General features: G+C 44.2%; 1 protein-coding gene across 1 annotated transcript; it reads left to right on the forward strand.

The window, feature by feature from the left end:
• Positions 1 to 80,706: 80,706 nt before the first annotated feature.
• Positions 80,707 to 218,652, forward strand: LOC125319354 (guanine nucleotide-binding protein G(q) subunit alpha). Its single transcript, XM_048290458.1, has 6 exons — positions 80,707 to 80,886; positions 137,099 to 137,253; positions 173,950 to 174,078; positions 175,054 to 175,183; positions 213,074 to 213,227; positions 218,291 to 218,652. The coding sequence occupies exons 1-6, from the start codon at positions 80,740 to 80,742 to the stop codon at positions 218,479 to 218,481; spliced, it is 906 nt and encodes a 301-aa protein (XP_048146415.1). The 5' UTR covers positions 80,707 to 80,739; the 3' UTR covers positions 218,482 to 218,652.
• Positions 218,653 to 288,358: the final 69,706 nt, after the last annotated feature.

Raw genomic sequence — 288,358 nt, forward strand, 5'->3', positions numbered from 1 at the left:
CAGAAGTGGGCACAACCCAGGGCGGCAAACAAAATGTAACAGAAAACTCCGCAGACTTAGCAAGAGCTGCAGGGGTCGGGCGTACACAGGGTGTTGGGTTAGAGTGTAGTGAAAAAAAGCCCGAGGCAGCGACAGAAAACAGCAGGGCTGGGCAGCAGCGGCCGGGCTTCTCCGTAGCAGCCGTACCCCTCCAGGAAGGGGGAGGGGGTCGAGGTCCCGGGTCTTTTCCCTGAGGCACCCGAGCAGATGGTGAGGGTCCTTTCCAGTCAGATCGGTTGTTAATAAGGTCCCAGTTCACCAGCTACTCTTGCGAGCAGAGGCTCACCTACGGTTAAGAAGAAGCAGTGTCGGGCTGGACTCCACGGTGGCAGCGAATTCTTCCCGCAGTAGCAGCAACTCGACCGTTACCCTCCAATCCCGAGAGAGAAGAGCTGAGCCCAGCCTCTCACCCCCCAGCCAAAATCTCGTGGTATCTCTTCCCTTCCCAAGAGAATGCCCCTGAGCTACGAGAGTGCAGCCAATTGCACCCCTTCCCCCAACTTGGCCACTTCTTTTGTCTCCTAAGTACTGGTCGTTATCGTCTCTTAGCAACAAATGGGACAAAATTCCCTGAGAGAAATAAAAAAAAAAAAAAAAAGAAAAATCCTAACCTCCAGTCGTTCCCATCTCTTGGGCAACAAATGGGAGAAAAATTCCCTGAGAAAAAGAAAATATAAGGAAAAAAATCCTAACCTCCAACAGCCCTAAATTTTGGGAGGGATTTTGATCAGATGATGGATATGTCGCAAATTCATTGACCCATTCATATACTTTCTTTACACTTGATGTCAGATGCTGTTTGCAGCAATGTTTCAGGCATAGAGCAGTTGAACATCCATTGCACCACAACCTGAACCACACACCAATTTTCATCTTTTTGGGGAGGAAATTCTGTTATGTTGAAAAATTATTTAATGCAGAAAAATCTTTTCCACTTTGGTTATTTTCATTTTTATATTTATAATATTTATAATTCAATGTATAGAAATTCTTATCACCAAATTTAATATTAACATATTAATCTGGGGCCACAAGGTAGATAAATACATAAATATACCTACATACATATGAATTTTAAAATCCACATCAGGTAAATAAAGAAGATGCTTTTACTGAAATATCATTATTGATTAATGAATAGGATTACAGAGTTTAGAATAAAATTCACTTATTCATTTACTGGAATAAACATACTTATAAAAATATTCAAAATTTTCTTAAATGCTTTTATACATTATACATAGAAAACTGATATAGATCTAAACAAAAATCACACATTTTGTAAGTAATGAAAAACATTTTCATGCTCTAAAAACTATATTATTCTATGGACGATTACATTTTCATTTTTTAATTTCCTCTTAGTCTTATGCCTTATGGTGGACTCTACTTAATTCATATTTACAACATATTTGCACAGTTGTAAGAAAGAGCATGTGATGTTCAAAACAGATGACAACAGGTGCTAGAGAGGACATTGCATATGAAACTAAAAGATGGAGAGTGATGCACCCCTCTAACTACCTAATAGACTACTATGACTTTCCTGGGAGATTTTTCAACATTCCCAGATATTTAATTTAATATGGAGGTGGGAAAATGTAGGGCAGCTGTAGGAATTTTGAAATATTTTACAAATCCACAAAAACTAGAACTTAATATGTCCATCGTGTGCTATCACTCTGGGAGCTACTAAAGGCTATGTGTTAAAGACAGGCTTTCTAGTACTGGAATTGAAGGCAAGCTGGTCTGGGGTTGTGAAAAAGGATGGTAGCTAAAAGCATTGGTTGAATAAAGGTTACAACAACAGAATATAAAATGCGGTATATCGATGCCTTGAAATTATAGAATATTAGGTTTTTACAAGCAAGGGAAGTATACTACTGTTTTTATCTGTTGTAAACATCTTTTATTTCTTCTATATATGACAACTATTCATTTTCAGGATTACCGGAATAAAAAAGTTACTAGTGTCTAGTATATTTTTATCCCCCACATTTTAATTGCCATCTGAAGGTGAAGATACTTCCCCCTTCGTGTAAATTATTACATTTTCCCCCTTTTTCTATGAACCAAAGGCATCTCTTCTAGGAAGAGAGTGGAAGGGTAAAATAAAAATGTGCATTTATCGACTAAAACCAAAGCTATCAAAAGCAAATAAAACGCGCATGGTCGGGAGCTGCATCCCGGGAGTTCCTGGCTCCTACAGCTACTTATTCCCATCGCGCAGTGGCGCAGGGGAAGAGTGGCAGAGGCAGCAAGAGAGACAGTCCGCCATATTTCTACCTCACCACGCCCGCAGAGATAAGCCATTGAAAAGCCCGTCGAGCTGGGCTCACAGTGTGCATGCCCCAGTCTCCACCTGCCTTCTCTTCCTCTCTGGTGGAGCCCTTTGTACTCGTCCCCCCTCTCTTTCTTACTGTCAGGGCAGGAACGAGCCGTGACGGCTCTTCAGCAGCAGTTCTACTCGCGACAGGGGCGAGCGACCGTGCCTGGAAAAAAGGTTCATCGTAAGGAAGTTCTCCATCCAGGCGCACGCTGAGATTGCCGGGTGGCGGCGGCCTTGCCCACTTTCGGAGGAGCCGAACTCTCGCTTTAGGACAGAAGGAGCGACAGGGAAGCGTTATTGAGGAGGAGGGGAGGGATTAACAGACATTAGCATTTCCGTGGGGGCTGGTTATTTCGGAGGGCGGTGGGGGTGTAGTTTGCGAGGGACACTCGGGTGGTGGCAGCGGTAGCAGAGGCAGAAGCAGAAGTAGTAGTGAGGGAAGGAGGGAGAGGGGTATTTGTGCTGAGCAGCTTGGCTCGCGAAGAAAGCACTGCTGCCGCCACGGCTGCAGTGGTGGATGTTTTCATGTTCCTTGGTGCATAATTTAGAGGAGGAGTTGGAAGCGGCGACTATTTGAGGCAGGGAACGGGGGGATTTGTGCTACTGGGGGCCCGCTCTCTTTTTCCTTATCTGTGTGTGGCATCGAGGCAGCTCGCTGCACTTGCCCTACAGTGTCCGGGTGGGGACTTCCGGGCAGAGAGCCTCTGTGTCCCCCGGGGCTGGTGCTCTGGTGGGGTGTGTGTGCGCGCGCGTTTTTAGGGTGGGGGTTGTGTCTGAACCAGTTAGGAAGAATGACTTTGGAGTCCATGATGGCGTGCTGCCTGAGCGAAGAAGCCAAGGAAGCCCGGCGGATCAACGACGAGATCGAGCGGCAGCTGCGCCGGGACAAGCGGGACGCCCGTCGGGAACTGAAGCTGCTGCTGCTGGGTGAGTGTGGGCCGCCGTCAGCACACACGCCTTAAGTGCCGCTGGGGGTGCAGCCCAGACATCGCCGCCCCGGGCTCTGTCCGGGTGGCCCCCTGGTGCATTACATGGCGTGGTCGGTTCGGTTTCTCCCAGGCGCCTGCCACCTTCACCGCGGAGCGGCCGTGGCGATGGTGGCAGTGACCCGCTCGTAGTTCCTCCGCCACCGCGTTGTGTGTGCGCGCTCGTGTGCAGGCTTTGCCGAGGTGCTTGTAGCTGGGTAAATAACCGTGGTTCCTGTGGGTGGGTTTGATATGGTAGGGAACCCGTCCTTCCAAAATGGAGAGGGAAAGGATGGCTGGTCAGTGGAGGGAGTGTTGGGGGAATATCGGCGATGATGGGTGTAGGAGACTGATGGTTAGGAAGCAGATTAATGAAAGTACTTGCAGGGGGGTTGCTTTGCAGATTTCTGGGGCATTGTTCTGTGAATCTTAGGTTGCTGGGTCACCGGTTGCATTTTTTTCATTGTGATTTTTATTTAATGAGGCAAAATGGGATAAGGGGCTTATGCCCAGATTGTAGACTGACTTTTAAAGCAAAAGGAGAAAGAAATCATAAAGACCAAGATGCACCCATGAAGGTGAAGAGTAACCTTAAAGTATACTGGTGAATAGCAGGATCTTTAAGACCTTTGCAATCCACCCACTGTTCCGGAAATAAAATCTATAGTATAATTTATCTTTAATTAAAACAGGTTGTTATTTTGGAGCCACAAGTGTGCAAAGGCAATGTTTGTTTAATAGGAATTTGGCTTGTTTTAAAATCATCTTTTTGAATTAAAACACATTTGTCTGTATCTGAGGCGCTCTACTACACTGTGTAGTTCTTGTGGTAATACAGCTTCTGTTGTAGACTAGCAGGCCTTGAAATATGTCTGCACCAGTATTTGGGTGAATGGGAATGCTCCAAGTGGATGTGGGGTGTTTATGCCAAAGACTTTTGTCTTGGATCAGGTACATGAAAGTAATTATTTATATTGGGGGAATAAACTGCCTGTACAGTAAAGTGATTTGAAAGGAACTTGGAATTTATTTTAATGCTTGCTTATGATTGTGTTATTTTCTACTTTAAATAATACAGTTTGTCTTCTGTATATGGAGAAAGGTATTGGCATCCTTAACTGATGTGGAAAAAGAAGGGGTGGAGACATACAATGCTACCAGTAATAATATTCTGTCTCATTTTGGCCTAATTTTGGGTTGATGGAAGTGTGTGCTGTGGCTATTTCAAGATCCAAAACCAAGATAAAATAGAGGACAGATAGCTTGCATTTTTAAAATTTTATGGCTGTTTAAGTATTATTACTTAACTATATGCATTTGCTACAGGAGAGGCAGTTGATGTTTGACTTATTACTCGGGTCCAAATTGTTGCTGCATTTCCTGGTTTTCTTGCAGTAATGCTAGCGGTTTCTCCCAAGTTTTTAAAAATGCATGAAACTTACTGAATGGTGCTAACATATACCACACAGAGAAGGAATTCAGAGATTTGATTCCACAATCAGTAGTGCAGATCTTGTATTGTTTTATAAGATCCACCTACTGGTAATGGTAAATGTATGGTAATGGTAGATTAGGGCCTAATTGTGGCATTACTTTTAGATCAAATGAAATAAAGTGTTTTCAGAGCAAATAGTTAAGAAGCTGTCACTTAGAAAGCTTTGAAGAAAACACACTGATTGCCTGTATGAAGGTTTTCTTCATATATCAGTATCTGTATAAGCCGTGCTTCTGAATGTGTAAGCATGATGTACATGAAACCGAGGTAAATGTTCTGCTTCATACTTAATAGCATATCCGTATTTGAGTGGAAATCAGTATAGAAATTGTTACTGTGTACACATTTTTCGTGTTGTACTTTGTCAGCTGCAGTCACATATTTGATTGAAAGTGTTTGTGCATGTGCAGCTGTTTAACAGTTAATATCGTAAAATGCAGTATAGCAGTAAGCCACTGTTGAAGTCACAGGGTTGGGTAGAGATTCAAGTTTCAATTTATTAAAAAACCCTAAACAAACCAAAACTCAGTCTTTCTAAAAATTTGTTTAAATTAGTGGGTTTCTTTTAGGTATCTGACAGTACTTTCAGTCACTCTCACTGCTTCCCTAGCATAGTCATTTGTTTAGTTCTTAAGCTTGTGTTATTTGTTTGGGTAATTCATATGGTTGGGATGGACAAAACCATTTTAAAAATAGGAAAATAATAATTAAAATGGGGAGACTGGGAAATAAATGTCTGAAGTTGTTTGCCATCCATTTTTTTAATTGACTTGACCTTTACTGTCCCATTATGTATCTTTAGCCATCAAAACTTAAAGTAGCAGTAGTGCTTTATTTTATGTAAATGTAAGGCAGACTTTTTTTAAAAGTGCCAACTTCTCAGTCCCACATTGAAAAGTGTTCTTGGACTTAGAAGCCTAAGTGGGTTAAAGGCTTTTGAACATGGGACAAAAGGTATATCCTTTTGATCATAAGGAGAGAACACAAGCTGAGCTGTGTTAACCGACCACGTGCTTTTTGAACTTGTTGCAAGTGCAAAGTAAAAGGTATTAAATAAAAAGGTTTTAAGGAACAAATGAGCATGTCTATGCCATTGTCCCGGTTTGACAGCCATATTTTTTGTTCTTGTTTAAAAATTAGATGTACATACAAATGCACGCATAGCACATATAAAGAAAAAATTCTGGGTCAGAATGGAGGATTTTTTCCCCCTCCTTAACTTGTAGAAATTATAGTGCTTCCTTGCAAAGTGAAATATTTCCCTCCAAAACGTGTTGGTTACTGTTACTGTGTGACACACATTATGCTGTGTGCACCTTTCTTGTGTATTAATGACGTTTTTACTTTTCATGGGATCAGAGTTTAAAATGTTGAAAGTAATTTCTGGAAAACTTTTTGCATGGTAAGATTTTTAAAAATTATTAGTTTAAAAATAAACTCTCTCCATGATTAAACATTAAAATACCACTTTTAGGTACTGCATGGAACATCATTGTCCTGTTCTAATCTACTGTAAAAAATTAAGCAAAGTATCTGTTACTATTGTAATTCTAAAAAGTGAGAACTCTAGCATATGCACTGAAAATAGTTCAGCTAGCACAAGTTGGTTGCAATGTTTAATGTACTTTGGAGCAAATTCAGTCTTCCACTGAATTTGGTTTTTATCTCCTCTATTTTTGAAATTCTTCTGTATTCCATTACTACTGAACATTTTGTAAAACCTTATGATTGCTCTCCAGAGCATAAAGTTGTTAACATTTATTTGTTGTTTGCTGTTGTAAATACATATATTGCTATAGTACCAAAAAAACCCCCCATGTGTTTTACTGTTTTATATTGGTCAGCACCAAACAATGTACAGTATTCTGCATGCTTGTATTTTAAGCATGTATGTACATATTTATTGTTAAGTAGCAAGAGGCATGAGATCTAACCTTCTATGTATATAATTTTGACTGCCATCAGTGGAAGTTTTACCTGGTCTCAGAAAGCAATGTTTGGGCTTAAATGTTATTTTGTAGCCGTAAATCTTCACTACTGGACATAATATGCCTGTACACTGTATATACTTATGTTATGCATTATTATCTCATCAGGAGTATCTAAGAAAATAATCAGCAATATCTATAAGCTTTGGCAAAATTAGGTATTGGAGGGCTTGACAGTATGTTTACTATTTTGTATAATGCTTGCAGGTATTGTGACGTGCAAAACATGACTCTTAAGGCAAAGGTGTTCTTTTCATTTGAAATAGCAGATGAATCAGTGAAGCAAGGTGTCAAATATGAGTATCTTTTCATTATCTATATGTTACCAAAGGAAACAGGTGGGAGGTAAGTCATTTGAATTTAGCATGAATTGCAACTAGTCTTAAGTGGAAGACTTTGTTTTTTCTCCAAACCTATAGGATATATATACGTTGTAGGGTTTTATTTGTATACCTGTGGTAGCTGAATGAAAGATTTGTGTACAGAACTCTGTAAATTAGCAGACTTAGACTTGAAAAACCTTGAAGAGGAAGTGGGCCCATCAAGCCAACAATCAATCTTCCCTGCTGTAATCTGAAATATGTATGCAAATAGTCCCATCTACTTATATAAGTAGATAAACTGATACTACACATTTCAGAATTTTTTGTGCACAATTTAAAAATGTTGGTATTGATTAGCATATCCTAATTGACTATTTTCTTTGCTCTTCATTAAAGCAGAAAATGTAATTATTTTGAAAGAGAATTGCAACCTTTTCTTATTATCTTGTATTTGATCCATACTTATACTTGCACTGAACACTTGCAAATAAGTTTAGGTAATTACAACAGTATGTATTTATGATTAGAAAACAAGCAAATACTTAATATATCTCTTGTTGATGTCTGTTGAAACTAGATTGGTAAGTATATCTTAGTTTGGAGAAGCTGTTTCTAAGGTTATGTAATTTGATTCTGGATGACAAACACTGATCTATTATATATATAGACATATGTTACAGCGGGGATTACTGTAACACGCATATATCAAACCAGGAGTCCTGTGGAAAGGAAGTATATATGGACAGATTCGTGGTAGATGTTTCAGAGATGTTTATTTCTCCAGCCGCATGGCCGGGGCTCTGCTCAGGAACTCTGCGGTCACGGGACCCGAGGGTCCTTGGCCACACCGGGGAACACAAACCAACCAATCGTGAATGAGGCTGACCAGGGGCAGGGAAACCCCATGTCTCCCTCCCAGGGCCCATCTCCCAGGGCTCCATGGCAGGGGGGGAGACCCCAACATCTCACCCATTTTATTTTAATAAAAGGAGAATGAAAACAACTGGATAAACATAACAAGAACAGTTTCAAAACAAAACAAGCCACCCTCCTGAGTCTTTAAATGTCCAAACAGATTCTGTGGAACATCTTAGGGCTGACAGAAGGGAGACAGAACTCTCCGGGCATGCTTTGTGGGGAAACTGAGGCAGGAGAGGGTTTAATTTCTTCCCTCCCCCTTTTCATCCCCCCCTCGCCATCGGAGAGGAATTGTAGGGAAATGGAATTGTATAGGGAAGCCATGGGGTGAAAAACAGATTAGGAATAAACTGGGGATAGGGTAAACTTAGGAAGGGGTTCATATTGGGTATAGGGTAAAAGGGGGAAGTAGGCTGTGGGTAGGGAAATTTCTGGGATGGATACTGTTTATAATTTTGTGCATAACGTCTGCCTTTGACTGGAATACCTCCAGGCCCAGTAACATTTGCTGCTTGTAAACCCTTCTTTCCTTGCACTATATCAAATTGTACAACTTCCCCATCTTCTACACTTTGCAGGTAATTTTTAGGGTTATTCCTTTTAATGGCAGTTCTATGGATGAATAAATCTTCCCCTGTATCATCTCGTGTTATAAATCCATAGTTGTTTTTTACATTGTACCATTTCACAGTTCCTGTGAGTTTCATGGCTACAACTCCTCCTATCACGTGCTTGCGTGTTCGTCGTGGCTGCTGGTCCCGCGTGGCCGCCGCCTCGCTGACTCCGACGTCTCGGCCGGGCCCCTGCGTTGCGGCTGCTCCACGCCCTCCGAGCGGCGCTGCTCCAGCGCGTGTCTGGGCTCTGCGCGGCCCCGCGTTGCCATCGCCGCTGGCTCCGTGCCCTGTGAGTGGTTCTGCTCCACAAACTCCACGCTGCTTTGAGTGCGGCCCCGTTTCGGCTCGGCGCTGCGCTGCGCGGCTTCCCGTGTCACTGTGGAAACCGCCGCTTCTCCCTCCGCAGGGCTCTCCGAGCCAGTCGCTCAGAGCGGCCTGCCACGCCGATGCCCAGTTCCTGGCTGCTCGTGGCCCACGGCACCTGCGGCGCCTGCAGCATCGCTCCCTCACTTGCAGTCGCATGGCCGGGGACCCCGAGACAGGGATGGAGTCCGCAATAAGGCGCACGCTCCCGAGGGGGCTGGGCGCATCCAGCGCAGGCATCTCCACCGGCATGGCTGCAGTCATGTGTTCCCAGGATGGCAGCCGCGTGGCCTCGGCCACAGGATTAGTATGATCTTCTGCTTTAGGGGTAATGAGACCATACAAATGCTCCTCAAGAGCTTCCCTGATTATAAGGTATGCACGGAAAGCTTCTCTTTGATCCCATACTTTATCCCAGATCTCGTCCCAGAAACACCCCTCACAAGATACAGGAGGTTTGATATCAAAAAGTAAGTCTCGAGAAATATCGGAGAACCTTTTGAAAAGCCAGATGAAAAAGTGTTCTAGATCTCCCGGTTGCATTACTTTTTTGTTTTGTTGTTCAAGGATTCCTTTAACTTCTAGATACATTTTTTTCTGTGGCTCAGAGAGCCCCATTTCCCACGATTCTTCCATAGTCCAGAGAGAATATCCAAACCAAGATGAGAAGAGAGAGGTCTAGAGTGGTTATTTTACTCACGAATCTTCCTCAGGGATCGGTGTCTTGCCCGCATTCCCCACCAGTTTGTTACAGCGGGGATTACTGTTACACGCATATATCAAACCAGGATTCCCGTGGAAAGGAAGTATATATGGACAGATTCGTGGTAGATGTTTCAGAGATGTTTATTTCTCCAGCCACATGGCCGGGGCTCTGCTCAGGAAGTCTGCGGTCACGGGACCCAAGGGTCCTTGGCCACACCGGGGAACACAAACCAACCAATCGTGAATGAGGCTGACCAGGGGCAGGGAAACCCCGTGTCTCCCCCCCAGGGCCCATCTCCCAGGGCTCCATGGCAGGGGGGGAGACCCCAACAGACATATATATCAATTTATAAAAATAACTGGTTTTGAGGAATACATGAATCATCATCTTGATATATATGTGATATCATGATTTCACATTTGCTGGAAAAGAGCATATTAATTTTTTAATGCATGATAAAGGAATGTTTTATTTTTAGCCCTTATAAAGGATTTTCTTCTGGGTTATTTTCTTTTGATTTTCCTCCTTCTTTAAAAGTCATCTACTGTAGTTAATGGAAAGTAGTTTAGAACCTAAATAGTCAAAGAATTCTGACCAACTTAGTTTTGCTCATATGTCAAAAAATCAAGGGACCCCAAATTTGTACTTCCTTTTAAAAACATTGTTGAATTTGTACAGGAGGGAAACATGATAAACAGAGGAGTCTCTTGAGAAGGGACTTTGGGGTATATATTGTAATGTTAAGAAATATTTCTGTGTTTTTAGCTACTTCAAATTATGTTTCGTGTGTAAAGGCAATGGTAATTTAATAAGCAACAGCATTTCTTTTGAAGTAATATGACAATCTGCAAAATTAATCCCAGGAAGGGAGAGCATGATAAGGTAGATGTGTTTCTTGCTCTGCTGAATGGATTAACACTCAAGGAAACGTGTTCTCATACTTGAACAAGATTGTATGCAGCTGTTGCTAATTAAATTATGGGAAGTTTTTCAACATTCAACTGTTATTTGCTCTACTTATTTAAAAAGTCTAACTTGCAAGAATCAAGAGCAACAAAGTAATATAAAAACTGAGGAAGCACTTGAATATTGGAAATACTATGAAGCCATATAAATAGTACTGTTAAAATCAGAGAAGTAAGTGGGCAACAGGCTTTAAGTATTGTGTTAACACTGTGCAAAGAAATAAGATAATTAATACTGAGGGGCATAAGTCTAAGTGAAACTATAGTTTGAAAAGTTTTCAAAGTTCCTCGGGAAGTTCTAGGAGCAATATATATCTGTGGGTTTTGGTTTTTTTTTTTTCCTTCATGCTAAATTTGAGCATAGAATAGGTCAATTGGAAGGAACTTTAAATGATCATCTAGTCTAAAAAATTGCCTGATCACTTCAGGGTGGATCAAAAGTTAAAGCATGTTATTAACTGCATTGTCCAAATGCCTCTTTAACATTGACAGGCTTGGAGCATTGATCACCTCTCTGGGAAGCCTGTTCTGCTGTTTGACCACCCTCTGGGTAAAGAAACACTTCCTAATGTCCAGTCTAAACTTCCCCTGGTGCAGCTTTGAACCATTCCCACACATCCTCTCATAGTATCGTTCTGGACAAAATGTCCAGCACACAGATGGATAAGCACGTCATGCACTGGGTGAGCAACTGACTCATGGGTGAATGGGATAACATCAAGCTGCTGACCCATCACTAGTGGGGTTCCACAGGTCTCCATCTTAGAGGCAGTTCTCTTCAACATCTTCATAAATGACTTGGACGCATGACTGGAAGGGTTACTAAGCAAGTTTGCAGATGATACAAAACTGGGAGGAGCTGTTGACTCCCTTGAAGGCAGGGAGGCCCTGCAGAGAGACCTCAACAAATTAGAAGACTGGGCAATCACCAACTATATGAAGTTCAACAAAGGCAAGTGCCAGATTCTGCACCTGGGATGGGGCAACCCTGGATGTACGGACAGACTGGGGAACAAGAGGCTGGAGAGCAGCTCTGCAGAAAGGGAACTGGGGGTTCTGGTCGATGCCAAGTTAAATATAAGTCAGCAGTGCCCTGGCAGCCAGGAGGGCCAACCATGTCCTGGGGTTCATCAGGCACAGCATCACCAGCCAGTTAAGGGAGGTGATTGTCCTGCTCTACTCCGCACTGGGGCAGCCTCACCTTGAATATTGTATGCAGTTTTGGTCACCGCAATATAAGAAAAACATTAAGCTATTAGAGAGTGTCCAAAGGAGGGCAATGAAGATGGTGAAGGGCTGTGAGGGGAAGCCGTATGAGGAGCGGCTGAGGTCACTTGGTCTGTTCAGCCTGGAGGAGACTGAGGGGAGATCTCATCGCAGTCTACAGCTTCCTTGTGAGGGGAAGAGGAAGGGCTTATCTCTTGTCTGTGATGACCAGTGACAGGACCCAAGGGAAGGGCCTGAAGTTGTCAGGGCATGTTTAGGTTGGATATTAGGAAAAGGTTCTTCACCCAGAGGGTGATTGGGCACTGGAACAGGCTCTGCAGGGAAGTGGTCACAGCACCAAGCCTGCCAGAGTTCAAGAAGTGTTTGGGCAACACTTTTGGCACATGGTATGACTCTTGGGGATGGTCTTGTGCAGGGCTGGGAGTTGGACTTGGTTATCCTTGTGGGTCTCTTCCAACTCAGCATATTCTGTGATCCTGTCTGGATACCAGGGAGATCAGCACCTCCCTCTCCACTTCCCCTCCTTAGGAAGCTTCAGAGAGCCATGAGGTTGCCTCTCAGCCTCCATTTCTCCAAACTAGACAAACCTGGAGTCCTCAGCCGCTCCTTACAGGATGTGCCTTCTAGCCCTTTTACCAGCTTTGTTGCCCTCCTCTGAGGGCACTTCAAGGACCTTCAAATCCTTTTTTAATTGTGGGGCCAAGAAATGCACACAATACTCAAGGTAAGGCCACCCCAATGCTAAATACAGAGAGATAGTCACCTCTTTGGACTAGCTGGTTATGCTGTGTTTGATGTACTCCAGGATGTGTTTTGCCCTCTTGGCTGTTGGGGTACACTGCTGACTCCAATTGAGCCTGTTGCTGACCTGCACGCCCAGCAGGGCTATTCTCTAACCACTCCTCTCCCAATTTATACTCTTAAATTGTTAATCTGAATGTTAATTTTCTTGGTCATGTTAGAGAACATTGGATAAGAATTCCTGAAACTACTATCCATGTTTCTTGGTAAATGGGTTTCAGCCAGAAAGACAGAAGGTTTCTGTAGCAGCAAATACTAACTTATAAGGCCAGAAAAACTCAAATGCATGAAAGTTGGGAAAGGTGTCAGGTGGTTTTAGGAACCTATCAGGCTTGGGAAACTGAGGATCTAATATGGGACTTTTTTTTTTAAACTCTGATTTTGGCTTTACTAAGCATTATGGGTGCCACTTCATCTCATAGACCAGGGCAATACTAGCAATAAAAATTCAATGCTGTATCTGGGTCGGATGGAGTTACTTTTCCTCATAGAAGCCTGTATCATACTGTGTTTTGGATTTATGACTAAACCAGTGTCGATATCATCAATGTTTTGGCTATTGCTGAGCAGTGCTTTCACAGTGTCAAGATTTTATCTTTTTTTCCCCCACTCTGCCCACCCCCCCTTCCTCCATCCCCAACCTCAAGTCAATAAGGGGGGGGGGGGGCTGGTAGGATGTTGTGCTCAGCAATAAAAGCTCTGTGAAAGAAGGAGGAATGGGGAAATAGCATTTGTCTTCCCAAATAGCATTGTACATGCTGAGGCCCAGAAAGTGTCAAAACAGTGAATTAATGCCTCTTTTTGCTTTACTTACACATGTAGCTTTTTCTTCACCTAGTAAAGTATCCTTATCTTGATCCACAAAGGCAAAAATGCACTCTTGAGCTAAAAACTCTTACAGATTTTTGAGCTTTGATGGGATACCCTTCCTTCTCAGACCAGGGTAAGAGAGCAGATGAGACTGCTGTTCTGCTAAGTTCTTTATTTCATAGTCTCATAGCTTTCTTGAAGGCAGAATTCAAGGGGGTTACATGATAAGGCCAAGCAGCAACAGCAAACAGCAGGCAGAAAACAGCTTCTTCTTCTAATTCTAGTTTCTTTTATATTATTTTTTTTTTACAGAAGTGTGGATTATATTTGTTAATTGACCAATAAGATTAACACACGATTCCAGTTTTCTTAACCTATCCTGGTCTAATTCTAACAGTCGTAAGTCTTACATAAGTATTGCATAGGTATTACACAGATTTGCATATATAGTTTCTATCAACTCTTATTGTTTATGTGAACACTATCTAAAAAATGTGAACAGTGTAGTTCTATCTATATTTTGTCTAAAGTAAAGAATTCTGTGAATAGGTAACACTGCTGCAGCAAGAACTGTGTTTAAGGTCTCTGCTACAGCTTTTCAATGTTTAAGGCACTTAGCATATATTTCTCCTAAAATTTAAAAATCTATATTTCTATTTCACCTTGGTGTGACTTCATGTATCTCAGCTTATCCAAAGGTTTTAATTCAACCCCTGTGCTTTGGCTTCCATCTGGGCCTGAGTCCAGAGAAGCTTTCACTCCAACAACAGATCAACATGCTTGCACAATTCTTGGTATGTTATAAAAAATAATTTTCCCCTGTGAAACATTGTCCTGTTCTTACCTTGAATTTGTCCAGGATTTGCTTCTAGTCACTTGTTATATTTTGTCTTTTTTGACCTCTGATATTAGATATATGACCCATGGACACTTAGAAACTGAGACCAAGATAGTCGTTAATCTTTGTATCTATCATGAAGCTAAATTAATTGATTTCCTAATGCTAATTGTAGGGTGAATTTTTGAATCCTTTAATCATTCTTATAGTTATCTTTCTCATCCTTTCCAACATCACTTCTGAATTACAGACTATGAGAAATGAGCACTGAGGTTTATACATTCTTTACTACAAGTGCAAAAGTAAAACTTCTCTTGTGATAGTTGAGATGCCACTGTTGAGATTTGTACAAGGAAAACAATGACCTTTTTAGTTATGGCATCAAACTATTCATGTTTAGATGGCTATCTACCATAACTAAAATATTCTTCAAAATAATTGCTTTTCAGGGTGGGTTCATTCACCATTTGCAACCTGCTTTCTCTATTCCTATATAGTTAACCTTACATTTACCTGTATTCAGAAGCACAGTCTCTGCCTGTTCCTGGTTTACAGGTTATTCCAATTACTTCACATCATCATATCCTCTTCATAATTTACCAGTTCACAGCTTTTGTGTCACCTACAGGTATTGTCAGTAGTAAGTTAAGAGGTTTTCTTTTAATCTCATGGGTAAAGATATTTAAGTTTCTTATCAGAATGGGAGTATCACTGGGATCCTATTAGAAACAAAGCTGCCTGAGAGCTTTCTCTTATGTAATTTAATACTTACTACTTAAAGAATGAATGCGTGCTGTTTGTTTGTGGTATGATACCAAATCGGTTGCTTAGCAGAAGTCTAGTTCCTCAAAACTGCTGTATTTATAAACCAAACCACTAGAACTGTTGTAACTGCTTAACTCTTGGTATGCAATCTCTCCCATGTCCCATTCCCATCCTTGGGTTTTTGGGTTTTTTTTGTGGTATTTCAAGATTTATAAGGCAGAAGGGTTTCTTGGTCAGTTATCCCTTTGATATGAGGTGTCTTGACCTACTGAGTAACAACAATGTTCTAACTTTAGTAACTGCTCTGTAACATCTTCAGTAACTGCTGTAGTGGAAACTTTCATTGTCACTTTAAATATGATCTTTGTTTCCCTAAAACCAAAAGAGAAATATTTCCAAACTGTGGATTTTTTGCTGTTAATATGAAGAGCCATATCCATTTAGTAGAGGACCAATACAGTTTTAAGTATTATTTTTTTTGCATGAAAATATGAAGTTTAAAAAACAACAAAAAAGTGCTCCCCCCCCCCAGTCTTTGGAACCCTTTAGTTCTTCATTTGACTCCCCTCCCCCCCTCCCTCCCCCTTAACGATTTTTAATACTTCTGAAGGTTTTGACTTACCTATTTCAACTTTCTCTTTTTACATCCCCTCTTATCCAAACTCCTTTTACTGTTTTTCAGGCTTTCTTATTTTGTGGGATTGAGGCCATCTAGCTATTTAATGAAATGTTATGAAATGCCTCTTAGTTGTTCCCATTTTAAATTTAATTGCAGCTGTTCTCACTCCTAATTCTGTCTGCTTTTGTTCAAGTATCTCTCATGAAACATGAAGTATTTGTACTACTAGTTTTGGACTTTTTTTGCTTGCACATAACAAATGTAATCAAGTAATGATAACTCCCTCTAAAAGTTACTTTTTACTTCAGTTCTGCCACAAGTTCTTTTTCTTAATATGATAAGATGTATTTCTGTATGGTGCTTTTCTGTTAGAAAATTATAATTTCTGAAATACAGACATTCCAAGGTCATTTGCTTGAGACTTTTAGCATCCGTTATGTTGCCCTGGGAGACTATTACCTCCTCCTGTTTTCATTAAACTGTTTAAAGAGCCCCACTCAGTTGTCTGTCAAATCACTTGTGACTTGGTCATCTGACATGGTTCTAGGTTTTGTGTCAATTCTTTCTGTCTATTAGATTTTAAAGTGAAAACCTTAAAGATCACTGTCTAGAAGCCAATTTTGAAGCACAGAAATGTTAATCACTGCATTTTGACTCATGTAAGTCTTTGCTTCAATTATACCTCCCTGTTTAATTTGTATATTAGCAAGTTTTTGGTTTACCACCTACACATCTAGCATTTTTGTAGACAGTTGAATTTCTTCTTTTAATTTGATGCTTTGTTCAATTTTAATCCTGTTTTTATTTTTTTCTGCTAAATAAGTACACTATTGTTTTCCCTCTCATCCTTCTCTTTCAGTAATGAAATGATACTCTGGCCTCTTTGTCCAGTCTGTCTTTCTGAATGTTTTTCATTTTAACAGAGAACTATCCAAACTCTGCAACTCCATCTTCCACGTACATCCAGTGATGCTCTATCATATATTCTTTACCTGTCCAGGAATTTACCTTTAGGTGGTCTGGTGTTTTTTTTCTCCTGGTATGTAACAAAATTATCATTTAAATTTGATGCCAAGCTAATAAATGTGGAATGTTTAGATATTTATTATTTGGGAGAATTGTAATTATTTGTTTAATAGCAAAACTGAAGTATCATCAGTGGATATTCACAGATGACATGTTCACATATGTTCAATTTTGCTGTCATTTTCTGTGTTAAATATAGTTAAGCAAGTCCCTTCATCTGTTGTCAGGGACTTACTTGCATCCAAATAGAGTGCACATTACTGAAATAGCTATCCCAGCCATATGCACCTACCCCTTGGGATACCTGCAGACTTATCTTATGTACTATATGTGCTGTATTCATGGCTCCTCTACCTCATGAGTATGATATGACTATACACTAATGTCTTTGTACAAGGAGCAATGCTTGGTGAATGTTGGCAGCAGCTATTTAGCATTTCTGTGAAATATGAAAAAAGTGTTGTTACAACTTGAGAAACAATGACTTTCAAGGACTGTTAGAAGGCCTTCTGCAATTTCTGCAAAGGGTCCATTTGTCCTTAACAACTGCGTGGCTCTTGTTCTCCCGAAGGAATTGAATGCTCCAGAACTAAACTGCAAGTGGAAGAGTCTGGGATGCTTACTGTTTTAAGAAAAATTCAGACCCTAGGTTCTGATGCAGAGTCAGTTTATCACAGCTCGAGCTGGGTGCCTCCAGAGAGGGACCCCGAACAAAGAAATCCCTGTGCCTTTATACCCTCACAATCTGTGCACCTGATCTTCATGCACTCTTCATGCACCCTGCACATGCCTCTTGGTCCAATGGTGATTTGTGGTCTGGGGTCTTTGTCCTGGGTTGCAGTGTATTCTATTACCATCCTCATGAGCTGTTGAAATCAGGTGGGGCAGTGTTTCCTTGCCTCCTCCCCCCAGACTATCTTTCTGTTAATTGCCCATCATTGTCCTGCCGCATGACTCAGAGATAACTCCCTCCGGACTATCTTCTGTTAATGAGCCTAATCAACACCTGGCCTCATGACTCATCATCCCATTGTGAGATGCTCCACCCAGAGGGAGGAACCAAGCATCCCATCGTGGATATAATCTGAGATTCTGAACTCCAGAGACAACCTTTCCACTGGATTTCCAGAGGACAGGAGCTACACAGCCACCACTGGACCTTCTGAGGAAGAGCAGACCCTTTTTCTACAGGATCACCACTTCAGAGGACTGCAGCCACCATTCTACCAGACTGCTACCACCACCCTGCCTAACAGGGTGTCAGGTTGTATCTTGACTCTGTCAGTTTGAACCAGTGTTTTCTTTTAGTTTTTCCTTTTCTTTAATTTCCCCATTAAATTGTTATTCTGACTTGGTGCCTCCCACTGGTTTTGTTTTCAAACTAGTACAGTCTTCTAACACCTCATTGTTTTTATCCACACGGGCTGTGCCAACTTCAGTAGTCCCACATCTGTGGTCTTCCAGCTCCACAATACCTTTGGGGCTTTTCTCAATTCTGAGAGTATTCCAAAATCATTTCTGGTTATACCTTCTTTCATTTTTCTTTTATCTCATTCATTCCCATAACAATTAAATCTATTCCTTCTGATGCCAACCTTATTTCTACATCCAAAGCCTGCAACAGATCCCTTTCCAAGAGACACACTGGTGTGTCCTCAGCTATTACATTTTCCCCATATGCTCTTATTTCCAATCCTCTGTTTCTATCCTGAATTTTTTTTGCCAACACTGTCACCAATAAATTCGCCTCCTGTTCCTTCATCTTTCTTTTCACCTTTCATTCTTCCACCTTTTCCCTTTCTTCCCTTCCATCATATACAAACGTAGCTACACTCAGTATTTTTTTACATGTTTACACTTTCACCATACTAGATTTCAGCTAGGTTCTTCTTACTTATGGATCACAAAAGCTGAAAATAAAGCACATGAGCTTCTATATATACATTTAAACTTGAAATAACTCTAAACAGCATCCTCCCTTAGCCTTGGCATTTTACTTCCCCAAGCTGTTAATTCTCCTGAGGATCACAGATAATGGTTGTAAAATACTAACACTAGGGCATTACTTGGCAGAGCCCTAGGTTGCATTAGCAGCGGGATTTGGCACCATGTGCAGGGACATAGGATATAGCCCTGCATTTTGCAGCAGCGGGGAGGTAGGAGCAGGAGCAAGTGAAGGGACAGCAAGCGAAGCGACAGAAGCAGGAGATGAAGCAGTTGCAGTTTGCAAAGGTGGGGGGTAGAAGCAAAAGCAAGTGGAGCAGGTGATACAGCCGCAGCAGCTGCAGTGTAGAGAGGAACATCCTCCCCCATTTCAGATACCGGTTCTGTGATTGCAATCATCATTTGCTTTCCAAGTTTTGTTTTAGGTTTTCTCCTTGCATAAGCTAAATTATCCCATATGAACCAATAACACATATGATTAGAGTGATGATTTTCTAAAGATATTCTTAAAGATGTTAGATGGTTTTGATCAAATGTGTACTACAACCTGGCCAGGTTTTCTATGGATTTACCCTTGTTTTTGTAGTGATGAATGGGCACTCCTCTTGACACAATTCTATAGCGCACTTTTTCAGTGGCTCTTTTGTTCCAGACTTTTGTTTTGGTTTTGTTTTGTTTTTTTCTTCAATTCTGGAGGATTTCAGCCAAGGGCATCCCCTTCTCTACTCTGGCCATATTCCCCAGTTTTACCTTGTTTCAGGAACTCTAACCCCAAATTTCCTTTTTACCTCATTTCAGGGACTCGAACGCTGAATTTCTTTTTTACCAAAATACAGATACCGTTTTTCAGAAGACTTAAACCTCTCTTAGATGAACTCCTTGTCATCTGTTATAGAGTAAGGCTGGACTCGAACCTGCCTCCTTGGAGTGCCAGATTTGAACCTGCATCCCACCGGCCTCTGTGTCAGAATTTAAACTCATTCTAGAGAGAAAGCTTCCACTGCAAAGGGCCCTCATGAACTCACCTGTCTGCCAGCAGTATGGACATTTGGAGTCAGGATGATCCAGAGATGAGACCTAGGATCCCATCTGGGTTGCTATCTGTTTAAGAAAAGTTCAGACCCTGGCTTCTGAGGCAGAATTGGTTTATTTCAGCTCGGGCTGGTGCCTCCAGAGAGGGACCCAAACAAAGAAATTCCTGTGCCTTTATACCCTCACAGTCTGTGCACCTGATCTTCACACACTCTTCACACATCCTGCACATGCCTCTTGATCCAATGGTGATTTGTGGTCTGGGGTCTTCTAACACTTCATTGGATTCTTTCTTCATGTCCACCTGGGCAGGCCATTAACTGCTCATCTTCCAGCTTGGGCCAGCCTTGGGGCCCTCTAGGGTCTCAACCCTTATCTGAAGGTATCCAGTCTTCCTCTGTTTCCTCCCCTGCTTAGCACTTCATGCTGACAGAGTTCTTTTAGAGTTCACCTCTGCTAAGTTTTGAGCAGAGCCCACTCATGCTAAACTGTAAGTTACAATCAAACTTAAACTTACCCAATTAATTTCTAGTATTCTATAAGTAAATTTATAAAGTAAATTTATAATCCCCAGCACTTACAGTATATCTTCTCTCTTTGATCATAGTCTAGCTTTTGGCCATGGCCAGACTTAATCTTACCAAGATGAGGATTTGGAGCCTGTGGGACTATGTTGTCCTACGTGCTTGTGGTGACCAGCAGGTTATGTATAATTTTCAGATCTGAATAAACACAGCTGAAGCATGGCTGGGATTTGACTCCTGCTCTCCAGCGCTGATACATGCAGTCTGAGCTCTTGTACTCCCTGAAAATGAGTTTCCTTGTTTAGCAGAACATTTAAACCCCTGACTCATTCTGCTTGGTGGGCAGAGATTTTGAGGCTAGTGAGTTCACAGTGAGCATGCTGCAGCATCATCTTGAAGATGTGTATGTGCTATGTTGCCAGTTCACCCAGACATTTAATTAGCATGGCTGGAATCTTACTATGCTGCCCCTCACCTATCAGTTTCTTGTGTTCTTAGGGATTTATAAGAGATTATTTTGCAGACACTCCTGGGCCACTATGACTGGCTACTTGAGGAAAATCAGTGAAATCCTTAGTTCTGCAGTTTTCAGGACTTCCAGCAGTAGTAGGCCAGCACACTTCTCAGGGAATAGCAGCCTCTGCTAGTAGTCTATTGTGGGGTAGACAGTAAGATATCTTGTTACTTTGGATTATGGGCTCTATTAGGTATCCTAGGGCTATGTTTCAACTGAGCCCTAAACATCTACAGGATTGAAGCAGAATGCAGCTTCAAGTAGTTGACTGTAAGCCAAGGGGCATTAAGAACTGACCTGGTGTCAGTAACCCCAGTGTGGTCAGCATCATACCACACCAGTACTGACACCTCCTGATAAATAATGTTTGATCATGATAAAAAACTCAGCTCTTCTGCCCAGTGCTCAGAGGCTCACTGTCTACTGCCAGCAAATTCCCTTTGCATGCAAAACAAAACCTTTAAGTAACTGTATTGGGTTTGCATGGACAGGTTTTGGTAATGGGAGGGCTACAGGGGTGGTGTCGGCGATTGAGGCATGGACCCAGACCGGCAGGGAATCTGAATCATTTATTCAAAGGAATGAGCTGGTTTTATACACTTAAGGCACAGTATTTCCTTATATGGTAATCCTCACTACGTGACCTATCCCGTGTTGCCACATCAGCAACACACTTCCTTCAATGGGATGATCACTTGCTGTTCACATGTCTGTCAGCTCCTGGCAGGCTCCTATCCATAGGGGTCTGCCGTGTGACACCTCCTCCCCCCAGGGTCTGGTGGAGACAAGCTTCTCTGTGCCACCATGTGCTCCTTTGTGCTGCCATGTGCCTCTGCAGGCAGGTTTTACAGCTCACAACCCAATTCTATCTTTTTTCTCCCCATAGGGTGGCTTCTGTGAGAAGCTGCTGGAAGCTTCCTCCATGTCCGGCAGAGCCAGTGACAGGCAGCTCCAAGACAGACGTGCCACTGGCCAAGGCTGGGCCAATCAGAAGTGGTGGTAACACCTCTGTGATAACATATTTGAGAAGAAGAATAAAACAAACAAGTTATTGCACAGATGTAATTGCAGCCAGTGAAGAGCAGGGTGAGAATATGTGAGAGGAACAGCTATGCAGACACCAAGGTCAGTGGAGAAGGAGGGGCAGGAGTTGCTCCAGGTGCCGGAGCTGGGATTGCTCTGCAGCCCATGGTGAAGACCACGGTGAAGCAGGCTGTCCCCCTGCAGCCCATGGAGGACCACGGGGGATGCAGAGATCCACTCACAGCCTGTGGGGGAGGTGCCCATGCCAGAGCGGGTGGATGCCTGGAGAAGGCTGTGACCCCGTGGGAGGCCTGTGCTGGAGCAGGCTCCTGGCAGGGAGCTGCAGACCCATGGAGAGAGGAGCCCATGCTGGAGCAGGTTTCCTGGTAGGGCTTGCGACCCTGTGGAGGACCTGCACTGGAGCAGGCTGTGCCTGAAGGACTGACCCTGTGGAAGAGTGACCCACATTGCAGCAGTTTGTGGAGAGCTGTTGCCTGTGGGACGGACTCACCTTGGAGAAGTTCAGGGAGACCTGTCTCCCATGGGAGAGACCCCATGCTGGAGCAGGGGGAGGACTCCTCTCCCTGAGCAGTAGCAGAAACATGTGATGAACTGACCGTAACCCCCATTCCCCATCTCCCTGTGCTGCTGGGGGGGAAGAGGTAGAGTTGGGAATGAGGGGGGGGGGGGGGGGGAAAGGTGTTTTTAAGGTCTTATTTTACTTCTCATTATCTTGCTCTGATTTTGTTAGTAATAAATTCAGTTAATATCTCTTATTCGAGGCTGTTTTGCCTATGATGGTAAACGATGAGTTATCTTTGTCCTTATCTCAACTCATGAACCCTTCATTATATTTTCTCTCCTCTGTCCAGCTGTGGAGGGGAATCATAGAGGGGCTTTGGTGAGTTTCTGGCATCCAGCCAGGGTCAACCCACTACAATCTTTTTGGTGCTGGGACTCAGATCATGAGGATTTTGAGATAAGGATAGTAATTGGGAGAGGTAATGAGCAAAACAAGTACTGAACAATGTTAGAGAGTAGAATGATCATGGGAAATTAACATTCTCATCTCTTTGCTTCCCAACACTTACTAATCTAAGTGTGCTATGAAGTCAGGAGATCTTGCAAGATCTTGTAGGTTTCTTTTTAAATGTAAAACTGCTTTTCAGTGCCTTTGTGATAACTAGGCAGTGAAATCCTTGAAGACAGTTAGGCCACAACAAATAGGAGATTTTTAGCCTTCAATTAATCATTCTTGGCTCTTTGTCATTATTTTCTAAAAAGGGCAAGCAGACTTCTGATTTTTCCTATTATATCTCTGTATTTTGTTTTTATTTGTAGTGATCTTCTAAGCCCTCAATCTGTGGAACTACTTTGCATCTTGAGCTGAAAAAGCAAATAATGACAAGTAATTTCAAAGGCTCTCCTTAGTTGATTCCAATAATAGCTATTAGTGGAGTTGTCTTTGTGATGCTATACTATTTTCTTTATGAAAATTCATAAATTATAAGGAAAAAATCATTTGAATTCTGGTTTATCTTTTTTCTGTCCTTTTCCAGTAGCCCACTTCAAATGTACTAATGCCATTGTTTGCTATAAAGATTTGTCTTTCAGTCTCTCTCTATGGAATAAATTGTATTAAAAAAAAGGCCCACACAACTTCCATGTTATTGAATAGAAGAAATAGAGAAAACCTTGAAGCTTTAGGTGTGCACTTTTCCTACAGCCAAGTATAGTGATCCTGTTAATTTTTGAATGTATCTTCTCCTATGATGAAGTATTCTAGAATACACCATGTTTCCTTAATTGAGAGGACTGTAATGAGGAAGTATAGTGGGATGGGTTGACCCTTGCTGGATACCAGGTGCCCACCAAAGTCACTATCACTCCCCTACTCAGCTGGACAAGGGAGCAAAAATATAACAAAAAGTTCATGGGTCAAGATAAGGACATGGAGATCACTCACCAATTACAACCACGGGCAAAACAGACTCAAGGGAAATTAATTGAGTTTATTACCAATCAAATCAAGAGTAGTTTAATGAGAAATGAACCCAAATCTTAAAAATGCCTTCCCCCCATGCCTCCCTTCTTCCCAGGCTTAACTTTACTTCTGATTTTCTCTATCTCCTCCCCCCAGCAGCACAGGGGGATGGGGAATATGGATTTCAGTCAGTTAATCACACGTTGTTTCTGCCACTCCTTCGAAGGGGAAGGACTCCTCACACTCTTCCCCTGCTCCAATGTGGGGTCCCTGCCATGGGAAACAGTCCTCCACAAGCTTCTCCAACATGAGTCTTTCTCATGGGCTACACTTCATCACAAACTGCCCCAGTGTGGGTCCCTTTCACATCACGAATTAGTGTTTTAGGTTGCTTAAAGAATCACCAGCAAAGGTATTGGCAAAAGCAGGTTTAATATAAAAGTGTAGTGGTTTGGTCCAAAATACTCATTACTGTTTATCTTCTGTGAGATAAGAGTTAGGAGAAATGCAAAGCAGGCACCAAACTTGAAAGAATATAAAGAAGTTTATTAACAGACCTAAAAGAAGAAAAAAAAAAAATCATACCACACCTTCAGAACTCTCCTCCTCCCCCCACCTTCCTCCCTTCTCCCACTGACAATGTAAAAAGACAACCCTTAAGATGTTCAGTCTGTTTACCACTTCCATAATAACCTTGTTCAGTCCATTTAGAAAGAGAAGTCTCTTCTTGTGCTATGAAAACATTATCACAACTGAGACAGCCACCCACTTCCATATATTGTTCAGTCCATTTAGGGAAGAGGTCTCTCTGCTCGCATGTGAGTCCCTTCCCCTGACTTGCAGCTTTTCCCACAACTGCTTTCGAGGGTCCACTCTTGAAGTTTTTGGGGTACAATTTTAAGGTTGAGCCGTTCAGAAACAAAAGTTCTCTTCACCCATCTCTGGGAGCATTTCATCTCTAAGAACAGAGGCCCTTCTCCTTCCCTGGGAGCAAAGGGTCTTCCTCATCTTCATTATTAGGACTATCTCTGGGAGCATCTCTAGGAACTGAGGTTTTCTCCTTTCCCATTTGGAGCAAAAGTCCTCATCGCTTCCATCTCTCCCTGTCCAAACTCCTCATGAAATTACAGCTGTGTCAGCATCTGCCTATCTCAGCGCAGGTGCTTTTGCTTATGAGTTGAACACTCCACCCCCCATATCTTCATGAAATTACAACAGGATACTCTGATATATCATAGCTTCACAACAGAATTTCAGCTTTAAGCATCTCCTCTTTCTCTTCCCTCAGGTTTTCAGCTCTTCACAGCAATAAAAGGGTTAATCTCACCTCGGCCTTGTGGCTGGAATGTAGCTTATCACAGTGGAGAGGGGGGAGAGCCAAGCCGATCTGGCTGCCCACAGCAAGGCAGTGGTGGGGGGGTTCCACGGATGGAACAGGTCCATCGACTCCGGGATGGCCATGGCCCGGCCCGGCCTGGCCCAAGCAGGGCCTGGGCTGGGCCCGCTGGCTGCCGCACGGGGTCCGCAGCCACCTGTCCCAGCACCAGAAATGAGAGAGAGCTTGGGGGGGGAGTTTGTCTATTCTTAAGTGTGTATCACAGAGGTGGTCACAACTTTAAGTGGCTTAAAGAATTGTCCATATTCAAACTGGCCAGCTGATAGGTTCTATCAGGTCTCAGAGGAAGCTGTAAGCACCCCTTAGCAAGGACATCCCTTCCGGGACTATGCTTGCTAACCTATGACAAAGTGCGATAATGGTTGTTGGCAAGGTTCACTGTACTACTTACTAGATGTTAAAAGCAAGCAGGGAAAAAGCAAACTAAAATATAAATCAGTCTAAAACCAAAGCCAACCCAGAAATTATCCATGTGGAGGCTGGGGGAAGGGGGTGGGGATGGGTAAGGGTAAGGATAAAAAGGGATAAGGGAGACCCTCCCATTGAGTCACAAGGTTCAGAGTGGAGCCCCTTTCCGAACTTAGCCCTGGACTTGACTGACAGTTTATGCCTTGTCCTGGGTACAGAGAAAAAAGGGGGGGTGGAGTTTCTAGCACTAATTCCATACTACCCACATAATTGCTGGGGGCATGGTTTTGGCAGGAAAAAAAGCTGGGGCCGGAAACAGAAAGTTCACCATCTTGCCTGGCTCGGTCGGGAAAGTGTGTGGCACCGGGGTCAGGACCGCACTGCCGCTTTGCACCAGGAGAGAGCCCCACTACAGTGGGAGAATGTCTTGCGCCGGCAACGGAGAGCTCCAAACACCCCTGCTCCACACTAGGGAGCTCCGCTAGGAGAACCTGGACTGCCACTCAGCACTGGGAGAGCCCCAGCGGAGCCCAAAACCCCCAGCCAGAGTGGAAGCGGCTGCACGGACACTTCCGAACACAGCCAAGCACAGTGGTTCGGAGAAAACAATGGGCAGCTTGGAACAAATGATCTAAGCTCCTGAGGGGTTTGTTTTGTCCTAGTTCTTTGTTGTTTTTTGTTCAGATTGGGGGTCGGGGGGAACATTCAGTGGTGAATACCCTTTTGTGGGTAAAACTCTCTTTAGTATACTTTTTGGTTTTGCTATTAATACTGTTGTGAGTATTGTGATTTTCAGTGACTTGTCATTCCAATTTATAATCTCTCCTAGTGTTCCTCCATTATTGGAAGAGACAGGGGAAAGGGAACATCTTGAGAACAGAAGCCACCCCTGTGTGTGAAAAACGAGGTTCATTCTTTGTAAAATTTTAAGAAAAATTTAATAAAAGGGACAATTAGGAGACAACAGCAAAAAGGGTATTACGGCTGGCCGGGTGCTTTGGCAGAGCCAAAGGCACACCTCTACATCCAAAAGATCATCTTTAAAAGTACATAGCTTATTGCATATTCATCACCATCATGCATAATTCATGAATTCTTTGGAGTTACTAAGTATCATCCCATCAGCCTAATCTTTCTCCTTGGCTCCATTCCATCTGGTTTCGGGTCTTCTTCTCCAGGAATGTGAAGACTCTCTGCCCACCTTCTCCAAACCGACTACATAAACAATAGACATTCTATACCATACATTACATAATAGAACCTAGGCAAAGTTTCTCCAACATTAAGTAACATGCAAAAAGCCATCATCACAATACATTCATAACAATTATATAGCATGCAAAAAGCCAACATCACAATACATTTATAACATGTGGAACCCTGCTACTAAAATCTTGCCACGCAAACCCAATACATCTAGAAATTAAGTTTAGGCTTGCATTTGTAAATTAAGGTTTTCCTTCCTGCCATTCTCCTTTTTAATTTAATTGCCTTACTAATGAATCCTCTTTCTGGAGATTGTAGGTCAGGATCTTTCTCACTCTTTTCCAATTTGGATAATTTAATTGAAGAGAATAAATCTATAGGAAGAGGACTTGAAACCAGACAGGAAATAATTGTTTCCCTTATCATTTTCTCTCAGAGCAGAGAAGAGAAAATGATTCTGAGTGTTTTTGAAATTGTGAAAAACGAGGTTCACTCTCCTGTTAGAATTTAAAGAGTTTAATACAAAGACAATAAGAGACACATAAAATAAAGCAAAGGGATAACGACCGGGTGCCTTGGCGCTCTGCCAAGAGCACGCCTGATGCCCGAGGTGAGTCCTTTTTATACCATTTTTACTGTCTGTTCTCTATTCATATTAAAACTTTTCTAGGAATTGATCTGCATGGCCACTCCTTGGGTCCGCCTTTTTAGAGCATGCATAGTCTTCGGCCTTGTGGTTTTATTTCTTTTGATTCTTGGGATTGGGCCCGCTAGGTAAGAGTCGATGGTAGGGTGGATCTCTTAATTCTCCAGACAGTCAGGGCTGATTGCAGCTTTGGGCCTCTTTGCCCCCCAGGCAGAGCGGTGATAGCGGCTCTCGGACCCTCCTGGCCGCCGTTCTCCGGGCGGAGTAGCCTTTGGGCCCTTTTGTTCTCTGGACAAAGTGTTGATTAGCAGCTTCTTGGGCCTCATCCTCTGTTAGCTTGGAGGTTATCTTACTTGCTCACACTTGCTAACATTCTTGCTAAAACGAGAGAAAACTACATCCACACAGCAAAAAGCATTTCTAACATTATATAATATCTACTTTAATACTTTGCGAGAAGCCAATACTATAATACATGTTTATAACAAAATGAAAGACCTCACTGACCAATTGATATTGCGAATTCAAGCTTTTAATGCTTTCACAATAATCTTGTTCTGGATTTGGGTAGACTTTTAAGTCTGTCAGTAAGCAAGGTAGATTGGTTTTCTAATAATGCAGACTATTGAAATTGTATATTGTGACAGAAATGTCACATAGGAGTGTTTCTTCTTTTCTTAAGCTAACAGTATCTCTGCAATGATAAATATCATGGGCCTTATTCACCTCCCAGTAATCTCATTGAAATTATAGTTCTTCAGAAAAATGCTGGAAATAACACTAGGTTTTGTTCCTGGATAAATTAATGAATCCACACTCACCATTATTTCTCAAATAAAACACTGATTCAGGCTGATCTATGTTTTGGGTGTTGGGGATTTTGTTGGTAGGGGTTTTTTGGTTGTTCCCTCCCCCATTTGCTTTATAGTGTGTTTATGTTGTAAATCATCAGATAGTCAGGCAAACATTTCTATTTGTCTTTGAACCACTTAATTACTACGGCCTGGATCCTGCTGAATGATTCTGTTTCTAAATGATCAGGAGTTTGCCTTTAACTGAGCGCTATGGATCAGTATTTTCATATAATAATTTTTCTGTTTGGAAAAGTATCATACTGATGCTAAATATTCAAGTTGGGGGAGTAGGGAGAAAATATTACTCTTGTAGATGATACTGTTATCATCCAGTTTATAGGCTGATATGGAAAAGAGACAAAGGTACTAAAGCAGTAGCTTTTACTAACTTATGTTGCACTAGAAATGCTTGCCAAGAAGTAGTAAGAATTTTGTGTTACCCAGACATAAATGCTTGAACTAAGCTTCATGTTTTAATATATTGGGGAACTTGTTATACTTCCATTAAAAAAATAGGACTTGCTTGGAAGATGCAACAAAGGATATAAATAGATTTTTGAAAACTAGTTTGCATGAATAAAACAGCAGAGTAATCCAGAAAATATTACTTTTAAATATTTCTGAAAATTAGGAATGTTCATGTGGAATTAGACAAAAGGTTTTGTTTGCAATAAGTTGCAATAGTTCAGGAAATGAAAGTAACAAAAATCAAGAAAACAAAATATAAAAAATATAGCTATTAAAAAGTGAGGGCAAAAAAAAATTACAGTAGTTTGCAAAAATGCAGGTGACGAAAATGCTTTTATTCCATTTGTAGCCTTGTGTAGCTGTGTTGAAAATAACCTAGTTAATCAGCAAATCTACTCTTTCAGTACACTGTTAGCCTATGTTAAGGAAACTTCCCAGTCTGACCATTCAGGAACCATTCTGGCAGTCACACTCCCAACGCCAGAGACATTGACTGCTGGGACCGAGCGGGTGTAGATGCTGAGAAGGCTAGCAGAGAAAAATTCTCCACTTTTTACTGTCTCATGTGAAAGTCTCCATTCTCACGCAAGCTATCTGTCTGACGGTTTGCTAGTTGGTAAACATTTGCAGGTGCAAGGCTGTTGTGAGAACGTAGTGGAATTGTTTTAGTTTACTGGGAATAATATTTTGAAATGGGTAGTTATACCTCTTAGCCTATCACCTTGGTAGGTGACTGACCAATGGGCCAATCATGTAATTTCTCTTTTGCGATCCATGCTATAAAAAGATGGGGTTTTGTCATTAAAAGGTCGGCTTCGACAATCTTCTCTGACCTGAGTGCATGTCGTTCTTCGCCGTCCCTGCGCGTAACAGCGACAAGCGGGTGGCTCCAGTAAGCCAACAGGTGCCCGCTCGTCTCCCTACACACGCCACTCACATACAGTCAGACCAGGTTTCCCTTAGCAGAGTCTCGGATGTCTCGTTCCATAAAGCCATTTATTCACAGCGCAGTAACACAGAAACAGCCCGAGCTGGTGCCTCCGAGGAGGGACCTCCAACAAAGGAACCCCATGGCTTTTATCCCCTCACAGTCTACCCATTCGGAAGTCTCTTCCTCCCGATTCCTTGGCTCCTGCTATGTTTCTCAGCCGTCCATTCACCTAGCGCCCGGCGCCACCGGTTTTACAATCTTTTGTTATGCAAAGGGTTTGCAGTTCACGGCCTCTTGTCTCGAGCTCCCACCCAGAGCTCAATCTGCATCTCGAACTGCAGCTTGCAAACCGAGCTACCTGCACCACATGTATTCCTCAGCAGTCCTTTTGTTTTAACTGAGCATTCCCGCTAATGTACTAACTGAAAAAAAAGAAACAGACTTTCAAGTCATTTATCCACCGCCTTTATATACAACATTGTTACAAGTAACAAACATAACGATTTAGGCTAACAAGACTCTCATAAAGAAAAGGGAAAATACGCCTTTCAAGACATTTAACCATTTGCCTTATTGCAAGTGATGAACATAGCAGGATTAAGGCTAAGAAGGTTATCATGGGTAGAAATTATTATTAAGATACAATCATGAAAGAGTCTCAAAAGTCCATTATTGACCAACTGGTTGCTCATTCACTACTTGTTTGATATGAAAACAGTGTAACCGGTTATCCTTACCCAAAACTTTAACAGCAAAATAGAGAACACAATAAGACAGTATATGGTCACTTCCATTTAGGTTCTAATTTGGATTTTCATGAAAATATCTTGACTAACACTTCATCCCCAAATGTGTACCACATACTCGTATTTCAGATGGGCTGGGCTGATACCATTTTGCATACTTTCTTCACCCTTTGAACCCTTTCTGCATATTCATAACGTACTGAGTCAGGCATTCATCTCCTTCCAACATGCTGGTCTTAGCTGGGATGTAAGTCCCTGGTGTAGCTAAGTGCCTCTCAAAGAGAATTTCTGCTGGTGTTAGTCCTACAGATTGTCTCAGAGTATTCCAGACATCCCAAAGAGCCAAATTTAAGGCTTCTGGCCATTTCAGATTAGTGCATGTGTATATTTTTGCTATCTTTTCTTTTAATGTCCTACTCATCTTTTCTACTTGTCCTGAAGATTGTGGGTGATACAGTGTATGTAATTTTCTCTCTGTCCTCAAAGTCTTATACAGCTGTTCAATTATATTTGCTGTAAAATGAGCACCTCTATCTGATTTGTATAGAGGTTAGCTCATTTCCCTTTTCTCAGATGTGATGCATGCATCAAACCTACTAGTTCTGCTCCTTGTGCGCTCATCCTTGCTGGTAGTTGTGCTTCTATCACCTGCCCCCAGCTCACCACAACATACCCAGACCATCACTATCCTTGTAGGTAGTAGGATGGGCCATCTGCAAATAGAACCAGATCTGGGTTATGTGAGGGAACATCAGTTGAATCAGTCCATTGTTTACTTGGAATACATATAATTTGCTCACTGGTGATGTTCTCCATCATCAGGTAGAGGCACTAGGCTTTATGGATTCAAGGTGTTACATCTTTTTAAGATTACATTATCTGCTATTAGGAAGATCAGTTCATATCTATGTGCCTGTTGTGGCATCAAAGCTTGGGTTACACACTGTCTCACCAGTATTTCCATCTCATGTGGTGTCATGTTCCACCTATTCTTTCCAGATCTAGTCTCTTGATTCAAAGAAAATCACTTGACAACCTAAACTGTTAGGAAAGCATTCCTTTATTCGATATCGAGAACATGTTGGGGATGTCCCTTCCATAAGCACGTTGGCTCAAGCACTGTTCCCTCAGGTTTATTTACATTGTAATATTCAAAAATTCCCCAAACCGTGCCCAGTCTGTCTTCCTTGTTATGTAATAAGTATGTATTTTAATATTTCTTGGATTTTCAGTCCTTTGTGTTTTCATGGAACAAGATTATCACCTATTGTCCATTGTTTGGAACTGCATTCCCCCTTTTTTGGCTTTCAGGGTGTTTTATTTGATTCCAGAGTCTTCCTCATCATGTCCTCTGTTTGAACTTCTAGGCTCACGCACGTGTCAATTCCTCTTGTGCTGAGTTGTGCAGTTCTTATCTGGTAACATAAGACTCATACAATTAGCCTCAGCAAGGCAAAACTTAAGACTCTCATCTGGAAAGGTTTCTACTTATTTAGTGCTCTGAAGGTCTTAGGTCACTGTGATAAAGCCACAACTGCCAAGGTTTGCTCATCTTCTCAGTCCCTTGTTATTCCAATATGAGCTAATAGCAATTAAAATAAAGCTACAAATGTTGGTTATATGGTAAAACTAAACTATAGATTAAAAGTTACAATGTTTAAGCAAAATTAAGTAAGTGAAGCTAAATTATAAAATGAAAGTTACAATGATTTAGGCAAACTACAAAAACAGGTAAAACAAACTACTGAACTAGGAAAAAATACAAGATTCTTTGTTTAACTCCTTTCACTCTGTTGTCGTTTTCCCAAAATAAAGCCTAAATATTAAATTTTCTTTTGACCCAGTTGAAGTTTGGATGAAGATGCACGGTGTCCCCTTTTTACTAGGGAAACAAATAAATGTATAGTGTCTAATATAAAGGCATTCTCATCATTACTTGCTAATAACAAGTCATCTACACACTATGCAAAACCTGATTTGCACAATTTCATGCCCTTTAAATCAACCCCCAATATTCGTGGAAAAAAATGGTAGTGGATCCAGAAAATCCTTGGGGAAAGCATGTCCAAGTCATGGTATGTGGGAAAGACTCCACTACTAGAATAAGTAGTAAAGTAGGTATGTTTATTCCAGTACTGGGACACATGGGGGATAATTCCTCCAAAGTCATGCATGCCGACAGCTGCATTCAGCTTGATATATATCAGGTTACAAACTCCATATTCATTACGTTTCCCAATACGCCTATACATATTCATTACCTAGCCCCGCCTAGCCTCACCTTGTACTACAATGAGCTCAAAAGTTATTTACATCCGGGTTGCGCTTGCGCAGTGTCGTCTGGTGGTCGAGGGCAGGGGTCTCTGGGATGAAGTAAGGGTCTTCCTCAGATGAAGTAAAGGGTCTTCCTCCTTCTGAACTTTTCACCTTGCTTCCCTGGGCATGCTCTTTATGTCCCTGGCCCAAGTCCAAACTTCAAGGCTGGTTTAAGTTAGTTTTAGGTTCGAAAACAGGATCTTTGGTCAAGATTCCTTCCCTTTATCAATAGTCTTATATCTTCTCATTCTGCTTTGGTAGGCACAATAAGTGTTGAGCAAGCTGTATGCATTGTTTTTAAGAAACAGCTTTTAGCAAATCATTTAACCTCTGCTTCCCCCTCCTCCCCCTGATTCAGTGCCCCCTTTTCTATAGAGATAGTAAATTCTTTTACTAATACACAAATTCTTTTTGTAATAATCTTTTATGATAAGCATCTCTTAATGCTTTCCCATGCGCATTTGACAAAGTAGTTAAAACTGATAACTTTTTTAGCACTCTATAGCTCCAAACAAGCAACATAATAGACAACACAAGGCAAGTACTCACCAAAATTAATGAAACAATTGTGGGGTGACATAACTTATTTTGAATGCCAGTTGCAGTAGATGACCATCTGAAAAGCGAATCCCACCAGTTATTACTTGCATCTTGTTTTACTCTTTGCAAGATTCTGCTTATTTCTTGTGCGTCATGATGGATGGTGACTAAGGTCTTTTTCCCGTTCTTTCAGATTTCTTCTAAAATCTCAATTAGGTCCTGATGTTTCGCCAATTGCTTTACTAATGTGAGGTCCATCCCAATAGGTGTGGGTAGCAATTTATGGTATATGGTTGTAGCGGGTTGGGTTTCTAATCGGGCAGAAACACCAATTTAGTGTAGTGGTTTGGTCCAAGATACTCATTACTGTTTACCTTCTGTGAGATAAGAATTAGGAGAAATGCAAAGCAGGCACCAAACTTGAAAGAATATAAAGAAGTTTATTAACAGACCTAAAAGAAGAAAAAAAATTATACCACACCTTCAGAACACTTCTCCTCCCCCCACCTTCCTCCCTTCTCCCACTGACAATGTAAAAAGACAACCCTTAAGATGTTCAGTCTGTTTACCACTTCCATAATAACCTTGTTCAGTCCATTTAGGAAGAGAAGTCTCTCTGCCTGCATGTGTGTCCCTTCCCCCGACTTGCAGCTTTTCCCACAACTGCTTTCGAGGGTCCACTCTTGAAGTTTTTTGGGGTACAATTTTAAGGTTGAGCCGTTCAAAAACAAAAGTTCTCTTCACCCATCTCTGGGAGCATTTCATCTCTAAGAACAGAGGCCCTTCTCCTTCCCTGGGAGCAAAGGGTCTTCCTCATCTTCATTATTAGGACTATCTCTGGGAGCATCTCTAGGAACTGAGGTTTTCTCCTTTCCCATTTGGAGCAAAAGTCCTCATCGCTTCCATCTCTCCCTGTCCAAACTTCTCATGAAATTACAGCTGTGTCAGCATCTGCCTATCTCAGCGCAGGTGCTTTTGCTTATGAGTTGAACACTCCACCCCCCATATCTTCATGAAATTACAACAGGATACTCTGATATATCATAGCTTCACAACAGAATTTCAGCTTTAAGCATCTCCTCTTTCTCTTCCCTCAGGTTTTCAGCTCTTCACATCAATAAAATGGTTAATCTCACCTAGGCCTTGCCGCTGGAATGTGGCTTATCGCAGTGGAGTGGGGGGGAGCCGGGCCCCTCTGGCTGCCCACAGGAAGGCAGTGGTGGGGGGGGCTGGTTCCACGGGTGAAATAGGGCCCATCGGCTCCAGGATGGCCATGGCCCGGCCCGGCCTGGCCCGAGTAGGGCCTGGGCCGGGCCCATAGGACCCCGCACGGGGCCCGCAGCCACCTGTCCCAGCACCAGAAATGAGAGAGAGCTTGGGGAGGAGTTTGTCTATTCTTAAGTGTGTATCACAGAGGTGGTCACAATTTTAAGTGGCTTAAAGAATTGTCCATATTCAAACTGGCCAGCTGATAGGTTCTGTCAGGTCATGGGGAAAGCTGTAAGCACTCCTTTGCGAGAACATCCCTTCCGAGACTAGGCTAGCTAACCCATGACTACACCATGTAGTTAAACCTTATCAATCGATGAGACACAACCGGTGCTAAATACGAAAAGTCACGCCCAACAATCTTGGTAAAATTACAAATACAAAAATTAGAGTGATTCCTGGCAGCTACATTTATATTACTGTCATCTATCATCATAAAAGTGCAGGTAGTTTTTAAGCACACACAGCCTTGACCAATATATACAAGTACAGTTTTTGGTGTAGTGTCTGGGTGGACCTCGAAGTGACAAATGCCTTGTTCTACGTCAAGACATATGTCTTTGGCATCAAGTGCATTACTTTCACAGATAAATCCTTGATGTTCCCATGTGATGCAAGATACTAAATTTACCATTTGCCATTTTTCTTCTACCATCAGAACCCATACTTTGTGTTCAGAGAGGTAAAAAACTGTTCCTTCATAGTTTAGTCCCAATGCAACAATAGGATGAATTACATAAACTGTGGCATTACGTATAGTCAGCACAAAGGCAGTAGCTATGTTAGTCATTGGGTGTTAAGTGAGATTTACCAAGGTCCACCAGGATTGGAGCTTTCTTTCTAACTTGGCGCCATTATTCCAAACAGCTTCTCGGATTTCAATAGGGAAAATGCCTTCATTTCCTTCTCTTATAATTAAGGAAGCTGTTGACTGCATCCATAATTGGGCTTGTAGGCAGCTAAGGGCAAATGATACATTGTCTTGAGCTACACCAAGTGTGTTTAATATCAGTCTGTGGTCCAGGTCGCTGGTCTTGGTGAAGTCTGGGAGTATTTTTGAAACTTGCCATTGACTGTTTCCTAATGCTAATAGAGAGGATTGTAGGGGCTGTTTTAATTTGGTCAGGTCACTGGTTGCTGTGGCCAATTTATTCATCAGTATCTCTGAATCAATTCCATTTATAACTCCCAGTCCTGTTCCCAGCATGCCAGTCAGGTCTCTCCGCATTCTGCCTTTGAGGGGTGTTTGCTTTTGCAGCCAGGCTGTCCACCCTTCAAAGGATGTTTGTATTAAAGGGGAGCAGGCTGGTTGGATCTCAGAAATATTAATTTGCATTAGTAGTTCTACACGCTTAAGAGACCACTCTGGATTAAACAGCAATAACTGCTGGCCTGTGTTCCTCACTACATAGGGGCCAATCTCATAAATCTTTGGTTCAGGCTTAAGTGGTGTGACCTGGGTTTGGATTCGTTTGCTGGTGTAGGTTATAGTAGGCCTAGCCATGGTATTTATCTGGAATTTGAATGAGAGCCCATTACTGTCCTGGGCCCAAACTACTTCAACGGTCTGTACTAATGTAAAATTATACTAACAGTCTACTTCACTTGAATGACTACAGATTTCATTAAATTTGTCTGTAGGAGTATTTGAAACACTAATTTGGGTTACTTTCTTATGAGTAGTTCCATTAATCATTTGGCATCCTATTTTGATTTCTTCTCCTACAGTTCTCTGAAGTTGCCAAGTTTTTTGTTTTTCCCATTCTTGCTTTGTATATACTTGGTTTCCGTGCATGACCACAGTCATCAGGTTTAAATCCTTTAAATCAGAATATTTCCCCACGAGTCCAGTAAACCGCATAAAGGCTTGGGACCATATGTCTTCTCTCCTATGAATAACTTCCCAACTTAAGGCTACAGTTATGACTGAAAACAATTTTCTGGGTTATACTTGCGTGCCACCATAACGTTTTCATTTTGTTTGGGTAAACTTCAATTTCAGTTCATCATCACCAGGGGTCACTTTCCATGGGGTCTCTGGAGCCTTCTTTACCCGAGTATGGTGAATCCAGGCACTCGATTCTCTGATCTTAATTGCGGTGTAAGTGGTGAGAAGCACCTGGAATGGTCCTTCCCACTGTGGTTCCAGAGTTTTTTCTGTATGAGACTTAACATATACATAATCTCCAGGCTGAATGCCATGTACAGGACCATCCAAGCCTCGACTTTGGGTTCCAGCCACATGTTTTTCAATTTCTCTAAGCTGTTTGTCTAAAGCAATCATATAGGTGGTTAACATCTCCTCCCCTATTTGGGTAGATATGGTTTTCTGTACCCCATATGGTCTCCCATAAAGTGTTTCAAAGGGGCTTAGCTTTTCTTTAATTCTGGGCTTGGTCCGAATTCATAACAATGCAAGTGGAAGAGATTGCAGCCAGGGTAGGTTAGCTTCTTGGCTAATCTCACAATTTGCTGTTTAATCAAATGATTCATTTTCTCTACTTGACCACTCGACTGGGGGTGTGTTGGGGTTTTAGGAGTTCTCAATTTTTTTTTTGTTAAAGGAATTTTCTCCATATGTATTGCTAGGGGGACAGATTGCTGGGTACTTTAGAAAAACAAAAGACCTAGCCATTGAAGGAAGGGTGCACCTGGCTACTCTTTTGTTTCACCTGGGTGTATGAACAGGCTGTTTTGTCATCTGCTTTACCTTCTGCCAGAGAAACCCCGGGATCCCAAGCCCGCCTTCCCTGCCCCGCTGGGAGCCGGGCCGTGGCTGCCCTGCCCCCACGGTTGCTTTGAGCCTTCGCTACGTTGTAACCGTGCTCACCCTGCCTGCCCAGACCTCCGGGGGGTTCCCACCGCAGCTCTGTAGTTTGGATACATCTCGTCTGCCACCCGGGATTTGTGTTCATCCCTGCCGTTCCAGCCTGCCGTTCCAGCCTTCTGTTCCTGAGGGTCCGGCTGGACACCAGGATTGGCTGCCCAGGGGGTTTGTGAAGCCTTTGTCCCATCCCTTCCCGGGATCCCAGGCCACCAGTGCCGCGTGCTCCCCGAGCTCGCTCCGGAGCACCCCCTGCAGCCGCAGGGGAACCATCGCACCCGCCCTTCTCACCGGGAGCTGCCAGCGCCCCTGCCAGCTGCAAGCGGAACTGCACCCAAGGGGAAAGGGCCTGACAGCCGAGAAGGCTGGGACTGGGTTTGTGATTGTTTGCTGTTACTGCCATAGTTATTGTTGTTTGTTTGATTTGTTATACACATATAGATATATAATAGTAAAGACCTGTTATTCCTATTTCCCGTATCTTTGCCTAAAAGCCCCTTGATTTCAAAATTACAATAACTCGGAGGGAAGGGAGATCGCATCTGCCATTCCAAGGGAGACTTCTGCCTTCCTTAGCAGACACCTGTCTTTCAAACCAGGACTGGGTTGTATGGAGTGTGGCATTCCCAATCTATGCCTAAATTATGGCTAGTTTGTTGTACCACCCTTGAAATAAAATGCGATCCTCTGAGGACATTGTTGCTGGAACTCCGAAGCGTGGTATTATTTTTGTAGTAATGCTTTGGTTCCTTCTCGAGCTTTAGTGGTTCTAGTAGGAAAAGCTTCCGGGCATCCTGAAAAAGTATCTGTCAACACTAACAAATATCGATAGCCCCCTTTTCTTGGAAGTTTCGTAAAATCAGTTTGCCACTGCTGTCCAGGCCCATGGCCCCTCCTATAAGAGAAAGTTTCACGAAGGATGTCTGGACTTCAGGCGGCTCTCTTGAAAGCTGTTTATTGCATAGGCGAAGTTACAGCAGCTCAGGGAGTGGGTATCCAGAGCCAGCCTTACAGCTGTCAGCTCCAGCTTGTAGGCATACCTGAAGCCACTTGCTGTTCAAGTTACAAAGCATTATATACTTTTCTTTGCTGAGTATCTTAATACATGACAACCAATAAGCACCATACACAATACCTTTACATTTGCCTATAGCCTATCATAGCTACTACCATTACCATATTATAGTCATTATTATCCAATAACTAAGTAAGTTACAATTTAAGCTTACAGTGGAAAATTCTCAGACCTCTTTTCTTCTTCCTACATCAACATTTCTTGTTTGCCTGCGATATCTCTCTTTTTGGTTGTCTTGGTTTGAAAGACAGGTGTCTGCTAAGGAAGGCAGAAGCCTCCCTTGGAATGGCAGATCTAACCCCTTTCCCTCTGAGTTATTATAATTTTGAAATCAAAGGCTTTTAGGCAAAGATGTGGGAAAATAGGAATAACAGTTCTTTACTATTATATATATAACCAGTCAAACAAAACAACAATAACTATGGCAGTAACAGCAAACAATCACAAACCCAGTCCCAGCCTTCTCGGCTGTCAGGCCTTTTCCCCTCGGGTGCAGTTCCGCTCGCAGCCGGCAGGGGCGCTGGCGGCTCCCGGTGAGCAGGGCAGGTGCGATGGTTCCCCCGCGGCTGCAGGGGGCGCTCCGGAGCGAGCTCGGGGAGCACTCGGCACCGGGTGCCTGGGATCCCGGGAAAGGGATGGAACAAAGAAGCTTCACAAACCCCTGGGCAGCCGATCCCAGTGTCTGACCAGACCCTCGGGAACAGCAGGCTGGAACGACAGGCTGGAACGGCGGGCTGGAGCGGCAGGGACGAGCACAGATCCCAGAGGACAGACGAGATGTATCCAAACAGGGAACCCTCCGGAGGTCGGGCAGGCAGGGCAAGCACGGCTACAGCGTAGCGAAGGCTCGAAGCAACAGCGGGGCAGGGCGGCCACAGCCCAGCCTCCAGCAGGGCAGGGAAAACAGCTTTGGGAACCCGGCGTTGTTTCCAGCAGAAAAGAAAAACGGCCAAAGAAAAAGAACCAGCAGCTCCTTTCTCTGCAGCTTATCTCTCCGAACGCCGAGAGCGAACTGACCCCACACCCAGGTGAAAAAAAAGAGTAGCCAGGCTCACCCCACCCCCAATGGGCAGCTCTTTTTGGCTTTCTTAAGAACAGCCATTTGTCCCCTAGCAACATGCATATGGGAAAAAATTCCTTTAACAGGAAAAAAATAGGACTAAACTAAAACTCCAACATTGGTAAAGGCATGTTTTCTATTTACTTATGCTCTTCTTGAGACATATTTACTTGGTGAAAAACATGTCTTTGTTTGTAGTCACATACCTTTGTCCTATTCATAAAAATCTCCTTCCAACTCATCTCCAACCTTTGCCTTTTCAGTTATTCAGTGGTCATTGTTTCAGCAAAACATCTTTTACTCTATATCAAAAGTTGCTTTCATTTCTATCTCATCCTCAGTTTCTACATTCAGAGATCTTTCTGCCAAGCCTACATATCTGTGAAACTTTCTTACCAAACTTTCATCCTCCCCAACACCCTCCCAATTTGACCCATTTTTGGTTTGGGGGTATTTTTGGGATTAGTCTGGAGGCAAAGGTTACACTGTTGGGTTACCTGCACAATGGTTTCGTATAAATTTCTAGTGATAATTTTCCCAATTAAGTAGTTATATAAGGCATTTTTTTCCCCAATGCGTTTTCTGGTGCTCTTCCCTTACTAGTGACCATAGCAAATGGGAGGGAATAACCAATTTTCTTTCTGCAGTGATGGCCCATCCCTCTTGGTTGAATGTTTCCCCTTCATCTTTAATCAATTTCTTGTCCTTTTTGTTATATGTTGGCTTACCCTCTAGGGAAAGTTGTCCATCTCGTATCAAGGCTCCAGTTGTTGTTACTTCACCTTTTGCTGCTTCTTTTGCCTCTCTGTCTGCCAGATCATTTCCTTCTTCCAATTCTGAGCTCACCTTTTGATGTGCCTTAATGTGCATGATTGCTACCTTCTCAGGTAGCTGGACTGCTTCCAACAGTTGCATTATTTCTTGTGCATGTTTGATGTCCTTTCCCTGTGAATTTAGCAGTCCTCTTTCTTTCCAAATGGCCCCATGTGCGTGTACAACCCCAAATGCATACCTTGAGTCTGTATAAATGCTTATTTTCTTTCCTTTTGCCGTCTCTAAGGCATGGGTTAGGGCAATTATTTCAGCCTTTTGTGCAGAGGTGTTTGTTGGCAGGGGTCTGGATCTATCACCTCTCGGCAGGTGGTAACTGCATACCCAGCATGCCGCTTTCCACTGATGATGTAGCTGCTTCCATCAGTAAACCAGGTCTCTGTGTTGTCTAAAGGGGTATCCTTTAGATCCGGGCGGCTGGAGTAGGTGGCTTCGATAGTCTCCAGGCAATCATGGCATACCGGTTCCCCTTGATTTCCACTGAGAAAGGAAGCTGGGTTGACAATGTTAGTTACCACTATTTCCACATCATCTTGTTCTACCATGATGGCTTGATATTTCAGGAACCTTTGTGGGGAGAGCCAGTGCCCACCTTTCACTTCTAGCACCGCGGACACTGTGTAGGACACCAGCACAGTAATTTTCTGACCCAAGGTGATTTTGCATGCTTCTTGGATGTTTAGCACCACTGCTGCAATGACTCTGAGGCACCCAGGCCATCCTTTGCCTGCTGTATCTAGCTGCTTAGAGAAATAGGAACTGCCCATCAGTATGGGCCCAGGTCCTGTGCTAGTATTCCCAAGGCAATCTCTTGTTTCTCATGGGAAAATAGAAAGAATGGTTTACTCATGTCTGGAAGTCCTAGAGCTGGAGCTGACATGAGGGCATTCTTTAGCTGATTGAAGGCTCGCGTGGCCTCCTTTGTCCACTGGAGATCTCTGTTTTCCTTTGTAATGAGCTCGTATAGCAGTTTCACGAGCAGCCCGTAATTGTAAATCCATAATCTGCACCATCCTATCATCCTCAAAAAAGTCTGTAACTTTTTCACTGTCTGGGGTTTCGGGGTTTGGCATATCGCTTCTTTGCGATCTTGCCCCAAAGTTTGTTTCCCGGCACTGACTTCATAGCCCAGGTAGATCACTTTCTGTTTCACCACCGGAGCCTTTTTCTTAGACACCTTGTACCCTTGGAGTCCCAGAAAGTTTAAGAGGCTTATTGTCCAAGCTACGCAAGCTTCCTCTGTTCGGGTAGCTATTAATAGATCATCCACGTACTGCAATAGCTTCCCTTCTCCTGGTGGGGCTTCCCAGGACTCTACATCTTTTGCAAGTTGTTCTCCAAACAGAGTGGGACTGTTCTTAAATTTCTGAGGCAACACCGTCCATGTGAGCTGGGTTTTGCGCCCACTCTTAGGGCTTTCCCATTCGAATGCAAAAATTTTCTGGCTGGCTTCATGGAGAGGGAGGCAAAAGAAGGCATCCTTTACATCTAAAATGGTAAACCAAGTTAGTTCTGGTGTTAAGCATGTTAATAGAGTGTAAGGATTCACTACCACAGGATAGAGATCTTCAGTTATCTTGTTAACAGCCCATAAATCCTGTGCCACCCAGTATGATCCATCAGGTTTACGGACAGGCAAGATAGGAGTGTTAAAATCAGACTGGCACTCTTTTAACAGTCCTAATTGTAAGAATTTTTTGATTATTGGGCTAATTCCTTCTCTGTCTTCCCTTTTGAGGGGGTATTGTTTAATTCTAACTGGTTGTTTTCCCTCTTTGAGTTTGATCTGTATTGGGGTTGTATTTTTGGCTCTTCCAGGTACATCTGTGGCCCATACTCCTGGGAACACTTGACTCGTTATCTCTTCTCTAATTTCCTCTGCAGAGCCTTTAGTTGTTAATATTAGGCTCAGTATTTCCACATACTGTTGGTCATTTACCTCCAGAATAATTTCCCCATTCTTAAATGTAATGGTTGCTTGTAATTGTTCCAATAGATCTCTTTTGAATTTCAACATCTCATACTAATGGGATCACTTGATCTGTTATTTCACTGTCTATGGGTATTTCTCTTCTTTCAGTTTTGTTTGTCTGTTTTATGTAATAAATTGCCTTCATCACATTCTGCACCTACAACTAAGATTGCAGAATGTGCTATAAACAGGAGGCATGAGGCAAAGTTAAAATACTCTCTTAAGACATATGGCATGATATTCAACAGCACATAAGTTTGAGACTTGGTAGAAGGCTTTTCTGTATTTTATTCCTGTCTTATCTGCAGTCCATGGGTACCTTTTTTGGTTTAGGAAGGGGGATCCAATCATTTCTCATGTAGCATTTGCTTGTATTTTGTCAGGATTCTTTAATTGACTAATTAGAAAATCTAAAAAATTTAGCTATATTATAATAATTTTGAAGCCTTCTGAGGCAGAACTGGGAAGGTTAGTCCATATTTGTAGGATTTCAAATATGTATAAATTCTTATACCAACTCTCAGGATAGTATTGGTTGAGACAAATTATACATCTATAAGACCTTAGCTACAACATTTTTCAGAAAAAAAGACAGAACAAGTTCGACAAAAATTAAACTCAAGAATATATAGACTGCTTTAACTTCTATTTGATCTTTCACCAAGTCACTTGCAATGGAAACACAAATTACAAACATTAACCAACTGACAATGCAAGCATTTATGGTGACACTTTAAATTTCATTGGTTTTCACACAGCTCTATCTCATGTGTTGGTAGATTCCTATAAAAGAAAAGTGAAAATTTGGCCCACTAGACTGATTAATAAAAAAAGTAAAACTTGTTGGGGCTAACACAAAGGGACAGTGGTTATCACATTGGGAATAGGTTGAAATTAGACTTGGGGTCTCTTCTGAGAATATAGAAGTTGTATTGTTCCTGTCCAGCTAGAGGGCTGGCTGGCCCTGACTAATCTATATGGGAACATGGCCACCTTCCATGGGGAATGCTGGTGAAGGGGAGCTGGCTGGGCTTCCTCCTCTCCTTGCTGGTGGACAAAGTCCATAGAGGGGCTAGTTTTCTTAGAGAGGGGCTGTGGTGTATAAATGTGAGAGACAAGCTGAGAGCAAGTGAATCTGCTTTACTGCAGAGTTAAGACAGTATTTATACATTTTAGTGTGAGAAACTGTGTTCAGCAGTTTACTCAAAGCTTGCCAAAAACCAGTTGCAGGTTCATAATAAATCATTGGTTTGACAACTTGTTATTTTTCTCTCAAGGTTTACAGCCTTGACAAACAGGACTCCTTTCCTGTTTTCGGATCCTGTGTAATCAACATTTTTCCCCATTTCTCAGCGTTCTTGCTGCTGCAGCCTTCCGTAGTGGTGGCTTCCTGTGTAACTTCATATCTCCTCCCTTTTGTTTTTATGGGGGTCATAGATAAAGCTAAGGTAACCACGACTTGTTTTTGCATGCTTTTAACAGCTGTGACTATGTTGAAAAGGACAAGACAGAAGATTAAAAAGGATGTCATTGCCAAACAACCCAGTCCGATGAAAACCCAAACTCATAAATTTATCCCAGAAAACCAATTTTTCAGATTTAGCCAAGAAAGATCATTTTCAGACGTCAGTACCTTTTGTTCCTCCAGAGTTTGTAAAGTTCTGAGTTGATCCTTTCATTGAGTGTGAAGTGATTGAATATCTTGTCACAAGGTTTTGTCAAAGGCCCCTTGGAGGTGGTTTTTAACTGTCTCCCATTTCTGTTCTGTGTCATTCCATGGAAGAGGAGTGACACATAAAGAATTATGGATATATTCCCAATCACAGTGCAGCGATAGACGAGTTTTTTGGGCATCAACTCTCTCGCCTACCCATAAAAGAGCACTTTCCAAGGTGTCTAATTTGGCCATTATTTCTTTATCAATGTTTTCTTGTGTTTGTAATTCTTTTGTGATATTAGTTAAAGCCTGTCCCACATTATGGGCAGTTTGAACGGAATGAGTTAAGGCAGCAACAGCCACAGAAGCTGTGGTTAATACTATCATGGAGGAAACAATAGCAAAAATTAGCCAACCCAGAAATTTGCAAACTCGTTTCTTACTCATTTGGATTTCCTCTTGGACTAGTCGAACCAATTGTGAAAGATCATCTTGTCCTTCCCAAGTCTGAGTCAAATTTTCAGATCTTCTTTTAAATGGAAGAAGGACAGAAGAGTTACGCATATCTTCATAGGTTACACATGATTTGAAAACAAAAGACTCAGTGGATAAAAAAATACAAACCATTTCTATAATCTATTGAAAAATCATTAGCTAAAGCAAAAACATACAGGTGAGAAGTACAAGTCATTAGTAATTGTTCCTCCAGCAGAGTTAAATTAGCAATTGTAGCATTCTTATCTAATTTTACTTGGTATGTCCTATTGCCAAAAGCAGGTAACAATATTTTCCACGAATGTTTATACACATGGGACTGATTATTACCAAAATATTACTGAATTAATGATCCAGCCATCCTACCATCATGCCAAACAATACTGCGGTTTGCCTTTTGGGATGGGAGAATGGTTGTATTGGTCCCACTTTCTCTAAGGATACCATGTGGTCCCCAATCAATTACCCTCCCATACTGTAAGAATTGTTGTTGCGGCCGTTGTCCTATACATGATGTCCATTCCAAATGCCGTATATTGGAGATGGGTGTAAAACGACATTTGGGGAAATGAGGTGGGGTGGCATCCACAGATTTCTTGGAGGTAGACAGAATGGCCGGCAATGTAATAGCAGTCAATTTTCTTGCAATCTCCAAGTGTACATATAGTAAATGTAATTGCATAGAAAAGTCAGCACAAGATAAAGGTAAAGAGGTACTTGTTTGATTCCATGTTAAGCATATAGGTGGTAAATCAGTAGCAAAAGTAGTATTAATATTATATGTATCTACAATATCCTGATCTAGGGGAGGAAGCCAAGTTCCTCCTACCCATTGTTCCATTGCTGCTGAGGGGAGGCTCTGGATCCCACCAGGTCAGAGGATGAAAAATTGGTGGCTGAATGATGTGGGCCCAGTAGATTCTTCCTTCTGCCACTCGATGGCAGTATAGCAGTAGAAAGACGACAAGATTCATTGTTGTCGTCCTTGGCTGGGTTTGATGTATCTTGCCAGGAGCCAATATGGTTTTGTGGGCAAAGAAATACATCCGTAACCTCTTCCCCAAGCTAACAGTGGAACTGGACCTTTCCACTGACCGCCATGTACATCTTTGTATGTAACTTCTGGGTAAACTCTTTCTGCATCAGCGGTCTGATCTAGGCGTCTTTGATGTGCTGTTAAGTCATCTCTAGTGGAGAGATTCAAAAACTTTAAAACATAGGTTGCTTTGTCAAGCTGCTCTTGAGGGAGCATACCTATTGGATTCCCCCTTTTTTGTTTTTGTAGCATGTTTTTCAATGTATAATGGGCCCTTTCCACTACAGCTTGCCCTGTTGAAGAATGGTTGATACCTGTAATGTGTTTGATACCCCAAGTGTGGAAAAATTCTTGTGTTTTATGAGATGTTGTATTGATTTTGCATGGCCTGGTTTTTGGTAGTGGGGGGGCCACAGAGCTGGCTTCTGTGAGAAGCTGCTGGAAGCTTCCACCATGTCCAGCAGAGCCAATCCCTGATGGCTCTGAAGATGGACATGCTGCTGGCAAAGCCTGGGCCAACGAGAGAGGTTGGTAACTCCTCTGTGATATCATATTTAAGAAGAAAATCAAAACAAAGTGCGCAAAGTTTTTCTTCTAGTCAGAGAAGAGGAGGAGGTGAGAACATGTGAGGGAAAATAACATGATGACACCAAGGTCATTGAAGGAGGAGGGGGACGAGGTGCTCCAGGCACCAGAGCCAAGATTCCTCTGCAGGCCGTGGTGATGACCATGGTGAAGCAGATTGTCCCCCTGCAGCCCATGGGGATCCACGGGGGATGCAGAGATCCACCTGCAGCCCGTGGGGGAGGCGCCCACACCAGAGCGGCTGAATGCCTGGAGGAGGCTGTGATCCAGTGGGAGACCCAGTGGAGAGAGAGGGTCCCTGCTTCCAGGCTGGAGCAGCCTGTCCTTGGAGGACTGCACCCCGTGGAGGACCGACCCACACTGCAGCAGTTTTGGGAAGACTGTTTGCCCGTGGGGGAAATTCACGTTGCAGCAGGTTTGGGAGGACTGCTGCTCGTGAGAGTGGACCCATGCTGGAGAAGTTCATGGAGAACTGTCTCCCGTGGGAGGGACCCCACAGCCTCACAGGAGAAGGACTCCTCTCCCAGAGCCACGGAAGGAAATCTTGGTGATGAACTGACCAAAACCCCCATGCCCTGTCTCCCTGCGCTGTCGGTGGGAAGGAGGGAGGGGCTTGGGGGGAAAGGGTGTTTTAAAGGCCTATTTTACTTCTTATTATCCTCCTCTGATTCTGTTAGTAATAAATTCCCTTTGCAACTTTAAGTTGAGCCTGTCTTGCCCTTGGAGTGTTTCTCCTGGTCCTTATCTCAACTCATGAACCCTTTGTTAATTTTTTTTCCCTCCCCTCTGCCCAGCTATGGCAGGGAAGGGTGAGCTAGCAACTCTCATGGGTGCCTGGTGTTGGGCCAGTGTCAAAGCACAACAGATGTATATGTGGGTCCGTTATCTGTTTTTATCTGTTGGGGCACTCCCATCATGCTAAAAGCACGTAGCCAATGTCAGGTGGCATCTCTCGATTTCTCACCTTTGTGTGCTGTTGCTACTATGAATCCTGAAAAGGTATCAATGGAAACATGGACATATTTAAAAGTCCCAAAGCTCGATATGTGTGTTACATCTGTTTGCCAAATGTCATTAGGTTTCAACTCTTGTGGGTTTGTACCTAACATTTGCAGCAGAGAAAGTGTCTGTTGACATTGTGAGCAAGTATTCACTACATCCCGTGCTTGTGGCAAAGTTAGACCGAACTGTTTAGCTAGTGCTTGGGCATTTTGATGATAGAAATCATAAGAAAGTTTTGCTTGCCCTAATTTCTGTGGTATCCTGACTGTCATGGCGAGGGCATCCGCCCTTGCATTAACTTCCACTATAGGTCTAGGCAGAGTGGTATGTGACCTAAGATGCCGAATGTAATATTCATGAGACCTGTGAAGTAAAAAGTTGTACAGAGTGGTTAATAACACAGAAAGATCTTTGTTAGAGACTTCCTTCAGGAATGAGTGCTCAATTCTCTCAACAACTCCTGTAACATAAAGAGAATCACAAACAATGTTAACAGGTTCCTGTGAAAAAAGGCGAAATGCTTCTATCACGGCCGCTAGTTCAACTATAGCTGGGTAGATCCAGGTTTAAAGGTTATCGAATGTTCCCACTGTCCCTTATCATTTTTCCACAGGGTTACAGCTTTGTGTGTCTTTCCTGATCCATCAGTGAAAACAGTCTTTGCATCAGGGATAGGTGTCTTTGACTGTAATCATCACGGTTGGAAGGGAAGTTCTTTGAAGGACTGTACCCCAGGGCATGTCAAGGCATTGTGTGAAAAAATTGGCCACTGTAGTCCGCAAGGGCAATTTGAAATGACAGTGAGTCCCTGAACAGATTCTCTAATACTGCTGCAGTAATAGGGAGATGTATCATTGCCAGATCATATCCTTTCAGGCTCTGACATTGGAATTGTCCCATTGACAGCACTCGAATAAGCATGTTGAGTGGTTATAGTTTTTGAAAAGGTGTGTGTCAGAAAAATCCATTCTAATAGCTAGAGACGATGTTCCTTGTCATGGGTTAGCAAGCATAGTCCCGGAAGTGATGTTCTTGCAAAGGGGTGCTTACAGCTTCCTCTATGACCTGACAGAACCTATCAGATGGCCAGTTTGAATATGGACAATTCTTTAAGCCACTTAAAGTTGTGACTGCCTCTGTGATCCACACTTAAGAATAGGAAACTCCGAGGCAGACTCTCTCTGTCTCGTTTCCAGTGCTGGGACAGGTGGCTGCAGGCCCCGTGCAGGGGCCAGCGGGCCCGGCCCAGGTCCTGCTCGGGCCAGGCTGGGCCGGGCCATGGCCATCCTGGATCCGATGGGCCCTGTTCCACCCGCGGACCCCCCCCACCCGCACAGCAGGGCTGTGGGCAGCCGGAGCGGCTTGGCTCTCCCCCCTCTCCACTGTGGCAGAGGTCATGTGACCGATAGTGATAAGCCACATTCCATCTGCAAGGCCTAGGTGAGATTAACCCTTTTAGTGCTGTGAAGAGCTGAAAACCTGAGGGAAGAGAAAGAGGAGATGCTTAAAGCTGAAATTCCATTGTGAAGCTATGATATATCAGAGTATCCCGTTGTAATTTCATGAAGATATGGGGGGTGGAGTGTTCAACTCGTACTTGTAAGCAAAAGCACCTGTGCTGAGATAGGCAGATGCTGAAGCAGCTGTAATTTCATGAGAAGTTTGAACAGGGAGAGATGGAAGCGATGAGGACTTTTGCTCCAAATGGGAAAGGAGAAAACCTCAGTTCCTAGAGATGCTCCCAGAGATAGTCCTAAAGACGAAGATGAGGAAGACCCTTTGCTCCCAGGGAAGGAGAAGGGCCTCTGTTCTTAGAGATGAAATGCTCCCAGAGATGGGTGAAGAGAACTTCTGTTTCTGAACGGCTCAACCTTAAAATTGTACCCCAAGAAACTTCAAGAGTGGACCCTCGAAAGCAGTTGTGGGAAAAGCTGCAAGTTGGGGGAAGGGACTCACACGCAGGCAGAGAGACTCCTCTTCCTAAATGGACTGAACAAAGTTATTTGGAAGTGGGCAGCTGTCTCGTTGTGATAATGTGTTCATAGCATGGACAAGAGAGACTCCTCTTCCTAAATGGACTGAACAAAGTTATTTGGAAGTGGATGGCTGTCTCGTTATGATAATGTTTTCATAGCATGGACAAGAGAGACTCCTCTTCCTAAATGGACTGAACAAGGTTATTATGGAAGTGGTAACAGACTGAACATCTCAAGGGTTGTCTTTTTACATTGTCACTTGGAGAAGGGAGAAAAGTGGGGAGAGGAGAAGAGTTCTGAAGGTGTGGTATGATTTTTTTTTTTTCTTCTTTTAGGTCTGTTAATAAATTTCTTTATATTCTTTCAAGTTTGGTGCCTGCTTTGCATTTCTCCTAATTCTTATCTCACAGAAGGTAAACAGTAATGAGTATTTTAGACCAAACCACTACACATTGACCAATAAGAGCATAGGGTTGGAAAGATTGCAGAACCACACTCACAAAGGCAAACTGGGTTTCGACGTGTGGTAAAGGACTTGTTGATTTTATCACTTACAGTCTCTAAAGCCTTTTGGGCAGTTTTTGTCAACTGCCATGGGGAAGGGAGGTCTGGGTCCCCTTTTAACAGTTGAAATAAGGGGGATAATTCTTCTGTGGTGATTCCCAATAAAGGGTGAAACCAATTAATAGTGCCTTATAGCTTTTGCAAATTGTTCAATGTGTGTATGTCAGTTTTTAGGGTTACTGGCTGTGGGGTGACTGTTGTCTCCAATAATTTGAAACCCAGGTATTTCCAAGAAGGTTCTGTTTGGATTTTTTCTGTGGCTACGCACAAGCCTCTGCTGGGAAGTGTTACTTTTAAAGCAGCAAGACAATCACGCATTAATGGAGAATTGTCACAAGCAATTAAAATATCGTTCATGTAGTGATACATCAAAACAGATGAATATTTGTGCTGTACTGGTTGTATTGCTGAGTTAAGGATGAATTGACAGATAGTAGGGCTGTTTTTCATACCCTGAGGTAGCACAACCCAGTGGTATCGTTCCATGGGGGTGTCATGATTGACAGAAGGTAAAGAAAAGGCAAATTTAGGTGCATCATCAGGATGCAAGGGAATTGTAAAATAGTAGTCTTTTAAGTCAATTATCACTATTTCCCTATGTTCTGGAATCATTGTGAGGTTAGGTATTCCTGGTTGTAATGCTCCCATAGGTGACATGACTGCATTGACCATCCTGAGATCCTGTAAAAGCCTCCACTTTTCCGATTTCTTAGTGATAACAAAAATAGGTGTATTCCATGGGCTGATGGAAGGGACTATGTGACCCAAACATAATTGCTTTTGTACAAGCATTCAGGCTTGATCAAGCTGCTCATTTTTCACGGGCCACTGATTTATCCAGATTGGCCTATTTTAAAGCGAAGTCAACTTAAGCGGCGTTTCATCAGTGGCCCTTATCAGAAATGTGTTGAAATGATCAGACCCCATTGCGTCATCAGGTGTCACCCCCACAGAGTGACTGGAATCGGGAGTACATACGGCCGCAAGGTGGCAGTCTTGCCCTCTGGTCCGATTATCTTCAGTTCTTTAGTAGACTGCCAGGGAATTTGCTGACCTCCGACACCTGCTAGGATTGGATCGCAGTTGAAGATGCTAGAGGCCACTTGGGGGGCCAGTTCTTTTGGGATATGATGGAAACATCTGTGCCAGTGTCGACTAAACCTGTAAAAGACTTAGATTCTATTTGACAAGTGAGTAATGGTTGTTGTATCCCTATGACTTTTGACCAAAATATTTGCAGGGTGCCTGTGCTCCCAAATCCTCCTGCATTTTGTTGTTGCTGTAAGATAGGTGCTGAACTGACGAGAATTCACTGCTAGCTCAGTCGGCAGACTCACCATTCTATGCCCTGGAATGCCTCGAGCTGCCTGGAGAGACGACACGGGCGATCCAGCAGCTCTGCGGCTCTGAAACGCGGCAAGTGATAGCTGTTAGGCTATCATCATAAGCAGAAGCAAAGAGGTAGAAATATAGCCCTGACTCCATGCCTGTATTCCTGTTTTCTTTATTCCTCCCATCCTGGGAGGGACGAGAGAATCTGTTCACAGAAGGGAGAAGCAGGAGAAAAAAGCAGCGGGCGAGCTGCGATCGGCCGCCTTTATTTGGGGGAGGGGAAAGGGCAGAGTAGGGGGTGGACCCGTGGTAACCAGCCAATCAGACTCTGTTTCGGGGGGGGGTCCATGCTACTTTCAAATTCTACCCGCGCTTGGAACAAAGGGGATTCAGAGCGCATGGCAGAGACAAGTCCGGACATGCCTGGTCAGGTTCCGGGGCTGGGCGGCCCTTCGGGCAGGCAGCAACACTGAACAGGGAATTGCTGGCAGCAGTATTAATTGTGCCAAACAACTTCAGTGTGCCACTGTACAGGGTGGATTAGGCATCCAAGCCATGATTTTAATTTCCCCTTTATAGTTGGCATCAATGATTCCTGGTAATAGAAATAGTCCTGTGCAGGTGGTAGAGGAGAGTCCCAGGAGTAAAGCATGTGTTTGAAATGGCAGTGGCCCATATACAGTGGTGGGCAGCAGGTGAACAGAGGTATCATTCAGGGTTGTGGTAGAGCTGACAGCCAGGTCCAGGCCAGCACTGCCAGGGGTGCCCCTTGCAAGGCTTGTGCTTGTATTGGTGTCCGTTTGTGTTCCCATTGGATTAGGGGGCACCAGACCACGCACCTCTTTTTGAGTTTCCCTGCTGTGGAAGAAGGTTGCCCTCTTTGTCATATTTAGACCGGCACTGATTGCTCCAAAGAAACCCTTTCTGGCAGTGAGGACAAGGTTTACTGGGCTTTTTATTGCCTTTTTGTCCCTTTGGACATTGCTTCCTTATATGTCCTAGCTCCCTGCATTCAAAGCACTTAATAGCTGCTCTGGCCACTTGCAGTTGTTGGGCTATTGCAGTAGCAATTAGTTCTGCTTTAAATTGTCCCGAGCTGATATTAGCACATGCCTTAATATAATCAGAAAGTTCAACATCAGCATGGTTATGAATCGGGTCCAGGGCTTTTTTACAGTCATTGTTAGCATTTTCATAAGCAAGAGATTTTAAGACAGCATCACCTGCTTCCTGCATATCAATTTGCTGCCTAGCAGCTGATTGTAATCGACCAATAAAGGTAATATATGGTTCCTGAGGCCCCTGCCTCACAGCAGCAAAACCAGACTCTAATTTTTTTGTATCAGGTACTTTTTGTAGTGCACGCATGGCAATAACAGTAGACTGATCCCACGCTTGTGGCAGGAGTCTCAGTTGTGCCCGAACAGTAGTGTACATGTCTGTGCCAGAGAGCTGTGATGCAGTGATAATAATGGGGGGTTGTTGATTACCATTATTCAACACCTGGGTTTGAGCCAAATCTAAAAATTCCACCCACCAGACAGAGTATTGCCCTCCTGCCAAAATTGTCTTAAAAAGAGATTTCTAATCCACTGGTAACATATTATATCCTTCTGCAATTGCATCCAATAAATTCATAGTAAAGGAGGAATGTAAACCATTTTCTTTCACCGATTTCCTCAGTTCCTTTACCATCTCATATGACAATTGTTCATGGTGTGGGTTTTGATTACGATTAACCACAGGCATTGCTCGAAAATATTCAATATCACCCTCCTCCAATGCTCACCTCAGGCATTTCTGTATAAACCTTTTCTGCTCAGGTCCTATAGGTGGTATTGTTTCCTCATCATAGTCACTAGAGGAATAGGACGTGGTATAATATGGTGGTCTAATATGTGAAATATTGGCCACAGCTTTTTTGTGTGCTGTTTTCAGTATTTCTTCCACGCTAGGAGCAGCTGCTGCCATAGCATGTATTGGGGCTAGAGGAGGATATAAATCTGGTTCTTTTCCAAGGTCAATTGGACCGGGATCAAATGGATCCTCTTTCTCCAGATCATTCTCCTCAGGTGGTTTCATTAATAAAAACAACAGAATCTGACCGCAATGCAGGCGGAGCATCTGCAAGGAAATGATCTGCATCCTTAAATTGTTGCAATGCCTAATATATCACATGCCAAGTAATAATATCATCAGAGTGGACATCATGATGAGTAATTTGGTGCATTTGCAAACATTCACTGACCTTTTTCCAGTGAGTAAGGTCATAGGAACCATCTGATGGGTACCAGGGACAAAATTGTCTGACATATAAGTAGCTGCATGAGTCTTTGGGGTTGGAGTTTATATCCTTGTTCCCTGGTAATATATTGCAACAGACAGTCTTTATGCAGTCTTTGGGATTTCGTTGCGCTTTTCCCCATTATAAGAAATGTTTCCCAACTGCTCGCAAAGGCTAACCTGATCTATAGCCAGCGATGAAAGGAGCTCCTTGGTGATCAGCTGAACACACCCACCGTTGGTTCAGTCAGAGTACACCACCGGACTGGATCACATCAGTAGTAATGAAGTCCTTGTTAATTGGGAGCCATTTGTGGCGTATGAATGCGAGAGACACAAGCTGAGAGCAAGTGAATCTGTTTATTGCAGAGTTAAGACAGTATTTATACATTTAAGTATGAGAAGCTGTGTTTAGCAGTTTACTCAAAGCTTGCTCAAAACCGGTCACAGGCTCATAATAAATTGTCTGCTTGACAGCTTGTTATTTTTCTCTTAAGGTTTACAGGCTTGACAAACAGGATGCCTTTCCTGTTTTCGGATCATGTGTAATCAATTTTTTCCCCCATTTCTCAGCATTCTTGCTGCTGCAGCCTTCCGTAGTGATGGCTTCCTGTGTAACTCCAGAATGGGCTTCTTGCAATGGCTGTGAAGGTGTAGAAGAGGACAGCAAAAAATAAATTGCTGGTGACTCTCCAAGGGAAATAGACATTAAAAAGCAGTCTCAAGGGCAACCCACTGTAAGCCACAAGAAATGAGCTACAATATTTGGAACTGTGCTTCCGTCTGTGTAGACTTATAATGTTACCCTTGAAACCAGTAGGGATTTCTCTGTATGCACACACATGTGGGTGCGTGTTGTGAGAAACAGATAAAACTTTAGGTGACCCTAAAAATTCAGGACCAAAGGAGAATACTGATGCCTTTTCCTGGTCTTAAAATCAAGAGTCATACACAGTTAGAAGGGGAAAAGGGATTTTACCTTGGTATTTATTTTAAGGATCCTTAGGTGTACACGTCCAGGTCATATGCATCGAGATGCACCCCGCCGAGTCTATCCCTGTGTCTCTCTCTCTGTGTCTCCCCCCCCAACATTGGGTATAACATTATAGGTTTTACTAATTAGCATATCTATCAAAGATTCCCCAATGAGAGGCTCAAGTGAGCCCCCCTCCCCAAGGAACCTTCCCCTGGATGGTTCTATCTTGGTTTACAGAATGTGTTCTGGAGAGGACCTTGGGGTCTGGGGCACACTGATCCCTAGCTACAAAGCTTCTAAAATGTTTAGTCTCTCAGCTTGACAAACAAGTCCAAGAATGTAGGCAAAAAGCACTAGGAATACAGAAGTTGTAAAAAGGTATAACAGGGGTACAAAAGAAAAGGCAAAAATCTTCATGGCATCATTTCCCCCCTTTTAGAGACTAACAAAACTCTACCTTGTCTAGTCTCTACTCTACTCTATTCTTTACCCACAGAACCGGTTTACACAACCGGCTGCTCTACAGGCAATTACACAGATAATAACTACAATTACAACTATTATGAATATTTCTTTTACCCAGGCCCAGTTTGGTAGCCACGAGGTGAGGGTATCAAAAATATGATCAAATTTTAAGGTGTTATTTCTAGAAGGTACTTCATGTAGAATTTGAGTTCCCTTCCAAATTTCATCAAAATCTTTCTTAATTCTTCCATTAAAATGCCAATCAATGGCCAGTGACCCTTCCCATCTAGGGGTGGTAACTGAGTACAGATTCAGCAATTGCTCTTATTAAGAATTTTGGACACATTTTGGACCACAGTCTTATGCAAATCATGGAGTGAACCCGGAACCATGGTTACCAGTTGGGCAAACAGCAAACGTGTAAAAAACAATTTAGACTGCATCTTTCTGATTTGTATCAGTCTCTGTCTTCTTGGTGATTTTGAGAGCAGAAGCTTTCTTCACCCTGGAGTAGCGAATCCACGGTCCCTTGCCAGCAACCTTGACTGCAGTAAAAGTGGTCAGCAAAACTTGGAATGGTCCCTTCCACTTGGCTTGCAAGGGGTCGCTGTCCCACCACTTGATGTAGACCCAGTCTCCAGGCTGGAATGGATGAGCAGGTGTGTCCAATCCTATTGGTTTGGATAACACGACGAATCTCTGGAGCTTCTGCAAAGTGGAACTCAGAGCCATTAAATATTTCTGCAAATCATTTTTACCTCTCATATGAATTTCCCCTGGGATATATGGAACCTGGTATGGCCTGCCATATAATATTTCATAGGGACTGATGTTGTCCCTTCGCCTTGGCTGTATGCGGACTCTCAGCAAGGCTATAGGCAGGGCTTGAACCCATGTCATGGATGTCTCTTGACAAATCTTGCAAATCTGGGTTTTGAGGGTCCCATTCATGCATTCAACTTTGCCACTTGCCTGGGGCCTGTATGGTGTGTGCAGGTCCCAGGTAAGTCCCAAAATCCTGCTAACTTCCCCAACCACTGTTGCAACAAAACGTGGTCCCCTATCTGATGACATTCCCAAAGGAACCCCAAATCTTGGTATTATATGATTGAGCAAAGCTTTCACAACTTCTTTTGCTGTGTTGGTGCGACAGGGGAAAGCCTCAGGCCATCCACTGAAGATGTCAACCCGTAGCAGTATATACCTGCATCCCTCTTTGCGTGGCATCTCAGCAAAATCTATTTGCCAATAATCTCCTGGGAGATCTCCTGTCTTTGTGACTCCTAACACAACTCTCTTGCTTGTGTCAGGGTTGTTTTTACAGCAGGTTTCACACTTGCTTGTTACAGATTGTACAATATCAGTCATTCCTCTCCCTATCACTACTTTCTTCAAATGTTTTAAAAGATTTTCTGTTCCCCAGTGGGTACTTTCATGCTCTCGTTGGGCTATTTCCCAAAGGATCGGGGTGAAACTACAACTTGTCCTACCGGGGTAACAGCCCACCCACCTTCTTTGATTTCAGCCTTAAGGAACTTAATGAATTTGTGATCTCTCTGATCGTATTTTGGGGTAAATGATGACAAATCTATCTCTTTCTGTGGTACCACTGCAAAAATGCCTTTTTCTGCAATCCCCCTGGCTGTTTCATCAGCAAAACGATTTCCCAGTTCGGGGGCTGTTTTCCCTTTTTGATGACCCTTGCAATGCATGATAGCTACTTCCGTAGGCTTCCAAATGCTCTGTAAAAGTGCAAGAATTTGTTTAGCATGCTTAACTTCATTACCTTGAGCAGTCAGCAGGCCACGTTCCTTCCAAATAGCTCCGTGGGCATGCACAACACTGAAGGCATATTTGGAATCAGTCCATATGTTCACCTTCTTCCCCTCACTCAGTTCTAGAGCTCTCGTTAGTGCAATGAGTTCAGCCTTCTGTGATGATACATCTGGAGGCAAGGCTTTTGCCTCAATGATTTTATCTGAGGTGGTTATGGCGTAACCGGTCATCCTCCTACCGTTTCTCATGAAGCTGCTCCCATCAGTGTACAGTTCCCAGTCTGGATCTTTCAAAGGAACATCTTTCAGGTCTGGTCTGCTGGAATAAGTTTCCTCTATTGTCTGCAAACAATCATGCTCAGGCACACTGTCAAGTAACGTGGATGATAAAAACATCACAGGGTTTACCACAGAAGTTGTCTTTAGAGTAACATCATCCTGTTCCAACAACACAGATTGGTATTTGAGCATCCTGCTAGGGGAGAGCCAGTGTCCTCCCTTTTGCTCCAGCACATTTATCACTGCATGGGGTACATACACGACAATGTGCTGCCCAAGGGTGAATTTACGGGCCTCCTGTATCAGAAGGACTGTTGCTGCCACAGCTTCCAAGCATCCTGGCCAACCCTGGGCTACATTGTCTAGTTGTTTTGAGAAATAGGCCACAGCTCTTTGCTGGTCTCCAAGGTGCTGTGCCAGTACCCCCAGAGCAACATTCAGTCGCTCATGTGTAAAGAGTCCAAAAGGTTTAGTCAAGTCCGGCAGCCCCAGAGCTGGGGCTGACATCAAGGAATGTTTCAGCTGTTTAAATGCAGCCCTGGCATTCTCTGTCCACATGATTGTTCCCTTTTCAGCTGCTTTAAGGACCTCATATAAAGGTCTCACCAGCAGACCGTAGTTTGATATCCACAGGCGACACCAACCTACCATTCCCAGGAAGGCCTGCATCTCCCTTACGGTATGGGGCTCTGGAAGTCGACAGATGGCTTCCTTCCGCTCTCTGATGAGTTGTCGATGTCCACGGAAAATTTCCAGGCCCAGGTATAGTACTGTTTCCCAGGCAACCTGTGCCTTCTCTTTCGAGACCCGATACCCACTTTGGCCTAAAAAGTTCAACAGACTTACAGTGAGCTCGATGCAGTCATCTCGTGTCTTGGCTGCTATCAAGATGTCATCAACATACTGGAGAACTGCTCCTCCTGGTTCTTGTTTCCTCCAGTCCTCAAGCTCCTTTGACAGCTGGTTTCTGAATATGGTCGGGCTGTTTTTGAATCCTTGTGGTAAAACTGTCCAGGTGAGCTGGGTCTTCCTCCCTGTTTCTGGATTCTCCCACTCAAAAGCAAACAGTTCTTGGCTATTCTTATGCACAGGAATGCAGAAAAAGGCATCCTTGAGATCTAAAACAGTGAACCACCCTAATTCATTTGTTAGTGTTGTCAAAAGTGTGTAAGGATTCGCGACCACTGGGTGTATGTCCTCTGTTATCTTGTTGATTTCCCTCAAATCCTGTACCAACCTGTAGCTTTTACCATCAGCATTCTTTACTGGCAAGATTGGTGTGTTGTACCTGGATTCCCATTCTACTAACAACCCAAATTTGAGAAAGTTCTCAATCACAGGTACCAATCCCTTGCGAGCTTCTAATTTCAGAGGATATTGTCTTTGCCTTACTGGTGTAGCCCCTGCTTTGAGTGTGATACTCACAGGTTCAGCTTTTTTGGATCTCCCAGGAGAATCATTGGCCCACACTATTTGAATGACAGCCTCTTCAACTTCTTTGGGAATTTTTCCATGGCATTCCTGTACAAGTATAGCAGCTGCTTCGATAATTTTAGCTTCTGGGATTATAACTTTCACTCCCCCTTCCTTTGAAAACTTAATTTCTGCTTCCAATTTTTCCAATAAATCTTTGCCTAACAATGGCATTGGGGAATTTGGCATATACAGGAACTGGTGAATGACCCAGTGTTTTCTCAATTTAAATTTTAAAGGTTGGAAAAAAGGCCTTGTTTCACTTACCCCTGTAGCTCCAATCACATTCACAGCGTCTTGACTCAGTTTACCTTTTAAAGTATTTAACACAGAATACGTTGTTAACTCAATAACCACACATTTCTGGTATCGCTTCAGCTTTTCCATCTGTTCTGGGACATTGGGATCCCAGCCAGGGTTTGCTAGGGGATAGATATCATTAACTGACTCTTGGAGACTCCCAGTTGCAATTTGAGTTTCTATAGCAGATATAGCAGCTTTGTTGACCATTCTCTCTCTGTTTTATCCAATAATTCATCTAGCATAACATTTAGATCATCCCAATCTGGGTTTTGGGATTTTATGGCCATTTCTACACGCATAGCTACTCTCTCTGGGTTGTCCCTGTACTTCCCAATTGAGTTTTTCCACTGCTGTAATTCTTCGAGAGAAAATGGTACTTTTATATAAATGGCTCCTTGATTTCCCACAGCCTGTCTCAGAGGTGCTTCTAATACAAGTTCTTCCTCCCCCCCTTTATCTGTTTTGGACCTTGTGTGTTTAGCGACGGGACTGACTGCTCTCATAGCTTCTCGGGCTATTCTGCCCCTCCTTCTACCACCCTCCCCATGAGAACCATCTGTATCAAAATCATCCCATTCGCTTTTAATTGAAATTGGTTCATTGGTTTTAAAACTTGTTCCAGGCAAATGTTGATCAGGAACTGTCTCGCTCTTTGCGGCAGTGGAGGGGTAGGGAGGCAGGGGCTGCAAGCAGGTTCTCCCGTCCCTAGCTCTGTAAGAGCCGCCTGGGTCGGGGCCATCCCATCTGCCCTCAGCTTTAACACTGGCCGCGCCGCAGGGTGGGGAGAGCGAGCGGCTCCTCCTGTCTCTGGCTCGGAAACTTGCGGTTCTCTGTATTGGGGAATGCCTCCGCAATTGCCCGTGTCCATTTCTACCTTCACTTGTGTTCAGGGTACTCGGGGAAAGGCGGCCAGCCTTCCCCTTCACTTCCCCCTTCCCCGTCTCTGCCTCTGGAAAAGTCAGGGGGCAGCAGCCAGTCTGCACCTTCTCTGCCTCTGGACCGGTCAGGGGGCGGTGGCCAATCCACCCCTTCTCCGCCTCTGGGGCGGTCAGGGGGCGGTGGCCAATCCACCCCTTCCCTGCCTCTGGAAAAGTCAGGGGGCGGTGGCATACCTGCTTCTTCTCTGCCTCTGGGGCGGTCAGGGGGCAGTGGCCAATCCTCATCTCCCCTACCTCCGCGCCCGCCCTCCGCCCCTGACAAGGCTGGGGGTGGGGGGGCTCCGCGCCGCTCCTCCGTCTTGGAGCCGGCCTCTCGCCCCCTCCCCTGCCCCCGCTCGGACAGCGGCGACGGCGGCGGCAGCAGCGGCAGTGGCAGTGGGGGAGCCACTGCTCCCCCATCCCCCGCCCCCACCTGTGCGGGCTGCCCCGGCGGTTGAACAGGGTGGGGAGACCCTCTCCCATTGCGCAAAGCTGGTGCTGCCATATCTGTATCTGTCGTATCAATTTCTCTGTCCGTATTAGTATACGAGTCAGCTTGCTGCGGCTTTTTCTTTCCCTTTCTCTTCCTCAAAGTCATTTCCATATTACTTTTGTCTACCACATATGCTTCTTCCCTGTCCAAATACATAGTAAAAAGTTCTGCATATCTTAGTTCATCAAACCTACGTAATGATCTCAGTTCTACCATCAGGTCATTAATGATGTTATTTTCCAAACTCCCATAGCCAGGCCAATTTCCTTGACTTAATTTTAAAGTCGGCCAAACCCGTGTGGACAGTCTGATCAAATCTCGGGTGTCCAAAGTAGTTTTTCGCCCTGTCAGCCATTTCCAGTGTTTCATTATCAGCTCTAATGGGCTGTTAGGAGGGATTTTTTCATTCACACCACCCATGTTTGCTCACAGACAGGAAAACTCTGTCAGAGGAAAGCTCTTAACTCCAGAATTCAGCCTACAATCTGGCCTTGGAATTCCGATTTCCCAGACAGTTTATCGAGGTTACTACACAAACACTTCAAAACAGCACTTTAAAATACTAAAAAGCAACTAGTTTTAGCAAGCAGTAAATGCGCGCTCGCGAAAATCTGGTCTCAACAGGATTCGAACCCACAACTCCCGTCGTCTGAACTAACCAACCAACCAACCAACCAGCCAACCAACCAACCTCTGAGCCACTCCTGCGGCTGCGTAGGGTGCAGCCTCTGGGCTCTTGTGGACTCCACGGAGGGCATCCCCTCCTTTCCACAGTTTGCAGGGGAAAAGTTTAAGCTCTCCCCTTTTGTGGGCTTTTATGCCCCCAACCTTTCCAACCCCCTCGGAGATCTCCTTCCCTAGTGCTAGCACAGTCTCAGTAGTACTGATCCCCTTTTCACTCACCTCTTTCCGTGCTTCTGCCTTTCCGTGCTGGGTCCTAAAGTCCTGGTCACAGTCTTAGATTGTTGCTCCGGCCCCTCTGTAATTTACCGGCAAAGAGAGGGGCAAAGCAAGATGTGTTCCAACCCAAGACTGCAATTTTCAAGGTCTTTAGGGTCCCATCTGGGTCACCAGCAACTGATGCCTTTTCCTGGTCTTAAAATCAAGAGTCATACACGGTTAGAAGGGGAAAAGGGATTTTACCTTGGTATTTATTTTAAGGATCCGTAGGTGTACACGTCTAGGTCATATGCATCGAGATGCACCCCGCTGTGTCTATCCCTGTGTCTCTCTCTCTGTGTCTCTGTGTCCCCCTCCCCCCAACATTGGGTATAACATCATAGGTTTTACTAATTAGCATATCTATCAAAGATTCCCCAATGAGAGGCTCAAGTGAGCCCCCCTCCCCAAGGAACCTTCCCCTGGATGGTTCTATCTTGGTTTACAGAATATGTTCTGGAGAGGACCTTGGGGTCTGGGGCACACTGATCCCTAGGTATGAAGCTTCTAAAATGTTTAGTCTCTTAGCTTGACAAACAAGTCCAAGAATGTAGGCAAAAAGCACCAGGAATACAGAAGTTGTAAAAAGGTATAACAGGGGTATAAAAGAAAAGGCAAAAATCTTCATGGCATCAATACAAATTCAACATTTGAGTCTCTCAGATTATGTGAGACAGAAAAATAAAATGTGAGTAGTGTTTTCATTGTCTTGCTACATGTCATGTCATGTCATGTCATGTCATGTCATGTCTCATTGTGAACTTTTGTCCAATTTGATCTATGCATAGTCACTGGGGGAGAAAGGATGACGGAATACTATTAGTTTTAAGGAACAGATTTTCGGGGACATAGCTTATCTTAGCATTTATTAATATCCTGTTAGAAACTTTCACTTTGTACAGTGGCTTTAGTGAGGAAGAACTATGTTTTGTGCATTGCCAAGAAAGCAACAGTTGCAGTCTTGGAGCATTCATGACAAGGGAAAGAGGGAAAGGATTTCACAATGCATTCTCAAGGCTGGTAATTGGAAAGTTTTATACTCTTTAGCCTTGCCCTCCCACCTCCCTCCAATCACCTCCTTTTCTATTCCTCTTTTGGAGGTTATGGCTAAAACTATCCATATGATTCCTAGGTAAAGTTTCCTCTGTGTGTTTTCTTGTTTTTTCTTTATTTTATTTTATTTCATTTCATTTCATTTCATTTCATTTCATTTCATTTCATTTTATGGAAGAGTGGTTTTGTTTATTCCTTATCAAATGACTAATATACCTCTTCTTTCCTCCCCTCAAACTTTAATTATGTAATCACATGTAAAGACACTGAGGCAAATCTGAGACAACAGAGTAGCCAGGATGAGAGTATATGGGAGTGAGATGAATGCTCTTTTAAGAAAGGTCTATGAATGGCCTCGAAACTAGGTAGGTGTAGGTCTAGATAGTTATAGCTTGTTCAGTCTTCTTAATAAGAAAGAGGAGTGTGAAAAAGTTCTATACACCGGTACAAGGAAAAAGGGTTAAATATGAGAAGAAAATATTTATTGTGAGACAATATTTTACTTACACTGTTAAGATAGTATTATCCTTATGGTACTCTCAAGATGTATTCTCTTTAAAAACCAGTAAGGATATACAGTGCGTAAAAATACTGTAAGGTATATTATTTTAAAATTCACGTTATCCATGGGGATTCAATTTGTTGGAAGGCTTTGATTGCAAGACCATGGACTTGTATTTTTTTGTTTGTTTGAAGTAAGAATTACTTTATCGTTTAAGTAGAAGTAGCATGTTTGAGCCTTGAAAGAATCCTTTTGGGTGTAGTTCTGACTGAACAAATAGGTGTTATGGACAATCTAAACTATAAGACAAGCATCTGAATACTAATTGATATATAATAGCTTTATGTTTCTAACATAAGTTGATATATTTTATTGACTATATTATATAGCACAATGAGATCCCAAATAGCTACATGGGAGAAATGTGTTAAATCTATCATGTTAGAATGACCGTCTAAACCCATATGATAATGTTCTTTCTTTCACATGACTAAACAGCAGGTCAAGGGAGGTGATTCTCCCCTTCTGCTCCACTCTCATGTGACCCCACCTGGAATACTGCACCAAGTTCTGGGGGTCCCCAGCACAAGAAAGACATGGGCTTGTTGGAGTGGGTCAAGAAGAGAGCCCCAAAAATGGTCAGAGGGCTGGAACACATCTATGAAGACAGGCTGAGAGAGTTTGGGCTGTTCAGCCTGGAGAAGGCTTTGGGGAGACCGTAATGCAGCTTTTCAATATATAAAGGGAGCTTATAAGAAAAACAGAGACACTTTTTGCCAGTGCCTGTAGCAAGAAGATTTCACAGAATATTCTGAGTTGGAAGGGACCCACAAGGATCATCGAGTCCAACTCTTACGTGAACAGCTCATACGGGGATCAAAACCACGACTTTGGTGTTATTAACACAAATGGTTTTAAAGAGCTTAAATAAAGTTTAGATATTAGGAAGAAATTCTTCCCTGTGAGGATGGTGAGGCCCTGGCACAGGTTGCCCAGAGAAGCTGTGGATGCCCCATCCCTGTCAGTGTTCAAGACCTAGTTGTATAGGGCTTTGAGCAACCTGGTCTAGTTTCTCTGCCCATGGCAGGGGGGTTGGAACTAGATGATCTTTAAGGTCCCTTCCAACTCAAACCATTCTATGATTCTATGCTATCTAGGCAAAAGCCTAGAATTTGAGTGAATGTCTCTTCTGGAAACAGTTGTTTTGCTGGTGGGCAGGGTCACCACCAAAGACACTAACACCAACTGAAGGAATAAGTATAACTTACTGTAATGCAAAATTGCAAAGAATTACAAAAGGATAATCTAAGCAATGCACCAAATCATTAGCAAATAATTACAAAAGGATAACCAAAGCAATGCATCTAATCATTACTACAAAAGAATGCCTGTAGTCATTAAGAAAGATACATCACCAGTTACCTCAATACTTTACCCCTTCATTCAGATCCACAAACCAGCTGGGGGAAGCTGACTGGAGAAACACACCTGGTGTCTTGGGGTGACTCTATGATGTGTATCCCATATCGCTGTTCTATGCCCAGAAATTAATTTTGTGCCTTTCTATGCCTTTAAACTGAGCTTGAGAGGGGAGAGAGAAAAAAACGAGCAAAACTTTCAAAGCAGTTTTGCAGTTTGTTTTCATGTTTCAAGGACACACAGAGATACAGACCCCTCTCTGCGTTCTGCAGCAGCGGGAGTGGGAGGAAGCACCCTGCTTGCTTTTTTTCCAGCCAGCTTTCAGCCAGTTTTTCAGCTCCTTTTCCTCTGGAGAGTTGAACTTTGTTTTCCTGGGACTCCAATTTTTCCCTTCTTCTCTGCTGGACGGTTTCAACATCAGAATACATTGAGAGGACTTTCCACTGAGGCCTTGGCCCTGGAGGTGGGCCCACCACCACGACCCAGCTCCAAGGAGGGGGAGAGAGAGATCTACGGATGGACTCTGAAATTGTCCCAGGTTTCTCTCAGCAGAGCGAGAGGTTTTATTATTTAGCATTATTATCCTTTTCCTGTGTGTTTGTTAAATAAATAGTTTTTATCTCTTTCACTTTCCTTCGAGGAAAATTTATTTTTTCCCAAACCTGGTGGGGGAGGGCTGGTTGTAACCTGCCTTCTCTCAGAGGATATATTTCCAAATTTGTCCAAACCAGCACACCTGGTAACTGGGAAATTCTGCAGTGCGTCCGCCTTGCAGGCCATGAGGCTTCTGACTTTGCTGTGAGAGGGGTCCTGTTTTTATACTGCTCAATAAACAAGCTACCATAACATCTAGTGAGGGAACATCTGGTTTCATTCTCCTTTTCGGTTTCTCCCAAAGCCTGGCCAGGGCTCAAGGAGGAACCATGGGAGTTATCTTTGATCCTACACCCCCAAACAAGGCCAGATGTGGCCTTTTCCAGTTTCTAAATATGGAAAGATAAACACATGTTTTGCCAATGAATGAATACATATATCATATTGCTAGAAATACTTCATTAATGAGTGGATACATATAACATTTGATTGGAAGGTTCATCTAGAGGTCAACTTTGGCTCAGGGCCTGTTGTTCAGGCCTTAGTACTTCAACAGTGGCCAAAAATTTGTGAGGGGAAAAAACCATGAAAGTACTAAGAAGCACTTTCTGTTCTTAGTCTCTCATTTAAGATAATATTTAATAATATAAAAAAATGCTACTTGACATAAAGATTGCACTGTAACAGAAGCATACCTATTCCTATGACTTCTGTTTTCAATAAAGAGATGCTTATGCTGGCTTTGGTATGATAAAGCAATTAATTTTTAAAGTATTTATACATTTTAAGAAACAAAATTCTTTGCAGTATCCTTTGATTTCCTGGATGGAGGCCCTTAATACAAGTGGGAGGTCAAAAGTTAATGTTACTCTGTCAAAACAGACCTTACAAATGTAAAATATGTGAAATATTAACTCCCCCTTTGGAAAGTGTACTTTTATCTTTTTGCACTTTGGTTTTTAACATATTATTAAAAATTAACAAATTGCATAACATACTGGGTTTTAATTTTCATTTCTGATGTATACAAGCATATATCAAGTATACTTTCCAGATAGTACTTATTTAAAATATTAAATAGAAAATAGAGTATCAAATATTTTATCTACCGTTTATGAAAGAATGATGTACAAAGTTGTATTTCTATGGTAAATGTGTGGGTTTGGTTTTTTCCTAGATATGTTTTGGTACATGATAATTACGTATAATACTAGAAAACATCAAGAAATCCAGACTCGTCCTTTCCAGTTATAATGATTGAAATTCCATTCAATGGAGAAAAATATTAGTGAGGCTGGAGGGGGAAGACAGGACAAATTAGCAGGAGCTGTTGATTCCCATGAGAGTAGAGAAGCCTTAGAGAGAGAGCTTGATAGATTAGAGTACTGGGCAATCGCCAGCCTATTGAAATTCAAGAAGAACAAATGCTGGATTCTGCACCTGGGACAGTGTAATCTTGGGTGTAAATATAGATTGGGGAACAAGAGGCTGGTGTGCAGCCCTGCAGAAAGGGATCTAGGAGTTCTGGTTGATGGTAAACTCAATATAACTCAACATAACTCAACAAAATGCCCTGGTGACCAAAAGGGCCAACTATGTCCTGGTGTGCATTAAGCACAGTATAGCTAACTGATCGAAAGAAGTACTTGTACCACCATACTCAGGATTGGTCCAGCCTCACCTTGAGTACTGTGTGCACTTTGGGACTCCACAATATAAGGAGGGCAACAAAGATGGTGAAAGGCCTTGAGGGCATGAATTATGAGGAACAGCTGAGGATACCTAGGTTTGCTCATCTTAGAGAAGAGGAAACTGTAGGGTGACCTCATTGCTGTCTACAACTTCCTCAAGGAGGGCAGCAGAGGGGAGGTGCTGAACTATTCTCTGTTGTGTCTGGTGACAGGACATGTGGGAATGGCTTAAAGCTGCATCAGGGGAAGATATTAGGAAATAGTTTTCACTGACAAGGTGGTCAAGCACTGGAACATGCTTCCCAGGAAAGTGGCCATGGCCCCAAGCCTGTTGGTGTCCGAGAAGCATTTGGACAGTGCTCTTAGGTTAACATTTATGTTGCCCTGTGTGGAGTCAGGAGTTGGACTTGATGATCCTCATGGGTCCCTTCCAATGTAGGTTATTCTATGATTCAAAGCATATTCTGCTTTACCATTTTGTAGTTTCATCTCTGCAGGATGTGTGCCAGGAAAAAATAGTATTAATGCAATAAATTGTGCATAATGTTTGTATATAAGGGGCTACTGCTGCATTTAAGCAACTTGACTACCTTCCTGGCTGCTATGAGTGTGCTATCAGTCAATGCTTTGATCTTGTCATAGTGCTAATCATGGAACTTTAAAAGGTAAAAAAAATATAAAAATAGTTTGACTTCAGTGCTATAATAATAGTCTTAAACCCCACTATCCACCAGTAATAATGATGTAATCATTGCAGCTTTGCTTAGCTAACCTTGGAGATCCATTAATCCCAACTTTTCCTTGTTTTGTTGTAGCTAATAACACTGCTTTTCTTCCAAGTTATTCTAGTTGTGGGGGAAGTATCTGAGCAAATCCCTAGACATGCATGTATTTCATGTTCTGCCACTACTAAGAAGCTTTATTTTCACCTAAAGAGGATTTATTTTTTACAGAAATATTTGATTTCATAGTTAAAAAAACTTTTTCTGTGTGCTTTTTTTGTGACTAACAGTAGAAAAATATTGGCTTTCTTCCCCTTGATCATAATAATCTAAGAGAAGCTATTAATGTTAAGATTTTGCAAGTTCCTGTATATTGTGCTGAAAATTACATATTCACTTCCTAATAATTTCTGTGCAATCCCATAATTTCTATTAGATATCTAATTCATATTCTTTTGTCCTATTTTAGTGCATTCTGTGATGGAAATTTTCCATTATTTCTTTTTTACTAGGATTACTTTTCACACTTTGCCCCTGTACATAGAATCATGGAATCATTTAGGTTGAAAAAGTCCCTTTATATCATCAAATCCAACCGTTAACCTTAATGCTGCCAAATCCACCACTAATTCATGTCCCTAAGTGCCATGTCTACATATCTTTTAAATCCCTTCAGGGTTGGTAACTCAACTACATGCCTGGACAGCCTGGTCCAATGCTTGATAACCCTTTTGGTGAAGAATTTTTTCCTAATATCCAACCTGAACCTCCCCTGTCACAACTTCAGGTCATTTCCCCTCATCTTATTTGCTTGCTACTTGGGAAAAGACTGACACCAACCTCACTACAACCTCCTTTCAATTAGTTGTAGAAAGCGATAAGGTCAGTCCTCAGCCTCCTTTCCTCAAGACTAAGCAACCCCAGCTCCCTCAGCCACTCCTCATAAGACTTGTACTTCAGACCTTTTCCCAGTTTTGTTGTGCCTCTTTGGACACACTCCAGCACCTTGATGTCTTTCTTGTATATAGGGGTCCAAATCTGAACACAGTAGTTGAGATGTGGCCTCACCAGTGCCAAGTACAGGGGGACAATAACTTCCTTAGTCCTGCTGCCCACACTATTGCTGACACAAGCCAGGATGCCATTGGACTTCTTGCCTACGTGGGCACATTCTGGCTCATATTCAAAGGCTGTCAACCAGTACCCCCAGGTCCTTTTCCACTGGGCAGCTTTCCAGGCATTCTTTCCAAGCCTATAACGTTGCATGGAGTTGTTATGACTGAAGTGTGGGATGTGACGCTCCATGCAGTTAAGGAGGGCTGGAAATATTTGCTTCGCTGTTGCTGCTGGCTTAACCACAAGATCAGTCTGTGGGAAGAAAAAGGATGGTTTAGTGAGCACTGACCTAAGAAGACACGGACTTGAGAAAGCACAGAGAAATTACATTTTTATATATGTATGTCTAGTATTACATTTTCTTTTGCATGTGTGTATGTGTGGCTATATAAAAGACATTGGATCCAGGTCTGTTCCCTTACAGACTTCTAGAAAAGCTGAAGAGAGGAGTAAAAATAGTTTTAATTCAGCACCATTGCATCACAATCTTTGCAAAATTTAGTATACCTTTAGATCTCCAAATAGAGTTTATTATCAGCCTTAGGCTGACAAAGCCTTAGTACAGTGCCACCCAATTAAAGAATCAGAAAGCTGAATAAGATATAGACTCCTTCAGTTTTATTTTTGCGAATTTTTAAAATTTTGTTCATCTATATATTGTAATTTTTATAGACTCACAAAGAGTAAATAATATGAAGTACTGTTTTCTCTAATATAGTGCAGATGGCTTTATCAGCATGTTTTCTTTCCAATTGTGTATGATTTTAATTGCTACCTAAACTCCCAGTAAAGAATTTAAAGCTTCAAGTTTTATTTTATTTTAAAACAGAGTAGATAATACAAACATGTTCTTACCATCTCAGTAGCTAAATTTGTATTTTATGATTTTTTTGGAGGAATATGGATTTCCTCTTAAAGAAGCAATATTTTGACCAAAAATGGAAGTTACTTTGTATTCCAATGATTTAGAGATATGTGGAAAATCACGCTGTGAAAGACCAGCATCCACAAAGGAGACAGAGGAGTCCTGCAAGAATCAACTTTATTCGAATAAAGGGAAAGAGTCCACAAGGCCATACCCTCATGGGGTCTCTCTCAAGTTTTTGGAGGATGCAGCCTCCTTTTATCCTAAACTCCCGACTGCATGTTGCCCTCCTCCTTTCCCCATTGGCTGCAGTACTAGGAAGGTACAGACTTCTGGGACTGTCTACTACATATTCTCCCTTTAACATGTATCCCCCCTTCATCATGCATTGTATGACCCTTAAAATTAGCTTTAAGCACACCCTGGGCAAAGAAGTTAATATTCATAAGTCCATTAAGCCTGAGCATTTTCTCCTAAAGTGCAGAAGTTCTGACTGTGCTGGGTTCTGCAACAAACTTGTGCGGCTTGATGTTCGTGAAGACTCCCACACCCATTCTTCCAGAACCTGATTGGTTCTTTCAGATCTAGTAGTTTGTGCAGACATTAACACCCATTTCTCCTATCAGAGAGATTTGGTGCAAATGACTTTTTAATGTGTTAGTTAAAGCAAAGTTTTTAATAAGAGTTAATCCTGTCAAAAATCCATACCATATACTATTCTGTGCTTTATGGGTTCATATTGAACAGACTCTTGTACTAAATGTGTGACATATCTTGTAGGAAAAAAAAGGAAAATATTACAGAATTATTAAAGCAATGTGTGATATGGTGCATTATTTCACTTCATATATATAAGAACATGACTCTATTGGGTAGGTTTCAGAAGAAGGGGAAAAACTGAGATCTGCGGGTAGCCTGAAAGATTTGGTTTTTAGTATGCAGTAGTTTTACATTGCCTAGGTCTGTAATTTTATAAGCTCTTAAAAAAAAGCCATGTTCTCTCCACTCTGGTAGATAACATCCTGGTGGTCAGTTAATGCCCTGCAGAGATGATCTGTGTATTTGGTGCTTTGCTCTTGATCACATCACAGTCTGGGGATCATAGTGAAGGCTGATTGTGGAAGCAGGTTTGGTCTAACCTTTCAACTCTGGAGAAGTTTCATTGCAGCAATAACCATTTGTTTTTCCACAAAAAAAATTAAAATAGGCCTGTATATAACATTATGCTTGATTTTGTGGGAATGTGTGTGTAAGGAAGACTTGTGTTTGGTTTATACACGTGGGAGGTAGGGCTGAAGGTTTCAAAACAAAGTCCACAGTGTCACAGTCTCTTTGGATCTCAAATTTTCAGGATGACATACTCTGTGATTTAAACTTTTTATCATGGTCTCAATAAGAAATACAACAAACAGGCTCAATCTCCTTTTGCCCAGACTACTCTATCACGTGAATTCACTTATTCACCATTGAAGTCATAAGGTTTCATAACTTATAGCCCATAACTCTTAATATCGTGCATCTGTTACCAAAAATTGTGTATGGTTAGTCTGTTTCTGAAGGTAGATATTTGTGAAGATGGATTCTAAAATCCATCCCACTATGGTTCCTGTACTGGGGTGTTTCCAAGTTGTTGGGGTCCCTTCCCCCCTGCCATGGAGCCCTGGGAGAGGGGCCCTGGAGGGGAGACACAGGGTTTCCCTGCCCCTGCTCAGCTTCATTCCCCATTGGTTGGTTTGGGTTCCCTGATAACGCCAAGGACCCTCGGGTCCTGTGACTGCAGAGTTCCTGAGCTGAGCCCTGGCCATGCGGCTGGAGAAATAAACATCTCTGAAACATCTACCACGAATCTGTCCATATATACTTCGTTTCCATGGGACTCCTGGTTTGAAATATGCTTGTTGCAGTAATCCCCGCTGTGACACAAGTCTCATCACGTTTAACTTTTCCCCATAGTTGGGTTCCCAATGGTGAGTCCTTCCACAAGGGACATAATGTTAATATTCCCAGTGTCCATTGCACTCTTGATTCTCCCAAGGCCAAATGTGTGGTCCAGATTCCATTACTTCCCACCCATACTGTGGGTCCTAATGATTTTACTGTGTCCTGCTGACAGTCTATCTCTCTCCAAGTCTTGTTATTTGTTAGGTGAGACCAGGTGTCATTAAGAAAGGTAGAATAACTTCTACAAACACATCCTAACCTTAGAGCTTGAGCCACAGTCATGAGTCGCTGTATCTCAGGATTCCTACTGGTACAAGTGTATACCTGAGTGCAATTCCGCTTTTCTTCACAGAATCACAGAATCACCAGGTTGGAAGAGACCTTCAAGATCACCGAGTCCAATCCATGCCCTAACACCACCTCAACTAAACCATGGCACTGAGTGCCACATCCAATCTTTTTTTAAACACATCCAGGGATGGTGACTTGACCACCTCCCTGGGCAGACAATTCCAGAACTTTATCACTCCTTCAGTAAAAAACTTTTTCCTAACATCCAACCTAAATTTCCCTTGGCGCAGCTTAAGTCTTATATCTTTGGATTCTTTTGCCTTGACCTTATTAAATCAGAATATTTTATACTGACCTGTAAGGGGTCTTCTGGGAGGCCTGGATTCCCTTCTCAGTCCAGAACCCACTGAACTGGCTGAATATATTCCCATTGTCCCGTTTGAGGGCTGTTCCATATTTCCAGTATTTGACATCCCCAAGGGGTATTAGTGCAGTCTGTCTGCCAATAAATATTTCCTGAGGTTATTTCCAGATCTGGTTTTGAGATATCACAATTCTCAACAGTATCATTCTTACGTGTCCATTGTAAGGAATATTCTCCTTCCATCCCTGTCCAATTTGCATGGGTGCTATTTCCTTCCCATGTGTTCCCAAATTTTTGTCAAATTGCTGACTAAAGCTCCCCATGGAACTGGATTTTCTGTGGAGGTTGGTGTTGGCAAACAAGCTGTTACATTCTGTAATCTGCCAAAATCTTGCACTAGCTTTAAGATCACATTTCTCTTCCCAGAGATTAACAACATAGTTTCTATTATTATTATAAATATGCAATTATTTATCATCTTCATTTAGATCCAATAAATAATATCCCCCTAGAAAATCATATCATATACATAAAACAATAGGATTTATATACAAAAAAAACCCTCCATGGTGTTAATTAATCTTGTTTCTGCTGTGTTTAATGTGTGGTTGATTGTTTTACTCACATGTGATGGACCCAGGGTTTGATTCCTTCCACCTTAAGTTCCGTGTAGGTTACCAGGAGGACTTCAAAGAGTCCTTTCCACTTTTCTTTCAAGGGTTCAGAGTTCCAGGTCTTTACATGTATGAAGTCCCCAGGTTGGTATGGGTGAACAGGTGCATCCACAGCAACTGGTCCCAATAGGGTTATAAACCGATGGAGTTCAGCATGAGTTTTTCCTAAAGAAATTAAGTATAGATTTAAATCTGTTTCTCCCTTTGAATGTATTTCTCCAGGAATGGATGGTGTTTGATATGGCTGTCCATACAGCAATTCATAGAGACTTACTTTGGTTTTTGACCTTGGCTGAATTCTGACTCACAAAAGAGTCAGAGGGAGGGCCTGTGGCCATTTTAAGGAAGTTTCTTGACACATTTTGCTAATTTGTCGTTTCAAAGTCTGATTCATCCTTTCCGCTTTCCCACTTCATTGTGGTCGCCAAGGTGTGTGTAAGTCCCATTTTATGCCTAGAATTCTGCTCAGCTGTTGCACCACATCTGCTATAAAATGTGGACCTCTGAGGACATCCCAAGTGGTACCCCAAATCTCAGTATGATTTCTTTAAGCATGATTTTTACCACTTCCCTAGCTTTATTGGTGTGCCAGGGAAAGGCTTCTGGCCATCTGGAAAAAGCATCTACCAATTCCAAAAGATACCTGTACCCATTTTGTCTGGGTAATTCAGAGAAATCTATTTACCAGTAATCTCCAGGTGAATTTCCCTGTTTAGTTGTTCCAGGAGGTGGCCTCTTCCTATATATGGGATTGTTTTTTAAACAAATTGGACATTTCACTAGGATTGATTTTGCTATTTCAGTTATTCCTACGCTGAGTACAGAGCTTTGGAGACTAGATATCATGGACTCAATTCCCCGATGGGTTTTGTTGTGTTCTTTTTCCATTATTTTCCTCATTACAGAAGTTGGAACTATAACCTGTTGGCTGTCTGTTACCCACCATCGCTTCTGATTCTCAGTGGCTTTTAATGTGTTTGCTAAGCACTGATCCGCACTGTCATAATTAGGCTTAAATTCAGATATTTCAGTTTGTCTTTGTGGTATTAACGCTAGGATGCCATTTTCAGCTACTCCTCAAGCTGCTTTATCTGCCAATTGGTTTCCCACAATAATATTAGCTTGCCCAGGTTGATGTGCTTTGCAATGCATCACTGCCACCTCTTTTGGTTTTTAAATTTCTTCCAAAAGTTGTAAAATTTCTTCTTTGTGTTTAATGGCTGATCCTTGAGCTGATAGCAGTTCCCTTTCCTTCCATATAGCTCCTTGGGCATGAATTACACCAAATGCATACCTAGAATCAGTCCAAATATTCACCCTTTTGCCCGTTGCCAAATTCAAAGCTTGTTTTAGTGCTGTTATTTCTGCCTTTTGTGCTGATGTGTTAATTGGTAAAGATAGAGCTTCTAATACTTCAGCAGTGGTTACCACTGTATCCTGGCATCCGTTTTCCATCCTTCACGAAACTGCTCCCATCTGTGAATAATTCTAAATCAGGATTCTCTATTGGATCGTCTTGCAAATCAGTTCTGCTGAAATATACCTGTTCGATAGTTTGGAGACAATGATGTGCCAGGGCTCCCTCATCCACTGCCTTTGGATCAAGGAACATGATTGGATTCGTGGCTGTTGTCGTCTTCAATTCCACATCATCCTGTTCCAAAAGCGCAACTTGGTATTTGAGCATCCTGCTGGGGGATAGCCAATATCCCCCCCCGCCTTTTACTCTAATACGGATATCACCATGTAAGGGACAAAAACAGTTATGTGTTGTCCAGTCGTGAGCTTCCTGACCTCTTGGATCAGTAGAACAGTTGCAGTGACCGCTCGCAAGCATCCTGGCCATCCTTTGCTCACGTTGTCCAGTTGTTTGAAGAAATAGCCCACAGGTCTCTTCCAGGTTCCCAGCTTCTGTATCAGGACCCCAGGGCTAAATGTTGCCTCTCATGTACAAACAGTTCAAAGGGCTTGGTTAAGTCAGGAAGCCGTAATGCAGGTGCTGTCATTAATGCCTTTTTCAGTTTTTGGAAGGCAGTTTGGCACTCAGGAGTCCACACCAATTGTCCTTTCTTTGTTTCTTTTAGGGATTCATAGAGGGGCTTCACTAGAAGTCCATAGTTTAATATCCACAACTGGCACCACCCAACCACTCCCAGAAAGCCTAGTAATTCTCGTATATTCCCAGGTTCTGGAGTTTGGCAGATTGCTTCCTTTTTGTCAAGGCCAAGAATTTTCTACCCTTGAGTGATCTCGAAGCCCAAATAGTTCACAGTTGTCTTTCCTATTTGAGCTTTTCTTTTAGTTACTCTGTAACCATTCTGTCCCAGAAAGTTCAACAGACTTATGGTCATTTGTAGGCATTGGTTTTGGGTCTCCGCTGCCAGCAGAATGTCGTCCACATACTGTAAAACTGTTATTTTTCTTCCATTGTTCTAATTCTTTTGCTAGTTGATTTCCAAATATTGTTGGACTATTTTTAAATCCCTGCAGTAGGACGGTCCAGGTTAACTGAACTTTGCATCCAGAGGTGGGACTTTCATATTCAAAAGCAAATTATTGCTTGACTATTTTCCTCCAAGGCTATGCAGAAAAAGTCATCCTTAAGATCAATCACTGTAAACCATTTATATTCCCCTTTTAGTTCTGTCAAAAGTGTGTATGGATTAGCTACTACTGGATGAATATCTGGTATTATTTTATTAATGGCCCTTAAATCTTGCACTAACCTATATTCTCCATTTTGCTTTTTAATTGGTAATATTGGTGTGTTATATTCTGATTCACATTCCTTCAATAACCCATATTCTAAAAAATTTTTCTGTAAGTTTTTCCAGCCCCTTCCTTGTCTCTCAATTAATAGGATATTATTTTTGCCTTACCAGTTTAGCTTCAGGTTTGAGAGTAATCCTCACTGGTTTGGCCACTTTTGATTGTCCAGGCATTTCAGTGGCCCATACCAATGGGGTCACAGCATTCTCTACCTCCTCTGGTATTTTTCCCAATTCATTTGACTCCTGTAACATAAAAATCCTTGCCTCAATGGCTTTTGATTCTGGTATTTAAATTTGTATTTCCCCATCCTGAAAAATTATTTGAGCATCCAGTTTTCCCAATAAATCTCTCCCAGCAAGGGGACTGGGAATTTAGGCTTATATAGAAACTGGTGAGTAATCCAATTCTTTCCTAATTTAAATTTCATGGGTTGTAAAAAGGACCGAGTTTTGCTTTTCCCTGTAGCACCAATTTACATGTACCACATTCCTACTAAGTTTCCCTTTGTGTGTATTCTATACAGAATAAGTTGCTCCGGTGTCCATCAAAAATTCCACTTCTTCTTTCCCCAGCCTCAATGTAACCAGGGGTTCAGCTGGGGTAGAATCCCCCGGTCCCCTTCAATCTTCATCTTCTAATGTAACAGCCTGTAAGACCAGGTCCAGCTTTCCAGCCTGTGGGCATTCTTGCTTCTGTTACAATCCAGTTTAACCCCAGAAGAGCAAAGAAAGCTAAGTCTCTGTGTATAAAATGGAAAGAACTTTGAAGGTTCAAAGTATTCTCAAAAACGAGATTAAAACCAAATGAGATTAGATGTTAGTGCCAAAAAATCGATATATTTTTATTTAATAGTAAGAGAGGCAAAGAGAAAAAAAGAGAAAAGTTAGAAAAAGCCAAGGTTACTTTAAAAAGCATAGGATAGGTCACCACCACACTGTGCTACTTTTGTTGCTGCTGAGATGGGGTGGGGGGAGCAGAGCAGTTTTGCCCTTTTTTTTCTGCTGTTTGAAGCATCTTATATGCCTTCTCCTATCTCTGGAGCAGTTTGGCTGGAATGCGGTGGCCCGTCCTCCCAGATGCAGGCGCGGTGCCCAGTTGCTGCAGCTGAACTTTGGTCCACTTGCGGTGCTCTTGCCACGGGACGCAGGATCAGGGGTAGGGGTTTCACAACTCACTCGGGATTTCGGTCCAGGGGTGCAGGATTGGGGGGTTCTCCCTAGGTGGGTAGCGTCAGCTCCCGGAGGCATCAGGGTGTCTCGTGGCAGGCAGTGGTAGTGGGGGGCAGAGGAAAGGCAAAGGTCAGGGATTCTGCCCCTTGCTTTCCCCTCCACATTTTGCACCAGTTTTGCCTTCCTTTTTATGGGCCTGAAGGTGGGCTACTCACGGCCCATACCGCACGTAGTTTTCAGGTGTTCAAAAGTGATTATGATAAGTAGTCATGACGGAGCACTTTTTGAAGCCTTTCTCTTATTACCAGGCTCTTAAAGCTTCCAATGCCCCTTTTCCTTGCAGATTGCACACTGGTTTTCCCCTAACCGTTGTCAGGGAAACGGTGGGAGCCTCCCACCTCCCCTTCCCCTTGTTCCTCCCACCTGACCTCCCCTCTTGGCTGGTCCCTTAGTACCCTCTACAGGTCCCTTAGCCACCCCCAGAGTCACAAGCAGTTTGTCATGTCTCTTGTTTTCTCTTCTAGCCTGCCATAGTTCTTTTTCCCTATCCCTGTTGTGATATGCTTTCCACACTTCATCTAACAATTTTCCTAAGTCACAGGACTCCTCTCCTTCCAGTTTCTGGAGTTTCTTTCTAATATCAAGGGCAGACTGCCCAATAAAGGTAGTTGCTAACTGTACAGTCTCCTGGATTCTCAGGATCCAGATTAGTATATTTTCTGGCAGTCACCTTCAGTCGTTTCATGAAAGCTGTGGGGTATTCAGTACTGTCCTGCTTTACCTCATACAGTTTTGACCAGTACATGGCTTTCGGTATAGCATGCTTTACACCAAACAATATCCATCTCTGATATCTTGTTAAACGATCTTGGAGCCCCGGTAAATTAGGGTTCCACCTTGGATCTGTTAAAGGAAAATTCTGATCTACAGCTCCTTCTAAGTCTCCATTAGCATGTGCCCCCTCCACCTGGTTTCTGGCCATGGTCAACACCATCCTTTTTTCTGTGCTATCCAACAACGTATCCAACATCACTTGTATATCATTCCAGTCAGGATCCTGAGTCCTAATTATGGTTTTGAATACTTTAGCAACTCTATCTGGATCCTCTCTATAAACTCCTGCTGCCTTTTTCCATGACATTAAAACCACAATTTAAAATGGGGTCTTTACTGTTACTGGACCATGATTCCCAACCACCTGCCCGAGGGGAGCCACCAGAATTCCCCAGCATTCCCCCCAACATCTCCTTTCCACCTTCTAGGGTGTCTCACAATCGGGCTAAAATCCTCCCATCCCCTAAAGCGATCCCCTAAAGCGTTCTCTCCATTCCAGTCCACTCTCTCATGACCTACCTATTCGTCTAGCTGCATTCCCCACCAATTCATCATTCACCCCACCCCCTCTTTGCTTCGGAGCAACCATCAGCTCTAAATCATCCTCATCCTCTCTTCCACACTTTAAGCACCTCTGCCCTAGGCTGCACACAGAACACCACCTTTTCAACCCTTTGCCATTCTTTTCCTTTTCAAGTGCTAAAATTAATGGATCTTGCAGGGTCCTCCCACATTTCTTTTGCCACTCCGGATGATTTCTTAGGGTGAAAAACAAGTCAACATAAGGAACTTCATCCCACTTATTTTCCCTTCTACAAAACAACATTAATTGCAATATGGTGTTATACTGTAAGGTTCCATCCTCAGGCCACTTTTCTTGATCTTCCAGTGTGTCAAGTGGCCACCATTGATTACAAAATTTTATAAGTTTTTCACGCGTGAGGGGATCACCCCCAATTTGTTTCCAATGTTTCAAGATACATCCCAGCAGTGACACCTGTGATACCCCTTTTGAGGTTTTGTTTTCCATTATAACAAATTACTGTTTAGGAGCTCCTTAGAAGGGACTCTAACCCTTCCCTTTTCTCATCTTAGGTACCTTTAAACCAAACCCTGCATAGCTTGCTGCGCCTTACAGGTAGGCTAACAGTTAACACCTTTAGAGTAAAGAATGCCTTTATCTTACCAGGGGTCTTGCTCCAATTTCCTTCAGACCAGGGATTGAAGGTTCTCCCCAAGAATCCCTTAGTGCCAGCTGGATGTCCTGTGATCCCTCGGATCTGTTGAAATTCAAGAGTCCATCCCATCTGGGTCACCAAAACTGTTACCAAAAATTTGATAAAATAAAAACTCCTTAACACCAGCATAGCATTAAGAAGTAGGCATTCTTTATTTGGCCAGATGCATGGGGGGATAGCTCCTCCCAAAGCCATGCATGCTGAGTACAGGAAAGTTTCTGTTTATATACTGTATTTTGCATACATATTCATTGATTGTCCCGGACTAAACATACATATGATAATCATTTCCCCGAATTCATGAACATATTTCCCCTCTTCTGTCCTGGGGTCTTTCTGGTGGTCCCTGGTGGTCATAGACCCCAATGTTCCAGGTGACCTGGCTGAGTTGGCAGGACACTGAGGCTGGTAAACTTCCAGTTCTCCTTCTTACACAATGGGCATTGTGCAGTTTCCATAGGCCAGTAGTTTTGGAGAACAAGCATTGTGTTAGCTCACCAGGTGTAGGCCATTTATCATCTGGTAACACACCTATGAGGAAAAGAAAAGAATTAGTTACCTAGCCGACAGTGACAATGCTCATCCTTCCTCTTCCATCACGGTGCAGGCATCTCCTGTATCACACCAGGAAGCATGAAAGCCTCAGCAGTCCAACTGCTGTTGGATCTACTTCAAAAGTTTTTTGGGTAAGCTGATGTTCTATACTCTTCAGCTTGGAGATTTGGTCTATACCATTTCCATAATTTAGCACGTTCTGACAAGACTGCCAAACAAGATAGCAGCTCCTGGTGATGCCTTAAGAGGCCTCCTAGAAACAGAGACTAGACAGGAGTAAGAGAATAAAAGTAGGTATTTATTTGAAAGGCCTTCAAAGGTACCCCCTGGGGAGCCAGAGGCTATTGCCAAGATGGATCCCAAGATAGACGACAGGTCACGAGTTCTTCACACTTTTATAGGTTTGGTTCATTTGCATATCAGGGTTAATTCTCTAATTAAAGCTTCAGTTTAATGATGTAATTTCCCCTCCGCTTGCCCCCTTAGAGGCTCTTTGGTTTATACTTTTTGGGTCTAGGACAGTCTGGGTGTCCTTGGAGAGCAGGCCTGGAGAGGCTTTGTTATGTCTACCTAGCACGAGAGAGCAGAAATTAACAGGCTACAAGAAACTTCAGAGTTACACACTAAGCAGTACAGGATTTGAAATATATAAAAGTTAAAACCTAAGGCATCATTTCAAACAACAATTTGCAGGTGATAATGGTTTTATAATGGTCCTTTAGCTTTTTTTGGCTACCTGTCCTGCCTACATAGTGCTTGACTGACCTAATGGCACTGCTCCTAGCATACATCAGGCCTTAGCATGAGCTGTGATAGGCAAAAATTTAGGCAGGAGTTGAATTAACAGTCACACACAGTAAAGATAAAATCTTGTAGAGACTTCAAGGTTAGATTTTGAGGTGTACTACCTGAAAGACTTAAGAGTTGCAAGCACAGAATCATGCTTTAACCTTGCATTGCACTGCTTGTGGAATACACTACTCTGAGACACCTGAAACATCATGTAAAGCATAAGGCTTTCTTTGTCCTGGGAGCCAAATATTATATCATAAGGCCTGAAAGCTTTATAAAAATGATCAAAATAAAATCTAGACTGAAAGGCTAAGTATTGCATGCATTTAAATGCATTGCATTTCTTAGGGAGCTAAATAGGTGAACATACAGCATTCATATGGCTGTGCAACTCTTTTAAATTTCAATTCCTTCTTATAAAGTATTCATATGATTTGCTTGCTTAGGTAAGCTCTGCTAATCACAGAGAGACTGAATTTTGCCAAAGGAAAAAATGCTGATATATTTTGTGCAAAATTCAAAACAAGCAAATCTTAACTTTAAATTATTAAACATGCAGAATATTAATTTATTAGTTATTTATGCTTCGTGTAAAGTACAAAGACACAAAGAAATTTAAAGGAAGTAATGACTCTCCATTAACAAATACGAGCCAAATTTTACTTAAAGCTGATTTTATATATTTGTGAGGTTGAAGTTTTCACAACTCTAATTGTTATATTATTTGGTTTTCTAACAAATTTATGTATTGGTTGTATATTGATGCTTACCATAATGTTCTGAAAGTTGGCCATGCAAGCTGATTTTTGTTCTTACTCTATGATTTTTTGTGATAGAACATCTCATAGTAATTCCCTATAGTTGAGAACTATATCTTTGGGAATGGAAATTTATGCTTATAATTTTAAATACACAGTGGTGTATTCTAGATTTTTTTTGAGAGTATATTTTATTTTAGTTATTAACTCATTGCTATTTTTTTCTGCTTCTATTTTGTCTTCAAAATAAAAGTTTTAATTCAATGTTGCTTCAGTTGTTATTGTGTTACTGCTGTCTTTATATTGAACTGATCCCTGTAGCAAGCACCTTGCAAGCACCATAACCACTTGACAGTGTTCTGCCCTGCACTGAACAAGCTGCCCACTTTGTGCAGAAAAGTCATGTTTGTGTCCATTGGCTGAAGTATATTCTTATTTGTCTTGCAGGCACAGGAGAGAGTGGCAAAAGCACATTCATCAAACAGATGAGAATCATTCATGGATCAGGTTACTCTGATGAAGACAAAAGGGGCTTTACAAAATTGGTGTACCAGAATATATTTACAGCAATGCAGGCCATGATCAGAGCCATGGACACCCTCAAAATCCCATACAAGTACGACCATAATAAGGTGAGATTTTTGTTTATTTCCATAGCTGAAATTTTTCCTCTTCTATCTTTAGGAAATGTACTGAAGGTTTCTAAAAATTATAAATCACAAATTATATTCTACCTAAAGTTTAGAAGAAAAGGGCTTCTTCCAGTCGTGCCTCTAGTTCTCTGCCCTTTTCACTGCTCTGACAACGAGGTGCTGTTCTTATCAAGATGTTTGCAGGGTTTGTCATAGCAAGAGGGTAGAGGGCAGACTGCTGTTTGCCTGTGACTTTAATTATCTTTTTTCCTTTCCTCACAGCTTATGTTCTGGGCAAAGCAGTTAAATAATTTTTCTGGTTTGTACCAGTACTACTTAAGGTTTTCCATCAATATTATGTGGAGGAAAAAAAAATATTGGAAAAATAGGTGGGAATATCTTCGTGTGTGTAAGTATATTATGAAATAAAACTTTTGATACAAGGCCTTAGAATAAGCAAATTTTTTTGAAAGTGATGACATCATTGAAACTTAGAAAGAAAATACATTTAAAGCATTTTGTAAGGTTTATCTTTGATTAACCTGACTTCTTTCAATTTTTGTTCCATTCAGAAATTTTCCATTTAAAATCAAATGTATAACTGGTATAACTAGTATTAAAAAGGAAATTTGCATGTGTATTTCAGCTCCATGTTTTTGCTGTACATAAAGCACTGAATTTCCTAACAAGGTGACTTGAAAACTTAGTTCATTGTGAAGCGCACTTTTTTTTTTCAGAATCGGTACTGACGGTCATTTTGCTGTAGTATATGAAAGTCCTAATCATAAATCAGTAAATTATTCTTGTATTATACTGCAAAGTATATATTCTACAGTTATTGTTCAAATTGAATGTTGAATTTTATAGGCTGTTTTTATATAGTTGTAGTGAATTAGATGTATCATAGCTGTATATGTGTGGCCAGACCTTTCTAATTAGAGCTGTTCATTTCTCGATATAAAAATAACTTGACTTAAAGTAAGTGAGTCTATCTTTGCACTCACCTCCTTCACTAGATGCAATTCCTTCAAAAACTTGGGGATTTTTTTAATTCAAGGAAATTAAAAATGCAAACTTATCTCTCCTCCTCCCGCCTTTTTTTTCTCCATTGAGAAAGTAAATTTATTAGCCTTGCAACCTAAAAAACAAAAAAAAAAAATTGAATCTCATATCAAAAAATTTGGTCTCTAGAGAATATCTCAAAGTTCGAGTAACAGCATATTTTTAGCACAGTACTTGTCTTGCACAATAGCTTAGAAAACTACAGCTCAAGCTGATGTTTGTGTGGCTGAGCCTAAAGAAAAGAGTGAAGTGACACGTATCAAATTCAAAAAGTCCAGTTAAGTAGACAGTTGTGATGTTTGCACAGTGTAAAAAAATGACATCCAGGCTGGATTATTTTAATATCAGTGTAGGAAGAGGCATGTTGTAAGTTAAGGAAGTTAGTTCTTCTAGTGCTGTGTTGGCTTCATAGTCACGGATATAATTAAAGAGGCAGAGTCTGAAATTCATTGTCCTATATTATAATAATCTAGGAACTTTGAAATATTTATTATCAGAATAGTGAAAGTAAATTGAGAAATGTAAACATTACCGTTTACATTTTAATGTCTCAAAACTGATGGTAAGGCATTGTATCATACTTCATCACTTTTCATCACACTTTTTTGTCTTGTCAATTTCAGAATATGAGCTCTACTGAGGTTTAAGATAATAGGTGAGGGTTATCTCTTAGGGATGTGACACAGGAAATGGTTGCTTATGGACTGGGTTTTTAGTTTCCATTTGAGTAAACTGTTACTGTGTTTCCATTTTTTTTTAACCAGAAATTTTGAATTTTTTATATGCATCTTGAATTTTGAAGAAGCAGTTTATAAAATACTGAAAAGCCTTAGGTGGGGTTTCTCTGTCCTGTTTTTTTACAGAAATGGACTTGAGCAATTCTCAAAATTGCCTGTCTACAAAGTTTTTGTGAATGTACAATAGTAACTCGTGCAACCATTGATATTCAAATTCAATTTTAAAAAATCTTATATTTATTTTAAAATATTTTTAATTGTATTTTTAGAAATCTGACCTGTGTATTTATGTTCCTGTCAATCCTTTCAAATTCTGAATTAAAACATTAACTTTAATTTTTTTATCTTCTGACATTCCCAGTGTTGTCCATAGTGGCTTAGAAGTCATTGCTCCAGGTAATGTAGTCCCCCATTTCTCCTTTTCTATCTTTCTTCATGTCTAATATTGCTGAAGGAAGGCTTTTTATTTTTCCTCTCCTGTTGTTACAGAACTTTTACTAAAAAAATGTACTACTGTACTAAAGAACTACTACCACTTTTACCCATTATTGTTCCCTTTCAATGTAATTTCCAGAAGACAGTTGCCTCTTCTTACGGACTGTCAGGAAGATGTCACTCAGCAGTGGTTATCAGGCAGAAAGTCTTATTTGAATCCATATCCATGATTTCCCATGAGACTTCTTAAATATTTATAACAAGATACCTAATGTAAGATAGAACAGGTTACAAGAAACTATAGGGACCGAAAACATAAAATAATGTCTTATTGTAGACCAAGAATTTTGCTGTAAGTTGTTTCCATTGCTGAAGTTGTTTCTTTATTTAAGCCTATTTCCCTATAGGAAATGTTTAAAAAATAAAATAAGCAGGTATGGGAAAATGGTTTTAAATTCCAAAATCTTACTGAAATTGTCTTCAAGGCCAAGTTTACTTTATTAATAGCTCCACACCCCCACTCCCCCCCACCCCCATTGAAGTAATCTACTGTAACAAACACACACAAAAGTAAGATATCAGGATCAGGTATGGAGTCAAATTACATAAATTCTCATCTCAAGTAGTGGAGTCTTAAAAGTTTTGGATCTCTTCAGTGAAATTTCATGTTGAACAACAAAGTAGTAATTTCACATGACATTTTTTTTTCCCTGGTTAAAGTAGGTATAAAGTCTAAACATTAGAGTTATGTGAACAACATAGGTTGGAGAAAAGGACCTCCCTCATATACCTTACCTGATATTCAGAGTACGAAGGATTGAATCCCAAGCATTAGCATGCAAGCTGTGTGTGAGATGCATTGACTCTCAGATGGTGCAGAATCTGAAGGATTTATGGCCTTCTTAAAAAAGAATTATTATATTCTTGGGATGTTGAAATGAAATGCTTTTAAAGAATAGCTTATTGGTCTGGAATACACATAATAAAAAACTGAACTGTGCCATCTTTGTAAAAAGTATTCTTCAGTGTCTCAAAGCTGAAGCAGAGAGCTTAAAAGCAGGTTACAGGAAAAAGGGATTTATACTAGTCATGTTAGTTAGTACTCCTAGTATTCTCAGTTGTCTTCCTCCAGACACACAAAACTAAAGAAAAATTACCCAGTAAATAAAAGTGTTGCAGTCAGTTAAATGCCTCTAATACTGTGAAGCTACTGATGCAATTTTTTTCCACAAGAAATAGACTACCTAAGAGCAAGCCACTATGGAAAAGAGTGTAGTAAGATTTCAAGTATTGTAATCAATTACATCTATTCAGATAAAGAAATTAAAGATTACTTTTTTCGTTCATGAGTCTTGCTTGACATGAGGTAAAAACTGGCTCCCCAATAGCTTTACATTTCCTGCCATGAGGATTTGCATCAAAGAGCTTTAGGGGCTTCAGTAAAGCCATGAACATTTTTTTCTTCAGTGCTTCATAAAGAATGAACTTACACAATCCAAAACAGAACTCAGTCTCCCCCTAACTGCTTTTCTTTTTAGCTGTCTTCCTCAGTCACTTCTCTCTTGCCTAGATGGCCTCTCTCCAGTTTTATTTTACATTTGACCTTATAAAGTTTTTATCTGTTTACCTGTGACCATATTGTCCTACTCTCTACTGTTTTCATTTTTTATTACATTTAAAGCAAAAATTTTTTTTTAAGTCATTGCTTACTTCCCTTTTTTGTTTACCTTTTGGTTAGAGCTGAAATTTCTTGCATTTGCCTGAATTGCTCCAATGATTTTGTAAATTGTTTCCATCTATTATATTCTTCTTTACTATTTCATATTTTATCCCAACAGAAGTGACTTTTAGATTATATTTTTTCCAAGTGTAGGAAAAATGATTGTCTATCAGAGGTAAAATAGGTTAGCAGAGTCACTCAAAGAACTGAGAATATCTTTTGTTCACATTTTAAAACAGCTGCAAGCCCACAAAATTAAATGAATTAATCACACTGAAGTTCGTGCATGTGCTAACATTTAATTTTGAAATGAATAGGACCTAGATTATTTAATATATATGCCAGATATAGAATACTGTAGGCAAAAATTTGAAAACTCAAATTTCAGTGCATTAAAATTTCTTTGTCTTTTATATTTTAAGAGAAGCACTTTATCTTTTTTGCAACATAATATTTTAAGTGATTAACTACCCTTTTCTAATGGGAAATGAGAAGTCAAATACAAAAACATGTGTGGGGTGTGGTGTCCATGTTTTACCTTTCCAATTCCACCATTTTACTCCTAGTAGAGAGAATGGCTGGTTAAAATGCTTGCTTACAGATTCTTGTAGATTTTGTGATGGCTCCTGCAGATGTTAAAGGTTGATAATTATACAAGATGTTTCTAGCTTTTTTTTTGTCATTGTTTCTTTTTTATAAGTATTCTTTCTCTTTTACTTTAGATATGTTTGCCACAGTTATTTTTCTTATTGAGTGTCTGAAAAGAAACATTCATGTGACCATGCATTCTGACAATAAAAATGTGAAATATTCTCAGGGAAGCTTTTGAATGTAATAGAGGTCTGGAGTTTATTTTAAGGTAATGAGTAAGATGTTACAGTCTTGAAATGATTCTGATTTCTTTCCTTTATTAGCAGTAGTTTAATAGCTATATGGGTATTTATATTATATATAATTTTTTCTTAGAGCAAAATATTTGTTAACTTCCTAATTAGTTCATTCATTTGTACATATTTTGTGTTTACATAATCCAGCATTCAATTTTGAAATAATTTCAGATTGAAATATTGTCTTAAATTCTCTGAAACTTTGGAAAATATTTTCTACCCCCAGTAAACATTTTTTGGGAAACTGACTGATACAGTTATGTTCCATTTATGTTTTGTGAAATTACTAAAAGCTTTTCAGTCTCATGTCTTCATTGTTCATTTCTACTAACTCACAAGATTCGCTTGAAATAAGATTTACTGCCATGAATTAAGAAACTGTCAGCTAAAATGGGCCATTTGTCTGAAGATTTTGTTGGTCTCTCTTTTTTAGTTTGTACTTCCTATGTGGTAAAAGTTGTAATGTCTGAAATACAAGAAAGCTTCCTCTTATTATACAGTTCAGGTTTGGTTTAGAAAATTGACTGTTAAGCAAATTAGTTGTGGGGTTTTTTAAAATATTAGAAATTAACCAGGCCTTTTTTTAATCAAGTGTTTGGTTTTTTTATTATTGGTGGCAGTACTAGTAGTTTTATATTTAGTGGGATGCATTGCCTGATAAAGGTATTCCCATAATTACTTTGATTGTTGAATTTTTTCTTGCATCTTTTTCTCCCTGGTTAAAGTAGGTATAAAATCTAAACATTAGAGTTTATAACATATTCACACTATGCAATTCTGATCACATGCCTACCTGATTTCAGAATATGGACCTATGTACCTCCATTCTTACAACAAAGTGAATACAAAATCTAACTTTAGGTGACTACCTAAAGGTGAGGCATGAGACAAAGGACCAGTATTTTATTTCTGGAACAGGAGGTGGGCAAAAAAAAAAAAAAGGAAAAATCTTAGGTATGATTATTGGTGTTAATTTTGTTTTTACAATATGCTTTCCCAGAAACAAATGACAAAGCCTCTGTTGCATGCCTCAATTTTGGAAAAAAAGTATATACATTTTGACTGGTTTCTGTAGATTATTTATTATTATGGTGGACCTAAGATATTGGATAAGAAGAAAATGATTTGTTATGAGCAAGTGGCTTCTGTGAACAGTCTTCAGTTTGACAAAACAGAGCTTAGTATTGGGTTGGAAGGGTAACTGAGACAGTTGCTTTGAATCCCTTCTTTCACTTCTCTAATTCTCATGTGCATTAGAGTTCATGAAATGTATGCCTTGGCTGAGGTAAGTAATACTGTGAAAAAAATGTTATGATTAAGGTATTTTCATGCTAATTAAGTTTGTTTCAGGTTGATGACTTTGCATTTTTCTTCATGTGGCCAATAGGGCAGAGTTTAAATTTGGCTTATTTTGTTTTAGTTAACCTTGTTAGCTAATTTGTATACAGTGTAGCTATAGATTGCATGTACATGCTTTGCAAATTTGGAGTTTTTCTTGAATATTTTCAAAAGATAACTTATGTGACAAGTAGTTTGTTTGAAAATGTTCCTCTATTTTTAGATTTTATTTTCTTTAATAAGCTATGACCCTTGTTTTGAGAACATATGCACTCAGTATGTATTGTTGCTGTACAAGCAGATAAATGAGCACTCTTGGGGTGTGCATATGTTCTTTGCATCTTGCTTCAGTCCTTATCCAGCTATTTTTTTTGGACCAGAGAACCAAGTGCTGTCAATTGTACAGGTTATACAAAAAAGTAATGTATGAACCCAGAGTGCAGAGAATATTTCTCTGCCTGTTTTGAAGGATTCTAACCCCCTGGACAACATTGTTTTCGACCTTCGTCCTTGGAGAAAATTGCCTACCCTCTGGGAAGAATTAGAATCTACACTGGTGTGAACTAGGTGATAAAATATTATGTAAGATTGTCACAGGGTGAAAAATTTAGAAGATTTGGGTTTGTTAATATAGTAAATAGATAAAAGCAAAAAACTTCAAAATGGAGGATTGTTGTTCTCCAGACCTTCTTCTTCTTCTTCTTCTTCTACTACTCCATATTCTGCAGTAGAAGTAGTTTGGGATGATTGGATAAAGAATTCCGCAGTTCCTGTCTACGTGACTAGATGATTTCTTATACATTGGTGGAAAAGTAAAAATAATGTACGCTTTTAGTGACCATTGGTTAATTTACCTTTAGAAAGGCTGTGTAATCTTGATAATTTGGCATTCTCCTGCATTCTCTGCTCTGTGCTATGTCTGGGTCAAGTTAAGTGGCTCTATTTCTCTGATAAGACTTAATAAACAAACAACTATCTGAAAGCAGAGAAGGCTGAAAGTCCCGTTCGTCTCTCGGACTCCTGGCAAAGACTCTAAAATTCTCCCCCATCAGGTGAGGCATAATTACAGCACAGATAGTGTCAAGTAACTGTCACTGGAGCATAAAAGAAGTCTTGGGCACACTTGTTTCCTTTCTGGACTCTGGTGCAACTTTATACTGGGTGGAGACAGAATGGAAACGTCCTGGAGTAAAGAGGTATTAACACTGCAGTTGTGTAACCTTGGTGAATCCCATAACAGTCTTTGGGGTGCCAATTGCACCACTTCATGACTATTTTTATGTTTTTATTTCTGTTTATTCAAAAAAAGGAAAACACAGAGATCAAAATTATTGACATTGGATTTAGTTTGGTCATATTTTTCTTACCTAGTCTATATCTATTTATAATCTACAGAGGGTTTGCTGTGTATGTTGTAGAAAAGAAGCACCACCTTGACTTTGGAAAGTCTGACAGCAAACTTTTTTTCTAACTGTACCATTTATAGGGCCACACTGTCATTTTACATTTGTTAAGAGGTTTAGAACAAAACTGAAATCAAATTTTTGTGTGTTCATTTCTATTAATGTGTTTGTTTAATTATTTTTGTGGTAGCCCAGTAGTTTATTCTTGTAATGGGTTTGCATGGCAAGGTTTTGGTAGGGGGGAAGTACAGGCGTGGCTTTTGTGAGAAGCTGCCAGGAGCTTCCCCTATGTTTGATAGAGCCAATGCCAGCTAGCTTCAAGAGAAACCCGTTGATGGCCAAGGCCGAGCCCATCAGTGATGGTGGTACCACCTCTGGGATAAAATATTTAAGCAGGGAAAAAAACCTGTGCAACAGCAACTGCAGCCAGAGAGAGGAGTGAGAATATGTGAGAGAAACAACTCTGCAGGCCCCCAGATCAGTGGAGAAGGAGGGGCAGGAAGCACATCAGGCGCCGGAGCTGACAGTCCCCTGCAGCCCATGGTGCAAGACCACGGTGAGGCAGCTGTGCCCCTGCAGCCCAGGGAGGTCAATGGGGAAGCAGAGATCCACCTACAGCCTGTGGAGGAGACCCACACTGGAGCAGGTGGATGCTTGAAGGAGTCTGTAACCCTGTGGGAAGCCTGCGCTGGAGCAGGGTCCTTGCAGGACCTGTGGAGAGAGGAGCCCACACTGGAGCATATTTGCTGGCAGGACTTGTGACCCTCGTGGAGGACTCATGCTGGAGCAGTCTGTTTCTGAAGGACTGCACCCCGTGGAAGGGACCCGCACTGAAGCAGGTGGATGCCTAAAGGAGGCTGTGACCGCGTGGGAAGCCTGTGCTGGAGCAGGGTCCTGGCAGCACCTATGGACCTGTGGAGAGGAGCCCATGCTGGAGCAGGTTTGTTGGCAGGACTTGTGAAACTGTTGGGTAGCCATGTTGAGAGCAGCCTGTTCCTGAAGGACTGCACCCTATGGAAGGGACCCATGCTGGAGCAGGGGAAGAGTGTGAGGAGTCCTCTCCCTGAGGAAGAAGGAGCTGCAGAAACAATGTGTGACAAACTGACCACAACCTCCTTTTCCTGTCCCCCTACAAGGCTGGGGGAGGACATAGAGAAAATTGTTAGCAACCTTAAGCTCAGGAAGGAGGGAGAGGTGGGGGGGAGGGAGGTGTTTTTAAAATTTGGTTTTATTTCTCATTATCCTGCTCTGATTTGGTTGGTAATAAACTAATTTCCCTAAGTTGAGTCTGTTTTGCCCATGATGGTATTTGGTGAGTGATCTCTGCCTGCCCTTATCTCAATCCATGAGCTTTTCATTATATTTTCTCTCCTCTGTTCAGTTGAGGAGGGGAGTGATAGAGGGGCTTTGGGCACCTGGCATCCAGCCAAGGTCAACCCACCACAATTCTTTACTGCTGGTTCTGCTCAACTAGGTGCTTGACATTGGAGAAATATAGTAGCACCAATAATTCAAAGCTCCTTCAAGGATCATTTAAAACACAAATCTGCTGAGTACGAAACATGAATAGTTTTTACACCTGCAGGGTGCACTTGGACTACACTAGAACTTACAGTTGTGCAGAAACAGGCTTCCTGTCTCATCTAAGTATTTTAACAGGTGTTCTGACATAACAGAATTTTTCTGCTGTGTATTTCAGTATTTCTTTTGAACTGGGTATGGATGCAAAGGTAGTGATGCCTTTTCCTGGTCTTAAAATCAAGACTCATACACGGTTAGAAGGGGAAAAGGGATTTTACCTTGGTATTTATTTTAAGGATCCTTAGGTGCACATGTCCAGGTCAAATGCACCGAAATGCACGCCGCAATGCCCCCCCACCCCCTCCCCCCCCAAAAGATCTGGTATAACATTATAGGTTTTACTAATTAGCATATCTATCAAAAATTCCCCAATGAGAGGCTCTAGTGAGCCCCCCTCCCCAAGGAGCCTTCCCCTGGATGGTTCTATCTTAGTTTACAGAATGTGTTCTGGAGAGGACCTTGGGGTCTGGGGCACACTGATCCCTAACTACAAAGCTTCTAAAATGTTTAGTCTCTCAGCTTGACAAACAAGTCTAAGAATGTAGGCAAAAAGCACTAGGAATACAGAAGTTGTAAAAAAGCTATAACAGGAGTATAAAAGAAAAGGCAAAAAATCTTCATGGCATCAGTAGTACGTTATCAATCTTCTCTTTTAAAAACTGAAAAGATGTGAATAGTTTGGTTTGGAAGGGTTTTCCTTACTGTTATGATTTTTATTGAGTTAGAATCATGATGATATTCCATTAAAAAAAAAACCATTGTCCATTTCTATGTCTAAGCCATAATGTCATATGTTGTAAAAGGCCAGAATAATTTCATTGCACCGGTCTCCGAAAGCAAAACTTAAAGGCACATATCACAGTCAAATAGGAAGAATCTTGTATAATTTTAAGCACTTGAAGGGTGGGGTTTTTTTACTTAACTCACAACATGTAATCTGATAAAATTGTGTGTTTTCTGGCATGAAATATTTGTATTTTTAAGAAACATTTTATATATATTTTTAATGTTTTCTTTGATGTTCCTATGCATTTTTTTAAAGCTGGCTTCATTCAAACTCTGGATTGAAAAGGGACTTTTGAAAGCTGAAATCTTTTGCGGTAAGGCTTTTAATTACTTTTTCCCCATGAAACCAGTACTTTCTGGGTTTCATTTGGTTCTTTTTTCCGCCTTTCCTTTCCTCTACTTTCTCTGTCAGCTTGAAACTTTAATACTCCCTTGGCCTTTTAAAATTTAAAACATTTAAGGACTGAAAATAAAGCTGCTCAAAAAAGCGCAAAATATACTGGATATTTGTGGTGGGTTGACCCTGGCTAGATGCCAGGTGTCTACCAAAGCTGCTCTATCACTCCCTTTCCTCAGCTGGACAGGGGAGAGAAAATATAATGAAATGCTCATGCCGTGGGTAACGCAAAATGTTGTTGTATTCCATATCCATCTGTGCCAAAAAATTGTTACTGTCTCTTTAAGGACCAGCAGTGCAGCCAGAAACAGAATCACGAGGTCGGGGGATGGTAGGGCAGGTGCTTTTAAAGTCTGGTCTTCCAGGCATCTCACTCTCTTTTTCTTGACACGTGATTTTTGCCTCAGTGGCTTCTTGGGTTTTGCCTTAGGCAGAGCTCGATCTCTCTGGCTGCTTGGTTTGGCTCTTGGTTTCTTGCTGTAGAGCCGAGGCAGCACGGGCAGAGGCTTTTCCTTTTTGGGTTCTCTTTTCAGTTTTTTTCTCATCTCAGAGACACTGCCTTGGGGCAAATTCCACAGGTTCCCAACTGTTGCCACAGCGCTGAGCAGGGTGGCCCCTGTTCCAGCAAGCCAGTCCAGCTCGCCATCAGTGCCCAGCCAAGGGGAGAAGACCACGAGCTGCCCCAACCCAGCCGCCTTGCCTTGCCTGCTCCTGTCGTCTCCTGCTACGAGGAAGGTGAAGTCCCTCTGTGAGTTTCTATCCCTTGATCCAGAGAATACCAGTTGGAGCTCCAGCTGTCGAGGAGATAAGCAGAGCGGAGAGGGGCATGGGGGGAAGACTCACACCATCTTTCCCTTTGTCCTTCAAACCACATGCTCAGCTGTGGAGCGCCATCTTGGGGGGATGTGCCCAGCATTTTGGGTCTCTCTTTGTTCTTGGGAGGAATCCGTGAGATTTAGCAATTTTTTTATCTAGCAGTTATTTACTGGTTTGGTTGTTTTGGGGTTTTTTGCCTGTTGCTGTTCTACTTGTTAGTAAACTGTTATCGTTTCACTTATATCTACTCATTTTTGTTCCTCATTGGTGGAAAGGGATTTGTTTGAACCTGTAAAAGGAGGCAACTCATTCCAGAGTGTTCTCCTTTAATTTGTCTCAAACCAAGACAAATTTGGCACCCAACTTAAGGGGCATGAGGGAGAAAGTGGAAAATTTACAATTTTGTCTGGAACATTTTATACTGGATACAGGACTCACTGGTCAACATGCTGCCCGGTTTAATCATGGGGCTGTGGCACCTAGACTTATATACTTCTCTATATATATGGTACAATTTGCCCAGGATATGGTTCTTTTTCAGATCGGGGACACAAACCAAGATTGCTTTGTTGATACACTCTGCGATATCAGCTTATGTAAAGATAACATCAGAGGCAGTGAGATGTGTATTTGCTGCTGTTTTGCCTATCCTGGTCTCAGCTGCAACTTCTGAGGGTTTAGTAATAATCACCCCCAGCCTGTTGGGAGAAAAGTAGGGGATGATTTTTCCCAACTGTTTACATCCTTCTCCCCCTTCAGGTCTGACACATCACCTTTTGAGAATGTTCATTTCTGTCTAGATGTTAAAGACACCATGTTTTTGTTGTTAATTCTGTTAACTCTCCTCTATATGGCCTACAACACATTTAGAATCAGGGCTGAGATTTCCAGGATGGTTGCTCGGAGATCTGCCCCAGTGGTAGAAAATCCTGAGTGACATGGAATGTGGGAGGATATAGGCCAGGTCCTGAAGAAATACTCTGCCCCAATAGTTTGGAATTTCCCCCCTGAACAAATTCAGAACCCAGCTGAGGTAGGGAAATATCTGAAAGAAAATTGCAATGACAGTTCCAAAGAGAGGCAGCTTATTGCACTGTGCTGGGCCCTGGCTAATGCTTATTGCACACTGCTCGATACTGTACAGCAGCACCTACAGACAGAGGGAAAGGAGAACAAATCGGAAGACACCATGGTCATTCAGTCTGCAGTTAAACCAGAAGGGCAGCCTAAGCCAATAGCAGTTGCCTCCATCCAGAGAAGAAAGTATAAAACCAAATCCATTTGCCCAGTGGATGATGACGGGGAGGCAGGACCCTCACAGGAAGCAGAGGAATCAGAACCAGAAATAATCATCAAATCTTTGTCCTTAGAAAGTCTCTGCAATTTCAGGAAAGACCTCACCTGACGACCCGACAAGTCTATATTGAGCTTGTTGATCTGAGTCTGGGACACTGCAGGTGATGGTTCAGTTTTGGACGGTATTAAAGCAAGGCACTTGGGATCTCTGTTGCATCATGTGGGTATCAATCAGGGGATCATGAGGAGGCCCGAACCCCTCAGCCTCTGGACACAACTCTTGGCCAGTGTGAAGGAGAGATACCTTTTCCCAGAAGATCTCCAGCTGCAGCAAGGCCCTTGGAAGACCATGGAGCAACAAATCCAATGCTTGCAAGAACGGGCTGTGATAGAGATCCTTTTCTCAAATGATGACAAAACCACTAAGAGTCCAGACCTGGTAAAATGTACAACACTGACGTGGCTCAAACTAGCACTACACAGGCATACTCTCATTTCCTAGCATCACTGCAGTGGAATAAGGAAAATGAGACAGTGGGTACTATGACTTCCTCTCCTTAGCCATTCAGGCACAGGGAGGGGCTTCCTCTGCCCATTGCAGGTGATTTAAAGAAGGCTTTAGGGAGCGTGGCGACCAGGAGTGGGCAAACAGAGGCATGACACATCTTTGAGGGCATTGCATGGCAGTTTGCACAGGCAGGGCAAGCAGGCAGGGTTTCAGCCATCCTCCTGGTAGTGGGGTTTTATTTTGTGTTGGGGTTTTGTTTGGTTGGTTTTGGGTTTTTTTTCCTCAGCAATGGTCTCCAAATGATCAAAAGCTATAGCTAGTAAAAGTGTACCAACCCAAACAGAACCCCTCAAGAAGGACACTTCTGTCAAGTCCCTTCGTGCAAGGAATGAGCCTGTCAGTAGTACCAGGGGATGGTGCAAAAGATGCCTGCATGTAGTGCGAACAGGTGAATGATCTGCTCTGTCTGGTGGTGGAGCTTAAGGAGGAAGTAGAAAGACTAAGGAGTATTAGGGAAAGTGAAAGGGAAATAGACTGGTGGATTTTCACCCTTTTAACCCTGAGAGAAGCCCATCAGGAGTCAGAGGACTCCCATGCCTCTTACCATCAGGCAGAAGGAGGATACCTAGCAGATGAAGGGGAGTGGAAATGGGTCCCTACTCAGGGAGTTAATAAAAATTCCTCCTGACCCCCATCACCTACCCAGGTGCCACTTCAGAATAGGTATGAGGCCCTGGATCCAGAGGGTCAGCCAGATGGCATCGAAGAAAATAATTTTCCCAGTGAGCCTCCCAATTATACTTCGTCTGTCCGACGGATCACTACCTCTAGCATTAAAAAGAAAAGAAGGGTAGTCGTGGTAGGTGATTCCCTTCTGAGGGGAATAGAGTGTCCCGTATGTCGACTGGACCCATCCCACAGGGAGGTCTGCTGCCTCCCTGGGGCCCGGGTACAGGATATCACTGGGACACTCCCTTAACGTATTCAGCCCTCTGCTTATTACCCACTGTTGACACTCCAGGATGGCAGTGATGAGCTTCAAAAGAAGAGCACCAGGGCAATTAAAAGGGACTTCAAGGCTCTAGGTCGATTGGTTGATGGGGCAGGAGCACAGGTGGTGTTTTGCTCAGTCCCTTCAGTGGCAGAGACAAATGATGAAAGGAACAGGAGAGCCCACATTATCAACAAGTGGCTTAAAGGACTGGTGTCATGGGCAGAATTTTGGGTTCTGTGATCATGGGGCAATTTTCATTGCACCTGGCCTGCTGGAGCCACATGGGCTCCATCTGTCTAACCAGGGCAAAAGGATTCTAGCCCATGAATTGGCAGAACTTATTGAGAGGACTTTAAACTAGGATGGAAGGGGGAAGGGGATGCAACTAGGCTCTCCAGAAACAAGCCCAAGGGTAGTAAGCCAGAGTCAGGGGTGAAATCAGCAGCTCAGTGCATGTACACTAATGCACGCAGCATGAGTAACAAACAAGAGGAGATGGAAGCCATGGTACAGCAGCAAAGCTATGAGGTAGTTGCCATCACGGAAACGTGGTGGGATGACTCACATAACAGGAGCACTGCAATGGATGGCTACAAGCTCTTCAGAAGAGATAGGCAAGGCAGAAGAGGTGGAGGGGCAGCTCTGTATATTAGGGAGGATCTCGATGCCATGGAAATTGAGATTAATGATTATAAGGTCGAGTGCCTATGGGTAAGAATCAAGGGGAAGGCCAACAAGGCTGACATCCTGGTGGGAGTCTGTTATCGACCACCCAACCAGGAAGAAGAGGTGGATAACTTATTCTACAAGCAGCTGGAGGATGTTTCAAGATCACCAGCCCTTGTTCTTGTAGGTGACTTTAACCTACCAGACATCTGCTGGGAACTCAGCAGAGAAGAGGCAGTCCAGGAGGTTCTTAGAGTGTATGGAGGACAACTTGTCACAGCTGGTGAGCGAGCCTACTAGGGGAGGGACTATGCTAGACCTGCTGTTTGCAGGAAGAGATGGGCTGGTGGGAGATGTGGTGGTTGGAGGCCGTCTGGGACACAGTGACCATGAAATTATAGAGTTTTCAATATTTGGTGAAACAAAGAGGGGCATCAATGAATTTTCTACACTGGACTTCTGGAGGGCAGACTTTGGCCTATTCAAGAGACTTATTTGGAGAGCTCCTTGGGAAGCAGCCCTTAACAACAAAGGAGTCCAGGACAGGTGGGCGTGCTTCAAAACAGAAATCTTGAAGGCACAAAAACAGACTGTCCCTATGTGGCAAAAGATGAGCCGACAAGGAACATGACTGGCCTGGATGGGCAAGGAGCTTTTGAAGGAACTAAGGAAAAAAAAGAGGGTGTATCACCTTTGGAAGGAGGGTCAGGTATCTCAGGAAATGCTTAAGGGAGTTGCTAGGTCATGTAGGAAAAAAAATAGAGAGGCTAAAGCCCAGTTAGAACTCAATCTGGCCACTTCTGTAAAGGATAATAAAAAATATTTTTATAAATACATTAATGGCAAAAGGAAGGGCCATTCTCTATTAGATGCAGGAGGGAATTTAGTAACTAAAGATGAGGAAAAGGCAGAGGTACTTAACACCTTCTTTGCCTCAATTTTCAACAGAAAGACAGGTTGTCCTCAGGACAACTGTCCTTCTGGGCTGGTAGATGGTGTCAGGGAGCAGAATAGCCCCCCTGTTATCCGGGAGGAAGCAGTCAGAGACCTGCTGAGCCACTTAGATGCTCACAAATCCATGGGACCAGATGAGATCCATCCTAGGGTGATGAGGGAGCTGGCAGATGAGCTTGTGAAGCCACTCTCCATCATTTACCATCAGTCCTGGCTCAGCAGGGAGGTCCCAGATGACTGGAAGCTGGCCAATGTGACACCTATTCACAAGAAGGGATGGAAGGAGGATCTGGGAAACTGCAGGCCTGTCAGCCTGACCTCAGTGCCCAGCAAGATTATGGAACAGATTTTCTTGAGTGCCATCACACAGCACCTACAGGATGGCCAGGGAATCAGACCCAGCCAGCATGTGTTTAGGAGGGATAGGTCATGCCTGACCAACCTGATCTCCTTTTATGACCAGGTGACCTGCCTGGTGGGTGAGGGAAGTCTGTGGACGTAGCCTACCTGGACTTCAGCAAAGCCTTTGACACTGTCTTCCATCGCATACTCCTGGAAAAGCTGGCAGCCCACAGCTTGGACAGGTGCACTCTTCACCTGGTTAAGAACTGGCTGAATGGCCAGGCCCAGAGAGTGGTGGTGAATGGTGCTGCATCCAGTTGACAGCTAGTCACTAGTGGTGTCCCCCAGGGATCAGTGTTGGGCTCTGTCCTGTTTAATATCTTCATTGATGATCTGGATGAGGGGATTGAGTCCACCATCAGCAAATTTGCAGATGACACCAAGCTGGGAGCGTGTGTCGATATGACGGAGGGTAGGAGGACTCTGCAAAGGGACCTGGACAGGCTGGATAGATGGGCAGAGTCCAACAATATGAGATTTAACAAGTCCAAGTGTTGGGTCCTGTACTTTGGCCACAACAGCCCCCTGTATCGCTACAGGCTGGGTACAGAGTGGCTGGACAGTGGCTAGGCAGAAAGGGACCTGGGGGTACTGGTTGACAGCAGACTGAACATGAGCCAGCAGTGTGCCTAGGTGGCCAAGAAGGCCAATGGCATCCTGGCATGTGTCAGAAACAGTGTGGCCAGCAGGACTAGAGAAGTCATTCTTCCCCTGTACTTGGCACTGGTGAGGCTGCACCTTGAGTACTGTGTCCAGTTCTGGGCCCCTCAATTTAGGAAGGACGTTGAGATGCTTGAACGTGTCCAGAGGAGGGCAACAAGGCTGGTGAAGGGCCTGGAACACAAGACCTATGAAGAAAGGCTGAGGGAGCTGGGGTTGTTTAGCCTAGGAAAAGAAGGAGGCTCAGGGGTGACCTTATCACTTTCTACAACTATCTGAAAGGTGGTTGTAGTCAGGTGGGGGTCGGTCTCTTTTTCTAGGCAACCACTGACAGAATGAGAGGACACAGTCTTAAGCTGTTCCAGGGGAAGTTTAGGTTAGACATCAGGAAAAAATTCTTCACTGAAAGAGTGATTGGGCACTGTAATTGTCTGCCCATGGAGGTGGTGGAGTCACTGTCCCTGGACATCTTTAAAAAAAGACTGGACGTGGCACTCAGTGCCATGGTTTAGTTGATAAGGTGGCATTTGGTCATAGGTTGGACTTGATGATCTCAAAGGTCTTTTCCAACCTAGTTCATTCTGTGATTCTATGACAAGAAGGCTCCAGACATGAAGACACTGTCCATGCCCTGACAAGAGCCCAAATCCTGGCTGTGGAAACAGACTTGACCAAGCGTATGCAGAAATTGGAGGACAGGATTGAAGAGACCCATCAGAAACTCAGCAAGGAGCTTAAAGAGGGCCTTCTCCAAGTCCCATCAGTACAGACCAGAGCCCCTGTTATCAGAAGTAGACATCGCCCAGCTAGGGAGAGGAGGTACACTCCATGAGCCAACCCATGGTTCTTCCTGTGTGAAAATGGGGAAGACAGAATAAGATGGGGTGGAAAACTCACTTCTGTCCTTACAGCACAGGTGCATTAGCTAAATGAGGAAACTACTAACAGAGGGAGTCCTACAAGAATGAATGTATCTCCAGAGTCTTGTGACCGAGCTGCTAGACATAACGGAAGGCAGGATGACATGTCAGATCCCCTTGAAGGAACCTCCAGAATGTATGCCCAGGGAGGGAACAATAGCCAGAACTAGAGGGGCCTTGCCTCTAGACAGGTAGAGACCAGGGAAAATCGAGTCTATTGGACTGTGTGGATCCAATGGCCTGGCACATCAGAACCACAAAAATACAAGGTTTTGGTTGACACTGGCACACAATGTACTCCAATACCATTGGGACATGTGGGGGCAGAACCTGTTTCTATTACTGGGGTGACAGAGGGGTCTCAGCAGTTGACTTAGTTGGAAGCTGAGGTGAGCTTGACTGGGAAGGAGGGGAAAAAAACCACCCTATTGTGACTGGTCCAGAGGCTCTGTGTATCCTTGATATAGATTACCTCTGGAGTGGTTATTTCAAAGACCCAAAAGGACTCAGGTGGGCTTTTGGGATAGCTGCTGTGGAGACAAAAGGCATTAGACAGTTGAACACCTTGCCTGGTCTCTCAGAGGAGCCTTCTGCAGTAGGACTCCTGTTGGTTGAAGAACATCATGTACCGATTGCCATCAGAACAGCGCATCATCGGCAATACCACACAAACTGAGACTATGTGATTCCCATCCATAAGATGATCTGTGAACTGGAGAGCCAGGGACTTTGTCGGGGTCCCTTCCCCCCGCCATGTAGCCCTGGGAGAGGGGCACGGGGTTTCCCTAGCCCCTGGTCAGCCTCGTTTCCCATTGGTTGTTTTGTGTTCCCCTGTGCGGGCAAGGACCCTCAGGTCCCGTGACTGCAACAGTTCCTTGGCAGATCCCAGCCATGCGGCTGGAGAAATAAACATCTCTCTGAAACATCTATCAAGAATCGGTCCATATATATTTCTTTTCCACGGCGTCCTTGTTTGATACATGCATGTTACAGTATCCTCACTGTAACAGGACTTGTCAGCAAGTCACTCACCCTTCAACAGCCCCCTTTGGCCTGTGTGTAAATCTAATGGAGAATGGAGACTAACTGGGCTATCGTGGCCTGAATCAAGTCACACTATCACTGAGTGCTGCCATGACAGACATGCTCAAACTTCAGTATGAACTCGAGTCCAAGGCAGCAAAGTGGTGCCATTATTAACATTGCAAATGCATTTTTCTCCATTCCTCTAGCAGCAGGGTGCAGGACACAGTTTGCTTTCACCTGGAGGGACATGTAGCGTACTTGGAATCAACTGCCCCAGGGGTGGAAGCACAGTCCCACCATTTGCCATGGACTGATTCAGCCTGTACTGGAAAAGGGTGAGGCTCCAGAACACTTGCAATACATTGATGACATAATTGTATGGGGGAACACGGCAGAGGAAGTTTTTGAGAAAGGAGAGAAAATCACCCAGATTCTCCTGAAAGTGGGTTTTGCCATCACACAAAGTAAAGTCAAGGGACCTGCCCAGGAAATTCAGTTTCTAGGGGTGAAGTGGCAAGACGGATGCAGACAGATTCCAACAGCAGCTCATGAGTTGAGATAAGGACAGGCAGGGATCACTCACCAATTACCATCATGGACAAAACAGACTTGGCTCGGGAAATTAGTTTAATTTATTGCCAATCAAATCATAGTAGGATAATAAGAAATAAAACCAAATTTTAAAACACCTTCCCCCCAACCCTCCATTCTTCCCAGGTTCAACTTCATTCCCAATTTTCTCTTCCTCCTCCCCCTGAGCAACGGCAGGGGGTTTGGGGTTGTGGTCAGTTCATCACATGTTGTTTCTCTGTTCCTTCATCCTCCCATTCTTCTGCTCTAGCATGGGGCCCTTCCCACAGGAGACAATCCTCCATAAACTTCTCCAACATGAGTCCTTCCCACAGGCTGCAGTTCTTCACAAACTGCTCCAGCATGAGCCCCTTCCACAGGATGCAGTCCTTCAGGCACAGCCTGCTCCAACATGGGTCCACAGCAGGGTCACAAGTCCTGCCAGCAAACTGCTCCAGCATGGGCTCCTCTCTACATGGGTCCACAGGTCCTTGTCAGGACCCTGCTCCAACATGGACTTCCCACAGGGTCACATCCTTCTTTGGGCATCCACCCACTGTGGCATGGGTCTCCTCCACGGGTTGCAGGAGGATCTCTGCTCTGCCATGAACCTCCATGGGCTGCAGGGGCACAGCTGCCTTACCATGGTCTTCACCACGGGCTGCAGGGGAATCTCAGCTTTGGTGCCTGGAGCACCTCCTGCCCCTCCTTCTCCACTGACCTTGGGGCCTGCAGAGTTGTTCTTACATGTTCTCACTCCTGGCTGCTGTGTGCAGCAGGTTTTTTCCCACTTTTTAAATATGTTATCCCAGAGTCGTTACCACTGTTGCTGATTGGCCTGGCCTTGGCCAGCAGTGGGTCTATCTGAGCCACCTGGCATTGGCTCTATCGGACCTAGGGGAAGCTTCTGGCAGCTTCTCACAGAAGCCACCACTGTACTGCCTCTGCTACCAAAACCTTGCTGTGAAAACCCAATACAATTTTATAAATTCTCTTGTAGTCAGTCTGAAAGGAAATGTTTTAATATTTTTCAAAAGTAGTTTGTGGAACATTTAATTTAGATGTGCAGTAACAATTTGGGGAAGAAAATCATTTCAACATTTACTCTCTTTTTTAAAAAGTTTTTTCAGCTCCCTGCCATTTCATAACTAGCATGTGTTTTTGTTGCGGTCTGATGCTGGTTAGGCGCCAGCACCACGAAACCTATTTGCCTCTGCTATAGTTAAGCAGAGAAGGAGAAATTGAAACTTCATTTTCATGAAGGGGGGCCCCCCGCTTTCCACCCCTCAGCAGGGAAGCAGGAAAAGGAACTTCTCACGGTCTCTTCTTTCTTAAATATGTACATCACAGAGGTGTTACCAGCTTGTTTAATTGGCCTAGCAACCTGCCCATCAAGCCAAGTTTCCCTAAACTGCTAAACTACCATAGTTTTTTAAACCCTTATCTGTAGTGAAAAGGTCAACTGGTTCTGTGGTAACGCAGGTGCTAACAATATTGGACTGAGATATCACTAAAAGATATGGAGACCATTTGACTAGTATATGTTTGTACTGTGGCTGACTATATAAAATGGATTTTTCTAAAGAAAATTTGAGTTACTTCTCTGTTTCAAATTTGCTCATGGGAAAAGGTTTTTAAGGATATGCATGAGGAAACTGAGGAATATGTGAATGGACAGATTTTTCAGGAGTTGCAAAGGAGTCTCTTGCACAATGGGATGTCTGCAAGGGAGAACAAAGCATTCAGGTAGTTTCTAAACTACCTTCAGGAAGTTTTTAAGAACCCTATCTGTCCCTTCTTGGATGCTTATCATCTTTTGTGGTCTTTATGCAGAGCTTTCTGTGTGCTGTTCTTGGATACCATATGAATCAGCAGTGTGTGTGGTGCTTTACCTATCTGACAAATAAAACTACAGCAACAATATTTTTAATATTCTTCATTGAGATTGGCTCTATTAAGAGAACTACTTTCTTAAGTTGCACTGCAATTAATTTATGTAATCCAGTAGGTCTTTTTTAATTTCTGTCATTTACTAGCTAGGATAGGCAGTAGAAAACAGCCTTTTATGAATGCATCCCAAACAGATGGTACAACCATCTGAGTGTGTTGAAACAGATGCCATATATAGAAGCCTTTTGTACATAAAATCAAATCATGGCTGTTTCACATTCTAATGTAAGTTTTCTTTGTGTCCTGCATTGCTGGGTTGACCTACATGAGAATTGGATTGTATGATTTCTTTCCCCTTGGGAAAGGAATAAAAATTAGATTGCTCATATAAAACTATCCCAATGAGAGGAAATATATATAAACATGCTTGGGAGAGGATTTGACAGTATAAAAGTAATGATATAGTTGAGATGCAGGTTGAAATGTCAAACCTACTTTTAAGGTCAGGTTTAATGCCTGACTTAAGTGTATTCAGTAATGTTTCTCCAGTGTTCAGATAGTCTCACTGTCTTTGAAAGACAGGTGTCTGCTAAGGAAGGCAGGAGGCTCCCTTGGAATGGCAGATGCAAACCCCCTTCCCTCCAAGTTATTATAATTTTGAAATCAAGGGGCTTTTAGGCAAAGATGTGGGAAATAGGAATAACAGTTCTTTACTATTATATATCTATATGTGTATAACCAGTCAAACAAACAACAATAACTATGGCAGTGTCATGGGTTAGCAAAGCATAGTCTCGGAAGTGATGTTCTTGCAAAGGGGTGCTTACAGCTTCCTCTGTGACTTGACAGAACCTATCAGCTGGCCAGTTTGAATATGGACAATTTTTTAAGCCACTTAAAATTGTGACCACCTCTGTGGTCCACATTTAAGAACAGACAAACCCCGGGAAGAGCTCTCTCGTTTCCGGCGCTGGGACAGGTGGCTGCGGGCCCCATACGGGGGCCGGCACGCCCAGCCCAGGCCCTGCTCGGGCCAGGCCGGGCCGGGCCACAGCCATCCTGGAACCGATGGGCCCTGTTCCACCTGCGGCCCCCCCCACAGCCCTGCTCTGTGCAGACAGAGCAGCCCGGCTCCCCCTCTCCAGTGCTGCCAAGATTCAGCCGAAAGCTGCCCACTGCTGCCCGGCAAAGATCATGTGACCAACAGCGATAAGCAACATTCCAGCTGCAAGGCCTAGGTGAGATTAACCCTTTTAGTGCTGTGAAGAGCTGAAAACCTGAGGGAGGAGAAAGAGGAGATGCTTAAAGCTGAAATTCTGTTGTAAAGCTATGATGTATCAGAGTACCCGTTGTAATTTCATGAAGGCATGGGGGGTGGAGCATTCAACTTGTGAGCAAAAGCACCTGCGCTGAGATAGGCAGATGCTGATGCAGCTGTAATTTAATGAGAAGTTTGAACAGGGAGTGATGGAAGCAATGAGGACTCTTACTCCACATAGAAAGGGGAAGACCTCTATTCCTAGAGATGCTCCCAGAGATAGTCCTAGAGATGAAGATGAGGAGGACCCTTTGCTCCTAGGGAAGGAGGAGGGCCTCTGTTCTTAGAGATGAAATGCTCCCAGAGATGGGTGAAGAGAACTTTTGTTTCTGAATGGCTCAACCTTAAAATGGTACCCCAGTAATTCAAGAGTGGACCCTCAAAAGCAGTTGTGGGAAAAGCTGCAAGTCGGGGGAAGGGACTCACATGTGAGCAGAGAACCAACCTGGGCGGCTGTCTTTTTGTGATAATGTGTTCATAGCATGGGCAAGAGAGACTCCTCTTCCTAAAAGGACCAAACAACTACACTAAATTGGTGTTTCTGCCCGGTTACAAACCGAACCCACTACAGGCAGTAACAGCAAACAATCACAAACCCAGTCCCAGCCTTCTCAGCTGTCAGGCCTTTTCCCCTCAGGTGCGGTTCTGCTCGCAGCCAGCAGGGGTGCTGGCGGCTCCCGGTGAGCAGGGCGGGTACGATGGTTCCCCCGCGGCTGCAGGGGGTGCTCCAGAGCGAGCTCAGGGAGCACGCGGCACTGGTGGCCTGGGATCCTGGGGAGGGATGGGACAAAGGCTTCACAAACCCCCTGGGCAGCCGATCCCGGTGTCCGGCCGGACCCTCAGGAACAGCAGGCTGGAACAGCAGGCTGGAACGGCAGGGACGAGCACAAATCCCGTGTGGCAGACGAGATGTATCCAGACTACAGAGCTGCGGTGGGAACCCCCGGAGGTCTGGGCAGGCAGGTTGAGCACGGCTACAATGTAGAGAAGGCTCGAAGCAATGGCGGGTGCAGGGCGGCCACGGCCCAGCTCCCAGCAAGGCAGGGAAGGTGGGCTTGGGATCCCGGGGCTTCTCTGGCAGAAGGAAAAAAAAGCAGCCAAAAAAAAGCAGCCGCCCTCTCTGTCCAAACGCCGGGGACCGACTGTCCACACACCAAGGTGAAACAAAGGAGTAGCCAGATGCACCCCTCTTCCAGTGGCTAGTACCCAGCAATTTGTCCCCCTAGCAACACGTATGGGGAAAATTCCTTTAACAGAAAAAAAACCAGAAGAACTCCTAAAACCCCAATATTATCCACCCTGAATTTTTCCCATACTAACATGTTACATGAAACTTAACCTTTTAACCATATAAATACATGCATCACCCGAATTATATACATATATACATGCAGATACTGATACAAGTACAGAGCCATGGGTAGTTCACCCTAAAACAAGGTTGCCTTGAGGTATGCATCGGGTCTCTCCATCCTTTTGCATCACCCACCAGGTGCAACCGGGTCCCTGAGCAAAAACAACCCATGGATGGGTTTGTCTTTTCTCGAGGCAGAATTAACCCAAACAGTTTTTCCAAGCATACCTCTCACATGCACCACTGGAACCTTATCCCCGTCTGTTGTTTGTAGGGGTTCGGATTGGGCAGGGCCTGCTTGGCTGGTGTAACCTCGGATGTTAACTAACCAGGGGGCTCTTGCTAAATGCACCTCCCAGTTTTTGAAAGTCCTCCCACCAAGTGCCTTCCAGGTGGTTTTAAGCAGTCCATTACACCACTCAACCTTCCCAGCTGCTGGTGCATGGTAAGGGATGTGGTACACCCACTCAATGCCATGTTCTCTAGCCCAGGTGTTTATAAGGCCATTCTTGAAATGAGTCCCATTATCAGACTCGATTCTCTCAGGGGTACCATGCCTCCAAAGGACTTGCTTTTCAAGGCCCAGGATGGTGTTACGGGCAGTAGCATGAGGCACAGGATAGGTCTCCAGCCATCCTGTGGTGGCTTCTACCATTGTGAGCACATAGCGCTTGCCTTGGCGTGTTTGAGGCAGTGTGATGTAATCAATCTGCCAGGCCTCCCCATACTTGTATTTGGACCATCACCCACCATACCACAGGGGCTTCACCTGCTTGGCCTGCTTGATCGCAGCGCATGTCTCACAGTCATGGATAACCTGGCAGATACTGTCCATGGTTAGATCCACCCCTCGATCTCATGCCCACCTATAGGTGGCATCTCTGCCCTGATGGCCTGAGGCATCATGGGCCCATCGAGCTAGGAACAACTCTCCTTTATGTTGCCAATCCAAGTCTATCTGGGACACCTCTATTTTCGCAGCCTGATCTACCTGTTTGTTGTTACGATGTTCTTCATTAGCCCGGCTCTTGGGGACGTGAGCACCTACATGACGGACCTTCACGGGTAGCTTCTATACCCGAGTGGCAATGTCTTTCCACTCCTCAGCAGCCCAGATTGGTTTTCCTCCGTGCTGCCAGTTTGCCTTCTTCCACCTTTCCAGCCAACCCCACAGAGCATTGGCTACCATCCATGAATCAGTGTAGAGGTAGAGCTTTGGCCACTTCTCTCTTTCAGCTATGTCCAGAGCTAATTGAACAGCTTTGAGTTCAGCAAATTGGCTCGATCCACTTTCACCTTCAGTAGCCTGTGCAACTTGTTGTGTGGGGCTCCATACTGCAGCTTTCCATTTCCGGCTAGTGCCTACAATTCGGCAGGAACCATCAGTGAAGAGGGCATATTGTCTTTCACTCTCGGGTAGCTCGTTATATGGTGGGGCTTCTTTGGCACACGTCACTTGCTCCTTTTCTTCTTCAGAAGATAACCCAAAAGTCTCACCTTCTGGCCAGTTCGTAATTATTTCCAAGATCCCAGGGCGACTTGGGTTTCCAATTCGGGCGCGCTGCGTGATGTGAGCAATCCATTTGCTCCAAGTAGCGTCAGTGGCGTGATGCGTGGAGGGAACCTTTCCTTTGAACATCCACCCCAGCACCGGTAGTCGGGGTGCCAGGAGGAGTTGTGCTTCAGTGCCGATTACTTCTGAGGCAGCTTGGACTCCTTCATAAGCTGCCAAGATTTCTTTCTCTGTGGGAGTATAGTTGGCTTCGGACCCTCTGTAGCTTCGGCTCCAGAATCCCAGTGGTCAGCCCCGAGTCTCACCAGGCACCTTCTGCCAGAGGCTCCAGGACAGACCATTGTTCCTGGCTGCAGAGTAGAACATGTTCTTCACCTCTGGTCCTGTCCTCACTGGGCCAAGGGCTACGGCGTGAGCAATTTCCTGCTTGATCTGGGTGAAGGCTTGCTGCTGTTCAGGGCCCCAGTGGAAATCATTCTTCTTGCGGGTAACCAGGTAGAGAGGGCTCACGATCTGGCTGTTCTCAGGAATGTGCATTCTCCAGAAACCTATGGTGCCTAGGGAAGCTTGTGTTTCCTTCTTGTTGGTTGGTGGAGACATTGCTGTGATCTTATTGATGACCTCCGTGGGAATCTGACGCCGTCCATCTTGCCACTTTACTCCCAGGAACTGGATCTCTCAGGCAGGTCCCTTGACTTTGCTCTTCTTGATGGCGAAACCAGCTTCCAGGAGAATTTGGATGATTCTCTCTCCTTTCTCAAAAACTTCCTCTGCCGTGTTCCCCCACACAATGATGTCATCGATGTACTGCAGATGTTCTGGGGCCTCACCCTTTTCCAGTGCAACCTGGATCAGTCCATGGCAGATGGTGGGGCTGTGCTTCCACCCCTGGGGCAGTCGGTTCCAGGTGTACTGCACGCCCCTCCAGGTGAAGGCAAACTGGGGCCTGCACTCTGCTGCCAGAGGAATGGAGAAAAATGCATTGGCAATGTCAGTAGTGGCATACCACTTCGCTGCCTTGGAATCCAGCTCATACTGGAGCTCCAACATGTCCGGCACAGCAGCGCTCAATGGTGGAGTCACCTCATTCAAGCCACGATAGTCCACAGTCAATCTCCATTCCCCATCAGACTTGCGCACAGGCCAGATGGGGCTGTTGAAGGGTGAGTGGGTCTTGCTGACCACCCCTTGGCTCTCCAGCTCACGGATCATCTTGTGGATGGGGATCACAGCATCTCGATTTGTCCAATACTGCTGGTGGTACACTGTCGAGGTAGCAATTGGCACTCGTTGCTCTTCCACTTTCAGGAGCCCAACTGCAGATGGGTTCTCTGATAGTCCAGGCAAGGTGTTCAATTGCCTAATGCCCTCTGCCTCCACAGCAGCAATCCCAAACGCCCACCTGAGTCCTTTCGGGTCTTTGTAATAGCCGTTCCGAAGGAAGTCTATGCCCAGAATACACGGGGACTCTGGGCCGGTCACAATCGGATGCTTTTGCCACTCTTTCCCAGTCAGGCTCACCTCAGCTTCCAAAAGGGTCAACTGCTGTGATCCCCCAGTCACCCCAGAGATGGATACAGGTTCTGCCCCCACATGTCCCAATGGCAATAAAGTACACTGTGCCCCAGTATCAACCAATGCATCATATTTTTGTGGCTCTGATGTGCCAGGCCATCGAATCCACACTGTCCAGAAAACCCAGTTCTCCCGTGCCTCTTCCTGGCTAGAGGCAGAGCCCCTCTAGCCCTGGTTATCATTCTTTCCCTGGGCATACATGCTCGAGGTACCTTCAAGGGGATCTGACATATCATCCACCCTTCTGTAATACTTGGCAGCTCGGTCACGGGAGGCTGAGGCTACTTTCACCTTAGTGGAACTCCCTCGGTTAGTGCCTCCCTCCTTGAGTTCACGCACCCGCGCTGCCAGGACAGAGGTGGGTTTCCCATCCCACCTTCTCATGTCTTCCCCATGCTCACACAGAAAAAACCGCAGCTCAGCTCATGGGGTGTACCCTCTCTCTCTAGCTGTGGGACAACGGGCTCTGACTTAGGGGCCTGTGACTCTCACTGGTGCCACACTGATCTTCCGCATCTCCTCCCTCATTTCCTTCCTCATCTCCTTCATCTCCTCTTTGAGATCCTTAACCACAGCGGAGACATGAGCTTTCAGCAGACCATTGACCATACTGTCATAATTCCTAAGCTTGTTGGCGACAGAGCCCACTGTTTCTCGATTATTCTCAGTATCAATCGTTGCAATGAAGGTGGTGTATTGCGATGGCCCTAGCTTTGCCAGGTTCCACATCATCTGTCCTGTGCACCTGACCTTATCGGGGTCATTATCATGCTGTCCATCCTTCCCAAAGAGTACCTCTAATACTGCCACCTCTCTTAGCTGTTGGATCCCTTCCTCGAGTGTCTTCCACTGCATTCTATGATGATACTCCTGCATTCTGTCTTTGTGAATGAACCTTTCTCTCACACTCGTTAATAGCCACTCCCAGAGAGAAAGGGTTCCTGGCTCCCTCACAAATATCTGGTCCACACCTGGGTCCTAGGTCAACAATCCCAGATACCTTGCCTTACCACTATCCAGTTGCACACCTGTGCCCATAAGGTCCCAAACCTGAAGCAGCCAGGTTGTATAAGGCTCACGCCCCCTTCGCACAATATCTTTTCGCATACCACAGAGACTGTCGTACGACAGGGACTCAGTGATGATTTCTGGCTCTGGCTCTCCTGCTGGTTGTGAGGGCCCTGGTTCCCCATCATCATTAACTAGTCGAACTGATTTGGTCTTATACTTCCTCCTTTGCACAGGGGCGACTGCTGCTGGCTGTGATTATCCTTGTGGTTCAGCTGAAACCTGGACGGTTGTAACATCCGTGGGTTCCACTGCTGCACCATAGGACTCACCCTCTTTGGGGCAGGGAGAGGGTTTTTCACTAGCAGAGGAGGTGTATTCCCTTAGCACCTGGTATATCTCCTGGCGCATCTCCTGCATCCCCTTCACCAGTACCCCCACCCAGTTCGGGTAGTCCATTTCTGAGGTTGGCTGTTGGGCAGTATCAGGCTGTGGGGCAGGGTCAAGCTCTGGGGCTGGATCAGGCTCTGGGGTAGGATCTCTAGTCTCTGGGGCTGGTGTCTGGGTAGTTATCCAAGCCAATCTCAACTTATCCCTGAGTGCTAAATAGAGTAGGCCTACCAGCACCAGTTGGTTAGTACCCAGAGGAAATCTAAACCCTTCGAAAATTGGTGGAGTGGGCCCAAAGAACAGGTTGAGGGGTTGAGAGAAAACTTCCCCTGGTGTCATTTCCTCACAGAAGGTACCATTTTTAGCATAACCCCAAAAACATGCACCTAGTGTGTGATAGCCTTTTATCCACATGCCCACATTCCGGAGGAAGTTAAAAGCCCATGAATTCCTCACCTTCTCGACCCATAGTGCAAACTGGATAACAGCAATGGTAGCCTTAGTCAGAGGACCCATGTTTAGGTAAGGAGCTGCAAAGGGGAAGAATATAGCCACGACCGCCTGCCACCCAAACCAGGGTTAACTAGTCCACATAGTGCTGCCTAACAAGGTTCCTATATTCAGCACACAAAATTAAGTTACCCAGGAACTGTTCCTTTTTCACCCCTTTCTCTTAATGTCCTCAGGCCTCACGTTGGGTGCCAAGGTCTGTCTTGGTTTGAAAGACAGGTGTCTGCTAAGGAAGGCAGGAGCCTCCCTTGGAATGGCAGATGCAACCCCCTTCCCTCCGAGTTATTATAATTTTGAAATCAAGGTGCTTTTAGGCAAATATATGGGAAATAGGAATGAGTTCTTTACTATTATATATCTATATGTGTATAACAAGTCAAACAAACAACAATAACTATGGCAGTAACAGCAAACAATCACAAACCCAGTCCCAGCCTTCTCGGCTGTCAGGCCCTTTCCTCTTGGGTGCAGTTCCGCTCGCAGCTGGCAGGGGCGCTGGCAGCTCCCGGTGAGCAGGGCAGGTGCAATGGTTCCCTTGCGGCTGCAGGGGGAGCTCCGTAGCGAGCTCGGGGAGCACGCAGCACTGGTGGCCTGGGATCCCGGGAAGGGATGGAACAAAGAAGCTTCACAAATCCCTGGGCAGCCGATCCCGGTGTCCGGATGGACCCTCAGGAACAGCAGGCTGGAACGGCAGGCTGGAACGGCAGGGATGAGCACAAATCCCGTGTGGCAGACGAGATGTATCCAGACTACAGAGCTGCGGTGGGAACCCCCTGGAGGTCTGGGCAGGCAGGTCGAGCACAGCTAAAATGTAGAGAAGGCTCGAAGCAACGGCAGGGGCAGGGCCGCCATGGCCCGGCTCCCAGCGGGGCAGGGAAGGCGGGCTTGGGATCCTGGGGCTTCTCTGGCAGAAGGAAAAAAAAGCAGCTGAAAAAAAGCAGCCTCCCTCTCTGTCCAAACGCCGGGGACCGACTGTCCACACACCGAGGTGAAACAAAAGAGTAGCCAGATGCTCCCCCAATGACGAGGTCTTTTGTTTTTCTTAAGTACCCAGCAATTTGTCCCCCTAGCAACACGTATTAAGAAAATTCCTTTAACAGAAAAAAAAACCAGGAGAGCTCCTAAAACCCCGACACTCATTAAGTCATTATTCCTTAAGAATGACAGTTATTTCTCAGCAGGGTATCAAATTTAGGTTTTTTCACTAAACACCTTTGCTGGTTTTAGCTGAGATAGAGTTATTTTTCTTCACAGTAACTAATATGGGGCTGTGTTTTCAATTTGTACGGAAAAACTGTTGATAATACAGAGATGTTTTAGTTATAGATGAGCAGCACTTGCACAGTGTCAAGGCCTTTTTTGCTTCTCACCCCACCTCACCAGCCAGTAGGCTGGAGGTGCACAACAAGGTGGGAAGGGACACAGCTGGGAAAACTGACCAAAGGGGGATATTCCATCCCATATGGGGTCATGTTCAGCATATAAAGCTGGGGGAAGAAGAAGGAAGAGGGGGATTCTCAGTTATGGCATTTTGTCTCCCCAAGTAACTGTTAGATGTGATGGAGCCCTGGCTTTCTGGGGATGGCTGAACACCTGTCTTCCAATTGGAAGTGGTGAATGAATTCCTTGTTTTGCTGCATGAACAGCTTTTTCTTTCCGTATTAAATTGTCTTTATGTCAGCTCATCAGTTTTCTCACTTTTACTCTTCCCATTCTCTCGCCCATTCCACCAGGGGACAGTGAGTGGCTGTGTAGTGCTTAGTTGCTGGCTGGGGTTTAGCCATGACAACCTGTTTTGCCTATTCTGGATTTGGTGATTAGATCTCTTTGATCACATTAGGGTTGTATGTGTGTGGTGGTTTGGGGTTATATTAGCTTCAGAGTTTTAAAGAATTTTAATACAATGTTTGTTAAAATAAGTATGCTAAAAGACAGTGGAACCAAACAGAAAACAGTGTCATAATTTTAGGCTTTACAGTTGATGGTACTGTACAAAATACAACATATTCCTTTTATAAGCTATGTGTAAAGAAGCAACAGTATCTTTTCCTTATGAAGAGCAAAAATATAATGCATACTTTTACCATAAATTAATTTTGTCTCAGAAAATTGAGTTTATAGATACTTGATAGGCTGAATAAAATGTGCTTAACCAGAACTATATCACACCCAAAATTCAGACATCTATATTTATCACCATCTCCTAATTTTGTTTCAGTGCATCAGCAGATGAATGCAACGAGTAACAAGAATAAGTCTTCTGTATTATATATTACTGGTACCAGCACTGTTCATAAAGAAAATCAGTAACTGAGGAAAGCATTTTTTTCTGCACTATTTAGAACTTTTTCTTCATCATAACCAATTATAGAATAACAGAAAGGCTTGTGTTCTTCAAAATGTTTCTTCTGTTTTATTGAAATCTTGCTATATTTCCTGCTTTTACAGCATCTTGCTATTCAGCAGCCCAATGCTGTTAGATGCCAATGGGTTGGACTGAAATATTAATATAATAGACTTTAAAATGAAGAAGAGTGCTGGAAAAGTATTTAAAGCTTTTATCCAAAGACTACTTCACAGAATCACAGAATACTGAGTTGGAAGGGACCCACAAGGATCACCAAATCCAACTCTTCCACAAGGATCATTGAGCCCAACTCCTGGCCCTGTGCAGGACACCCCAAGAATCCCACCGTGTGCCTGAGAGCATTGTCCAAATACTTCTTGAACTCTGGCAGGCTTGGTGCTGTGACCACTTCCCTGCAGAGCCTGTTCCAGTGCCCAATCACCCTCTGGGTGAAGAACCTTTTCCTAATATCCAACCTAAACATGCCCTGACAACTTCAGGCCCTTCCCTTGGGTCCTGTCACTGGTCATCACAGACAAGAGATAAGCCCTTCCTCTTCCCCTCACAAGGAAGCTGTAGACTGCGATGAGGTCTCCCCTCAGTCTCCTCCAGGCTGAACAGACCAAGTGACCTCAGCCGTTCCTCATACGGCTTCCCCTCACAGCCCTTCATCATCTTCATTGCCCTCCTTTGGACACTCTCTAATAGCTTAATGTCTTTCTTATATTGTGGTGACCAAAACTGCACACAATGTTCCAAGTGAGGCTGCACCAGTGCAGAGTAGAGCGGGATAATCACCTCCATTGACCGGCTGGCAATGCTGTGCCTGATGCACCCCAGGACACGGTTGGCCCTCCTGGCTGCCAGGGCACTGTAAGCTCATATCCTACTTGCCATCAACCAGGACCCCCAGGTGCCTTTCCATGGCACTGCTTTCCAGCCTCTTGTTCCCCAGTCTGTCTGTATATCCAGGGTTGCCCTGTCCCAGGTGCAGAATCTGACACTTGCCCTTGTTAAACTTCATATAGTTGGTGATTGCCCAGTCTTCTAATTTGTCAAGGTCTCTCTGCAGGGCCTCCCTGCCTTCAAGGGAGTCAACAGTTCCTCTCAATTTTGAATTGTCAGGAAGCTTAGTATCCCTTTGTGTCCTGTGTCCAAGGCATTTATGATGGTGTTAAAGAGAACTGGCCCTAAAATGGTTCCCTGTGGAACCCCACTAGTGACAGGTCACCAGTCTGATGTCACCCCATTTATTATATACCCTTCGTGCCCAACCCATGAGCCAGTTGCTTACCCATCGCATGATGTGTTTATCCAGCTGTATGCTGGACATTTTGTCCAGAAGGATGTGAGAGACCATATCGAAAGTTTTACTGAAATCCAAAAAGATATCAACTGGCTTCCCTTGATTTGAATGTAGACCTCTTCTTCCCTTCCCACTGAATGCTGAGCTGTGGTACTATCCACTGCCTCAGCTTTTGCATCCCTTGCCCCACTTGCACACTCATAAGGAGCAGCCCCAGAATAACCTTACATTTGATTTACTATGCAGTCATGAATGGAAAGCAGTAGTAGCATGCCCAGCACATGCTTCCTTGGATTACCATGAGGTAAAAAATCTCATTGGAACTGTCCTCTTTGTCTAAATAATACATGGTGAACTGTAGGGATCCTTCCATTTTTGATCCCTGTCTCTCAGCAACTCATTACAAGGCCATAAGAAAGTCAATTTTGCCAGAAGTGTTGAATATGCTTGTTAATTTTGAGCAATTCAATCTAAATATCCTATAATAATGCCTTAATTTATTTTACTTGCTTTACATACTTAGTGCAGCATATGCTAGCGATTGAAATTGATGTACTTTTTGACAGCTAAGAACCTAAATATAGATCTTTGATTAGATCCTAAAGTATTTAAATTCACATTAATGTTTTTTACTTTAATGCTGTAAAACTTTAAACAAATAAATTGGAATATGATAATTGTCTCTTTTATCCCTCTCTTTTCACCTCTGTGTTCACGAAGTTGTTTCCTCTCTCTATAACTTTATTGTACTAAAATGTTCATCGTATTAGCTTGGGGTTGCCACAAAACCTGTATGATTGTAGAAGTGAATGTTGGAATCATGTATTTGTGGCTCAGTGCCTTGTGCCACTATGCAGGAATACAGAAATACATGCTCTGCATATTACAGGAGCTGGTTCAGCTTTCATAAATGAATCCTAATTTTGGAAATTGCAGGAATGTGCATAGTCAATTTGTAATAAATAAATGTTAATGCTTTCCCTCATCATCCTTTTTTTTTCCCATCTTACTTTTCTCCCTCCTCTAATGCACTTCCTTTTTAACTTTCCACTATCACATTTTCAATTATATGAATATAAAAAAGGATAGATTTTGCAACTGAATAGAAATAAGATGCAACTGTTAGAAAACTCCTTTTCATCATCTTCCAGCTCTTTTAATTGATGGCTGTTAGCCAGAAATAGATTTTTGCCTAATACATGGACAATAGGAGTACAGTGAATGTACTGAGAAGATTCCTCTTTTTAATTGTACCATCTGCCTAACACAGGTAGAAAAGGATTGACTCAGCTAACCAGTATTTTCCACCACCCCATTTGTGTTTTCAGTGTTAGTGGACAATATGTATTGATAGTGCGTGTAACTTCCATACAGATAGTACACTTGCACAAATGTAATCTTTAGTGCATAGGTAGGTCAGTTCAGTTGGATGTACTGACAGGGTGAAGTCTACAGGGCAAGCACAGTAAGCTGATTCTTGCTAGGAAAAACACTCAATCACCCAATTTCTACATATTTATTTTGCAGTTATTTCCTTGGTTGTTTTTTTTACATCAACATCCCACTACTACTCCAGATCAGCTGTCCATGACTGATCCGTGTGAATTGCATACAGTTAACAGGAAGGAATTGTTTAGCCCAGAGCTTTCTCACATAGGAACCCTTTGATTTTTATGAAGATTATCTGTTGTGAGTTACTCTTTGCAGTTAAAAAGTACTCATCCTGGACCCCCAGTATCTGTATTTCAGATTAGAAGAGAAAGAATGGTTAAACACTCTCCTACTATTTACCTCAGCAAAACAATAAAGATGAAATATGTAGCTGAAATTGTAACTAAAAATGTGAGAGCTCTTGCCATGTGTTACTCTGCAGTCAGTCCATCTTGAAATGTGTCCCTTCAAGCATGCATCTAGTGGAAGCCTCGGTTAAAAACCTTTTTGTAAAACTTATTTGAACAAATAGTTGAAGAAATCTTAAAACTTTACAGTACAAGTTGAACTTGATTTGGCCCATATTTTTTTTCTTCCCCAAGGGCATTCATGATTGTGTTGATTATGAGTTCAGTGGTTGTCATCTTAATCAAGTTGATAAGCACTTGCTCAAACATACCAGATTATTCACATAAAAATTTATGAAGATGAATGCTCTCAATATTTGTAGTTAAATAAATTTTGGAACAAACTGGATAAAATTATGACAATCCTAAATTATCTGTGTTAAAGTAATTTTATGTCAAGTTGGTTGTGTTTCACTATTGTAATAAAAAAAATTCAACATCTCAGATGATATCAGTTAAAACCATAAAGAATGCATGCCTTCAGCTGTGTGCTATTTGAGAAAAACAACAATAAAAATAAACTTAGAACCTAATTCTGGTTCAATTTTTTTTAAAAAGCTACACTAATATATATGATGTTGCATTTCAAGATTGGCAGATATTATAGCATGCATAATTTGCAGTGCTTAAGGAGTTATGAAAAAATGTTCTAGAAATAAGAAGGAAAAATAATTAGTTAATTATTAATTATGGCATAAATAATCAGGACAATTTAAAAATTTCTTTCTATGCAGTTCAGCAGTCCTATGCACTAAATGGCTTTTTGCTTCTCCTGTACTGAACCTAATGGAAGTAAGTGTAGAGAGTTTGTTGTTTTTTTGCTTTTGATTTTGTTTAGGGTTGGTTGGTTGGTTGGTTTGTTTGCTTAGGTTTTTTTTGTTTGGTTGGTTTTTTAGTGCAAACTAAAAAAAAGGAGGGAGAAGAGAGTGAAAGGTATAATTAGAAGTCTCATAGGAGTTTGGGGGCTTATATTTTACAATAATGAAACTTTGTATAGTTATATCACTATATAGTGTTGTCCTGCCAGTGGAGTGCTGATTGATTGTTGTTCAGTATGCATGTGGGTAGTAAGGTTAACCTTATCCTCATACTGATCTTCAGGTAAATAGCAGAGTCTATATACTTCTAAAGCAAAATTTAAATTCATTGGTGATTCTCCATAATGCCAAAAAGAAAATGAATATGCATGAGAAAGCAAGAAGTAAAACATTTATATGTGGCCTTTATTCAAATAAAATATTGCAAATTGAATAAAACTGTCAATATAGCTCAAGGAAAATGTATGGCCTACCAACACTTGCTCTAATGTTTCCATTTTACTTATTGTTAGTCTTGTGGTGTTTAATCATATGGATGTATGCTTACTAGATGGCACGCATCTATGGAAGTAGTCTGCAAAAGAACTTGAAAAATAGTTGATACTATCCTTGCACTGTTTTGCTAAATTGTTTTGCAAAAAATCATCCAGTGCTCTGTCCCACTCAGTAACGTCCTCTCTGGAGTCAGGAGCTCTGTCAGCATCTCTTGGTCTGCCAAGATTCCAAGCTTATGGGTGTGTGCTGCTCTAAGAGGAAAGGAAGCTTCCTGTTTTCTGTACCTTGGCCTTACTGTGGTACAAAACATAGAATCATAGAATTGTAGAATCATTAAGGTTGGAAAAGTCCTCTAAGATAATCAGGTCCAACCGTTAAACCAGCACTGCCTCACTGCCGTGTTTACCACTAAACCATATCCCCAAATGCCACACCCACATGCCTTTTCAACACTTTTGGGGATGGTGATTCCACCACTTCCCTGGGCAGCCTATTCCAATGCCTGACCACCCTTTCACTGAAGAAATTTTTCCTAATATCCAATCTAAACCTCCTCTGATGCAACTTGAGGCCACTTCCTCTTGTCCTATTACTTGTTACCTGGGAGAAAAGACTGACCCCCACCTCCCTACAACCTCCTTTCAAGTACTTGGAGAGTGATAAGGTCATTCCCAAACCTCCTTTGCTTCAGACTAAACAACCCTAGCTCCCTCAGCTGCTCCTCATGAGACTTAGGCTCTAGACCCATCACCAGCTTCATTGACCTTCTTTGGACATGCTCCAGCACCTCAACATCCATCTAGTACTGAGGAGCTCAGAACTGAAATCAGTACTTAAAGTGGGGCCTCACCAGTGCCGAATACTGAGGGACAATCACTTCCCTAGTCCTGCTGGCCACACTATTTTTGATGTAGGCCAGGATAACATTGGCCTTCTTGGCCACCTGGGCACACGCTGGCTCATGTTCAGCATGCTTTCAACCAACACTCCCACGTCCTTTTCTGCCAAGCAACTTTCCAGCCACTCCTCCCCAAGCCTGTAGTGCTGCATGGGGTTGTTGTGACCCAAGTGTGGGATGCAGCACTTGGTCTTGCTGAGCCTCATACTGTTGGTCTCGGCCATCTACCCAGCCTGTCCAGATCCCTCTGCAGGGCCTTCCTACTGTCCAGCAGATCAACAGTCCTGCCCAACTTAGTGTCCTCTGCAAACTTCCTGAGGGTGCACTCAATCCTCTCATCCAGATAACTGATAAAGATATTAAACAGGACTGGCCCTAATACTGAGCCCTGGGGAACACCACTAGTGACCAGTCACCAGTTGGATCTAACTCCATTCACCACCACTGTCTGCGCTTGGCCATCCAGACAGTTCTTTACCCAGCAAAGAGTACACCTGTCCAAGCCATGGGAAGCCAGTTTCTCCAGGAGAATGATGTGGGAGACAGTGTCAAAGGCTTTACTTAAGTCCAGGTAGACAATATCCACAGCCTTTCCCTCATCCACTTAGTGGGTGTCCTGGGTTGCAGTGTATTCTATTACCATCCTCATGAGCTGTTGAAACCAGGAGGGGCAGTGTTTCCTTGCCTCCTCCCCCCAGACTATCTTTCTGTTAATGGCCCATCAATGCCCTGCCACATGACTCAGAGATAACTCCCTCTGGACTATCTTCTGTTAATGAGCCTAATCAACGCCTGGCCTCATGACTCATCATCCCATTGTGAGATGCTCCACCCAGAGGGAGGAACCAAGCATTCCATCCTGGATATAATCTGAGATTCTGAACTCCAGAGACAACCTTTCCACTGGATTTCCAGAGGACAGGAGCTACATAGTCACCACTGGACCTTCTGAGGAAGATCAGACCCTTTTCTACAGGATCACCGCTTCAGGAGGACTGCAGCCACCATTCTACTGGACTGCTACCACCACCCTGACTAACAGGGTGTCAGGTTGTATCCTGACTCTGTCAGTTTGAACCAGTGTTTTCTTTTATTTTTTTTCCTTTTCTTTAATTTCCCCATTAAATTGTTATTCTGACTTGGTGCCTCTCACTGGTTTGTTTTCAAACTAGTACATATTTTTGGTGCCCAATGCGAGGCTTGCGCTGAGGGAAAGTCAGAATTACAATTTTGTATTAACAGAAACCTATTCATTGTGGTGCTCAGCTTGTCTATATGGGTGCTGTATCTTGCTCTCTATATTTTTTCTCACATGGGGAACTACCTGCCTGTTGTATTGCTCCTGCTAAAACCAGGGAATGGTGTGAGAATTGCTTTATTGGTTTATTATGTTATACCATAATAACCTGTGAGGCCATGAATACCATTCGGAATATATATTCAATTTTGTTTAGCTGTCCTAGTCTGGGCTGCTATGTCTGGGATCTCCTCAACAATTGCACCCAGCCCCTGGTGGGAGGAGTAGAAAGTGGTTTCTTCCAGCCTTTTAGGCCAGGCACAGCAGTTTTTGAAAAAATTGAGTTCCCTCTGGATGTCAAAGATGGCATAAACTTGCTGTTAGCTCTGCTTTGTCTTCTCTGTACAGCCTGCACCGTGTACACCATGCTTAGAATCAGAGCTATGGCACAGCATCCTCAGGATGAGGGAGGAAAAAAGAGCAGAACAACAAACACCATGTCTATAGAGATTGTCACAGAGGAGAAAGGAACAAAAAGCAAAGCAACGGCGTCCATGTCTACACAGACTGACACAGAGGAGAAAGAAACTAAAGGCACTGTCAGCACACAAACCGTCACTGAACCAGAACAGCCTAAACCAGTAGCAGTTGCCCCCATTCAGAAGAAGAAATCAAAAAGCAAATCAGTCCGCATAGTGACTGACGAGGATGCAGCAGGACCTTCGCACCCAGCAGAAGAGGCAGAGCCAGAGATCATCACTCGGTCGCTATCCCTGGGTGAGCTGCGTGACCTGCGGAGGGAATTCACCCACCAGACAAACGAGTCCATCCTGACCTGGCTGCTCCGCATCTGGGACTCTGCAGCCAATGACACCACTCTGGATGGAAGTGAGGCCAGGCAACTGGGATCTCTGTCCCGGGATGTGGTCATTGACCAGGGGATCGGGAGAACCCAAGAAACTCTCAGCCTCTGGCGGCGACTGCTGACAAGCGTAAGGGACAGGTACCTTTGTAAAGAAGACCTCCAGGTGCACCAAGGAAAATGGAGCACAATGGAACAAGGTATTGGGTGCCTGAGGGAATTGGCTGTGCTGGAGATTGTTTTCTCAGAAGACGAGAGATTTACTAAGAGCCCAGATGGTGTCCAGTGCACGTCACAGATGTGGTTGAGATTCACATGCCTTGGACCAGAGATGTACTCCCATTACCTGGCAACGCTGCAATGGAGGGAAGGTGAGGACAGGGTGGGCGTCTTGGTCAACAAACTGAGGATTTACGAGGACACCGTCACAGCCCTGTTTCGCACCCATGTCTCGTCTGTGGAAACAAGGCTGGCTGAGCAAGTCCAGAGCTTGATTGAAGAGGGCCATCAGAAACTGAAAAAGGAACTTAAGGAAGAAATTTACCACATCCTGCCAGAACCAACAAGAGTCTCTGCCATCAGGAGCAGGCGTCCCCCAACCAGGGAGAGAGGATACACCCCACGAGGTAATCTCTGTTTTTTTCTTCAGGAACATGGAGAAGACATGAGTAAGTGGCATGGAAAACCCACCTCCTCCTTAGCAGCCAGGGTACGTGAACTAAAAAGAGGGACAACTACCACAAGAAGCTCATCTAGAGTCAATGCTGCTCCGGTCTCTCGCACAGAACTCCAGACAGTATAGGAATGATAATATGACTGATCCTCTTGAAGGCAGCTCAAGAGCATATTCACTGGAAGGGAGAAACATGTACCATGACCAGGAATAGAGGGGCCCTTCCTCTAGCCAGGTAGAGGAAAGGGACAATTGGGTCTTTTGGACTGTGTGGATCTGATGGCCTGGCACATCTGACCCACAAAAATACATGGCTTTGGTTGACACCAGTGCTTAATGTATTCAGATGCCATAAAGGTATGTGGGAGTAGAAGCCATTTCTATTTCTGGGGTGACAGGAGGATCCCAGCAGCTGACTGTACTGGAAGCTGAAGTGAATTTAACTGGGAACGAGTGGCAGAAACACCCCATTGTGACTGGCCCAGAGGCCCCATGCATCCTCGGCATAGACTATCTCAGAAATGGGTATTTCAAAGACCCAAAAGGACATCATTGGGATTTTGGGATAGCTGCTTTAGAGAGAGAAGATATCAGACAACTGAGTACATTGCCTGGCCTCTCAGATGACCCCTCTGCCGTGGGACTGCTAAGAGTTGAAGAACAACAAGTGCCAATCGCCAGAGCAACAGTGCACCGTCGGCAATACCGCACCGACAGAGACTCTGTGGTTCCCGTCCATGAGATGATTCGTAAACTGGAGACCCAAGGGGTGGTCAGCAAGGCCCGTTCACCTTTCAACAGCCCTATCTGGCCAGTGCGTAAGTCCAGTGGAGAATGGAGCCTGACGGTGGATTACCATGGCCTAAATGAGGTCATGCCAACATTGAGCACTGCCATGCCATGCCAGACATGTTGGAACTTCAGTACGAGCTGGAGCCCAAAGCAGCAAAGTAGAACGCAACCATCAATATTGCCAATGCCTTCTTCTCCATTCCTTTGGCAGCAGAGTGCAGACCCCAGTTTGCCTTCACCTGGAGGGGTGTGCAATACACCTAGAACCGACTGCCCCGGGGTGGAAGCACAGTCCCACCATCTGCCATGGACTGATCCAGACAGCACTAGAAAAGGGTGAGGCTCCAGAACATCTGCAATACATTGACGACATCATCATGTGGGGAAACACAGCAAAGGAAGTATTTGAGAAAGGAGAGAGAATTATCCAGATTCTCCTGGAAGCCAGCTTTGCCATCAAGAGGAGCAAAGTCAAGGGACCTGCCCGAGAGATCCAGTTCCTGAGAGTAAAGTGGCAAGATGGATGGCGTCAGATTCCCACCGAGGTCATCAATAAGATCACTGCAATGTCTCCACCGACCAGCAAGAAGGAAACACAAGCTTTCCTAGGCGCCATAGGTTTCTGGAGAATGCACATTCCCGAGTACAGCCACTTCGTGAGCCCTCTCTACCTGGTTACCCGCAAGAAGAATGATTTCCACTGGGGCCCTGAACAGCAGCAAGCCTTCACCCAGATCAAGCAGGAAATCGCTCACGCCGTAGCCCTTGGCCCAGTGAGGACAGGACCAGAGGTGAAGAATGTGCTCTACTCTGCAGCCAGGAACAATGGTCTGTCCTGGAGCCTTTGGCAGAAGGTGCCTGGTGTGACTCGGGGCTGACCACTGGGATTCTGGAGCTGAAGCTACAGAGGGTCTGAAGCCAACTACACTCCCACAGAAAAAGAGATCTTGGCCACCTATGAAGGAGTTCAAGCTGCCTCAGAAGTAATCGGCACTGAAGCACAACTCCTCCTGGCACCCTGACTACCGGTGCTGGGGTGGATGTTCAAAGGAAAGGTTCCTTCCACGCATCACGCCACTGACACCACATGGAGCAAATGGATTGCTCACATCACGCAGCACGCCCGTATTGGAAACCCAAATCACCCTGGGATTCTGGAAATTATAACAAACTGGCCTGAAGGTGAGACTTTTGGATTATCTTCTGAAGAGGAAGAGCAAGTGACTCATGCCGAGGAAGCCCCACCATATAATGAGGTACCGGAGACTGAAAGACGTTTTGCCCTCTTCACTGATGGTTCCTGCCGAATTGTAGGCGCTAGCCGAAAGTGGAAAGCTGCAGTATGGAGCCCCACACAACAAGTTGCACAAGCTAGTGCGGGACAAGGTGGATCAAGTCAGGTTGCAGAGCTTAAAGGTTTCCAGCTGGCTTTAGATATTGCTGAACGAGAGAAGTGGACGAGGCTCTATCTCTACACCGACTCATGGATGGTAGCTAATGCTCTGTGGGGATGGCTGGATCGCTGGAGAAAGGCCAACTGGCAGCGCAGAGGGAAACCCATCTGGGCCGCTGAGAATTGGCAGGACATCACCGCCCGAGTAGAGAAGCTGGCTGTGAAGGTTCGACACGTGGATGCGCATGTACCCAAGAGTCGGGCTAATGAAGAGCATCGCAACAACGAGCAGGTGGACCGAGCTGCCAAGGTAAAAGTATCTCAGGTGGATCTGGACTGGCAGCACAAGGGAGAATTATTCCTAGCTCGTTGGGCCCATGATGCCTCTGGTCATCAGGGGAGAGATGCAACATACCGATGGGCCCGTGACCGAGGGGTGGACCTTACTATGGACAGCATCTCACAGGTCATCCACAGTTTCGAGACCCGTGCTGCAATCAAACAGGCCAAGCGGGTGAAGCCTCTGTGGTACGGTGGACGATGGTCAAAGTACAGGTATGGTGAAGCCTGGCAAGTTGACTACATCACCCTTCCCCAAACCCGCCAAGGCAAGCGCTACGTGTTGACCATGGTTGAAGCAACCACTGGATGGCTGGAGACCTACCCTGTGCCTCATGCTACAGCCCGGAACACCATCTTGGGCCTGGAAAAGCAAGTCCTGTGGAGACATGGCACCCCTGAGAGGATCGATTCAGACAATGGGACTCATTTTAAGAACAGCCTCATCAACACCTGGGCCAGAGAACACGGTATTGAATGGATATATCATATTCCTTATCATGCACCAGCTGCTGGAAAAGTTGAACGCTGCAATGGACTACTTAAAACTACCCTAAAGGCACTTGGTGGGGGGACCTTCAAAAATTGGGAAGTGAACTTAGCAAAGGCCACCTGGATGGTCAATACCCGAGGGTCCATCAATCGAGCTGGTCCCGCCGAGTCTGAAGCCTTGCACACAGTGGATGGAGATAGAGTCCCTGTGGTACACCTGAGAGGTATTTTAGGAAAGACTGGATTAATCCCACCTCAGGCAAAGGCAAATCCATCCATGGGATTGTCTTTGCTCAAGGACCTGGTTACACTTGGTGGGTAGCGCAGAAAGATGGGGAAACCCACTGTGTACCACAAGGAGACCTAATCTTAGGTGAAAACTGTGTGTAGGGTTTCATTATATATATGTGTGTGTGTGTGTGTAGAGTTTAAGGAAGGTATTGATTTGGGATGATGTAGATGTTAATAGAATAAGGGGTGGATAATGTCCTGGGTTGCAGTGTATTCTATTACCATCCTCATGAGCTGTTGAAACCAGGAGGGGCAGTGTTTCCTTGCCTCCTCCCCCCAGACTATCTTTCTGTTAATGGCCCATCAATGCCCTGCCACATGACTCAGAGATAACTCCCTCTGGACTATCTTCTGTTAATGAGCCTAATCAACACTTGGCCTCATGACTTATCATCCCATTGTGAGATGCTCCACCCAGAGGGAGGAACCAAGCATTCCATCCTGGATATAATCTGAGATTCTGAACTCCAGAGACAACCTTTCCACTGGATTTCCAGAGGACAGGAGCTACATAGTCACCACTGGACCTTCTGAGGAAGATCAGACCCTTTTCTACAGGATCACCGCTTCAGGAGGACTGCAGCCACCATTCTACTGGACTGCTACCACCACCCTGACTAACAGGGTGTCAGGTTGTATCCTGACTCTGTCAGTTTGAACCAGTGTTTTCTTTTATTTTTTTTTCCTTTTCTTTAATTTCCCCATTAAATTGTTATTCTGACTTGGTGCCTCTCACTGGTTTGTTTTCAAACTAGTACTGTGGGTCACCTGGTCATGGAAGGAGATCAGGTTAATCAAGCAGGAATTGCCTTTCATAAACCCATGCTGGCTGGGCCTGTTCACCTGCTTGTCCTGCATATGCAAGGTGATCTGGTCCATGACCTTCCCTGGCACTGAGGTCAGACTGACAGGTCTGTAGTTCCCTGGATCTTCCTTCCAACACTTCTTGTAGATTGGTGTCACATTTGCTAACTTCCAGTCAATCAGGACCTTGCTATTTAGCCAGGACTGATGGTAAATGATTCCAAGTGGCTTGATAGACTCAACTCCCAGCTCCCTCACTGCCCTTGGGTGGATCCCATCTGGCCCTGTAGACTTGTAGGCATCTAAGTGGAATAGCTAACCATTTCCTCCTGGATTATGGGGGCTTCATTCTGCTTCCTGTCTCTGTCTTCCAGCTCAGGGGGCTGAGTACCCTGAGGACAACTGGTCTTGCTATTAAAAACTGAAGCAAAGAAGGCATTAAGTGCCTCAGCCTTTTCCTCCTGCTTTGTCACTGTTTCCCTTTGCATCCATCCAGTAAAGGATGAAGGTCCTTTTTAGCACTCCTCTTTTTGCTGATGTAATTGTAAAAACATTTTTTGTTGTCTCTTACAGCAGTAGCCTTTGGCCCTTCTAATTTTCTCCCTGCATAACCTCACAACTTCCTTGTCGTCCTCCCAAGTTGCATGCCCCTTCTTCCTAAGGTGATACACTCTTTTTCCCTCTGAGTTCCAGACAAAGCTCTCTGTTCAGCCAGGCTGGTCTTTTTGCCTTCTGACTAGTCTTTTGGCACATGAGGACAGCCTGTACCTTCATGGACTCCTTTGCCCTTCAGGACTGCCTTCCAAGGGACTCTTTCAACCAGTCTCCTAAAGAGGCCAAAGTCTGCCCTCCAGAAGTACAAGGTGGTAGTTCTGCTGACCTTTCTCCTTACTTCTCTGAGAATTGAAAACTATCATTTTGTGATTGCTTTGCCTAAGCCCCTGGCCATCACACCACCCATCAGTCCTTCTCTGTTTGCAAACAACAGGTCCAGCGGGACACCTCCCCTGGTTGGCTCACTCACCAGCTGTCACAAAGCTCTCTTCCACACACTCCAAGAATCTCCTCAACTACTTTCTCTCTGCTGTGTTGCATTTCCAGCAGATATATGGTAAGCTGAAGCCCCCTACAAGAATAAGGGCCAGTGATTGTGAGACTGCCCCTAGCTGCTTATAGAATATTCCATTCATCTCTTCATCCTGGTTGGATGGTCTATAACAGACTAACCAGAATATCTGCTTTGTTGTCCTTCCCCCTGATTCTTACCCATAAACACTCAACCCTATCCTCACCATCATTAAGCTCCAGAGAATCAAGACTCCACCACCTCTCCTTCCTTGCCTATCCCTTCCGAGGAGCTTCTAGCCATCCATTGCAACACTCCAGTTGTGTGATTCATCCCACAATGTCTCCCTGATGGAAACTACATCATAGTTTTCCAGCTGCACCATAGCTTCCAGGTCCTCCTGTTTGTTGCCCATGCTATGTGCATTGGTGTTAATGCACTTCAGTTTGGCTATCAATCTTGCTGCCTTTTCAGGGAGAGAAGCTCTAAATCCTGCATGACCATTCTCAGGCACTTCTGTGGTTTCTAGCACATTGTTAACCCTTGCATCGTTGCTGCCACATAGATCTCCATCCCCTACCTCTACCAAGGTGGTAGACCAAAAGACTTCACTAGCACACCATCCCTCAAATAGTGGCGTGCTGCCCCCAGGCTTATCTCCAGTGATCCTGATTTCACATCCTTTCCCCCTTCAAATCTAGTTTAAAGCTCTCTCAACAAGCCCTGCTCACTCCTGAGCTAAAATCCTTTTTCTCCTTTGAGACAGCTGTGCCCCATCTGTTGACAGCATGCTTGGTGTCATGTAAACTGACCCATAATCAAAAAACCTACAATTCTGCTGGCAACACCAGGCTTGGATCCAGGTATTCATCTATATAATTTTCTTATTTCTACCCCCATCATTCCCTCCAACTGGCAGGACAGAGGACACTACTTGCGCTCCAGATTCCTCAACCAGTTGTCCCAAAGCCCTGAGGTCCCTCTTGGTTGTCCTCAGACTTCTTGTTTTGACTTCTTAGTTGCCCACCTGAAAAAACAGTAGCGTATAATAATCAGAGCTGTACCAGGCTGGAGAGTTTCTTGGTGATGTCTCTTACCCAGGCCCCAGGAAGGCAGCACACTTTCCTGTGGGTTGGGTCCGGTCAACATATTGAGCCCTCTGTTCTTATCAGAAGAGAGACACCAATGACAACTACTCTTCTTTTTTTCTTGACTGAGGAGATTGTGATGCAGGGATTAGACTGACACCCTAGGCAACCCCTCCAAGCTGGATGGACCTTCATCCAGTTTTGGTGTGTGCCTGGCCCTCAAGTCCCAGAACCTCATACCTATTGTATAAGGGCACCTGGGAAGGTGAGGTAGACCAGGAGGGGATTTTCCTGCCATCTCAAGCAGAGACCAATTTCTATTCCCCCCTCCCCCCACCTCTTAGGTTCCCTCCTTCTGTCTGGTGGCAAGAGGGTAGGGGATCCTTCACTTCTTGTGGTGCAGCCAGCTGGTGTATTTGCCTCAGTGATGGTAGAGAGTGTTCCCACCAGTCAATCTCCTCCTCAAAGTCCCTGATACTTAACCTTTCCACCTCCTCTCTTAGCTCCACCACCAGGCTGAGTAAATCATCCATCTGGTCACACCTTACACAGCTTTCATCTCTACTGCTGTATAATACCAGCACCAGGCTCTGGCTCTCCCTGCAGCCTGAGCCCTGGACAGCTGCATGTTTTTGTGGGGGCTCTGTTAGTGTCGCCGCATCCTTTCTGGTGAGTGCTGAGGACATGGCTACCTTCCAAGTAGTTACCATACCTGGGCTCCTCCTGAGGGCAATGACCACCAATTGAGCTCTGCAGCCAGTAGGGTGACCGCACCCTCCCTATGCATCCTTCCTTGCAAACTGCCATGCCAGGCCCTGCCAGTCCCTGCTGATGTGCCGTGTCCTGTTTGCCCGCCCTAGTCGCTCAAGCTCCCTGGAGCCTATTAAATTTCCTACGGTTGCCCCTGGAAACACCCACGCTGCGTCAGCCTTGCTCGTGAGACCTGCCGGTTCCTAGCAGGTCTCTCAGCTCTTGCTCAGATTTCCCGGACTTCTGGAACTCCGCTCAGCTCGCTCCGCTTGCCTCAGGGACTGACCTTGTCAGAGGGGATTTTTTTGTAAACTGCTCTTAGACATACTACAAACAACAGAATTGGGATGCATATCCAAAATCTAGCCTTCTTCTGAGAGAAAGAGATAGCATAGATTTTAACAGTTGAAATTATCTAAGATCAAGGAAAGACTGAATCGTTTAACTTCATCTGCCTGTTTGTCCTCTTAATAGAGGGTACATTGCTCATGGACACTTCTCTTTCTTCCTGTTTTGTTTTGCAAATCTGTTTTTTTCTATAGAAGTTGATTGTTACAGTGGGGATACTGTAACACAATGCACCAAACCAGGAGGCCCGTGGAAAAGAAATATATATGTGGACAGATTCTTGGTAGATGTTTCAGAGATGTTTATGTCCCGGGGTCGCATTCGGAGCCGCGTGGGCTGGGCCGGGCCGCGCCGTTCAGTTCTCCGTGTGTCGCCTCCTCTGGTCGCAGCTTCGCTGCCGCTGCCAGGCCCTGCAGCCGCATCTCGGCTGGGCCCCCGAGCGATGACTCCCCCGCGCCCTGCTCAAGCGCGCATTTCGGCTGGGCCGCCCCTCTCGGTCGGGCGTTCACAGGACTCGCTCCACCACGCTCTGCGCGGGACCAGGCGGGCACCGCAGGGTCCCACCGCTCCCACTGCACCTCACTCCGCCGCCGACACTGCGGCTCGCGTGGCTCCGCCCGCGTGCGGGAACTGCCTCGCTGCTGCTCAGAGAGCGCTCGGTGCTCGTGGGCGAGGCCGCACGGTCCCTGAGGCACGCTTCCCTTCACCAGGACACAGCTGACATTGCTCAACAGTCTCGGTAATTAAATAATATTCATGAAAATATTCTTCCATCGGCATGTATTTTGACTCAAAAATTAACTGTGTCCAAACGGTGTTCCAAAAGTCTTTGGTAAGAATTAAATCCCAAGAAACATAGAAAAAGTTCTTAAACAAGTGTTTCAGTTCTTTTTGAGCTTGAATCGAGCTAAAATTTACAAATCGTTGTTCAAGAATCATTTGAAGTTTAAGATAAATGTCCATATGCGGCTCTGAGAGCCAAGAGTCTTCCCACGGTTCCTCCATAGTTTAGATATGGAATAGCAAAACAAAACCAAGAAGAGGAATCCACAGTTTCTAGGGTTTACTCACACAGATCAATCGCTTAGGGATCAGGGATCATTCTGTTCACAATTCGCCACCATTTGTTACAGCGGGGATACTGTAACACGATGTATCAAACAAGGAGACCCGTGGAAAAGAAATATATATCTGTGGACAGATTCTTGGTAGATGTTTCAGAGATGTTTATTCCTCCAGCCGCATGGTCGGAGCTCTGCCGAGGAACCCTCACAGTCTGGGTTGAGGGTCCTTGCCCGCGCAGGGAAACACAAACCAACCAATGGCAACGAGGCTGACCAGGGGCTCGGGAAACCCCATACCTCCCCTCAGGGCCCCTCTCCCAGGGCTACATGGCAGGGGGAGGAGACCCCGACAGTTGATTGCCAGCAGCATTTGTTGAACAAGTTGTTTTAGTTAATGAAAATATTTTTGTAAATGTGGGTTTTTAGGAGGGAAGGGGGGAATAGAGACAAAAGTGATAATTCAGATTTTACAATTAGAAATTCTATCAAAATAACAGTATTTTGATAAATTTATGTTGTTTTTATTTGTTAGGCAACAGCTTAAGTGAGTCAGGCAACCTGAAGCTTATATATAGGAAATATGAAACCTGGAGAGTGACCAGTCACACCCTTTTTTTGCCCTGCAGCATGGTATAGTGTTTATTATCTTTGTGTCTGATGCAACTTGAAAGTAAACAAGAAATCAGGAAAATTCAGGGCACTGATTTCAGTATAGAAAGGAATTTCTGATTTATTCAGCTACTTCATAAACTTTCTCTGAGCCTTATTAAAAATAAAAAATGAAATATCATAGGTGTAGGCATGACTTTTTTCTTTTGTTTTTCCACCGTTTTCTTAAATAGAAGTATTACAAGTAGAGTTTAATGATACATTTTGAACTTAAGTAATTTTCAAACTAAAGTCACAAGATATTTTGTTTAAATCTTTATTTATTGTTTTGCTATAGTGCCCACGAGTCATGGGTTAGGACTCATTATTCTAATCATTTTACAGACAGTGATCAGTAACAACAAAAATATTCTTTATTGCAAACTTAAATTTTTATATTCTGTGTCTGGAATTCTTTTTCAAAGATCATATGCTATTTTTCCTACTCAAAAGTTAGAATATAAAATAGGAAAGGATGACAAGTTCTTTTTTTGGCAATTTTGATACCATATTGACCTTTTTCAATAACTGTAGGATGATTAGCATTGTACCAAGCCTCCTTCCAGCAATTCACAACACATTTTATTAGTTTATATATAATTTTGCAGTGTAGCACACCATGATGCCTCTTTCTGTTTAGCCTAATCCATTCTGTGCTTCAGAGTTGCTCAAAGGAAGCAACTACCTCTCCACAGTCCTCTTCCAAATTAGTTCTCTCAGGCTGCTATGTAAAAGCACTTTCCTACCTTGGACTGATTGTCAGAGATTTATGATTCCTGATACATTAAGGAACACATTCCCCATCTATTACTTTTTCAAGACACTGAAATACAGCTTACTCTCCTTGAATGTTACACCTGTTTCAATTATGTCCAGGTTTGAAGAAAAGTCTCTACTTTTTCATTTGCTCTTGATTTACTAGGTCCAAGGAAAAAGAAAAGAAGGGCAAAGGATAGATAAAGATTTCCTCCAAAGCTGCATATCTTGCTATACAGCCCAGTAAGGCAAGGCATTTGCTTGTACTACAGTTGTAGATTACAAGTCATCAAGGTCTGGATCTGTAAATGACTCATGACTTTGCTTGGCTAGCATAAATAATTGTTTCTCCTACAAGCAAGAGCTACCTTCTCAAGAAATGAATCACTGGGGGTTTAATCCACTCAAGACAGGAGAGAAAAAGTCATGTTCATGATGATGGCTTTTTGTGCTGACTTCCTTTCAGCTCCCAGACTGCTTGGATCTGATCTCTTGCCATTGATGTCAATTATGCAGTCTATGTGAATTATACCATGCAGACCTAGAATCAGAACAGCTTGGATTGGAAGGGACCTTAAAGATCATCTAGTTCCAATCCCCCTGCAATGGGCAAGGACACCTCCCTCTAGACCAGGTTGCTCAGAGCCCCATCCAGCCTGGCCTTGAACACTTCCAAGAATGGGGTATCCACAAGTTCTCTGGAAAACCTGTTCCAGTACCTTACCACCCTCACACAGTAAAGATTTTCTTCCTACTATCTAATCTGAACCTATCCTCTGTTCAAAGCCATTCCCCCTTGTCCTATCACTACATGTCCTTATAGAAAGTCCCTGTCCAGCTTTGTTGTAGGCCCCCTTTAGGTACTGGAATGCTGCTGTAAAGTTCTCCTTGGAGCCTTCTCCTGGCTGAAAAACTCCAACTCTCTCTGCCTGTCTTCAGGCTTCACTGTGGTTGATGATTTAATTATTGGCAGGCCAAGCGCTACATCTCTTCCAGTTTTGGGAAATCCTGTTACAAAACAGAAAATATTTGCTAGGATTTGTTTTCCCATGTAAGAGAGATTGTTTAAATGGGCATCTTAAAATCAATTAGTCCACACAGACCATTGATACAAAACAACTTTGCCTACTGCATCTCAAGCATATTGCTTTCTTCTGTGGATCAGAATATTTTCTTTAAATAGACTGCATTTGTGTATGTCTCTAATAAATCTTTTTGGTAGGTTAGAAAGCTGTCACCTAAACTGCGGGAAAAACAAAAACTCTTCAACAACATCTTTTTAGTGTTAGAGAATCAAGGCATTACTTTATTCTGGCCAGGATGTGCAACAGAAATAATTTCATCCACACATTGCCCGGATTGTGCAGAGAAAATCATTCCATCACACATAATCTTTACTAGATTTTTCACATACTTATACAGTCAAAATCCATAGAAATTCATTGGTCCCAAGTTACACAGTTCGTAGTATTTGGTTTCCTATTGGTTATTGATCCCTTTGCCTTCGATGTTAATTAGGTTCTCATTCTTCGTTCTCTTATCTATCTTTTCCCAGACCAGGTGTCTCCGACCATGCCAGGGGTGACATTTGGAGTTGATGGTCGTTATCTTTTGTGTATCTTCTGTTCTAGTCCCAGCATGTTGAAATGTTAAACTCATCAGGCCTCTAGTGGTGAAACAGTCTTCTTGTGAAAAAACTTCAATTCTTTTCCCCCATGGCAAAGGCGAACAAAACCCCTGACTAAAGTTATATAAACATTTTAAACTTTGTATAATTTCCAACAAAGCTAGTTTGAAAAAATTACATAGACAATATCAAAAAGGAATATAAAAAAAATTAACTTCTTTCTAAGTTTGTTCTAACATTGACTGTAACCACTTGTAATGGTTTTAAAAATAAAAACTCAGTGGGAAAAAAAGTTAATACTGATTGAGCCCCTCCCCCCTGCCCAACAGTGGAGGGGAAAACAAAGAAAACAAGACTGTGAGAGGTAAAACCAAAAACATTAAAGTCACAATTTTACTGAGGCAAAACGCTCAAACACAACACAACACAACAATACAGAGGAAAATGGTTTACCTACAAAACCAGAAAAGGCAAAACGTCACCTGCCCCCCCCACCCCTTGGGCAAAACCAAAACTGTAGCTGCCCCCGCGCTGTCTGCCATGCGGCACCTGGGAGAACAAAGGCAGCACGCTGGAGAGGCTCTTGAGGCTCAAACCTCCTCCCCCCAGCCCGGGAACAATGGAAAAACAGGGACAAAACACAGCCTGAGGAGCTAGTTCAAACCAGGAACTATGCTGCCAAAATGCGCGGTACTGGGCAAGCTCCCTCCCCGTGGCAGCAGCAGTGGTGGTGGCGGTGGGGAATGCTGTCACTGTCTGGAGCGTCCCTGACTTGCGGCGAGTGTCTCTCTTCCCGACAGCGAATGGCAATGGCAGTGGGGGATGCTGGGTCTCTCTCGAAGTGGAAGCAGCAGCAAACCGGCAGGCAACATGCGGCTGGGTCCCGAGCAGGCTCTGGCTGCACGCGGCTCGACTGGACTGGGGGCCAACCCCGCCACTCCATTTCCCACGGCAACCTCCTGGACAAGAGCTGTCTTTCCAAAGCTTGGGCTCCACGGCTGAAGAAAATGACGAGCAGGGGACTCGCGGTGACAGTGCGGTCTGGACAGCACCAGCCTCTCCCCAGCTCCAGGCCAGAGAAAGAATGGCAGCCCTTATGCTTCTTCCTACTGCCTTAAAACACAGTCCACTAAAGATGATGTAGAGGAGTGTAGAATACACGATTTTGTTACCCTTAATGCTAAACTCTGCCTCCTATCCCTGTAACTAGGTCACCACTGTTTTAAGATTCCAAAAGGTTGGTGCATCTATGGAGAGAATATGGGAACAGATCCATTTTCTGTCCTGCTTAGTCACCGAGGAACATCAGTGCTTTCAAAAAATTAGATAATAGGTAGAAAACTGACACTATGAAACAGTCATGGTTTAGGAATGGTACTCTGCAATTTACTTCTCCCAACGAGACTTTCCAAACCACACTGCCGCTCGGTCACTCCTCCTACCCCCTCTTCCACCCCCCCTCCCCCCGGGTGTCCAGAAAGGAGAATTGGAGGTACAAAAGGCAAAGATCACGGGTTGAGATAAGAACAATTTACTAGAAACGGCAATGAGAGAAAAAAAACTAACAGTAACAGCAACAATATTAATAACAAATTTATGCAAAAAGACAATGGTTCACATGCAAAAATGCTCACCACAGAGCCAGACCCAACCTGACTTCAGCCATGTTTTTCTGACTGGAAGGAACCTTTTCTCCCCGGAAGCAAGAGAGTCCCTTCCCCCTGTCCCTGGCAAATGACATAAGGTGTTATTAAATAACATAATGTCTTGGCCATGCCCCCTCCCGCTGATCTGGGCCAGAACCAGGACAGAACCTTAGAGATTAAAAAATATATTTCTTTTTAAATGCAATCAGGGGGAAAATAATATTGCCAGAATGACCAGTATAAAACTATAATATTCTTCAAGCTCAGAATTAGTTTTTAACATTGTCAATACTTTTCTGAAGAGAATGATGAAGAAGGAGAAGATAGCTATTTGAGTATCATCTAACACTGATTTCCTGGTTTCAGAAACATAAAATCATTGTTAGAAAATACCTCTAATGGTATTCCTGGAAATTTCAGTTTTCTTTTTTCTGGGATGACTCTTTTTAATACCAGTAGAAATCAAGGAAGAAACTCTTAAAAATTAAAATTTTATGTCATTTGCTAAAGATAATTGGATTAATGTTTTTATAATATCTGTGGCAAATACTGTGCAAATTGTTACAGGTATTCTTATATCTTCAAAAGGACATGGAAAATGTTGGTTTTTGACTGCTGATGTCAAAGGTATATCAGACTGAAAAGTCAGATCATCTAGATTTTGTTTGCAGAACATTACAGCCTAACTAGTAATTACATTTTAATTACCAATTTGAATTTGGTGGTACTCACAGAATCCTTTTTGTTTGTTTGTTTCACTGCTTTGATAGCAGTTGTTGGTGTTCCAAAATAACGAAATCTCAGATGGTACAATTTTCTAAGGGGCAGTAGCTTTACTATTTTGTTTCAAGTAATGTCTATTTTTGGGTACAGGAAAAAGTATCAGTGAAGACTAAGAAATACTAGATAAAGTTTATACTGTGGAAACTGGATGAATGATGAGTCCTCAGATTTTTCATGCAAGCAATTTGAGTGCTAACATCAAAAGTAATATTCCAGGCTTGATATTATATTAGTGAAAGGAAACTAAACCCAGTATTTAGCAGTTGTAGCACCACACATCATGCATGGTTGAGTCTTTTTCTGCATTAAATTTATGCTTTTGCATCTCATTAGACTTCAGTAGAATTACTTTTGGCTTTTATCAGAGCAAATGAGAAAACAAACCAATAGATGAGATCCTGGTTTTAAATCTCTCTCTTTTTGACCAGAAATTAGAATCCACTAAAAGATGCCGACTGACAAAGACTCAGAGAAAGAAAAATTGTAATCTTCAGCAAAGTATAGTACCTCTGGGGAACAAGACGCCATAGCCTAGACGTAGCATAAAGACTTGAAATCTGTGTAAAGGGTTATTACTTTTTCTTTTTTAAGAAAAGCAGCATTGTTGTGAAGAGCTGTATGTCAGTAGGATACAAGTAGTCATGAGTCTACCCAAGTCTACCCAGGGAACCAGAAACAATTTTCATTGAGGAAAGAATGTTTCTTTTAAAAGGCTTGATGCCTTAAGAGGCCTCCTAGACACAGAGACTGGACAGGAGTAAAAGAATAAAATAGGTATTTATTTGAAAGGCCTTCAAAGGTACACCCTGGGAGCCACAGGCTATTGTCAAGATGGACCCCAAGATGGACGACCGGTCACGAGTTCTTCACACCTTTATAGGTTTGGTTCATTTGCATATCAGGGTTAATTCTCCAATTAAAGTTTCAGTTCAATGATGTAATTTCCCCTCTGCTGGCCCCCCTTAGAAGCTCTTTGGATTATACTTTTTGGGCCTAGGACGGTCTGGGTGACCTTGGAGAGCAGGCCTGGAGAGGCTTTGTTATGTCTACCTAGCACAAGTGAGCAGAAATTAGCAAGCTACAAGAAACCTCAGTTACACTCTAAGCAGTACAGAATCAGAAAAATATAAAAGTTAAAACTTAGGCATCAGGCTGGATTAGATTTCTGATGGATACACATCATTGGTGTATATTGAACTCCATTTCAGAGGTTTTGCCACATAGTGCAAAGTCATATTAGTTCTAGGGCAGGACAAACAGAACTGGTAAATAAAACAATTTAAAATCTTGAACTATTTCTTGTAATTATATGTCTAAATAACTGAATAAAGTAATTACCTTTTATGATGCTCCTGATGTATAATACTTGAGCATCTGTCAATTATGATGAATTTCCAATGAAAGCTTAAGAGCAATTTTTGAATACTGAGTCAGTCTTTTACCTCTGTTAACATTTTGATATCAGCTGGACATACTTTCAGAGCTCAAGAACAATAAAAGAAATAATATCTGAATATATTGTTGTATCAGTTCGTCACAAGTAGTGAGCAAATACTTGGGGTATCATTCTTTTGGAAGACTATAAAGCCAATTGAATACATAACTGGGCTTGAGCAAAAAATACAAAATCTTTTGGGAAAAAATATATCTTCCTGTTTCACAAAAATATTAGCTTGTGCTTAGTGGAATACCATTTTTTAAAATTTTGTTATGAGATAATAGAAACCCTTCATGATCTGTCCAGTTTTGGGATGGGTGAACATGATGTTCCAGAAGAAAATATACTTTGTTAGGACTTGGAGAAATTAGTTCTTATAATAGAGAGCATATGTTCTCTATATCTCAAAGACAAACATTTTTTGTATTGAACTTGGGGTTCTTGATTTCCCCATGAGTAGACAATAGTTGCACGTATAAAATTTTTTTAAGTAATGAATAGTAGCATTCTCCTGGACTGTCTAAAAAGAGGGGTGACAGGTTGTATGTATGTAAGCAGGATAAATTACTCTAAAATTAACAAACCCAGTCCTTTCTGTATGCACTTACCTGATTTAAAATGCAAAGGGGCCTGTGTCCTTACTGAAATGAGTCTAGTCTGAAATGTAGACTAAATTCGAGAATAGAATCCCTTGGATTTTTGTTTGCCTAAGTTTTAATCTATTCTTTTTCTCTCTTAGTGTATGTACGTATAAATGAATCTCTGTAAAAGACAAGTTTTCTCCCTCCTTCCCATTCTTTCTACTCCCATCAGTCTAACTCTGCCAAGTTGCTTAAGTGGTTATAATTTAAAAAGCAAGCATATTATATGCCCTAAAACTGGACCTGAAAATTGAAACCTTTCTTAAAAATTAGCTTAATTAAATATAAATTTTCATGTGAACATGAGGAGGTATACTTACAGCTTTTTACCGGCTAGGCTAGTAGTTCAATGCCTTAGAAAGCCTCGGGCAGCCTAGAGAGGTAGCATGGGCAATCTAGCATTTCAGTAGCTCTAAAAGCGGTAAATGTATTAGCTGCAAAGCTGATACTACCAGCAGAAGCAAAGAGGGAGAAATATAGCTCTAAGCTTGCCTAATTTCCCACAATTAGAGGCTTTCAAAAAGAAACAGATGACAAGATGTTCGCAGAAAGAGTTGCAAAGCCAAAGAGGGCAGGCCCCCCCTTGGTCCTTTCTTTTATTCAGAGAAGGGGAAAGGGGAGGACTGGGAGCGGACCCGAGGTGACCGGCCAATCAGACACTGCTAAAGAGTTTGAGTTACATTTGGTTTTGCCCGCGTTTGGAACAAGGGGGTTCAGAGCACATGACAGAGGCAAGTCCTGGCTTGTCTCAGGGAGGGGAAGCTCGGAACAGGCAGCAACATGAACATTTTATCAATTTCAGCTAAATAATACTGGATTAGGATAAGCTTATTCTGAAATAATGGCCCATATACTCATTTTTTAATTCACCTTCTCTCATATCATCCTTATTACTATTTTTCTTAGTTTGAACACACCCGACCATCATTCATTCATAACCACACATTGGTGAGATGGCCAGTCTGAAAAATTATTCCTGTTAATCACATTCACAAGATATGAACTATTTGTAAACATAGAAAATGAAGTAAATTTGTTTTCTTTGTTTTAAATTAGGCTCATGCACAGTTAGTTCGAGAAGTCGATGTAGAGAAGGTGTCAACTTTTGAGAACCCCTATGTAAATGCACTGAGAAGTTTATGGAATGACCCTGGAATCCAGGAATGTTATGATAGACGACGAGAATATCAGTTATCAGATTCAACAAAATAGTAAGTATATAGTGGTTACAAACAACTGTATCTTATTTTCTGTTCTTTCTAACAAATTAATTCTTGGTTTTTTATCTTTGTATACTATATATATTTTGTGTACTTACATGTACAGGGGTTTTTTGTGTGTGTACAAGTATCTGTATGTGCATACATATTCAGCACAAACCTGCACTTAATAATGTGAATGTAAAGACTACTGTAAGGAAGGTAGTATCTAGTTTAGTATGTGTGTGTTTGTTTCTCAAAACATGTCTATGATAATTTGAAATCTTACATTAAGTTTATTACTAGGGAAGTACAATCAAAGGTAGACCTCTATTCAATTCATAAAAATTACAATGCCCTTGAACATCTGTTTTCCTAGTTTAAAATAGCAATAGAATTTAACATTGGACCCTGAGCATTGTCTAAATGTCATCTCCAAGAAATTCAGTTGCTCTGAGTAATATACTACAGAGCTCTGGTAAAATTTTTCATCTGGTAAAAAAAAAAGGATGATGGTAGAGGAGGATGACTTTTTGGTATTGCCCACTAGAAAAAGAGTTAGCATACTTGGATATTAAAGTTGTGGCAAAAAATTCCATGGTATCCACTGGAACTTTTAGATTACCTATGGAAATCAATCATATTATATTTTTCTAGTCTCCATGTCAGGTTCACATGAAAGGTATCCTCTCATTGGGGAAAACACAGAAGAAACTGAAAGGCACCATGAAGGTACCATTAAAGTCAATGGAACATGGTCATACATATAACAAAAGTCTGGAGTGAAATTTACCTGCACAGTAGCCTGAGGGTCCTTATCTAGCACAATCCTTTATACATGATTGAGTCAAGACAAACTTTAAAATATCTTGCTGATACAGTTTAGGCAGCTAGAGAGCTACTAGTGCGTGAATTAGGTCTGCTCAGATTTGCTCCAATGCTCTGTTATTACCATACCATATTCGGCTTCTGCTTTATTAGCCTCTCATACAGGTTGTTCTATGCAATATGCTGTCCCATAGAGCTGGTTACCTTCACAGTCTATCACTTTTATTACTTATATATGCATAGTTTGGTGCACAATGGTTCAAAATACAGTAAAATCGCTCTTGTATTGCATGGATTTTCAGTGTCCCCAAATATACAATATTGTCTTTTATTTTTCAATGGTGAGAAAGCTAAAAATCATAGGAAATAACACATAAGTGAAAATTTTTAGGGTACATAAGTAGGAAAAGAACATTTTAGAGACAAATTAAGCTAACTATACTTTCTGATTGTTTTAATTTTGAAATGAACAGCGAACATAAGTAGGTGAAACAGAGCTTTTCTTATACTTTGAATTTCTTATATTTGTATGTCCTAACTTTGATTCCATGATAGATATAATACTGATTTCAAAATTGAAATTAATGCATATATTTTAATGGTTGCCTTAGAAGAATACAATAAAATTAATAAGTCTCCAAAGTAGGAAATAGGCATCTGATGCCACTTCAGATCAAATTGTACTGAATCTTAGTTTTGACCTAGTTCTAATGAAATCATGGTCATAGTAGATCTTTTGAGTAGTATTAAAATAGTATAGCTCATTAATGAGCTATAGAAACATAATTTTCATACATTTTCTTGCAAAAGGGAAATATACTAGTTGATTGGTAATTTTTAAAGCTCAGCATATGTAACCATTTAACAACATGATTTATTGAGGATTTTGTAGATTTTAATTATAAAATATTAGAGTTCATTTTGTGGTGTTCTGCAAAAATTGTTTTAGGACAAGTAATAAAACATTAGAATTATGAAGCACTATATATGAGTCTTTACATGAGCTTCTCTTATATTTTTGCTTGCAAATAGAGTTTCTTTACATATGTAAGTCCAGGAAAAGCAATTAGCAGAAACCAAAGAAGTGTTATTTCAAAAATACAGTCCATGTCACCAAACGGGGTGAAAGAAACTTATCCAAACTTATCCTTTGATGTGAATAAGCAGACACTTCTTTATTCAGGGCACTGGGGACATGGGGGATAGCCTCCTCCAAAACATGTCCCACTTAACAAACCCCATCCATTTTATATACTTTTTCTGCTGAATCATCATTACATAAGTTCTTTTACATACTATGCCTACCATTCCCGCTCTTAAATTTAACCTTTACATTGATTGGTTCCAATAGTTAATAACTTCATCAATATTCTTATTCTAAAACAATCATTGGTCCTCTGTACTGAGGTCTACTGATTTGTATCCTTAATATTAAAATCAAGATGGGAAGGGTAGTGGGTTTCCAAGCAGCATAACTGGTGAGCATGATGGTCTCCATAGCTTCTTGACTGAAACAGAAGGCTCCAGTAACTTCTTGGCGAGATTTCTGTGGTAACACATTCCAAACACAGCACTCCTGATATTTCTATACCTTATACTTCACAATTTTCTACTTATAATCATAGCTAACCCTTTTATATGATTTAATTGATTATTTGATCAAAATATTCATAGCACACATGTTTAGGGATAAAACATTGTCCTTGTTTTAGCCAGGACAAGGTTAATTTTTGCAGTAGCTGGGAGGGGGAGTGGCCAGGGCCTGGAGGTTATTCTATACCATCTCACATCATTGCTGGGGGTGGTGGAAGGGCCTCACTTCTGAGGAGAAGGGATTCCTTTAGGTTGAGTAAGTGTGGCAGACTGGGAGGTCAGGGTGAGGTAGCAGTCACATCGGGTTGGGCGCTGCAGTGAGCATTTCCGCATGTGAATCACTCTCTTTCATACACTTTTGTTGTTAATATTGTTGCTGTTTGTTTTCTTGTCTCATTGCCGTTTCCAGTAAATTGTTCTTATCTCAACCTGTGATCTTTGCCTTTTGTGCCCCCAATTCTCCTTTCTGGACACCTGTGGGGGTGGAAGAGGGGGATGGGGAGGGAGTGAGCAGCAGTGGGGTTTGGAGAATCTTGGTGGGAGAACTAAATTGGGGAGTACCATTCCTAAACCACAACAAACATCTAAACAAAATTTGCCAGCTTTAAGTCCCTATGTCACAAAGCAGAAAAACATAAATTTATGACTGGGATTGACAAAGCACTTAAAAAGAAGTAAGCAACCAGTGCTCACTGACTTGGTGAGATTTCAGTAATTTCATCTGACAATATATAAAACTGGAAAAATAGTTTGTTGGCCACCAGCTCTCTTGTATATGTTTTGAAACGTGTCAATCTCATTCTGCTTCTTCCTTCATCCCTTGCATGAGTCTCTCCTGTAGTCTTGTCAGGTTTTTTTGCCCCAGCCTTTTTACAATAGTGGTATTTTTAATCTGTTCAGTGTTGCTTTTTTTCCCTCGCACCATTAGTACATGTTGTCTTTCTAAATCTCTTTCCCTGTATTTTCTGGTTCTGTTGTTTCTAAATTCTGTTGCTAGCTTCTAATATATCCTGTAAGTTTCTATACTTTCACTTTCTGTCATCTTCTGAGCTGCTTTGTCATTCTTAGTGTCACCGAAACTGAGGGAAAAACAAAAACTCTCCAGCAACATTTTTAATGTTAGAGAGTCAAGGCATTACTTTATTCTGGCCAGGATGTTGTTCTGGCCAGGATGTACCACAGAAATAATCTCATCCACACATAGCCCGGGTGTGCAGAGAGAATCATTCCATGACACATGACCTTTACTAGATTTTTCAGATCTTTTATACAGTCAAAACCCATAGAAACAAATTGGGTCAGTGTTCATTGGTCCCAGGTTGCGTAGTTCTTAGTATTTGGTTTCTTATTGGATGCAGGTTTCTTTGCCTCCGATGCTAATTAGGTCTTCTTCCTTATATCTTTCTTCTTAGACTAGGTGTCTCTGACCAGACAGGGGTGAGGTTCAGAGCTGATGTTCCATTAACGGCTGCTGATAGCCCTTGTCTTTTGGGCTACTCTCAGTTTGTTAAGTTCATCAGGCCTCGAATAGAGGAACAATGCCCTGGAAAGAAGCTTGAGTTCCCTTCCCTCTGGTCAAAGGCAAACAAAACCTTTGACTAAAGTTATACAAAAAATTTTTAACTGGTATATTTTCCAACATTAGCAACACTTTTGAAGTTTTCTATCCACTTCTAGTACACTGCAAAAATACGTCTGATAGATGTGCGATTACCAGAAGGGGTGAGAGGAGTGTCTAAGTACATTTCCTGAAAGGTGGGAGTTGATTTAAACCTCTTGGTAGCTCAGTAAATGGATTACATACTTTCCCCTTACCACTGGATGCACTGATGGTTGTATGTTCATATTGTTTTTTAAGTAATTTCTAGACTTGTATCTGCACTAAAGTCAAGAGCGCAACTTATGAAAAGATATTATTCACTTCCCACATACATTGCTGGGTGACTTACCCACTTATTTACCACTAAACCACTTCCATTTATGGCTTCAAAGATACCATTCACAGTGTGAGACTGATGTAAACCAACACCACATTGTGGATAGCCTGAAATAATAGCTAGGTGAAATTAGATCTTTTTCTATATATAAACTCTACAGACCTAAACCCAAATAGAAACAAGCCACTAGTCAACATTTGATTATATCATGTTTTTTCAAAGTCTAAAGGTAAGAGAAGCAACAGTTTTGCCAAGAAGATACAGTTGTTAGAAGTAGCATTTTACATTCATGTTACAACTTACAGAATTTGGACTATAACTAGAGTTCATGAAGACTCATCACCATAGTAAACATTTAAAATGTAACTGGAAAACTTGACATAGCCTTGCTAAGAAATTTCACTTTCACTACCCCATTAGACAGAAGAGTTATGACATTGTGTACTGGAGTGGTTTTGCAGCCATTGGGAGCTGGCAGAAGAGGGTTTTACCCCTCGCGTGCCGACACAAAGAAGCCCGGAGGTCAACGCTGAAACCCCTCTGGAAGATGGCACTCAGTGCCCAACACACAATGAAAAAGGGGTAGAGCTCCTCACCCAAAAGGGGCTGTATCTTCCTGTCGCTGTTAAGCAGGCATGCAGGTGAAGGCAAAGAAGAAAAGAGACGGGACTCTCCGTATGTGTTCCATGCAGGTTTATTCTGGTGAAAAGACAGGGACGAAGAGACCAATTGGTGGGAGGGTCCAGGGATCTTATACTGGGTACAGAATAGGCGGGGAAAGGGATCTCAGCCAATGGGATAGGGGCAAGTAGGCAGGGTTGACAGCAAGGGAACCAATGGGAACAACACATAGGAGGGACTTAGGGAAGGATCCAATGGGGCGTCGAGGAACAAAGAACTTTCTAGAACTGACATATTAAAGAAGGGAAATGAATATACATAACTTCATACATAAAACAGGGAGGGGAAAACATTAACCAATTGGGAGAAAACATGCAAAAGGCAGAACAAGGGAATCATGGGTTCTCACCATGACTGTAAAGTTACATGCTAAACTTGGGTTGCTGACCACCACAGCTGGTTATCTGAGTTCTCCTCAGGAGACAGAGTGGCTGGAGCCACCTGCACCGCCACAGTGTATCTCCCCCTTTTTTTTGTTTTTAAAAGACTGGGTGGTAGCAGCAACAAGAAAGTTTTTGAAGCAGCTTAAAACAAAAATGATGAGAAAGAAAATTAATATAAACCAAATAATGTATTTAACAATAGAAGCCCCCCACCCCAATAACCCAAAGTTCAAGAATAGGTCTTTTGTCCAGTCTTCTGACTCCTGCTGGATTCTTCTCAGCTCTTCTTTGATCTCCTGGAGGGAGGCATGGATCGACTGCTCGTTTGGTGGTATGTCTCGGGGCAATCCATGCCGAGGCTGGTATTGGCATCCAGGAGCCCACCAGGGACAGGAGCAGAAGATTACTGGACATATTGGGTATCGGGTGTTTGGGGTAAGCTTCTCTAGGGAAACATAAATATTAACGTTACTAGAGTGCATGACAAAGTGTAGTGGTTTGGTCCAAAATACTCATTACTTACTTATTTACCTTCTGTGAGACAAGAATTAGGAGAAAGCAAAGCAGGCACAAAACTTAAAAGAATTTTAAGAAGTTTATTAACAGACCTAAAAGAAAGGAAAAAAAAATCAGACCACACCTTCAGAACACTTCTTCTCCCCCCACCTTTCTCCCTTTTCCCACTGACAATGTAAAAAGACAACCCTTGAGATTTTCAGTCAGTTTACCACTTCCATAATAACCTTGTTCAGTTCACTTAGGGAGAGGAGTCTCTCTTGCTCACGCTATGGAGACATCTCCACAAGAAACAGTTCTGTCATGGTTTCAATGTCACAGCAAGACAGCTGCCAGGGTTGGTTCTCTGCTCGCATGTGAGAGTCCCTTCTCTCGTCTTACAGCTTTCCCCACAACTGCTTTCGAGGGTCGAATCTTGAGCTACTGGGGTACCACATTAAGGTTGAGCTGTTCAAAAACAAAGGTTCTCTTCACCCATCTCTGGGAGTATCTTCATCTGTAGAAATAGAGGCCCTCCCCCTTCCCTGGGAGCAAATGGGTCCTCATCATCTTCATCTCTAAGACTATCTCTGGGAGCATCTCTAGGAATAGAGGCCTTTCTCCTTCCGATTTGGAGCAAGAGTCCTCATCACTTCCATCTCTCCCTGTTCAAACTTCTCATTAAATTACAGCTGCTTCAGCATTTGCTTATTCCAGCACAGGTGCTTTTGCTCACAAGTGCAGTTTGAATGCTCCACCCCCCATGCTTTCATGAAATTACAACGGGTACTCTGATATATCATAGTCTATCACCACCATAGCTTTACAACAGAATTTCAGCTCCTAAGCATCTCCTCTTTCTCCTCCCTCAGGTTTTCAGCTCTTCTTTCTTTACTTAATGTCTGCAGGCTTCATCTGTTCTGGAGGAAACTTACAGCGCTAAAAGGGTTAATCTCACCCGGGCCTTGCAGCTGGAATTCGCTTATCACTGTTGGTCACATGATCTTTGCCAGGCACTGGAGGGGAAGGGGGTGTAGAGCTGGGCCGCGCCATCTGCACGTAACAGAGCTGTGAGGGGGCCGCAGGTGGAACAGGGCCGCACGGCTCCAGGATGGCTGTGTCCCGGCCCAGCCCTGGGCCGAGCAGGGCCTGGCCTGGGCCCAGCCCAGTTACCTGTCCCCCAGCTGGAAGCAAGAGAGAGCTTCCCAAAGGTTTGTCCATTCTTAAATGTGGACCACAGAAGCGGTCAAAATATTTTAAGTGGCTTAAAAAATTGTCAATATTCAAACTAGCCAGTCGATAGGTTCTGTTAGGTCATAGAGGAAGCTGTAAGCACCTCTTTGCAAGAAAATCACTTCCGGAGCTATGCTAACCCATGACACAAAGGAAAATTACGAAACTCAGTATAACTCAAAATAAACTCGACAAATCCCATTCTGATCCCCCATTTTTGGAAGGAAGATCAACTAAAATAGGATAAAAAATAGGGTAAGGGTTGAGGTACCACGAGAAGATAGTGTTTTGCTCGTTCGCGACCTTGTCTTCAGATGGGCGTCTTTTCCTCCTCCATGCAGCCACTGTGATGTCTTTGGGATTGCTGTCATCTGAAGGGTCTAGATCTTCTTTGGGGCTGGCCTCGACTGCCTTTGGTGGTGTGTAGGGTTTGACCCATTTCTTGGGGATCCAGTGTGGTCCGGATGGTGTACTGACACGTGTGTCTTCGTCCCCAAGTAACTAGGTCATAAGGTCCTTGTACCTCCTTGGTTTCTGGGTCCCGGATGAGCACAGGTGCCTTCTCTTTCAGTCTCGCTCTCACTTCATTGGAGAAGTGCCTCAGGACAGGCGAGTCAGGCTCCTCAAAGGTGCAGTTCAGGAAGTTTAATGTGAAGAGGGTTTGGCTGAGTCGGATGACAGGAGAATTCAGCTTGAAGCCTCCCCTCTGGCGCTCAAGGAGCCCTTTCAGCAATTGGCGAGTCCTTTCGATGATCGCCTGTCCTGTTGGCGAGTGTGGAATGCCAGAGGTGTGCTCGATTCCCCAGGACTGCAGAAACCTGCGCAGCCGTGATGACACATATGCAGGCCCATTGTCTGTTTTGATCTTTTGCGGGACACCAAGCGTGGCAAAAGACTGGACCAGATGCCGTTCCACATCAGCCACTTTCTCACTGGCATGGGATGATGCAAACACGGCCCCGGAAAATGTGTCTACTGACACATGGAGGTACTTGAGCTGGTCAAAGGCTGGGAAATGGGTGACATCGGTTTGCCACACCTCACAGCTATTGAGTCCCCTTGGATTTACCCCACTGCCAAGAGATGGAAGTTGGCGTCTTTGGCAGTTGGGGCAAGTCGCCACAATGGCTCTTGCCTGGTCACGGGTGAGGTGGAACATCCGGACTAAGGCGGGCACATTCTGGTGGAACTTCTCATGGCTCAGCTTAGCCTGATGGAAAGTGTCTGGCAGGTTGACATGCCAGACAGGCATGGCCAAAGCATCCGCTCTACGGTTGCCCTCCACTATAGGCCCTGGGAAATGGTGTGCGACCTCACATGCATTACATAGTATGGCTGCTCTCGGTGGGAGATAGATTAATTTCGTGAGCAAGCTAAAAATCTTTTTGTTTGAAACCTCTTTAAGCAAGGTGTTTTCAGCCTGCATAGTTACCCCTGCAACATACGCCGAATCCATAACCAAATTGAAAGGTTCTTTGAATTTCTCGAATGCTCTGACCACAGCGGCTAATTCTGCAACTTGTGGTGACCCAGATACCACTTCGACATCGGACTCCCACTTCCGTGTCTTGGGATTTTGCTAAGTCATGACTGACTTGTTCCATTTCCCAGAGCCATCCATAAAAATGGTCAAAGCATTGAGTGGTTTCCTGCTTTGAATTTCATGTGGGATCAGGCTAAAGGTTGAATTGAAAATTTTGTGGTTTGGATAATGCACAGAAACCTGTCCCAGGTAACTATCAAGTGCGAACTGTAAATTCACGTTGCTTTGGAGTAGGTACTCCACGGTCTCAGAAATAATAGGTAAATAAATGCATAAAAGATTTCACCCCACAAGGGTACGTAGGCGTGTTCTGGCCTTCATGATAAGTTGAGCCATGAGCTCCTGTGGTGTGGTGAGACTCTTAGTGGGCTGGTGAGGGAGGAACACCCACTCGATGATAAGGAGGGTGTAGCAGGTTGGGTTTGTAAACGGGCAGAAACACCAATTTAGTGTAGTGGTTTGGTCCAAAATACTCATTACTGTTTATCTTCTGTGAGATAAGAATTAGGAGAAACGCAAAGCAGGCACCAAACTTGAAAGAATATAAAGAAGTTTATTAACAGACCTAAAAGAGGGAAAAACAAATTATACCATACCTTCAGAACTCTCCTCCTCCCCTACCTTCCTCCCTTCTCCCACTGACAATGTAAAAAGACAACCCTTAAAATGTTCAGTCTGTTTACCACTTCCATAATAACCTTGTTCAGTCCATTTAGAAAGAGGAGTCTCTTCTTGCTCGTGCTATGAAAACATTATCACAACGAGACAGCCGCCCACTTCCAAATATTGTTCAGTCTATTTAGGAAGAGGAGTATCTCTGCTCGCATGCGAGTCCCTTCCCCCGACTTGCAGCTCTTCCCGCAACTGCTTTCGAGGGTCCACTCTTGGAGTTTTTGGGGTACAATTTTAAGGTTGAGCCGTTCAGAAACAAAAGTTCTCTTCACCCATCTCTGGGAGCATTTCATCTCTAAGAACAGAGGCCCTTCTCCTTCCCTGGGAGCAAAGGGTCTTCCTCATCTTCATCTCTAGGACTATCTCTGGGAGCATCTCTAGGAACTGAGGTTTTCTCCTTTCCCATTTGGAGCAAAAGTCTTCATCGCTTCCATCTCTCCCTGTCCAAACTTCTCACGAAATTACAGCTGCGTCAGCATCTGCCTATCTCAGCGCAGGTGCTTTTGCTTACTAGTTGAACACTCCACCCCCCATATCTTCATGAAATTACAACAGGATACTCTGATATATCATAGCTTCACAACAGAATTTCAGCTTTAAGCATCTCCTCTTTCTCTTCCCTCAGGTTTTCAGCTCTTCACAGCACTAAAAGGGTTAGTCTCACCTAGGCCTTGCAGCTGGAATGTGGCTTATCGCAGTGGAGAGGGGGGAGAGCCAAGCCCCTCCGGCTGCCCACAGCAAGGTGGGAGGGGGGGGTTTCCACGGGTGGAAACCGGGCCTATCGGCTCCAGGATGGCCGTGGCCCGGCCTGGCCCGAGCAGGGCCTGGGCCGGGCCCACGGGACCCCGCACGGGGCCCGCAGCCACCTGTCCCAGCACCGGAAACGAGAGAGAGCTTGGGGGGGGAGTTTGTCTATTCTTAAGTGTGTATCACAGAGGCGGTCACAATTTTAAGTGGCTTAAAGAATTGTCCATATTCAAACTGGCCAGCTGATAGGTTCTGTCAGGTCATGGGGGGAGCTGTAAGAAGAACATCACTTCTGAGACTCAGCTTGCTAACCTATGACAGAGGGGGTCCCCCAACTCCGAGTCCCACTGAAAAAGAATGCCATTAAGGTGTGGAACCTTTCCCAAGTTGGAATGGCAGTCTCAGCTTGTACCTGTGGGTCTTCCGTTCCTCCAGCGCCCACTGCACCTTGAGAAGCCATGCTTTGGCTTCTGCTGTGAGGGTCCTCGGTGACTTCAGGTCTCGGTCTCCACGAAACAGGTTGAAGAGTGGTGCGAGGTCTTTGGTGGAGATCCTAAGCCAGGTCCGCACCCAGTTGATGGACCCACACGGTGCAGCTCCTGCAAAGTCTTTGGATTGTCAATTAGTTTGATGGGCTGGGGAACAATGGTGGTCTCAGGGATTCTGAGGCCAAGGTACTTCCAGGGGGAGACACGCTGGATTTTCTCCTCCTGGAGCTCGAACCCGTGTACCTTTAGGGCCTCAGCACCTTTTTGAAGACCCACTCCAGGCTATTGTCATCAGGGGCACAAATGAGGACATCGTCCATGTAGTGAAGGAGGATGGCCCCTGGGGCAGCATGGCATACATCTGACAGGATGCGATTAACATACCATTGGCAGATCGTGGGCAAGTTCTTCATGCCCTGAGGAAGGACCTTCCAATGGTAGCACCGCATGGGAGCTTCTCGGTTAATTGATGGAACCGAGAAAGCAAACCGAGGTGCGTCGTCAGGGTGCAAGGGGATCTGAAAAAAGCAGTCTTTGATGTCTATGGTAATGAGCTTCCAATGCCTTGGAAGCATTGCAGGAGAGGGCATTCCAGGTTGTAGGGGTCCCATGTCGACAATGACATCATTAATTAATCTCTCTCCCAAACTCTTTTTGGGCTTTGCACAACTCCTTGATATTCTGATAGGAGAAGGCCTCCCATTGGGGATGAATCCCCGTACAGCTGAGGTGAACCGGCACAGCAGAGCGGCCGCTGCTTCTATGTCCCCGGTGTTATGCAGGCCGCAGCCGGCATGGGTGTTAGCACCAGATGCAGGCCCATGGAAACAGGAAGCCAGGCCGTGGGAACTGGATGCTAGGCCATGGGAGGAGTCACAGGAAGGAGGGGCGTGGGAACCAGGAAGTGAGGCTGGATGAGAATGGCCACAGATGGGAGGCATAGAATAAGGAGGCGGGCTCGAGGTGTGGGAGGTCCCATCGCAAGGGGAGGGGCCCGATGCAGACACGCCTGTCGACACAATAGGGGAGGGGCCCGATGCAGGGGAGGGGCCCAAGGCTGCAGGGATATCTGGGAGAGGGAGGAAGGGGTTGGGGGAACGAAAAGGATTCTGGGAAGAAGAAAGAGCTGGGGGGGGGGGGGTGCCATGTGGCATCCACCATTTTGTGGATGCCCACCATTATGTGGAATCAATTTGGGAGGCTTAACCGGGAAAGAGGAAGTGGGAAATGGGGAATGGGAAAGGTCCGTGAGGGCATTGCCAGTGTCCCCATGGCAAGGGAGCTGGGGAGAGCTTGGAGTGCCAGGGAGATGGTGGCAGCCCTGCACTTGGCAGCTTTCTGCACCTCCAAGCCTCTCCAGCAATGAGGGAAGAGGGTTAGGAGAACAGGTAGAGGAAGAGGGTTGAGGGGAAGGACAAAACTTTAACCCGGGTCTGGGTCTTACTTTCATTCCCCCTTTTTTTCTTAACGGCAGTGGTGCCTTTTCCTGGTCTTAAAATCAAGAGGCATACACGGTTAGAAGGGGAAAAGGGATTTTACCTTGGTATTTATTTTTAAGGATCCTTAGGTGTACACGTCCAGGTCATATGCATCAAGATGCACCCCACCGAGTCTTTCCCTGTGTCTCTGTGTCTCTCTTCTTTCTGTCTCCCTGTGTCCCCCCAACATTGGGTATAACGTTATAGGTTTTACTAATTAGCATATCTATCAAAGATTCCCCAATGAGAGGCTCAAGTGAGCCCCCCTCCCCAAGGAACCTTCCCCTGGATGGTTCTATCTTGGTTTACAGAATATGTTCTGGAGAGGACCTTGGGGTCTGGGGCACACTGATCCCTAATTACGAAGCTTCTAAAATGTTTAGTCTCTTAGCTTGACAAATAAGTCCAAGAATGTAGGCAAAAAGCACTAGGAATACAGAAGTTGTAAAAGGTATAACAGGGGTATAAAAGAAAAGGCAAAAATCTTCATGGCATCAGCAGCATAAATTAAAACTAACAAAGGAAAAAACTGAGCAACAGAGGTGTCCCCTGCTTGCCTCAGGGCAGTTAACTTAAATCCTACATTGTCCCAAAAGGCAAGCTGTTGGGCTGACTCTGGGGACACCTGGGGGAAATAAAGGAAGAGCCATCTAACAAACTTTTTTAACAACCCCTTTGAAAAGTTTATCCCACCCTCCTTTAGGGAATCCCCAACTTGGACATAAACCTCTCCCTGGTGCAGTGAGAGCTTAGAGCCCATTTTTCGAAAGCGGAGCGCGTGGTTCAGCGGGTGGCAGCAGCTATTGAACATGTGGACGGGAGCGTGTGGCGGGACTGTGTGCGGCGTGACCGGGCGGCACCGGCGAGCATTGGTCCGCGCCGCAACGGCATGGGCAGCGCTGCATGCCGAGGCCAGGTGGCTCACAAGCAGAGCGGTCGGCGAAAAGCGGCGCTGGGCAGCGAAAAGCTGCGCCGGGCGGCGAAAAGCTGCGCCGGGCGGCACCGGTGCACACCGTGCAGCCGTGACTGCGGTGCGGCCGCACGCTGAGGAGCCGGGCGGCGCACGCGTGACGGTCTGCCAGAGCATACCAGTGGCTTGCGGCGACAAGCCGCTCTGTGCTGAAACACAAAAACTGCACCAAGCTTCACCCCCAGCAGCAGCAAAATGTAAAACTTAAAAGAAACCACCCTGGGGACCCCACAGAAAATTTGCAGAAACTCACCACAAGAAAAGATAGGTCTTGGGAACTAAAAACTGCTGCTGGAGTCCTTCACCGTAGGACCGGTCCTCGAGCTGAGGTTTGGTCTCCTCCCAGAGCACCACTGCTAAAACGCAGCGTGCTTCTACAGAAGGGGTGGCTGTCTTGAGGCACGAGATCCCTTGATGACTGAGAGACGCCTTAGGTAGAACAGGGTCTCTGCTCCTTGAGAAGTCCCTGCTCTGCTCGGGCGCCACTTGGAGGGGTTTTGCAGCCACTGGGAGCTGGCAGAAGAGGGTTTTACCCCTCGCGTGCCGACACAAAGAAGCCCGGAGGTCAACGCTGAAACCCCTCTGGAAGATGGCACTCAGTGCCCAACACACAATATAAAAGGGGTAGAGCTCCTCACCCAAAAGGGGCTGTATCTTCCTGTCATTGTTAGGCAGGCACGCAGGCGAAGGCAAAGAAGAAAAAAAGAGAGGGGAGTCTCCGTATGTCTTCCACGGAGGTTTATTCTGGTGAAATGACAGGAAAGAAGAGACAAATTGGTAGGAGGGTCCAGGGATCTTATACTGGGTACAGAATAGGCGGGGAAAGGGATCTCAGCCAATGGGATAGGGGCAAGTAGGCAGGGTTGACAGCAAGGGAACCAATGGGAACAACACATAGGAGGGACTTAGGGAAGGATCCAATGGGGCGTCGAGGAACAAAGAACTTTCTAGAACTGACATATTAAAGAAGGGAAATGAATATACATAACTTCATACATAAAACAGGGAGGGGAAAACATTAACCAATTGGGAGAAAACATGCAAAAGGCAGAACAAGGGAATCATGGGTTCTCACCATGACTGTAAAGTTACATGCTAAACTTGGGTTGCTGACCACCACAGCTGGTTGTCTGAGTTCTCCTCGGGAGACAGAGTGGCTGGAGCTACTTGCACCGCCACAGTGTATCTCCAACCAAGGGTTTTCTAATTGTTACACAAGCACTGAGGATATTAGTTTAGCTTCTCTTCCCTGACTGTGTTTTGTTACATTTTGTATAATTAAATATAGTTCTCCCTCAAGTTCCTACCCCTATGCTAGTCAGTATTTAATGCATTTTTTTTTTTAGTTATACATACATGGTTATCCTATCATGCAATAGACATACTAAATATAAAAGAAAGGCTAAACAAAGGCATGGAATTTGCTGTGTAATGGTGCTTCCTCTGGAAAAACTGAAGATTAAGCAGTTGAACTAGGGAAATTCAAAAAGGCAAGTGAGATTGCATTAAACAGTATGCAGGATGCATTTCTTTCAAGATTTTTTTTTTATGCAGTACTGAATATGCTTTTCATATCTTTATAATTTTTAACCCCATTTCCCATTTAGAAGTTTTGAAAAATTTGCACAACTGTTTTTTGGTTTGATGACTTCAGTTTTTTAGCTGCCTCCTAATTTTGGTTTTGAGCCATGTAAAAATTATAAATTCGGAGAAGTAATTAGGTAGGATTTGGATGGGGTAAGAATAAAAACAGTGCATCTTTCTTCTACACCTACTAATCTTAGCTTTACTACATTTATTTTAATTTAGACTAAGAGTAGATAATCCTGGAAACTGGTAAACATGCCTCAACTTTTTGCAAGTGGTAAAGAGACTCAGAGATGCAAACATCCACAGAGGTTCTGAAAATGCAACCAATACTTCTTTATATTTAGCTTTGCTCACAGCTTGTGTTACTATAGTGGAAATTGATTCCATTTACTGCACTGGGTGTTCCCAAAGAGGATGCTTGTCTCAGTCTGGCAACTCTGATGTAGGAAAAAAATCCTGCTACAACTACTTTGACATTTTGCTTATGTGGAATTTGGAGACAATAAAGTTATATGTATTTTTCAAAAGTGCATAAAAAAACCGCTTACCTTTCAGAGCTTATTGTTTTCTAGCACATGGTCAAAATTACTGCTTGTTTTGGGTAGTCTCATCAGTCAGTACAGTTTTTGGCAAAAAGAAAACTAACAGAACTCCCCCACCAAACCCCAACAATAACTCAGTAAGGGTAGCTCCATCCAATTTCAGAAGAAACAGGTCCCGAAGAACAGAAATATAATAAATGGAATTAACCAAAGCTTATGTCTTAAGGCTACTTAATCAGATTATTTTGTGATTTTTTAACTTGAACTGTCAGTGTATATGTATTATAGGTAGTTGCAGAGAGCAATAAGGTCTCCCCTGAGCCTCCTTTTCTCCAGACTAAAAAACCCCAGTTTCTCAGCTGCTTCTCATAAGACTTGTGCTCTAGGTCCGTCAGTTGGCCTTGGCCCATCAATCCAGTCTGTCCAGATCCCTCTGTAGAGCCTTTCTACCCTCAGGCAGATCAACACTCCCACCCAATTTGGTGTCACCTGCAAACATACTGAGGGTGCACCCAATCCCCTTATCCAGACCACTGATAAAGATATTAAACAGGACTGATCCCAGTACTGAGCCCTGGGCAACACCACTTGTGACCAACTTCCAACTGGGTTTAACTCCAATCACCACAACTCTTTGAGTCCAGTGTCTCAGCCAGTTTTTTACTCAGTGAAGAGTATACCCATCCAAGCCATGAGCAGCCAGTTTCTCCAAGACAATGATATGAGCAGTGATGTCAAAGGGTTTACTAAAATCTAGGTAGACAACATCCACAGCCTTTCCTTAGTGTTCTTAGGTGCTTCCATGGTTTCTAATGCATTGACAACCCTTGCATCTTTGCTGCTGCATGGATCTCCATCCCCTACCTCCACTGAAATGGCTATGGTTCTGTGCACATTAATACAGGGACATTTCAAATGTACTCCAGAATACTCAATATATAGTGGAGCAGACTGAAGGACCTCACTAGCACACTATCTCAAACACTGGCGTGCTGATTCCAGGCTTTTCTATAGCAAGCCTGGTTTTATCCCTTTACTTCTTCAAATCTAGTTTAAAGCTCCTACAATGAGCCCTGCTAAATCTTGCACAAATATCTTTTTTCCCTTTTGAGAAAGATGTATCCCATTTGACACCAGCAGGCCTGGAGTCATGTGGACTGACCTGTGATCAAAACCCCAAAATTCTGCTCGTGACATCAGTCGTGAAGCCAGGTATTGATCAGCTGGCTCTTCCTGTTTCCTTCCTCATCATTCCCTGCAACTGGAAGGACAAAGGAAAACATAGGACCTTTCATTCCCCACAAAAGAGAGTCTGCTATGACAATAGCCTGCCTTTTTTTCTTTATGGAAGTGGTTTGGATATGGTACATAGGCTGACAACCTTGACAACACCTCCAACATAGATGGACCATCATCCTCATCATTTGGTTCCACTTGCAGACCCTCATAGCTATTGTACAAGGACACCTGGGAAGGTGAGGTAGTCACAGAGGAGATGCTCCTGCTGCATCAGGCAGGAACGTGTTGCCACCACCTGTTACAGTGGGGATTCTGTAACACGATGTATCAAACAAGGAGGCCTGTGGAAAAGAAATATATATGGGACCGATTCTTGATAGATGTTTCAGAGATGTTTATTTCTCCAGCCGCATGGCTGAGGCTCTGCTGAGGAACTGTTCAATCACGGGACCCGAGGGTCCTTGCCTGCGCAGGAGAACACAAAACAACCAATGGGGAACGAGGCTGACCAGGGGCTAGGGAAACCCCGTGTCTCCCCCCCAGGGCCCCTCTCCCAGGACCACATGGCAGGGGGGAGGTACCCCGACATTTCACCCATTTATTTTTAACAAAAAGAGATTTAAAACTTAACATTGAAAACAACTGGATAAACATAACAAGAACAGTTTCAAAACAAAACAAGCCACCCTCCTGAGTCTTTAAATGTCCAAACAGATTCTCTGGAACATCTCAAGGCTGGCAGAAGGGAGAAAGAACTCTCTGAGCATGCTTTGTGGGGAAACTGAGGCAGGAGAGGGTTTAATTTCTTCCCTCCCCCTTTTCATCCCCCACTCGGCATTGGAAAGGGATTTTTGGGGAAACAATTGGCAAAGGCATGGTTTGTGAGGGAAACCATGGATGGAAAAACGGATTGGGAATACACTGAGGGTAATAGGATACAGGGTAAAAAGGAAAGGTGGGATTAGGAAAGGGAGACTGTAGGGGGGGCTTATAATGGAGATACCGTCTAACATGACTACGATTTTTAGCATTGTCATGGGTTAGCATATATACTGCCTTTTACAGAAACACCATCAGGCCCAGTGACCTGTGATGCTTGTAACCTTTTTCTACCTTGTACAATTTTGAATTCTACCACTTCTCTATCTCCCAAGCTTGGGATGCATTTTTCAGGGTTATTCTTTTTAATAGCAATTCTATGCACGAATATGTCTTGCTGGTTGTCACATCTCATTATAAAACCATAATTTTGTTTAACGTTATACCATTTCACTATTCCTAAAACCTTAGCTACAATGATCTTTCCCTTTTTCCGAGTGGCTGCTGTTTTCTGTCTCACTGCGTTTTTGCTTTCTCTTTCGCTTTCGGTCGCTCCCGTGTTGGAGCTGTCGGGGCTGCTTGTGCCTGCGCACTCTTCCCGGAGTCGCATTCGGGGCCATGCAGGCCGGGCCAGGCCGCGCCGCTCAGCTCCCTGCGTGCCGTCTCCTCTGCTCTCAGCTGCGCTGCACTCACGTCTCGGCCGGAGACGGCTCCCGCGCGCCCTGGTCCAGGACATGTTTCAGCTGGGTGCGGCTCCGCTGCGCCGCCCGCTCGCCGCCCCTCTTGGTCGGGCGTTCACGGGGCTCACTCCACCATGCTCCCACCGCGCCTAGTTCCGCTGCCGACACTGCAGCTCGAATGGCTCCGCCCGCGTGCGGGAACTGCCTTGCGGCTGCTCAGAGAGCGCTCAGTCCACGTGGTCTGGGTCGTACGGTCTCTGAGCCAGTCTTCCCTTCGCCAAGGCACAGCTGACATTGCTCAACAGTCTCGGTAATTAAATAATATTCACGAAAATATTCTTCCATCGGCATATATTTTGACTCAAAAATTAACTGTGTCCAAACATTCTTCCAAAAGTCTTTGGTAAGAATTAAATCCCAAGAAACATAGAAAAAGTTCTTAAACAACCATGCCAGGAAGTGTTTCAGTTCCTTCTGAGCTTGAATTAAGCTAAAATTTACAAATCGTTGTTCAAGAATCATTTGAAGTTTAAGATAAATGTCCATATGCGGCTCTGAGAGCCAAGAGTCTTTCCACGGTTCCTCCATAGTTTAGATATGGAATAGCAAAACAAAAACAAGAAGAGGAATCCACAGTTTCTAGAATTTACTCACAAATCATTCGCTGTAGGGATCGGGGATCGTTCTGCTCGCAATTCGCCACCATTTGTTACAGTGAGGATGCTGTAACACGATGTATCAAACAAGGAGACCCGTGGAAAAGAAATATATATGGACCGATTCTTGATAGATGTTTCAGAGATGTTTATTTCTCCAGCCGCATGGCCGGAGGTTTGCCGAGGAACTGCTCAATCACGGGACCCGAGGGTCCTTGCCCGCGCAGGGGAACACAAAACAACCAATGGGGAATGAGGCTGTCCAGGGGCTAGGGAAACCCTGTGTCTCCCCCCCAGGGCCCCTCTCTCAGGGCTACACGGCAGGGGGGAGGGGCCCCGACAACCACCCCCATCCTTTAAGTCCCTGCATTCTGCCAGGTGGAGAGAGCATAGGGAATCCTCCATATCATGTTTTATGTCTGCCAGACATGACTATCCCAGGGATGGTAGGGTGCAGTTCCAGTAGTCGATCTCCTTAGACTCCCTGATACTGCTTAACCTACTTACCTCCTCCCTGTAATCTCCTGAACAAACTTTCTGTTAAACGGTAAACTTAATTTCTTGGGTTTTCTCCCTTCTCTCTTCCCCTGTACTCCCATTGTCCTCATATAGATTAAGAAAAGGTCTAATTGCTGACTGTGTTGTAACAAGTCATCTTTACTAGTCTTAGATTAACCCTTTTATTAGTGTGAATAATCAGCTCTATCTCAACAAATTTATTTTATGTTTAGAGATTTTTTTTTGGAGGCTTTCTAGTGTGGAGCCAGTCACATTCCTTCTCCTAAGCAGTGCGTTTCAGAGGCAGTATATCCCCCAAGAATTTCTCCTGTGTTCATAAGGACTTCCAGCAGGATTTTTTCTAAGCATGGGGTTTATTAACATGCCAGTGAATATTAATTTAGTATCTCGCTCCATCAGATTCCCTGAGTTTGGGAAGAGGTACTGGGCAGTATTCCTGAATGAAACAATCTTATTCTTGGCCTTGGAAAGGAAAAGGAGTCTTAGAAACAGATGAAGGCTATAGCTATCTACCTTTTCCCATCCCTTAGTGCCTTCTCTTGATTAATTGGACTATATACTAAATTGAGTTGAGAGTTACAGAAATTCATAGAGTCATGGAATGCTTTGGATTGGAAGAGACATTTAAAAATCATCTGGTTCCACTTCCCTGGGAGCTGGGTATCCTGAGGACAACTGGTTTTGGTATTAAAGACTGAGGCAAAGAAGGCATTAAGTACCTCTGCCTTTTCCTCATCCTCTGACACTATGCTATTCTCTGCATCCAGCAAAGGATGGAGACGCTCCTTAGCCATCAAGATGGTATCCCTTCCCTGAAGTGTATCGACTACACCATTCAACATGGTGTCATCTGCAAACTTGCTGAGAGTGCACTCAATCCCAGTATGTCATTAATAAAGGTATTGAACACTAAAGGTCCCAATATGGACCCCTGAGGGAGACCACTTATTACAGGTCTCCATTTGGACATTGACCCACTGCCCTTTGTGAAACCATGTTAGCTCTCTCTAATCATCTCTCTGTATAACATGTTTTTTGACACATCTTCCAGGATGATTTCTTCCATGATCTTCCTGGGTACAGAGATGAGGCTGATTGGTTGGCATTCATCTGATTGAATTAATCCTGAGAAAATGCTAATATATCATGTGACTATTTCCAACAGAAATGTGACCTCAAAGATACTGAAAAATAGTAATTCATGGATGGAGGTGGGTATTTGAAGTGCCTGCCCCATGTTTGTTTATGTTGAAAATATTTCAAAAGCTCATTTATTGAAAGTAAATTCAGATATGTTTTGATGGTCAGTCTTCATTAGGTGGCATAATTCTGGAATTTTAATTAAAGCTGAATGTTGAATTACAAGGTTATGGCGAATAGGGTTATATTAACCATATTCATGAGGAGTGTTACTGGTTAAAACTACTCGTTTTGATACTGAAATTGGTCAGATAGAAACTTGCTAACACAGTTTTGAGTATTAGAAAGCAGGCATTCTTTATTGCAGCACTAGGCACTGAGAGGATCCTTCCTCTAATTGAGCGCACTGAGCATCAGGAAAACAGAGTTTTTATCATACACACTGATTACATATTCATTAGCTATCCCCACTTACTCGATGTATATGTATTGCTTTATTTTACATAGTTGCACCCCTTATTGGAAGTCCTTATTTGGTCTTTTGGGGTCTTCTTTGGTGGTCTTCAATGTCCACTGTCCTAATTTTTAGGTGGCCATTCCTTGACCCCAGCTCTTGAGTACGCACAATACCATTGTTTTGCATGACTCCTGCTTTGTCAGCCTTATCTAGGTACACAAAGCTGAGCTAGCATACTTTTCTCATTCAAAAGCAAGAATGTCTTGACTTTCAGTACTCCAAGAGATACAGAAAAAGGCATCTTTCAAATCTAATACTGTAAACCATTTTATTTTTTCACTCAAGGTTGTTAGCAAGGTATAAGGATTTGCTACTACTAAGTGTATATCTTCTACTATCTTATTTATGGCTTTAAGGTCCTGTACCAGCCAGTAATCCTTTCCATTTGCCTTCTTAACTGGCAAAATAGGGGTATTAAATTTGGATTCACGTTCCTTCAATAGGCCATATTTTATAAATTTTTCCCCAAAGGGTAATAACCCCTTTTGGCTTTCTATTTTCAAAGGGTATCGCTTTTGCCTTACCAGTCCCTCTCCAGGTTTCAATTTAGTTCTTACAGGCTCTGCTGTTTTGGATCTCCCAGGCACCTCTCCAGCCCAGACTATTGGAATCACTGCATCAAGTGATACTGGCAGATGGGTCATGTCTGATTTTGGAGACTGTAGTGCAAAAATTAAGGCTTCCACATAATTAGATTCTGGAATAATAACCTATATTTTGCCATTTTTAAATTTGATTTCACCATTTAGTTTTTCCAGTAAATCTTTCCCAAGGAGAGGCTTTGGCAAATTGATTAGATACAAAAACTGGTGATTCATCCATTGTTTTCCTAATTTAAAATCAATGGGCTTGAGAAATGGCCAAGTTTCACTATTCTCTGTTGCACCAACAAATGTTATAGAATCATTACTCAAGTTTTCTTTTACTGTATTTAGCACAGAGTAACTAGCTCCTGTATCTACTAAGAATTCTACCTCCTCATTTACCTCCTCATTCCCCAGCTTAGCTGTAAGCAGAGGGTCTGCAGGGGAAGAACCCTCCAGTCCCTCTCAGTCATTATCGGTGATGGCCATGAGAGGGGGGCTTTTATGTTTCAACTGCGGACAATCCCTTTTCCAATGCCCATCTTTCTTACAATATGCATATTGATTAATAGCAAGACTCCTGGGGGCGTTTGACATAGGTTGTCCACATACTCGTCCCCTTCCTTTCCTCGGGGACACCATTCCTTTGGAAATTCCTTCCATAACTGCAACTACTTTTTGTTTAGTTATTTCTTGCTGATTTTCTCTGTTCCAATAAACTCCTCAAGCAACATCTAACAGCTTCCCAAAATCATACTGGTCTTGTCCCTGAGCCTTTTGTAATTTCCTTCTAACATCATCTGAGGTGTTGGAGGTTAGGATTTTTCTTTCTTTTTTTTTTTCTTTTTCTCTCAGGGAATTTTCTCCCATCTGTTGCCTAAGAGATGATAATGACGGTGTTTAAGAGAGACAAAAGATGTAGCAAAGGAGGAGGGAGAGGCGTGCAGCTGACTGCACTCTCATAGATGAGGGGCTTTCTCTTGGGAAGGGCAGACATACCTCGAGATTTTGGCTGGAGGGTGAGGGGCTGGGCTCAGCTCCTCTCTCGGTCTCAGGATCGGAGTGGAGCGGTGCGGTTTTTGGTGCCAGACTGTTGCTGCCCAGAGGATTTGCTGACACTGTGGAATTCTCGTCCTGCACAGCTTCTACTTACTGTGGGTGAGCTTCTGCTCACAAGAGCAGCTGTTGAACTGGGACCCCCCTTCCCCTTCCTGGAAGGTACATCTCCTGCAGAAGCCTGGCTGCCACTATGTAGTCCCGCTGTTTCTCTGCCGCTGCTTTGGGCTTTTTGCTACACTTTAACCCGATACCACCTGTCTGCCCGATCCCCCGCGGCTCCTGCTATGGCTGCAGAGTTTCTGCTACATTTTGATTGCCACCCTGGGGTGTGCCCACCTCTGCCATTCCAGCTTGCTGCTCCGAGGTTCCTGCTACAATCCATTCTGCCATCTGGAGGGGCACTGATACTGGCTGCCCCTGTGAGTTTGTAAAGGAAGCCCCTTTTCTATCTCTCCTGCCGACTCGCCCGCCATTGTCCATGTGGAGAGAGGCGGCTGAGCTCACGCCACAGTGCCCCCTGCAGCCATGGGGAATCATCGCACTTGCCCTGCCCAGCCGGGAGCCAACAGCACCCCTGCCAGCTGTGACCATAACTACACCAAAGGGAAAAGTGCTTGACAGCCGAGAGCACCGAGAGCAGGCTGGTTTTGGGTTTCTGGTTTTGTTTGTTGTTGTTGTTGTTGTTGTTTGTTTGCCCTGTCATATATATATATATATATATATATATATATTCTAGTAAAGAACTGTTATTTCTTTTCCCATATTTTTGCCTGAAAGCATCGTAATTTCAAAGTTATAATAATTTGGAGGGAAGGGGGGTCACATTTTCCATTCCAAGGGAGGTTCTCTCCTTCCTTGGCAGACACCTGTCTTCCAAACCAAGACATGAGGATTGCCCCACAAATATGGGGGCTAATTGAGTTTCTCCCTCCTCTGTTTTAGGATCCATATTAGTATAGTTTTGAACCATTTCTTTCAGGTGATTTAAAAATTCGGTAGGTGATTCCTTGTGATTCTGCTTAATTTCGAGTAATTTTTGCATATTCATAGCCTTTAGCATGGCATGTCTAATTCCATGTAGTATCCATTGTTGATATCTATTTAATGTCTCTCTAAGCCTGGGCACATTAGGGTACCACCCAGCATCTGTGGTGGGAAAATTAATCAATGTCCAATGTACCTGTTGCAGCGGGGATTACTGCAACATGCATAAGACAGCGAGGCCTGTGGAAGAATAGGGACTGGCTCTACCCCAGGGTCCCCTCTCCCAGGACCCCATGGCAGGGGGGAGGAACCCCAACACTTCACCCTTTTGTTTTAACTAAAAGAGATTTAAAACTTTACATTGAAAACAACTGGATAAACATAAGATAACAAGAACAGTTTTCAAAAGAAAACAAGCCACCCTCCTGAGTCTCTAAATGTTCAAACAGATTTTTTCTCTGGAACATCTTAGGGCTGGCAGAAGGGAGACAGGACTCTCTGAGCATGCTTTGTGGAGAAACTGAGGCAGGAGAGAGTTTCTTCCATTTGTACCTGTTGGAACTCTAAACAACAATAGCTAATTTCTTCCCTCCCCCTCTTCATCTCCCACTCGGCATTGGAAAGGGATTTTTGGGGAAACAATTGGTAAAGGCATGGTTTTGTGAGGGAAACCATGGGTGGAAAAACGGATTGGGAATACACTGGGGATAATAGGTTATAGGATAAAAGGGAAAGGTAGGTTTGGGAAACGGAGATTGTATGGGCTGCTTATAATGGGGATATTGTTTGACATGACTACGATTTGCAGCATATATACTGCCTTTCACAGAAGCACCATCAGGCCCAGTAACATTTGCTGCTTGCAGGCCTTTCTTTCCTTGAATAATCCTGAACTCTACCACTTCTCCGTCTCCTAAACTTGGGATATATTTTTTAGGGTTATTCTTTTTCATGGCAGTTTTATGAATGAATATGTCTTCCTGGTTGTCACATCTCATTATAAAACCATAATTTTGTTGACATTATACCATTTTGCTATTCCTAAAACCTTAGCTATGATGATTTTTTCTTTTTTCTGGGTCACTGCTGTTTTCTGTCTCGCTGTGTTCCTGGTTTCACTTTCGTTTTCGCTCGCTCCCGCGTTGGGGCTACTGGAGCTGCCAGGGCTGCTGGGGCCGTCGGGGCTGCTCGTGCCTGCGCGCTCTCGCCGCAGGGTCTCGACTTCTCGGGGTCACATTCGGGGCTTCTGGTCACAGCTGCGCTGCCGCTGCCTGGCGCTGCGCCCACGTCTCAGCTGGGTCCCCGCGCGGCGGCCCCGCCGCGCTCTGGGCCGCCAGCCGCCACCTGCACACGGGGCTCACTCCACCACACGCTGTGCTGGGCCAGGCAGGCACTGCCAAGTCTGCTCCATCACGCCGCAGGACGCGCCGCTCCATCCGCTCCTGGCTCCGCTGCCGACACTGCAGCTGGCGCTGGCCCACCCGCGTGCGGGAACTGTCTCGCCACCGCCCGCAGAGCACTCGGTGTACATGGCCGCGGTCGCATGGTCCCTGAGGCACGTTTCCCTCTGCAAGGACACAGTTGATATTGTTCAACAGTCTCTGTAATTAGATAATATTCACGGAAATATTCTTCCATTGGCATATATTTTGACTCAGAAATTAACTGTGTCCAAACATTCTTCCAAAAGTCTTTGGTAAGAATCAAGTCCCAAGAAACGTAGAAAAAGTTTTTAAACAACCATACCAGGAAGTGTCTTAGTTCTTTTTGAGCTTGAATTAAGCTAAAATTTACATATCGGTGTTCAAGAATCTTTTCAAGTTTAAGATACATGTCCCTTTGCGGCTCTGAGAGCCAAGAGTCTTCCCACGGTTCCTCCATAGTTTAGAGATGGAACAACAAAACGAAAACAAGAAGAGAAATCCAGAGAATTTACTCACAAATCACAGTCGCTGTCCCCAGGGATCGATATGCTGCCCGCATTACCCACCATTGTTGCAGCGGGGATTACTGCAACATGCATAAGACAGCGAGGCCTGTGGAAGAATAGGGACTGATTCTTGATAGATGTTTTAGAGATGTTTATTTTCCAGCCGCATGGCCGGGGTCTTGCCCAAGAACTGTCGCAATCATGGGACAACCAGGGTCCTCCCCACCCAGGGGAACACAAAACAACCAATGGGGAATGGGATTCACCAGGGAGTAGGGAAACCCCGTGCCTCTACCCCAGGGTCCCCTCTCCCAGGACCCCATGGCAGGGGGGAGGAACCCCAACATGTACCCAGCAAATTGCCCGTCAAAATTTGCTCTTCCACCAACCTCCTACTGGTTTAAACAACCATCTCTCTTTCCATACTATCAAACAACATTTCTAACATAGTATGTATATCCTTCCAGTCTGGATCCTGAGTTTTAATCATCATGTCTGGGTCATCTCAGTAGGTGCCAGCTATCGACTTCCAATTTTTAAGGTCCATTATTGAAAACTGCACTTTTACTGTGATTGGACTGTCTGTACCTACTGTCTGATGGAAGGGAGCTACTATCATATCTCTGTGTTTAGCTCTAGTTCTCCCTGCAAGCAGACTTAAACCCTCTGCTCCTTGATACATCCTCCCCATCCTCTCTATCTTCTCTTCTAGACTTGCCAGTTTCCCAGTAATATCAATCTTGGCAGCCTGATTATCTGTTTCCCCATCCAACCTGTGATTAGGACTGACCATAGGATCTAAATCATCGACTGTAGGTACTGGGGGGGGTTTGGCAATCACGATGGGCGCCAGACTGTTGGTGCTTTGGGGTTCAGTCGGTCGGGCGTAGACGGAGACGACGAGGATGGACGGAGACGGTGACGAAAGATCTCTAAAGTCAGATCTTGGAACATGCGGTTTATTGCAAAGGGCGTGGGTATAGGGGCACTGCTTAGAGCTGCCAGACTCAGCTCGGAGCAGGCCCAGGAGAGCAAGAGAGTAAGCGAGTAAGTAAGGGGAGAGAGAGAGAGAGAGAGAGTAAGAGTAAGAGTAAGAGTGTGTAAGAATGTGTGAGAGTAAGGAATGAGAATGAAGAAGTCCTGGTTACAATACAATAAATCATCTTCTGTACTGAATATTCTAATTGTCACTAACCAATCTAATACAAGATACAAATCCTATAGCATTTACATACAGCCTATAAGAGTTCTTATATTACCATAGAGTGTTACATCTTAACTTCTAAAAACTACTCTTTGGACCCCTTCTGCTGAGCTAGTAGGGTCTGCTCTGACCCTTGGACCTGCCTGCAAGCAGAGGGTATTGTTCAATCAAGAGGGGATTACCTTCAGTCGGCCATACCATTGTTTTCCAGTTGTTCAGTAACTAAGACTTGGTATCTCAAAGGTGGCTTTCATTTCGATGTCGCCTGTAGTTTTCATATTCCCAAAATCTTTTGTCAGGCAATCATATTTATAAGGCTTTCCTGTTTCATCTTCCCCAACAATCCTCCTTATGGAGGAGATGTTTAGAACAATTTTTTCCTATGCTCCACATAGAACAACAACGTTTTAACCCTTTTCCTTGATTCTTTTTTTCAAAAGCCAGAACAAAAGGGTCCGAGGGGGCTGTATTCAAGCCACAGTGTTTCTTCCATTCCAGATTATTCCACAAAGTGAAAAACATATCAGCATGCATAACCTCATCCCATTTCTGTTCCCATCTTAAAAACAAAATTAACTGTAACAATGTATTATAGTTCAAGGTTCCATTTTGTGGCCACTTTTCTCCAGAGTCTAGTTTGTACAATGGCCACTATTAATTGCAATACTTATTCAAATTCTCCTTGGTAGCTGTTCCCCCAGGGGGCCTGCCAATCTTTCTCCAATGTCGCAAAATGCAACAAAGTGGGAACTTTTTCAAAATGATTGTCCGTTACCTATCTCCAAATAGTAGACCCAAAATGTTACAATACAGATACAAATACAGATACAAATACAAATACAAAACAATTAAAACAACAATCGATAGATTGATTGATCGATAAAACCTAGTCAAACACTGAATTCCAGAATACCAAATAATCCAACAAACATGCTGGAAAATCCACGTCTTAAATGGGCAGGATTCCCAAAAGAATGCCTTATTATTGAATGGGATCTTACCTGTGTCCCAGACTGGTCCAAGGAACTTTGGTCTTCTCCAGAAATGTCCCGGTACCAGCGTGAAGATCCAGGGATCACTTGTATCCATGGGAAATCAGGCAGAGTATCCCATCTGGGGGCCAGAAAATGATACCAAAATCAGTCAGATAGAAACTTGCTAACACAGTTTTGAGTATTAGAAAGCAGGCATTCTTTATTGCAGCACTGGGTACTGAGAGTATCCTTCCTCTAATTGAGGGCACTGAGCATCAGGTAAACAGAGTTTTTATCATACACACTGATTACATATTCATTAGCTATCCCCACTTACTCGATGTATATGTATTACTTTATTTTACATAGTTGCACCCCTTATTGGAAGTTGTTGGGGTTTTAGTTTAGTCCTAGGTTTTTTTTTCCTGTTAAAGGAATTTTTTCCCATATGCATGTTGCTAGGGGACAAATGGCTGTGCTTAAGGAAGACAAAAGGACCTGGCTGCTCTTTTTGTTTCACCTGGGGGTGTGGGCAGTTCGCTCTCGGAGTTCGGAGAGAGAAGCTGCTGGTTCTTTTCTGCCGTTCTTTTCTGCGGAGAAAGATCCCAGGATCCCCTGCCCACCTTCCCTGCCCCGCTGGAGGCTGGGCTGTGGCCACCCTGCCCTGCTGCTGCTTCGAGCCTTCGCTGTGTTGTAGCCGTGCTCACCCTGCCTGCCTAGACCTCTGGGGGGTTCTCCATTTGGATACATCTCGTCTGTCCTCCGGGTTTTGTGCTCATCCCTGCTGTTCCAGCCTGCTGTTCCAGCCTGCTGTTCCCGAAGGTCCAGCCGGACACCGGGGCCAGCTGTCCGGGGGTTTGTGAAGCCTTTGTTCCATCCTTCCCCATGATCCCAGGCCACCGGTGCCCCGTGCTCCCCGAGCTCGCTCCAGAGCGCCCCCTGCAGCCGCGGGGAAGCCATCACACCTGCCCTGCTCACCGGGAGCCGCCAGCACCCCTGCCGGCTGCAAGCAGAACTGCACCCAAGGGGAAAGGGCCTGACAGCCGAGAAGGCTGGGACTGGGTTTGTGATTGTTTGCTGTTACTGCCATAGTTATTGTTGCTTGTTTGACTGGTTATATATATATAATAGTAAAGAACTGTTATTCCTATTTCCCACATCTTTGCCTAAAAGCCCTTGGTTTCAAAATTATAATAACTCGGAGGGAAGGGGTTACATCTGCCATTCCAAGGGAGACTTCTGCCTTCTTTAGCAGACACCTATCTTTCAAACCAAGACAGAAGTACTTATATGGTCTTTTGGGGTCTTCTTTGGTGGTCTTCGATGTCCAGTGTCCTAATTTTTAGGTGGCCATTCCTTGACCCCAGCTCGAGTACGCACAATACCATTGTTTTGCATGATTCCTGCTTTGTCAGCCTTATCTACTTCTCCAAGTCTACATTGTTCCCTTTATTTGGTAAGAGTAAAATGTTCTGTTCTATCATTATCAGTTTGTTTATTAAGTTTAGGAGTCTTGTCACTTCTTTGTCTGATTTCTAGATGAGAAAAATATGGGAAAATGCAAAGCTAATTAGTCTATTATCACTTTTTTTTTTTTTTTTTTTTTTTAATACGTACAAATAGTTCCTTTGAAAATCTTTCAAGGGTATTATTAGCACCTTCATAGCCTGGTGTCTTGGGCTGACTTTATGATGCGCATCTCCTATCGCTGCTCTATGACCAGAGATGAATTTTGTGCCTGTGTCTTTAAAACTGGGTGCGAAAGAAGAAAAAAAAGTCAGGCAAACTTTTCAAAGCAGTTTTGTGTTCAAGGACATAGAGATAGCTGCTGCATCTGCTAGAGAGCGGAGGAAGCACCCTTTTGCTGCTTTTCAGCCAGCTTTTGGCTCAGTTTTCTCCAGAGAGAGACGGAGAGTTAAATAACTTTTTTTCCTGGGACTTCGGTTTCTTCTTCTTCTCTTTTGGAACTGTTGAGAACACCAGAACTCACTGGGAGAGCTTCCCACCAAGGCCCAGAGGGGCCTACGTTGAACCCAGCTCCAGAGAAGAGAGTTTAAATTATTTGCTGTTTAGCCGGCTCACTAGCTGAGGCAAGAACTTTTCCTTGGACTGTTCTGCTCTGGTCCGGATCACCAGCACCAGGAGGCCCATGCCATGGCCTGGAGGGACCACACCCCAGCTCCGGAGAGAGAACAGCCACACCTACAGAAGGATTTTGAATTTTACCAGGTTCTCTCCACAGCGAGCGGTTTTCTTATTTAGCATTATTCTGTTCCAGTGTGTTTGTTAAATAAATAGTTTTTTTCCCTTTCACTTTCTATTAGTTTTCTCTGTTTTTGAATTTCGAGTTCTTTTACTCAGAGTTTGGATTACAACGCAGGAGATGCCAGGCTTTTCTTCTTTACTGATGTTTATTATTTCTTATCTTTAGCACAGCTGCACAGGGTGTGCTTTCTAGTTGGCAGGGTGGAAAATGGCCGTGAGTTTTCACTTCCAAGGTTTTTTAAAGTCTAAATTAACCAATTATGAAAGGCTAAGTAATATGTTTTTACTTACAATCCAATTACTAACTTTTCATGTCCTGCAGTGCGGAACTTCTGGACCAATACCATAACTCCTAGATTTATGAAGAAGAAGGTGAAAGAAGAAGACATTAATCCACACCCAAAATCCTCCATATTGTGACCTATTATTACCTATATCCCCTAAACCAAATTTTCTAGATTTCTACACATTCCACCCAGTGATATAACTTTTAATTACACAGCAATAACCTCAGTGCTATCACACAATTTAGGAAGCTTTCTCCAGGGTTTTGGATCGAATACAGTGTACTTCTGAGGATCACTGCCTCTCAGCACTGACAGGCTGAAATTCTCAGAACCCAGGGTTCCAACAACTTTCCTCAGAGGAAAATGTTTTTTTCCTGAACCTGGTGGGGGAGGGGTGGTTGTAACCTGCCTTCTGTCAGAGGATATTTTCCTCCAAATTTGTCTCAAACCGGCACACCTGGTAACTTCTTTGAAGGCTGGTTGCAGTTTTGGCCCTTGTCACAGGGAATATATAATTAAGTAAGTAATTAAGTGCTTCTTTCTCAACACTGACTAGGAAACAAAAGGTTTTCTTCTATTTCTGATCGGTTAGTTTGCAGATCACAAGTATACTTTAGCAGTTTTTTCTGATGTTAAGAAATAGCTACTGTCAGCAGCTTGTTACACACATATTACTTTGGTAATGCACCTTCTGCCTGTTGCAATAGCAACCTCAGAACATTACCTCAGCAGCCACTCAAATTAATTTTTACAAAAGTAAAGTAATTATAGCTATAATTAACTTCTTAGACTTGGTCTGTAGTGTAAATTTACGCAGTGCTATGTTACTGGGTTTTTTTAAGAGTAACTTTATGCAATTTTCTTTTATTTTTTTTGTTTTGTTCCTTTGTATAATGCCTACCTGAGTAAGTACCATTTGGGTGAGAAGTCATAATTACGTCTCATCAAAATAAGATATTTCTTAGCAGGTGGTAAAAATAAAATCATAGTGTCATGTAGTTCTGCCCTAAATTGTTTGCACAGTTGCTGCTAACTTTATAACTGACTCCCCAGTAATAATAGTGATTATATGGTTTTGGACTCCACCTTAAGACAATGGCCAGGATGTTTCCAATATCCATATCTTTAATATAAATATAAATTTTGAAGTTAATAAACTAATAAAACATCTGGCTTTGGCAATTGTTAGCAACACTTTTTGTGAAGGACCATGTTTATGACGGTTTGTTTGAAAGAGTGCATGTTTGTAGCAACTTCTGGTGTATACTGAACAGGCAGTTGTGTCACAAAAGTTGACTGCAGAATTTGTGCATGCATGTATGTGGTGAAGCTTCTAAGGGCTTGCAATTTAATTTGGGTGTTGGTTTTTTTTTTAGTTAGACCCTTATCCTAAAATCCCTTATGCATGCCTGTTATGTGATTAAAATTTTTATATGTGCACGTCATGGGTAACCCAAAATGCTATTGTGGAGGCTCCACTTTTGAGGGGGTTGTTTCGGGCTTTTTTTTCCTGAGCTTGCAAAAGTAGCCACTCAGAAAAACTGCATTTTGCAATCAAAAACTGTTTCGGAGTGAACTTTGCAAAGCCAGCCCCGGTCCCTGGGGCCAGGTCACCCTGCATCGGTGCCAACAGACCAGTTCTTCCCCCACAACACATCTGCAGTGCAGAGGACAGCAGCACCAACACCAGCGGAGCCCAGCGGGTGGCAGGAGGAAGCAGCAGGAGGCAGCCCTGACTCCACACATGCCGGCAAGTCTTCATCTACCACTAGAACTGCTCTGTAAGCTCCTACCTTCCCAGGAGGGTTTGCCGCCATCCTTTCCCCTTGTCTCCCAGACCATGCAGTCACCTGTGAAGGCTGGCATCTTGGGGAGAAGGTCTGTTGGGGTCCCTTCCCCCCACCATGTAGCCCTGGGAGAGGGGCCCTGAGGGGAGGCACAGGGTTTCCCAAGCCCCTGGTCAGCCTCGTTCGTGATTGGTTGGTTTGTGTTTCCTGCGTGGGGAAGGACGCTCAGTCCAGACTGTGAGAGTTCCTCGGCATCACGGGGCCACGCAGAGCCCAGACACACGCTGGAGCAGCGCCGCTCGGAGGGCGCGGAGCAGCCGCAACGCGGGGGCCTGGCCGAGACATCAGAGTCGGCGAGGCGGCGGCCATGCGGGACCAGCAGCCATGACAAACACGCAAGCGCGTGATAGGAGAAGTTATAGCAACGAAAATCACAGGAACTGTGAAATGGTACAATGTAAAAAACTGCTATGGATTTATAACACGAGATGATACAGGGGAAGATTTATTCATCCATAGAACTGCTATTAAAAGGAATAACCCTAAAAATTGCCTGCAAAGTGTAGGAGATGGGGAAGTTGTACAATTTGATATAGTACAAGGAAAGAAGGGTTTACAAGCAGCGAATGTTACTGGGCCTGGGGGTATTCCAGTCAAAGGCAGCTGTTATGCACAAAATTATAAACAATATCCATCCCAATAACTTCCCTACCCACAGCCTACTTTCCCCTTTTACCCTCTACCCAATATGAACCCTTTCCTAAGTTTACCCTATCCCCAGTTCATTCCTAATCCGTTTTTCACCCCATGGCTTCCCTATACAATTCCCTTTCCCTACAACTCCTCTCTGATGCCGAGGGGGGGATGAAAAGGGGAAGAAATTAAACCCTCTCCTGCCTCAGTTTCCCCACAAAACATGCTCAGAGAGTTCTGTCTCCCTTCTGTCAGCCTTAAGATGTTCCACAGAATATGTTTGGACATTCAAAGGCTCAGGAGGGTGGCTTGTTTTGTTTTGAAATTGTCCTTGTTGTTTTCAATGTTAAGTTTTACATCCCTTTTGTTAAAAATAAACGAGTGAAATGTCGGGATCCCTTCCCCCAGCCATGTAGCCCTGGGAGAGGGGCCCTGAGGGGAGGCACGGGGTTTCCCGAGCCCCTGGTTAGCCTCGTTCGTGACTGGTTGTTTTGTGTTTCCTGTGGGGGAAGGACGCTCAGTCCAGACTGTGAGAGTTCCTCGGCAGAGCTCCGGCCATGCGGCTGGGGAAATAAACATCTCTGAAACATTTAGCAAGAATCTGTCCATATATATTTCTTTTCCACGGAACTCCTGGTTTGATATATGCGTGTTACAGTAATCCCCGCTGTAACAAAGGTCAGATGCCATTTTCCCTTTGTCTCCTTACATGTGGTTACCCATGGCAGAAGCCATCTTGGAAAGGGTATTTCCACCATTTTGGGTGTCTCTGTTCTCTGGGAGTTTGTGCGATTTAGCAATTTTGTATCTAGTGATTATTTACGGGGTTTTTTTGCCTGTTGCAGTTTTGCTTGTTAGTTAACTGTTATTTTTTCCCTTATATCTATTTGTATTTAATTTTTCCTTATTGGTGGAAAGGGATTACTTAAAACAAAGGGAGAGAACTCAGAGTGTTCCCCTTTAAATTGTCTTTAACCAAGACAGCATGTTTTCTCATGTGAGTACTGTATTTGTCAGTAGTTTGATTAGAACTGCAGTAGATGAGTACTTTAAAAGCCATGGTGAATTGTGTCCTTAATAAGTAATGATACAAAAAATAAATAAAAATATTAATTTTCTGATAGTGTTCACTTTTACTCTTCATCCAGAGTAGTCTGAATTCAGATATTCTCAAGACATTTCATGTAGCCCTATAATTTTGTTAGACATCTTTAAATTAAATGTCTTCACAAGTCTTTTTCTGGTTGCAAATAAACCAGTGGAAGAGGTAACTCCATCCTGCTTCCCTGCTGGAGGTTACAGACTTCTCACACCCCAGTCTGTATCAGTCAAACAAGCTGTCTTAATTTGAACAATTTCCATAGTGTTTCTTTGCTATTTCAAATAATTTTCACAGCAATAGATCATGAAGACATTGCACAAGAGCAAGAGTTAAGCATGGACTGTGACTTTTGGAAAAAGGTGTAGTTAGAAGCAGCTGGAGTGAGGATTTGGCCTGCAGAGTTGCAGTTGGAAAAGGTGTTTGATGTTTTGATGTTTTTATTTAAAGTTGCTGCTTGTGCCAGAGACAATACCAATGTGATTACTGATCTCTATTATATGCTCACTGTCAGGATGCTAGGCATCCTCAGGTGTCAGGAGGGAATATGTGAATTGAAACCAATTCAAGCCTGTTGCTCTCCTCAAAATTCTTCTGCTAGTTGTTCAGTTCTTATACTCTATATTGAGCTTAGCCATGTATATGCTCCTCCCATGCTGGACTGGATAACTCAGATATTCACACTCTCTTAATGAACTCAGAGAGAAACATTTACATCACCAGTTGATCCACTCAACTCATTGATCCAACTCTTTTGATATGAAGAAGCCTTGAATATAATTCACTGCAATAATAAAGACTTATAAAATATGATAAACCAAAACTATGATAAACCCTTTATCAAAGGGTTATCAAAGGAGGGACCTCAATTTGAGTGCTGTGTGCAGTTCTGGGGCCCACAATTTAAAAAGAACGTGAAGGTCTTTGAATGTGTCCAGAGAAGGACCACCAAGCTGGTGAATGGGCTGGAAGGCATGTCCTGTGAGGAGGAACAGCTGAGGACTCTGGGTTTGTCTAGTTTGGAGAAAAGGAAGCTAAGGGGTGACCTCATGGCTCTCTGCAGCTTCCTGAGGAGGAGACATGGAGGGAGGTGCTGAGCTCTTCTCCCTGGAATCCACTGACAGGACGTGTGGAAATGGTTCAAAGTTGCATCAGGGGAGGTTCAGATAAGGAAACATTTCTTTACTGAGAGGGTGGTCAAATGCTGGAAGAGGCTTCCTAGAGAGGTTGCTGATGCCCCAAGCCTGTCAGTGTTTAAGAGGCATTTGGACAATGCCCTTAATAATATGCTTTCAGTTTTGGCCAGCCGTGAAGTGGTTAGGCAGTTGGACTACATGATCATTGTAGGTCTCTTCCAACTGGAAGTATTCCATGCTATTCTAAAAAAATAAAATTCTAAATGTTCTATATTACTGTAACAGCTATGATAATATTTGAAAATTGTGTGTGCTGGTAGTGTGTATTTAATAATGATATTCCAGTCATCTTTTCCTTTTTATGTAAATATTCACATTTGTTCATTTACACTTTCCATATTCCTGCTCAGCATTTTGAAATATTCTGTCAACCCAATAAGTTACTTAAAGAAAATGACACCATTACCCCATTCATCCTAATGGAAAATGTGTATGCAGTTCTAGAAAAATAAAAGTATACTCTTACACAGTTAATACAAAAGTCATTTTAACGGTATTGAGCATGTCTGTTGATTTGTTCCACTGGCATTTTGGGAAGATTGTACATGACTAAAGAGAAACAATTAATTTCGGCTATATTCCAGAATATTCAGATGTGGTACAAATCAGTGGGTGCAGTAGAGCAGAAATACCCTGATGACAATCCTTATGATATACATGCTTACCCAATGATGATTTTTTTAAAAATTATTTATATTATTTTGGATCAGACAGAATGTCAGCTTTAAAGAGAAATATAAGGAGATTTTATTGATTTTAGAGTCTTTCGAATGAAATTTTGTATTGCTGATGCAGGCAAAACTTTCAGGCTGATTGTCAGAAACATGTTTAATTCCCTCTAAATTGATAAAATAAAGTTATATCTGTAGGAGCTTGGGTGGGTTGGACGGTCGGGACGGACGGAGACAAGAGATCTCTGAAGTCAGATCTTGGAACATGCGGTTTATTGCAAAGGGCGTGGGTACAGGGGCACTGCTTAGAGCTGCCAGCCGCAGCTCGGAGCAGGCCCAAGAGAGCAAGAGTGTAAAAGTAAGAGCAAGTAGGTAAGAGTGGAGTAAGAGTGAGTGAAGAGGAGGTAAGTAAGAGAGTAAACGGGTAAGGGAGTAAGTAGAGTGGTGGTGAAGTCCTGGTTACAATACAATAAATCATCTTCTGTACTGAATATTCTAATTGTCACTAACCAATCTAATACAAGATACAAATCCTATAGCATTTACATACAGCCTATAAGAGTTCTTATATTACCATAGAGCGTTACATCTTAACTCCTAAAAACTACTCTTTGGACCCCTTCTGCTGAGCTAGTAGGGTCTGCTCTGACCCTTGGACCTGCCTGCAAGCAGAGGGTATTGTTCAATCAAGAGGGGATTACCTTCAGTCGGCCATACCATTGTTTTCCAGTTGTTCAGTAACTAAGACTTGGTATCTCAAAGGTGGCCTTCATTTCGATGTCGCTTATAGTTTTCATATTCCCAAAATCTTTTGTCAGGCAATCATATTTATAAGGCTTTCCTGTTTCATCTTCCCCAACAATATCTACTGCGAGCAACTAAGTATGATGCAGCAGCTCACTCACTCCCCTGCTTTCCCCCTCTCCCAGTGGGACGAGGAGGAGAATCAAGGGGAAAAAAAGTAAAACCCATGGGTTCAGATAAGAATAGTTTAATAATTGAAACAAAGTAAAATATAATAATAACAATAATAACAATAATTATAATGGAAAGGAGAGAGAGAATGGAGCACTCCATTTCCTTCCCTCTTTTATGTCATTATTGCTTTTTTTTCTGTTGTACTTCTTCCTATCCCACACCTTTTTTCCTCAGACTTCCTTTCTCTTTTCCTCAGTGGATTATGGTCTCACTGTCTTGCATTCCTGTTGTTTCTCCCCATCTATAGTTACCTTAACGACTTGGACCGCATAGCAGATTCAGCCTATCTGCCAACTCAGCAAGATGTGCTTAGAGTTCGAGTCCCAACAACAGGGATCATTGAATATCCATTTGACTTACAAAGCGTCATTTTCAGGTAGAAAAAAGTTTAACATCCATTTGCTTTGTTTCTTTTGTTTCCTTTTACATTAGTAATACCATGTATAGGATATTGGTTAAAAGTACAAATTATTCAATGTTTTTTAAATTTGAGCTTGGTGTTAATTCTATATTCATGTTTTTGTCCATATATGATTAGCAGCTGGGGTTAAAGGTGTCAAGAGGATGAGAGACAGATTTGTCTTTTTCTGAAGGTAGTTATTATTGATAGAAAAACTGGAAGTCATTTTTCAATAAAATTAGTATAAATGTTCTATTATGTATAATAATGAAATGGAAAGGTACCACTTCTATACTTGATTTTTATAGAGAAGTGATATTTTACAAATTTAATGCCTTTCCTACAAATAATTTTCCCCACAGCTTATTCTGAGGGCAAATACAATTGCTCAAAAATAACTACGCAGTTACAAGTACAAGTTAGACACCCAAGTGTCTAATTACATTGAGATCCATAATAAATTTGGAGTACACTCTGCCAGCAAATTTGAGCTTTTGTTTTGGCTATTAACAACTTCAGTAAATACAGATTATATTTTATTTATACTCTTAAAATTAGGCAGCCTTGACAAGTTTGGAATTTTGACTGGCAATTTCTTGGGAGAAAGGCAGGCCACCAACTTAATTCTGTGAACATGTGTTTCTGCTAAATATACAGAGCGTACATTCTAGAATCGTGACTCAGAATCATAAGCGTTTTGAATATCAGAAATTTGACGGCTTTGAAACCCATAATAATTCAAATTCAGAAAGCACATCAAACTAAAAAGCAAATACGATAACTTTTTTATTTACAACACATTCCATTAGTCTTTAATATGAGTGGTGACAGTTTTAAGGAAAATCAAATTGTGTTTTCAACTAAATTCTTGAATTCAGTGTTTCATATATGTTTGTATGTTTATCTGCAAAGGTATTTGTGGAGTTGATGTGATTATTGTTAATTTTGCAGAATGGTGGATGTAGGAGGCCAACGATCGGAAAGAAGAAAATGGATACATTGCTTTGAAAATGTCACATCTATCATGTTCCTAGTAGCTCTTAGTGAATATGATCAAGTGCTTGTGGAGTCCGACAATGAGGTAAGCAAGCATTAGCATAAATCACCAGTTTTTAAGAAAAAATACTTCCCCTAAAATTAATTAAATTTTCTTTTTTTTGCAAATTGATTAAAACACAAGTTTGTAGAGAGGTTTGGTCTATGTGTTTTTACATGTTTATTTGGATATTAAATTTTTTGGACCAGTAAAGTGTAATGATAGATTGAATACTTCATGCTAAACATCAAAACGGAAAGTTGCTAGTCCTTTTAAGACATTTTCAAAGCAGGCTGACTTGTCCAGTCCTGGTTGTTTTCCAAATGTCTACCAGCAGTTGTATGCAACTGCATGGAATGAAATGAGAAGTTCTACAGGGATTAAGAGGCTAATACTCAAATAATATGTCACAAACTGATCTCTTCCATGGAAGGTCAGTGGAACCCATCTATTTTGCGTTAAAGGTGGAATAGCTGACTGTAGAGAAATGTTCTTATTGTAGCTATTTGCATGGTTAATGTGTAGCAGAACCATAAAAATACAATGGGAATTAAAACAAAATTCATAGGTTCTTTTCTAGAACAGACCCTAAAGTAGTAAACTTCATTTCATTGACTTAAAGTATAGGATTTATATTGGCTTATATTTCCGACTTGTGTTGCTATTTCAAAGAATAACAGAAGTAAAAAACTCATGCATGGTGATGTCGGGGTCTCCTCCCCCTGCCATGTAGCCCTAGGAGAGGGGCCCTGAGGGGACAGAGACGGGGTTTCCCGAGCCCCTGGTCAGCCTTGTTCGCCACTGGCTGTTTTGTGTTTCCCTGCGCGGGCAAGGATGCTCGGTCCTGTGACTAGGAGTTCCTCGGCAGAGCCCAGCCATGCGGCTGGAGAAATAAACATCTCTCTGAAACATCTATCAAGAATCTGTCCATATATATTTCTTTTCCATGGCCGCCTTGTTTGATATGCGTGTTACAGTATCCCCACTGCAACATAATAGTGGAGAATGCGGGCAAGACACCGATCCCTAAGGACAGAAAATTCGTGAGTAAAAACCACTCTAGATCTCTCTCTTCTCACCTTGGTTTGGATATTCTCTCTGGACTATGGAAGAATCGTGGGAAATGTGGCTCTCTGAGCCACAGAAAGAAATGTATCTAGAAGTTAAAGAAATCCTTGAACAACAAAACAAGAAAGTATTTGTTCTGGGAGATCTAGAACATTTTTTTAACTGGCTTTTCAAAAATTTTTCTATATTTCTTGAGACTTACTTTTTGATATTAATCCTCCTGGAATTTCTGGAGTTAATCACGGGAGTTTTTGGCACAAGATTTGTGTGAGATGAAGGATCAAACAGAACATGCATTAGTGATTGAACCCCTCCGCGGATGCCTTGGAATCACTGAAGCTCTTCAGGAGCATTTGTATGGTCCTATTACCACTAGAGCAGAGGATGGCCATAATCCCGTGGCGGAGACCATGCGGCCACCATCCCAGGAGCGAGTGACTGCAGCCGTGCCGATGGAGGTGCCTGCGCTGGATGCGCCCAGCCCCCTCGGGAGCGCGCGCCTTATCGCAGACGCCAATCCCTGTCACAGGGCCCCCTGCCGTGCAACCGCGAGTGAGGGAGCGACGCTGCAGGCGCCGCAGGTGCAGTGGGCCACGAGCAGCCAGGAACCGGGGATCGGCGTGGAAGCCCGCTCTGAGCACAAGGCTCGGAGAGCCCCGTAGAGTGAGAAGCGGCAGTTTCCATAGCGACACGAGAAGCTGCGCAGTGCCGAGCCGAAACGGGGCCACTCTCAAAGCAGCATGGAGTTGGCGGAGCGGAACTGCTCGGAGGGCGCGGGGCCGGCAGCGATGGCAACGCGGGGCCGCGCAGAGCCCAGATGTGCCAGAGCGGCGCTGCTCGGAGGGCGCGGAGCAGCCGCAATGCGGGGGCCCTGCTGAGACATTGGAGTCGGTGAGGCAGTGGCCACGAGGGACCAGCAGCCACGACAAACACGCAAGCGCGTGATAGGAGAAGTTATAGCAACGAAAATCACAGGAACTGTGAAATGGTACAATGTAAAAAACTACTATGGATTTATAACACGAGATGATACAGGGGAAGATTTATTCATCCATAGAACTGCTATTAAAAGGAATAACCCTAAAAATTGCCTGCAAAGTGTAGGAGATGGGGAAGTTGTACAATTTGATATAGTACAAGGAAAGAAGGGTTTACAAGCAGCGAATGTTACTGGGCCTGGGGGTATTCCAGTCAAAGGCAGACGTTATGCACAAAATTATAAACAATATCCATCCCAGCAGCTTCCCTACCCACAACCTACTTTCCCCTTTTACCCTCTACCCAATATGAACCCTTTCCTAAGTTTACCCTATCCCCAGTTTATTCCTAATCCGTTTTTCACCCCATGGCTTCCCTATACAATTCCCTTTCCCTAGAACTCCTCTCAGATGCCGAGGGGGGATGAAAAGGGGAAGGGAAGAAATTAAACCCTCTCCTGCCTCAGTTTCCCCACAAAGCATGCTCGGAGAGTCCTGTCTCCCTTCTGTCAGCCTTAAGATGTTCCAGAGAATCTGTTTGGACATTTAAAGACTCAGGAGGGTGGCTTGTATTGTTTTAAAACTGTTCTTGTTGTGTTTATCCAGTTGTTTTCAATGTTAAGTTTTACATCTCTTTTGTTAAAAATAAATGGGTGAAATGTCGGGGTCTCCTCCCCCTGCCATGTAGCCCTAGGAGAGGGGCCCTGAGGGAACAGAGACGGGGTTTCCCGAGCCCCTGGTCAGCCTCTTTCCCCATTGGTTGTTTCATGTTTCCCTGCGTGGGCAAGGACACTCAGTCATGTGACTAGGAGTTCCTCGGCAGAGCCCGGCCATGCGGCTGGAGAAATAAACATCTCTCTGAATCATCTATCAAGAATCTGTCCATATATATTTCTTTTCCACAGGACTCCTTGTTTGATATGCGTGTTACAGTATCCCCACTTCAACATGGTGATGCATGAACTAAGTAGGAAAAGTGCAGGAGTACCGAGTGTTTTGTATACAGTTTTACAAAGTAGGGGGGAATTTTAATATTTGGACTTTTTCTTTCATAAAGACTATTCCATTATTCATCGAACTTACATGAGTTACTCACTAGCACTGTTCTATGGAAGTTTTTAGCATTCATTTACAAAATTTACATGAAAAAAAGAAAACATTTTAATTTTCTTCATGACTGTATATATATGTTGATTTCTTTATTTAAGAGAAGGGGTGACATACCAATGTAAAACAGATGTCCCTGGGCAGTCATGATTGTATTCTCAACTTTCTTCAGTGTCTTGGTTTGAAAGACAAGTGTCTGCTAAGGAAGGCAGGAGCCTCCCTTGGAATGGAAAATGTAACCCCCTTCCCTCCAAATTATTATAATTTTGAAATTAAGGGGCTTTCAGGCAAAGATATGAGAATAGGAATAACAGTTCTTTACTAGTATGTATAACAAGGCAAACAAACAGCAACAACTGTGGCAGCAACAACAAACAGAACCAGAAACCCAGTAACAGCCTTCTTGCCTGCAGGCATTTTCCCCTTTGGTGTAGTTACGGTCACAGCTGGCAGGGGCACTGGCAGGCTCTCGGTGAGCAGGGCAGGTGTGATGATTCCCCTGCGGCTCCAGGGGGCTCTCTGGTGTGAGCCTGGGGAGCACACGGTAATGGCGGACTTGACCGAGATGGGAAGGGATGGAAGAAAGGCTTGCTCTACAAACCCCCCAGGGGCAGCCTATCCTGATGCCCCAGCAGGACTCTCGGAAGCAGCAAGCTGGAATGGCAGGAATGAGCAAAAATCCTGGGGTGGTAGACAAGATGTATCAGAAACTCTGCAGCTGTAGCAGGAACCATGAGACATCTCGGCAGGCAGGGGATGTGGGGCTACAGTGTAGCGAAAACTCGAAGCAGTGGCAAAGAAGCGGCAGGGGCAGGGCAGCGGGGGCCTGGGCTTGGGATCCCAGGGTTTTTCCCCTGAGGCACCTGAGCAGATGGTGAAAAGTTCCTCTTTTAGTGAGATAGGGTGTTAATAAGGTTCCAGTGCATCTGCCGCTCTTGCGAGCAGAACTCTACTCATGGTAGAAGAAAGGCAGCAGGAGATGGAACCCCGCAGTGGTGACGAATTCTCCCCACAGCGACTGCAGCCTCTCTCCCCTCCGAATGTCGAGAGCACAAGAGAGATAGGGGCTGCACCCAACCCCATTTTCCCAGTCCTATTCTGAAGGTATCTCTGCCCCTCTGAGAGAAAATCTCAGATAAGAGAGTAGCCAGCTGCACCCTTCCCGGGGCAACTTCTTTTGTCTCTCTCTTAAGTATTGATAGTTATTGTTTCCTAGCAACCTATGGGACAAAATTCCATGAGGGAAAAGAAACAAAAGGAAAGATCCTAACCCCCAACATTCAATATTAAATTTTTCAAGAAAGACTAGGAGTTCTGAAAGCTTTTAAATTTATACTTTTCCCATAAAAGGAAGAACTCTCATTACAGTCTTTATATCATCAGACATGTCCTTAAAAAGTACAGCTGTTACAATGAAGAAATTTTCAGTTGCTTATATAGTGAATACATCTTGTTATTTATTTTTGTACTCCTTTAACTTGGCAGATATCAGAATGTTTTTATTTTGTTTTGTAAGACATATATTTGATGTTGTGGTCCAAACAGTAATGGAGTCTGACAACACATTATAAAACTAAGCTTTATTGAGGAAGTAAGAAAGTTGAAGAATTCCCCCATATAGCAACTCACCCAATCACCAGTAGTGAGCAAAGGATCATAAACAATGCCATGGCTCTGGTGGACTGCCAGGGACATTTGGTGTCTGGGTCATCTGGCAGAAAGAGCCAATCATGAAAATGTGTTTTAAATGTGGAGAGTTGTGACAATGTAGCTCGGGGACAGAGTGTTGGCAGACTGTCTAAGATACCAATATTGGTTAAGGGACTGTTGCAGTGGGGATCCTGCAACACGCATATATCAAACCAGGAGTCCCGTGGAAAGGAAATATATATGGACAGACAGATTCTTGATAGCTGTTTCAGAGATGTTTATTTCTCCAGCCGCATGGCCGGAGCTCTGCCGAGGAACTGTTCCAGTCACGGGACCAAGGGTCCTTCTGCCCGCGCAGGGAACACAAACCAACCAATGGGAACGAGGCTGAGCAGGGACAGGGAAACCCCGTGTCTGTGCCCTCAGGGCCCCTCTCCCAGGGCTACACGGCAGGGGAGGGACCCCAACACCTCACCCGTTTTATTTTAATAAAAGGAGAATGAAAACAACTGGATAAACATAACAAGAACAGTTTCAAAACAAAACAAGCCACCCTCCTGAGTCTTTAAATGTCCAAACAGATTCTCTGGAACATCTTAGGGCTGACAGAAGGGAGACAGAATTCTCTGAGCATGCTTTGTGGGGAAACTGAGGCAGGAGAGGGTTTAACTTCTTCCCTCCCCCTTTTCATCCCCCACTCGGCATTGGAAAGGGATTTTTGGGGAAACAATTGGCAAAAGCATGGTTTTGTGAGGGAAACCATGGGTGAAAAAACGGATTGGGAATACACTGGGGGTAATAGGACATAGGGTAAAAGGGAAAGGTGGGATTAGGAAAGGGAAACTGTAGGGGGGGCTTACAATGGAGATATTGTCTAACATGACTACGATTTTTTGCATATATACTGCCTTTTACAGAAACACCATCAGGCCCAGTGACCTGCGATGCTTGTAACCCTTTTCTCCCTAGTACAATATTAAATTCCACCACCTCTCCATCTCCCAAGCTTGGGATGCATTTTTCAGGGTTATTCTTTTTAATAGCAGTTCTATGCACGAATATGTCTTGCTGGTTGTCACACCTTGTTATAAAACCATAATTTTGCTTAACATTATACCATTTTACTATCCCTAAGATCTTAGTTACTATGATTTTTTTCTTTTTCCGAGTGGCTGCTGTTTTCTGTCTCGCTGCGTCTTTGCTCTCTCTTTCGGTCGCTCCCGTGTTGGAATTGTCGGGGCTGCTGGTGCCTGCGCGCTCTTCCCGGGGTCGCGTTCGGGGCTGCGCGGGCCGGGCCGGGCCACGCCGCTCAGTTCTCCGTGCGTCGCCTCCTCTGGTCGCAGCTTCGCTGCCGCTGCCAGGCGCTGCACCCACGTCTCGGCCGGGCCCCCGAGCGAGGACTCCCCCGCGCCCTGCTCCAGCGCGCGTCTCGGCTGGGCGCGGCTCCGTTCCACCGCCACCGCCTCCAGCCGCCGCCCGCGTGCCGCCCCTCTCGGTCGGGCGTTCACGGGGCTCGCTCCACCACGCGCTGCACAGGACCGGGCGGGCACCGCCGGGTCCCGCCGCTCCCCGCTCCGCCACCGACACTGCGGCTCGCGTGGCTCCGCCCGCGCGCGGGAACTGCCTCGCTGCTGCTCTCAGAGCGCTCGGCGCACGTGGCCTGGGCCGCACGGTCCCTGCGCCACGCTTCCCTTCACCAGGACACAGCTGACATTGCTCAACAGTCTCGGTAACTAAATAATATTCACGAAAATATTCTTCCATCGGCATATATTTTGACTCCAGTATTAACTGTGTCCAAACGGTTTTCCAAAAGCCCTTGGTAAGAATTAAATCCCAAGAAACATAGAAAAAGTTCTTAAACAACCATGCCAGGAAGTGTTTCAGTTCTTTTTGAGCTTGAATCAAGCTAAAATTCACAAATCGTTGTTCAAGAATCATTTTAAGTTTAAGATAAATGTCCATATGCGGCTCTGAGAGCCAAGAGTCTTCCCACGGTTCCTCCATAGTTTAGATATGGAATAGCAAAGCAAAAACAAGAAGAGGAATCCAAAGTTTCCAGGGTTTACTCACACAAATCAGTCGCTTAGGGATCGGGGATCGTTCTGCTCACAAATCTCCACCATTTGTTGCAGTGGGGATCCTGCAACACGCATATATCAAACCAGGAGTCCCGTGGAAAGGAAATATATATATGGACAGACAGATTCTTGATAGCTGTTTCAGAGATGTTTATTTCTCCAGCCGCATGGCCGGAGCTCTGCCGAGGAACTGTTCCAGTCACGGGACCAAGGGTCCTTCTGCCCGCGCAGGGAACACAAACCAACCAATGGGAACGAGGCTGAGCAGGGACAGGGAAACCCCGTGTCTGTGCCCTCAGGGCCCCTCTCCCAGGGCTACACGGCAGGGGAGGGACCCCAACAAGGGACGGTGTCAGAAAGCAAGATGTTGCTTCTACCCTGTGATTCTCTCAAATCATCACTTGACATGGAGTTATAGGCAAGGGTGTTATTTTGATGGGTTGTTAGTTATATAATAAGCTAGGTGAGGTTGGTGTTCCAACACCTGCAAGGTATAAGTTATACAGTCAGAGGTTGAAAGATGGTGTATCACGAGACAGGTACTGTAGAATCACCTCTATCAAGTATCAGTTGTGCAGACATCTGGGAGGTGATTACTGTTACAAATGGAGAGGAGAGCTTAAACAAGTCCTGCCTTTGACTCAGATTTCTGGCAGTAGCTCTGTTTGAGGCCGCCTGCATGCCAGATCGCTCTTGCTCGCAGGTTCTTAATAATGGCCAATTAGGTCTATTACAAAATGAATAATTTATTTAATAGACACAAATTTAACAGACATAAGACTTTAACAGATTATTTACTACACAGAATAAACAAAAGAAACACTACTAGTAGATAAACAATATAGTGCACGAGTGAGGTACCTATTATTACAGCTAGTGAAGAAATAGTATAGATTAGGATTCAATGTATTTTACCATCCAATTGCTGATGGGGCACACATCCTTTCCTCTCAATTTCCGAAAAAGTAACCACGAAGATGAGACCAAGCTTCAGGAAGAAGTCTTACATGTTTACAGGGAGTGTGTAGGAGACTTCTGCCTCCGTGAAAGTTTGTGTAGCTTTTATAGTTGTAAAAGTAGTGCCTTTCAGTCAAGGATTCCTGGCTTCTCTCTCTACATCTCCCTCTCAATGCGAGGGGTGTTTATTATCATCTGGGGATCTCACCTCCCTGGTGCTAGAAGTAACTCACTGCCGGACATCTGTCCAGCCTGGGTTATCTCACCAATTCATGTGAGGGGGGGACAATGTCCAGAGCTATGCACCAGCTGATGGACAGAGCAGATAAGCTTTTTTGTGGTAGAGGGGGAATGTCCTGCCACAATTACTACTGCATTTTCCCAATTGCTATAAGAGAGGCTGTGAAAGAGATTACAACCAGCATCTGTTTATATCTAGTGGCCCCAACCCCAGTCAGGGAGTGGCTTGACATGACTGGAAAATGTTTTACAACACAGTCTACAACCCCATCCACTGATATGAAACAAAACATAAATAATGACAATAAAGTAGATAATTACAAAAAGTACAGCCAAAATATTTTGACAGATGCCCTGAGATCTGGGAACCAAGAGGTAAGTCGTGACCACAATTTGCCAATTCCCCAATCAATATCTTCAGTTGCTACCTGGTGCAAGGGCTTTAGTTGTTCCTGGATTTTTTTAAGGTCAGTCTCAATGCATAGATCTTGTTTGACACACAGCAGGTAGTATTTACTAATGTGCAAATGCCACCTTGTGTAGCCATCAAGTACTCTGAAGCTAGTGGTTTTGAACAGTAGTCTGTGGTACTTGAGCAACTTCTTGCTGCAGTGCTTGGATGGCATAAATTGTTACATTTTCTATATTTTCCAGAGTAGCAGAGAGAGAGATGATTGCTTTCTCCAGCTCAGAAACCCCTAGACAAGGAAGGAGAGTCCAGGGAAACTGGTGAAATATTCATCCTCATTCTATTAAAGGGTTGATACTACACCAATGTCACAGGGCATCAGGATAATTATGGACATGGGTCATGAAGAGGTTTACTTCAACATGCATCCCAGGCACTATTAGTCTGGGTGCGTAAACCTCCTCTCTCTCCATGGGAGTATTTTCATGGCACAGCTGCTGCACAGCCAGTATACGCCAGGGGCACCTACTGTGATAAGGTCACAGCAGCAAGCGGTGTCTTTCAGGCAATTGTCAGTATTGGCATGGTAGATTTCCATGGTGTAGGATGGACCCTGCTGCATGGTTTGTCATTGATCATGGGACTGATCATAGCCCATAAAGTTTTGGAGGACATAGAGTTCTGATCCATGATTTACTGAAGTGGCAGTCGGTAGTCAGCATTCACCAGCGCCTGAGAGAATTAGCAAGTTAGGATACCAACCAGCAAGGTTCTGGTGGACCTCTTAGGGAAGAGTGGCTGGAAAGATGCTCGGCAGAAAAGGACCTGGGGGTGTTGGTCAACAGTTGGCTGAATATGAGCCAGAAGTGTACCCAGGTGGCCAAGAAGGCCAATGGCATCCTGGCTTGTGGTGTGCCAGTTTGGACAAATTTGGAGGAAAATATCCTCTGATAGAAGGCAGGTCACAACCAGCCTTCCTCCACCAGGTTCGGGAAAAAATAAATTTTCCTTGAAGGAAAGTGAAAGATAAAAACTATTTATTTAACAAACACACAGGAAAAAGATAATAATGCTAAATAATAAAACCTCTTGCTGTGGAGAGAAAACCTGGGAAAATTTCACAGTCCTTCCGTAGGTCTCTCTCTCTTTCTCCTTGGAGCTGGGTCACAGGCCCACCTCCAGGGCCAGGGCCTCGGTGGTGACACTGAACCGTGCCATAAATCAAATCCCTCCTGATGGGAGAGAATTTTCTAAAAGTCCTTGCAAGGAGTTTCAAAGATAAACCGAGACTTTTCCTTGAGTTTCAATGCTGCCGGATAGTTGTTTATTAAGTCTTATCAGAGGAACAGAGTCACTAGCGTGACCCAGGTAGAGCATAGAGCACAGAAAGCAGGAGTGAAGTCTAATTATCAAGATTTACACAGCCTTTTAAAGATAATTTAACCAATAGTTACTAAAAACATATTATTTTCACTTTCCTACCAATTATTCAGTAACACAGCCAGGAACTGCGGAATTTTTTGTCCAATCATCCCAAACTACTTTTACTGCAGAACATGGAGTAGTAGAAGAAGGAGAAGAAGGTTTAGAGAACAACAACAATCCTCCATTTTGATATTTTTTACTCTTATCTATTTACTACAAAGAGAAGCCCAAAACCTCTAAATTTTTCACTCTGTGGCAACCTTACATAGTAGTCTATCACCTAATTCACACCACTGTATTTTCTAGTTCTTGTCTGACGGTTGGTAATTTTTTCCAAGGTTGGAGGTTAAAACAGTGTTGTTCAGGGGGGTAAGAACCCTTAAAAACAGGCAGAGAAATATTCTCGGCACTCTGGGTTCCTACAGGTGGAAAGTTCACCCGATGTATTCTGATGTTGAAACAGTCCAGCAGAGAAGAAGGGGAAAAAAAAATCAAAGTCCCAGGAAACAAAGTTCAACTCTCCTTCTCTCTCTGTCTTGGGGTGACTTTATGATGTGTATCCCATATTGCTGTTCTATGCCCAGAAATTAATTTTGTGCCTTTCTATGCCTTTAATCTGAGCCTGAGAGGGGGAGAGAAAAAACCCAGCAAAACTTTCAAAGCAGTTTACAGTTTTTGTTTCAAGGACACACAGATATACACACAGACTCCTTTCTGCATTCTGCAGCGGCGAGAGCGGAGGAAGCACTGCTTGCTTTTCAGCCAGCTTTCGGCCAGTTTTTTCAGCTCCTTTTCCTCCAGAGTCGAACTTTTGTTTTCCTGGGACTTCGATTTTTTCCTTCTTCTCTGCTGGACTGCTTCAACATCAGAATACATCGGGAGGACTTTCCACTGAGGCCTTGGCCCTGGAGGTGGGCCCACCCCATGCCAGCTCCAAGGAGGAGGGGAGAAGCTACCTACGGAAGGACTCTGAAATTTTCCCAGGTTTTTCTCTCCACAGCGAGAGGTTTTATTATTTAGCATTATTATCCTTTTCCTGTGTGTTTGTTAAATAAATAGTTTTTATCTCTTTCATGTTCCTCCAAGGAAAATTTCTTTCTTCCCGAACCTGGTGGGGGAGGGCTGGTTGTAACCTGCTTTCTATCAGAGGATATTTTCCTCCAAATTTGTCCAATCCGGCACACTCTGCAGAGAAAAAGTAGCCGAAAGCTGGCTGAGAAAAGCAAGCAAGCTGCTTCCTCCACTCCTGCTGCTGTTAGAAGAATGCAGAGGAGTCCCTATCTCTGTATCTTTGAACGAAACTTTGAGAAGCTCTCTTGGTTTTTTTTCCTCTACCCCCTCTCAGGCTCAGTTTAAAGGCACAGAAAGGCACAAAATTAATTTCCTGGCATAGAGCAGCGATAGGGGATACACATCATAAAGTCACCCTAAGACAGTGTCGTGGTTTAACCCCAGCCAGCAACCAAGCCCCATGCAGCCACTTGCTCGGTCTCCCACCAGTGGCATCTGGGAGAGAATCAGAAGGGTAAAAGCCAGAAAACTCATGGGTTGAGATAAAGACAGTTTAATAGGGAAAGCAAAAGCCATGCACACAAGTAAAGCAAAATAAGGAATTAATTAACTGCATCCCATGGGCTGGCAGATGTTCAGCCATCTCCAGGAGAGCAGGGCCCTGTTACACATAATGGTTACTTGGGAAGACAAATACCATCACTCCAAATAGCCCCCCCCTTTCTCCTTCTTCCTCCCACTTTATATACTGAGCATGATGTCATATGGTCTGGAATATCCATTTAGTCAGTTTGAGTCACCTGTCCTGGCTGTGTCTCCTCCCAACATCCCATGCACCCCCAACTTCCTTGCCAGCATGGCAGTACAAAAAGCAGAAAAGGCGTTGGTTCTGTGTAAGCCCTGCTCAGCAATAGCAAAAACATCTCTATATTATCAGCTCTGTGTTCAGCACAAATCCAAAACACAGCCCCATACCAGCCACTGGGAAGAAAATCAACTCTACCCCAGACAAAACCAGCACAATCAGAAATAGGGGGGCCAGCAGAACTAGGGCAGTGATCATCTCCCTGTACTTGTGTAAGAGACGGTTCGAAGATCCCTCATCTGCCTCACGATCATCGCCAAGGACAGAGACTGAACACAGCAGTCCTGGCCTACCTGAGGTGGGATGTCTGCCAAGTATCGCCTGCAGGTGTGCCCGCTGAGAACTGGTACGCATTCCTGAGGAAACTAGTGCCGGTCACAGTGGACTGCACCGTTCTTGCTGCCCAGGTGGGAAGGACTGCGCTGAAGCGGAAAGGAATGACCTGTCCTGTACACCTGTCCTGTACACCTGTCCTGTACCTGTTTCCCAAAACAACGGACCCCATAACAATGGCTGTAGATTTCCCCCACCTCTCGGCCAGTTGCCCCTCACTTCTGAAAAGGACTATAAAGGGACTTTCTAAAATAACTGAGACGAGATCTCCCCACAGAAAGAAGACGAATCTATTGGCAGAAGACCACGAGGACTTCGTCTCATCCGTTGGTAGCTATTACCCCCCCTTTCTTCCTCTCTACTCTTTTACTTTGTTTTTCTTTATCTCTCTCTCTCTTTTTCTCCTCTGTTGGGGAAGATGAAACAGGAAAGCCTTATGTACTAGTTTGAAAACAAACCAGTGGGAGGCACTAAGTCAGAATAACAATTTAATGGAAATTAAAGAAAAGGGGAAAAAAAAAGGTAAAAGAAAACACTGTCAAACTGACAGAGTCAAGGTACAACCTGACACCCTGTTAGGCAGGGTGGTAGTAGCAGTCTGGTAGAATGGTGGCTGCAGTCCTCTGAAGCAGTGATCCTGTAGTAAAACAGTCTGCTCTTCCTCAGGAAATCCAATGGTGGCTGTGTAGCTCCTGTCCTCTGGAAATCCAGTGGGAAGCCGGTGTCTCTGGTGTTCAGCCTCAGATTATATCCACGATGGGATGCTTGGTTCCTCCCTCTGGGCGGAGCATCTCACAATGGGGTAACGAGTCATGAGGCCAAGTGTTGATTAGGCTCATTAACAGGAGATAGTCCGGAGGGAGTTATCTCTGAGTCAGGCGGCAGGACAATGATGGGCAATTAACAGAAAGATAGTCTGGGGGGAGGAGGCAAGGAAACACTGCCCCACCTGGTTTCAACGGCTCCTGAGGATGGTAATAGAATACACTGCAACCCAGGACATTATCCACCCCTTATTCTATTACCATCTACATTATCCCAAATCAATACCTTCTTAAACTCTAAAACACACATACATATATATATATATATATATATATACACAGTGAAACCTACACACCGTTCTCACCTAAGATTAGGTCTCCTTGTGGTACACAACGGGTTTCCCCATCTTTCTGCATTACCCACCAAGTGCAACCAGGTCCTTGAGCAAAGACAATCCCACGGATGGGTTTGTCTTTGCCTGAGGTGGGATTAATCCAAACAGTCTTTCCTAAAATACCTCTCAGGTGTACCACAGGGACTCTATCTCCATCCACTGTGTGCAAGGGTTCAGACTCGGCAGGACCAGCTCGATTGATGGACCCTCGGGTATTGACTATCCAGGTGGCCTTTGCTAAGTTCACTTCCCAATTTTTGAAGGTCCCCCCACCAAGTGCCTTTAGGGTAGTTTTAAGTAGTCCATTGCAGCGTTCAACTTTTCCAGCAGCTGGTGCATGATAAGGAATATGATATATCCATTCGATACCGTGTTCTCTGGCCCAGGTGTTGATGAGGCTATTCTTAAAATGAGTCCCGTTGTCTGATTCGATCCTATCAGGGGTGCCATGTCTCCACAGGACTTGCTTTTCCAGGCCCAGGATGGTGTTCCGGGCTGTAGCATGAGGCACAGGGTAGGTCTCCAGCCATCCAGTGGTTGCTTCAACCATGGTCAACACGTAGTGCTTGCCTTGGCGGGTTTGGGGAAGGGTGATGTAGTCAACTTGCCAGGCTTCACCATACCTGTACTTTGACCATCGTCCACCATACCACAGAGGCTTCACCCGCTTGGCCTGTTTGATTGCAGCACAGGTCTCACAACTGTGGATGACCTGTGAGATGCTGTCCATGGAAAGGTCCACCCCTCGGTCACGGGCCCATTGGTATGTTGCATCTCTCCCCTGATGACCAGAGGCATCATGGGCCCAACGAGCTAGGAATAATTCTCCCTTGTGCTGCCAGTCCAGATCCACCTGTGATACTTTCACCTTGGCAGCTCGGTCCACCTGCTCGTTGTTGCGATGCTCTTCATTAGCCCGACTCTTGGGTACGTGCACATCCACATGCCGAACCTTCACGGTCAGCTTCTCTACTCGGGCGGCGATGTCCTGCCAAATCTCAGCGGCCCAGATGGGTTTCCCTCTGCGCTGCCAGTTGGCCTTTCTCCAGCGATCCAGCCATCCCCACAGAGCATTAGCTACCATCCATGAGTCGGTGTAGAGATAGAGCCTCGGCCACTTCTCTCGTTCAGCAATATCCAAAGCCAGCTGGACGGCTTTAAGCTCTGCAACCTGACTCGATCCACCTTGTCCCTCGGTAGCTTGTGCAACTCGTCGTGTGGGGCTCCATACTGCAGCTTTCCACTTTCGATTAGCGCCTACAATTCGGCAGGAACCATCAGTGAAGAGGGCATAACGTCTTTCAGTCTCCGGTAGCTCATTATATGGTGGGGCTTCCTCAGCACGAGTCACTTGCTCTTCCTCTTCTTCAGAGGATAATCCAAAAGTCTCACCTTCAGGCCAGTTTGTTATAATTTCTAGAATCCCAGGGCGATTCGGGTTTCCAATACGGGCACGCTGTGTGATGAGGGCGATCCACTTGCTCCATGTGGTGTCGGTGGCATGATGCGTGGAAGGAACCTTTCCCTTGAACATCCACCCCAGCACCGGTAGTCGGGGTGCCAGAAGCAACTGTGCTTCAGCGCCAATTACCTCTGAGGCAGCCTGGACTCCTTCATAGGCTGCCAAGATTTCCTTCTCTGTGGGAGTGTAGTTGGCTTCAGACCCTCTGTAGCTTCGGCTCCAGAATCCCAGTGGTCGGCCACGAGTCTCACCAGGCACCTTCTGCCAGAGGCTCCAGGACAGACCATTGTTCCCGGCTGCAGAGTAGAGCACGTTCTTCACCTCTGGTCCTGTCCTGACTGGGCCAAGGGCTACCGCATGAGCGATTTCCTGCTTGATCTGGGCAAAGGCTTGCTGCTGTTCGGGGCCCCAGTGGAAATCATTCTTCTTGCGGGTAACCAGGTAGAGAGGGCTCACGAAGTGGCTGTACTCGGGAATGTGCATCCTCCAGAAACCTATGGCGCCTAGGAAAGCTTGTGTTTCCTTCTTGCTGGTCGGTGGAGACATTGCAGTGATCTTATTGATGACCTCGGTGGGAATCTGACGTCGTCCATCTTGCCACTTTACTCCCAGGAACTGGATCTCTTGGGCAGGTCCCTTGACTTTGCTCCTTTTGATGGCAAAGCCAGCTTCCAGGAGAATCTGGATGATTTTCTCTCCTTTCTCAAACACTTCCTTTGCTGTGTTTCCCCACACGATGATGTCATCGATGTATTGCAGATGTTCTGGAGCCTCACCCTTTTCCAGTGCTGTCTGGATCAGTCCGTGGCAAATGGTGGGACTGTGCTTCCACCCCTGGGGCAGTCGGTTCCAGGTGTATTGCACACCCTTCCAGGTAAAAGCAAACTGGGGCCTGCATTCTGCTGCCAAAGGAATGGAGAAGAAGGCATTGGCAATGTCAATAGTGGCGTACCACTTCGCTGCTTTGGACTCCAGCTCGTACTGAAGTTCCAACATGTCTGGCACAGCGGCGCTCAATGGTGGCGTGACCTCATTCAGGCCACGGTAGTCCACCGTCAGCCTCCATTCTCCACTGGACTTACGCACTGGCCATATAGGGCTGTTGAAAGGTGAATGGGCCTTGCTGACCACCCCTTGGCTCTCCAGTTTGCGAATCATCTCATGGATGGGAACCACAGAGTCTCTGTCGGTGCGGTATTGCCGGCGGTGCACTGTTGCTGTGGCGATTGGCACCTGTTGTTCTGCAACTCTTAGCAGTCCCACGGCAGAGGGGTCATCTGAGAGGCCAGGCAATGTACTCAGTTGTCTGATATCTTCTGTCTCCACAGCAGCTATCCCAAAAGCCCAACGATGTCCTTTTGGGTCCTTGAAATATCCATTTCTGAGATAGTCTATGCCGAGAATGCACGGGGCCTCCGGGCCAGTCACGATGGGGTGTTTCTGCCACTCGTTCCCAGTTAAACTCACTTCAGCTTCCAGTACAGTCAGCTGCTGGGATCCTCCTGTCACCCCAGAAATAGAAATGGGTTCTGCTCCCACATACCTTGATGGCATCAAAGTACATTGAGCACCGGTGTCAACCAAAGCCGTGTATCTTTGTGGGTCAGATGTGCCAGGCCATCGGACCCACACAGTCCAAAAGACCCGATTCTCCCTTTCCTCTACCTGGCTAGAGGCAGGGCCCCTCTATTCCTGGTCATGTTGCATGTTGCTCCCTTCCGGTGAATATGTTCCTGAGGTCCCTTCAAGAGGATCGGTCATATTATCATTCCGGTACCGTCTGGAGTTCTGTGTGCGGGAGACCGGAGCAATGTTGACTCTAGATGCACTTCTTGTGGTAGTTGTCCCTCTTTTTAGTTCACGTGCCCGAGCTGCTAAGGAGGAGGTGGGTTTTCCATCCCACTTACTCATGTCTTCTCCATGTTCCTGAAGGAAAAACCAGAGATTACCTCGTGGGGTGTATCCTCTCTCCCTGGTTGGGGGTCGCCGGCTCCTAATGGCAGAGACTCTTGTTGGTTCTGGTGAGATCTGGTAAATCTCTTCCTTAAGTTCCTTTTTCAATTTCTGATGGCCTTCTTCAATCAAGCTCCGGACTTGCTCAGCCAAAAGACTTGTTTCCACGGATGAGACATGGGTGCGAAACGGGGCTGTGACGGTGTCCTCGTAAATCCTCAGTTTGTTCACCAAGACGCCCACCCTGTCCTCGCCTTCCCTCCATTGCAGCGTTGCCAGGTAACGGGAGTATATCTCTGGTCCAAGGCGTGCAAACCTCAACCACATCTGTGATGTGCACTGGACACCATCTGGGCTCTTAGAAAATCTCTCATCTTCTGAGAAAATGATCTCCAGCACAGCCAATTCCCTCAGGCACCGGATACCTTGTTCCATTGTGCTCCATTTTCCTTGGTGCACCTGGAGGTCTTCTTTACAAAGGTACCTGTCCCTTACACTTGTAAGCAGTCGCCGCCAGAGGCTGAGGGTTTCTTGGGTTCTCCCGATCCCCTGGTCAATGACCACATCCCGGGACAGAGATCCCAGTTGCCTGGCCTCACTTCCGTCCAGAATGGTGTCATTGGCTGCAGCGTCCCAGATGCGGAGCAGCCAGGTCAGGATAGACTCGTTCGTCTGGCGGGTGAATTCCCTCCGCAGGTCACGCAGCTCACCCAGGGATAGCGACCGAGTGATGATTTCTGGCTCTGCCTCTTCTGCTGGGTGCGAAGGTCCTGCTGCATCCTCGTCAGTCACTATGCGGACTGATTTGCTTTTTGATTTCTTCTTCTGCACGGGGGCAACTGCAATCGGTTTAGGCTGTTCTGGTTCAGTGATGGTTTGCATGGGGACGCTGACAGTGCTTTTGGTTCCTTTCTCCTCTGAGTCAGTCTGCGTAGACATGGACGCTGTTGTTTTACATTTGGTTCCTTTCTCCTCTGTGACAGTCTGTGTAGAGATGGACACTGTTGCTTTTTGTTTGGTTCCTTTCTCCTCTGTATCAGTCTGCGTGGAAATGGATGCGGTTGCTTTGCTCTTGGTTCCTTTCTCCTCTGTGACGGTCTGCGTAGAAATGGATGCGGTTGCTTTGCTTTTGTTTCCTTTCTCCTCTGTGACGGTCTGCGTAGAAATGGATGCGGTTGCTTTGCTTTTGGCTCCTTTCTGTGTGACAGTCTGTGTAGACATGGTATTTGCTGCTTTGCTCCTTTTTACCTCCTCCTCAAGCAGACGTTGCACCACACTAAGTAGTGTTTTGTTTCTAAGCATGGTGTACACAATGCAGGCCATAGAGAAAAAAGAGAAGAGAACTGACAAGAAGATTATACCATCCTTAACATCCAGAGGGAACTCAATTTTTTCAAAAACTGCTGTGCCTGGCCTGAAAGGCTGGAAGAAACCATTCTCTACTCCTCCCACCAGGGGCTGGCTGTGATTGTTGAAGAGGTCCCAGACATAGGAGCCCAGACTAGGACAGCCAAACAAAATTGAGTATATATTCCGAATGGTATTCATCGCCTCGCAGGTTATTATGCTATAGACATAATAAACCAATAAAGCAATTCTCATACCATTCCCTGGTTTTAACAGGAGTAATACAACAGGCAGGTAGTTCTCCATGTGAGGAAAAATATAGAGAGCAAGATACAGTACCCATGCAGACCAGCTGAGCACCATGGTGAATAGATTTCTGTTGATACAAAATTGTAATTCTGACTTTTTCTCAGAGCAAGCCTCACGTTGGGCGCCAAATTATGTACTAGTTTGAAAACAAACCAGTGGGAGGCACTAAGTCAGAATAACAATTTAATGGAAATTAAAGAAAAGGGGAAAAAAAAAGGTAAAAGAAAACACTGTCAAACTGACAGAGTCAAGGTACAACCTGACACCCTGTTAGGCAGGGTGGTGGTAGCAGTCTGGTAGAATGGTGGCTGCAGTCCTCTGAAGCAGTGATCCTGTAGTAAAACAGTCTGCTCTTCCTCAGGAAGTCCAATGGTGGCTGTGTAGCTCCTGTCCTCTGGAAATCCAGTGGGAAGCCCGTGTCTCTGGTGTTCAGCCTCAGATTATATCCACGATGGGATGCTTGGTTCCTCCCTCTGGGCGGAGCATCTCACAATGGGGTAACGAGTCATGAGGCCAAGTGTTGATTAGGCTCATTAACAGGAGATAGTCCGGAGGGAGTTATCTCTGAGTCAGGCGGCAGGACAATGATGGGCAATTAACAGAAAGATAGTCTGGGGGGAGGAGGCAAGGAAACACTGCCCCACCTGGTTTCAACGGCTCCTGAGGATGGTAATAGAATACACTGCAACCCAGGACACCTTATAAATATGATTGCCTGACAAAAGATTTTGGGAATATGAAAACTACAGGCAACATCGAAATGAAAGCCACTTTTGAAATACCAAGTCTTAGTTACTGAACAACTAGAAAACAATGGTATGGCCAACTGAAGGTAATCCCCTCTTGATGGAACAATACCCTCTGCTTGCAAGCAGGTCCAAGGGTCAGAGCAGACCCTACTAGCTCAGCAGAAGGGGTCCAAAGAGTAGTTTTTAGAAGTTAAGATGTAACACTCTATGGTAATATAAGAACTCTTATAGGCTGTATGTAAATGCTATAGGATTTGTATCTTGTATTAGATTGGTTAGTGACAATTAGAATATTCAGTACAGAAGATGATTTATTGTATTGTAACCAGGACTTCAGACACTTCCACTTCTACTCTTGCTCTTACTCTTACTCTTGCTCTTACACTCTCTCTCTCTCTCTCTCACCCGCTTACTCTCTTGCTTTCTTGGGCCTGCTCAGAGCTGAGTCTGGAAGCTCTGAGCAGTGCCCCTATACCCACGCCTTTTACAATAAACCCCATGTGTCCCAAGACCTGCCTATAGAGATCTCTCGTCACCGTCTCCGTCACCGTTTACGTCCGGCCGTCCCGTAACCTACACTCCTCTATCGCATTATCATGTTGTGGGCACTTAATAAAGGTGCACTGTTTTGATTAAAACTGAAATCCCTTGTGTCCTTTTGCACTCTGAGATCTGTAAACAAACCATCACGACCCTCGCTTGTATAAGCGGATTGTGACAACTTGGCACTCGTGAGCCCACCCCTTGAGTACTGCATGCAGTTTCAAGCCCCTTACAACAAGAAAGACATTGAGATGCTGGAGTGTGTCCAGAAAAGGGCAACAAAGCTGGTGAAAGGTCTGGAACACAAGTCTTATGAGGAGCGGCTCAGGGAGCTGGGGGTGTTTAGTTTGGAGGAAAGGAGGCTCAGGGGAGACCTTATTGCTCTCTACAGCTACCTGGAAGGAGGTTGTAGCGAGGTGGGTATCAGTGTCTTGTCCCATGTAACAAGCGATAGAACAAGAGGAAATGGCCTGAAGTTGCACCAGGGGAGGTTTAGATTTGACATTAGGAAAAGATTATACATCAAAGGAGTTGTCAAGCATTGGAACAGGCTATTACCGCAGGCCTGGTTCCTACGGTATATCACTGTGTCCCGCAGCCATAGGGAGGAGGAGGAGGAGAAGATCCAGCAGGCAGGAATTGTGCAGCAAGATTGATTTATTTAATTATTTTAAAAACTCTTTTATAGACTTTTTCTTCATAGTCTAATTGGACAAAGGACCAACCACCCCTTGGGGGTGATTGGCCAAAATCCTAAAACATCCATTATCAAAATATTTTCTACTATACCATAAACAAGACTTTCCAAGGTTGCAGGTGGCTTGGTTGTTTACATTCCCTGCTACCTCTTCTGTGAGAGAGAAAAGTCTCTCACAGAAAATAACAAGGAAATCCTCACTAACAGCATTTTTGTACCTGCAACAGGCTACCAAGGAAAGTGGTTGAGTCAGCATCCCTGTCGGTATTTAAAAGATGTGTAGGGGTGGTGCTTAGGGACATGGTTTAGTGGTGGACTTGACAGTGCTGGGTTAATGGTTGGACTTGATGATCTTTGAGGTCTTTTCCAATCTAAAGTATTCTATGATTCTATGACTGTCCTTAAGAACAGTATCCACAGCATATTCAAAAGAGGGGCTTGCTTGGAATAACCAACAATAGTAAAGTAAAACAACTACAGTAAACAGCAATATAGCAGGAGGATTTTTCCAGATTGTTGTGGTTGAGATAAAGACAGTTTAATAGGTAAAGCAAAAGCTGTGCACACAAGCAAAGCAAAATAAGGAATTCATTCACTACTTCCCATTGATGGGCAGATGTTTAGCCATTTCCAGAAAAGCAAGGTTCCAGCATGTGTTAACAGTTACTTGGGAAGACAAATGTCATAACACTGAATGTCCCCCATCCCCCTCCCCTCATCCTTCCCACATATTCTTGTCCACCTCAGCCTACTTACTGGCAGGGCAGTGTGAGAAGCAGAATAGGCCTTGATGCTGAAAAAGCACTGTTCAGAAATAACTAAAACATCCTAATGTTATCAAAACTGTTTGGTCACAAATCCAAAACAGCACCATATTGTGGAAATACAGCATTTAACTGGCTAAGCTCTCAGTTCAGTGCCTCAGAAAACATTGAGCCGTCTAGAGGGATGGCACAGGCAATCTGGCACTTCAGTAGCTCTAAAAATGGCAAATGGTAGCTGCGAAGCTAATACCACCAGTAGAAGCAAAGAGGTAGAAATATAGCCCTTGGTTTATGCCTTAATCCTGCAATTAGATGCTTTCAGTCAGAGACAGAGCCACACAGGAGATGTTAGCAGAAGGGAGCAGAGCCAAAGAGGGCGGGCCCGCTCTGAGCTCTCTCTTTTATTCAGGGGAAGGGAAAGGGGAGAACTAGGGGTGGACCCGGGGTAACTGGCCAATCAGACACTGCTCCAGAGTTTGAGTTACTTTCGGTTTTGCCTGAGCTTTAGAACAAAGGAGGTTCAGAGCACATGGCTGTTTGACCACTCTCGGGGAGGGGCGACCCCCTCTGAACAGGCAGCAACACCATATGAGCTGCTATGAAGAAAATTAACTCTATCCCAGCCAGAACCAGTATACATATCAGTCTGTACATCCAGGGTGGTCCAGTAGTGGGGCTGAGTGAATGGCTCCAGGCTCATTATGGATCTTATCACTTCCAGAAATGAAAAATCACTTTTATGACAGACCAAAGGGGCAGTACGTGGATCCAATGACTGCCAACCTGTCAGCCTCAGTTCTATGCCCAGGAAGGTCATGGAACAGAACCTCTGAGAAGCTATGCTAAGGCACATGGAGGACAGGCAGGTGATTCAAGACAGCCAGCACGGCTTCACCAATGGCAAGTCCTGTCTGATCAACTCAGTGGCCTTCTATGATGGAGTGACTACAGCAATGGACAAGGGAATAGCTACAGATGTCATCTATCTGAAGTTCTGTAAGGCTTTTGACAGTCCCCCACATCCTTCTCTCTAATTTGGAGATACATGGATTTGATGGCTCAATTATTTGTTGGATGAAGAATTAGCTAGATGGTTGCATCCAGAAGGTAGTGGTTAACAGATCAATGTCCAGATATAGACCAGTGACAACTGGTGTCACTCAGGGGCTGTATTGGGACCAGTGCTATTTAATATCTTCAGTAATGACATAGACAAAGGGATTGAGTGGACCCTCAGTGAGTCTGCAGATGACACAAAGCTGAGTGGTGAGGGACGGGATGCCATCCAGAGGGACCTGGACAAGCTTGAAAAGTGGGCCCATATAAACCTCACGAAGTTCAACAAGGCCAAATGCAAGGGCCTGCACCTGGTTTGGAGCAAATGTAAGGCCCCAAAAACTCACTTGATGAGCCTCTTAAAAGGGCTTACGGTTTTTCATGCACTCTGAGTTAGATGCATGGAAAACATACCAACAAGATATTCTCAAAAGGTCAAAACAACAAAAAACTTTACTGGCAACTTCAGAAAATCAGAGAACTTTGGCAAAAGTTTAAAGCAGCATTCAATCAACATAAAACATTTCGCAAAACATTAACTTAGTCCATTCAACTTAGCAAACTCCAAGCCCATTGGATTTTAAGTTACTCAAAACTCTGAGAAGAGGGAATTAGAGGAAGAAGGAGAAAGAGACAAAGACAGAAAAGATATAGAAAAGAACAAGTATAGCTTCCATTCCTGGTTCCAGCGGTGTCCAGCTGATAGAAATCCCAAGAGGAGGTAGAGTCAAGACATATGCTTGCCTCATGTACTGGCTTAAGTACCCTTTGTCTTTCCTGGGCCTTTCCCCCAAGTGGGACTTCTGGTCATCTGGCCACTCTGGGGCTAGATTGGGGCTCCAGGGTTGGGGTGTGGAGCATTGCCTCCCATGTGCAAGTGATTGGCAGCCACTGTGGGGCTGGGATACAGGCCCCAGGGCGTGTGGGGTGTACAGGACAGTGCATTGCCTCACCAAAGGCAAGGCCTGACCTGCCCCTTTCCCTCACACACGCGCACCTGAAATGTTTTTAACCACCAATCCTTCCAGTCTCTCACACCACCCTGTGGCTTGAGACATTGACTGGGACCACAGTAATGGTAGCTTTCCTCTTGTGGCAGCAGTGGGATCCTAATCTACAGACAGAGGAGAAAGGAAAGAAGAGGAAAGTATACAGGAAATAATATAACAGACAATTGGTATTTCAATAATCAAAAGTATAAATCCAGTTAATATAAAAATTTCACTCTATGCAAGTCATGAGTCTAAAATTGCAGGCAAGGTGTGATGTAAACCAGGATCCAGGGGGAGGGTTCATGAAAACAGTCTTTTGGCTGCAGTGACCAAAGAGTCCAGCAGATTGGTCAGTGATTTCCTTCGTGTTTCTTGATGCTGTATTCTTCTTCACTGAGGTCTAGCATTTTACATATTCCTTGCTTATTTATTAATAACATATCAAATGTTAGACAATTTAATAAAATCATTTTTGATACTTGCTGGACTTGTAAGCTGAGCTCCAAAATAGCATGGTTAGTTCAATTTAAGATCCTTTATTGCTTATTGATACTGCAATGTATTGCACTCCTTGTAAAAAAATACAAACTTTAAGGGTAGACCAATTTTCAATAGTTAGGCTGCCTTGCCTTTTGGAGTCCATAATCTTACAGGTCCAGGTATGGTTATAGCTCAAATAAATATACGTGTCCCAGATTACCACCCTTATTCCTCCCACTAACCAGGTTTCAGGGGGATCCCCAGAACCTGTACCCAGGGAAAGAGGGAAAGGTCATTGGGCACCATGGGAAAATTACATTCAGTAAAAATTCTACTACATAATAGTCTGGATTGCCTCAGGGGTAGGCGTCAAAGAGATAACAAAATTTGAGTTGTTCCAACCTCCTCAGCATATCATTTCAGTCAGGGTCCTGGGTTCGGACCAAATACCTTTCGAACTTTACCAAACCCTTCAATGGTTCTCAAGCCCAAAATCTTTCTTCTCTTTTAACCACTTATGCCTTCTTCATCTACAGCTGGAGAGAACTTTCCAGCTGCCACCTCTGCTCCTCTGTCAGCCCCTTTTCTCCCTCCTTCCAGGGGCCACCAACAGTTCAACATCCCCTTCTTCTGCACAATCCTGTTTTACGCATTGATTATCGTTACTACATGCACTTCTCTTGGTATAGCAATTTTATGATTTGCTCTGAGGAGGTAGGAAGAGGCACACAAATTTTATTCTATAATCATATGAAATCCTATATGAGCTCCCAAAACTAAATTTGGGGAGGACTTTTCTCCACACACTGTGGCAACCACAGAAAAAATACAGTTTAAAATATTGCTCGCAACAAAGTTATATAAAACATATATGAACATAAATATCTTAAAATGTATCAAGATAAAAACATGTAAGCATTTGATGCAGCAAAAAATAGCAAATCTTCAGTCCTTTTGCTACTTCATCCTTTCGTGGAACACCTCTAGGAGAAAACTTGGTCCCACTTGGACCTACTTAAAAAGGAGGAAGTATCCACCTGGTATTCTTTTGTGTTCTCTGCCATAGAAAGTTTTGGTGATCCTTTAATTAAACTAACAATAACAGTCTGTGAAAAGAAACTTAAAAGACATAAAAAAATGTGATAATCACTAATAAAACTTATTTGGTAAAACTTATTTAAACTATCTAGTACCTTAACAATACTGATCAGGATTCTTAGCACCATGTGGACAAACATTAGAATAGCCAGCCATCATTTTGAGATCTTTCCAGTTTTAGATAAAATGTTTTTTTTTTCAGATCTACACATTTTGTTACATCACATTTTGCAAATTTGGACTAAAGTCCATAAACCAGCCATTAATGTCAAAACTATGAAAATTATGCCAGTTTTCTTATAATTGCACTTAAATTTGGAATATATTATGTTATCCAATCAAATATGTATTTCCCTTGATTTTTTTGTATTTCATGAAATATCCTAGTGTTCTTTATAATTTCTTCCAAATCAGTTTGAATTCTCAAAGTCTGGTCCACATATACATAGCAACTGATGTTGATGACCACCTTTGGAAGCCAAAATCAGATTTAAAGCCATTCCATTTTGGTTAACTACCTGTGAAAGGCTGGTCATTTCTTGTTGCAAAGTGCTAATTGCATCATTTTCTCAGTTTTCTATTTGTTTGATAACCCTGGATATGTTCACTAGAGCTTTCTCTAATTCAGATATCCTTAACCATTGTAAGACTCCTCTCACAAATTTGTGGAATCCAGAGGACCTGTCAACTAATGGATTTAAATTTCATTTGTGTCTTATTATAAAAGATTGTAGATGTCTTGTGGGGAATTCCGATTTATCAATGACATCTATTTTCGGTACCACAGTTCCAATGGTGCATATTCCTTGCCATCCAGGGGGTAGAGCTTTTCTAGCCTGGTTTCTGCAAAGGCAGTAGTATACCATATTATCTGGAATAGGCCACCAATGGGTATTTAAAATACTCATCATGGTTACATCCCAATAGGAATGACACTTGAGATAATCTCCTATCATTATTCCTTGGTTGCAATTATGTAACTCCATTTTATGGTAAGGGGCTGCTCCTGGTCCTTTTAGGTATTGTTGGACACAGGGGTCCTATATGACTACTACTTCTACCAAAAGGATTTGTCAATCTATGGGGGTTTTGGTTGCTTTTCCTTCTAAAAGGCACATCACTCAATTTGGAGGAAAAGCATTGGAAAATATGCTTGGTGTTGGAAGTCCCATCATCTGAATACTTTCATCTGAATGAGTGGAAAACTGAGAACAAATTCAATAGCCAGTGCTATTTGTTATCAGTGTCACAGCTTGCATTAGTTTTAGGTGTGAATTTCTCTTCTGAGGGTCAAGTAGTATTTGTTCTATGTGTGTGATGTTAGAGTGGTCCTTAGGGAAAGAGACACCGCTGTCTTTTCTTTCTTGCTCACTTACCCCTCTGGCATTTGAAGCCATACTTGCTATTACAATCGTTAGGTACAAGGTCCTGCTAAGATGGTTGACTAATCCAGGAACAAATAACCATGCTGCCATACTGGAAACATTGCTCTGAAAATACAAAAGGATAAACCATTTAATGTTTTTCAATTTAGAGTTCCTGGTTTCGTTGCAGCTTTATCTGCAGAAGATTTACTGTTTACTGTACTGTCCAATATGGTTCCTCTGTGTCCGGAGCTGGCTTTGTGTAATTTAGAAGTCTCCGGCCATAGATCTCACAGCCATGTTGATATGTGGAAAAGACTCCACTACTGGAATAAGTAGTAAAGTAGATATGTTTATTCCAGCACTGGGACACATGGGGGATAGTTCCTCCAAATTCATGCGTGTGGACAGCTGCATTCAGCTTGGTATATATTGGGTTACAAGCTCCATATTCATTAAGTTTCCCAATATGCCTATACATATTCATTCCCCAAGAGGTTACGGATTCTACAGCAGCAGCAGTTCCATCTCTGGCCTCTAGTGGCAGGCAAGGCTCTATATTCACTACCACCAGAAGGTGGCAGTGTAGGAGCATGTTGCAAAGCTTCATTAAGAATACTGGGAAACTGAATTTCCATTTATTTCCAGTGAACTTTTTAAGATATTTGAATTGGCCACCCTCCCCCAAGGTGGAGACAAAAACTGAGTTTGTTTTCTCAGTCTTGATCCTTAAATTTTGCAACAAATAACAACAACATGGGAGAAGGCTGAGGCGGCACCAGCTGTTTCTCCTGCATTGCTTGGAGTCCAGCTGCCTCCCACACTCTCCTGGTAATTTTAGCATATTTTGGAGTGGGGATAGAGATGGGTTCTCCCCCCCTCCAACGGGTCCAAACTTTTCACACAACAGGTTGTTCCCTGGCCAAGAGACCAGGGCTCTTCACCATGTGCTTACTCCTTGGAAAGCTTTATTTCATTTCCCCCATTAATGAAATTCTCAAAACATTCTCAGTTTTGTTTTCTTTGGGATGATTGCTGATTTTCCCTTGGAACTTAACCAATTCTGTTGCAGAGTGAGATATCATTACCTCTGCTTCCTGATAAATGAATTCTGTCTATACAAGTGAGCAGAGCTTGGAGTGGGGAGGAGAGGAGGGGGTTGACTTTACTGAGTCCTCCTCCAAGCATGCTCAGGGAATCCCACCTTCCTCTCCGCCTCCTCATTTTTTACAGGTGGGAAGAGTTTAAGCCAGAGGGGGGTGACATCATGCTCAGGGAGTCCCACCTCCCTCTGGAGGCTGGAGATCCCTGTCTCGCTCTCCACCTTCCCCTTCAATTTGCAATTGTAATTCTTTTTCCAGAGCCTGGCTCAACTGGTTCTGCAGGTTTTCTGTCAGTCTCTTTTCGGCATTTAACCCCTCCTCCACCCTTTGCTGAACTACGAGCTCCTGTAGGCTCGCTTGCAAGGCCTTAGCTAACTCATACAAGGAGGCAATTACCTCCTTATCTCGTTGCATAGCAATGTATATCTCCTTTTGTCCAACTATTAACGACACTCCCAACAAGGCAGACCATCTGGATTTTACTTTGCCAGGGCTTTTTTTCTTTTCTTTTTCCAAACTAACTGCGGATTGTGCCAGATTCCCTCAGCCCACATTGTCGGGGTGCCTTCCCTCCTGCCATGTAGTCCTGGGAGAGGGGCCCCAGGGGAGGAGACACGGGGTTTCCCTAGCCCCTGTTCAGCCTCATTCCCCATTGGTTGTTTTGTGTTCCCTTGCGCGGGCAAGGACCCTCCAGTCCCGTGATTGCAACAGTTCCTCGGCAGAGTTCCGGCCATGCGGCTGGAGAAATAAACATCTCTGAAACATCTATCAAGAATCGGTCCATATATATTTCTTTTCCACGGGCCTCCTTGTTTGATACGCGTGTTGCAGTATCCGCACTGTAACACCACATCTGTCTGTTTTGGGCTGGACAAGCTTTATAAGCTTTTAGCAAAGTGGAGAGCAGTTCAGGTCAGTTTTTACCCAGGATTCCATGACCTTTCTGCCAGAGAATATCAGTTTTGATGGAAAATTTATTTATCCTTTATTCTGTGACTAGCAGTTATGTCCAAAGAAAATACATCTTCATCACGTCAAGAGCACCCTGCTCGCTGTGCCAATTAAAATGTAAGGCCCCAAAAACTCTCTCGACAAGCCTCTTAAAAGGCCTTACAATTTTTTATGTACTCTGAGTTAGAGAAATACTGACAATATATTCTCAAGAGGTCAAAACAACAACAAAAAACTTTACTGGCAATATATATAGATATAGAAAAGAACAAGTATAGCTTCCACTCCTGGTTCCAGCAGCGTTCAGCTGTTAGAAATCCCAAGAGGAGGTAGAGTCAAGACATATGCTTGCCTCATGTACTGGCTTAAGTACCCTTTGTCTTTCCTGGGCCTTTCCCCCAAGTGGGACTTCTGGTCATCTGGCCACTCTGGGGCTAGATTGGGGCTCCAGGGTTGGGGTGTGGAGCATTGCCTCCCATGTGCAAGTGATTGGCAGCCACTGTGGGGCTGGGATACAGGCCCCAGGGCGTGTGGGGTGTACAGGACAGTGCATTGCCTCACCAAAGGCAAGGCCTGACCTGCCCCTTTCCCTCACACACGCGCACCTGAAATGTTTTTAACCACCAATCCTTCCAGTCTCTCACAGAAACTCCCAGTATCAATACAGACTAGGGGGTGAAGGGATTGAGAGTAGCCCTGAGAAGAGGGACTTGAGTACTGGTGGATGAAAAACTGTTCATGAGCCAGCAATGTGCACATGCAGCCCAGCAAGCCAACTGTGTCTTGGGTTGCATACAAAGAAGTGTGGCCAGCAAGTCAGGGGAGGTGATTCTCCCTCTCTACTACGCTCTTGTGAGACACCACCTGAAGTATTGTGTCCAGCTCTGGGGTCCTCAACACAAGAAAGACATGGATCTGTTAGAGCAGGTCCACATAAAACAAAGTGTATTTTTGTCAGAATGTGGGTGCAGCAGAAATGAAAACATTTCTCACCTTAAATTAACAATAAATATTATTCTTATTCCTCACTGAGATGTGACAGGTTCATTAAGACAATAATTGAACTTGGCTGCTTTGGTAATCACTCAATGGATATTTTTTCATACTGCATAATTCAAATAAACTTTGAACTGTGAAAGAATATTAAAGTTTCAACACCAAATTTAGAGTGTGTATAAATGCTCTACTTTTTTCTTATAGATAGCATCAGTGTGATACTATGATAGAATCTAATCCTTCTTTGATACTTGTGCCTGTCATCTGTGTTAGAGATCTGACTCAAAAACTTGCAGTGTTGTGCTGCTTCTCATGGTCAAATTAACAGTATTAATTTTGTAAGATGCCCTGCTTTCTTCTTCTAATTAGTCCATTGCATGATATTGTCTGAAGTCTTTTTCCTTGTAGTATGCTTTAACAAAGGGAACTATACTTTTTGAATTATCTCCATAATATTTGAAAAGTCATGGCAGTCAGAAAAAGTCCCAGGTGACTGGAAAAAGGGAAACATTGCATTCATTTTTAAAAAGGGTCAAAAGGAGCACCCTGGAAACTACTGATCTGTCAGCATCATCTCTGTGAAGGAGACCACAACAAACTTGCTGCTGTCAAAAGGGGTTGTTGTGAAGGTTGGCATAACTACTATGAAAGGCTGTCAGCCACTGAGAAGCCTTGAGCCAGCTCCAGCTGCACATTTCTGTACATTAACCATTCACAAATTTCTGTCTCCAGCCTTTTCCATTGCAGCTGAAATAGGCTTTTGCTGGAAGCAATTTGGTGAGATAGAGCTGGCTCATAAAATCAGAGCTAGAGATTGAACGATATTAAATGCTGCCTGCTCCCCACTGCTCCTGTCCTCTCTTCAAAGAGCCATACTGTCTTGCTTGGTTTGGCAAGGATTCCTTCACATTGCATCTGATATAAGGTCAGATCCCCAATAGAGGCCTTCCCCTATATTCCTTGTTATCTCATTCCTATTTCTAGAACTAGTTCATATTTCTTCAGCTGTACAAACAGGTAGTTAATGTGTTTGTAGGAAACAGTTTTCCCTTGGAGATTAGTTTAGCACTGGAAAGGGGAACCCAGAGAGATGGAGAAATCTCCATTCTTGGAGGACTTTCCTAGACAAAGCAATGACTGACTTGGTCTCGTGTTGCCAATAACTATACTTGAGTGAAACACTGGACTAGATGGGCTTCAGAGGTTAATGTCAGCTAACACTTCTGGTATAATATTCTACTGTCATTTCAGTGGTGTTTCAGTGGGAGATGTGTGAGTACTTACAGATGTTTACATTTCAATAGATTAAATATGTGACCATTGGTGGTTCAGTGGTGCCTAATGGTCTCAGCAATGTATCAGTATCCCTGCTACACAGTCACACTCTCTATGTTCTCTTAGGTTATAAAAGTAACTGCTCTCATCTAACTGTGGTGTTTTACCATTGATAGACCTAACCCTTACTGTCCATTGTCTTGGTTTGAAAGACAGGTGTCTGCTAAGGAAGGCAGAAGCCTCCCTTGGAATGGCAGATGCAACCCCCTTCCCTCCGAGTTATTATAATTTTGAAATCAAGGGGCTTTTAGGCAAAGATATGGGAAATAGGAATAACAGTTCTTTACTATTATATATCTATATGTGTATGACCAGTCAAACAAACAACAATAACTATGGCAGTAACAGCAAACAATCACAAACCCAGTGCCAGCCTTCTCGGCTGTCAGGCCCTTTCCCCTTGGGTGCAGTTCTGGTCGCAGCCGGCAGGGGAACTGGCAGCTCCCGGTGAGCAGGGCAGGTGCGATGGTTCCCCCGCAGCTGCAGGGGGTGCTCTGGAGCAAGCTCAAGGAGCACGCGGCACTGGTGGCCTGGGATCCCGGGAATGGATGGAGCAAAGAAGCTTCATAAACCCCTTGGCAGTCGATCCTGGTGTCCGGCCGGACCCTCAGGAATAGCAGGCTGGAACGGCCGGGATGAGCACAAATCCAGGATGGCAGACGAGGTGTATCCAAACGGGCAACCCCCCCAGAGGTCTGGGCAGGCAGGGTGAGCAAGGCTACAACACAGCGAAGGCTCGGAGCAATGGCAGGGCAGGGCAGCCACGGCCCAGCTCTGAGCGGGGGCAGGGAAGGCGGGCTTTGGGATCCCGGGGCTTCTCCAGCAGAAGGAAAAGCGGCCGAAGAAAACAGCTTCCCTCTCTGTCTGAACTCCGAGACTGACTGCCCACACACCCAAGTGAAACAAAAAGAGCAGCCAGGTCTTTTGTTTTTCTTAAGTATCTGGTCATTTGTTCCCCTAGCAACATGTATGGGGGGAAAATTCCTTTAACAGAAAAAAAACCCAAAAAAACCAGGAGAGCTCCTAAAACCCCAACACCCATATAGTCAAACTCTGCATTGGGTAGGACCAGTAGTATTGTATGATAAGTCTGATTCTGGAAATAAACTGTAAATTCCTGGTCCTAATTTTATAATGAGTAATTTATGGTGAAACAAATGGAAAATTCTCCAAATGTAAGTGTCCCAGTATCTTAGTGCAAAGAATGCAGGAGGTTCCCTCTTGGGAAGAGCTATTCAGCAACAGATGCGCATATGATGATATTTTCCTACTCAATTCCTAACGGACCATCTTACAACACAATTTCTCTCTTATGTCTAGTGATAAGCAAAGGATCAGTTTTGCAGAAATACATACATATTTACAGTTAGAATTAGGCTTAAGTACTTTGCTGAATCACAGAATGCTTGAAGTGGGAAGGGGCATCTTGAGATGATCTAGTCCAACCTCCCTGTTTAAGCAAGGTCAGCTAGAGCAGGTTGCCCAGGAATAATAATAAGACATTCATAACAGTAAGAAATTAATTCTCCTAATATTTATCCTGTATGCTTAAATTGAATATTTATCAGCTACCCCAAAATAAATTTACTGCACTTGTTCCTCATTGTAAATATGAGTGACAAGTTTAACAAAAAGTCTTTAAACTCGTACATTCAAACTAATATTTTCATTAAAAGTCCATTACTTTCTATTAGTATTCTATCAGTATTTAAGTTATAACATTTAATCTCTTTGCTTCTTTTGTTATGCCTCTGCTTTCTTTTAAACTTTCTGATTCTATCAAACTACAAAAAGCAAGAGGTTTTATTCATGTGAGCCTTTCAATAGAAAAAAGAGGCTAATAGTTTTTCATAATAATACATTTTAAATTCAGGTTTACAGTGATGGCTTTTGGGACAGTTTTTAAAAACTGCTGAGAGTTTGTGTTTAACAAAATCCTGTCTACCTTCCTTATAACAACAGGGAAAGGGAAAAAGCCTGATAAATATTTTTATATACTTCTGAAGGAGGGGCTCAGTTTTGGAAAGACCACCCACCTGAAGGTAGAAATTACAGGGACAGAATGGAAGAGCTAAATCCCACACGATTTATTATTGCTAAGACATCAGAAGAAGGGACAGGTATGCTCCTGTCTTTAGAGCATATTAGGTATTTTATTTTCTCAAACCTTAATAGTTAGAGATACTATTGTCCATGGCGTGAGTGTAGTTTGTGACAGTAAAAAACCCAAACAAAACCATAGAAAACAAAACCGATTTAAAAAAAAAACCTGTGTGAATTTAGGGCATATACTCCTTCCGTTTTTCCCCTCCTCTGACTCCCCTCAAATTTTAACTATGATATTGTTATAAGGTCTGTATATTAGAAAGTTATAAAAGGAATCTTTGAAATTGTGCTTTAATGATTGACCTAAGAGCTCATGTTTTATGGTCAGCTTTGTTGATATTTCAGTTTTTCTCCTTTTTGAATGAGATTCTTGCACCATTGAAATCAATGCAACTGATTGCATGTCTTGGTTTGAAAGACAGGTGTTTGCCAAGGAAGGCAGGAACCTCCCTTGGAATAGAAAATGTGACCCCCTTCCCTCCAAATTATTATAACTCCAAAATTACCGGGCTTTCAGGCAAAGATATGGGAAAAGGAATAACAGTTTTTTACTAGTGTATATATATATATATATATATGTATAACAAGGCAACCAACCACAATGGCAGCAACAACAGACAAAACCAGAAACCCAACAGCCTTCTCTCAGCTGTCAAGCACTTTCCCCTTTGGTGTACTTATGGTCACAGCCGGCAGGGGTGCTGTTGGCTCCTGGCTGCATAGGGCAGGTGTGATGATTCTCCCACGGCTGCAGGGGGCACCGTAGCAAGAGCTGAGGTGCCTCTCTCCACGCGGTAATGGTGGGCAAGCTGGTAGAAGAGATAGAAAAGGGGCTTCCTTTTCAAACCCCCAGGTGCAGCTGGTCCTAGTGCCCCTCTGGATGGTGAAATGGGCTGTAGCAGGAACCTCGGAGTGGCGGCTGGAATGGCAGAGGTGGGCACACCCGGGGGTGGCAAACAAAATGTAATAGAAAACTGCAGCCTTAGCAGGAGCTGCGGGGGTCAGGCAGACACAGGGTGTTGGGTTAGGATCCACCCAAGTGTACTGGTGGCAGGTTCTGTTTAGCTAACTTGATCTCCTTCTATGACAAGGTGACCCACTGTGGATGTTGTTCACCTGGAGTTTAGCAAAGCCTTTGACACCATTTCCTACAGCACTGTCTATGAGAAACTGGGTGGACAGGTATACTCTTTGCTGGGTAAAAACCTGGATGGCTGGATGTGCCCAAAGACTTGTGGTGGATGGAATTAAATCCAGTTGGCAGCCGGTCACTAGTGGTGTTCCCCAGGGCTCAGTATTGGGGACAGTCCTGTTTAATATCTTTATCAATGATCTGGACGAGGAGATTGAGTGCACCTTCACTAAGTTTGCAGAGGACACCAAGTTTGGGCAGGAGTGTTGATCTACTGGGCAGTAGGAAGGCTGTGCAGAGAGATCTGGACAGGCTGGATCAATGGGCTGAGGCCAGCTGTATGAGGTTCAACAAGGCCAAGTGCTGGGTTCTGCACTTGGGTCATAACCCAATGCAATGCTATAGGCTTGAGGAAGAATGGCTGGAAAGCTGCCCAACAGGAAAGGATGTGGGGGGTATTGGTTGACAGCCAGCTGAACATGAGCCAGTGTGTGCCCAGGTGGCCAAGAAGGCCAATGGCATCTTGGCCTGTATCAGAAATAGTGTGGCCAGCAGGACTAGGGAAATGTTCATCCCTTTGTACTCAGCACTGGTGCAGCCTCACCTCAAATCCTGAGTTCAGTTTTGGGCCCCTCACTGCAAGAAAGACATTGAGGTGCTGGAGCACATCCAAAGAAGAGTAACAAAACTGATGAAGCATCTGGAACACAAGTCCTATGAGGAGCAGCTGAGGGTAATGAATGTTTTTAGTCTGGAGAATAGAAGGCTCAGGGGAGACCTTACTGCTCTCTACAAGTGTTTGAAAGGATGTTGTAACAAAGTGTCAGTCTCTTGTCCTATGTAACAATTGACAGAACAAACAGAAATGGCCACAAGTTGCACCAGCGGAGGTTCAGGTTGGATATTAGGAAATAATTCTTCACTGAAAGGGTTATCAAGCATTGGAACAGGTTGCCCAGGGAAGTGGTTGAGTCACCATCCCTTGAGGGCATTTAAAAGATGTGCAGATGTGGCACTTAAGGACATGGTTTAGTGGTGGACTTGGTAGTGTTGAGTTAATGGTTGGACTCGATAATCTTTTAGGCCTTTTCCAACTTATACAATTCTATGATTCTATGGCTCAGCAACATCAGAATCTGCAAGATTCACTTTGATTTTGTTCTATAGAAGCCTGTGTGAGGACAAAGAATGCGATTACGTCTCAAAACACTATTCCCATAAGATAAGCCACCTCAACAAGAACTTGAGATAAGCATGGATGGCAAAAAGGAAGGCGCTAATTCCAGGCCTAAACAGAGGTGAAGGTTTGGAATTAGCACACTGGACAAAATTCCACTGTGCAGACTGTGGGAAAGGAAACCACTGCTTACACCCATGCCAGTCCAAGTTGTGGGAACATCTGCGACCACCCCTTGGATACCTGGAACTTGGACTGTATAAAGGTGGTACCTCCAGTAGAATGATTCTGGGACCCCCACCACTGAAGACCAGGGTGAAGAAGGACACTTCAGGAATCCACATGGTGGTGATATCTTTTGCTTAATTTCTTTCTCACTCTGTCCCCCCCTTCTCTCTTCCTATTTCTTTCTATCTCTCTACCTCACATTTACTGTTAAATAAAATCTGTACTATTGACTTTGGCATATATTACCGCAGGCCTGGCCCCTAGGGTATATCACTGTGTCCCGCAGCCATAGGGAGGAGGAGAAGAGAAGATCCAGCAGGCAGGAATTGTGCAGCAAGATTGATTTATCTCTTTGGCCTGCCTGCTCCCCACCCCCTGGGTCCGGTGGGTCTGCTTCCGCGTTCGTGGCCATTTCTCCCTCGGCCGTCAGAGGGGTAACATCCGGCTCTGCCGAGTTTAGCAGCTCCTGCAGTAAGCGGACGGGTGCTGCTGTGCTTTTAACCGGTTTTCTCGCGGCCAGCCCGAAGGACCATGCCACTCCGGGCTCCGCTCCGGTCTCTGCCCGCCGCTCCGTAAGACCCCCGTCTGTTCCTTTCCCGGAGCTGCTACAGCCAGCACTGCCACTCTCTAAAGTCTCTATGGCGGCTGCGGCCACTGTCTTTTCCGTTTTTATTTCTGCGAGAGTGCTAGTTACTGCTCTCCAGGTGAATTTGAGAGCTTTTGTTTCTTTAGCTTTCTTTTTAAATGATCTTGGATAAGCTAGTTCCTTATAAAGGTGTACTTCTTTAAGTCCCCGCTTTTCTAAAAAGCATAAACCAAGGGCCACCTCTGTTTCCATAACTGCGTCCTACCGCACTGCGTCCCACCGCAATAACTGCGTCTAACCGCAAAATCCGCGTCTTACCGCTGTCCCTGCTGTCAGGGTCGTGCAGCCTTGCAGCTTTAGCCCTTGTCAGCCGATTCGGCGGACCCCTGATGTCAGGTCAGTCCAGGCACGGATCAGACACTCGCCAGCAGGTGTTGACCTTTTGCCCCCTGATTGCCGCTTTATCGGGGCCACGTCAGCTCCCACCGTAGTCAAGAAAATGAAGTGCCAGTCCCAGTCCTGTCCCTGTTCGGGTGCCAAATGTTGGAATTGAAAAAAGTCCGTGGACTCTGGCGGGGGGAGAAATTGCAGTCCAAAACCAATGTGGTTGATAAGAGCAAGCTCCGTTTATTAGCAATCCAAAGGCACTTATATAGTATACCAGCTTGTTAACTCTTAAGTGGCTTAAAACTTATCAAAGCAAATTTCTGCTTCTACATAATTGGACTTACATTGGCAAGCTTCTACAGTTGTTATGATTAAAAGAATTCAGAGTTCACCCTCCTCCCTCTGGGTCTTATCTCCACAGCTGTACCTTCTCAAAACTCCCTTCTTGTTCCCAGCCCTGTTTTTCACACAGGGATTTTCTCATGGAGAGTTTTTCTCACACAGGCCTTTTGTTTGCAGGCTCTTGCTACAGTTCTTTTATTGATCCCATAATTCTATCAATGATCCATGTCCCTGATTCTTTAATAATTTCCCAACAATTTATTTAATTATTTTACAAACTCTTTTATAGACTTTTTTCTTCATAGTCTAATTGGACCAAGGATCAGCCACCCCTTGGGGTGATTGGCTAAAATCCTAAAACATCCATTGTCAAAATATTTTTCTACTATACCATAAACAAGACTTTTCAAGGTTGCAGGTGGCTTGGTTGTTTATATACTTTGCTACCTCTTCTGTGAGAGAGAAAAGTCTCTCACGGACTTGGAAAATAGCAAGAAAATCCTTGCTAGCAGCATTTTTGTATCTACAGGCATATGGTCTAGTTTACACATTAATTCAGACAGAGGCATCTCTCACTAATCATATCATAATAGCCTGTTTGGTGGTGAAACTCTTGTTTTCAGGAGGCATCTCCTAAAAAAAGCTTCCATAGTAGCTAATCAGGCCTGCCTTAGAGTTTTCAAATAATAAAGAAGTAGAGTTAATTCCTGGTTTCGAACTCAATTTGTTCTGATTTTGTATTGCCTACATCGTGTCAGCCTAACAGTTCTTCAGAATTGTATCGAACCACACAGAATTTTACAGTGTCAGGAAGCCCTTGCAAACAGAACTGTATGCTTCACTTATTTAAATTTCCACTGTCATGCAAAATGCTTTGCAGGAGCAATTTATCAAGGCTTAAGTAAAGGCTCACTCGATGTTAGAAACAAATTTACCATTTGTAAGATTTTATGTCATAAGCCTTTGATTTGGGCAAATATTGTCAGGTTATCAATGAGTAAATTCTAAATTTACCTGGAACTATTTTAATGCTGATCTCTTTCAAAAAATTAAGGATTACTTGCATTTAAAGTTCAGTAAACTCATATAAAATAAATAAGGTTCTTGAAACTTGGTTATTATGTCTTGTTGTACATTTATCTCTACCTTGAACCACATGCATTTCAGTACCCATGAATTTGTTGGCTGATCATAACTGTGCATAGTCAGTATTTACAACAGTACCTGTTATAGGTATTGTGTCCATGACCTGTGTTCTAAAGAATAATTATGCTTGAGTCATTGAGTTTGCAAAAGGAAACTGCCTGCATATTTAATATACCACATACCTATGAATTGTAAATGAATCAGTTAAATCTTACATTTTGGTAAGAAGATGGAAAATGTGAAATGGATATATTTATCAACTAAAATGGAATTGCATTGATTGATTTAAAAAAAAAATTAAATTATTTTCACAACTGCATAAATGTATCTCTTTTTTTTCTAAATTCCAGAATCGAATGGAAGAAAGCAAAGCACTCTTTAGGACAATTATCACATATCCATGGTTCCAGAATTCTTCGGTCATTCTGTTCTTAAATAAAAAAGATCTCTTAGAAGAGAAAATTATGTACTCCCATTTAGTTGATTATTTCCCAGAGTATGATGGTAAGTATATTGCCACCAGAGCTCATGCCCCATTTAAACTGCAGTAATGACCAAATGTAATAGTGTTGCACATGTTTTGCTTAGAGGTTCTTAGGACAAAGATAATCACCCATTCTTCATTAAACCCATTTTCTTCTTTACAAATTGTACTAAGTACACCAAATGGTTAGTTTGTAGTTGAATGACTTGCTGGTAGTGGTTTTTTAAAAATGAAGTGAAAATGAAAAAAATTTTTTAAAATAACAATTTTTCATGCTTCAAATTTTTAAAGTCACTAAAGTCTTGTGTAACTTTCTAGATTGCTAGGATTTCATCTTATACCTTCATTAATAGTGGACAAGATGGCAGTACCTTTCATGTGAAATTATTGATTCTAGATGAATAACATCATATTAGCAATGGACCTTATTCTGTCCTTGTTCATAAGTTGGGGTGAGGATTTGAACTGAAGTATAAAGCTAAAATTATATAAAAATGCATTTCTCATTCTACTCAGTCTCACATAGTCTTTTTTTTTTTTTTTTGTGTTTGTGTTTTGTTGTTTTTTTAAGGCTGGAAATCTGAAGATAAGTGTCATAAATTCTCTGTGGGTCTCAGATAAACCAGTATCACTTCTCCCACCCTTTTATTGTACCATTTCTTCTTTGTTTCCATTATTTTAATTTTATGTTACTTATATGAAATTTAATGTGCTTGTCCCAGAAAACATGTGGAACAAACAGCTGCTTCTAAAGAAGTTGTACTTTGAGAAAGTTCTCCTGAGGTGAAAACCTAGGTATTCAAAGGTAACTGAGTGGAGGCTTTGGTAACAAAGAAAAAAATCAAATTCATATAATAACATCTCTTTTGTCACACCAGAGAGTGAAAAGCAGATTCAAAAGCTACAAAAAAAAGATTAAATCTCTCATTTTCAAAACTAGATAGTGATAGAAGGAAAAAGTTTCATGTTTTTCCTGTTTGAGAGGAAAGGATGTGTTCACAGTGAACAGCCTGCAGGATCAGGCCATACTTATTTATGAATCAGTGTAAGTTTAGTTTGATAGTACTAAACAGAAGAGAATTGACAGTTGAATAGAATATATTCTTATCTTTTCATGTTAGAAGTGTGACAGGTGCCTTAGATGACATCCTGCAAGTGAGAAGGCTGTATGGGCCCTTTTGTTATGATCACTTAAGTGGAGATACACCTGTGTTAAATGCTTGTCCAGAAAAACCAGACAAAATTCATACACAAGAGTTGATGTTGGAAGGGAACTCTGAAGATGATCAAGTCCAACCCCCCTGCTCAAACAAGGTCATTAGTGCCTGCTTCACAGGTATATGTCCAGATGGCTTTTGAATATCTCCAAGGAGGGAGACCCTACAACCTTTTTGGGCAACCTGTCCTAATGTTCAGTCACCCTCACAGTAAAAAAGGGGTTTCTGATGTTCAAATGGAAACTCCTGTGTTTCTTCTTGTTCTGTAACTGGGCACCACCAACAAGAGCCTGGCTTCATCTTCTTTGCATCCTTCTTTCAGGTATTTGTACACATTGATAAGATCTCCGTCTAAGCCTTCTCTTCTCTAGGTTAAACAGTCCCAGGTTTCTCAGCCTTTCATCCAGTCCTTTAATCATCTTTGTGGCCTTTGGCTGGACTTTTTCCAGTATGTCCTTGTCTTCTTGTACTGAGGAGCCCAGAACTGGACACAGAACTCCAGGTGTGGTCTCATCAGTGCTGATTAGAGGGGAACGATCATGTCCCTTGACCTGCTGGCAACATTCCTCCTAATGCAGCCCAGGATACCATTTGCCTTCTTTGTGTCAAGGGCACATTGGTGGCTCATGTTCAACCTAGTATCCACCAGGACGTTTCATGGTGTGGAATATCCCTTTGGCTACTTCAGGTCAGTTGTCCCAGCTGTGCTTCCTCCCAGCTTCTTGTGCACTTCCTCACTGGCAGAGCATGAGACAATGAAAAGCCCTTGACTCAGGGTAAGCACTGCTCAGCAGCAATGAAAACATCAGTGTTATCAGCATCATCCTCATACTAAATCTAAAACACAGCACTGTACCAGTGTAGTGGTTTTACCTTGGCTGGATGCCAGGTGTCCACCAAGCTGCTCTATCACTCTTCTTCCCAGTGGGACAGGGCACAGAAAATAAGATGGAAAACAACTAGTAGGTTGAGATAAAGCAGTTTACTAAAGCAAAAAAAGAAAAGTGAAAGTCTGAGCACACATAAGCAAAAGGAAAAGTTAATCTCTACTTCCCATCAGAGAGCAATGTTCAGCCACTTCCCAGGAAGCAGGGCTTCAGCACGCGTAGCAGTTGCTCCAGAAGACAAACGTAGAATAATGAATGCTCCCCCGTTCCTCCTCTCTCCCTTAGCTTTTATATCTGAACTGACATCATATGGTATGGAATATCCCTTTGGTTAATTTGGTCAGCTGGCTGGGTTGTGTCCCCTCCCAGGATCTTGCCCACTCACAGCCCCTTGATGAGGGTAAGGAATGTTAGAGGGACAGGGCTGCTCAGCAGTAGCCAAAACACTGGTGTGTTATCAACACCCTTCCAGCTACCAATGCAAAGCAAAACACTGTGAGGGCTGCTAAGGAAAAATGAACTCTATCTCTGTCAGACACAATACAACCAGCTACTAAGAAGAAAATTAATTCTATTCCAGTCAAAACCAAGACAGTTGCAAAGTCTTTGGTTTGCGTAGGTCTCTGTGTGTCCCTCTCTGCTGTTCCAACACCCTGTTTGGAGATGTTGAAGACGGACACATTTGGAGAACTCATCAGAATTAGGTATTTTTCAGCTGGATCACTTTTCCCATGTGGGTAGTACAATGGAGAAAGTAGCATAGGGATGAGAAATGGTAAGCAGGATGGCAAACTGGACTGATTAAACTAAGCAGTTGTACTGCACAGTATGTCATAACAACATTGGATGAGAGACTGAGATGTGCTCAAGTGTCAGAGTATCACATGAAGATATGCTTTCACAGATCATACTAAAAGACCAACTCAAAGACTGGAATGAAGTGCTGGGAGTGAGGAAAAAGACAAAAAGTGGCCATGTTTGGGAAGGAAAGAATTAAAAAATATCTATCTGTGGGAGCACACTCCCCTCCAGAGTCTTCAAAGAAAATAAATGATGACAATTACCAAGCTAATGTAGCCAGCTAAATTGTAGTGCTTTTTATACGGGACTTGACTATCATATACAGCAACCCTTTTAAGACTGCTAAAAAGGGAGCTAAAGACAAGAAACCTACTGATTTGTGTTATAATTCTTTTCCAAGATTATTTAGATTGTAACCATTTAGCATTGTAAATCTAGCATTGGTTCATTCCCTTTTTCTAAATACCTTAGATGGCAAACTTTCTTTTTAATCTCAGTTTTCCGTACTTGAATTCCAGTCAGAAAAAAATTAAATTACATTATAATAACCACACACGTTATTAGGCAAGCAAAATTTGGATATGGGCTTTGAATAGTGCAGTAGATTTTAAAAGAGGGACAAACCTGCGTGTGCCTACCCACTGTAAAACTGTTTAACAAAATTCTAGGAAGTTGATAAAAACAATAAATGGCTTATTTTGAAGAAATCATTGTCTTTGAAAGTGTTTGAGTCTCTTTTGCAAATATTTATACTTCTTAAGAGTAAAAAAAATTAGTAAGGATATTAATTTTGCTGCTGTTTCTATAGAATATGTGATGAAGCTAAAGGCTAGAATCTGTTGCGTTTAGAAATTTTAAAAATTTTGAAGTCCTCTTTGTCTTAGTTCAGAGAAATTATTATGTTTACATGTCCTTCTCTACATATCAGAAAATGTGTAGTCTGTGTATGTGTCTATATATGCACATACATATTCATGTGCATACAAGATACTGTAGAATCATGTTCTCCTTCCACAAGGCTTTGCAACCAATAGATATCAGAAAGTATTTTATCTTTTGTGATTCCATTGTTACCTAATTTGTGCATTTATCCAAATTAGAAATGTTTATTTTTTTATTTAAATATTAAAAATAAGTTTTATTGTGCAGTCATTGAAAGTTATGTGGGCACAAGCTAACTCCCTAAGTACAGATTTCATAACTATTGAAGGACAGAACTATATAACAGCTGAGCGCTGGTATTTATATTGTCATATAACAAGAACAGGACTAATGAGGAGATAGGAGGAAGAGGCACAGCAAACATACATGTTCTGTAGAAACCCACATTGCAGAAACAGGACAACAATGGAATAATGGCCTTTGAAAATTGCACTGGAACAGTATATGTATATACAGTATAGGAAAAAATAACTTGTGTCTAATGTTCCTACTTCTGTGCTACTCTTTTGTCTGTGAACATGAACCAATCCTCACTCCTATATATTGGAAGTTGTTATTTTGCCTTCTGCCTTATGCAAAGCAGACTATGCAGTTTGGTTACATAGACTTTGTGTTCTGAGAATTACAGACTTTGTTTAAATTTAATAGAATTGTTATATATAATTTAGAAAATTGATTTGTTAGAACATTAAGTTTTGCAATTGAACAACTTCAACTAGCAAGCATGTATATTTTACTATCACTAAAGTAAATTAAATTCTGTTGGGGACAGTGTCAGATCAGTTTAAGATGTAACTTGGTTATGCTACATTTTAAAAGAATGTACTTAAGTATAGTTTAAATATAGTAGACTGAAAATGGGCCAAATCTATTAATTTTTAATATATTTATGAGTATAAAGCAACTAATTCTTCTGTTGTTCATTTCGTGGGGTCATCAAGTTCATCTCTCCTTTTTTAACACCTTATGGAAGAAAGAGGATAGTCAGCACAAAAAGAACAGCTCTTCTATGATCAACTTCTGGAATTTCCTTCAATTTTTATTTTTTAATGGTTCCTACTGGGAAAAAATAGTATATGGTAGTATTTGTTAGTAGAATTTTTTCCCTTCCTCTCTTATACAAGGATCACAGACTGAGTCTTTCTTCTGTTTTCTGCTCCTGAGGTTCCTCTCCTAAATAAGCTCAAATGCTGAATTGACTTTAGGAGAAACTGACTTTTTCTTCTTAATTATCAGGACCACAACGGGATGCACAAGCGGCACGAGAGTTCATCTTGAAGATGTTTGTAGACCTGAATCCAGACAGTGACAAAATTATCTACTCTCACTTCACTTGTGCTACAGACACAGAGAATATACGCTTTGTCTTTGCTGCTGTTAAGGACACGATTCTACAGTTAAACCTGAAGGAGTACAACCTGGTCTAACTGTGCCTAAGAGGCCCTCCAAGACCACCTTTGCGTGACTGAAGATGCACAAGAGGGACTGTATTATCTGTGAAAACAAATTGCATAATACTAATTTATTGCTGGCCTGCACTCTGTGAATGTTCACAGTGTTTTAGTTAATATTACGATTTTATTTAAACTATATGGAGGAAAACCAAAAGATGCTGAAGTACATTCACAGTACATTTTCTTATTTTTAGGCAAAATCTTGTGACTCAGTGGGTTCTAAATTCTCAGTCATACAAAGGATAGCAGGTTTTTGCTATTGAAGCAAAATCAAGCTGGTTTCCTCTTTCCTGGACCCTTTCTCTCCCTCCTTCCTCCCCCCTCTATGTTTTAAAAGTACAGTGGCCATTTTACCACTTGCATTCCTTGATAATATATTTTCTGTTGAGTGATTTGGTCAAGAAAATTACTATCATCAGAAGTGAAGCTATCAGTCATTAAAATTTTACAGAATGTGCTTTCTCTAAAGGATCAAAAGTACTGATAGTATGATTTTTTTAATTCTTAAAATTAGTGTTCTCATTCTGTCTTCACTTCTGAGACTAGAATATTGTGAATTGCAAAATAGAAATAGTTGTGTATGGATTTAGAATTTAAACATACTTTCACAGTTCAAAAAGATGTATAGAAGACAGTAATGAAATAATTAAAGACATAAACCTCAGATGTTCATAGAATATCATAGAATCTCTTTTTAATTGCCATGTGCCATTATTTTCTCTTTTCTTTATTCACGAATGACCAGTAGAAATGTCATGGACACTACATTCTCCCCAGTGGCTACAGCCTGAAACAGGGGTAGGGGTTTATTTTTCAGTTGTGTGCATTTTTTCTTAAGTTTGAGCTTTTTTAAAGTGTGTTTTTCCACAGTAGAAAAAATATTTTTTGTTGTATAAAATCTTGCCAAATATGGCTTTTTATGAAACCAATACTTTTGAAACATACAATACTGATTGAAATGCCAAACTAATGGATTGGGAATTGACCTGATTGAGTCAACTGCCAAATGATAAACATAGTTTTAACTCATATGTTCCTGTTTTTATTAAGTGTTCCATTTTGTAATGCCAAAAACAACGTGAGTGAATATGCTACTCAGTATACGTGTATAGAAGACAGTTTAATTCTCTCCTTATGTCAGAGATGGCATGAGATTGCATACAATGTTTTCTCTAATAATATCAAAGCACCTTTGTATAGCATGAAATTATTGATGAATGATCACATTCAGAAACCTTTCTTGATAAGGTTGCCTCTTAACCTATTCACAGACATTTTATAGGTTTCATGCAAAATAGTCTCTCTTGTTCTTTAGAAAGATTTCTTAATGCAAATCACTCTTGAAATTTAAACATGCAAATTTTTAATAACAAAAATGTAGCACACATCAATGAGCAGCTTAGGTTGAAAGGTATTTTTTTGACCAGGTGCATGATTGCTAGCACACCACAGAGAACTCTGAGGTCGGACATAAATGGATTACTTATGTTGCCAAGTAGCAATAGGGTGCACTTAGCACAGAAATTGCTGCCTCTCAGCAGCAAAGGAGAGGTGGAAAAACAATCTCTTATTACTTGAGTAACAAAGTTAACAATAAATACTAATGAGATGCTTTTCATCCTTAACACTCCCCACTCTAAAACAACATTAATAAGAATAGTTGCTAGTTTTTGTTCCCTCATAAAACACCTTATAATTGGAAACTGATTGTAGGTATAGTGCAATTATGAATGCTATAATCATTGTACATACATATATATGCCAGCATCCATATTGTCTTTATATTCATTAATTTTTGGCAAATTGAATGTGCTGTGTTGATATGTATCTATGTAATTGTATAATGTCTTATAGCTAATTCACATTTTTAATAATGTTATTTTATTTACTTTTTTAAAAGAAGAATGTAAATTTTTTTCAGTTTATTCCTGACTAGGTATTTGTTGTTTTTATTTTAAAAGCAACAAAAAAAGCTTATCATAGTACAGAATTGTACTAGCATTGTGCTATATAGAATCATTTGTACATTCCTGAAATTGGAGACACACAGAGGACATCCATAATCAAAACAATGCTTAAATCTTGTCAGGGCTTTATACAGATGTAGAAGCTGTTTTTGTTGGAAGAATTTATGCCATTATATCTAGGATTAGAATATAAGCTCTTAAATATCAATTTGTATTTGGCAGATTGAATTTCAGTTAATTTTACCTTTCTAATAGCCTTTCTTAGAAAAGTGAATTTAGAGACATTTCAAACCATTGAACATAAATACTAATGGGTATACGCTATTTCCCTAAAAATATAATAAAAAGATACAAAACATCAGATCAGTTAAACATTAATTCAGAAATTACAGAAACCATAGATCTAACAACAACCTAGTTGTTAATGTTAAAAATTTTAAGGAGTTAGAAAAATTTTTTTAATAAAGCTAAAGCATGTAGTTGAAGGCTATAAAGTGACACTGACATTCTAAATGCATCATCAGAACAGCTGTTCTTGTTATATATGTAATTATAACATTGGCCCTGATCTTACTTATAAACATAACAAATCTTCTGTTTTAACCATTGACTCTGGAGCGCATGATAATATCCCTTCTTTCAGCCTGTGAATGCATTGGCCACCTTGGATTTAGTGATATAAATAGAACTGTAGGGGGAAAAACAGCAAAAAAAAAAAAAAAAAAGCCAGTGTTGTCTAATGAAGATTTGGGTTTATCATGGAATATTGGGGGGGGTGTATGGGGTTTTAAGTTTTAATACAAAAAATTTTGTATAAAAACAAACCAAAAATTTACTCACGTTTTATAGATATATTGAGATTGCAAAATTCAAGTGTGTGTGCCACTGGGCTACTTCTGGTATATTTTAATTGAGTTGAACTTGTGACAATGTTTAGATAATTTAAACATATTCTGAAAAAATATAGTCAGCATGCTAATGCAAGCCTTACATGATTCACCTAACACAGCATTGCAGTGTGACAGTGTTTACAAAAACATTTCATTTTTAAATGACAGATGTTCTCATTTGCAATATATTCCATTGCTGTTGCTGTTTTAATTGGTGATTTCCACTATGCATTATAGTGCTTGAGTCTAGAAGTATGTGCCTCTAACATGAAGCTGAAGGCAAAAATAAGACAGGAACCCTTTTAATTTTGCAAAATTGCATTGTTTCATTGAATGTCATAAATGGGAGAGGAGAGAAGGAAAACATATTGGAAAACTGTATTCTAGGTGTACAAGAAAGCTGTAAATATGTTTTACAAAAACCTTAAACTTGCTTTTTTCACTAATTAGCTGGCACTTTGTTGACATATATAGGATGATGAAGCTATAAGGGCAGTTTACTTTTATAATTCAGACTTTTGATTTTCAAGGTAATCTGTAATTTTAAATCATACTGCCACGATTGTGAAATGCTTTTTAAAGTTTGAAAGTGGAGAAGAGGCTTTATGCTGGTTATCACTCAGAATTGACTGCATGATTTGCAAAAACTTTAAAAGGTGATAAAAGGGCTGCATATGAAGATATTGTTAGACTCCGAGCTTTCGGTTATGAGATGCAAGACTTTCACATTGCTCAGCTTAATGACCCTTCCCTTGTTATGCATTCTTCACAAAATAATGAAATAATAGGAGAAAACAGAGACGTTAACCCATATGGAAAAGAAAAATAATGCCCAAATAATTTATTATATGTGCTTCTGGTATTGAAGGTCTGTGCATGATTATCCTGCATTACATTAGCAAACTAATGAAGTGTGCACAGTATATTAACAAGGCTTACAAATTGCCTACCTCTAAGAAATCAATAAATTAAATATGTTTTGGAGAGTGTCACAAGTAAGGAAATTAAAATGGCCTGTTGTAGATATTTAATGGTTATTTGAGACGTTCACACTTTTGCAGATAAAGTCCCTCTTTGGACATAAACAACTAAGGTCGTATGTCCCTGTCCAATTTGCTAGTTTAGTAGAGATAATGAAAAACAATGTATTTTGATTTGAAAAGAACCACTGATAGTTCCTCTTTTTTGTTGTTGTTTTTTATTTTATTTACCATTTATCAGTCAAAACAAACATTTTCATGTAATAAGTAATCCATTGAGGGTCATGGTTTATCTAGTTACAAGGATTTTACTGTAACTTTCACTCGAGCTTTTTTACAGCAGGAAAAAAAAGAAATAGAAGAATCATTTGGGCAAAGTTGATGTTGAAGATAGTGTCAAAAATGCAAGAGAATTCAACCAGATCTATCTTACTCTTGGTAATAAGAATGAGATTGCTGTTTTTGTGGTGGTGGGGGTTTTTCTATCAAAAGATGGTCTAAGATGAAGTCTATTGCTGGATTTCTTATTGATCATGCTGCAGAAAATCCTTTTTTTTGCCAATATATTGGAAGGGGTGTCAGATACATTTTAAAAATTTGCAGTGTTTAACAAAATAAAGATAATATTTGTTATTCTAAAGTGTCATTTAAATGCATGTATTGTGTATTGTTTGGGGGACAAAAATAGGGTGTGGTTTTTTGGTTTTCTGTTTAAAAAACTAATGCATAAAGGCTGCTCCTCAACAATTGTGTTGGTTAAAAATACAGTACTTTTCACCATAGCTTTGTACTATAGTATCTTCTTCGTTCCTTGACATTTAGCTTTTCTGAAATATATTTGGGCTTGTTCTCCCAAAATATTTCTTATGACAAATATTCATCTTGGGAAGGGTTTATATCCCATATCCTTTTTTTTGGTTTTGTTTTGTGTCTGGAAATGGTCACTGCCCCCCTGGTTCCGGGAGTATCACGATGGGTGAGAGCCAGCCCAGGATCCTATGAGGGTTGGGGGCAAGGGGTTACTTCCTTCTGGTGGGGCGATTCATCTCAGCAGCCACGCAGCACAGTGCCTCTGATTAGGGATACTGTTGCTTTGTGGTTTTTGCCCGTTTTTTTTTCTTCTCCTGTGACTGGCCTTGCCAGCTTTCTTCTCTGTTCCTCTGCTTGCTCGGGAGCCCAGAGCCAGTGCGCGCTATGCCGAAAGCCCGACATACCCCACTGGGGTCGCCCCTCTGTGCGGCCCGACCGCAGGACCAGCTATGGCCGGTGAGCTATTCAGGGGAGCGATTCTCGCCCCAGCCCCGCTGTTTTCCGCTGCTGCTTCAGGGCTTCTTGCTACATTTTAACCCTACACCCGGCCACCCCGTGGCTTCTCACATGGCCCCGAAGTCATCACTCCCGCCGCTGCCAGCCCAACCTTACTTCCGCGTTCGGGAGACCTCGCTTCCACGCCTGCGCGGCTCGGCATTAGCCACCCATCTACAGATACCGCGGTTACCTCGGCAACTCCGCTTGCAAGTCAAGTTGCTCCTAGCCCGGCCCCTAGCCCTGGCCGGGGCGTCAACCACGCCCCCGCTTCCAGCTAAGCCACGCCACCGCTCCCCGGCACCAGCACTTCTCAGGCCAGCCTGGCCCCACCCACGATCCCAACCGCCCGCCCCGCACACCAGCCACACACGGACGCTTCAGCTGCTACACCGGCACAGCCGGTACGCATGACATCTCCAGCCAGCACTGCAATTTCATCGGCAATGGCAGCTCCGTTGTACAAGCTTTCAGCACCTCCACCTCCTACCGGCTCTGTCTCAACACAGCCCTCGTCTGCACCGCAGCCACAGCAGAGAATTTACAGCAGAAGTATGTCAGCAACTACCGTCTCATCATCGCATTTACCACCTCTCATCCCTCTAGCAACACCATTCAGACAATTAGCACTACAATCACAGGATGTTGAATCACATCTCCCATATAATTTCGACGAAATGAAGAAAGTTTTATCTCCTGAAGAGGCAGCCAACTTTCTCAGTTCTATACTGTTACCTGCTCCATCACAACAGGACCAAGCATGTGTTATTCATTTTCAAAGTGACGTCTCGCATCGAGACATTCCACTTCATGCATTCTTCTCGAGCTTCTCAGGGATATTCAGCCGATTTTATGGGACTTTGTCATTCTCGAGTGCCTATTCCGGACCTAAGTGCAGAGGATATGGTAACCATCACAGCTTCAGAAGGCATTCCTCTATCTTCTCGAGCTTCACCTCGTTTTTTTACAATGAATGCTGGAACTCCAACTTCCCATCTGCCTTCTTCACAGCTTGGAATTTCACAACAACAGACACCAAGTTCCTCATTTCTCCAAGGTCGCTTTCGGCTTTCAGATGAATTTATTCGTCATCTTTGCTTCCGAATGAGAGAATGTGCAGATTATCTACCTCAAGAGGCTGCTGCACTGGGTCCCCACCCCTCATCCTTCCCGTATGGTGGCACTACCCTATCCACATCCACTGTACCCTTTCCTTCAGCATCCAGATCAAAGCCACCTGAAATGGCAGGTTCTGCCACTCCTCGATTATTACCCTACTGTGCACAGCCGAGAATACCGTGCCCTATTCCTCATCCAGGAGGGAGAGAAGAAAATAGAATGCATGGATTCTTCGGTAAAGAAGAACCTGCATCCTTGCAGTCCAATCAAGCTGCAGGTTTACGAGATGCTGGTATGGATATGGTTTCGCCTGATAAATATGTTTCAAAAGATACGGCTACCACAACAGACTGGTCACATATTAGAAAAAAGATCTTCAAGACAGGAATTTTACTATGGCTGAAACAGATAGCATTGTAATGCCGGTTGCGTATACCAGACATAATCAAAATCCTCCTACATGGCATCCTTTGGATCATCAAGTTATCAAAGATTTAATGGATGCAGTGAAGAATCATGGACTGGGAAGTCCATACTTCAAACAGCTTTTGAGAGGCACATTTAACAATTATGATTTAGTACCTTTTGATTGTAGAAGCATTGCCTCAGCAATACTTACAGATGCACAACTCCTGCTATGGGATGCAAGATGGAGAAAAGCACTTGGTGAGCTAAGAGAGAAATATGCAGGAGGACCACATGCAGCCTTTACATTAGAGCAATTGGCTGGTGATGGACCTCATGCTAGACCTGAAGATCAGGCAGTGGTTTTGCCTCGAAATGTGCTTATAGATATCAAAGAAGCGGCACAAACAGCAATCTTACAAATTCCACCTACTCGAATCCCAGAAGGCATCTACACAGAAGTAAAGTAAGGTTTTGCTGAAAGTTTTACTTCATTCGTTGATTGTCTAAAGCAAGCCTTGGACAGACAAATCAGTGACAAAGCGGCAAAACCATATCTGCTACAAAGTCTTGCTTTTGCAAACGCTAATGCAAATGTATAATCAGTGCTATACCTGGTCACGCAACCATAACTGAAATGATAGAAGCTTGCAGTAAGGTGGGCACACCTCAGCATGTTGCAACATCCCAAGCGAATGCTTTTGGACAAGAGCTTGAAAGACTTCTTAAAGAACAAATATCAGCGCTTCGCTCAGATCTGCAACAAAGTAACTCTACACAAGTGATGGCGGCAGAATTCATTGGGAGACCATGTTTTAAATGCGAAAGACATGAACACATGAAAAAGTATTGTCCAGGACCTGAAAAAAAAGTGAAAATATCAGGCCTCTGTCCAAGATGTAGAAGAGGAAGACATCATGCCAATCAATGTCACGCCAGAACAGATGTGGATGGGAATGTTTTACCACTTCTGGGAAACTTGAAAAAGAGCGCGAGACACCAATGCGCTATGACACAAGTAATGGCGACGGCTCCATCCGCAATCCCACAAGGAACACAGTTATCGGAGAGGGTCACTCAAACTCCGTCAGCCGGACCATCTGTAGATTTCCCAGTGACCCAGAATTGCTGCCACCAGGGGCGCAATGCGAATTGGCAGATTCCAAATTAGTATGTTTTATGAATGAAAATCATGCAGTGATATCCACAGGGGTCACTGGAACATCTTGGAAGAGACAAGACTTTTTAATAGTGGGCAAGGAAAGATCTAGCATCATAGGGCTCACTGTTTTTCCATCAATTGTTTCAGCAGATCAAAATGAAGAGCTAACAGTTTTGGCTCAACCTTTACGTCCTCCACTAGTTATTCCAGAAAATACTCCAATAGCCAAAGCTATTGCTTTACCATCTCACTCAACAGAGCAGATCATGCCAGTGACTGATCAACAAGCTTCAGTTGACATTGAAGACGTGGACATTCATGCCAGTTGGATGAAGCAGATAGGCCGTGATCAACCTGTGCTCGTTTGCAGTTTAACATGTGGAGATAAGACAATCTCAATTAAGGGAATGTTAGACACTGGTGCGGATGTTACAGTCATCTCTTATCTCTTTTGGCCCAAAGAATGGCGCTTGAAAGCACCTCTGAACTCGCTTTCAGGTATTGGAGGAAATACCTTATGCCTGCAGAGTGAGCATGCAATTGTTGTTTCAGGACCCGGAGGAAAAACAGCAATCATTCGTCCTTTCATTGTGCAGAAGCCCATCACAGTATGGGGAAGAGACATCTTATCACAATGGGGAACAAAAATAGAAGTGGATTTTTAATAGTCGCTGCAGCACTCACCACCTTGAAATTAACCTGGAAAACAGATGAACCTGTATGGGTGGACCAGTGGCCCCTGGAAGAGAAGAAATTGAGTGCTCTCAAGAGTCTTGTTAAAGAACAATTGCAAAAAGGCCACATAAAACCAACTAATAGTCCCTGGAATTCTCCAGTATTCATCATTCATAAGAAAATCTCTGGTGCATGGAGATTGCTTCATGACCTCAGAAAGATTAATGAGGTCATTGAAGAAATGGGACCACTTCAACTTGGACTTCCATCTCTCTCAATGATTCCGAGAGATTGGCCACTTGTAATCATTGATCTCAAAGATTGTTTCTTCAACATCCCACTTCATCCAGAGGATGCTCCTCGATTTGCATTTTCTGTCCCAAGCATCAACAGACAAGAACCTCTGCAAAGATATCATTGGGTTGTTCTTCCACAAGGTCTCAAAAATTCTCCAACTATTTGTCAATGGTTTGTGGCGCGAGCCTTATATCCAGCGTGAAAGAAACATCCACAAGCAATGATCATTCATTATATGGATAATCTGCTCATTGCAGCGCCCACACAACAAGAGCTACAAAGAGTTCGTGATAGTGTGATTACAGAAGTCCAAAATGCCAGATTGGAAATCTCTACTTCTAAAATCCAAGAAAATTCACCGTGGAAATATCTAGGATGGAGACTTACAGAGCAAGCAATAAGACCACAGAAAATACAAGTTAGAACTCAAGTTTAAAACCTGCAAGATCTACAACAGCTTTTGGGAGAGATTAACTGGATCAGACCAATCTTGGGAATCACAAATGATGAGCTTGCACCACTTTTTAACCTCTTAAGGTGAGACTGTAATATCAATTTGCCTAGATCCCTCTCAACGGAAGCTCAAGAAGCTCTTGGAAAGATTACTGAAGCTCTTCAGCAGAGACAAGCACATCGCTTTATACTGAGCCAACCATTTTTCCTTGCAGTGTTAGGAGAAAAGATGCAATTGTATGGTCTCATATTTCAATGGGACTCGTCACAGCGAGATCCTCTATTGATATTAGAGTGGATTTTTCTGCCCTATAGATCCCCTAAGACGATTTTCACAACTTTAGAAATGGCAGCTCAAATTATAATCAGAGCTAGAGCAAGGTTGCTAACAATGGCAGGCAAGGACTTCATGACAATATATCTGCCTTTAAAAAAGAAATATTTTGATTGGGCAATGCAAAAATCAGATGATTTGCAGGTTGCATTGTTAGATTACTCAGGCGTTTGTTCAATTCCAAGCTACAAACTGCTACAAGCAAAAGTAAGCTTCAGAGAAAAACCTATAAGTGAAGTGCCATTAGATGCCATAACGTTATTTACGGATGGTTCAGGGAAAACACAGAAGTCAGTAATAACATGGCAGAATGCAACTACAAAAAAATGGGAATCAGATATTCAAAAAGTGCAAGGCTCACCTCAGATTGTGGAATTAGCAGCAGTTGTTCGTGCATTTCATTTGTTTCAAGAACCACTCAATCTAGTTGCAGATTCAGCTTATGTAGCAAATATAATTAAAAGAATAGAAGGATCATTTTTGAAAGAAGTTGATAATAAGGATCTGTGTTCTTATCTTTTGTGTTTGAAAAAATTATTAGAACAGAGAGAACACAAATATTTTATCTCCCATATCAGAGCACACTCTTCTCTCCCGGGATTTTTGGTAGAGGGAAATGCACAAGCAGACAAATTGACCATGGTCATTTCAAACACTTTGCCAAACATTTTTGATCAAGCAAAATTAAGTCATGCATTTTTTCATCAGAATGCACAAGCGCTAATGCGCACATTTCGCATTTCTAAAGATCAAGCGAAGGCCATTATAAGTGCCTGTCCAGACTGTCAGCTTGTGCAACCCCCTGTATCCACAGGTGCAGTCAATCCAAGAGGATTGCAGAGCCTGCAATTATGGCAGACAGATGTTACAAAATACCCATTATTTAGGAGATTTAAAAATATTCATGTGTCTGTGGACACCTTCTCAGGTGCAGTCTTTGCTTCCTTACATGTAGGCGAAACAGCAAAACATGCGTGTCGACATTTTTTACAAGCATTTGCAGCATTGGGTGTTCCTCAGGAAATTAAAACAGACAATGGTCCATTTTTGAAGAATTGGGGTGTTCGTCACATATTTGGCATTCCTAATTCTTCTACAGGCCAAGCCATCATTGAGAGAACACACCATACCTTAAAATCCCTTTCGGATAAACAGAAAAGGGAGGAAGCAGAGGCTACGCCTCAGATGCGATTGAACCAAGCTTTGTATGTTTTAAACTTCCTGAATAGCTCCTTTTCAGAACCTACTCCACCAATTATCAGGCATTTTTCAAATAGTACTCCGGCAAAATTGAGAGAAAATCCTTTAGTGTTGATCAAAGATTTAGAGACGGGAAAGATCGAGGGTCCATTTCAACTAATAACTTGGGGCAAGGGATATGCTTGTGTCTCAACAGGTGCAGGACCGAAGTGGATTCCAGCAAAAAACGTGAAACCTTATCAAGTCCAGAAACAAGCAGGAATCGACTCTGGGAACAAGGAGGCGAGCACGCAGACGTGAATCAGCGTCAACACTACCGTCGATGCCACAGACATCAATTGTGTTTTTGTGTGCAAGAACAGTGGACTGAATATTATGCAAAAAGTGGGAAAGTTAATGGTGTAAATTTTGTATGTAAGCATGGGTTAGAAGTTCTGTTACAGATCAGAGATTCTTATATGGGATAAAGCTGTTGAGAATGAAGCTCAATCAGGTATTACACTTGTGCCTTATCATCTCACTGATTGCCTTAAGCAATGCAGCTTTCCCAGTAAAGCAACCAAAAGAAAATGTCTGGGAGACTTTGGCCAGTGCATCAGGCCTAGATACCATCTGTCTAACTCATTCAAGGCCAAAGAAGCCATTTTCAACATGTTTGGTGGGACTACCAGCAAACAAATGGCCACCTTCCAAACATGCTAATCTAAAACTTTCACGATTCGGTTCAAATCCGGTGGAGAATTGGGATGTTTGGATCAAATCCCTTCCGGAGGCTCCTTACGAACCTCAGGAACTGGAAATTCTTGGTTCAAGAAAGATGGAGTTTTGTGTAGTATTCAGTTCTCCAGGGTTGAAGCAAAATAAAAACAAGATAACGGATGTCACTCCAAATTACGAAATATATAGAAATGCAACATCTTGGTGCAATTCAACAGTAAAGATGAGCATATCGTTTAACCAGGATCCATTGCAATTGCCACGAGGGATGTTTCTCATTTGCGGAGACAGAATTTGGCCTGCAATTCCCTCAAATGTCAAGGGCGGTCCATGCAGCTTTGGAAAGCTTTCTTTGCTAACGCCTAACACAGAAATGATAAAAGAACATAAGAGAAGGGAGAAAAGATTTGTTGAGCAATATAAATCTGATTGTAATGACAAATTTGTAGCTTGGAATTTTGGACAAAGATTTTCTGCAGCTCTCCTTTTACCTGGTGCTGCTGCAGGAGCAGCCTTAAGACAGTTGGATCAATTAGGCTGTTGGCTAAGTAAGAACTCTCATGCTGTCTCTCTCGCACTGAGCGATATGTTAACGGATGTTCAGAGTGTGAGACAAGCGACTCTGCAAAACAGAGCAGCAATTGATTATCTTCTATTAGTGCATGGACATGGATGTGAAGAATTTGAAGGTATGTGTTGTATGAATTTGTCAGATCATTCAAAATCCATCCATGAAAGTATACAGCAATTAGAGGATGGAATAGCTAAACTTGGAGAAGAAAGCGGATCATTGTTGGACGATTTGTTCAATTGGTTTGACCTTACACCTTTATGGAGAAAAATTTTGAAGATAGGTTTGTATGTTTTAACTATTGTTATAATTCTTTTAGTATTTGTACCTTGTATACTCCACTGTGCTAGACAAGCCACGGACAAAGCTGTTAAAGTGTTTTTGGTTCAAACAGGAGGGGGAGATGTAGGAACCCAGAGTGCCGAGAATATTTCTCTGCCTGTTTTGAAGGGTTTTTACCCCCCTGAACAACACTGGTATAGCTTTAAACCTTGGAAAAAATTACCAACAGACAACAGCTAGAAAATACAGTGGTGTGAATTAGGTTATAGACTACTATGTAAGATTGTCACAGGGTGAAAAATTTTGAGGTTTTAGGCTTCTCTTTATAGTATATAGATAAGAGTAAAAAATACCAAAATGGAGGATTGTTGTTGTTCTCTAAACCTTCTTCTCCTTCTTCTACCACTCCATATTTTGCAGTAAAAGTAGTTTGGATTGATTGGATAGAAAATTCCACAGTTCCTAGTCGTGTTACTGAATAATTGGTAAGAAAGTAAAAATAATGTACGTTTTTAGTAACTATTGGTTAAAATGTCTTTAAAAGGCTGTGTAAATCTTGATAATTGCTCTCACTCCTACTTTTCCTCCTTCCATGCTGTACCTGGGTCATGCTAGTGGCTCAGTTTCTCTGATAAGACTTAATAAATAACTATCTAGAAGCATTGAAACTACAGAAGACGTCTCGTTTTATCTTTTAAGCGCCTTGCAAGGACTTTCAGCAAATTCTCTCCCATCAGGAAAGACTCAATTTATGGCACGCTAAAGTGTCAGTGCCCAATGTGGGACCTTAGGGCATCGAGAGGAAAGGATGAAAAAGGAATAACAGTTCCTGGGTAACCTATTTTTGTGTGCTGAATATAGAAACCTCGTTAAGCAGCACCATGTGGTCTAGCCTACCCTGGTTTGGTTGGCACATGGTTGTGGCTATATTTTTCCCATTTGCAGCTCCTTATCTAAACATGGGTCTTATGACAAAAGCTGCTGTGGCTGTTATCCAGTTTGCACAATGGGTCAATAAGGTCAGGAATTCATGGATTTTTAACTTCCTCTGGAAGGCGGGCACCTGGATACCTGGCTATCACACACTAAGTGTATGGTTTTGGGGTTTCATTAATAATGGTACCCACTGTGAGGAAGTAACACTGGAAGAAGTTTTCTCCCAACCTTTCACCCATTTCTTTGGGCCTACCCCACCAGCTTTTGAAGGGTTCAAATTTTCTCTAAATGCTAAAGATATCATTCAGTGGCTGGTGTTGCTGATAGGCCTACTCTTTTTAACATTCAGAGATAAGGTGATATTGCCTTCGGTAACCTCCCAGACATCTACCCCAGAGACTAGGGATGCTGCCCAACAGGCTGACATTGCCCCAGAGCCTGACATTGCCCCACAGCCTGACACTGCCCAACAGCCCACCTCAGAAAGGAACCACCCAGATTGGATGGGAGTGTTGGTGGAGGAGATACGCCTGGTGCTGAAGGAATACACTTCTCCAGCTGGTGGGAAACCCTGTCCCTGCCTCAAAGAGGGAGAGTCTGATGGTGCAGCAGTGGAACCCACAGACATTACAACCATCCAGGTTCCAGCTGAAGCGCAAGGGCAGCCACAGCCAGCAGCAGTCGCCCCTGTGCAGAGGAAGAAGTATAAGACCAAATCAGTATGCCCAGTTAATGATGATGATGAGGTACCAGGGCCCTCACAACCAGCGGGGCAGCCGGAGCCTGAAACTATCCCCGAGTGCCTGTCATATGGCAGTCTCTGTAATCTGTGAAAAGACATTGTGCCATGGAGGCGCGAGGCTTATTCAACCTGGTTACTTGGGGTTCGGTGTCGCAGTTGAGACGGATGCAACACTCACGAATAATGCACACCAACTCCGTCAGAAGGCAAAAGGACAGAAAAGACATTTTATTCTACAAAGTCTCCATTCATATAGTCTCTTGGCACTCGTGCTGTGTCCTCATAGGCTTTTACATTAACACCTCTTAAAACTTATTGGTAGGTTGCAACCATCACCGATAAGAAAACAAATCTAAGCTAAAAACAACATCCCTCGGACAGCTGCGTGTTTTCTTCTCTTGTTTTTGTTTTCTTGCTTCTGTTGATGTTAAAGTTCTCACAGGTGCAAGCTGAATTCTCAAGGGTAAAGAGAAATTGTGCTCAAATCAATGTCTGTGAAGCTTTCTGACCAGCTGTGAGTTTCCACAGCTCCCCTTTTTGTTTTTCAACCAGAAATGCAGCGTTTGCAGTCCTCTGCAGGGCCCTTTGCAGAAAGGAGAACAAACACGGCAAAAGGAGGAAAATAAGAAGGATAACAATTATAATTAGACCTCCCTTTTTTATGAGGTCTTTGATCCATTTAGTAATTCGCCAGTTACCAAACAGATCATTAAACCAACGGGACTCATTTTCTTCTCTTAATTTTGAAAGACCTATTTGCAGTTCTTTGATATTAGCAAAGACTGACAGAGTGGTCAGAAAGATTCATGCAGCACATGCCATCAAATTCTTCACAATTGTGTCCCTATGCCAACATCAAGAAGTCGATGGCTGCTTGATTTTGCAGGGTAGCATGTCTAATAGAATCAACATCAGTTAACAATCCTGAAAAAGCAAGCAAAGCGGAATTAGTCTGTTTAGCAAGCTGTCTTGGGGTGACCTTATGATGTGTACCCCATATCGCTGCCTATGCCCAGAAATTAATTTTTGTGCCTTCTCTCAGAGGATATATTTCTAAATTTGTACCGGTTTGGCCAAGACATTCCTCCCCTTATCCCATATTGTTAGCTCAATGCCCAAACTAAGATATTCTAATTCTACACCCACATTAATACATATATATATATATATATATATATACAGCTATATACGAACAGTGACAGTGACAATCAGCAAGCAGGGGTATACTGGCATTTCACACTACAAGTGGTTTTCACCCAACAATCAGATCTCCCTGTGGTACACAACGTGTCGTTCCATCTTTCTGCATTACCCACCATGTGCAACCAGGTCCCTGAGCAAAGACAACCCCACCAATGGGTTTGCCCGTACTCGAGGCAGAATTCATCCACATAGTCTTTCCTAACAGACCTCTAACATGCACTACTGGGACCTTATCTCCATCTACTGCATGCAGGGATTCAGACTGGGATGGACCAGCTCTATTGGTGGAACCTCAGGTGTTAACTAACCAGGTGGCCTTTGCTAGATGCTGTTCCCAATTTTTGTAAGTTCCCCCACCCTGTGCCTTCAAGGTGGTTTTCAACAATCCATGGCACCGTTCCACTTTGCCTGCAGCTGGTGCATGGTAAGGGATATGGTAAACCCACTCAATGCCATGTTCTCTAGCCCAGGTATTAATAAGGATATTCTTAAAATGAGTCCCATTGTCAGATTCAATTCTCTCAGGGGTGCCATGCCTCCAAAGGACTTGCTTTTCAAGGCCCAGGATGGTGTTCCGGGCTGTAGCGTGAGGCACAGGGTAGGTCTCCAGCCATCCTGTGGTGGCTTCTACCATTGTGAGCACATAGCGCTTGCCTTGGCGGGTTTGAGGCAGTGTGATGTAATCAACCTGCCAGGCCTCCCCATACTTGTATTTGGACCATCGCCCACCATACCACAGGGGCTTCACCCGCTTGGCCTGCTTGATCGCAGAGCATGTCTCACAATCATGGATCACTTGGGAGATACTGTCCATGGTTAGATCCACCCCTTGATCTCGTGCCCACCTATAGGTAGCATCTCTGCCTTGATGACCTGAGGCATCATGGGCCCATCGAGCTAGGAACAACTCTCCGTTGTGTTTCCAGTCCAAGTCTACCTGTGACACTTCTACCTTTGCAGCCTGATCTACCTGCTTGTTGTTTTGGTGTTCCTCATTAGCCCTACTCTTGGCGACATGGGCATCTACATGGCGGACTTTCACAAGCAGCTTTTTTACTCGAGCAGCGATGTTTTTCCACTCTTCAGCAGCCCAGATGGGTTTTCCCCTACGCTGCCAATTAGCTTTTTCCCACTTTTCTAACCATCCCCACAGAGCATTGGCTACCATCCATGAATCAGTGTAGAGGTAGAGCTTTGGACACTTCTCACTTTCAGCAATGTCCAGGGCTAGTTGAACAGCTTTGAGTTCAGCGAGTTGGCTTGATCCACCTTCTCCTTCAGTAGCTTCTGCAACCCATTGTGTGGGACTCCATATGGCTGCTTTCCACTTTCGTTTCATCCCTACGATGCGACAAGAACTGTCGGTGAAAAGAGCGTAGTGTGTGTCTTCTGATGGCAGTTGGTTGTACGGTGGAGCTTCTTCAGCACGTGTCACTTGTTCCTCTTCATCAGTGAGACCAAAGTTTTCACCTTCAGGCCAGTTTGTGATTATTTCCAAAATCCCAGGGCGATTCAGTTTTCCGATACAGGCGCGTTGTGTGATGAGAGCAATAGATTTGCTCCATGTGGCATTGGTGGCATGGTGGGTAGAGGGAACCTCTGCTTTGAACATCCACCCCAGCACTGGTAGTCAGGGTGCCAGGAGGAGTTGTGCCTCAGTGCCAATTACCTCTGAGGCGGCTTGGATTCCTTCATAGGCTGCCCAGATTTCCTTCTCTGTTGGGGTGTAGTTGGCTTCAGACCCTCTGTAGCTTCGACTCTAGAATCCCAGTGGTCGACCTCGAGTCTCACCAGACATCTTCTGCCAGAGGCTCCAGGACAGACCATGGCTCCCAGCTGCAGAGTAGAGCACGTTTTTCACTTCGGGTCCTGTCCTGACTGGGCCAAGGGCTACGGCATGAGCGATTTCCTGCTTGATTTGGGCAAAAGCTTGTTGCTGTTCAGGGCCCCAATGGAAATCATTCTTCTTGCGGGTAACCAGGTAAAGAGGACTCACAATCTGGCTGTACTCAGGAATATGCATCCTCCAAAAGCCAATGGCACCTAGGAAAGCTTGTGTTTCCTTCTTGTTGGTTGGTGGAGACATTGCTGTGATCTTATTGATGACCTCAGTGGGAATCTGATGCCGTCCATCTTGCCATTTCACTCGCAGGAACTGGATCTCTTGAGCAGGTCCTTTGACTTTGCTCTTCTTCATGGCAAAACCAGCTTCCAGGAGAATCCAGATAACTTTCTCTCCTTTCTCAAACACTTCTGCTGCAGTGTTCCCCCACACAATGATGTCATCAATGTAGTGCAAATGTTCTGGAGCCTCACCCTTTTCTAGTGCAGTCTGGATCAGTCCATGGCAGATGGTGGGACTGTGCTTCCACCCCTGGGGCAGTCGGTTCCAGGTGTACTGCACACCCCTCCAGGTGAAAGCAAACTGAGGCCTGCACTCTTCTGCCAGAGGAATGGAGAAAAATGCATTAGCAATGTCAATAGTGGCATACCACTTCGCTGCTTTGGACTCCAGCTCGTACTGGAGCTCCAACATGTCCAGCACAGCAACGCTCAATGGTGGAGTCACTTCATTCAAGGCACGATAGTCCACTGTGGAAGGTATCTTTTCAGCTTTATACCGGCTAGCGCTTGTATTTCAATGCCTTAGAAAGCCTCGAGCAGCCTTGAGAGGTAGCACGGGCAATCTAGCACTTTAGTAGCTCTAAAATCGGTACCTGAATCAGCTGCAGAGCAAATACCATCAGCAGAAGCAAAGAGGGAGAAATATAGCTCCCTGCTCGCTCAATTCCCTGCAGTTAGAAGCTTTCAAATGAGACAGACGACCAGAGATGTTTACAGGAAAGTAGCTGAGCTGAGAGAGAGGCGGAGCCTCCCCTCGACCATCTTTATTAGGAGAAGGGGAAAGGGGAGGACTGGGGGCGGACCCGGGGTGAGTGGCCAATCAGACACTGCTGAAGAGTCTGAGTTACATTTGGCTTTGCCCGCGCTTGGGACAAAGGAGCTCCGAGCACATGTCTTTGGGAGGGGGGAGGGGAAGCTCAGAACAGGCAGCAACAGTCCACTGTCAATCTCCATTCTCCTTCCGATTTCCGCACAGTCCAAATGGGTCTATTGAAGGGTGAGTGGGTCTTGCTGACCACCCCTTGTCTCTCTAGCTCACGGATCATCTTGTGGATGGGAATCACAGCATCTCAAGTTGTCCGGTACTGTCGGCGATGCACTGTCGAGGTAGCAATTGGTACTCTTTGTTCTTCCACCTTCAGAAGGCCGACTGCAGATGGGTTCTCTGATAGCCCAGGCAAAGTGTTCAATTGCTTAATGCCCTCTGTCTCCACAGCAGCTATTCCAAAAGCCCACTTGAGTCCCCTTGGGTCTCTAAAATACCCATTCCGGAGGAAGTTGTCACAATCCGCTAATGCAAGCGGGGGTCGTGATGGTTTGTTTATCGATCTCAGAGTGTAAAAGGACACAAGAGATTTCAGTTTTAATCAAAACAGTGCACCTTTATTAAGTGCCCACAACACAGTAATGCAATAGAAGAGAGTAAGAGAGAGAGAGAGAGAAAAAAAAAACAAAGTAGAGAGGGGGAAAAAGAAGGGCAATAGCTACCAACGGATGAGACGAAGTCCTCGTGGTCTTCCGCCAATAGATTCGTCTTCTTTCCGTGGGGAGATCTCGGACTCAGTTATTTCAGAAGGTCCCTTTATAGTCCTTTTCAGAAGCGAGGGGCAACTGGCCAAGAGGTTGGGAAATCTACAGCCATTGTTATGGGGTCCGTTGCTTTGGGAAACAGGTACAGGACAGGTGTACAGGACAGGTGTACAGGACAGGTGTACAGGACAGGTCATTCAGCGCAGTCCTTCCCGCCTGGGCAGCAAGAACGGCGCAGTCCATTGCGACCTGCACTAATATTCCTCAGGAATGGGTACCAGTTCCCAGTGGGCACACCCTTAGGCAACTCTTGGCAGACAATCCCACCTCAGCCAGGCCAGGACTGCTGTGTTCAGTCTCTGTCTTCGGCGATGATCGTGAGGCAGATGAGGGATCTTCAGACCGTCTCTTACACCACCCCGTGACTCACGATTGTTGTCAAGCGAGCTCCATCAGCACGATTTCGTAGTGTCATTGCGAAGTCTTCAGGACTCATCAATGTTGGTAGCATATCCCGGAAAAGGGTAGAGAACATAAGAAAGGAAGGAAAAGAAAAGAAAAGAAAAAGAAGGAAACAAAAGAAAGAAGTAAATAATTTTTTAATTAGAATACACATGTAATTTTTTAATCAAAATACCTCTAATTTCTTATCACATCTTATTTTAATTCTCGTGTAGTTCATCTCGTGTCAACAACCTTGGGGATGTCCACAGTGGATGGGACGTGGACATATATTATAGATGTCAACTGTGTTAACCGTTTCATCATTCTCCAATTCATGATGTATAAGACTGCTGATAAAGCAAAACCAATCAAAACCAAAATCAAGAGAACAATGATGGGATGACACAATTTGTTCAGGACACCTGTAGCAGTAGGTGACCACCCAAAAAGAGTATCCCACCACCTGTGTTCAGCATCTTTCTTTACCCTTTCTAGAACACGATGTATTTCTTTCACATTGTGATGAACAGTTACCAAGGTTTTCTGTCCATTTTTCTTGATCTTTTCCAAAATTTCAATTAAATCTTGGTGAAGCAACAATTGCTTTACCAAAGTAAGGTTCATCCCAATGGGGGTAGGCAATAATCGGTGGATCAGTGTGTAATTGGACTGTAAAAGGTGATAAGAAGTAACTGAGGCTAAATATGAAAAATCACATTCTATGATTTTAGTAAAGTTACAATCACAAAAATTTGAATGATTTTTAGTATCTACTACTAAATTTTCTACAAATACTTTATCACAAGCAGTTCTTAAGCATGCACATCCATTACCTATATAGACAAGCACTGTTTCAGAAATCTCGTTAGGATGAATTTCAAAATGACAGATATTTTGTTCTGTATCTAAACAAATGTCTTGAGCTCTAATTGCATTACTTTCACAGATGAGCCCTTGTTGTTCTCGGACAATACAAGTTTCTAAATTAACAGTTTGCCACTTCTCACCAATTTGACGGGCCCATTCTCTATGCTCGAAAGGATAGAGAACAGCTCCATCATGGTTCAGCCCTAATGCAATGACAGGGGATATCAAATGCACTGAAGCATTACGTATGGTTAGTACAAAGGCTGTGGCTGTGTTTGTGAGGGGATCGTAGGTAAAATTTACTAAGTTCCACCAGGATTGGAATTCTCTTTCAAAATCAGCGGCACTGTCCCAGATGATTTTCCGAATTTCAGTAGGAAAAGTGCTTTCTTCGCCTTCTCTTATAATTGAGGCAGCAACTGACTGCATCCATAATTGAGCCTGGATGAAGCTGAGAGCCAAAGAAATGTTGTTTTGTGTAGCACCGAGCATGCCAATTATCAATTTGTGGTCATTCACATTTACCTTTTCCCAATTTGGTAATATGTTTGATAACAACCACTGATGGCTTCCCAAGGCTAATAGGGATGACTGTAGTGGTTGTTATATTTTAGTCAAATCTGTAGTTGTGGCAGCCAATTTATTCATTAGTACTTCTGAATCAATACTATTTAAGATTCCCAATCCTGTTCCCACAACACCGGTTATGTCTCTTTGCATTCGTTTCTTAGAAGGGTTCCGCTTTTGCAACCAGGTTGTCCACCCCTCGAAGGAAGTTTGCAGAAAAGGTGAACAAGCTGGCTGAACTTCTGAGACATTGTTTTGCATCAGCAATTTAACTTGTTTGAGGGACCATGCCGGATTCTTCATGTCCCTCGGAGTTCTTCTGTGAAAAGCAAACACAACAGAGTCTGCCACCAAAGGCAGAAAATAAGAATGATGGAATTATGCAGCGTGTATGTATCCGATGCTCTCTCCCTAGGGCATCAGAGGCTACCCATGCATATTTATTCAGAGGGCTTTTTAGCACTAGTGGTACTTCTCCTACAGTAGGAAGGTCTACCAAAACAGGTAGTCCAGGGTAGTGTGCAGGATTCTTAGGATCATTTGGTCCCTGTAGTGAGAGCATTCCCAAGGCATTTAAAACACAATATTGGTTCTTTGTTGGAACAATTCCACACCTCTGGGCATCTTTCTTTGTCAGCGCAGAAATTTGTGCTCCAGTGTCAATCAGAAAAGTTACAGGTGCCTGTTTAGGGCCTGTAATAGCTGTGATCATTATATCTCCTGTTTTATTTTTAGTGCGCATTCTCAGATACACCCATGCTCCGTCTCTTCGCCCACTGACAAGAGACGGAGGGTCTAGTTTCCCTGGTTTTGAGGGAGAGGTCGTTTTGGCTCACTGCACAGACTTTGAGGGAGAGGTTGCTTTGACTCGCTGCCCAAATTCTGAGGGAGGAGGGATGCACTGGGTTGAATTGACAGATTCGGTAGAATGGGTTTTCGGCAGTGCCAGTTAGACACTACCTTACTCAATTTATCAAGGGGTAAGCCATCCATCATATCTCTGGGGACCCCCTTTTTGACGCCTAATAACCACCAATGCTGATGCTTAGGGATCTGTTTTACATTCTCTGGTTTTTCACTATGAGGAGCCCTAATGTACCTGACACCTTTTGTTTTGTCTGATTTTTCCTCTGGGATTTTTATAGGTCCATATTTTCTACTGTAATTAATCAAATCTTCTGCAACCTCACTCCATGTCCAAACTTTGCGATCACCGGCAGGTGAATTCGATTGTGAACCTGGCGGCTGAGAGGAGGTTGAATATGGAGTAAACCCAGGATCGGTAGATCCAGTTTGGTCGCTTGGGTTTCCAAGGAATCTATCCAGCCTTTCTACGGGACCTACAGCTGCTATGGTTTTTTGAAGAACAATTGCTGTAGGTTTGAGTGATTCTGGAAGGCCTCGAATTAAAGGGGTCATCAGTTCAGGTTTCACAGGTAATTGCATGGGGGATTCATATCCAGGAGTTAATTTCCTTTCATGGATCATTTGCAGACAGGCAGCTTTGTGGACGCTTTCTAGAAGTTGATCGGGGGTACCAACTATAGCTAAAGGGTCTCCCCTTTCTAAAGGGTTGAGTCCCCTGGCCCAGAAAGCTGCACGCTGAGTCAGGGACCATGTGCCACGTTTGTCTCCTGTTGTCAAGAAAACTCCATGTCCCCAGTATCCACTGGCCTCCTGTTCAGTTAATTGAATTTGGTCTCCTCCAGTGAGGGACACTCGGAAAACATATTCCATCTCAGATTCGTGGGGGAGCCGCCCATACTCCTTTTTTAACCTAGCCAATTCAACAGCAGTGTACGGCATTTGTTTAGTGGTGATATGTGGTTCAAAATCTTCATCATTGATATAATTATATTCTGTTTTAATCAGAGGTCTCATACGAGGGCAGCAGTTTTCCCCACAATTTTTCACTAGCACTAGTTCTTTCTGGGGGTATATTTGGTTAATGTGAGGAGTTTCCTTTTCCTCTGTCTCTTTTGGTGAGTCAGCATTCTTTGAATTCCTAAAGTATTCCTCTTTTAAAGCAGCCTCTAGCAAATGATTTTTATTCTTCTCTTCATCTAATTGTTTCTGTAAAATCTCCACTAGGTTTTGAAGTGAATCTATGATTGCTTTCTCCTCAGTACATCACTTTAAGCGATGATCTATAGCCGCCGCAAGGCATGCCCCTAAAACAGAGCAGATTATGGTTTTATTTCAGCCAAATTTAAATCTAGTCTCATGTTGTAAAGAACATACTCTATCAGTTACATTATCCAAATAAAACCAGTTATTTTGAGCCCATTCTTCCCCTCCCAGAGAGGGCCGGGCATTATGTTTTGCTAGCAGAGCATAAAACGCAGCTTTAACTTTTGCACTAGGGTTTTCAGTCATTTTATGAAGGGATCAAAACCACCACAGGGAGGTAAAAGTTAATTACACACTGCGACACACACAGCTTCGCTGTGTCTCCCTTCGCTTCCCTAGGTGGGTGAGGAGACCAAATCTGCTTGGGAGGTACTCCTTAAGTTACTTATGGTTGTCTCTTCACTACACCAAGCAGTCCAAATTCACACACACAGCAAAAAACACAGTTCCCCCTTTTACACTAAGAGATCTTTTGCGAAAAATCTGAAGACAGAGCCCTCAACTGAGTACGGGGTGCTTTTCACCTAGGCGTGTGCAGTTTGCGGGAAATTCGAGTCACCCCCCCTTGCTTTCTAGACACCGCTCACCCTTTTCAGGGTGTCGGGCTAGGTGCGGCTGGAGTGAAACATCCTTCCCCTATTACAGACTACAAGCAACCTTGCAACCCCTTCTGTCTGTCAGATCCTGTCCGTGATGCCAGTTTAATGTCACAATCCGCTAATGCAAGCGGGGGTCGTGATGGTTCGTTTATCGATCTCAGAGTGTAAAAGGACACAAGAGATTTCAGTTTTAATCAAAACAGTGCACCTTTATTAAGTGCCCACAACACAGTAATGCAATAGAAGAGAGTAAGAGAGAGAGAGAGAAAAAAAAAACAAAGTAGAGAGGGGGAAAAAGAAGGGCAATAGCTACCAACGGATGAGACGAAGTCCTCGTGGTCTTCCGCCAATAGATTCGTCTTCTTTCCGTGGGGAGATCTCGGACTCAGTTATTTCAGAAGGTCCCTTTATAGTCCTTTTCAGAAGCGAGGGGCAACTGGCCAAGAGGTTGGGAAATCTACAGCCATTGTTATGGGGTCCGTTGCTTTGGGAAACAGGTACAGGACAGGTGTACAGGACAGGTGTACCGGAGAGGTGTACAGGACAGGTCATTCAGCGCAGTCCTTCCCGCCTGGGCAGCAAGAACGGCGCAGTCCATTGCGACCTGCACTAATATTCCTCAGGAATGGGTACCAGTTCCCAGTGGGCACACCCATAGGCAACTCTTGGCAGACATCCCACCTCAGCCAGGCCAGGACTGCTGTGTTCAGTCTCTGTCCTCAGCAATGATCGTGAGGCAGATGAGGGATCTTCGGACCATCTCTTACAGAAGTCTATGCCCAAAATGCACGGGGCCTCTGGGCCAGTCACAATGAGATGTTTCTTCCACTCATTTCCAGTCAGGCTCACCTCAGCTTCCACCAGGGTCAAATTTTGTGATCCACCTGTTACACCAGAAATAGAAACAGATTCTACCCCCACATGTTGCGATGGAATTATTGTACACTGCGCACCAGTGTCAACCAAGGCATCATATTTTTGTGGTTCTGATGTACCAGGCCAACGAATCCACACAGTCCAAAAGACACGGTTTTCCCTGACCTCTACCTGGCTCGAGGAAGGGCCCCTCTATGCCTGGTTATCCTTCTTTCCCTGGGCCTGTATATTGGGAATTGGGCATGCCATCGTCTTTTCCATAATTTCCGGCAGTTTGGCTACAGGCAACTAGAGCTACTTCCTTTTTGGTAAATCCTCCTTTCTGAGACTTGCGCTCCTTCAATTCACGCACTTGTGCTGCCAGAGCAGAAGTGGGTTGTCCACCCCACTTCCTCATGTTTTCCCCACTGTCACACAGGAAATCCCACAGCTCACTTCGTGGGATGTTCTTTCTCTCTGGGGAACGTCCGCGGAGAAGGCACTCTTTAATCTCCTGGTGATTCTTCTCTATCTTATCTTCCATTTTCTGCATACGTGTTTCCACAGCTGCGATTCTTGCATGTGTTGGGCCATGCACGGCATCTGCATATGCTCAGAGCTTCACTGCCATATCCTTCACAGTCTCATTCGCACCGTAGTCCGGTTTCATTATTGCTAAAGCAGAAGCGTATTCTTGTGGCCCAAGTTGTATGAGTTTTCACCACATGTATGGAATAACTCTGGCCCGGTCTGGACTCCTCAATCCTGGGTCATTTGCGAAGAAAACCTCTACCACCCTGTCGCGGGTTCGGTTTGTAACCGGGCGGAAACACCAATTTAGTGTAGTGGTTTGGTCAAAAATACTCATTACTGTTTATCTTCTGTGAGATAAGAATTAGGAGAAATGCAAAGCAGGCACCAAACTTGAAAGAATATAAAGAAGTTTATTAACAGACCTAAAAGAGGAAAGGAAAAAAGATTATACCACCTTCAAAACTCTCCTCCTCCCCCCACCTTCCTCCCTTCTCCCACTGACAATGTAAAAAGACAACCCTTAAGATGTTCAGTCTGTTTACCACTTCCATAATAACCTTGTTCAGTCCATTTAGAAAGAGAAGTCTCTTCTTGCTCATGCTATGAAAACAGTATCACAACGAGACAGCCGCCCAGTTCCAAATATTGTTCAGTCCATTTAGGAAGAGGGGTCTCTCTGCCTGCATATGAGGCAGAGAATGCCTGCATTCCCCCGACTTGCAGCTTGTTCAAGGTCACACACAGATAGCAATTGGTTTTCCCACGTTCGAGGGTCCACTCTTGAAGTTTTTTGGGGTACAATTTTAAGGTTGAGCCATTCAGAAACAAAAACAGAGGCCCTTCTCCTTCCCTGGGAGCAAAGGGTCTTCCTCATCTTCATTGTTAGGACTATCTCTGGGAGCCTCTCTAGGGACTGAGGTTTTCTCCTTTCCCGTTTGGAGCAAAAGTCCTCATCTGGTTCATCTCTCCCTGTCCAAACTTCTCATGAAATTACAGCTGCGTCAGCATCTGCCTATCTCAGCGCAGGTGCTTTTGCTTACGAGTTGAACACTCCACCCCCCATATCTTCTTGGAATTACAACGGGATACTCTGATATATCATAGCTTCACAACAGAATTTCAGCTTTAAGCATCTCCTCTCTCTCTTCCCTCAGGTTTTCAGCTCTTCACAGCAATAAAAGGGTTAATCTCACCTCAGCCTTGCAGCTTTGCAGCTGGAATGTTGAATTTTTCTTATCGCAGTGGAGAGGGGGGAGAGCCGAGCCGCTCCGGCTGCCCACGGCAAGGCAGTGGGGGGGGTTCCACGGCTGGAACAGGTCCAAACAGGGCCTGGCCGGGCCTGCTGGCCCCCACACGGGGCCCGCAGCCACCTGTCCCAGCACCGGAAACGAGAGAGGGCTTGGAGGGGGAGTTTGCCTGTTCTTAAATGTGGATCACAGAGGTGGTCACAACTTTAAGTGCCTTAGAGAATTGTCCATATTCAAACTGGCCAGCTGATAGGTTCTATCAGTTCCCAGAGGAAACTGTAAGCACCCCTTAGCAAGGACATCCCTTCCGGGACTATGCTTGCTGACCTATGACACACCCCTAGTTCTCTCAGGCATCGGATCCCTTGTTCTATGGTCTTCCACGGGGTTTGCTGCATGTAGAGATCATCTCCACACATATATCTTTCAGTCACGCCTGTCAAGACCCGTCTCCAGACACTGGTAGAGTCAGCCTCCCTTTTCATCGCTTGGTCGATCACTGGATCATGTGACAGGGATCCCAAATGCCTCACTTCAGCACTGTCCAGCATCACATCATCACCTGCCACATCCCAAATATGGACCATCCAACTTATTATGGATTCATCGGACCGTCAGGTGTAATCCTTTCTTAGGCTATGAAGGTCCTTTATGGACATGGACTCAGTAATGGTTTCTGTGCCTGAGTCAGTTGGTGGTTTTGAGGGTCCTTCCCCTGCATCTTTTGAGGTCCCTTCCCCTCCATCATCATCATCTTTCACTGGGCAATCAGTTTTGGTTGTGTGCTTTTTCCTCGTGACAGGAGCCACTGTCAGTGGCTTAGACTCTCCATGTGGTTTGGGCTTGCTGTCTGTTGTGGCTGCAGCCTGAGTGACTGCAGGGGTATCTGCAGGCTTTGCTGATTTATCTTCCTGCCTCTCTACCCTTACCTGCTGCAGTGTGCGATAGGCATATGCCAAAGCCCAACATATTGCAAGGAGCTTGTTCTCATTAGAATTGTTATTGTATTTCTCTTTCAGATATTTTGCCACCTCAGCTGGTTTCTGAACTTGTTCAGGGGAAAAATTGCAAACCATTGGGTCAGAGAATTTCTTCAGGATTTGGCCTATATCCTCCCATTCCCCGCACCACTCAGGATGTTCCACCTCTGGGTCAGGTGTCTCGGCAGTCGTCCGGGAAATCTGAGCTCTTATTCTAGACAAGCTGTGAACCACATAGAGGAAGCTTACCAGATAAAATACCAGAAATACCAGAAAGGTGGTCTCTTTAACATCCAGGGGAAACTGAACATTCTCAAAAGATAACCTATCAAATTTAAAGGGAAGGGAAACCCCGACTCCTCCTCCTCTAACAATCTGGGTGCAATTACTAATAAATTCCCAAAACAGGCTACCGAAGCTAGGACTGGGGTTAGGAGGGAGAAACCATTTATCATACACACCTCGAACAGCTGCCTGTACCTCTGTCAACTTCTTATAAATCTTTATCACCGAGCACAGCAAAATAGAAATCCGAATTCGTGTCTGTCCTTGGTTGCAGTGTATTCTATTACCATCCTCATGAGGTGTTGAAATCAGGTGGGGCAGTGTTTCCTTGCCTCCTCCCCCCAGACTATCTTTCTGTTAATGGCCCATCATTGTCCTGCTGCATGACTCATAGATAACTCCCTCTGGACTATCTTCTGTTAATGAGCCTAATCAACACTTGGCCTCATGACTCATTACCCCATTGTGAGATGCTCCACCCAGAGGGAGGAACCAAGCATCCCATCATGGATATAAGCTGAGGCTGAACACCAGAGACAACGCCTTTCCACTGGATTTCCAAAGGACAGGAGCTACACAGCCACCACTGGACCTTCTGAGGAAGAGCAGACTCTTTTTTTCTACAGGATCACCGCTTCAGAGGACTGCAGCCACCATTCTACCAGACTGCTACCACCACCCTGCCTAACAGGGACTCAGGTTGTATCTTGACTCTGTCAGTTTGAACCAGTGTTTTCTTTTAGTTTTTTTCCTTTCCTTTTCTTTAACTTCCCCATTAAATTGTTATTCTGACTTGGTGCCTCCCACTGGTTTGTTTTCAAACTAGTACAGTGTCCCTGCTCTGCAAAAATTCCTTATCAAGGATAAGATCGGACCAAGTTGTGGATAGGCAAATAAGCCTCGGGACCAGAAAGGCACTAGTACCTTAAACAAGCCTACGGACCAGAAATACATGAATATATCAAGCCAGAGAAATGTTATGAACTCAACCAACATGATGACTATTTTACCCTAGCACAGAATAAGTAAATTCAAACCAAAATGTAATTAGCACAGGTTTTTCACTTTCCTTCGAGCCACTCAGTTGGGCGCCACTAAATTTGTACCGGTTTGGCCAAATTTAGAAATATATCCTCTGAGAGAAGGCACAAAAATTAATTTCTGGGCATAGGCAGCGATTGGGGATACACATCATAAGGTCACCCCAATACACAAGCCAACAACCTAGCTTGTTTAACAGTCCCAACGCTTTTCCAGCTGCTACTCCTGGAACAAAAAGAGAAGTTAAAACATGTTTCTCCAGATTCCAAAAATCAAGAGTGTCATCACAGTCTCTTGCAAAAGAATGCGAGGACCGTTTGTCAAGAGTTGCATGCGTGTGATTTAAGAGCATAGCTAAATTTGGAGTAAGCAGAGTTAGGCGGCCAATGGTACATGGTCCTCCAACAGCGCGTGAGGGTATTGCAGGCCATGCGTGGTCTCCACAAATTAAAAATATCCCTCGAGGTAATTTGCATGGAGAATGGTCTGAAGCAGCTTGGTAGTATGTAACACCATCCTGATTTAAAACCGTCCAATTGGACCAAGCTGAAACATTTTGAAATGCAGGATTTGCGGGTGATACATCTTAAGCACTGGGACAACGTGAGTTCTCCCAGCACCACGTCTGTGTGTAATTAAAGAAGACACATGCTGGAGCCCTTATTGACCCCAAAATATCTATTTCTTGTAGCTCAAGGCCCACAGGGAGTATGTGATCCCATATCTCAATGTCACGACGGCACTTTTTCAGGTCAGTACTACAGGCAGTTTTAGGAGCCTGGCTGAAGGTTTCCTGAACTATTAAAGAAGTTTCAATCAGTACTCCAACCAAACATGTGAAAAGGCTATTGTGGTGTTGCAAGAGACATGCACAAATGTTGTAGTAAAGGTTGAGGAACCAGAGAGCTCTGGTGAGTTCACTCGCTGGTGGGATAGCAAAGTGTAAATATCTCACCAGACTCTGGATACAAGGAAAACTACTTTTCCCATCTGCCTGTGTGGCTGTATGCCTAGCCTAGTCCCCCACTCCGCCCCTTCCTTCTCCTCATTGATTCCCTTCCCTAGTCCCGCCTTTGTGCCACCCCAGTGCCCTCAGTTCATTGGTTCGGCTCCAGTACAAAAAGCTGGACCCCACATGTGTTCGGGCTCTTTCATCTCTGGCCTGCCTTTCGTGGCAGGATGAAATAAACCTCGTCTGTTACAGCGGGGATACTGTAACACGCATATATCAAACCAGGAGTCCCGTGGAAAAGAAATATATATGGACAGATTCTTGGTAGATGTTTCAGAGATGTTTATTTCTCCAGCCGCATGGCCGGAGCTCTGCCGAGGAACTCTCACCATCTGCACGGAGCGTCCTTGCCCGCGCAGTGAAACACAAAACAACCAATGGGGAACGAGGCTGACCAGGGGCTCGGGAAACCCCATGCCTCCCCTCAGGGCCCCTCTCCCAGGGCTACATGGCGGGGAGAGGAGACCCCGACATTTCACCCGTTTATTTTTAACAAAAAGAGATTTAAAACTTAACATTGAAAACAACTGGATAAACATAACAAGAACAGTTTCAAAACAAAACAAGCCACCCTCCTGAGTCTTTAAATGTCCAAACAGATTCTGTGGACCATCTTAGGGCTGACAGAAGGGAGACAGGGCTCTCTGAGCATGTTTTGTGGGGAAACTGAGGCAGGAGAGGGTTTAATTTCTTCCCTCCCCCTTTTCATCCCCCCCTTGGCATCGCAGAGGAATTGTAGGGAAAGGGAATTGTATAGGGAAGCCATGGGGTGAAAAACGGATTAGGAATAAACTGGGGATGGGGTAAACTTAGGAAAGGGTTCATATTGGGTAGAGGGTAAAAGGGGAAAGCAGGTTGTGGGTAGTTATTGGGATGGATACTGTTTATAATTTTGTGCATAACGTCTGCCTTTGACTGGAATACCTCCAGGCCCAGTAACATTCGCTGCTTGTAAACCCTTCTTTCCTTGCACTATATCAAATTGTACAACTTCCCCATCTCCTACACTTTGCAGGTAATTTTTAGGGCTATTCCTTTTAATAGCAGTTCTATGGATGAATAAATCTTCCCCTGTATCATCTCATGTTATAAATCCATAGTTGTTTTTTACATTGTACCATTTCACAGTTCCTGTGACTTTCGTTGCTACAACTCCTCCTATCACGTGCTTGCGTGTTCGTCGTGGCTGCTGGTCCCGCGTGGCCGCCGCCTCGCCGACTCCGATGTCTCGGCCGGGCCCTGGCGTTGCGGCTGCTCCGCGCCCTCCGAATGGTGTTGTTCCAGCGCGTGTCTCGGCTCTGCGTGGCCCCGCGTTGCCATCGCCGCCGGCCCCGCGCCCTGTGAGTGGTTTCGCTCCGCTAACTCCATGCTGCTTTGAGAGCGGCCTCGTTTCGGCTCGGCGCTGTGCTGCGCGGCTTCTCGTGTTGCTGTGGAAACCGCTGCTTCTCCCTCCACAGGGCTCTCCGAGCCGTATGCTCAGAGCGGGCTTCCACGCCAAGCCCCGGTTCCTGGCCGCTCGTGGCCCATGACACCCGCGGCGCCTGCGGTATCGCTCCCTCACTCGCGGTCGACTGGCCGGGGACCCCGAGACAGGGATGGGGTCAGCGATAAGGCGCGCGCTCCCGAGGGGGCTGGGCGCATCCAGGGCAGGCACCTCCGCCGGCACGGCTGCAGTCACGCGCTCCTGGGATGGTGGCCGCGTGGTCTCGGCCGCGGGACTATGGCCATCCTCTGCTCTAGGGGTAATGGGACCATATAAATGCCCCTTAATAGCTTCACTGACCACGAGGGATCCACGCAAGGGTTCAATCACTAATGCATGCTTCATTTGATCCCTTATCTCATGCCAGATCTCGTGCCAAAAACACTCTTGACTAGTTCCAGGAGGTTCAATATCAAAAAGTAAGTCTCGAGAAATATAGAAGAAATTTTTGAAAAGCCAGTTAAAAAAAAGTTCTAGATCTCCCGGAACAAATACTTTCTTGTTTTGTTGTTCAAGGATTCCTTTAACTTCTAGATACATTTCCTTCTGTGGCTCAGAGAGCCACATTTCCCACAATTCTTCCATAGTCCAGAGAGAATATCCAAACCAAGGTGAGAAGAGAGAGATCTAGAGTGGTTTTTACTCACAAATTTCCTGTCCTCAGGGATCGGTGTCTTGCCCTCTGTAAAACACATATATCAAACCAGGAGTCCTGTGGAAAAGAAATATATATGGACAGATTCTTGATAGATGTTTCAGAGATGTTTATTTCTCCAGCTGCATGGCCGGAGCTCTGCCGAGGAACTCTCACCATCTGCACTGAGCATCCTTGCCCGTGCAGTGAAACACAAACCAACCAATGGGGAACGAGGCTGACCAGGGGCAGGGAAACCCCGTGCCTCCCCTCAGGGCCCCTCTCCCAGGGCTACATGGCGGGGGGAGGAGACCCCGACACTCGTCTGTGGAATTTGCCATGCATGAGAGCCCTCCTTGACCTTTGCCTCTAGTAATGCTGAGCTATCTGGCTTTTGTGCGTGTGTGTGTGATCTGCGCATAAACAGCTGCACAGGGGGAAGGAGTAAGCTAGCTAGTGTGCTATACGGCATCACCCTAAGCGATCTCTTGCCAGGGACGCTTCAGGGGAAAACGCAGTGAACTCCCCTCCACCTGAGCACCACGTACAGCACACAAAGACAATTGGTTCAGGGCATTGGCAAGGGTTACCCACACATTTTCTTTTGGCATTGAGGGTAACACAGCTAGTCCTTGCTCCATCTCAACCTGAAGCAGGACCATCCAACAGATGGCCCACACCGTCATCATCTTCAGAAGGTTGCCTATTGGTCTCACAACGTTTTTGATGTCACAAATCAGGGAGAACACACCTCGCAGGTATCCACCGCACACCAGTATCTGTGGAAACACAAGCATACCCGCGCCCCCAAGTGATAAGGTCCCACGGACCTTCCCACTTTTTAGTGAGTAAATCTCGTACCCATACTTTCGCTCCGGGCAGGTGCGTTTCACCTGTAGACTGTAATGAGAAAAAATGGTTCAAAAGAACAGGATTATTAGAATTTGGTGGCACTGTAAGATGATTTATCGTATATAAGGCTTTTGCCAGCCTGCTCTGTGGGGTTTCTCCAGTCATTCCCCCTTTTTGTTTTTCCAAAACACGTTTTAAATAACCGTGAGCACGTTTGATAATAGCTTGACCAGTGGGAGAATGTGGAATACCAAGCTTGTGTGTCACACCCCATAACTGTAAAAACTGCCATGTCTTCTGTGAGACATAGGCAGGGCTGTTATCAGTTTTCACAGAGGAAGTTTCGCCTAAAACAGCAAAAGCCAGTCGCCAATGAGCAATAGCATCACGACTCTTTTCTCCTGCATAAGCAGATGCCCACATAGCAGAAGAGAAAGTATCAATAGAAACATGCATGTACTTGAGACAGCCAAATTCAGCAATGTGGGTGACATCTGTCTGCCAAATTTGCAAAGTTTGTAGGCCTCTGGGGTTAACGCTTGCTGGTAAAGGTGTGGCGAACCCCTGACAATCAGAACAGGAATTAACAATGTTGCAAGCCTCGGTAGGCGTCAGCAGAAATTGCTTTTGTAAAGTACGAGCGCTCTGATGGAAAAAGTCATGTGATACTTTGGCTTGTGCTATTTTATCAGGCTGAGGTGCCATCCACGCAGGGTTGGCTAACTTATCAGCTCTGGCATTACCTTCCGCTATAAATCCTGGTAAATCGGTGTGGCTCCTTATATGTAAAATGTAATAAGGATGAGTCCAGTTCTGAATCGCACACGACAAGGTCTTCAACAATTAAAAAAGAGCAGCATTATTAACCTCCTTTAAAAGTGAACAATCAAAGTGTTGTAAAATGTCTGCAACATAAGCAGAATCAGTAACAAGATTCAATGGTACATGAGAAAATTGCTGAAATGCCATGGCCACAGCTCTTAATTCAACAAGCTGGGCAGAGCCCGATTCATGGCCTTCCAGCATCTGCCATCCAGACTCATCCCTCCAGGTGACAATGGTCTTTCCCGTTCTTCCCGATCCATCAGTAAAAACCATGAGTCCTTGTAACGGCACACGACTGTTCTTAGGTCGTAAAGACAAGCTGGTGGATTTTGCCAATTGCAGCAATTTGTGGTTGGGCAGATGATAAGCAATCTGCCCTGAAAAGTTTTGCAGTGCACTCTGTAAAGGAGCACTGTTCGCAAAACTGCATTCAAAATATTCTTGTTGAATGGGAAGTATGATTTTTACAGGGTCTTTGGCCATCAATTGCAGGCATCTCTGCCGACATTTGATGATCAGTTGAGCAATTAGTTCAAACAGTATAGGTGCTGTTTTCTTAGGTTGGTGAGGCAAAAAGACACATTCCAAAATGTGCAAAGGGTCAGGCCATTGATCATTCCATTGTCCAATGATGCCTGTAGGATGGAAATCTGGGGTGACAAGAAACACAACGATGTCAGTGGTGAGGTCCACCCTGTAGACCTGACGATTTGAAATGGCTTGTTGCACTTTTCCCAGCACTTGATCTGCTTCAGGGGTTAACTTCCTCGGTGAAGTTAACTCTGGGTCCCCTTTAAGGATCTAAAACAGTGGGGATAATTGCACTGTAGTCAACCCTAAATAGGGTCGTAGCCAATTTATGGTACCCAAAAGTTTCTGTGCATCATTCAAAGTCTGAATTGATTTTTCAAATTGAACGTTCTGTGGCTGAATTGTTTGCTCAAATATTTTTACTCACAGATATCTCCAAGGTGGTTGCTGTTGCACCTTTTCTGGAACTATCTGCAAACCATAATTTTTCAGCGCTTTGAGCAAATGTGGTTGGATTTGTAACAAATCCTCTTTTGTGGGAGTTGCTACCAGGATAGCATCCATATAATGATAGCAATATGCTCCAGGGAATTGTTCCCTAACTGTTGACAAGGCTTGTGCAACATACCATTGGAAAATGGTTGGGCTATTTTTCATGCCCTGTAGCAAGACTTTCCATTGATATCATTTCACAGGTTCAGCATTATTAACAGATGGCACTGTAAATGCAAATTTTGGAACATCCTTTGGATGCAGTGGAATGGTGAATAAACAATCTTTCAGATCAACAATTAATATATCCCCTTCAGCAGGTATCGTGGGGGATGGCATTCCAGGCTGCAAAGCACCCATACTCTGTATCACCACATTAATTCTACGTAAATCATGGAGCAATCTCCATTTCCCTGATTTCTTTTTGATTACAAAGACAAGTATATTCCAGGGACTGGTAGATGGTACAATGTGCCCCTGTTGCAATTGTTCTTGAACCAATTTGTGAAGGGCAACTAATTTTTCTTTTGTCAAGGGCCACTGGTTTTCCCAGATAGGTCATTTTGTGAGCCACTGCAAAGGCAGCATAGGGTACTTTGCGCCCTTCTGCGCAGTGGCCCCCTTTAAAAATTTGTCCCCACTCTCACCCCCCCAAGCTGCTAGAACATCCCGTCCCCACAGATTGAGAGGTGCCACAGTAACATAGGGACGGACAGTAGCTGTCTGTCCCTCTGAGTTTTTGATTAATACAGGATTGGCACTCAAGTAGCTTTGTGCAACGCCCCCAAGGCCGGCAATGGCAGACCCTACCAGCGTCGTGGGCCACGAGGGCAGCCACACAGAAGCAGAGATAATGGTAACATCGGCCCCTGTGTCTATGAGTCCCTTGAGTCTTATTTGTGAAGGAGTCACATCTTGCAAAGTACAAAACATTTGTGGTCTCTGGTCTGATATGTCTTGAGTCCAATATACTTCAGGTGGTCCCATTGATTCGAAGCCTTGATTCCCTCGCAGTCTGGAGTCTGTTTTTGGGACACAAGACTTAAAAGGAACAAGTTGAGCAATATGAGTTTGAGCAGGTACAGTAACTGGAGGGGTGGGTTGTGGATGCTAGGAAGGGCTGGCAGAGGAATTTTCCTGTGAAACTTTTCTTTCTCATGAGAGGGCAGTTAGAGAAATCCAGCTTCTCACAGCTTCTCTGTGAAAGCTTTCGTTCTCATGCGAACTAGATGGACAACAGTTTGAGAGAACGTAAACCATTTTTACACCTGCAGGTTGTTATGAGAACTGTGAAAATTATTTTCCTTCTTTAAGAATAATATTTGGAAATGGGTGTCTTACTGCTCAACCTATCACCTTGAGAGGTGGTGGGTCATTAGGCCAATCATGTAATTTCTCTTTTGCGAACCATGCTATAAAAGGTATGGGTGATGAAACGAGGTCGCTTTGGCCATATGCATCTGACCTGGACTTATGTTGTGATTTTCGCCGTCTCTCTGGGGATAACAGCGACATCTGGTGACCCTGCGACGTGTACTGCAACTGCAGCCTCTCAGAAGGTATGTGCCAGACGGCAACCGGACTTAGACGGTCTGGTGACCCCGCATGTACTACAACTGCAACCGGACTTAGAAGGTCTAGTGACTGACCGATGTGCACGTCTGGTGACTAACCAACATGTACCGAAGACCGCAAACCGGACTTTAGAAAGGTGCGTGCCCCCCCCAATTCCAGTGGCCACGGGATGGGAACTTCCCCGAGCCTGCGGGACGGGAGTTTCTCCGGAGCCACAGCTGGCCTCCCTCTGGGGCCGCGCGGAACACAGACTGAGCCATGGAGCACAAATCCTCCTGGAATTGTGTGGTATTTTCCGCCTTCAAGTCTGTGATACTGACCGTAGGAGCTAACGTAGGAGATGGCGAGCTCGCTGCGTTACTGGACTGGTCGCTTCTGCGTGGATATTATGCAGAGACTGATAGTGATTTGACCTCGGAAGCTTGGAGACGGCTGGGAGACGCGTTACTCTGGGAATTCGCACCTGGTAATGCCGAGGTGCCTGATTTATTACGCACCTGGGCGGTTTTACACGATATACTGCAGATATGGACAGAAAGATGGGATAGTGCAGCTAACTCAGGCTCTGATGAGTCTGAAGTTATGTGCTTTCCCAGCTCAGGCGAGGAGGACCTCTCGGATGGCGCGAGCGCTCCGAGCAGCGCGGGCGCCCTGAGTAGTGTGGGTAGCGGGGTAGAATCACTCCCGGTATCGTCTCAGAGGGAGACTAAGGGTTATCCCTGCCCTCGGAGATATGTTCTCTTGAGGGGCTGTTCACTGATAGCGCCTGCGGCTTCTCAGCCTGCCGCGGCACTGGCAGCTGCTGCTCTTTCACTGGGTTCGGCATTGTCTGCTGTTGCAACCGCGGCTTCCGCGGGGGCAGCGCTGTTGTCTTCTGCAGCGCAGCTCGCTGCACCCTTGTGTGAAAAACGAGGTTCACTCTCCTGTGAAAATTTAAAGGGTTTAATATAAAGACAATAAGAGACACATAAAATAAAGCAAAGAGGTAATGGCCGGGTGCCTTGGCGCTCTGCCAAGAGCACACCTGATGCTCGGGGATAGTCCTTTTTATACCATTTTTGTTGTCTGTTCTCTATACATATTCAAACTTTTCCCGGAGCTGTTCTGCATGGCCACTCCTTGGTTCCGCCTTTTTAGAGCATGCGTATTCTTCTGCCTTGCGGTTTTATTTCTTTTGATTCTTGGGGTTGGGCTTGCTAGGTAAAAGTTGATGGTAGGGTGGATCTCTTAATTCTCCAGACAGTCAGGGCTGATTGCAGCTTTGGCCTCTTTGCCTCCCCTGGGCAGAGCGGTGATAACGGCTCTTGGGCTTTCCTGGCCACTACGTTCTCTGGGAGGAGTAGCCTTTGGGGCCTTTTGTTCTCTGGACAAAGTGTTGATTAGCAGCTTCTCGGGCCTCATCCTCTGTTCGCTTGGAGGTTATCTTACTTGCTCACACTTGCTAATATTCTTGCTAAAAAGAGAGAAAACTACATCCACACAGCAAAAAGCATTTCTAACATTATATAAAATCTACCTTTATACTTGCGAGAAGCTAATATTATAATATATGTTTATAACACTTGTTACAGGGGCAGTCCATATTCCCGACCGCGGGCGGAGCGTCTTGGCCCCCCGTGCCCACGCGTTCGGGGTCTCAGGGCCCCCTCTGGCTCCTGTGTGGCTCAGATATCCTATGGCTGCTACAACAGCTGGGGACTCTGCGGCGCAGGCGCAGCAGTGGCAGCAGCCGAGTTCCCCGATTCCTGTCTCTATGGGGGAATGTATCTTGGCAGCGCTGCAGGATATAAAATTGGAGCTCGCGGCGCTGCCGGGGATTATAGCAGAGGTGGTTATTGCTGTGCTGGGGCGGGAGCCGGGACAGATAGTCCTGGTGCCGGAACTGGGCGCGGCGCCAGACATTCAGAGCGCACCACCGGAGCCGGCCGCGCACGCGCTGCCTATGCCTCCGCGAGTGCTGGCCGTACCGCCGGAACTGGTCACGCCCCCAGAGCAGGGTGCGGAGCTGGCGGTCCCGGCACCTGAGCCGGGGAGGGAGTCCGCGGCATCCATGGCACTGGCCGCTGCCCCGCCTGCGCCTGGGCGGCAGCGGCCTCTGATTTGGCCTGCAACGTTGCAGGCCCCATTGTCGGGTGGGGCAGCCGTTACTCCTCCCCCCACCGTGCCGCCTGACACTGTTTCAGCTTCCGCTGCTGTCCCAGTCGCGAATCCAGCCCTTGTTGTTACCCTGTCTACTGGCCCAGAGTTACTGTGCCAGTCGCCAGAGGGTTCGGCTGATACACCCCTGGATGACAAGACAAGCTCCGTTGCTATGGAGATGTCCGCTTCCCGGCGGGAGTCAGTAGCAGAGCTTAGGCCCTGGCAGTGAGCGATGCAGCAAGCTCGCAGCTGTCCTTGGACTTCTCCAGGTTGCGATGGCACTCTAGGTCCCAGAAATCCGAGACGGGTTTGGGAAGAGATTAAAAGATGTGCCTTGCGAGACAGGGCTTGGGAGGTGCTGGAAAGACTTGGGATGCCTGCTGGGCAGACGGCACCTGAGCGACCTGCTGCCTTATCTGATGATAGTATGCAGGTAGATCAAGGCAATGCAACAATGAAACAAAGTAGTGATAATAACACAGATGGGATGGTCCAGGTTTTTCCTGTGCAACAGGTTTTTTCCAATTCAGGTCAGATGGATAAACCTGAATGTTTTGTTTGGAAATATTTAGGACAAAAGAGGCCTAGAGTTAAGAGCACTCCAAATCAAATTAGAAAAAAGCAGAGAAACAAAGAGAACAGGGTTATTCTCTGCAGAAGATACAGCAGGATAGGTCATGTTGTAGAATACTGCCAGTCTATATTTCATGCTAATGGTCAACCTCTAATACGTTTAGGGAATTTGACCAGGAATGCAAAGGGGAGTCAAATGTTTCCCCAGGGCATCGCTCCCCTGACACAGGCTTGCTGTGCCAGCTTGCAGCTAGCACCTGGGATTCAGCCAGGGTGGATTTTATAAAGCTGCAATAGGCATCTTAGACTCCAGTCATGCTATAAGGGTCCTTTTTGTGAGTATTCATCTCTATCTGAATCCGAGAAAGTTGTTGCTCCTCGTAGTCACTGAGAACTTTCAGGGCCTCTCCTTTTGAACCATGAACACTGCTTTGGCTGCTTTGTTGTACCTTTGTCGGATTTACTGAGGTGGACAAGGTACAAGTACCATGATGACAATCAAAACATACGACATTAAGAGGTGCAATTCTCAGATTCTATTAAGACTTTAAATGATGCTCAGAAGTTGCTGGGTATCAGTAATTGGTTATGTCCTTATTTAAGGCTAACCACAGTACAGCTATCCTCGCTTTTTGGAATTTTAAAAGGGGGACACCAAGTTGAATTCACCTTGGAAATTGACTCCTGAAGCACAATGAGTGCTGCAGGAGGTTCAATAGGCTGTTTCTGCTCCAAAGGTTTATCGAGTGGATCTCAGATAGCTTTGAATTTGGTCACTGATTAATAGTCAAACTCGAGTGCATTCATTTTGCATACGTGAAGCTACACCAAATTGCCAGGTTTCATAACAGAAGGTAATGCTAGGGCTGACATGCTGGCTAACCCTGCATGGGTAGCTCCTCAGCCTGATAAAATTGCATAAGCTAAGGCATTTCAAAATGTTTATTCACACTTTCTCCTGTTATGTGGGCATCTGCTCATACTAGAGAGAAAGGTTGTGATGTCATTGCCCATTGGAAACTCGCTTTTGCGATCTTGGGGGTGCGTGCTTCTGTGAAAACTGATACTGGCTTTGCCTATGTCTCTCAGAAGACGCAGGCAAATAATCATTTTACAGTGCTACCAAATTTAAATAATTCTGTTATCTTGAATTATTTTCTCTCATTGCAGTCTGCAGGCAAGATGCACCTGCCTCGAGTGAAGGTCTGGGTACAGGACCTACTCACTGAGAAGTGGGAAGGCCCACACAAGCTTATTGCTTGGGGTTGTGGGTATGCTTGCATTTCCACAGATACTGGGGTACGATGGCTACCTGCAAGATGCGTTTGCCCTGACCTGCGGCACCAGAGGTAGAACAGGCAACCTCCAAGGCAACCCTCAAATGATGACCAGAATGCAGATCATCCATCGAATGATCCCTCTGATGATGACCAGGATGTCAACCATCAGGTCAGAGGCTGAATTTTAACAGACTGAATTTCAAGTTTCTTGTGTTATGGAGTCAGAATGTTATGCAGAATATTGGAGCCCTTAAGGCTATCCAGAAGTAGTAATTGATGTAGAGCCCTTAAGGCTATTCAGAATTAATGACTGGACGTATAGCTGGGTTCGCTAGATGTATTTCTCATGGCATTGCTGGAGAATCCCTCTGCCTGTTTTAAATTGGTATCTGGTTTGGATTATGTTTGGTAACTGGCCATTACTAAACAGACCCCTTATGCTGTGTTTGTCCTCCTTGCTGCATGGGATCCTGCAGAGGATTACAAACGTGACCTTTCGGTCCTTTTAAAACAAAAAGGGGGAATTGTGGATGCTAGGAAGGGCTGGCAGAGGAATTTTCCTGTGAAACTTTTCTTTCTCATGAGAGGGCAGTTAGAGAAATCCAGCTTCTCACAGCTTCTCTGTGAAAGCTTTCGTTCTCATGCGAACTAGATGGACAACAGTTTGAGAGAATGTAAACCATTTTTACACCTGCAGGTTGTTATGAGAACTGTGAAAATTATTTTCCTTCTTTAAGAATAATATTTGGAAATGGGTGTCTTACTGCTCAACCTATCACCTTGAGAGGTGGTGGGTCATTAGGCCAATCATGTAATTTCTCTTTTGCGAACCATGCTATAAAAGGTATGGGTGATGAAACGAGGTCGCTTCGGCCATACACATCTGACCTGGACTTATGTTGTGATTTTCGCCGTCTCTCTGGGGATAACAGCGACAGTGGGTGTGGACACCATAGCATGTATTTGTCCCGTGTAATCAGCATTCACGACCCCTGGATGTACAAAAATACCTTACAATGTTGCACTTGATCTCCCTATTAGCAAAGCACTTAGACCCTGTCCTATGGGTCCATGCGCCTTTAGAGGGACTTTATGTACCTTCAATGAGTTTAAAGTTACTGTGTTGGCGGTGGAAACATCCATGCCGGCTGATCCTCGTGTCCTTCCAACGAGCTGGTCACATAGGCTTGTGTTGGTCATGCTCTCTGGGAAAATATTTGTGTCTGTGTGCGCTGCCCTGACGCGCTCATCCTCCCGTTTCCCTGCTCTCTAAGAGGATGTCCATTCGCATGAAATGTGGATTTACATTGCTTTGCAAGATGTACTGGCTTTCTGCATCTCTTACACTTTTCTGCAGGGTTTTTTAGGGCCTGATTATTGCGGGGACAATCTGTTTTGTCGCGACCTTGCTGTCCAAAACGAGACCAATGACGTGTTACCTTGTGTAGTGGTTTGGTCCAAAATACTCATTACTGTTTATCTGCTGTGAGATAAGAATTAGGAGAAATGCAAAGCAGGCACCAAACTTGAAAGAATATAAAGAAGTTTATTAACAGACCTAAAAGAAGAAAAAAAAAAATTATACCACCTTCAGAACTCTCCTCCTCCCCCCACCTTCCTCCCTTCTCCCACTGACAATGTAAAAAGACAACCCTTAAGATGTTCAGTCTGTTTACCACTTCCATAATAACCTTGTTCAGTCCATTTAGAAAGAGAAGTTTCTTCTTGCTCGTGCTATGAAAACATTATCACAACGAGACAGCCACCCACTTCCAAATATTGTTCAGTCCATTTAGGAAGAGGAGTCTCTCTGCCTGCGTGTGAGTCCCTTCCCCCGACTTGCAGCTTTTCCCGCAACTGCTTTCGAGGATCCACTCTTGAAGTTTTTTGGGGTACAATTTTAAGGTTGAGCCGTTCAGAAACAAAAACAGAGGCCCTTCTCCTTCCCTGGGAGCAAAGGGTCTTCATCATCTTCATCGTTAGGACTATCTCTGGGTGTCGCGGTACGGTCGCGAGACAGTCGGCGATGAAAGAGATGGGGCAGATTGCTTGGATGCAATAAGCCGATTTTATTGATACAGGGTCCGGTTTTTATACCTTTCAGTTATATAAGCAGTTATATAAGCAGCAATCACTATAACAACCATATCTATGTTTCTTAATAACATTGCAAAACTAAAAGCTAGCACTAACTATCACAGGTACATACCAAGCATACCTTTTATGCTGACTGTTTCATTATAGGCCTTACTGCCTGCCACGGTTTGCGGCCTAGCAGCGTTAGCGCATCTACTTCTGACATGAGTTTAGCAGTGCTCTCACTTCTGCTTTCTAGCTGTATCTCCACATCTGGGAGCATCTCTAGGGACTGAAGTTTTCTCCTTTCCCGTTTGGAGCAAAAGTCCTCATCTGGTTCATCTCTCCCTGTCCAAACTTCGCATGAAATTACAGCTGCGTCAGCATCTGCCTATCTCGGCGCAGGTGCTTTTGCTTACGAGTTGAACACTCCACCCCCCATATCTTCATGAAATTACAACAGGATACTCTGATATATCATAGCTTCACAACAGAATTTCAGCTTTAAGCATCTCCTCTCTCTCTTCCCTCAGGTTTTCAGCTCTTCACAGCAATAAAAGGGTTAATCTCACCTCGGCCTTGCAGCTTTGCAGCTGGAATGTTGAATTTTTCTTATCGCAGTGGAGAGGGGGGAGAGCCGAGCCGCTCCGGCTGCCCACGGCAAGGCAGTGGGGGGGGTTCCATGGCTGGAACAGGTCCATCGGCTCCAGGATGGCCGTGGCCCGGCCCGGCCTGGCCCAAGCAGGGCCTGGCCTGGCCCGCTGGCCCCCACACGGGGCCTGCAGCCACCTGTCCCAGCGCTGGAAACGAAAGAGAGCTTGGGGGGGGGAGTTTGTCTATTCTTAAATGTGGATCACAGAGGCGGTCACAACTTTAAGTGGCTTAGAGAATTGTTCATATTCAAACTGGCCAGCTGATAGGTTCTATCAGGTCCCAGAGGAAACTGTAAGCACCCCTTAGCAAGGACATCCCTTCCGGGACTATGCTTGCTAACCTATGACACCTTGGCTACAGTTGCAAGAGACTCTGCTTGCATAGTTATGTGGTGTGAGACATTTCCCACTTTAGCACAAGTATGTTTTATCTCCTCTAAGGTAGGGTTTTCTTTTGGTAAGAGGTCTATGGCCTTTCTACATTCATCATTCGCATTGTCTCTGGCCAATTGCAGTATCAATAGATTTTTTGCATAGTCGTCTGCTGTTGCTGTGACCCAGCCCACTGCTGGGCTGGGGCAGGGGAATGTCAATCAATTCAGGACTGTCCCGTGGGTAGAGTTCCCCACCCAGGACAGTGACAATGAGGGAGGGTCTATGGGTGGCACAGAGACCAAAGCCGCGTCCCCCTGGGCTGCGCCTGGATCCAAACAACCTCCCCCTGTTCGGGAAAATTCTCTCTTACTTGGTTGTTCATGGGTTCTTTTTTATAACTCCCGCCTCTCGGTTTCCCCCATTGGCTCTTGTTGAATTGTATCCTCCCCCTGGCTTGTAACTCATTGGTTGTTTTCCCCTTTCCCCGCGGTATTCAAACCCCATATAAAACTGAGGGAAAAGCCTCTGGGCGTCATTATGATCTTTGCCATGTTCTGGTTGCAAAACGTCTGACAATAAACCCGTTAGAAGCCAGACCAGAAGCCCCTCTCTTTTCCTTTGCCTCCGGAGCAATGCGAGCCCAGACCATCGGGTCCCTGAAGTGCCTCCTCCTTAGAGGAACCAGCACGTGCACCCAGCCAGCGCTTTCCTGCTAAGCCGGTCCAGAAAGACGTCACAGAAGTAACGCTGCTTTTCTTCTGACTGAGGACATTTCAGAGCTCGTGCTAGCAGGCTAGGGACCAGCATTAATCTGCTACCTGGTTCTCCATGGCATCTCTCAAGCGTTCTATGAATTGCATGAATGGCTCCTGAGGTGCTTGCTTTATAGTTGCATACCGCGGTGTGGATGTAGATAGGTGTGCAACTTTCGAGACAGCCTTCATACCTATATCTCAAGCCTGTGCTAAGACAAAAGGATTCAGGAGAGCCTGCAACTGTGGATTATCTACAGGGGGTAGCCCCATCAGCTGAGCCAGGCCTGCTCTGAATCGGGGGTCATCCTGTGATATCTCAAGATTGGCTAGAGACGTCTCCTCGGCAAGTCACCGCCATGTTATCTCAAACATCATATATTGAGTCGAAGAACAAATTAGTCTGGCTATCTGTTTCACATCAAAAGGAGTCATCTCCTCTGCAGCTAAAAATGAAAGCATCTTCTGTACAGCAGGGGATCTCAAGCCATGCTGTGCAGACAACTTCCGCAGATCTGAAAGGACTTGCCAATTAAAAGGAGAGTGTTGGTCAGGCATCTGACCTCCTCCTCTGATAACAGGGAATGCTGCAGGCATTCCGTCAGATCTCAGTTGCTTATTCCCCATAGTAGATTGCCTGAGTCCTACTATAGAGTCAGCCATTTCAAGATCTCCGTTATTAATTGCTAATGTTTTTATATGTTTCCAAAAACTTAGTGGGTCGTAGGCAGATATAGTGACTGTAGCGGGTTGTATAGTAAATACATCTTCCGGAGGGTTAGTCAGTGGACGACAGTCGGGTTCCCCCATGTGTGGGTCCCTCAGGTCTATGAGAGGGGGAGGGTCCCTGGGGCGTTTTGGTCGCTCTGGCACTGTGAACGGCAGCTGTGGAGGCACGAGGCCACCCACTCTGGGGGCTGGCGGAACGGCCCGTCCATTTCCATGAGGGAAGCTGCGGAGCCGCGCAACAACTTCTGGTCTGTGCAGGCACAGATTCGCTGCAGGACTGTATGGGTGGGAATCTGCTAGGGAAATGTGTGGGCGGGAGTCTATTTGAATGCTGCGCATGCGTGGCCATGCAGTGATGGCAGGGGGTGGGCAAAACCTGTAATGGCCGCACCCCTGTTAATGGTGGGTGCAGCTGCTGATGCACTGGTAGAGGCATGTCCAGGACATTTGGAGCAGGGGGATCTACAAGTATGAGCTCATCTTTGCTGTCAGTCCAAGAATCATTAGGCAGGTCTGAAAAAAGCAGATTCATGGGAACGGGAGGGTCGGGGCAGTCTGTGCTAAGGTCGATCCCTCCTCCAGCACCGCCCCGCCCAGGTGCACCGATGCCATCTTTACTGAGGCAGTCTGGCGCACCGCCATGGTTGGACTCTCGCGGGGGGGGGCTGATGAGGCGGGCAAGGAAAAAGCCACTGGAAAAATTGGTGCCTTGCAAAGTGTTTGCTGTGGTGATGCCATGATGATTTTTTGCCTTTTATTTTATACCCCTTTTATACCTTTTTATAACCTGTATTCTTAGTGCTTTTTGCCTACATTCTTGGACTTGCTTGTCAAGCTAGGAGACTGAACATTTTAGAAGCTGCATAGTTAGAGATCATTGTGTCCCAGACTCCAAGGTCCTCTCCAGAACACATTCTATAAACTAAGATAGAACCATCCAGGGGAAGGTTCCTTGGGGAGAGGGGCTCATTCGAGCCTCTCATTGGAGAATTTTTGATAGAAACAGTAATTAGTAAGACCTATAATGTAAGACCAGATTTTTTGTGGGTGGGCACTGCGGTGTGCATTGAGGTGCATTCAACCTGGACGTAGCGCACCTAAGGATCCTTAAAATAAATACCAAGGTAAAATCCCTTTTCCCTTCTAACTGTGTATGATTCTTGATTTTAAGACCAAGAAAAGGCATCAGTTGGAGGGTGCAGCCCGCTTCTTCCAACCGCCCCTCTTTTCCATTCCGACCCTCTGCATCTGCAGGGGTTTGATTTTCCACATCCCGTTTGTTTTTTAGCCTTCTTAAAGCGTCCAAGACCACCTGCCAAGTTGTCATGACAGATTTAGCTGTTTCGTCTCCCCAAGAACCAGATTCAAGGATAAGTAGTCCCACTCGCTCCCAGATTGTCACACTAAAGGCATTTTCAGAGTTTGCTTCTATACCCTGGCTTTTGCACCAAAGGAACAGAGCCTTTAACTGGTGCTTATCATATTTAATACCCCATTTAGCTAGCAATGATGTCCAAATATTTACAATGGATCTCTCTTCCTGAGATACTTGAGATCCCATTTTTATCCTCTCAGCAGCTCATCTTTGAAAAAGATTGAATAAGTAGTAGCAGCCTGGGCATATCACAGCTTTACTTAGCCGTTCTCATCTGCTGAGGTGTCCATCTCCGGCCACATGATCATGGTTCGGCTGCATGACACAGCTGTAGAGTTGGCGTTCCACGTCAGTAGGGGTCACCAGATGTCACTGTTGAGAAGGACGTGACACTCACGAATAATGCACACCAACTCCGTCAGAAGGCAAAAGGACAGAAAAGACATTTTATTCTACAAAGTCTCCATTTATGTAGTCTTCTGGCACTTGTGCTGTGTCCTCATAGGCTTCTACATTAACACCTCTTAAAACTTATTGGTAGGTTGCAACCACCACCCATAAGAAAACAAATCTAAGCTAAAAACAACATCCCTCGGACAGCTGTGTGTTTTCTTCTCTTGTTTTTGGTTTCTTGCTTCTGTTGATGTTAAAGTTCTCACGGGTGCAAGCTGAATTCTCAAGGGTAAAGAGTAATTGTGCTCAAATCAATGTCTGTGAAGCTTTCTGACCAACTGTCAGTTTCTTAAGTTCGGGACCTTATGGATCCAGGGATGCAACTGGATAGTAGCGAAGCAAGGAATTTGGGGTCCTTGACCCAGGATGCGGGTATTGATCGGGTGTTCATGAGGGAGCCAGGGCCCCTTCCTCTCTGGGAACGGCTTTTAACGAGTGTAAGAGGTTTGTTCACAGAGGCAGAATGCAGGAGCACTATCATAGAATGCCCTGGATGACCATTGAGGAAGGGATCCAACACATGAGAGAAGTGGCAGTACTAGAGATACTTTTGGGAAGGGACGGACAGCACAGCAATGACCCTGACAAGGTCAGGTGCATAGGGCAAATGTTGTGGAACCTGGCAAATCTAGGGCCATCCAAATACACTGCCTTCATTGCAACGATTAATGCCGAGGATGACAGAGACAGTGGGCTCTGTAGACAGCAAGCTCAGGAATTATGCGAGTATGGTCAGTGGCCCGATGCAGCTTCATGTCTCCGCTGCGGTTAAGAGCCTCAAAGAGGAGATTAGGGAGGATGTGAGGAAGAACAGTGTGGCACCAGTGCGAGTCACAGGCCCCAATGTCAGAACCTGATGTCCCCCAGCTAGAGAGAGGGGGTACACCCCACAAGCTGACCTCTGGTTCTTCCTGTGTGACCATAGGGAAGATATGAGAAGATGGGATGGAAAACCCACTTCGGTCCTGGCAGCACGGGTGCATCAACTCAAGGAGGAAAAAACCAACCGAGGGAGTTCCGCTCAAGTGAAGGTAGCCTCAGCCTCTCGTGACTGAGCTTCTAGGTATCACAGAAGGGAGGATGATATGTCTGATCCCCTTGAAGGGACCTCTAGGATGTATGCCCAGGGAAGGAATGATAACCAGGGCTAGAGGGGCCCTGCCTCTAGCCAGGGAGAGGCACAGGAGAATTGTATCTTTTGGACTGTGTGAATCTGATGGCCTGGCACATCAGAGCCACAGAAACACAAAGCTGTGCTCGATACTGGTGCAGAGTGTACCCTAATGCCATTGGGACACGTGGAGGCAGAACTCGTTTCTAATTCTGGGGTGACAGAGGGATCACAGCAGTTGACCCTGTGGGAAGCCGAGGTGACCCTGACTGCGAAGGAGTGGCAGAAACACCCTATTGTGATTGGTCCAGAGTCTCAGTGTATTCTGGGCATAGACTTCCTCTGGAGCAGCTATTTCAAAGACCCAAAAGGACTCAAATGGGCTTTTGGGATAGCTGCTGTGGAGACAGAGGGCATTAGGCAATTGTACACCTTGCCTGAACTGTCAGAAAATCCTTCTGCAGTTGGACTCTTGAAAGTGGCTGAAAAACGAGTACCAATTGCCACCTTGACAGTGCACTTCTGGCAGTATTGGACGAATTGATATGCCGTGATCCTCATCCACAAGATGATCCGTGAGCTGGAGAGCCAAGGGGTGGTCAGCAAGGCCCACTCACCCTTCAGCAGCCCCACATGGCCTGTGCACAAGTCTGACGGGGAATGGAGATTGACAGTGGGCTATCGTGGCTTGAATGAAGTAACTGCACCACTGAGCGCGACCGTGCCAGACACGTTGGAGCTCCAGTATGAGCTAGAGTCCAAAGCAGCCAAGTGGTATGCCACTATTGACATTGCCAATGCATTTTTCTCCATTCCTCTGTGTAGTGGTTTGGTCCAAAATACTCATTACTGTTTATCTTCTGTGAGATAAGAATTAGAAGAAATGCAAAGCAGGCACCAAACTTGAAAGAATATAAAGAAGTTTATTAACAGACCTAAAAGAAGGGAGAAAAGAAAAAAAAATTATACCACCTTCAGAACTCTCCTCCTCCCCCCACCTTCCTCCCTTCTCCCACTGACAATGTAAAAAGACAACCCTTAAGATGTTCAGTCTGTTTACCACTTCCATAATAACCTTGTTCAGTCTATTTAGAAAGAGAAGTCTCTTCTTGCTCATGCTATGAATGAAAACAGTATCACAACGAGACAGCGGCCCACTTCCAAATATTGTTCAGTCCATTTAGGAAGAGGAGTCTCTCTGCCTGCGTGTGAGTCCTTTCCCCCGACTTGCAGCTTTTCCCGCAACTGCTTTCGAGGGTCCACTCTTGAAGTTTTTGGGGTACAATTTTAAGGTTGAGCCATTCAGAAACAAAAACAGAGGCCCTTCTCCTTCCCTGGGAGCAAAGGGTCTTCATCATCTTCATCGTTAGGACTATCTCTGGGAGCATCTCTAGGGACTGAGGTTTTCTCCTTTCCCGTTTGGAGCAAAAGTCCTCATCTGGTTCATCTCTCCCTGTCCAAACTTCGCATGAAATTACAGCTGCGTCAGCATCTGCCTATCTCAGTGCAGGTGCTTTTGCTTACGAGTTGAACACTCCACCCCCCGTATCTTCATGAAATTACAACAGGATACTCTGATATATCATAGCTTCACAACAGAATTTCAGCTTTAAGCATCTCCTCTCTCTCTTCCCTAGGGTTTTCAGCTCTTCACAGCAGTAAAAGGGTTAATCTCACCTCGGCCTTGCAGCTTTGCAGCTGGAATGTTGAATTTTTCTTATCGAAGTGGAGGGGGGGGGGAGAGCCGAGCTGCTCCGGCTGCCCACGGCAAGGCAGTGGGGGGGGTTCCACGGCTGGAACAGGTCCATCGACTCCAGGATGGCTGTGGTCCATCCCGGCCTGGCCCGAGCAGGGCCTGGCCGGGCCCGCTGGCCCCCACACGGGGCCTGCAGCCACCTGTCCCAGCGCCGGAAACGAGAGAGAGCTTGGAGGGGGAGTTTGCCTATTCTTAAATGTGGATCACAGAGGCGGTCACAACTTTAAGTGGCTTAGAGAATTGTCCATATTCAAACTGGCCAGCTGATAGGTTCTATCAGTTCCCAGAGGAAACTGTAAGCACCCCTTAGCAAGGACATCCCTTCCGGGACTATGCTTGCTAACCTATGACATTCTCCACCCCTCACCTCTGTGAAGACACATTTAAGAATTATTATCAAAATTACATTCAACTTCTACTATATTCCACCCCTAGATTGTTGAGAGTCTTTCTGAAGAATGGCTAAAAAGCAAAGGTCATGATGACATAGCAGGCTTAGTAAAGATGCAGACTTGGCAAGGACACTAAATCCTTGAGCAAGAAGTTGTACAAATGACAGGATGTGAGTCCAGATAAGTAAGCTGAAAGAAACCATATGGAAGAGAAAAGATAAGACCACAGTGATCTCATGGAATAGCTCCCACCAATAAGGAGCTCAGCTTTTGCAATATGTATGAGCTAATTAGTAGTACTATAAGTATGTGTAGATTATTACAATAAAGGAGACTTGCTGACCACAATGCCGTGAGTGCTTGTCTCCCGCGACTCCACCCGACATCTGGCGCCCGAACAGGAGAAGTTGCCCTTATGCGACGGGGGAGTTGCGTTGGGGTCGGGTCCCGCAGCTAGACGGACGGCGAAAGAGGTTGCGTACGGCTAAATGCAGCGCCCAGCCGCGTCGTGCCTCTCACCTCTGCGCCCGAGCGACCGCACAGGCGGGCTCGCCGATACGTGCTGCCGAAGCCTGGAGGGGCTAGCAACGGTACCGTAAGTATGGAAAGGCAAGCAGCACAGGAACTTTTTAAAGCCTTTTTGCTTAAGCGTAATCTTAAAGGGATTGATCTTGATAAAGACCTCCCCGTTCTTTTAACGCATGCGCTTTCTTATAGTTTTTTCACTGACCCCCACTCTATTCATGAATTAAGTCAGTGGCGCGCGTATGGTGACAAACTCTGGGATCTTGTCTTAGATGACGATAAGCCAGCTAAAAAGATTTCTAAACTATGGAGAGTTGTCCACAATGAACTTTTAATGGTACAGGCAGAGAAAAAAGCGGCAGAAAAAATTAAGGTTGCTCAGGATCGGAACCGTCATTACGGCGATCACAGTGCCTCTGTTTTCTCTGGCCCACCTAATCCCCCCACCTTTGCTACGGTTCAAGTCCCGCCTGAGGCTCTTGCCTCTGAGTCGCCTCCCGCGCTTCCCCTCCCCCCACCTCCTACTCCTCCTACGCCTTCCTTGCCGCAGCCTGCTCCGCCGCAGCCCTGCCCGCCGCTCGAGCCGGCCCGGGAGCCACCGCAGCCTGCTCCTCCACCGCCCTTGCCTCACTCGTCTCCGCCGGACTGTTCTCGTTCGCGAAACCCCTTTGTTAGCCCTGAGCCTGTCCCTGGGGCAGAGTCTGACCTCGCGGAGGCCATGGCTAGGGGCCATAGAGAACTCTGGGCTGCGGTTGCTCGTGATGGCTTACAAAAGGGTGATTCTGATATGCTAGCGGCTGCCCAAGACAGCATGGCGTTCCCTGTTTTATTTGTCCCGAATCCACAAGGGGGCAGCAATGTTGCGCAGGTGACTAACCTTGATTGGAAGCTGCTAGCGCAGCTGCGAGCAACGGTGGGGAATTACGGTGTCACCAGTGAACCAGTTAAACAGATGCTTGATTATATTTTTAACGCTTTTACCCTTCTTCCTGCTGACATTAAAGGCATTACTAAGCTCATGTATACCCCGCATCAGCGACTGCTTTTTGAGGCTCGCTGGAGGGAGGAAGCCGCTATTACTGCTGCTGTCCCCAGGCCAGCGGCAGATCCCTTGACAGGTGTTACAGTAGCTGAGCTCATGGGTGAAGGGGATCACATGAGAGTAGAAGCTCAAGCGGCACTAGGACCTGCCAAGCTACGGGAAGCTATGGCAGTTGCTAAGAAAGCAATGGATAAGGTCCGAGCCCCAGGTGGAATCCCGATGTATATGAGCATTAAACAAGGCAGAGAGGAGTCTCTAGGCTCTTTTGTTGACAAAGTTATGGAAGCCATTTCAAAAGCTGGGGTTCAAGAGCATATGCATGACCCGTTGCTTAAACAATGCCTTTTACAAAATGGCAATCAGGCCACCCGTGCCCTTATTACTTCCACCCCAGGGGATTGGACTGTCCAGCAACTTTTAGAAAAAGCTGCGACCATGCCCACTGGCTCGCAACTATTCTTAGCACAAGCCTTAGAAAAATTAGGTGAAGGGCTTAAAGAACAGGCTATCAGCTCTCAAAATCAGGTTATGGCAGCCCTTGCTCCTCTCCAAGCGGCAGCAGCACGTCCCCGCCCAGCTCCAGGTGGCCGCATGAAGTGTTATCGCTGTGGGACACCCGGTCACATTCGTCGTGAATGCACAGCCGCAGGAATTTGGTGCAATAAGTGTCAATCCAATACGCACAACTCGAATGCATGCCGTAATAGCAACAAGAAACAGGGAAACCCCCGACCCAGCGCGAACAGCGGCCGCGTGACGACACAAGTAGCAGCTCCAGCACCTTCACCTGTCCTCGCCCAGCAACAAGCGGAAGCCTTGGCCTGGACCTGGCAGCCTCAGTAGATACCGAGTTGTTAACATCAGAAATCCATCGCATCCCCACTGGTGTCATCGGACCTGTGTGCATTAATGGCCAAGCTATGGGAGGACTTATTGTAGGTCGTTCATCCGCAATTACGATGGGACTCCTAGTAGAGACTGGTCTTGTTGATGCTGACTCCACTGGAGAAATTTTTATTTTAGCGCATACCGATTATCCTCCTGTTAAGATCCCGGCAGGACAAAAGTTAGCACAACTAGTACCATTACCACATCTGGCTTCAAGTATTCAGCCTGCTTGTAATGCACCCAGGTGCCAGCCAAGTCCTGGCTCTACTGGATCTCTGACCTTACTCACTATTGATCTCACCTCCCGCCCACGAAAACGTTGTCTCCTGCTGTATCAGGCAGAATCCATTGCCTTGGAAGCCCTTCTTGACACAGGAGCTGACTCTAGTGTCATCGACCCTGGAAAATGGCCTTCCAAATGGCCCATGTTGCCTGCCACAACTGCAGTCACAGGCATCGGAGGCATGAGACTTGCCCAAAAGTCTCCTCTGGTCCACATTGAAGTTGATGGCAAACAAGTGCCGGCTACAGTTTCCATCATGCCCCTACCGACAACTGTGGACTGTTTGCTGGGCAGAGATGTCTTAGCTCAATTAGGCCTCGTGCTGACCAATGACCACCATTTACACTAGAGGCCATTGCTTGGACATTCCCGTTGCCGCTGACATGGACTACTAACGAGCCTGCGGTGGTTAAGCAATGGCCCTTAAAACGGGAAAATTTAGAACAAGCCCATGCCTTAGTAACCGAACAACTCCAACAGGGCCACCTAAAACCATCCGTCAGTCCTTGGAATACTCCTATTTTTGTCATACGCAAGAAGTCTGGTGCGTTTCGCCTTTTACATGATCTTCGTGCAGTAAATCAACAGATGGAATTTATGGGGGCGCTACAACCTGGTGTCCCCAACCCGGCTATGTTGCCCCAAAACTGGCCTCTTTTAATTATAGATCTCAAGGACTGCTTTTTTACTATTCCATTGCATCCAGATGACACCAAGCGCTTCGCCTTTACCTTACCTGCCCTGAATAAAGGAGAACCAGCCAGGCGATTTGAATGGACTGTATTGCCGCAAGGGATGAAAAACTCACCTACTTTGTGCCAACTGTATGTTGATGCTGCCTTACAACCCTTACGGAGACAGATGCCTGATGCCATTATTTATCACTACATGGATGACATCCTCTTTGCTCAAAGGGATCCTTTCACCCCTGCCCAGATGCAAATTATTGTTGCCTCCTTGGCTGCTTGGTCCCTTGTTGTGGCACCCAACAAAATACAAGTTTCTGCTCCATGGAAATATCTAGGATGGACTATTACCGCTCAGAGAATAAAACCTCAGAAGTTACATATTCAAGCATCTATTTCAAACCTAAATGAGGCCCAGAAACTTCTAGGAGACCTGCAATGGCTTAAACCTGTTACAGGAATTCCCAACATGCTATTGGAACAGCTACGTCCTTTGCTAAAGGGCACAGACCCATGTACTCCTGTGACGCTTACGCCGCAACAGTCTAAAGTCTTGCAGCAAATTACATCCTGCATCTCCAGAGGCTTTGTCGACCGTCTAGACCCCGACACCCCCTTATCCTTAACTGTCTGGAACAGTGGAGAACATCTCTTAGGAGCTATTACACAGCAAAAGAAAACGGGGGACATTTCCGTTTTAGAATGGATCTCGCCCCCCTTGCAGCAAAGAAAAACAGTCACTCCAAAGATTGAAAATTTGGCAACTCTTTTAAAGAAAGGACGTCTACGCACCTGGGAAATTAGTGGCCTTGAACCTGCAGTTATCAACCTCCCCATGGAAAAACCTACTTTGGAGTGGTACCTACTCAACTCCTCGCAGCTCACTGAAGCATTGCTCTCTTCTGGAGCAGAAGTTCGCACCGGCCCATTAGCTCCAAAATCACTTAACTGGTTGGGAAGCTGGACCTGGATATCCAAACCGCTGCAACACCAAGGGCCTATCCCTGATGCCTTGACAGTTTTTACTGATGCCGGACGCAGAACCAGGACAGCTGCCGTTGTTTGGCACTATAATCAACAATGGTGACATCATAAGATCGCAGCTACCCCTACTGATACATTACAAACCTTAGAACTTGTAGCAGTACTGTGGGCCGCCCTTCATTTTTCGGAACCCCTCAATGTCGTTTCAGACTCTCTTTATGTTGTGGGAATTGTTTCTAGAATCGAGGACGCTGTCATCAAGGAAGTAAAAAACCAGCGACTTTTTGATCTGTTATTACAGCTAAAACGTGCGCTGCGGAACAGATCTCACCCTTATGCAATTCTCCATATACACAGCCATAAGTGGCAAGAAGGCTTAGGAGAGGGCAATGAGAGAGCAGATCAGATCGTATCACTCAGTCAGAATGTTCCCAAAAATACTAGGGCTCGAGAAAGTCACAGTATGTTTCATCAAAATGCAAAAGGATTAGTAAGAGATTTCCATATCCCCTTACGTGACGCACGCGCCATAATAAAAGCATGTCCGTTATGTAGTTTTCACAATACTGGGGTCGGTTTAGGCATAGGAGTCAATCCTCGAGGACTTAAAGCCAATGAAATATGGCAAATGGACGTTACACATGTCCCCAGTTTTGGGCGCTTGAAGTATGTTCATGTGTCAATTGACACATACAGTCATTTCATATGGGCTACGGCTCAGACAGGAGAACAAGCGAGACATGTCGAACGTCATTTGAATAGCTGTATAGCAGTTATGGGAGTCCCTTTAATAATCAAAACTGATAATGGCCCCGCTTATAGCAGTGCACGCTTTGACAGATATATGCAAAATTGGAATATTACTCACAAAACAGGCATTCCCCACTCGCCCACAGGTCAGGATATTGCAGAGAGGGCACATGGCACCCTCAAAACATACTTGCAGAAATATCCTGATTTGTCCAACCCGCATGACAAATTACAAAAATGCCTTTTTGTCCTAAATCACCTTTGTGTGTTTGGTGAAAAAGAAGTGCCTCCTGCCATTGTTCATTTTACCTATCCTCAACCCCTGACGCCCATGCCTTGGGTGCGCTACAAAGACCCCAAGACAGGACTTTGGCAGGATCCTGTAAAAACCTTGTACTGGGGAAGAGGTTATCTATGTGTGTCCACTCCGACAGGTCCCCTATGGGTTCCGGCTAAATGGACTAAGCCTGTTGTCACTGATGAGCAGCCCACAACAGAGGAAGGCGAGAAGAGTACAGAGGAAGATCTCACAAATCCTGCAGGAAGTTGAGCAACGGTTTCGCGTTACCTTCCTTGTGGACTCCGAACAGGAGATAGAGGATTATCTCCTCCCACATTTGCAGAGACATTTTTTACGCTTTTGCCAATCTGCTTGCTTTGCATGTAATTGTAGTGATCATAAGGCGTGGGTGAGATTGCTTTGCGGAGGTTGTAATTTACAGTGGTGGGTCCACCAGCGACATCTATCAGAAGGGTTTTGGTGTCAGTCTTGCAGTTTTCACTGGCACCGTGAGACGGCTCAAGGAGCATTGGTACAACTCACAGGCAAAAATATCATTGACAGTTTGCAATTAGTTGAAAATCTTGAAGATCTGCGGCTAAGAGAATTAGCGTGGTCGGTACAGCATTTAGCAAAAAAGATCTTAGCAGATAGTTACTCTGTAGTTTTGCAATCCTCCTGCCAACTAAACATCGGGGTCCCCATTCAGTGGCAAGTTGAACCAAGAAAGTGGGATCATGTTTGCCGGCAGGTTTAAGCATCGTGCTGCTAATCGCAGGCTCAGTAATGGGTCACAACCTTCCCTACCCTCCTAAGGTGTTTGACCCTAGAGATAATATCTGGGTCTCCTTGGCACGCGAATTAAACACCACAACATTCTGTGCCTCCTTAGCCACACCCAGTACTCCATTTTTGACATGCTTAGTTGGAGTACCATTAACAGATAAGACATGGCGCAACTTTGTAATCGAGACCCAGAAGCAGCTCAAACCTATTTGGCAGTTGAATTCCACAAAAAATATTACTCATGGCCTACTAGACTATGATATCTGGGATGATAGACTCCCGGTGGGCCCTGAGCCACAAGAAATAGAACTAGTTGATTCCCTTAACGCTACAGCCTGTATCTACATTAATAGTTCACGCAATTTATGCCAAGAGGGCAGCCTTAGTGGCTGTCGAATGAATACATCCAACCCCACCTGGATTAATCCTGTTGGCAATGCTTCACAGTGGGACTTAGAATGGTGCAACGTTACCGTGAGAAATCGATCTCTTGCAGCCCCTGGAACGTTTTTCCCTCGAAAGTTACCCAGAGGGTTTTTCCTAATTTGTGGAAATCGTGTCTGGTCAGGTATCCCATCCAAGCCTATAGGCGGGCCCTGTACCTTTGGCCAACTGAGTCTTGCACTTCCACAGCACCATCCTAATGCTACACACCGAATACGATGGAAGAGGTCTTTAGCAGAAACTATAACATCTGAATGTGAGGATGACCTCATGTTATGGAGCAAATTAGAAGTGCTTTTTACCTCCCTTTTTGTTCCTGGTGCAGCTGCGGCACGAGCCCATCGTCACTTAGAAAAACTGACATGTTGGATAGTTAAACAAGCAAACGGTACCAGCCGAGTGTTGTCTGAACTTGCAGAAGACCTGAGTTCAGTCCAGCACGCCCTGCTTCAGAATAGAGCAGCTATAGATTTTTTACTCTTAGCCCACGGCCATGGCTGTGAAGACTTTGAAGGAATGTGCTGCATGGATCTTGAAGATCATTCTAAGTCCATCCACGCCGAAATTAAGAATTTGATCGAACACTCCCAAAAAATAAAAAAGGACTCCGGATTTTTCGGATTAGAAGGACTTACAGAGGGGATGGGCTTAGAAGGATGGATGAAAAGTGTGATCAAATCTTTAATGCTATTGCTAATTATTGTTTTGCTTGGTTTACTTATGCTTAGCTGTATAATGTCATGTGTAAAAAATTTAATTTTGAAGTCAGTCAATATGACTATGATCATGCAAAAAGAAAACGGGGGAAGTGTTGAGAGTCTTTCTGAAGAATGGCTAAAAAGCAAAGGTCATGATGACATAGCAGGCTTAGTAAAGATGCAGACTTGGCAAGGACACTAAATCCTTGAGCAAGAAGTTGTACAAATGACAGGATGTGAGTCCAGATAAGTAAGCTGAAAGAAACCATATGGAAGAGAAAAGATAAGACCACAGTGATCTCATGGAATAGCTCCCACCAATAAGGAGCTCAGCTTTTGCAATATGTATGAGCTAATTAGTAGTACTATAAGTATGTGTAGATTATTACAATAAACGAGACTTGCTGACCACAATGCCGTGAGTGCTTGTCTCCCGCGACTCCACCCGACACTAGATAGTTCAATACAATTACAATATAAGTTTCTCACTATCATGCTACTTAACTTATGACTTAATACTTGCTTTGCCCAGTATTCCTCCTAATTAATCATTATCTCACAGTTCTCATCAATTGCCCGCATTCTCCACCATTTTGTCGCAGGTTCGGTTTGCAACCGGGCGGAAACACCAATTTAGTGTAGTGGTTTGGTCCAAAATACTCATTACTGTTTATCTGCTGTGAGATAAGAATTAGGAGAAATGCAAAGCAGGCACCAAACTTGAAAGAATGTAAAGAAGTTTATTAACAGACCTAAAAGAAGGGAGAAAAGAAAAAAAAATTATACCACCTTCAGAACTCTCCTCCTCCCCCCACCTTCCTCCCTTCTCCCACTGACAATGTAAAAAGACAACCCTTAAGATGTTCAGTCTGTTTACCACTTCCATAATAACCTTGTTCAGTCCATTTAGAAAGAGAAGTTTCTTCTTGCTCGTGCTATGAAAACATTATCACAACGAGACAGCCACCCACTTCCAAATATTGTTCAGTCCATTTAGGAAGAGGAGTCTCTCTGCCTGCGTGTGAGTCCTTTCCCCTGACTTGCAGCTTTTCCCGCAACTGCTTTCGAGGGTCCACTCTTGAAGTTTTTGGGGTACAATTTTAAAGTTGAGCCGTTCAGAAACAAAAACAGAGGCCCTTCTCCTTCCCTGGGAGCAAAGGGTCTTCATCATCTTCATCTTTAGGACTATCTCTGGGAGCATCTCTAGGGACTGAGGTTTTCTCCTTTCCCGTTTGGAGCAAAAGTCCTCATCTGGTCCATCTCTCCCTGTCCAAACTTCTCATGAAATTACAGCTGCGTCAGCATCTGCCTATCTCAGCGCAGGTGCTTTTGCTTACGAGTTGAACACTCCACCCCCCATATCTTCATGAAATTACAACAGGATACTCTGATATATCATAGCTTCACAACAAAATTTCAGCTTTAAGCATCTCCTCTCTCTCTCTTCCCTCAGGTTTTCAGCTCTTCACAGCAATAAAAGGGTTAATCTCACCTCGGCCTTGCAGCTTTGCAGCTGGAATGTTGAATTTTTCTTATCGCAGTGGAGGGGGGGGGGAGAGCCGAGCTGCTCCGGCTGCCCATGGCAAGGCAGTGGGGGAGGTTCCACGGCTGGAAGAGGTCCATCGGCTCCAGGATGGCCGTGGCCCGGCCCGGCCTGGCCCGAGCAGGACCTGGCTGGGCCCGCTGGCCCCCACACGGGGCCTGCAGCCACCTGTCCCAGCGCTGGAAACGAAAGAGAGCTTGGAGGGGGAGTTTGCCTATTCTTAAATGTGGATCACAGAGGTGGTCACAATTTTAAGTGGCTTAGAGAATTGTCCATATTCAAACTGGCCAGCTGATAGGTTCTATCAGTTCCCAGAGGAAACTGTAAGCACCCCTTAGCAAGGACATCCCTTCCGGGACTATGCTTGCTAACCTATGACATTCTGGCAGCAGAGTGCAGGCTTCAGTTTGCCTTCACCTGGAGGGGTGTGCAGTATACCTGGAACCGACTGCCCCAGGGGTGGAAGCACAGTCCCACCATCTGCCATGGACTGATCCAGACTGCACTAGAAAAGGGTGAGGCTCCAGTACATTTGCAGTACATGGATGACATCATTGTGTGGGGGAACACCGCAACAGAAGTGTTTGAGAAAGGAGAGAAAATCATCCAAATTCTCCTGGAAGCCGGCTTTGCCATCAAGAAGAGTAAAGTCAAGGGACCTGCTGGAGAGATCCAGTTACTGGGAGTAAAGTGGCAAGACAGACGGCGTCAGATTCCCACTGAGGTCATCAATAAGATCGCAGCCATGTCTCCACCGACCAACAAAAAGGAAACGCAAGGTTTCCTAGGTGCCATAGGTTTCTGGAAAATGCACGTCCCCAAATACAGCCAGATCGTGAGCCCTCTTTACCTGGTGACCGCAAGAAGAACGATTTCCACTGGGGCCCAAAACAGCAGCAAGCCTTCGCCCAAATCAAGCAGGAGATCACTCATGCGGTAGCCCTTGGCCCAATCAGGACAGGACCAGAGGTGGTGAATGTGCTCTACTCTGCAGATGGGAGCAGTGGACTGTCCTGAAGCCTCTGACAGAAGGTGCCTGGTGAGACTCGAGGTCGACCACTGGGATTCTGGAGCCGAAGCTACAGAGGGTCTGAAGCCAACTACACTCCAACAGAGAAGGAAATCCTGGCAGCCTGTGAAGGAGTCCAAGCTGCCTCAGAGGTAATCAGCACAGAAGCACAACTCCTCCTGGCAACCCGACTACCAGTGCTGGTGTGGATATTCAAAGGAATGGTCCCCTCTACCCACCACGCCACCAGTGACACATGGAGTAAATGGATTGCCCTCATCACACAGCATGCCTGTATTGGAAACCCGAATTGCCCTGGGATCTTGGAAATAATTACAAATTGGCCCAAAGTGGAAAGCGTTGGTCTCACTGACAAAGAGGAGCAGGAACAGGTGACCCATGCTGAGGAAGCTCCACAGTACAACCAACTGCCACAAGAAGAAACACAATATGTTCTTTTCACCGACGGTTCTTGTCGAATCGTAGGGACAAACCGAAAATGGAAAGCAGCCGTAATGAGCCCCACAAAACAGGTCACAGAAGCTACTGAAGGAGAAGGTGGATCGAGCCAACTTGCTGAACTCAAAGCCATCCAGTTGGCCCTGGACATTGCCGAAAGAGAGAAGTGGCCAAAGCTCTACCTCTACACTGATTCGTGGATTGTAGCCAATGCTCTGTGGGGATGGCTGGAAAGGTGGAAAAAGGCTAATTGACAGCATAGAGAAAGACAAATCTGGGCTGCTGAAGAGTGGAAGACATTGCCACTCCAGTAGAGAAGCTACCGGTGAAAGTCCGCCATATAGATGCCCATGTCCCTAAGAGTCAGGCTAATGAGGAGCACCAAAACAACAAGCAGGTAGATCAGGCTGCAAAAATAGAGGTGTCACAGATAGATTTGGACTGGCAACACAAGGGGGAGTTCTTCCTAGCTCGATGGGCCCATGATGCCTCAGGCCATCAGGGCAGAGATGCCACCTATAAGTGGGCACGAGATCAAGGGGTGGATTTAACCACAGACAGTATCCCCCAAGTTATCCATGTCTGTGAGACATACGCTGCAATCAAGCAGGCCAAACGGGTGAAGTCCCTGTGGTATGGTGGGTGGTGGTCCAAATATAAGTATGGGGAGACCTGGCAGATTGATTACATCACACTGCCTCAAACATGCCAAGGCAAGTGCTATGTGCTCACAATGGTAGAAGTCACCATGGGATGGTTGGAGACCTACTCTGTGCTTCATGCCACTTCCCGGAACACCATCCTGGGCCTTGAAAAGCAAGTCCTTTGGAGGCATGGCACCCCTGAGAGAATTGAGTCTGAAAATGGGACTCATTTTAGGAACAGCCTTATGAACACCTGGGTTAGGGAACATAGTATTGAATGGGTGTACCATATCCCTTACCATGCACCAGCTGCTAGGAAAACCGAACAGTACAAGGGACTGCTAAAAACCATACTGAAGGCACTGGGACTTTAAAAATTGGGAGCTGCATCTAACAAAGGCCAGCTGGTTAGTTAACACCCGAGGGTGTCACTAGCCACTAGGGCATAGGTGTAGGGCGGGGTCTCCTCTGGCCCGTGGTAGTGTGATTAAAAAAGGGCTCTAGGGAGCGTGGCAACCCAGAGCAGGCAAACAGGGGCATGGCACATCTCTGAGGGCGTGGCACTGCAGTTTGCGTGGCAGTTTGCGCAGACAGGGCAAGCAGGCAGAGTTGCAGGCATCCTCCTGCTAGGGGCATTTTTATTTTATTTTGCTTGATTTTGGTTGGTTTTTTGCCTCTGCGTCCTTTTTGGAGCAGTTCCCACTTTGCCCGGTCAGCTCTGGACGCAGCAGGCTGCGGGGACCAGCCTCCGGAATCCGGGAGACCAGAGGTCTGGCTTGTGGGTCCTTCCACGGGACCGCGGCAATAGAGGCAGGTGGTGGAAGAAGGAGGCAGGCTCAATTGTGGATGAAATCCGGAAGGTTTATTGTGTCTCCGAACAGGGGGCCTCGCCTCCCGGGGGTGTCCAGCAATGAGCCACCCTGAGCGCGCCTGCCAGGGGTTTTATGGGGGGGTGGTGACAGGGGAGGCATGACAACGGCATCGAATCAGGGAAGGAGAAGGACGGGTCTGCGGGATGAGGGACACACAAGGGAACCTATCTTGGGAAAGGAAGGGAGGGATCCTCCCCCCAAGACCAATCACTCGACGCCCCTGCTAGAACTTTCTAGAAGCTTGGGAGGGGTGCCGGAGCGATTGGCAGGGGTCTGGGAGGAGACAAATAGAGAAAGCAGGGTTATGAACACGAAACCAGGAGGGTATAAACTGGGATGGTACAATAACACGAAACCCAAAGGGGAGACCCGGACTGAACCAAACAAGACACACTCCCACAGTTTTTTTTAGCAATGATCTCTAAAGGATCAAAAGCTATAGCTAGTAAAAGTGTACCCAGCCAAACAGAACCGTCCAAGAAGGACGCGTCTGTCCAGACCCCTTCCTGTGAGGAGTGTTTGAGCTTGTCAGTGGTACCAGGGGACGTTGTAAAAGACGCCTGCCGGCAGTGGGAACAGGTGAATGATCTCCTTTCTCTGGTGGCCGAGCTTAAGGAGGAAGTAGAAAGACTAAGGAGCATTAGAGAAAGTGAAAGGGAAATAGACTGGTGGAGTTTCACCCTTCCATCCTTGAGAGAAGCCCACCAGGAGTCAGAGGACTCCCACGGCTCCTACCGCCAGGCAATAGGAGGACATCTGGTGGATGAAGGGGAGTGGAAATGGGTTCCTACTCAGGGGAGTAATAAAAATTCCTCCCGACCCACATCACCTACCCAGGTGCCACTTCAGAATAGGTATGAGGCCCTGGATCCAGAGGGTCAGCCAGATGACATAGAAGAAAATAATCTGCCCAGTGAGCCTCCCAATTATACTTCGTCTGTCCGATGGATCACTACCTCTAGCATTAAAAAGAAAAGAAGGGTAGTCGTGGTAGGTGATTCCCTTCTGAGGGGAATAGAGGGCCCTGTATGTCGACTGGACCCATCCCACAGGGAGGTCTGCTGCCTCCCTGGGGCCCAGGTACAGGATGTCACCAGGAGACTCCCTGGGCTGATTCTGCCCTCTGATTATTACCCATTGTTGATACTCCAGGCTGGCAATGATGGAATTGAAAAGAAGAGCACCAGGGCAATTAAAAGAGACTTCAGGGCTCTGGGTCAAGTGGTTGATAAGGCAGGAGAACAGATAGTGTTTTGCTCAGTCCCTTCAGTGGCAGAGACAAATGATGAAAGCAACAGGAGAGCCCACATTATCAACAAGTGGCTTAAAGGCTGGTGTCATGGGCAGAATTTTGGGTTCTTTGATCATGGGGCAATTTTCATTGCACCTGGCCTGCTGGAGCCACATGGGCTCCATCTGTCTAACCAGGGCAAAAGGATTCTAGCCCATGAATTGGCAGAACTTATTGAGAGGACTTTAAACTAGGATGGAAGGGGGAAGGGGATGCAACTAGGGTCTCCAGAAACAAGCCCAAGGGTGGTAAGCCAGAGTCAGGGGTGAAATCAGCAGCCCAGTTGAAATGCATGTACACTAATGCACGCAGCATGGGGAACAAACAAGAGGAGCTGGAGGCCATGGTACAGCAGCAAAGCTATGAGGTAGTTGCCATCACGGAAACGTGGTGGGATGACTCACATAACTGGAGTGCTGCAATGGATGACTACAAGCTCTTCAGAAGAGACAGGAGAAGGAGAAGAGATGAAGGGGTGGCTCTTTATATTAGGGAGGCTCTTGACACCATGGAAATTGAGATTAATGACAATAAAGCCAAGTGCCTATGGGTAGGAATTAAGGGGAAGGCCAACAAGGCTGACATCCTGGTGGGAGTCTGTTATCGACCACCCAACCAGGAAGAAGAGGTGGATAACTTATTCTACAAGCAGCTGGAGGATGTTTCAAGATCACCAGCCCTTGTTCTTGTAGGTGACTTTAATCTACCAGACATCTGCTGGGAACTTAACACAGCAGAGAAGAGGCAGTCCAGGAGGTTCTTAGAATGTGTGGAGGACAACATTTTGTCACAGCTGCTGAGTGAGCCTACTAGGGGAGGGACTACACTAGACCTGCTGTTTGCAGGAAGAGATGGGCTGGTGGGAGATGTGGTGGTGTTGGGGTTTTAGGAGCTCTCCTGGTTTTTTTGTTTTTTTTTCTGTTAAAGGAATTTCCCCCATACATGTTGCTAGGGGAGCAAATGGCTGGATACTTAAGAAAAACAAAAGAGCTGGCTACCCTTTTTGTTTCACCTGGGTGTGTGGGCAGTTCGGTCTCACAGAGAGGGAGGCTGCTTTCTTCTGCTGCTTTTCCTTCTGCTGGAGAAGCCCCAGGATCCCAAAGCCCGCCTTCCCTACCCCGCTGGGAGCTGGGCTGTGGCCGCCCTGCCCCGGCTGTTGCTTCGAGCCTTCGCTACGTTGTAGCCCTGCTCGTCCTGCCTGCCCAGACCTCCGGGGGGTTCCCCATTTGGAAACATCGCATCTGCCACCCGGGATTTGTGCTCGTCCCTGCCGTTCCAGCCTGCCGTTCCAGCCTGCTGTTCCCGAGGGTCCATCTGGACACCGGGATCGGCTGCCCAGGGGTTTGTGAAGCTTCTTTGTTCCATCCCTTCCCGGGATCCCAGGCCACCGGTGCCGCGTGCTCCCCGAGCTCTCTCCGGAACGCCCCCTGCAGCCGCGGGGGAACCATCGCACCTGCCCTGCTCACCAGGAGCCGCCAGCGCCCCTGCCGGCTGCGAGCGGAACTGCACCCGAGGGGAAAGGGCCTGACAGCCGAGAAGGCTGGGACTGGGTTTGTGATTGCTTGCTGTTTCTGCCATAGTTATTGTTGTTTGTTTGACTGGTCATACACATATAGATATATAACAGTAAAGAACTGTTATTCCTATTTCCCACATCTTTGCCTAAAAGCCCCTTGATTTCAAAATTATAATAACTTGGAGGGAAGGGGGGTTGCATCTGCCATTCCAAGGGAGGCTTCTGCCTTCCTTAGCAGACATCTGTCTTTCAAATCAAGACAGGTGGTTGGAGGCCATCTGGGGGATAGTGATCATGAAATTATAGAGTTTTCAATATTTGGTGAAATAAGGAGGGGCATCAATAAAACTTACTGGACTTTGGAGGGCAGACTTTGGCCCATCCAAGAGACTTATTCGGAGAGTACCTTGGGAAGCAGCCCTTAAAAACAAAGGACTCCAGGACAGGTGGGCGTGCTTCAAAACAGAAATTTTGAGGGCACAGTAACAGGCTGTCCCTGTGTGCCAAAAGATGAGTCAACAAGGTAAATGTCCAGCCTGGATGAGCAAGGAGCTTTTGAAGGAGCTAAAGAAAGAAAAGAGGGTGTATCACCTTTGGAAGGAGGGTCAGGTATCTCAGGAAATGTTTAAGGGGGTTGGTAGGGCATGTAGAAAAAAAATTAGAGGCAAAAGCCCAGTTCGAACTCAATCTGGCCACTTCTGTGAAGGACAATTAAAAAATATTTTTATAAATACAATAATGGCAAAAGGAAGGGTAAGGACAGCCTCCATTCTCTATTAGATGCTGGAGGGAATTTAGTAACTGTCTTGGTTTGAGACAAATTTATGAGGAAAACATCCGAAATGAACATCCCTCTGTTAGAAGGCAGATTTCAGTAGCCCCTCCCCCACCAGGTTCAGAAAGAAATTCCTCGGAGGAAAGTGAAAAAGAACTATTTATTTAACAAGCAAAGTGCACGCAGGCATGGAAAAAAGAGAATGAATAATGTTAAATAATAAAACCTCTCACTGTGGAGAAGACCTGGGAAGATTTTTAAAGTCCTTTGTGGGTGTGGCTCTCTCCTCTCCTCTCCGGAGCTGGGGTGTGGCTTGGGCCCCTCCTGGCTGCGGTGTGGGGCCTCCCAGTGATGTTCTGGTGTTGCTGAAAATTCCAGAAGAGAAGCCAAAGTCCCTGGAAACTCCTTGTTTTAGCTAATGAACAAGAAGAAGATAGCTAAAAAGCAAAGGAATGTATTTCTCTTCCCGGCTGCAGAAGCCAAGAGCTGAGAAGCGAGCGAGCAAGTTATCTGTGTTTTTGAACACAGTGCCGAAGGAATTACACCACCTTCCCCCCCTCCTCTCTCTCGGGTCTGCCTTAAAGACACAGAAAGGCACAGGATTCATGTTTGCACATGGAGCAGGCGATAGGGAATACATCATCATAAAGTCGCCCCAAGACATTCCACCCCTTATCCCATATCGTTGGCTTAATGCCCAAACTAATATATTCTAACTCTAAACACACACATCAATACATACATATATATATACACAGCTATGTACAAACAGTGACAATCAGCAAGCAGTGGTATACAGGCATTTCACATTACAGATGGTTTTCACCCAACAATCAGATCTCCCTGTGGTACACAACGTGACGTTCCATCTTTCTGCATTACCCACCATGTGCAACCAGGTCCCTGAGCAAAGACAACCCCACGGATGGGTTTGTCTGTACTCGAGGCAGAATTCATCCACACAGTCTTTCCTAACAGACCTCTGACATGCACTACTGGGACCTTATCTCCATCTACTGTATGCAGGGATTCAGACTGGGATGGACCAGCTCTATTGGTGGAACCTCGGGTGTTAACTAACCAGGTGGCCTTTGCTAGATGCTGTTCCCAATTTTTGTAAGTTCCCCCACCCTGTGCCTTCAAGGTGGTTTTCAACAATCCATGGCACCGTTCCACTTTGCCTGCAGCTGGTGCATGGTAAGGGATATGGTAAACCCACTCAATGCCATGTTCTCTAGCCCAGGTGTTAATAAGGCTATTCTTAAAATGAGTCCCATTGTCAGACTCAATTCCCTCAGGGGTGCCATGCCTCCAAAGGACTTGCCTTTCAAGGCTCAGGATGGTATTTCGGGCTGTAGCATGTGGCACAGGGTAGGTCTCCAACCATCCTGTGGTGGCTTCTACCATTGTGAGCACATAGCGCTTGCCTTGGCGGGTTTGAGGCAGTGTGATGTAATCAATCTGCCAGGCCTCCCCATACTTGTATTTGGACCACCGCTCACCATACCACAGGGGCTTCACCTGCTTGGCCTGCTTGATCACAGCGCATGTCTCACAATCATGGATAACCTGGGAGATACTGTCCATGGTCAGATCCACCCCTCGATCTCATGCCCACCTATAGGTAGCATCTCTGCCTTGATGACCTGAGGCATCATGGGCCCACCAAGCTAGGAACAACTCTCCTTTATGTTGCCAATCCAAGTCTATCAGTGACATTTCTATCTTTGCAGCCTGATCTACCTGCTTGTTGTTTTTGTGTTCCTCATTAGCCCTACTCTTGGGGACATGGGCATCTTACATGGCGGACTTTCACAACTAGCTTTCCTACTAGGGCAGCCATGTCTTTCCACTCTTCAGCAGCCCAGATGGGTTTTCCCCTACGCTGCCAATTAGCTTTTTCCCACTTTTCCAGCCATCCCCACAGAGCATTGGCTACCATCCATGAATCAGTGTAGAGGTAGAGCTTTGGCCACTTCTCTCTTGCAGCAATGTCCAGGGCTAGTTGAACAGCTTTGAGTTCAGCGAGTTGGCTTGATCCACCTTCTCCCTCACTAGCTTCTGCAACCCGTCATGTGGGACTCCATACGGCTGCTTTCCACTTTCGTTTCATCCCTACGATGCGACAGGATCCGTCAGTGAAAAGAGTGTAGCGTGTGTCTTCTGATGGCAATTGGTTGTATGGTGGAGCACGTGTCACTGGTTCTTGTTCCTCTTCATCAGTGAGACCAAAGTTTTCACCTTCAGGCCAATTTGTGATTATTTCCAAAAACCCAGGGCGATTCCGTTTCCTGATACAGGCGCGCTGTGTGATGAGAGCAATCCATTTGCTCCATGTAGCATTGGTAGCATGGTGGGTAGAGGGAACCTCTGCTTTGAACATCCACCCCAGCACCGGTAGTTGGGGTGCCAGGAGGAGTTGTGCTTCAGTGCTGAATACCTCTGAGGCGGCTTGGATTCCTTCATAGGCTGCCAAGATTTCCTTCTCTGTTGGGGTGTAGTTGACTTCAGACCCTCTGTAGCTTCGGCTCCAAAACCCCAGTGGTCGACCGCGAGTCTCACCAGACACCTTCTGCCAAAGGCTCCAGGACAGACCATGGCTCCTGGCTGCCGAGTAGAGCATGTTCTTCACTTTGGGTCCTGTCCTGACTGGGCCAAGGGCTACGGCATGAGCGATTTCCTGCTTGATTTGGGCAAAAGCTTGTTGCTGTTCAGGGCCCCTGTGGAAATCGTTCTTCTTGTGGGTAACCAGGTAAAGAGGACTCACAATCTGGCTGTACTCAGGAATATGCATCCTCCAAAATCCTATGGCACCTAGGAAAGCTTGTGTCTCCTTCTTGTTGGTTGGTGGAGACATTGCTGTCATCTTATTGACGACCTCAGTGGGAATCTGACACCGTCCATCTTGCCATTTCACTCCCAGGAACTGGATCTCATGAGCAGGTCCTTTGACTTTGCTCTTCTTCATGGCGAAACCAGCTTCCAGGAGAATTTGGATCATTTTCTCTCCTTTCTCAAACACTTCTGTTGCGGTGTTCCCCCACACAATGATGTCATCCATGTGCTGCAGATGTTCTGGAGCCTCACCCTTTTCTAGTGCAGTCTGGATCAGCCCATGGCAGATGGTGGGACTGTGCTTCCACCCCTGGGGCAGTCGGTTCCAGGTGTACTGCACACCCCTCCAGGTGAAGGCAAACTGCGGCCTGCACTCTGCTGCCAGAAGAATGGAGAAAAATGCATTGGCAATGTCAATAGTGGCATACCACTTCGCTGCTTTGGACTCCAGCTCATACTGGAGCTCCAGCATGTCCGGCACAGCAGCGCTCAATGGTGCAGTCACTTCATTCAAGGCACGATAGTCCACAGTCAATCTCCATTCTTTTTCCAATTTGCACCCAGGCCAGATGGAACTATTGAAGCATGAGAGGGTTTTGCTGATCACCCCTTGGCTCTCCAGCTCACGGATCATCTTGTGGATGGGAATCACAGCATCTCGAGTTGTCCGGTACTGTCGGCGATGCACTGTTGAGGTAGCAATTGGTACTCTTTGTTCTTCCACCTTCAGACGGCCGACTGCAGACAGGTTCTCTGATAGTCCAGGCAAGGTGTTCAATTGCTTAGTGCCCTCTGTCTCCACAGCAGGTATTCCAAAAGCCCACTTGAGTCCCTTGGGTCTCTAGAATACCCGCTTCGGAGTAAGTCTATGCCTAAAACGCACGGGGCCTCTGGGCCAGTCACAATGAGATGTTTCTTCCACTCATTTCCAGTCAGACTCACCTCAGCTTCCACCAGGGTCAAATTTTGTGATCTGCCTGTTACACCAGAAATAGAAACAGTTTCTAGCCCCACATGTTGCGATGGGATTATTGTACACTGCGCACCAGTGTCAACCAAGGCATCATACTTTTGTGGTTCTGATGTACCAGGCCAACAAATCCACAAAGTCCAAAAGACACAGTTCTCCCTTGTAGAGGGATTCCTCGAGGAACAGGGGCATATGATACCCCAGGACAGTCTGGGCGGTCTGGGCACCCCAGGGTTACTGCAGAAGAACCCCTGAAGGGGCCTCAGCCTGCAGACAGGCTTGCAAGACACCTGATAGCAGGCAGCCTTGAACAGCATTGGGAAAAGCTACATGCTGCTCGACTCCTCTGCTGCTTAGAGGCTGTCCCGTGGGAATAGGGTGTGAATCTTTGCAAAGTAGATATAAGTGAGTGTAAGTAAACAATAAAGGAAGCACGATGCTCAAATCGTATCGGTGTTCGTATCATGACTTTGGCTGGCTCCCCTGCGCTCGGAACCCCCCCCTCCCCCGCTAAACCGCAGGGACCCGAGTGAGTTTTGAGACATGCAGGTTCACTTAAATGCAGTAAGACTCCGAATCATTGTATTATCGGTGGTGGAGCCTGGGGCGCTGGATGCAGGAAGGGTCTCAAAGCCGAGTGACGCCAGAGACCGGAGCTCGCGCGGCCAAGCGAGCCCCCGCAGGTGAGAAGCTACGGAGTATGAGGCTGGAACTCACCTCCTAGCTCGTATGCTCTCTAACAGAGGTGAGACTGTAAAGGACCGAGATCTTAATGCCTTCGTTACGTGGGCCTGGGGACATGGATTTTTGAAATACACTTCACTTTTGTTTTCGACTGAAGCGTGGTGGGAAGTTGGGAACGAACTGTGGCTGTCCATGATTGAGGGTGGAAAAGAAGGGAAAGAAACTAAGGCTCTCGGATTAACTTGGAGAGCCATGACTAACACTCTCGCAGAAATGAAAGCAGAGAGGACAGTGGCTGCGGCCGCCATGGAGGCTTTAGGGAGTGGCGGCTCCGGGAGTGGCGGCTCCAGGAAGGGAACAGACGGGGGCCTTACGAA

The sequence above is a fragment of the Corvus hawaiiensis genome, chromosome W, assembly GCF_020740725.1.
Source record: "Corvus hawaiiensis isolate bCorHaw1 chromosome W, bCorHaw1.pri.cur, whole genome shotgun sequence".
Classification (NCBI taxonomy): Eukaryota; Metazoa; Chordata; class Aves; order Passeriformes; family Corvidae; genus Corvus; species Corvus hawaiiensis.

Bases quoted from the DNA above. Each gene is read 5' to 3' on its own strand.
- LOC125319354 (XM_048290458.1), top strand. From the start codon at position 80,740: ATGAGAATCATTCATGGATCAGGTTACTCTGATGAAGACAAAAGGGGC. The intron at 137,254-173,949 runs GTAAGTATATAG...CCCCATCTATAG, and splicing joins TTATCAGATTCAACAAAATA to TTACCTTAACGACTTGGACC. The intron at 175,184-213,073 runs GTAAGCAAGCAT...TCTAAATTCCAG, and splicing joins TTGTGGAGTCCGACAATGAG to AATCGAATGGAAGAAAGCAA.